This window comes from Buteo buteo, chromosome 13 (assembly GCF_964188355.1).
Source record: "Buteo buteo chromosome 13, bButBut1.hap1.1, whole genome shotgun sequence".
NCBI lineage: Eukaryota > Metazoa > Chordata > Aves > Accipitriformes > Accipitridae > Buteo > Buteo buteo.
This window is the reverse complement of record NC_134183.1, coordinates 3139452-3421439: the sequence shown is the minus strand read 5'-3', so window position 1 is coordinate 3421439 and position 281988 is coordinate 3139452. Positions and strand designations below refer to the sequence as shown.

General features: G+C 47.2%; 8 protein-coding genes across 20 annotated transcripts in view; 3 read left to right on the top strand and 5 right to left on the bottom strand.

Annotated features, from left to right (window-relative positions):
* Nucleotides 1-985, top strand: part of ARSG (arylsulfatase G) — a 40246-nt gene extending 39261 nt beyond the window's left edge. For all 3 annotated transcript variants that reach the window (XM_075044232.1, XM_075044230.1, XM_075044231.1), the window contains exons 11-12: nt 60-150; nt 462-985. In XM_075044232.1, coding sequence (XP_074900333.1) covers nt 60-150; nt 462-796 — 426 coding nt within the window. In that variant the 3' untranslated portion in view covers nt 797-985. The remainder of the gene's footprint in view (nt 1-59; nt 151-461) is intronic.
* Nucleotides 986-2088: 1103 nt separating this feature from the next.
* WIPI1 (WD repeat domain, phosphoinositide interacting 1) lies at nt 2089-23713 on the bottom strand. Of its 4 annotated transcripts, none has more exons than XR_012652623.1 (14): nt 23555-23713; nt 22045-22127; nt 20277-20446; nt 16655-16751; nt 12790-12887; nt 11643-11735; nt 11244-11314; nt 10209-10316; nt 9645-9809; nt 9360-9467; nt 8008-8129; nt 4143-7253; nt 3229-3649; nt 2089-2632 (listed from the first exon to the last, which is right to left on the bottom strand). XR_012652623.1 is itself a non-coding variant. In XM_075044233.1 (13 exons), the coding sequence occupies exons 1-13, from the start codon at nt 23623-23625 to the stop codon at nt 2585-2587; spliced, it is 1335 nt and encodes a 444-aa protein (XP_074900334.1). In that variant the 5' UTR covers nt 23626-23712; the 3' UTR covers nt 2089-2584. The 4 variants fall into 4 exon arrangements, 1 of the variants encoding a protein (XP_074900334.1); XR_012652624.1 differs by having other exon boundaries at nt 4785-7253; XR_012652622.1 differs by having other exon boundaries at nt 3229-7253.
* Nucleotides 23714-34540: 10827 nt separating this feature from the next.
* Nucleotides 34541-51640, top strand: PRKAR1A (protein kinase cAMP-dependent type I regulatory subunit alpha). The gene is made up of 12 exons (XM_075044229.1): nt 34541-34635; nt 35784-35847; nt 36782-36960; nt 42385-42558; nt 43182-43273; nt 43487-43548; nt 44084-44130; nt 44765-44923; nt 45594-45654; nt 45937-46058; nt 46675-46756; nt 49129-51640. The coding sequence occupies exons 3-12, from the start codon at nt 36784-36786 to the stop codon at nt 49299-49301; spliced, it is 1149 nt and encodes a 382-aa protein (XP_074900330.1). The 5' UTR covers nt 34541-34635; nt 35784-35847; nt 36782-36783; the 3' UTR covers nt 49302-51640.
* Nucleotides 51641-52419: 779 nt separating this feature from the next.
* On the bottom strand, nt 52420-70759 carry FAM20A (FAM20A golgi associated secretory pathway pseudokinase). Of its 2 annotated transcripts, XM_075044226.1 has the most exons (12): nt 70395-70759; nt 63679-63863; nt 63200-63250; nt 62661-62739; nt 62082-62148; nt 61345-61433; nt 59683-59798; nt 59069-59249; nt 58633-58742; nt 58202-58283; nt 58043-58102; nt 52420-54919 (listed from the first exon to the last, which is right to left on the bottom strand). In XM_075044226.1, exons 1-12 carry the CDS (start codon nt 70709-70711, stop codon nt 54655-54657), a joined length of 1602 nt encoding a protein of 533 aa, XP_074900327.1. In that variant the 5' UTR covers nt 70712-70759; the 3' UTR covers nt 52420-54654. The 2 variants fall into 2 exon arrangements, with proteins under 2 accessions (XP_074900327.1, XP_074900328.1); XM_075044227.1 differs by lacking the exon at nt 62082-62148 and having other exon boundaries at nt 52421-54919; nt 61345-61437; nt 70395-70756.
* Nucleotides 70760-115365: 44606 nt separating this feature from the next.
* On the bottom strand, nt 115366-139546 carry LOC142038656 (ATP-binding cassette sub-family A member 10-like). 3 transcript variants are annotated; one of them, XM_075044224.1, is made up of 39 exons: nt 138767-139541; nt 136909-137018; nt 136314-136524; nt 135733-135891; nt 135386-135486; nt 134340-134566; nt 133872-134010; nt 133313-133498; nt 132089-132236; nt 131404-131575; nt 130782-130840; nt 130252-130362; nt 129984-130159; nt 129478-129597; nt 128977-129115; nt 128751-128841; nt 128294-128433; nt 127547-127666; nt 127180-127375; nt 126270-126436; nt 125403-125530; nt 124910-125047; nt 124250-124363; nt 123787-123957; nt 123367-123477; nt 122595-122723; nt 121696-121764; nt 121145-121236; nt 120603-120723; nt 120136-120253; nt 119538-119629; nt 118984-119162; nt 118311-118386; nt 117937-118031; nt 117407-117526; nt 117042-117182; nt 116688-116767; nt 116552-116607; nt 115366-115976 (listed from the first exon to the last, which is right to left on the bottom strand). In XM_075044224.1, the coding sequence occupies exons 2-39, from the start codon at nt 137008-137010 to the stop codon at nt 115878-115880; spliced, it is 4893 nt and encodes a 1630-aa protein (XP_074900325.1). In that variant the 5' UTR covers nt 137011-137018; nt 138767-139541; the 3' UTR covers nt 115366-115877. The 3 variants fall into 3 exon arrangements, 2 of the variants coding, with proteins under 2 accessions (XP_074900325.1, XP_074900326.1); XR_012652621.1 differs by lacking the exons at nt 115366-115976; nt 116552-116607; nt 116688-116767; nt 117042-117182 and adding an exon at nt 117701-117770 and having other exon boundaries at nt 117462-117526; nt 138767-139546; XM_075044225.1 differs by lacking the exons at nt 115366-115976; nt 116552-116607; nt 116688-116767; nt 117042-117182 and having other exon boundaries at nt 117189-117770; nt 138767-139546.
* Nucleotides 139547-141072: 1526 nt separating this feature from the next.
* LOC142038655 (ATP-binding cassette sub-family A member 9-like) lies at nt 141073-167173 on the bottom strand. Of its 2 annotated transcripts, XM_075044222.1 has the most exons (39): nt 166793-167173; nt 163749-163861; nt 163017-163227; nt 162647-162805; nt 161662-161762; nt 161071-161297; nt 160136-160274; nt 159480-159665; nt 158756-158888; nt 157915-158086; nt 157113-157171; nt 156017-156127; nt 155357-155532; nt 154885-155004; nt 154397-154535; nt 153770-153860; nt 153023-153162; nt 152414-152563; nt 151724-151883; nt 151258-151424; nt 150719-150846; nt 150151-150288; nt 149467-149580; nt 148861-149031; nt 148585-148698; nt 148302-148412; nt 147638-147706; nt 146994-147085; nt 145864-145984; nt 145406-145523; nt 145052-145143; nt 144134-144312; nt 143588-143663; nt 142978-143072; nt 142254-142376; nt 141856-141996; nt 141615-141694; nt 141467-141522; nt 141073-141341 (listed from the first exon to the last, which is right to left on the bottom strand). In XM_075044222.1, exons 1-39 carry the CDS (start codon nt 166905-166907, stop codon nt 141252-141254), a joined length of 4977 nt encoding a protein of 1658 aa, XP_074900323.1. In that variant the 5' UTR covers nt 166908-167173; the 3' UTR covers nt 141073-141251. The 2 variants fall into 2 exon arrangements, with proteins under 2 accessions (XP_074900323.1, XP_074900324.1); XM_075044223.1 differs by lacking the exon at nt 166793-167173 and having other exon boundaries at nt 163017-163671; nt 163749-163815.
* A 1875-nt stretch (nt 167174-169048) lies between these two features.
* Nucleotides 169049-202793, bottom strand: ABCA5 (ATP binding cassette subfamily A member 5). 4 transcript variants are annotated; one of them, XM_075044220.1, is made up of 40 exons: nt 202741-202793; nt 199979-200085; nt 199180-199293; nt 198240-198444; nt 197005-197163; nt 196690-196787; nt 195846-196075; nt 194237-194378; nt 193221-193409; nt 192721-192868; nt 191752-191920; nt 190084-190142; nt 189422-189532; nt 189039-189214; nt 188491-188610; nt 187546-187684; nt 187282-187372; nt 186927-187066; nt 185255-185374; nt 184033-184234; nt 183614-183783; nt 182655-182788; nt 181571-181708; nt 180872-180985; nt 180325-180495; nt 179272-179385; nt 178878-179015; nt 178300-178374; nt 177678-177769; nt 177021-177147; nt 176807-176924; nt 176620-176711; nt 176294-176469; nt 175689-175764; nt 175506-175600; nt 174983-175102; nt 174610-174759; nt 173548-173627; nt 173236-173291; nt 169049-172510 (listed from the first exon to the last, which is right to left on the bottom strand). In XM_075044220.1, the coding sequence occupies exons 3-40, from the start codon at nt 199282-199284 to the stop codon at nt 172403-172405; spliced, it is 4947 nt and encodes a 1648-aa protein (XP_074900321.1). In that variant the 5' UTR covers nt 199285-199293; nt 199979-200085; nt 202741-202793; the 3' UTR covers nt 169049-172402. The 4 variants fall into 4 exon arrangements, with proteins under 4 accessions (XP_074900321.1, XP_074900318.1, XP_074900320.1 ...); XM_075044217.1 differs by lacking the exon at nt 202741-202793 and adding an exon at nt 200201-202434; XM_075044219.1 differs by lacking the exon at nt 202741-202793 and adding an exon at nt 200765-202434.
* Nucleotides 202794-218289: 15496 nt separating this feature from the next.
* Nucleotides 218290-272365, top strand: MAP2K6 (mitogen-activated protein kinase kinase 6). Its single transcript, XM_075044216.1, has 12 exons — nt 218290-218471; nt 243625-243691; nt 244642-244690; nt 247199-247312; nt 248837-248956; nt 249735-249851; nt 250319-250370; nt 252465-252592; nt 253302-253379; nt 254165-254304; nt 257241-257286; nt 260748-272365. Exons 1-12 carry the CDS (start codon nt 218456-218458, stop codon nt 260823-260825), a joined length of 1005 nt encoding a protein of 334 aa, XP_074900317.1. The 5' UTR covers nt 218290-218455; the 3' UTR covers nt 260826-272365.
* The last annotated feature ends 9623 nt before the right edge of the window (nt 272366-281988 follow it).

Here is a 281988-nt window from a genome sequence, read left to right as displayed (position 1 = left end):
CTCACAGAGCCGGTTTTCTCTGCAGCAGGCTGACGGGCACTTTTCTGTTCTTCCTTCAGGTTCTGCTGCACCCCAACAGTGGGGCAGCTGGGAAGGACGGTGAGATAGAGACGCTACGGCTGGCTCAGTACAAGGCGTTTTACACCACAGGTACTGTGTCCCTTTTAGAGATGGTAAAGTCTGGGAAAAAACTTCTGGACTTTTTGGTTCCCTGCAAATAGAGGTAAAAACCAGCTCAGATTAATTCAAGCAAGAGCAAACCCAGTGAGGAGTAAGTATGTGCCCCTCTGTGTCTGTGTGATGGGCTTTCCAGCTCGGGGTTGTCGGCCTGAGAAGCACTCTCAGACTAGCAGCAGGACCCATGCTTCCAAAGCTGGGACATGGTGGGACTGGGTGAGGAATACAGAGGTGATCCCTGCGCAGTCTAGGACTCCAGTGTTTTTCTCTTGTTTCCTCCTTAGGAGGAGCGATGGCTTGCGATGGGAGCATCGGGCCAGCTGAGCATCACCAGCCACCCCTCATTTTCAATCTGGCTCGTGATATCCAGGAGCAGGAGCCTTTGGACGTGGCATCCCGAGAGTATCAGGCAGTGCTACCTGCAATCAGCAGGGCTTACGCCCAAGCTCTGGAGGACATTGCAACAGACAACGTCTCGGTTGCAGATTATTCCAAAGACCCGGCCGCGACCCCCTGCTGCAACGCGCAGCACGTGGCCTGCCGATGCCAAGCGCCCGGGTCTCACGCAGCCGTGCCGGGCCGTCGCACGGAAAGAAGAGCAACACGGCTTTGTCTTTAAGCAAATAATTGCTCAGGCTGCTCCTTTCCCGAGTCTGGTTTCTGTGAACGTGACTGTTGTGGGTTGCTGGCTCCAGGCTGGAGGTTGGCCACGGAGGAGAGGGATGGAGGCGGCGGTCCCGTTTGCTCCGTGCTATGAAGCCGGGAGGTGAGTTAGTTGTGGGTCTGCGTCAGCACATGGAGGGTCCCCTTTGCTGCAGAGCTGGACTGTCACCCTGGCAAAGCAGGGCACTGCCGTACCTGGTGGCTCTGGGCACATGGCAGGAGACAGGCTTTTTGTAGGGCTCTTTAGCTGAGAAAGAGCCAGGGCTTGGATTAAAACTACCTTCTGTGAGAGCTGGCTTTGGGAGAGAACTCCCCTGGGGAATTCACTTGGCTTTCCTCTAAAATAAACCTTGCAGGAGCGGCTGGTGGGAGCACGAGGCAGGGGAGGACGGGGCCCACAGCCTCCGAGCAAATGTCCCTTCTGGTGCTGAGAAGTCCATGGCTCCAGAGAGAAAATTCCCAGCCGGCACAAAGTAAGCGCTCTGGGAAACAGATCACCTGCCCCACCAGCCGCCGAGTGAGGTTTATTAACAGAGTTATATTAAAGACCCAACTGTCTGTTGAGGAAAGAGGGTCCTGGGCTCTCCCCGACTGTTGCCCTCCTCGCGGACGGGATGCTCGGCTCGTCCTGCGGCTGCTTTGCACCGCCACGGCGGAGGCTGGGGATTGCACTGAGACAAGGACTCAAGTCCCGGTGTTTGGAAAAGGCTTTTTTTGGGGAAGCTGTGGGGGAGAGGTTTGCAGCGCAGAACTGGGGTAGCTCGCCATCAACTTTGGCTGGAAAGATCAGTGGTGTAACTGAATTTTTTTTAGGGAGGTCAGGGAGAGGTTCCCTGCCCAGAGTTCTCCCAGCAGATGAGGGTTCCAGGCAGAGAAGCTGCTCCTGCTGGTCCCAGCATGATTCCAGGGGTGCAGATGGGGTGAAACAGCTCTCAGGGCCATTTCTAGACAGATGCAAATGCCTGGGGAGCTGCAAAGGCAAAATCGAAGGTGCAACTGAAACTTAAGAAACCACCGGGATTTCTCAGCAGCTGAGCGAGGGTTTTCTGAAACAATTTTGGACTCCGATTTACGCACACAGATCTTTCTTCGGACAAGCTGTAAGTGGACTTGGCCAGGTGGGTCGGGTCGTGTGGGAGCAGCCATCCTCACACCAGCCCCCCAAACCCACTCTCCCACTCATAAAACTTAATCAAGACTGACATCTTTAGGGCCCCACAAAGAACAGCAGGAGCACGGGCAGCGAGCTGCCAGGGACAGACCGTGACTTTATTCTGTCTTTAAACATAGCAAATGGCATCTTCTCTAATATCACTGCAAAAATACTTTGCCTGGGTAAAATAGTATGTATATACTGTACAAAGACATAAGTTTAATATATCTTCCTATAAGTACATTTATACACATAAACCAGCATAAATTAGAAAAGGGTAAAACAGGTATATAAAATTCTGGTTACATACAAATCTGATTAAATTAGCATTTACATTGTGGTTCTAACATATAGTTTGTTAAATATAGCGATGTGCATACAGTACATTGACACCCCACCCAGACACGGATTAAAACAAGGGGCTAGTGGGGCCAGGTATTCACTTAAACATACTGTAGGAAAAAGCAGTGGCCCACCTTTGATTTTTTTTTTTTTTCTCGTCTTGGGGACTCACAAATCTGTTCTTCGAAATTCCTGGCTTTTCCAAAGCACTTCCCAGCAGCTGTCCTAAGCGCGGATGTTTGCTTCTCATCATGACCTCTTCGCTTTGCCCGGCTGACCTCCACGGCACAAGATTATCTACCAAAATCAAAACAGAACGGCCTTACTTTTCCCAGCAACAGGGTGTGTTTCAAGTTGGTTTTACGCACATGGGAGGAGAAGGGGGAGGGATGTCCTGCAGTGTTTTACTTTCCATTCAAAGGCAGATTTGTGAGCAGTTTATTTATTTACTCTCCCCCTCCCCAAATTTACAGTCTTGGGAACAGGAACCATCTGGCTTGGTGATAAGTGTGTCTTGCCTCTAGCTGGCATTGGGCTGAGCACAACCACTCTTGCAGGAGTTCAGTTACTGGGGGTGAAGTCCGTTTGCCTGGCTAAGTCCTCCTAAAAAGTTCAGCTCCTGGCATGGCGGGAGGGGAAGGGTGCGTGCCGTGCATCACCGTGTCTCTCCGGGCTCTCCAGATGGAGCCCGGAGTTAAACACCTGCATGTTAGACTGGTTTAGGTGAGGAGAAGCCTAGCCTAAGTATCAGAAAAACTTTTGAGTGAAAGAGTAAAGCAGGCGCATAGAAGAATAGGCAGCAGCGAGGACCCTGAACCACTTCACATCAGCTGCTCGTGCCACGGGACGAGGCTGGAGACCCTGGGGTAAGATGTGCCTCTGCGGACACTAACCGTGAGCCAAGGCACAGCTCTCCCCTTTATCAGCTCCAGCCTTGCTAGACGTGACCTGCGGCTCCCAGCATTTCGGATGCGATTCCCACAGCCCCAGCTGCAGGAGCGTCTGTGCCAGCTCCTCCTCCTGGGAGACGTCTCTCCATGGGCTTCAGAACCATCACTTGCCCAGTTTTGAAGCACAAAACGTTGGCCCCGGATTGCATGTTTCCCAAGGGACCTCAGATAATGTACTGATAAGCTGGGCTTAATCCTGCAAGCCCCAGCTGCCCAAAATGCCTGTCTGAGCTACCAGGGCAGGAGCTGCTGTGTGGAAGAAGAGGCCAGTCAGGTTCTGCCAAACTTGCTCATCTCCCGTGAAACATGATTATTAGTAGAGCTTCACTGCAAAATCTATGGCCTTTCCTCTGCTAACAGCCAGCTGTTAAAAAAAAAAAAAAAAAAAAAATCACTTAAAAATCATTAGTGTCGCATATCCGCGCAACAGAACAAGTGAAACACCATCCAGCAGACAGTGAGGAGGAACTTGGGCAAATACCAGTCCCATGGAGCCAAAGATTCATCTGCAACCCGGTTGCTTGTATTAAGATCCGTGGTTTGGAGCAGCGGGGATGTGTGCGGACCCCATGCCCTCATTTCTCCCCCCTGCAGACAGCAGCGCTGCCAGGGTGGGGATGTTGAGCTGTTGAGGGAGGCCGTGGTGCACGGGCTGCTGGAGCTCCTGCTCCTGCTCGTCCTTCCAGGGAGCAGGCAGGAGTGGGAGCTGCATTTGTCGTTCTGCTCTATGCACCCTATAACCAACGCTGCAGGCAGGAGCCACAGGCAGCAGCATCCTTTGGCAGCACAGGCAGGCTGCCCCAAGAGTTTTGGAGGTAGCCAAAAATCGATGTGGAAGGATGTTTTTTAAAGACTACCTGTGTATCGGTGAGGGGAAGCTGTCTTCGAAGAGCTGACCGCTGTATGCAGTCTAGCCTGACTTAATGAAATGGCTCTCCCGATAAAGTCTTCACATCAACTCTGGTCCTGAAGATGACAAGCTTCAGCGTGCAGCCAAATGCAGGACGGATCACGTATGCCTGCAAAAGCATCGAGCAATCTCCTGGAAGAAATCACCTTTCCTACCAAATCCCAGAAGTTTTAAGAAGATCCCCTGGTTGCATTCCTCAGGTCCACACAGGCCATCTTGCTTGCTGAATCCTGTAGGATTTCTTTTGTCAAACCTCACAGCACTACCCCAAAACTGTTCTGACCGTGCCTTGGGTGGGGAGAGCCATTACGGTGGCTCCCAAAAGTGGAGCTGGCCAAGCAGTGCCCTGCCTGACCCGAAGCGCACACCAACAGCTCCCAACACTGCTGGATACCTCGCCGACACCGATAAACCCACAGAAAAGCGGCAGCTGCTCAGGCAGGTAACCAGAAAACAGCCGTAATCGCCGCAATCGTTTACAGCCAGAGCTGGGTTTGCTCTTCCCATCCCACAAAGCCTTCTGACCACGCAGAGCGAGGGCGACGCAGCCTCCTCCCAGCACCTCTCCAGCACGGCACCACCTCCTCACCTGAGGCTTTAGCCCGCTGTCCATCTCAATAACACCCGCGTCCTTTCCGCGTAAGATCAACAGCAGACCTGAAAGCACTTAATCCACCCCATCAATGCAAGCAAGAGACGTAACTGAACTTGTTTAACCTCTTGCCGCAGGATCCTTCAGCAGTCCTGGCACAATCAGTAGCAACATCCAGATTCGCTCTTGTTGAGGCCATTTTTTATGAGCCCTCCTTGGGCTTCTCTTCTCTTCTCTGATCTGTCCCTCCTTCTGTTTAATGAACAGGCAGTTTTCGACAGTCAGCAACAGATTTTATGTTAGACTGAAGCTGCTTTTCCTCGCTCTTAACAGCTGAGCCTCTGAAGTCTTGCTTGAGGTCAGGGGAAGGCAAGATGTTTCAAAATGGAGAGGAACTGCTGGGTCTGAGCACTGCTGTTTCTCCAAAAGTATGTCTAAGTTCAAAGCCATACTCGTGGCGTGGGCTGCGGGTGAATATTCCATTTTGTCACAAGTTTTGAGGTTTTTAAAGGTCTTTTTGTTGCACGCTGGAAAACAAACAAAACCCTTCCCATGTTTCCGCAAAGCAGAATGCTGTCAAAACATTTTTGTTGGATAAGGTCAGGTTTTCTCTCCCTCCTTCTCCGCACAGAAGTGACCGATGCCTGAAACCCCCCTCGAATGCGTCACTCAGACCGAACATCTCAGTGCTGAGAAAACAGCGAAGTTCAGTGAAATTCAGAGCATCAAAACATCCCGACCAACTCTCTGTACGCACTAACGCAGCAGGAGCCAGCGCCGCACTAGCTGGTAGACCAGATGCAAAACACATTACTGTCAGCAACGGAGGGGCAAAACCGACGTCCTAGCTGCAGAGACTTTATCTGGAAGCTCCAATTGCTAAGCCACCTTATCAGGGAGTATTTTTGGAAAGCGCCTTCCCTCCCACACCACCTCCTCCCTAACGTTACACACGTAAGTTGCTCTGTCAGGTTAATTACAGCACAGGATTTTGACAGATCAAAGTTCATTTAATAAAGCGCCTGCTGTTGTACAGCAGGGGTTTGGGGCTGCTTTTATACGGCATAGTCCCAGCAGGAAGGCTTATTCAGGAGCAGCGTGATTCCTGCTTGCTGGCATTTGCTTGTCCCCAAACCACATGTTCAAGAGCAGGTTCATCAGAAGGAAGCAAAGGATTTCTCTCTGGCCCTGCTGCTCCTTCCAGGGGCCTGGGCCACCAGCTTCTCCGTGGCCACACGACTTTGACCAGAGGAGGGACATTTTAAATATCCTTCTTGGGTAACGGAGTCAGACAACTAGAAAACTCTTGTTCTCGGTTTGCAGCAGGTTATGTTACAGGTAACAAAAGAGAATTGGTCTAAGGTTTATGCAACTTGAGTTGGATTTAGGCAGTGTTGTTTCAAAGGGAGTCATGAGCTAGTCATCTTTTATCGAAATAACACTTTGCATCAGTTCATAGGAAAATGCCTCACAGAGGTCAGCCTCAGCATATGGAACAAATCCTGGGATCCCGATAAAAGTTTTTACTTCCTCCCTTTCAGGCAAAACTCCAACAGCAGGATATGTAAAAACTGAGTAAGGGATTCAAAACTCTGCCAAGTCTACAACTTGAAATCCATTACAAAATTCTGCTGTATTAATGCATTACTATTACGAAGACACCGCTGATTACAACCAGATCACAGCACAGTACCAACATCTGTCCATTTAGGGTTAGATACTTAACATAATAAATGCATGTGTAATAGGAAGAGGAGCAGGAGAGACACTGCCAGGCTTAAGTTAGATTTTAAAAAGCCAGCATCTTCTTCCAACAGTAACTGAGAAAGTGCCACATAAAAATCATAAAATGGTTTAAAACTGTTATACCTTTCATCTTTGTACATGGAAAAGGAGTTTTCTTTTCAGTTAGCTTGGAAATGAAGAGACTGGTGAGGTTCAGGTATGTGCCAGTTGCATTCCGTAAACTAATACAACTGACTATAAATGCAACAGGGAGTATTACATTTTTATTTCTATGTGATGGTATTGTTCAAGTTAAAGCTATTCCTGGTAATGCTAGAAATCTGCGCAAGGCACAAAGGTCAGATCTCGATCTGAACGTCATGCTGCATCTGCACTTCATTCAAATAGTTTGTTCAGATCCATCTCAAATTACTAGGTTTGATCCTCTTTGCCCCATCCCTAGCTGCCATTTAGTGGGGGTGTACTTTTCCTGGCACTGTCCCTGTAACTTAATTAGTTATTTTAGGCTTCACAGTGAGCTGGGACAAGGTGGGGGCAACAGTATCTCTTCTGTAAGAGGTTAATATTTTCTTCTTAGCATGAGGGCTGAACTGCAGTTTTAGGGGTCCCGAATGCTCACAGGAGGAAACTCATTCTCGTCATCAAGACACACTGGTCCAGTTGCAAACTCATGCTCTGGGATAACCTCTCCTCGCAGGGCACCACCGTCCTCTGAATAACCTGTCCAAGTAAAAATACAAAATGTTACGGATGAATGGATAGAAGGAGGCTGGAAACAAACAGCGGAGGCACTATGTTATCACCTTTTTAGCAGAGCTGCTTTCTCTGACTTTTTGGCAGAGCTCTGGGGGACTGTGGAAGAGAAAGGTATCTCTGTTGACACTACAGATTAGGGAATGGACTACATGCCTAGCTCCTGTGGCAAAAGCTTTCCTCTTCCCGCCATGAATGTAAGCACCAATTTCAGAAAAAGATCTACATCTGTATGCAGACCTTAAGACTCGGGAATATAATGTGATAGTCACCCCAGCCTTCTCCTGCAACCATTTAGTGCTAGCTTCATTAGGGTGAGGTGTAACAGGTTTAGGAGAATCTGTAGTGATCTTGCTACAAAAATAGTGAGATCTGACTTCTACACCCACAGTTTCAACTCCTGGAAACCAGCCTGGCAGCAGCTGCTGTCTGACAAACCATGAAGCTTGGATGTGGTTACTGCTCTGCCGGTGGGCCTGTTTGTAGAGTTCTGCATGAGGAGGAGAAGCACTGGTAAGGAGTCCCGGGAAGAAGAGCAGAAAATGCCTGGCCTGTTTTTGGGGCAGGGGATGAACCAGGTGAGCTCAAGAGAGTCCTGCTGCCCCAGCCTGCATTGCACAAGTGGTGTTTCTGTTTGAACCCTTGGAAGTTGGGAGACTTTCCACTTTGCCCTAGGTGACTTTCTTGTTTCTGCCTGAGGAAGGGCAGACAGGATACTTACCCGGCATGGTCGAAGTTGAAGGCACTGTACTTTGTCTGGCTACAGTTGCTGCATAAGATTGAGGTAATGGAGGCCGAAGGTCGTTTTCTGTGTTCTCCTCCATCTTTCCTGAGCCAAGCAGACTAATTGTCCAGGAGCAAGAGAGGGGAGAGGAGTTAGTTGGGATCCCAACTGTTCCTGCCCCCAGCACCGGCTAAGACAAGCATATGCATCTACGTCTCCTTGAAGCATCACTGCATCTCAGCACTGCCTGCAGCCCTAACAGCACTGCAGAGGGGGAGAGCATTGTGCTCTACAAGTAAAGCAGGGGGGGAAGCAGCAGATAGGGAAAGCACTACTTCGGCTAGAGGACAATGCTGGCACAAGAATAGAAGAGAACAGATTGACCACAAAAGCTTTAGGTTACAAAGGCAAACAGTGTTTCTAATCACAGAGGGGGCTCCGAAGGGCTTCCAACAGGAGCGGACTAGATGGGAAAAGCAGCGCTGGCTAGTTTAGGACGGAGTTTGAGCAGAGATATAGTATGATGTAACGTTAACTCATGACCCAAGGGCCCTTTTCAGTCCTCTGATGCTGAGAGGAACCCACATACAAAGCTGGCCCGCCAGCTCCGGACGGCTGCTTCGGGACGGGAGCAGGCGGGCGTCAGCGGTGTCTGAAGGCGGTGGGGCGGCCGGAGCACGCTGGACAGCGCAGCTTTGAAGTACCGTTGTTTTGTGGCTTTTCAAAAAACTGCTGGCATTTTCCTGGCTGTCAGCCACCTCCCAGCTTAGAGCGCATGTTACATCGCACCCCACCCCAAAGGCTTCACATCTGGAGCCAAGTAGCCCAGATGTGTGTGTGGGGGGTTATGTGCTTAATCAAACTTGCGTACAAACTGAACAGCGGCACGGAAGACTCTGCTGTGGCACTGCCTGCCTGCAGGCGTGCATCTGTGCAGGTTTTTGTTTATGGAAGCTCCCAGTGTCGTTCCACACCATCCCTTTCCCACAGTCAGCACTCCAGCACCCACTCATGCCTGGAGAAGGTGCTCTGCTCTCTTGCCACCGCGGTGGTCAGCGCTCTGCTGCTGGAGGCACCTTCAAAGGCACAGCCTGCCCACCTCTGCTAAGCTGAGATGTCCCACAACTGCCTAGGGATCTGAGATGTCTCTGGTTTCTCCTGCAAGAAGCCCCACATCTCTGCCTGCTGACGTGGTTCCCACCCACAACTGTTGGATCAGGCAGCTAAAATCACAAAGTCAGTTCTAACGTTCTTGCTCCTACAGCTCCATTTTGTGCTTTCAAGTGAAATTTCCCTTAATTTTTTAAAAGATAAGCCTCTGTGTCGGATGTCTATGGAGGTATAGTTACCTGTGTTTCTTAATTAAGACACACTCCCCTCCATCTTGTGGGTCCAGGTTATAGATATAGAGATGTCCATCTGATGTAGTCACCAACAGTCGAGGCAGCTTCTGAATCCTAAAAAGAAAAGCATCATGAGTCCAAACACACCTGCGCTCGCACACAGATACAGCACGCACGCATGCCACGTGCTCTGCAGGTGCGGGTCCAAGATAAGGGGCCACAGCAATGGTGTTCTGCAGAGATAGTTGCACGGGCTGGCGTGGCAGAGGGAATGCAGACGTCAGTACATACGTGGAGAGGGCACAGATGTTCCTTTGTCCAGAGATGTTCAGGCGGACAGTGGCAAAGGCTCGATCCTGGTTCATCATGCCTGATACCTGAGCAGGGAGGTAGTTGGTAGCAGCCTGGAACATCTTTCCCATGTAACCGCTCCAGGTTGGAGGCTCTTCTGGCCGGCTGAGGGGGTCACAAAGCAGCATCAGTGGCGCTACCACAATCAGCGTGACAAAACAGACCAGGAACAGACAAAATGATCCTGATCTCAGATACGCGAAGGCTTTCTTTGGAGCACCTGCACACATTGTGCACCAGCCTAGCTGGATACGTGGGAAGGAGGTACAGGACAGCGGCAGCTAATAAACCCAGAGCAGGCCTGGAGAGGGTGACAGCAGGGATGCAGCCTGTAGCTTTTCCAAGGAACTAGTCCCTTGGGACACAAAGCCGAAGAGACAGTTTGCAGCTGGTATTGCTCATGGAGAGCACATGGTAAGGAAATGGAGGCCAGCAGTGTAAAGGCAAACTTTGAAGCAGAGACACCCTTGGGGCAGGCAGGTTAACCCAGGCTAACCCCCTCACCTGTCAGTGAGATGCTCCAGTTTAAAGATGTGCACGGTCTCCGTGTTGCTGGAAGCACAGAGGAACTGGGAATCCATGCTGAACACTAGAGAGCTGATGTTCACATACCTAGGGCCAAGCAAAGACAGGACTGGTCACTTCATGGCATACCGTTCCAGGGGAACTGCTCAGTTTTGCTCACAGAGAAGAGGACGGGGAGGAAAGAGACCCATACACGGTGAGGAGCATCTGTCTGGCTGCTGACGAGCCTGTGGGCTGACTGACTAGCATTTCCCTAATCCCTCTGCTCAGCAGAGCTGGGGGTAGCCTCGAGCTAGTGACTAACAGCCAGAGAGGTGGAAATGTCCTTGCTCACAGAGCTGTCTGTGGAGTGAACATCTGCGTCGCCCTTGCTAAGGCAGCTAAAGCTTCTGGTACTGCAAAAGCCAGGGAGGCTATCCAAAGCGCTGGATAGTGGGATCCATACGGCATCTCCTCTGGCACAGGTTCAGCAGGGCCAGGGTGTCTTGGTCACGGCAGTTTTTGTACTTGCAGAAGTGGGTGTAAAATCACAGGCAGGTCAGGGATGGGGAAGAGGGAAAAGTCAGGAATGGATCTACTGAAAATATTTGAGGAAGCCTGCAGAAGGGCAGCAACACCCCATTCCTGCTATCAAGACTTGGGCTCTGCACAAATGACTTAGTAGCTTCCAAGCACCTCCTTTGAGAGGGCAAGAGTTGGGCTGATAACTTTGGGGACTTCATTATTTCAAGTAAGAAACAAGAAAGGACAGAGTAAATGGACTGAATCTACCTCTGTTCTCTGCAATCGCCCTGTTCTGTGACACACTGAATTGAATCACTAAACTTGCCGGAGGCAGCTGGGCGCAGCGTGGCTGTCTGGCACAATGACATTTCTATTTGATACGTTCACTCTTGTTTTCTTTCTGCAAAAGATGCCAAAGCCACCAGGATCTGACGTTGCCCTGTCCCTCTGTTTACATTTTTGCTCCGGGAGCCCTCTGTGTACTTGTCACCGACAGAAGAATGAACTGACCTTTTCATCCCGCGCCGGAATTCATAGAGCTTTTGCCCCCCAGGAATGGAAAATACACGAATGACTGTGCCCTGCAAAAAATGCAAATGGAAAGATCACACAGGAGCAGGGCAAAGAGCGTAAGCCCTTTCTCTGACACACCCAGGAAACTCAGGATGTGTAAAGGCCCCTCCTGTTTGCCAGCCGGAGTCAATCTGAACCCGATACACTGGCCTCTTACAAGTCAGAGTCCTTTTAGTGCCCCTCCTCTGTTAGCCGCGTTTAAGAACGGGCAGCTCAGAGGTCCTGATCTCCGTGCTCCAGGCAGCCGATGCACCAGAGCTGGCTGGGACCCCCCCTGCCAGCCCCAGGCAGAGAGCACAGGCAGCAGGGAGGGTGCTCGCAGCAGCGCTCACTCACTTTTTCGGAAGCACTTGCCAGCTTCGAGCCGGTGGAGTTGAAGGCAAGAGCAGCCAGAGGCCCGTCATGGGCAGGAATCGTGCAAGCTGTTTTCTGTAGGGCAGAAGGTAATGTGAGTGCAAAGAGACATGTTGCTCCTTGGACTGTTTAAGGGCAGGGCGTTCCCTGCCTCGCACCCTATCCAGGCCTGTCGATACGGATTCACGGGATCGTATCGCACTTAATGGTATCCCTTCAACATCCTCAGAATTTCTTATCTCTGCCCTGCCTTGAGCTCACTCCCCAGCTACTACGGCCACTGTGATTACAGAAACCTCATTTCAGGGGCAGAGGTCCTCAGCTCCCCACACCTCCAGGCTGCGGGATCGCAACTGTGCCCTCTCTGAAGCCTGGCATTTCTTTCTGCAGAGACAGAGCTGGCCTCCCTGCAATTCGCTCGGCTGTACAGCAAATCCTGCTGCAGCGACACCACCCTGATGCCTGCGGGGAGCCCAGGCCCTCGCTAGTACCTCTCACAGCAGCAGCGCGTTTTCCCCTTGTGCTCTGCTCCTCCCCTGCTGCAGATCTTCAGCTCCCGCTGCACGTACAGAGCGACAGCCTTATGTAATCCAAAGCCCTGGCATAAACAGCAGATAATCATGACCCCGCTTCCAGCCAGGGACAGATTTCCTGAGGGGGCTTTGGACACCTCGCCCTCTCCGTGACTTCGGGTCCGGCATCTCTTCCAGCCCGCGGCGTGACAAAGGAGATGCTCCAGGTCCTGCGCTGTGCCTGGAGCAGCTCCAACCCTCCCTAAGCCACCCTGGACACATCATTCCCATGGGATACGCTGCTGAAGCTCCTATAGGAACCCCCTATAGGAACCCCTGTGTCAGCCTGGCAGCAGCCCTCAGGCTGTGGGGTCATGGGTCACTTTTCCCTTAATATCCCGTACTGGGAGATAGATGTCCTGATCTCAAAGAGGCTGTCTGCTTTGCACGGCATCCAAGCGAGGGGGATGGAGAATGTGCCTCCCCAGGCAATTCCCTTGCAGCCTAGCTCGGTGGAGTGTATTTATTCATCCTTCCCAAAGGCCCTGTTGGCTCTGCTGTGGTTCTGTTTGTTTTTAGTGCCTGCCGGTATCCAAACGGGCAAGCTTCGCACTTACCAAAGTATTTCCGTCGTAAAGCGCGATCTCTCCGCTGGTTGCGCTGCCGGGATAAGCCAAGTAGGAGTTGGCGTGGTTGATCGAGAGAGCGCACAGACCTGGCAAGGCGAGAAGGACGCAGCTGAGGTTGTTTGTTGGTGGAGGACGGGAAGCAGAAACGCGGCCATGGACACCGCAGGGGGTTCAGGCTCTGTCTCATTTTGGGGCAGTGTCCTGCACCAGGGCACAGGCCGGCGGTGCACGGGTAATGCCTCGGCCGTGGGGACACCTGCTGGCATGGGACAGTACGGCTCCCTTCTCCCTGCCACCGTCCTCCCCAAATCCCGCTCAGAAGGAGCCCAGGTCCTGCTTTTGGGCACGCTCTTGGCTTCTCCCCCTTAATCGTCTCCTTTGAGAAGGCAAGAATAGGTGCGTGAAACACAGCAAGGGACATCTTGGTCTCAGGGCTAAGAGGACTCATGTCCAGGCACATCTGGGCACCTCCAGATGTCCGCAGGGTGTAGGTGCTGGGTCAGAAGCTCGGATGAGCAGTGCAGCGCAGATACAGCCCTGGCGTGAAGCCTGGCATGTGAAGACTGGCATGGCAAGGCAGCGGCTGTGGGGCCAGGCAGTGTCGTTTCCTTTTTCTCGGAATGGAAAAGGGAAGCAGAGAAAGACAAAGCAAATGCCACAGTTGCGCAGGGAGTTTCCGGCTGACAAGGAACTTGAACCTAGCTAAATTTTAACCACAGAGGGAATTGTCCCCCTAAGAGCCATCTGTTTCTACGCCAACATGAGCATAAAGGTTCCCGAACGCCCCTTTCAAAGTGAGCAGGAGTTACAGGATGAGAGAGGGATGGATGGATGTGTGTGTGGGGACGTCCATCCGCCTGTCCCCCAGGTGACCTTGGAAAAGAGCATCTCTTCCTGCCTCTCATTTCTGCCGCTGGCTGAGGACCCATCCCGGTGAATCCTGTCACATAGAGAAACGGGTCTCACTTGCTTCCTGCACCACGTCTGCGTGCTCACAGTCCTCCCAAATCCAATTCAAGGTTTCGGCATGACCTGAGCTTCCTGGCCCCCGACGGGGGGGTCCCACCTAGTCCCACGTGTGGAGGAAGCTGTGGGGTTAAAGGCTGCCAGGGATGCCGCCATACTCCCCAAACAGGACACCCGCACGCATGCACGTATACGCGCAGACGCACGCACACATGCCGTGCAACCCGTTGTGTCAGGACACGGCCCTGGCCCAGGCCCAGCAAGCAGGGAAGGATCGGCTGAAGTTCTCGTTTTAGGTCATTGTTTATAACCAAACAAAGAGACCGCAGCGGAGCCAGGAGCTGCAGGATCGGCCAGGGGCCCTAGGGATCCACTCCCTATCAATCACAGGCATTTACATCATGCCAGGGACAGCGCGCACCGGGGAGAAGAGACGCAGCGAAGCGCAGGCAATTAAAAGTCACCCAAAGAGGGAGGGATAGGAGGAAGGCAAAGATAGCCCAGAGACTTTGCTCGTGATGAACATCCTGGCTTTTCAGGATGGTCTTCCCCTGGCCCAGGCAGCACAGGGGCATCAGCGCAGCCCTTTCTCTAAGAGGAGGATCTAGGGAATGCTCGAGCTAAACAAAGCAAGCTCTGAGCGGCTGGTGTGAGTCACCCGCTCCCTCTGCTCCGCGCCTGGCTGGGAGAGACAGACGGGAAGCCAGGCCAGGGGAAAACACAGATGCAAGTGTACTGGGCTGACCTCAGGGACACACAAAGAACAAGGATCACAAGGGACACGGGGAGCCTTTGAAGATGCTCCTCTGCTCTCGGCAGCCCCACAGCCCTGACGAGGCTCGGTGCATGCAGTGGCAGGCTCAGGAGGGAGGAGGCAGGCTGGTGCTGCTCAGGGTGGCAGCTCTGGGAATGCCACATCGCAGGAGGCTTCCTCGAGCTGCATGGAAAAAAGCTACTCCGTCCAAGAAGCCTGGCCTTGCCCCCAAGCCAGCAGGTCCAGGCACATCTGGGGTTTGTGAGAAGCCATGTGAGGTGGTTTCCAAAGCTGGAGTCATCCCTGAGATGTGCCCTCGTGGCACACATGTCACCACGAGCACCGTGACCTCCTCAGTGCAAATCCTGCCCCTGACATGAGCCACATGAAAAACAACGTGCCTGAGCACACATGAAAAACAACAGGCTCACCCACCATGGGCATTTTCCTCTCCCGCGTGGAGGAGGCTGGACCGGGAGCCGCGTCCCAGGCAGGAATGGCCAGGGATCTCACTGCCACCGGCCGTTGGTGGTGCAGCAAATCCTGGTCCTCACTGTCGTGGTGTTACTGTGCCCAGGGCGCACGCTCTGGGGGGGTGGCACACTTGCTGTGTGCTCCTACACCGCCCCGGCACAGATCCCTGCTCCAAAAAGGGTTGTGTAAAGAGTGGTGAGGCTGGACTGCTTCAGCCTCCTGGACACCCTGCCCTCGGGGTCAGGCTTGGGACCAAAGCAGATGGTCCAGGGAGAAAGGCAACATGCGTGGCACAGCGCTTGTCACTCAGCTCATTTCAGTGACAGCTGCTACGGTAAAAGGGTTTTAAAAAATTAAGCCCATATGAAGTCCTGTGATCCGCAGCAGCCTAGTCCTGGCTCGGTGAGCGCTGATTGCTGTTGATCTCAAACCATGACCTGATCATTCGGCCCCATTGCAGAACAGCTTCAGGCCTGGGTACCCCTGCCCTTCCTAATGCTGCTGGGCTTTCTCGGGAAGGTTTTAAACTTTAATTATATTTGCAGTATTTAGTATGTTTAATCCACATGGAGAGGCCATCTGTTGAGACCTGAAGTAGGTCAGGGGAGCCGCCAGAAGAGCGTCCCTTGAAAGCCCAGAAGTCAGGCGTGAGCACATCAGCAACTTCCCGATCAACCACCCGTGAAACGATGCTGCAGCCTGCGACCGACCGGGATATCACAGCAACGCACGGCAGCGCTGCCGCAGGCACTCGGCCAAGTTTCCCTCTCCGCGGCTAAAAATAGCTCCTCTCCCATGAGCAGGAAAGCCGGATTCACCCTACGCTACACAGAGAGGATCTGTTCTGCAGCCACCTGCCCTGCCCCTTGGGTTTGTAGCATATATGGAATAGTATCAGATGGCAGCCTGGGCTCCTGGGAGCTCCCTGGCAGGGAATTAGTGCTGTGCCTGGCTGCGTTTTCTGCCCTGGGTGATCTTCATAGTGCTAATCACTTTGGGAGCTGACCCCAAGCCCATAAGTAATCACAGGAGCTTTCTACCTTAGCAGAGCAGTGCATTTCCATGGCCAAAAGAGAACCTGGGTTAACCGCGGGACTGCAGGGAGCGCAGAGCCCTGCAGCATGGCATGACGCTGCAGAGCTGACTCATGCCAGCAGCGTGGGGAAGCGGGGCTCCGGACCCGGAGAATGAAAACACCGCGGGACTCTCTGACACAGGGCACGGTGAAGGAAGGGCAGGGAGCCCCAGAGGGAGAACTGCAAGTTGTCCTGTATGTGGAGGGAAACTTGCGGTCCTGGCTTGCCTTACAGCTTTCCGCTTGTGAAAGAGGATAAAGGTACACTGCGGGAAGCTGTGAGCTGCAGGCATCTCGTGTGAGGACAGGAAGGGACCGAACCTGGGAGGTGAAATCAAACCACGCTGACCATTTCTGCTCTCCTTTGACACATTTGCTTAGGACAGAGCTGCGTTTTGCTCAGGACAGAGCAAGGTTTCTGCTCTCCTAAGCCTGACTGACTACCTCCATTCATTTCTGGCTCCCCAATGCTGAATTAGGATTCACAAGCCACAGGCTGGTTTAAATTCTAACACAAGTGTTGTGGCTCTACAAAGCTCCTGCAGAGCTAATGTCTCCCTTTCACACAGTTTTTCCATGCTTACCTGTTGTATTTGGAGGCGTATCCATAATAGTCTTCAAAAGCTTCATGTCCTTAATGTTATGGATGTAAATTGACTCCTCCAGGCAAACAACCAGCCTCTGCAAGGACACAAGGGACATGCACAGAACCTCACCAGCATGGTGCCTCTGCCTGCTGCTCCCACAGTTCACACACCCAAATCTTCACTGTTAGAAAAACTCAACAGGAATTCCTCACGCACTGAAATGTAACAGAAAGATCATCTCTTCTGCTTCTCCATCCCCTCTCACTGGACAACCTTTGATTTTGTATGACTCTGCTTTTGAGAGCTGCCTGCATCTGGTCTTGCTTTAGAAAGCAGCTAAAACATCATGACTTCTTCTCTGCTACTTTAAGAGCTGATACAGACCCCATGAACAGGAAGACACATCAGGATTTTATGCTACCATGGGCCTTGATTACCATCTTTTCCTATCCCAACTTTTCTTTGCAGTTCTGTTGATAGCAAATTACTTTTTGATCATGAAGACCTGGCAGCAGAAAGGCTGCCAATCCTGCTTGTCAGTATGCCAACAGACGGGACTATGTGCCCCTTGTCCTAACTTTTTCCTGATTTGGGAGCGAACATTTAGGTGATGGGCCTCCCACTGCTGCTAAACTTAATGCATCTGTTCAGCAAATTACTGTTTCTTTTCCCATTCTGCATCAGCAGGCAAGACCCTGCTTTACGTGCCCTGCAGAACAGTATAAAAACTGGGCTGCGAAACATTTGTTCAGGGACAGTCACATTTACACCATCTTGGCAGATGGGTAGGGTATTTCCAAGTTCCTGTGCTTGTACCTCTTCTACTGAACTTGTCAGGAACACCCACCCACCCAGCCAAGAGGCAGCTGCTAAGAGAGGAGCTGCCAAGCGATGGGGAGGAAAGGCAGAAAGGAAAAAAGGGAGCCTAATGCTGTAACCTTAGCACTGGGCCACCATCTCTGTGACCACTCAGCTTTGTGTCTCGGCTTGGTCCAGATCTCTGTGTGTTACCACGGAGGCATTTTGCATAGAGGCTTTTTTTGGGACCAGGCTTTGGATCTGGCTGAAGGGTTGTGCTTTCTAAGTCCAGTGAACGCACAGCTCCACCTACGTCAGTGCCAAATGTCCAGAAGCACTGAAAACCTCCCAATAAAAACGTAAGGCCAGGCTCCATCCAGGCTCCTGAAGTTGGAGGACCCAAATCCATGTACAGGAAGCCTCCACCTCTTTAGAAATGAGGCCACTTATTTAGTAACTAAATGTGGAGCTTAGTCAGTAACTTGAAACACCCACATTAGAAAATCTTTGCCTTGCTCCACCATTACTCTCGGATCAAACTCTTTCCCGCTTCTATTCCTGCTAACCACAGCATCTGGGGCTGTGTCAGAGCCATTTTGCATTTCCAGGAAGACTTTGCCTTTTCTACAGTAACAGGCATCAACTTGCTAGCAGAGACCGTCAGAGTAATATTTATACAGCTGATTTCGGCAAAGCCACCATGTGCTTTCCCAGAACTGCAAAACGCACTGCTATTGATGTACAGGTGAAGGGAGGTTTCCAGATGATGGCAAAGCAGCAGCCAGAGCTGCAGCAAAAGATGCTGGCAGCGACAGGGACAAAATCCAGGAAAGTGATGGGCGTGGGAGGTGAACAGGCGAAGGAGGCCTGCACAAGCTCACCACAAGTTGGAGAGGGCTGGTTCTCTGCCTCCTGCCCTCCACGCAGCTAACGTCACTGTAAACCCTGCTGAGACGAGGAACCGGTTTTATCCTCACTGTACACAGAGCCGGAGCCTTAGACAAGGTGCCTGGTGCTGTGATTGCTACACAGGGTTCAAGGCACTGTGTCTTGTACAAAATGTTACTGCTCACCAGTGTTTTTCTTTAGTACTTCAGTTTGACACAAGTCAGGTTAGATAACTGAGTTGTATGTTGAGGACTTAACGTGCTGGGTATGGACACAGCCAGAAAAACGTATCAAACCCCTCCAAAGAGCTCAGCAGGGTTTTGGCAGTAAATGAAAACCCAGGGAGGTTACGGGAGAGCTTCTCATCGGTCCCACAGCACAGCCTTATTTCCCACTTTGAGACAAATCACGATCTACCTTAACACGCTCAAGAGTTATGATGGAGCTTGGAACAAAGAATTCCCACGGATCAACAACAACCGAGGGACTTGCTTGTTTGCACAACGAGGACTTTTTCACAGAGATCAAATCAAAACATGCGCCATTTGTTTTGAGACCTGTTCCTGTTTTATTTGCCACTATTTTCCTGTGTTAATGCCTTGTATGGGATTTGGCCTTCTATGGACTTTAATGAAGTATAGCTTTCATACAGAAGCCCAGGCAAGGGGTTCAAATGTCACAGCGCATGCAGAACCTGAGTGCCACCAGTTTAAATCTTGAACATAGACTGAAACAGTGATTTCTCTTCTATCTACCCAGGCATCTGTAGCATCTTCAAATCTCTCCAGATGTATCTCTGTTACAGCTAGAGGATGAGCTCAGCCGAGGATTTGAACCCAAGCTCATAAAGCAGCCAAGGAACATGGATGCAAGGCTGGGCCTATGCATCATCTTCAGGCAATCTGCAGAGCAGCACACGGGGAAAAGCCTGAACTTATTTTATTCTCACACTAATCTCCTAGAGCTGCTAAGCAGAACCTCCCAGTTTATTTTTATACATATACATCTATCTGCAATTCAAAGGAAGTCCTTATTTTGCCAGCTCCATTGTAAGTTTAAGTGAAAAAAATCAATTTAGGAAAGATTTAATTGTAGTACAGGAACTTCTGGTCAAACACAGCTTTACTGGAAACTCAACCCAGAGTTTCCTTATGGGAGAGCCTTACTGCAGGACTCACTGTTGCTAACTGAGGAGAGCCTGATTATATACAATTACACAGACTGCTTATTTCTTCATTGTAAAATGTCCTCTGCTTCTTATGGCATATACTTTGAAAATAATTATGGACAAAAAGAAAAGAGGACTTAAAATCCTCAAAAAGGGCTCAGGGCTGCATGAGGCTATGTTAGTTCAGAGAGTAACACTCTCAAAGCCTTCTTCTAGAGTGGCCTGAATATTTTCTATGCCTTTAAAAATAAAAAAGGCTGCTAGCAGTACTTGAGAAGCAGCCTTTCGCCTCATCCACGGAGTTCAAGTTACTCCTGGGTTTTGTTACCAACTTTGAAGGTCTCATTTGGAACCAAGATGGCAGAGGTGGGCCTGAAGTCAGGATGTAGAATCCAAGGGAGGGAGGAAGATGAAAAGGTGGGTTTTTGGCAGAGCTGCGTGCTGCATAGGCAAGAAGGCAGACCACAAAAAGCCTTTGTGTAACTGCTACGAAAACAAGGACTTAGCTTCATTTTACTGAAGCAAACAGTTGCGGCAGATGATATCCACAGCCATCCTGCTCCTCTGTCGGAAGTCACCAAGGCTGAAGTGGAGCTGGTAGGAGAGGACAGGTACGTATCCCTCCAGTCCCACTTCACAGCCTCCATGCAAACCTACCCAGGCTGCCGCTGCTCTGCTAGGCAGCGGGGTCCCAGCTGGAAAGTCAACACCAGCAAAGAGCTAGAGTGGGACAACTCTGGCTAACCCCTTTCCCCAGCCTCTTACCTGACGATTCAGCCGGATGGATAGTATCTTACTGGAATAGCTATAGTTGCAGATCTCTGTCCCTTTCTTGAAGTGGTAGACATTCATTTGCTGTGGCTTGGCATGACTGACCACAACCACAAGGCTGCTGGAGAACAGACGCTCCACAATGTAAACATCTGGGATTTCATCTGGGCACAGAAGGAAAGCAAGACAAGAGTCTTTAGCTTGGCTTATGGTTGGTTTGATTGCAGCAACAAGTAAGACTCAACTCAAGAGGGAATGGGGTTGGAACGCTCAATGCTAAGGTGTTCAACATCTGCTTTTGTTAAAAATTTCTCATACCTGGCACAAAGCATTTAGGTCAGAGCAGGAAGGGGTAAACGAACCTTCCCATGAAGGCAGAATTTAAGCCAGCCCCCTTTGACAGTGCTGTTGTGTCTCTCCTGGGCAGGGCCCTCCAGCTGAAGCTAATCCTTGGGAAGGGGATATAAAAAGTAGGAGCTCACCAAACTTGGTCAGGGATTTTCCTGGAGGGAGTGAACAGGCTAGGGCTTGCTGACGTAAGGAACAAGCTGTGTGTAACTCACTGTTTATTCTGCATGGTGTCTGATTTCTCCCAGCCTCTTTAGGGAAGGCTGGCATGTTTAAGCTCTCTCTGTCACTGGGGTTGTGGTCTCTAGAGAGCTCTAGCGTGGCTGTGGTGACCAGTGGTGTGGTATGTCTTGCAGAGACCAGGTTTGGGATGACTCCTGTTGTGTTGAGGAGGCACCATTACAATGGTCCTGGTGGACCTGTACCTAAACCACCAGGGGCCATGAATTCTAGTGTAGGTAGCCCTGAATGGTGCTCAGTGCTGAGGCTGTGCTGTGTTGCAGGTAAAAGGACTGATCCACAGCCATGATGTGGGTCTGCTCATGTCTCAACCCATCACCTTGAGTGTGTCACCAGCAGGGATCTGCTTCCCTTTGGCCTGACTCTGCGGGGCAATCCAAACCCCTAAATACTTTTTAATATAAGTCTATGGCTTGCTGCTATATAGCAGCTCCGTTACCCTGTGAGACAAAGAGGAAAGGAGCCTGGACTTTGCTCCAGATGATGCAGCTATGGCTGGTTGCTGAGGCTCCTTCTATAGCCACTGGATAGAGAGTAGCATATTGCAGCTGTGAGGTGTCTCTTTAGTGCATCTCAGCTGAAACACTTCTGGCCATGGCCTGAACCAGACTAGAGTACATGCTCCATGAGGCCTGACTTGTTTCAGGCTGCTAAGTGCATTGCATGCTGATCTGAGTGCAGCTAATAGCTGAAAGCCTGCTGTGAATGACCTTCTCACATGGGAAACCTGTTAAAAACATCTTGCTTGTAAATACCACTTTGGACTAAAAGCCTGCATGTTATCCAGCATCTGTGCTGGGAGTCTGCAATCTCCTGTCTGTGTATCTGAAACATGCTAGTGGTAACTACCTCTGAATGTTGGTTTGCAGGACAAACTGCTGCTGTCAGACTGACAGCAGTGAAAAAGAAGCCAGACTCTAAGCTTGTGGGAGTCCTTCAACTTTGTTAAAGTACTGCTGACTGTTCAGAAGCTTCTCCAGGGCTGTAGCTCTAAAGGCTGCTGTGCACAGGGCAATAACCACACCCGCTCCTTTCCTGATACAGGTACAGCAGAAACAGATGCCATCTCTGCAACAGCAGCGAGCAGAATCACTCCCTTGAGGCAGACTGAAGTGCAGTGATACAGGTAAAGCCTGTTGGCCAATATTCCACTGCTGTGAAATAGGAGACTTACTGCTTTCATGGACCTGGTCCAGTTGCTCCACAGAACTTAAGGAGAAAAGCCTGTATCCAGTTGTAGTTCCAATTGCCAGGGAGCTGCAAAGACAAGACAAAAACCTGCTAGTTCAGATCTGAAGGCCTCCAGGTGATAACAAGAGTCCCTGCAGGTAGGAGAAACGGGTAGATCCTGGTACAGTGATCTGTGAAGGCACAACTTCAGTTTCCACTCTCAACCTAAAGCATATAAAGTAACTAACCCAAGAATCTGGCTTTCCATCTGAGGCTATCACAGCCTATAGAAGGCAAGTATCCTTGTGAGATGGCAAACTATCACCCATTCCTATGGTCCTGTGGCTGCCAGAGGAACAAACAGGCATATGTCTACCTGGGAGTCTGCAGAGGGGACCTTTGGGACATAAAAGGGGCCTGTTTCTGAAGGCAGGAGCTGACACCGAGGGCTGTGGAAGCTTTGCTCTCACTGCTAATGGCAGTGGGCACAGGCATGCAGCGCAAGGCGCAGTCATGCCAAGCGCTGGCTCTGCTCAGTTCCAGATATAGTAAGCAGCAACATCTAGGTCTTAAATCACCAGCCAGCCCAGAATACCAATGCACAGTGTTTGTGCTGGCGGCGGTGGCCAGCAGGTTCACGTCAGCAGCACGTTGCCACCCATCAAAGCACTCTTTGTTTAAAGCAGTGCTGTAAAGGTAACGATGTCTCCAGGTGTGGGACTGGTATCTGTGATTCTTATCTTGTACCCCATAATCTGGGCTGATCTTGGCTACGACTGCCAGACACTGTGTGTGCGGCTCGCTGCTTCGGGATGTTTGTCGTCCCTCTTGGAAATGGTTCTTAAATGATGGGCCTTGAAGCAGGTAAACCACAGGTTAGAAACGGTGTAAGGGCGAGAAGCTCCAAGGAAACCATCCGTTGTCTTGAGGCGGCGGTGGGGCCGTATTTTGGCACAGGCTGCTCACCAAAAGCCTGGCCGGAGCCCTGGGCAACTTTGCTGCCTCCGAGGTGGCTGCAGCGCAGGTCAGCAGACAAAGCCCTCGGAGAAAACCGCTTCTCTGACCATCCAAAAAAAATATTTCCCAAACTGGGAGGGGGGGGGGGGGTGTTAAATAAACCAGTGATTCCTCTGGATTTGCTGCCTCCCTTAGACTCTCAGAGCCCGAACCTGGGGGCACTGGAGGATGTCTAGCGAGAGCCAGGTGCCCTCAAAAAGGGGGGGGTAAGGCCTTGTAGGCCCGGGTGGGGGGGTCTCCCGTGGGGGGGCCAGCCCCGTTTGGGCCGTGGGGAGAAGAGCCTCGCTCAGGGCTCCACGGACACGGACCCGGGTGGAGGGGGGTGTGTGTGAGGGTGATCCCACGGGGGTCATCCCTGTGAGGGCAGCCCAGCTCCGACCTGTCGTGCCCCGTGTGTGAGTGTGGGGGGGTGTCTGTGGAACCAGCCCCTCCCTAGGCCGTGGAGCCGGGACCGGCCCCGCCCGGCCGCCTCCGCCGCGCCCCCCCGCCCCGCTTACGTGCAGTCCTGGTTGTAGGAGAAGCAGCTGAGCGCCGCGGACCCCCCCGGGGCCTCGGCCGCGGCCTCCATGGAGCGGGCGCGGCGGCTCGGCCCGCTCCGGCCGCCTCCCCCGCGGCGGCCCCGGCCCGCTCCGCGGCGCTTGGCGGCGGTCAGGGGCGGTGCCGCCTCTCATTGGTGGGAGCTTGACCGGAGGGGCCGTTCCCACCGCGGATGGACACGAGGATGGACCTATCGGAGAGGGGAAGGCGGGGCGGGGCCGCCTCTGGGTTTAGCGGAGCCGGCTGCTATTGGCTGGCGGTGGGGAACAGCTGCGCGTGGCCACGTGGTGATGTTGTGGTTGCATCAGACGAGCCCGGGCGGCTGCGGTGCGGGCGGGAGGGGGCTGCACATCTGGGGGGGGGGCTACACATCTGGGGGGGCTGCACATCTGGGGGGGGCTCACCGCTGCCTACAGCGGCTGGGAGGAGACCTGCCGTGGCGGCGCCGGTAGAAGTGGGGGACACACAGAGCAACCGGTGGCTGTTGGGGCGGGGAGGGGTTCAGTGACGTGGAGAAAAGGGGTGATGACGTCGTTGCGTCACCCAGCGGAAAAGCCTCCTCGGCGAAAGAGTGCTTTGGAGGGTCTGGTTTCCTCCTTCTTCCCCAAATTTACGCTCTGAGCTCGACTGCGTTTGTGCACCGAGCAGCTCCGTGCCTGCGGGCAGCGCCGGCGCTGCCGCGTGGGGTCGGATCTACCGGGGAAAATCCAGAGAAAAACAAACCCCGGGGCCAGTCGCTAAATGACAAACGTTCCAGAAGTCGGTACAATGACATTAGCAGTGCACAGAAACGCAGGGGCAGAGCCTGCAAACCCCCTAATTAGATGAGTAATCCTCATGTGAGCGCTGAAGTCATTGGCCCTAGATCACTTGATGCGCACCGCAGGACTTCTGGAAAAAAGAGCCACATGCAATACCATCTAAATGAGGCAGACGCTATGTGGACGCATACATCTGCCTGGATTAATCCCCCTTTGCAGCATGTGGGCCTTCGAGTGCCCATACTATTCCCCTGTTACAGACTTTAAAACCTGCAACCGTGAAGAGGATTGATTTGGGGGAGAAAGTGTGGAAACACGCAGCTTCAAAACAGCGTTAGCTTGGAGTGAGGCTGATGGCAGATCGTCCCTAGGACACGGAGCACGTGAGAGATGCTGCAAAGGCAGCAGGGGAATAATTTTAAATTCATCATGTTTGGGGGGAAAACATCCTCTATTCATAGGGGCCTAGTGGGAAGCTCTAATAAAACCCAAAAATGAAACAGAAAAGCTCTTTCTGAATGTCCTGAGACCGTCCCTGTGGATCAGCATAGTTTGATTTTGAAACAGGATGTCTGACAGAAAATGGGGTTGTGGAGCAGGAAGAAGTTTAAAAACAAAACACTCAACAAACAAAAACAGAGAGTCAGTGCCTTCTATTTCAAAAACCAGTTTCTGAGCAACTGCTACAGTTGGATGTTTGCCACGTGGGTAATCACCACGAGCTGGTTTTAAAATGAAGCCTTGATAAAACAGAGCCACAGGAACATCTGAGACTTAGGCAACACAATTATTTTTGTAGCTTGACTGATGCAACCACATTGGTCAATCTTCCTTTCAGCGAGCTGCCTACAATGGCTGTTTAATTAGCAGAGGTGGGAGAAACAAACAGTTCTTGTTCTCTGCTACAGTGTGAAAACCTTTGGTGGCCTTTGGAGCAGGTGTTGCTGTGGAGTACAGCCATGCCGCAGCGATGGCCGTAGCTGTAAGATCGGGGCAAGCTGCTCCTCTGGCTGGAATAGCTTCTGTGTGTTGGTGAAGCCCAGCCTCACGAAAGCCCTCAGAGATCTCGGGATCTGTGCTCTGGCAGATTGGGGCACTTGGGCTTTGGGCATGAAATGGAAGCTGAGGTGCTGTGTGTGGAAATTGTGGGTCTTTCTGGTAAAGAAATGAGGTCTCTCTGATGTCTCAAATGTAAAGAAATAGCTAAACTGATTTTTCAGGAACATAGCTTTGGAAGGAGGTAGTAGTTAGGGTAGTGGTTAGATCCCAAGATCTTTCTTGGGATCTGGGTATATGTCACACCTGGGGAAAATGGTCTGGCAGAGACAGCTGAGAGTCACGCCAGACACCAGAAGGATAGCTCTTGCTCTGATGCGTGCATTTGCTAGGAAGAATATATCAGGAGTTGGCTCCCCTTTCCTGACAATCCTGTGATTGCAGTAACTCCACGTGCAGTAACCATTGACGATAACAACCTCAACTCAGTCATTAACTCTAATACCAGTCCAGAGTGTGGCCATCTGATCGTGAATGTTTTTCAATGCAGAAAACTTTGTATGACAGATGTTGGTTTGCGTTCTCCACCCTGGGTGTAAGTATTCAAGCCTTAAAGAGGAAATGGAGGTGAAGAAATTGGGAAACCAGCTGCTGTGCCTAGAAGGGCCTCTTCCAGCCATGACATCCTGCATGTTGCCGTTTGACATGAGAAGGGTTAGGTACCTTGTGATAGGTTTTAGTCTTTCTCCCTGGCTCAGTGTTTAAATTCCAGCCAAGCTCTTCCCTCTCAGATAAAAGCCTGCTCCTACTGATATGACTGGTATTTGAATGAAATCTGCTACAGAAAAAGCAGCTCTTGGCAGGGGCTAAATCTGCTAAATATCCTTTGCTGGTATTCGTGATAACCAGGAGCATGTTGAGGGACCAGAGCCTTCCAGGGGAAAAATAGGCAGGAAGGAACAGGCAAAAGGTGAATGTCTAATAAGAAGAGCAAGCATTTCTCATAGCAAGGAAACCATCCTTTGCATGTGAAAGGAGTGGGGAGACGTGGCACGTACAGGTTCGCTTTGCTCTTATCTATTACCCTTACCAAGTGGTATCGTGATCATCGAGGCAGAGGAGGAAGAAGAGGCTGTAGCCCAACCTTTAGGGGCTTTAATAGCACGGACTGTCAAGCACTGAACCGCCAGTCCCAGCTGCTCTAGGATCTCCAGATAATAAATGCTGCCATCTGGTGCCCCGAGTCCAGCTGCACATATCGTTCATGCTGGTCCGGTGTTGGTACACAGCGATGCTTCCGTGTGGTACGCGTTAAATGGAGAGCGCAGTTTTTGCTTACTCTTTGGATTATCCAACGGATTACCTGCACCTCTGCTAGCTTTCAGTACTGATGTGGGAAAAAACACTGACTTCAGAGAGAGTCAAGTAGTCCTGCTCATAAAATGCTGTAGAATTGAATGTGGAATTTATACCCTGCATTCTCCTCTTGCTTTGATGAGTTACTTCTTATGTCAGGACAGATAAGGTTTTTTGGTTGGGTTTTGTTTGTTTGTTTGTTTGTTTCTCTCTTATACAGTGGAAAAGTGAGAAGAAAGTGGAGAGCTGGACTGTGTATGTCAGAGGCCAATGTGAGTTTGGAAGAACCCTGATCACAAGATCTAGACACCAGAGAAGTCATCAGTTCAAAGCCTTTTTCTTTTTATATATCATGATTCCTGTATTGAATATAAAAATGTGGGAAAGAAAAAACACTGGACAGACCATATTTGTGAGTCACCAGCAGACTGGCTTGTCTTGCTAAATTGACTGGACAGATACTAACCTAGTGTGGGGAGGGGAAGGGGTACACAGTGGAAGTGTGCGTGTCACGTGCATACAAGAAGTTTCACTGCACTCTGTTTAAGGTACAGAAATCAGGAAAGATGCATCGAGACCTTGAGAGCCATCTGCTGGCACTTACATCGGTCAGGGTGATGGAAGGACAACAGCAGTCATGCCTGACTCCACAGCCAGCCTGAATGTCACCAAAGCTTTGAGAGCTTTACTTCTAGTAGTTTTTCCTTTTCAGTTTTTGATGCTGACCCTGAGCCAGATCCTGCCATTTAATGAGCTGTTGTTTGTGAGCAGCCCTTTCAGAAGTGCTTGCCAAGGTCAGGGAAGAGCTTGCAACCTAATGCTGCGTTTCCTTGTAAGTTGGATGAATGCTCCTTACTTTGTCCTTGCTCTGGCAAATATCCTATTTCCCTAACTAGGATTAGGGCATCACACTTACCCTGGTAATGGATTATCTCACTGGAGGCTTTCACTAATTGGTTTGACACACTGCTCACAGGAGTGGTACAGGCTGAGGGTGGCTGAGCTCCATGTCTCTTTGGGGTGCACACTGGACTCTTTAAAAGTCTTGGAGTCTCTTCAGCTGAGAACCATAGACCTGTACCACAGAGAGCAAAGGGGTTAAAACTGGAAGGGGGGGGAGAGAGAAACTTTTGCCTTCCCCTTAACTCTTGGGTATAGCACTAACTGTAATTCCCCTGTAATTATCTAAAGATCAAAGAATGTCCTGACATGAGAGATCAGAACAAGTAATGTTGCGAGAGAAGACTGGGAGCACACAGAGGCCCGGACAGACAGGGGAACATCGGGTTCTTACACTGCCTGCTGTGACCAGACCAGAGGAGCAGTTCGTGTGGATGCAGCTTCATGACTCCTTTTGCAAACCATACCGCATCAGTTCTCGTGTGGCTGGCTTAAAGCTTGTTCAAGTAATTCAACTACTCATCCCCATTACTGGAGCATGCAAACATGTTGTGAGCTTGGATTTATCCTCAGCCCAGAAAGCGCTTTTGTCCTCATCCTGCTGGGGGAAGCGGAGATAGAGCGAGGCTAAGTGACTTCCACAGGAGAGGCTAGAAATCAGTAGCAGAGCAGGAAACTAGACCTACATCTCTTAATCATCTTGCTGCTTCAGTTTTAGAGGGTTACAGTTGGAGAATGAAAAAGGCTATATCATATTCCTGCGGCACACAGCACATGCCAAGCAAGCCTTAGCTGACATTTCAAAGACCTATTGTTTTTAAAGTGGGTTCCTTCCATCTGGGAAAATGTTCTATTATCTTGGGGGGAGGGAGGCAGAAACTTGCATCAGAAATCGCTTGATTCTGTAGCCAGTTTGTTAGATGTCGGTCCAGACATTGTTTGGATGTCAGTCCAGACCAAGAACAGTGGATCTGACCGACTACATGATGTGTTTACTTTGCCACCTGCTTTCAGAGACAAACATATAAGCAAATGGCTGTTTTGACTGCTTTTATGTGTGCATTTATCTTGCAAGAGAACTGTGTCATAGATGATGCTTGGAGAGGGAGCTCTCCCCAGACTACTTCTGTTAAAAGCACGGGAACCGAGTATTCTTTTCAATGGGGGTATTTACATTCTATTACAAAACAAACACTGGTAGTATTTCACATGCATTCCCGGAAAAGAAGTCAACAGTAGCTGCACACTATCTCATTGCTCTTTAATTCGGTTTGCGTCAGAGATCTTAAAGTCAAGAATCACATTTGCAGATGCTTGGGCAGTTCACAAACTGCTGAAGCTGCCCAGAGGTTGTATAAAGTTAAAGATGCAAAACAAAGACGGTTCACATCCAAATTGTGGGAGGCAAAGACCTGCTGCTCTCCCATCTCCTTCCCTCTCTCTGGAGGCCTGAGCCTCACAGGGTCTTTTTTTGCCGTGCTTCGGATGCTGTTTTCTATGTCCCGGTTCTGGTGAGGCAGCCCAGCGCTCTGACCTGCATCTGTTTCCCACTGTGCTAATTCCTGTCCTCACTCAGAGTTGAGGAGAGGGACAGTCCTTGAAGTCCATCACACTTGTAGGAATTTCCGACAAATATTGTCAGGAGGGTGCTTAGAAACTTCTTGCCCTGCTGCTGAGGTGCAGGTTAATTGCTGATCTAGACACAACTCCTTAGGTCAGAAGAAAGAGAGAACATTGCGTTCAAGTTAAACACGGTTGGATGGCAGGCAGAACACCATTATCTGTGTTAGAATTTAATCAGGGTATCATGGCTTGTTCAAAGTGTCATTGAGCCTGTCCTTAAGCAAACACAGGAGAGCTATGTGACATACCTCAGATAATGACAGCACCCCATCTGGCTGCACTGCCTCCCTCACGCTGCGGAGCTGTTTGTTTAGCATTTGCTCAGCAGGTAAAATGTTCCCAATGTTGCCCCTTGGGTGTTGGAAACCTTCCAGCTGGGAACCACACTGAGTGTGTGACGGGCTGTGTTGCAGCAGGCACGTCTTGCAGATGTAAATGAATTCCCCAGACTGGCCTATCTTTAAGATCTGGGCACTTCAGGGCATTTTTTTCTTGGCTCTTGGTTACTCTGTTTTCAGTCTTACCAGTCATTTTCTTCTTCAAAGTAACATATGGAAATGATTTGAGATCTGCTGCTCAAAGCAAACTTGTTCTGCACTGGGGACCATTTCACACAGCCATCTGCCCAGCTGACACGCAGCAAGACCAAAGCCAGCTTCCACGCACCATCTTTCAGGGTCCAGAGTGGTTTTTGGCCCATGGCACAGGTCACGATGGGGTTAGAGCAGGAAGCTCAAGTGCTGTCTTTCAGACTGTATGGTTTTTGATCACATCAATTCCTTGCTTTGTTCCTTTATTGCCTTTCATGTGGCAAAATTATAGATGTTGATACCAGATTTATTTATGCTGCCACTCATCCAGAGGCTCAGACTACTTGGCAAACGTTGTGCATTGCTGGGCACTGTGTGGCAAGTATGCTTTTTCTCTCCTTGCATGCAGGTATACTGAAGTGTCATGCTGAAAGCTGTCAGGTTTGTACAGTCAACTCCGGAGTTTGGCCTGGAACCCAGAAGCCCTCAAATAGTCTATTGTTAAATAGGAATACATTTTTTTCTGTGTTTTGTCTCCTAATCTATGGATCTTCTTATGAATCATACTGTATAGTCTCAGTGAGACACGGTGTGCAGCAGCAATAGGCAGTTATTTTCTATGCTTGTTAAAGCTTAAACAAAATACAAGAAGACATGCCCAAAGGACACAGCATGAACATTGTCCTCTGACATTGTCACAGTCCGTAGTGAGCTTGCAGGTTTTAGTTCCGCTGACTTTCTGATTGCTGGTCGATGTGGAATTTAGGGCTGTTGGGGATAATGGCAACTTCTGTTGGTAGAAGAAACCTTTCTGTACCACTAAAGCTTCTTCATCCCCCATTCCCCCCACCCCAAGACAGTGCATACACAGCAGTCCCCCCGATCAAGAGCGTTGCATGTTGGGCTGTGGCTCTTTGGACCCTGCTTGTACCGCAAGGGTGATAGATTTGCATGATTTAACATGTAAAACGGGGGAGGGGGGATAAATATTGGCTGCTTCAATCTGACACTTGTTCGATTCATTTGCTTTCAATCCCAGTGGCTTGCCTGAGATGGTGTTGGGATGGTATCTTCAGTACAAACGCCTGCTATTATAACTCCGGTGTGGTATTCCAGCTACCCACAGGTGCTGTTAATTTTGCTGCCACTAAAGTACCTATCAAGAAGCTTTTTTTGTTCTGTGCACACAGCAGGGGTAGATGACTTCTATGCTCTTGTTTCTCATCTTGGCTTATATAACTTTTTTTCCCCCTGAGCTCCCCAATCACTGCCCCACTGTTATACCTGGCAGAGTGCGATTGCTCATAAAGGTACTTTTTTCCGGCCTAATGATCTATGATTTTTTATTTTTTCATTTTCCTTTCAGATGGATCCAGTGACTCCTCAGCCACCTCAGCTTCAAGCTGCTCTTCTCACCCCTTTAACACTGCTCCTTGTGCCCTCTCCCCATGTCGTCCTCCCTGTTCCATGCACAGCTGCCTTACTTGGCTGCCTTGCCCTGGATCTCCTTCTCCTCAGCTAACCCGCTGTGCCAGCATGCCCTCACTTACTTCCTCGGTGAATGCTGCAATACTTTATGCTTGCAGGATAATACTGAGTCAGTATCTGTGAGGTTTATATGATTGCATGGTGGTAAGCAGAATAGAAAGCCTTGACTTCTTTCCTTCCCAGTGACCATTCTTAGCTTCTATTACTGTTGATCACCATGTTGATAAATAGCACCATAAAAATTAGAGTAATAAATTTAGTCTTTGTAAGAACTTCTGGGAAGCTTTGTTAAAAAGCAAACAAATTATCTTCCCACTTGGGATATTTCAGATGCTTTTTACAGACAAATTTATTGGTCTTTTATGAGACCAGGAATATGTATCCTACATGACTTAATGCAGAATGGCGATGAGCCAAATGCCTAAGAATGATGAGGTGGCATTATCACTCAGTTGAAGGAATTGTGATGATCTTGAAGAGGGCTGCTGCTTTTAATCATGAAAATAGTGCTTCTGACTCCTTCTTAATGAGGCTGAAGCAGAAGTGGCTAAATACATAAACCTAACAGTAGAGTACTTTACAAAAATGAGTCGACATACTGGTCTGGGTTCTCCAAGTATTTAGGTAGCCAACTTGCAGGGACCTAAATATCTCTGGACACTTTCATCCAGAATCTGCCTAGAAATATTACACTTCAGGCAGTGTTTTTTTGGTTTAAAAATGAGAGCAAAAGGCTGCTAAAACCCAGGAAGTCCTATCTGCAGCTTTCTGCAAGTCCATGCTGTGACACATGATGATTCACAGCCCCTGCCTGGGGAGTCATCTCGCCTCGTCCATGCTCAGACTCTGCCAGTATTTACCAGTCGTGAAAACTGAATGTCCCACCACTAAGGACATGTGATGGTTACCATCACTGAAATCACTACCGTGCTAACCCATAGTGCTTGCCATTGGGGTTGGAACCAGGACTGGCTACTAGATTTGTCTAAAACCCAAATATAATGGTGCTTTAGGACAGCCTCTCCTACAGGATAGGAGATGAAACTGAATTAGTAAAATAGTTCTGTGGGGTTCTTATTAAATGTAACCAGAAACGGCCAGTACCGTTCTCCACCTTACCCCTTTTCATGGTGACCCGCTGGCCGTGTCACGCTAGGTCTCTTACGCTTGCGTTGGTATATTCTGCTGGCAGACTGGGCAGCTCTCCTCTGCTCTTCAGCAGCCACACCCTCGGGCAACAGATTGCTTCATGAGAAACTCTTAATGCATAAAATTGTTTGAAATGAAAGTTGTGGGAATAGTGCTGACGGTAATGCAAGCTATTTACTCAGGAATGTTTATTATTTAATTAGACAGTTAAGACCAGGGTCTGACTGTAATTCAGACCAGACCAAGTGGAACAGGGCTTTGTTTGTTTTTAATTTCTCTTACGTCTTTAACTGTGTTAAGAATTAACACATGAATATGTACGAACATATGCTTATGAGAAGCATGACTTAACTTTCAAAGATAAATCAGTGCTGAGTCACAGTGAAGGAGTTGTACACAGTTAACAAGAGGGACCTCAGGCTGGCATCACAGGGCTCCTTTTGAAAGCCTGTTCTGTTCCCTTTATTACACTCCTGCCTTGCCATCCGAAATCTCTGGCACCAGAGCTCAGGAAAGGATTGCATCAAGAGCATGCTGTACAACAGTATACTTGTTTTCTTAATAAAGAGAATGTTGCAGAACAGGTTTTACGTATGGGTCTGATCTTTGTTCTAGATGGGATCTATCCCAAAACAGCACCAGGACTTGTCCAAACAAGGAGTGAGATGTGACAATAGCAGACAGCTGGCAAAAAGTGAAGATAAAAAGCACACCAAAAAAGTACGTAGGGGGGAATGCACACAATTTTTTTCTAGTGTGCTGAAACTTCTAGTAGTTTTCAGTTACATAAAGAAATAGTTACCAGGTAAGCAAGTAGATTTGATTATTACTAATACTGTATTCTGGCAGTATTTCACAAATATTATGATTCCTTACAATCTCTATTTTCTGTAAAAGTTTCAGCTTTTGGCTTAGTGTCAGAAAATCCTGTACCCTGGCTTCTAATTAACCCGTAACAGACAGAAGCTATCAAACATTTAAGGAATGTGAACATGGGGGCTAGCTTTCGTCTGTTGTAAATGGGGATCCAAGATCTACACCTAAGCTGTTATCCTGTACTTCTTTAATATGAGAACTAGTAAACAAGATACACCATGGCGGATCGTTCCTGATGGCTTGTCATGTCATTGCAAAAGCACCAGTATCTTCTGATCTCAGAATACACGTTAACCTCTGGTTATTGGAATCATTTTGGTCATGTGTTATACCATTCTTACAAATGAGCAAGCACTGGTGAATTTTGGTTGAAATGCTCTCACAGCAGTCCTAACAGTGAGTTGTAAAACCGAGCAATGTTCTCAGTTATAAGGAGATCAGCAGACGCACGATTCGGGGTTCATTTCTCACTTTCCCAAGTCCTTGAATGGGGTCTGTCTCTCCCTGCCCACACAGCCGAGATCTTTGCTTGCTTCTTACAGGCTGTAAGTCCACAAAGCGAAGGGATCCAAAGGGCTCATCTCAGCCGTAAAGACCTATGAAATAATTCTGCGCTCGGATTTCAAATCGACTGTAGTGGAATCTTTGCCAAACTCGAATACAGTTTATTTCCCGCCCCAGAACAGCCTCTGATCTCCTCACCCGGCAGTTTCAAGCCCACGGCTGGCCAGCACCCGCCATCCCCAGCTCTATCATTACTTAATCAACGCCTAGCCCAGCAGGCCGGACCACCTTTCACCCTAAATGCCATTTAGCAAGATTTCGGTTAAGCCTAGCGCTGTCAATCCCCCTGAGGCACAAGGCCTACGCAGGGCAGAAGCGGCTCCGCTTTTCTCCGAGCCTCCGCTACCGCAGCCGGGGGAAGGTTCCCTCCACCCGGGGAAGGAGCTCGCCTCATCCCGAACCCCGTCCCGGGGCCCGTCCCTCAGCGGGTGCCCGCTCCCCTCAGCGGGTGCCCGCTCCCCTCAGCGGGTGCCCGCTCCCCTCAGCGGGTGCCCGCTCCCCTCAGCGTCCCGGCCGCCTTCTGCCCGCCAGCCTCGCGCGCCTTAAAGGTTGCGGTCCCCACCCCTCCAACCTATTACGATCGCCCCGTTGGGAACAGCGGCGCCCTACGTTGCCCCTTTAAGGTTACCGCGGCGACGGCTCTGGGTGAGAGCGAGGCGCATTGACGTCACGGCGGGCGGTGATTGGCCGCTCCAGTTGGTTTCCGGTGGGAGCCACTGCCGCCGCTGGTGCTGTCGCCGAGGCCGCGGCCGGGGCCGGGACGGGCGGTGAGGGCCCGGCGGAGCCGCCCGCGGCAAGGTGAGCGGCGGTGACCGGTCCGGGAAGGCTGAGGTGGGGAGGGAGCAGCCCCTGAGGAGGCGGGGGAGACCGAGCTAGGCTGGGGAAGGGCGCGGAGAGGGAGGCCTGCGGCCTATGGGGGCGGGGGCCGGCCCTGCTGAGGGGAGAGGCCCGGCCTTGCTGAGGGGAGAGGCCCGGAGCCGGCAGCACGCGGGCCTGCTGGGACCGGGGCCGGGGTGGACGGTGTTCCCTTTTCTGCCACCCGTGTCCTGGGGGGGGGGGGAGAGAGAGAGAGAGAGAGAGAGAGGCCGCGCTGCGTGGGACCCCCGTGGGCTTATCGGGCGTCGCCTCCAGGTGCTGGGACGCCGAAGCAGTCCCCCGGCCACACATGGGGTTTGGGTCCCTCGTCGTCCCTTCTCCTGCCCCGGGAACGTCGTGTCGTTTCTTCGGCCGTGGGGCTGCCCGCCCCTCACCGCTGGAGGAGCCCTGGTCCTGCGGTGAGGGACGGGCTTGGCTTGACAGGGTAGCCCCGGGGTGGGCAGGTCTGAGTGCGGCCGTGCTTTAGCCGGCTCTGGAAAACTTGGCGTTTGCAATATGCAGAAGAAATACCTTGTGAAAATGCTGGTGTTTTCAGTATTTCTTTGGTGTTTTCTGCGCTGGTCTTGCTCTTCTGGTGAGCAGCCGTGGCCTGTGTCTGCTGGCTATCGGCAGCGCGGTGCTTTTTCCATAGATTGTAATTTGTAGGCTGTCATGGAGCCACCGAGTTTCTCTGGGGCTGTTAATTAGTACTGACCTTCACCGTGTGAGTTGTCAAAACAAAAGAAGTAACTGGAGAACTTTAAGGCACTTTTTCAGTCCGTGTGAAGTCCATACTTGGTGTTTATGCCACTCGTAGTACATCTGTCTGTGCATACTTATGCAGGGATTAACTGTCACAAGAATGAAACCTGTTTGAAGTGTTAGCAATTTCATATTAACTCTAGGCCTCCCATAATCTCCAGTAGCGTAATTCAAAGGGGCACCGTGTTATATTGCCTATGTGGCCTATGTTTCTCAGTCTGCTGCCTCAGTAGGATAAAATGCATAATATGACTGCGCCGCTTGGCTTTTCAGTGACTTATTTTTTCTCAAAGTTATTTTGTCTGAATCCATTTTTTCCCTTTCAAAAGCTGATCCTGGGATCAACATATCTTACTGCATAGTCATAAGCTGTTGCCACTGTCCCTGTACCAGGTAACTTTCTTTATATTTCATTAAAATGTGCTGAGAAATTCTTTCCTGTTTCTTTAGCTGTCTCAGTGTTAATTGCCTTATGAAAAAGATGCCATGAAATGTTTTTATATATATGTGTATAAAAACACACTTTAAAATGGTTCTATAACCTGAAATGAGGGAAAAAACCAGCTTTAGAACATTTTTGAAAGTGTTATAGCTATAATTTTAAAGCTATAATTTTAAAGTCTTTTGAAAACCTGGCATCGTAACAGATGTGTTTAAAGATGTATTCTTGATTATTTACAGGTGAAGAAATATTTTGGGGATCACAGTGTATCTGTGGAGATAGTTTTGAAGTATGGACCAGTTTAAACCAGAGAGTAGCTTTTTGGAGTAATGCCCCAATTCCCTAATTTGTTAGTGGACTCTTGCCTTGGCATTTGGCATACTGGCTTTGGCTTCAACCTTAACATGTGTCACTTCCCAATACTTTCCATACTGGCCTGTCAGATTCCCAGCTTCCACCCACTTATCTCCTGGTCATCATTCCCATGACCCTGTACGGCTCTGTGAAGTGAGCCTCCAGTCCTATGAAATGCTAGGTTTAATCAGCAGAAAGTTTAGGTGGAAACTTCCCTGAGTTTGAGTGCTCACAGGGCTTGAGTTGTTGAAGCTTTCCCAGTTCAATCAAATGCTTTTCCTTTTGTGTCTGTGGCTATAAAGTACCCAGATTTTTTATTTCTTTCCAGGTGCTAAATAATTTCATAGCTTTTTCTTTCACTGTTTAGCTTAGTTACTAGTCTTACAGATAAAGGTAGTTTTATGCTGTGATATCAGTAAGATGATAATACAGCATAACTTTCTTTTAGGCAACATAACATGCCTGACTATATCAGGCAGCAACGTCTTTGTTTCCACTGGTTATTTAACCTTCACTTTCTCTTATCTTCAGCAATGGCAGCTTCTAGCAGCAGCAGCAGTGAGGAGGAGCGTAGTCTTCGGGAATGTGAACTTTACGTCCAAAAACACAACATCCAGCAACTTCTGAAGGATTGCATTGTACAATTATGCACAGTGAGACCTGAAAGACCTATGGGATTCCTCAGAGAATACTTTGAAAGATTGGAGAAGGTAAAAATACATAGCAGGAGGGAAGGAGAGTGGAACAACCTAAATTTATATCACCTTTTTGTGATTCAGAGGCTGAGCTTCAGATTTGACCAGTGTTCGTATTGGCTGTTTGAAGTTGGAGCTGATGCTTTTGGAAAACAAATCCTATTTTCTGTTAGTTTTTGCCAGTTGATCACAGTGTAAAAGCACCTCTGTCATAACAAAGCATGTAGGGCAGAACGTAAGCTGACAAGGAGACTTACCCAGCTCGGATGCAGATGTAATCCCAATCTAATGCTTACTTATAGGTAGCATACACCATCATGTCCGTAGTTAGGTGATAACTGTGGCGTTTGACCTTGGTTGGACACTGGCAATAGGCATGTGGTTTCTTATATTGAGACAAATGGTTTGCAATAATTTGGGTACAGCACAGAAGCAGTAGGCCAGGGGTATTTACCCAGGCCTAGCTGAAGTCAAATGGAAGTATTTGTATTCCAAATCTCTAGGAGAGCAAGCCTGTTTCTGCTTCTCTTGGGAGTTTGGCGTTGGTGTTTTGCTTTGTTGTTCCTCTTGCGTTTGTCCTCAAGGTCTCTTTGTTGTTTTTGTTGTTGTTGTTGTTGTTGAAAGCATTCTGGGATCTTGGGAATGGAAAGTATTTTGTCATCTCGGTGCTCATATTTGAAATGGCGATTTCACATTCTTTTGAACTGTGCATTTTATATATTGATATCTAAGCAGATAGGAGAAGAAGCCGCTAGGAGAATGGGAGGTTTTAAAGGCTAATGCAGAGGAAAGGTTGGATACGACGACTCTATTCAGAATACACAATTAGTAAATAATGTAGCTGCAACCTGGTACAGCAGTCACTTGCAGGTGCTGCTTTCAGTACTTGGTGTATATGGGAGTTATAGCTTTTTCTTATTTTTTTTTTATTCTAGCTAGTTACTAATTGCTGATGTAAAGAAGAAAGAAATTAACACTGGAGATCATAAATACGTATAGTGGAAATTGTCTTTTAATGGAAATGCTCAAGGTAGATACTAGAAAATTAGAAAATGACCAAATGCTGCAAACTAACCTGCTATAACTCACAATGTATTTGAGGAACATTTTGCTTATTAAATGAACAAGAACTCTATGATATGTCTGACTTTTTTTTTTTAATGTAGTTGCATCTTGAGTATGTTCTCTTTCAGAGAGAATACCAGCAGCAAACCAGGTAGCAATCAGGTTCTTAAAAATTCATTGTCTCTCCCTGTTACCATGCCTCCTTCCCCACGTTGGATTCTCGAGTTTCTAAGTACTGATAGATTGATAATTTTTAAAACATCACCACAAGTGTTGATATACAAAACTTTACAAAGTAAACTGCATTACTGCATTTAGGTTAAATTGTAAACCAATCCATACATAGGGATATAAAACAGGAATATTTGAATGCTTATGTGTAGTGGATTTATGGTCAAGGTGCAGTATTTAAGATTAAAGGAAACTTAATTTGTTTTTAGCAAGACAAGAAGTCTAAGCTCTGAGCTTAACCACATGTAACTGTTGATGATTTTATTCTTGTGCAAATAGGCTGTCTATGTACTCTGTCAGCTTATAAGCAAGCTGAAAATAAAACTGCTTAGGTAATGTTTTTTCCCTTTAAATTACTCTTACCATTTTGGTCAGGGTCTTTTATGAGTTGTGTTGGCAGGGGTTATACATGCCCACTGGTGTAGCTCTAGCTACAAGTGAAACTGTAGCATTTTTCTTCTTGCCTCCTTGAATTTGAAAATCACTACAGCTTTCTCCAAGTAATTTCACCATTCAGTCAAGTGGATTGGTTTTGGTTTAACCAGATAACACAGTACCTTAATAGCTATCAAGTAACAGAACAGTGAACATCCTGTGCTACGTTAGCAAACTCCTGTGACATCCGTGTCTGGAAAGCACAAATGCTAAGTACTATTATTAACCAGATCTAACCCGGTACTTAGCTCTGATAGAGCAAAAATGTTTGAAATGGAATCTGCTTCACCTTCCAGAACTAACGTCTGGTACATTTTTAATAAAGCAGAGCAACTTTTCAGTATACTTTCTAAATCTGTTCATCTGTAAGACTGGATGAAGTTGAGGTTGAGGTCCCTTTTTTTTTTTTAAGATAGAATTTTGAAGAGACACCATAGGGTTGCTATTTTCTCTCTAGTTATCCTGACAAGTCATCTCTTCCACAGCGCGCAAACACAGAGCTGATTCACTGTCATGTTATTAAAATACGTTGAAGATATTTAAACATGCTTTTGAATTTATGTTCAGAAACATTAAAATTACTGCCTCTCAGATTGTGGTAGCTACTATAGGAATTCGGATGTCCTCTTCTGACTTAGGAAAGCTGTTATATGAATCTAATTACTACACATTGGTTGTATAAATGTTTTTATTTTATCTGTTTGTGGTGTACTAAGGCCTCTGTTCTTTTTGCTGTGCAAACATGTCTGGTAACACCAGTGCATACTAAAAGCTAATAGCTATCCAGTGCTGTGCTTGGCTGTGTAATGTAGTTTGAGCTATGGAAATTTAATGTAGAGATCATTATTACAGCCTGCCAGATGAATCTTGGATATTGGACATTGCTGTCCACTGGAATAAGTGCATGTTTGAAATATTGTGTGTAATGCAGTTATGTGCATATTAGGCTTTATAGAAAGCTGGAATTATGAAGTGTGATTGACATCTAGTTGCTGTACCTGTTCCCCACCACCTTCCCTGCCTCCACAGATACATACCTGAATATTTTTTTATTTTCCTAAGCATTTCTTTTGCAAAACGTGCAAAAGCATGTGGTAGCTAAGAAGGATATACTGTGCCATTGTGAATTTATGGCAGAGCTTTTAACACTGCTTTTTTAGCTTCTGAGTGTTTGGGTTTTTTTGAGGTTTTTCTGTTTTGTTTAAATATGTGGAGAGCTGATATAAATTGAATACTAATTAGCCAGGAGAAGTTGAGACCATTTCTAGTGTAACGACAATTACCAGGTGCCAGACTATATGGTATAAAACATAATTCTGAAATTGTGAAGGTCTTCTCCAGTAGCTGATAGACTTAAATATGTGAAGTCTTATCACTTTAATATTTCTTACTTGTAATAACTTAAATGGACTTAACTATATCTTACTTGTCAGGAAAAATAAAATTTACAGTTAGCGGTCACTGACACTGAAAACTTTGAACTGCTTCATCAGCTGAAAGACCAGGGTCAACACTTGGATGTAGTAAATAGGCTAACTTTGTTAATAAACTTTTTTATAATCCTGGTAATGGTTATACTGATAAGTACAGAGCAAAATGAATGCCTTTGTCCATTATGTGTTTAATTTGATGGAGCTTCTAAACCTAAACAAGTACATTTTCTTATTCATAAACACTGGCTAAATTCTAAGGTAACTGAGAGTAACAACTGCCACTTTTTCTTCAAGTCCTAGTGTAATTCTTCTCTGATCTGGTGGTGTAATATATGTGGTTTATTATCAGAAATTATAAAAGGTGTATTTTAAAAAGATGAATACATGAAAAGCTACTGGTATGAAAACAATGAGATTTTAGCATGTCATTTACTCCGTGGCACAGTGTTGTCTTGCGAAGTCTAATGTGAATTCATGGATATTTGTCTCATTCGGGGATGATCTTCCTCTCGATGAGTGTGTATATATCGGCTGTTTAGAATAGCTGGTATATTTTGAGTTCATGTATTATCTTACTCACCTGTAACTTGTTTCTGTGTCCATGCCCTACCTTAACATACTTCTTTTTAATACAGTAATGCAAAATCTCAGATCAGGCAGAGGTTACCAGTTTTATTTTTTCTGTTAGTGCAGTTTCCTTGTTCTTTGAGTGGGCCATTACCCTGGCGAGTCTCTTCTTGAACAGTGTTTTGATACACAGCTCTCTTGCTAGATGCTGCTGAAGTGCTTCTGTCTCTGAAAGTTACAGGATCTCAATATTCTATATTTTTTGTGGTACTGGAAAAAATACAGCAGCTGGTGTTCACTTATTTTAAAAGTGTCACATTTTTTTTAATGGGTTAAGCATTCTGTATATGAGCCAACAGTATGTTTCTGTGGTTGGTGGTGTTGCACCCTTCATAGAGAGGCAGTTTAAACTGAGCACTTGCTACTGCTCAAACTATTTGTAACCTCATCTCAGTTGAGACTCGTTTCTCCAAAATCGGAAGATAGAAACAAGGTTTTAAATGTGTTTTGCTCTGATCGTTTTGAAATGTAGCACTATTTTATCAATGGGCAAAAAGCAGGAAGTGTATTGTAATTCAATGGATCAGTGCTTGCTCTTTGGCTATCCGAGAGGTGCAAGATGTAAACTCACTGTAATGGTTATCTGATGTCCCTTTTCTCAAAGCGCTGTTGTTATACATAGCCTCTGTGCACCTCCGGAGTGGAGCGTGGCAGCCAAGCAGCAAGCTGCCCAGCTGGGCAGGGGACAGTTTGGTCAAGGACACTGGGACAAACCCAGCTTTTAAAAATGCCAGGAGCTCTCAGAGAACAGATGACTCCTTGTTCGTTTAAGGCATGTCCCCAAACCCTCTTTCCTTAATGCTGGGAAAGTCATTTGAGCTGTTATGATGCAAATGCTCTGGCTCCAAGGTTGGCTTTTTTGTTTTGTTTTTAATCTGATTTTAGTTGATTAAGGTGAATTTTCTGGTACATAGAAGAATCAAATTTCTGTGTGTCAGGTTAGACTTCATTTTATTGTAAGTACGCTAGTCTTCTACGATATCACTATAACACAGCACAACAGGTAACTGAGGGAAATAAGGAAAATGCGTAATGTTGTGCAAAGTTGACAGATCTGTGGTTTGTGGAAAAAGCCCTGCTGTCTGGCCTCTAGCATCCTTCCTCCAGCTCTTTTGTAAGCGGTGTTCATATTTCTTTCTCCTAAAATAACTGTTGGTTATTGAGTATCAGGTTGGTCCATGACTTGACCTTGTTTCAAAAGCTTCTCATGTAACATGGATTTCTGAGGAATTGCTCTTCTGTCTTTCAGATCAAAAAAGGCTTAACGCCTCACAGCTGAGGGAAAGAACTGCTGGGTTTACAGTTGGGAAAATGTCTTCAGCATTTGCAGAATGTCTTTCATCACCTGTTGAATATGCTAGTGGAAAGTAGAATCAACTTGTTTATACTTCTTAATAAGTTAAACTATTAGTGTAACTTATTAAAATAAACACCATTGTGATATGAATGTTACAAATGAAAGGTGTATCTACCATCTATTTTGAAAGGCCTTTGATGTTGGTTGCTCTAGTCTCCTGCTTGCCTTCATGTGGGAGTAATAGTACACAGGAAGCTCCCTTGCATTGGCAGACTAAATTGGAATATGATCTATGACAACTTTTTTCTTTGCTGGATTATGTGACACAAACATGTCTTCCTTCCTGTTTAGGAGGAAACAAAACAGTTGTTGAATCAACAGAAGTCTGGTTCTCGCTCAGACTCACGGGAGGATGAAATCTCTCCTCCTCCTCCTATGAACCCTGTGGTTAAGGGTCGAAGAAGGCGTGGGGCCATCAGTGCAGAAGTCTATACAGAAGAGGATGCTGCATCTTATGTTAGAAAGGTGCTCTAACTTTTAAACATTGCTAAAAATTGCAGTTTAAGACTGCCTTCTATCCAGTGTATTAAATAACACTAAGCTCCTGTAGCCTGTTAAATCTTGTGATAACTGTAAAAAGCAGACCTGTGTGTGTAGCTGTTTAATTAGAGGTTAGAATAAACTGTCATGCAATTAAACCATTTATGCATAAATTAAACCTGTTCCCTTTGAAGTAATGTATATTTAGATGTACCTATATTTATATATTATATATATAAACAAAGTGCTTCCAGTTATTTGACAGCTGCAACAACATTACATTTAGTCTAATGTCAGAGCAGGCTTGCTGCTATTCATAGAAAAAAGCAAGTTGAACAGATACTTGTACTCTTGCAAAAAACCCTTATAAACTTAGCACGGAATGATGCTTTTACAATTGCATAAAGTAATACAAGATTTTATTTACCTTCTCCACAAACTGGTTGTAAGCATTGACTATATTTGTTTTTAGATCTATAGTGCTTGAAAGAAACTAAAAAAAAAAATCAGCCAGTGTTTTGTAGCACTTTAAATAAGTTATATACCCTGGGAATGCAGAAATTTTTCTTGAAAAAATTAGTCAGATACTTTTTCTGATTATATCCTAGGTTATTCCAAAAGATTACAAGACAATGGCTGCTCTGGCAAAAGCTATTGAGAAGAATGTGCTGTTTGCCCATCTTGATGATAATGAAAGAAGGTAGGAATAAATCTTTGTAGTCTTAAAAGTTCAGACTTCAGAAGAGCTAAATGTGTCTTACTGTACAAAGCTGCGCAGCCTCTTTACAACAGTCAGTGTAACCATACAGAGGTTATACGAAAAGTATTGATGGGTTGGAGGTACAGATGTATGAATGAATGCATGCATGACAGTTGTCCAAGCAATGTCTAATTTTGATATCCTTTTCTTCAGTGACATCTTTGATGCAATGTTCCCTGTCACTTACATTGCAGGAGAGACTGTCATACAGCAAGGCAAGTGACAATGTTTACATTGATGAATAAGTTGGAGATGGTGAGCAGGCTCTGGCCTAGTGCTCTTGTTAGGTTTTGGGGTTTTTTTGAAAATAAAAATGTTGTCTGGATACAGTGACACTTTCTTGCTATGCTATCTGAAGCACAGCTCATGCTAAAGTGAGGAGTGGAGCAACTGTAGGAGGACGTGGTTTTGTTGCATATGTTACCTATTGGAAAGATTGTCATTTGATGGCATTGTAGAACATGTTATGTCAGTTTATGGATCCAGTATGCCTTTCCAGTATTCCTGGAAATGCTGCTGATCTCCTGCATACCAGTAGATGTCCTCTTTCACAGGACTGAGAGGAGTGCAAAATCAGCAAAATGTGAAACTTTACCCTGCAAGCTGTGCAAAAATTAGTCTCTGCCAACCTTACCAGATTCTAAACACCAAAGTAGGCAGAGATGCCAGTTCTGTGAAATGTGAATGTTTGCATAGCTTTACTCTCCTTTTTAGTGTGTATTCAATGATTTTTTCTTCTTTTTATTCTAGGTGATGAAGGTGATAACTTCTATGTTGTTGATCAAGGTGAAATGGATGTAAGCATTACTGGTAGTTTATTAATTATATATTCATTCCTAGCAGAAGAATAGCCCGATATTTGTAGGCCTTTTCTACAGGTCCTTCCTTTAGCAGCTTTTCTCATAAGTTCTTACCTGTAGAAGCTTATTTTGCTTTGGAGCCTCTTTGCTCCTCAATGGCTCAGTCTGGCTGCACAGACCATGAGTTGTGTTGAGTTTCAGAATGAACGATTCAGACACCAACACAATACTAATGCTTTACAAGTGCAGGGTGGAGTCTAGCTGAGGTGTGGGACAGGCTTTAAGAATGACCAGGCTTCTTATTTTGCAGTCCAACTAATCCATAGCTTTCTCTGACAGAGACTTTGTTGAGATTTTATTTCCTATCAAAGGGTCTCAGGAGTCTACGTGTGTAGTCTGTGCATGTGATGTAGATGTAGAAGAGAGTCCCTTTATCCATGAAAGTAAAAATTCTGGCTGGGACTGGGGTTGGCTGTGAAGTGTTGATGAAGCGTGGGAAGGGTCAACTCTGTACACACAGGAAAATTTCCTGTTACGATAAGGGAAATACAGGGTAGCAGGAGCTTTGTTGTCTCTGACCAGCTCACAAGATGCCATGAGCTTTGGCTTACCACCATGCGCTGCCTTTCAGGTTTATGTGAACAACGAGTGGGCAACCAGTGTTGGTGAGGGTGGAAGCTTTGGAGAACTTGCCCTTATATATGGAACTCCCCGTGCTGCAACTGTCAAAGCGAAGACGAATGTGAAGTTGTGGGGCATTGATAGAGATAGCTATAGAAGGATCCTAATGGCAAGTATTTTTCTAGTTGATGTGTGGCTTATGTCATTGGCTCAAGTAGCTGTGTGCATAACCTGGAATGATGCTTTTGGTTTTACTATTCACTCAGCTTATACTGGTCATTTGACCTTCTATCTGTGCCTGTCATTTGCTGGAGTTATTTATTCAAAATCCTGCTACTTCTTTTGTAATCAGAAAGCTGATCACTCAGCATACGTTTGTCAGGCGTGGGGCCATGGGGAGTCTTGCATTAGTGAACAAAACAGTACCAATGCTGTATTAAACTGGACTGAAAATGTAATACCTACTGGTTAATTTGTCAGATACTTTGATTCTGCTCTGCATTTAGCTTGCTATTTGTAAGTAGTGTGTGTGAACAACAGCTGTAACTAACTTGAGCAGGTGTTGTGAATTTTGGTAAGGTTATACAGTTAGAATGCATTTAAGAAACATTAAGGCTGCAATAAATGCTAAATACTTTATGAAGGTTGCTGAACTCTGAAATATTACCGAAATAATTAAATTTGACAACACTTAATCTTGTGGGTTTGGGATCTGTGAGTCAGGATGTCTGGTTAAATTTATTTTTGCCTTGAGTTTTATTTGAAGCTTCATGTAAAATGTGATGTGGAAGGAAAACTTACTTTGTGTGCTTGGGTTTTTTTTTTGTTTTTTTTTGTAGGGGAGTACTTTAAGAAAGAGAAAGATGTATGAGGAATTCCTTAGTAAAGTATCTATATTGGGTAAGTGAGAAGACTTCTGTTCTGAAGTGGAATAAATTACCATATTATAATAAAGCTGTTACCCAGCATTATTATGATTACAGGCTATTGTGGTAATCCATTAAAACTGACTCCAAAGCCTGTACTGTTTTTCTGCATAATTCAGAAATAATTCTAATTAAAGTCTTGGTATCTGATGCATAAACGTAGCCAGAAGTAGGTTGACCTTTGTATAAAGACAGAGCAAAAAGTAGAATTTGTGCCTTGAAAAGATACTCTGTTAATGAACTATTAACTCTACAGAATCTCTGGACAAGTGGGAGCGTCTCACGGTAGCTGATGCATTGGAACCGGTACAGTTTGAGGATGGGCAAAAGATTGTGGTCCAGGGAGAGCCAGGAGATGAATTCTTCATTATCTTGGAGGTAAGGAAGGTCAAAATTAAAAGCTGAGAACTTTACTACTTTTTTATAACATGGCTTATTCTGTCCCTAAATAGGCTCTTGGAGAAAAATGAAATATAAGAATTTACTTGTAGAGAATTCCTGAAGAAATACAATCTTGCTGGACATGCAGAAGCTTATATTTAGTTTTGCTATTTTTACAAATGGTGCTACCAGGAAAAAAGTAAACTGGTTTCAGCCAGAAACTTGTTATATTTTTCAGAGGAGTAGAGACCCATTCTAGACAGCTAGTAATGTCTTGCTGGTGGTATCATTGTCTTCTGAGTTGTGGTGTGGTTTTTTTGCTTTTTTTTTTTTTTGCTAGTCATACCGTAATATTCTTAGTGTTTTGAGGAAAAACAGGAAGAAATCAGTGCTGTGGATATGTAAATACCCTAGATGTTTGATGCTTAGAGAGGAGGGAGGACCAGCTGTTTTTATAGAGCAGTCTGGTGAGGTATGCAAGGATTGTGAAGTGGTTTTTAAAGACTGAGACATAGTAACAGTCCTTCCTGCAAAGCAGCTGATTCCTTCTGGAATTCAATGTTTCAAGTGATGCTGGAAATTCCCATTGTTTAATTGTTGTGATTTATTAAAGGGCACAGCTGCAGTGTTACAGCGTCGATCAGAAAATGAAGAATTTGTTGAAGTGGGCAGACTGGCGCCTTCTGATTATTTTGGTGAGTTACGTAGTGACAACTGTGATTACATACACCACTGTCACCATTTTACCTGTGCTGTGTTCATGACTGCTGTGGATGATGGTGATGGGATGGATTTGATTAATTACTGTTTTGGCTAACTGCTGTGGCTTCGCTCAGTGTCAGGTGAGTATCAGAGTCACTTGGCATTCAGGTGTGCAAGCCTGTCACAGAAATGTGCTTGTTTTAGAGTACTTTAATTTAGAAGGGGCCTGATGGTGATTTGGTCTGACCTCCCTACCCTAAGCAGAGCTAACTTTGAAATTGCATCATATTGGTCAGGGCTGTGTCCAGCTGAGTCTCTTGTGTCTCCAGGGATGGAGATTCCACAACTTCTCTGGGCAACTTCTTTCACTGTTTAACCAGCCTTATTGTGAATAACTTTTTTCTTTATGCTTAACAAGAATTTCCTGTTCTGCAACTTGTTGCTTTCCCTCTGCCTTACACTGTGCAGGGAGCGGTCTAGTTTTGTCTCTATAATCACTCATTACATGGCTGAAGACAGCAGTAAGATTCCCTCCTTGGCCTTCTTTTCTCCAGGTCAGACTAACCCAGCTGTTTCAGCATCTCTTTGTACATCCTGTGCTGCAGTCCCCTAACCATCTGGGTGGCACTGCTGGACTTGCTCTGCTTTGTCAGCATCTTGTACTGGGGACCCCAAAACTGTGTGGTACTTTGGATGTAGCCTCCTAAGTGCAGATCAGGGTCTCTTTTAATTCTGTTGAAGATGTTCTTACTCAGCTAAAAGTTACGTGGTGTGTAAGTTGCTTGAAAAAGTTACATATGCTGGCAAAGAAAAAGGCTAAGATCCTATTATAAATACTCGCTTGTGAAGACTTCTTGAAATAATCTTCACATCGAACTAATCACTTGTCTAGTGGATGTTGATTTATTTTGGGTCACAGATAAGGGCTGGATATGTATGCTCACAGAGCATTCTTGCAGTATAATGTAATAGTATATAACAAGATATTACTGGCAGCTTTATTTTGGGTTCAGAAGAAAAGTGGCTTGCAGTTCTGAAATAAAGCAAGCAACTTGTTCAGAACCTACTATTTAATGTTTAAATACTTCCCTCTCTCTCTCTCTCTCAAAAAAAGCATAACTTATTTTTCATGTTTAAAGTAGGTCCTTTTTCCTTATGACTCTTTCTAAGCACTCCTCTTGCTAAAGCCTTCTGGTTGTCTGTTCAGTTTTTCAGCTTTGTAGATGATGTAATCAACAAATAACTCTGTTGCAAGGCCTGAAGTGGGATGTACTCAAGAGTGCACTAATAGTACTGGGTCTGACCAAAAGTCTGCTTAGCTCAGTATCTAGTACTAGATTTTTATTCTATGTGTATCGTTTCAGTCTCTTCTAATATTTCCCTTGATGTGTACTCTTGAGTTTCCCACTCCTAAACTAAATGTTACCTCTACCATTGTGTTCAGGTGCTGCAGACCTGTCCTCTGGGGGTTTAACTCTCCCTTAGAACCTACTTTTTTGCAAGCCTGTGTTTTGGAGGCTAGTGAGTTCAAGAGTTTTAATTGGGCACAGAGGAAAAGTTTTTTCTCATTTCTTTTGAACATGCCTTCTGATAATGCAGGCAAATTTATTCTCTGAGGAGCACTGAGTTCTTTCCTCAGTCCTGAACTTGGAGATAACAAGCCCAGCTGCTTAAAAACAAACCCAGAAACTGATAGTGTGGCTTCTTTCACTGTTGTTGCTAGGATTGTTAGGGGTAGCTGTTGTCACCAATGGAAACAAGGACCTGTTGAAAACTTCATTTCCAAGTATGGTGTTTAGCAGTTGTAACAGTTACTTGAAATGAAGCTTTTGGCATGTTTGTGTGTGTCTTGTGAAATGGGAATCCCAGACTTCAAGATACTCATCTTCCACAGCCCCGTGGCCAAGTCAGATTCTTGATACTGGCTAGCTGTGGGTTAAAGGCTTCTGTCGTGTGCTGGTCTTGTTGTCCTGAGTTTCCTTGAAATACCAGTATTGAAGAGTAGCATACCTTACGTGTTAGAAAAATAACTACTTGTTGACTAAGAAAATCATGTGGTTAATTGAGACATGACCTTTTCCTAAATAGAACCAGTGTTGAAAATCTTTAGGCCTTCTTCAGAGAGACTTGAATGCAGACAGACTTTTTAGTAAAGAAAATTTTCCTTAGTCAGTTCATCAAGTAGTCTTTTTACACTGCCTTCACAATTGCTTCTAATGTAACTGTATAAATACTTGCTCTGATCAGTGTTAAAACATGAATTACCTTCTGTTCAATTCCTGCAGCAGTTTGAAAGACAACAGCATAATTTCTTTGGCTCTTTGCACGTTCGTTTTTAACATTTTGCACTTTCCTGTTGCCCTAGGTGAAATAGCTCTGTTGATGAACCGTCCCCGTGCTGCCACAGTTGTCGCTCGTGGCCTGTTGAAATGTGTAAAGCTTGATCGACCCCGATTCGAACGTGTCCTGGGTCCGTGCTCGGATATTCTCAAGCGAAACATCCAGCAGTACAACAGTTTTGTATCACTGTCTGTCTGAAACCTTCCTCCCTATCCAAAACATGCTTCACGAATGCAGACTGCTTTATTACCCTTGTGCAGAGCCACATTGCCGGTGGCATTTGCAGCTTCCTGTCTGTTTAAAAAAAGACAAAAAAAAAAAAGGCTTATCATGGCACTATTTTTAATTTAGAGCATATTAGTTCTGTGCTCTCTGTCCCATTAAATTAATAGAAAAAGTTCTATGGAGATGTTTGCTCTTATGGCTTCTCTCTGTGCAACAGTGTCCAACTCAGGCAAATGCAGCCTTGCATCAGCGAGGGAGAGATCTCCTGGCACCATGACAATTGCCATAGAGTAAGGAGGTGACAGCAGAGGGGAGGGGGGAAATCCTTCTAAAGGTGTTGGACAGATTTTAATGCTGTGGTCATAATCTGCTGTATTTCTTTTCAAATGAGAACTGCCCTTGTAATTGAGCTTCTTGGGGCTTGGGTTTTTGTTTTTTTGTTTTTTTGTTTTTTTTTTTTTTAATTTTCTGGGTACTGTAATCCTGGGTTCAGTCGTGAGGCATCAGCTGCTAAGAAAGCCACAGTTGGAATTTAACAGTATAATTGTTCCTGTGTCTGCTGGTTTAAGATTGCTTAGTTATGTTTTTGTCAAGTGTAAAATCAAAGCTTTCAAGGTTAATAGTTCTGGTGAACTACTGCAGTTGTTACTTAATTTGCTGACTTGCCGCAACTGATTTTTTTTTCTTCTTTCTTCAGCGATAGATATGCCATTTAAAACTTCCTGTTCAAAGTGGCAAGAACCAAATGTTACATGAAATGCCTGACTTTGGTCTCTAGTACATAGATTGATGTAAGAATGGTGCAGCTGTCCGGCTGTTAGTAATGTTCAAGTACTTAGATTGGTGTAGAAATTGGAAGCAAACATTTTATTTTCCCTGTGACTCTTGCTTGCTTTGTATTCCTCAGTTGACTTCTTAAAAAATGTTCATCAGTTCAGGTGATGCTTTGTTACCAGGGAAAATAAATGTTGAGTATTTATGGCCAGCATCAGTTGCAGGTGGCAAGATTGCTGGTCTATATAGATGCCATTATTCTTGGTAGAGAATGTGAGGCAGAAAAAGTGAATGTTTTAACTTTCCTGCAACACTCAGTTATTTTAAGTTTTTAAATCAGTCAATTCATAATTTTTAAAATGGTTAATTATAAATGTAGTTTAAATACAAAAGGTGCATACTCTTTCCTTGCTTATGGAATTTTCATGACGCATATTTCATACTCACTCTTTTTTCCAAGTTCAATATGTTGCGGAGTCTTAAATGTATTTCAGTATTTACCAGCTTTGTGTTCCATTATTCTGTGCGCACCAATACTTCCCAAAAGTTTTTACTGAATTCCATGGTTCAATAATGGTAGGCAATTTTTAAGGTTTCCTTTAAACTGTAATTTATATAAAGTAGTGTAGGTTTGTATTTGGGAGTGACAGCAAGCAATTTTGCATTTGTTGTGCAACTACTTCTAACGATGGAGCCCTCATTTTATTTCCTTTCTGAGGTTGTATGGATTCAAGTTCAACAGACTTTCTCCCAGGCATGCAGATAATCAGAAAGAGTTTGCCAATTGATGCAAAATAATACTGAGGGTATCAAGCCTTTATGAAAGGTTTCAGGGTATTTCTGAACCTGAAATCCCAATAATGGGATTTAAATGCTTGTGGTTTGAGTTCTCTATTCAAAGATGTTGAGTAGAGGATTTCTGCCATAGTCCTTAAGAAGTAAGCAAATGCTACCTTTTTGGTTCTTTTTTGGGGGGTTGTTGGGGTTTTTTTTGGTAAAACTGTTTTCTTAAGTTTTGACTCTATCCAGGTTTTTTCTTCATATGTGTTCTTTGTGTTACTTTAAAGCACCAAAAACTGTGTAAACTAGTTAGAGCTCCACAAAAAAGTGCACATTTTTTTTATATAAGGCTTTCTAATCAAGTTTCACTACTGCATCTTTTTAGCTTGCTGTTTACTCCCTTTTGTAGTTTTACCTACAAGATTTTAAGATAAATCAGCTAAGTCTGAGTTAAATATTAATCACAGTTATAGCTTTACCTTTGTGTGCAATTTAAATATGTTTGAAACCACAATTGGCATAGTTTTGCCTTAGCTAACATTCAGGGCTTTAGAAGTAATTTTTTGCTAGTCCACCTTTAGCAAATTTATGAAGTCTATTGCCCTAGAAAGCTATAGTCAACCAGAGGACCATTTTTGTATTGTTACCTGACTATATAAGTCTGATTTACTGTATGTGCTAATATATTATATTATATTCCTTTTGTTATAGATTGTCCTAATGGCAGGTAAAGCAATAAAATGATTTAAATTCTTAAATGCAATCAGTGTCTTTTTTTTTTTTTTTCCCCATCCCTATATTGTGTTTTCCTTTGGCCTTAGAGGATATGTTATTAAAGAGGTGATAGAAACTAAGAAGCTTAATGGATTAGGTTTGTGTTAACTCTGAAGGCTTGAGCTGAGGTCCTAGCGTATAGCACAACTGAACCTTCCCCTCTGGAGCCTGCCAGAGAGCTTGGTCTCCACAAGACAACCTGTGCCCGTGACCCTGGAACTTCTCTGGAGTTCTGGCATTGGGTGCACATCATTGCTTTTGAAATGAGAAGGTACCTGTGTCTTGCCTGAGTGTCTCTTAGCAACTCATGCTGCTTTGACCTCTTGTTAAGGTTGCTAATTCCTGGCCCAGCCACTGTTTTTGGAGCTCATAAGCTTTTTTAAGTTGTCTGCTCCCATCTCTGAATACCCTTAATGAGAGTTTTGAACATGGGATGATTAATCATGAATGACTCCTTGTGGACCGATGGTGAGAAATAAAAAAGTGGGATTTTCACACTATGATGAAGCAGGCAAAGTTTGAGAAGTGGTGATGTGAAGCAGCTCAGACTGGGCATGTTTTGCACCCGCTTCTGAGAAAAGTATCGCCCAACTTTGAAGATACACTGAAAAGCTACCATGTAAGGGAGAATAAAAATAAGAAGAAAGCAACCTTGCAACCCCTGTTAGCATACCAGCCATTTAGATACCCGTGGGTTTGTTTCCTGCATCTGGTCCTCCCTTTCCCCCATCCTTTTGACCAAAAAAAAGGCTGAAAACTTTTTTATTACCTAAAATGAAACTTTAAAACTTCCACTTCCAAATTTATAACTGTACTTTTAAACTTATCTTCTGTTGCCATGTTCTTCCTGTTCAAGCAGCCAACAGTAACCCTTCCGTGACACCAATCGAATTAATTTTGGGCTTGTCACGTGTGGCAAGCGGACAAAGTCACCGGTAGAGGGAGATACAACTTTGGGAATAGAGCGTCCTGTACTGAAATAACTGCTGCACTGTGCATGCTGAGAGTGAGTTAAATCCCTTTATTTTCATCCATTCTCTGTCCACAAGAGTAAAAAGGTCTGTAAGCCCACCAGCGTTGAAAATTCTGTTTGTTTGATTGAGACTGTCTAAAACCTTGCTTTTGTGAAAGCTGGAAATGGAAGGAGATGGCTGAATCACAGGTTGAGAGAAACTGAAAGAGCATGGTGTGGGGTTGTAATTTTGGTTGGTTGGGTGGTTGTGGGGGTTTTTTGCTAACCTTTGTGGCTTCAGAATATTGGAGGAGTCTTTGCTGAGTAGAAACACTCCAAACTTCCTCAAACGTACAAAAGAACAGGATAGGCACCTGTAGGGACATACTCAAACAAATTACAGCTACCATCTCTCCTGTAGTTTTACAGTGTGGAGACAGGTAGTCAATTGTAGAATTGCTGTGGAGTTGAATTAAATGTCAGCACAGTCCCCTGTGAAAAACGATAGCTGTGGCCAAACAAGCTTTGTTCCTTCCTTGCATGATCAGGCGCTTGCTGCCAGCGTCACCGAGTTCCCTTTAGGTTGGGCAAAATTCCAGCCCACGAAAAAGTGAGCCAGTGGTAGGTGCAGCAGCTCGCTGAGAACCTAACAACTGCTGCCTGACTACGTTTGGGCTATGGTTTTAGCATTCTCCTCCAGAAAGTCTGCAGTGCTGTAGATGTTTTTGGTTTAACTTAAAGGTTAGTTTAGAATGAGCTTCTAATAGATTGGTTGTGGTGTTTTTTGGGGTTTTTTGGTTTGTTTTCTTTAAGGATGATAAATTATCAACAAAGTTCTCAACTACTTTCCCTAGGCTGCCAAAAGGTTCAGTGCAATTGTTCTTGAACAGTTAAAGGAAAAAGTTATTAAAGGGAGCTTCAGCAATCAAGTTATTCTTAAGCCTTGTCGTTGGGAGGCAAGGGGAAAACTGCAAATTGAAAGATCTACGATAAGTCTCTGCCTGCACTTTTTTGGTCTCCAGTTTCTATTGCATCTCCTCATCTCCTCAAAATGCACAGAGATGGGGGGGCAGGATACCATTTCTATTTCCCAGGGAATTCTGACAACTTAAGTGATTGTAAAGCTATGAGATGACCTGAGATAAATCCCCTCCACTTTGGCAAAATGTTTTCACCAGAAGTGGGTGGCTTCTTGAATTGTAAATAGTTGTATGCCTCTGAGCAGTTTGGGTTTTTGCTTTTTGGGTTTTTTTTTGTTCTTTTGTTTTGGTTCCACCCACCCCCTGCCTTGGGTTCAAAGGCAACACATATCTGCCTTTCTCCCGTAACCCAAACTGGCTCTTCCACCCATGAGGCAGGTAAAAAAAAAGCAGATCTGGTTTTACTGCCCTGTGAAGCAGTGGGCTTTTGAATGACACGCACAGATCAGAGTGGTGTGGGTTGATCACCACTGAAGAGACCAGGAGGCAACGGGCAGGCTTGCTGGTGAGTACTGGACAGACGCTCTTCAGTCTGACCACGCTGAATCAACGTGTTACCTTGTCTCAGTGGCAGGTACTGCCCTTGTGAAGTAAGACTGCTCTTTTTCTCAAATACACAGTCTTGATTACAGAACAGAGCCTTAATAAGAGGAAAATGCTCTTGGCATCTCTTTATTCGAGCCTCATCCTTGGATCTAGTTTGTGTCTTTCACTAGCAAGACCGAGATCATGTGCAGGTTGAGCAAACCAACGGCCATGTGTTCCCCCGCTCTCCCAAAGGCATGACCAACTACAGAACAGGAGATCGCTGCTTTTCCACCAGAGAGCTGGTGTTTGGGGTGTAAGGGTCTGCTGCGGTCAGACCACAACTTACCGACACACTGGCCAAGCCCAGAAGCTTTGGTTGGGTCCCCAGCATAGAAGCCCAGTGTGATTCTTGAAGATCTTCTGAAGAGTTTCCCCTCTGTCTCCACAAGTGTTTGTAGATGGAAATTACCAGCTATTAAACCTTGCCGCTTGCCTTGCAGGGGTTTTCCCTACCTCTGAGCATAAGTTAAGGACTGTTTTAAGTGGTCAGCTTCACTCTGTCAGATGCAGGAGCCTCGGGCTGCGTGGTGTCGTTGGCCACCACCTTGGCTTCTCCGTAAGTGTCTATGCATTTTCTCACAGCTTTCAGGATAAGCTGTAACCGTCTGTCTAAAGCCAAGAGATGGGGTTCGGTGAGGACCGGTGCCAGGCGGTCCTGCAGGAGGGATTCCCTCATCATGTCGCTGAGCCGATATTCGGGCTCAGCCAAGAGCTGGAGTCGTAATAACGTTGTCCTCTTTATTCTGGAAAAAAAGAAATCGGACATCTTAATGCAAACTTCTTGCGGTATCCTAGCAAGAACCAGCTGTCTGAGCCCCTTGGTAGTAGGGGAAGGAGGGAGGGCAGAGATGGGTGAAGATGCTTGACAAAGAACTTTGGAACAAAAGCTTTCCCTTTCTGAAGGAAATGAAAATGTTTGCAGAAACCTCTGCTTCTTCCTTTGTTTTTCCAGACTGCAGAGTATTTGTACTGCAGATTTCTGACATCAGAGAGAAAAACATGATAGAAGTTCTCAGTAATGAGTGGTTTTTCTCTGAGTCAGAGATGACCCAGCTCCCCAGATTACTGCAGGGTGGTGCCATGTTCCCAGGATGATATTTATAGGGTGGGGGCAGAGGGCGAGGTAAAATGAAGAGGCATGAATGAGAAAAAAGATCTGTCAAAACTCTGAGCAAAAAGAGGGAGTATTCCCTGGAACAGCTTTAACTGTGACTTTTCACCTTAAGAGGTACTGAGATTTAAATATTATTTCCCTTTGACAGAAAGTGGGATGAAGTCTTGGAACACTTCTAGGAACAAAACTAAGTATTCTGAAATCATTTGTTTAGTCCTCGGCAAAAGTGTTTTGACTTTAGCATCTCTAATACTGAAATTAATCGGTGGTTTTAATTATTGCTCCTTAAATGTTGGAAACAAAGTAGTCCATGTTCCTGGAGCCATTCCTATTTAGCTGAGCCAGAATTTTCAGATGGAAAAAGGTGTAGTCAGAAACATTTCAACCAGCTCCAGAATTTGCCTTTGTATGCCTGTTATTTACCCAGGGCATCGACTGGCAACAGCGATCTGGCTCTCTGCAGCTCTTAAGAGGACACATGCTGTTCAGATGCCAGCAGAAAGGCTTGTTGCTGCTGCTGTGCCTGGCTGAGATGTTGCTGAATTGCACCAGGTTCTGGTAGCGTTCTGGAGCAGCCGAGTGAGGTGCACGGCTTTGGGTAGGCGACTTAAACTGTGGCTGTTGTCCTGGCTGCCTGCTGCCAGGCTTGCATTAATATTCCTACCAAAAAAAAAAAAAAAAAAAAAAAAGAAAAAAAATTGAAAAAAAAAAAAAAATTGATCAAGTGCTAAGCCTGGCAATGAGGCTTTAAATCACTGCCGGAGCATGGCTGTGAGGTTCTGCTGCTGCTGCCAGAGAAAGCCTTGCACAGAGCAGATGCGAACTGCGGCAAACGAGAGCATGTGCGCTCTCCTCCTGGGCAAGGGGTGACTCTGAGGAGCTGCTGCGGGTAAACACCAGCTGTGTTTGCTCTGGTCCGAACAGCGACAGGGCTTGGAGGTGGAGAACGGGATGGTCTGACCCTGCGAGGAACGGCTTATTTAATGCTTTAACGGTTACACAAGAAATAATGGGGAACGTGGAAAGGAGCGCGAGGTGGGAATCCTGCCGCTGGCCCTGCTCCTCTCCCGCAGGGCGGTTGTAACCCTGCTGTTGTACTGAATTGTCGAAGATTTGACCCAGAGCCTTCTCGGGACTTCACCAGCCAAGAAGATACATGTGCCGGGTTAACTGGGGGCTGTTTTCGGGCCTATCTGTGCCTTATTGAGGGTTTTGGCCCTTTCAGAAAAAAGCCCATCTTTTGCTGCCTGGCTGTATCTGTGCCATTTACTGTACTCGGAGCAAGGCTGGGAGAGGAGAGCAGCAGACTTCAGCGTGTGGGACAAGGACTGGTGGGGGAGCTGTGAAAGGTAGCTAAAAATACCAGACTTAAATCTGCTGGAAGCCAAACTTGGAGAAGGACTCGGCTGGGAACGAGATGAACGTGTTGAACAGGCAAGCGAGCAGCCTGTTGTTCAGCATCGCCGCGGTTTGAGTGGTCCTTCTCGTCTGGAGTGGCTGGAGGACTTTGTTCCTGCTAAGGTGTACGTGGCTTAATTTCATGTAGGAACAAGGAGGTGACTCGGTGAGCTGAGTCCAGCTAGTTGGTCAGGGCAGGCTGAAATCTGTGGCCTCTGTGCTTACTCAAATAAACCTTTTTTTTTCTTCCTTTCCAAGCGTTTTTGGCTGCTCCCGCACTCCGAATGGATTGGCTGTTGTGGGAAATGAGGTTTTGTGTGTCTCCCTTGGGCAACACGAGTTGTTTTTATGCTTGTTCTCGGCCCTAGTTGGCTAATTACAAGGTGTGACTTACAGGTATTCTTACCACTGCCTTTTACAAGGAGAAATAAATTAGGAAGAGCTTGTGGGAGGTGGATCTGGAAGAACAGGAAGGATCTGACCTGTGGATATTACTGTATGCAGGCCAAATTAAGAGGCAGACTTAATTTAAACTGCACAAAATAGGAGTTCAAAAGAAGGATTCACTGCGAGCCTGCAATTATAAATGAAAAGACTCACTGGGTGCAAATAACAGTTCTTAAAATTAGATCCAGTAATACAAATGTAGGGGGAGAGAGTTCAGTTAACAGCCCAAGGCTGAGATGGAGCAGCTACAGCGAGGAAATAGGTTAGGCATCTCCTAAAGAGAAGCCACAGGGAAGAGCAGCTTTTTCTATCTCTTAAATTTAACTTTCAGCTGATGATTTATGTGAATTAATAAAGGGGGAAGATAGGATTCAAATAGTAAAATTTATGAGCTTCTCCTTAATGCCACGGGAAGAAGAAACCTGATTAACTGTATCAAAGTTCTACCAGGCTTTTGGATAGAGATGTCTGAGCTTCATGTCAGACACACGGGGCTGATAGCACCTCATGTTGGTGGGCTGGGAAATGCTAGTAGGCACTTCTGGAAGGGTTCGATCCAATGGACAATGTCTCCTGGTCTGTCAGGGAAAGCTTTTATGCTTGCAAGTCCTTTTAGCTTCAACGGGAAGGTGTCCAGGAAGGATAGATGTGTGACACCGTAGCGGGCTGCAGCGCAACGCGGCTTAATGCTCTTAACTGACGTAGAAGCTTAATCCCTGTTTCAGGGACAACTTGTGATTCCCATGCTCCAGTGTCCAGCCTGCCCCCTTGGCTGGGATTAGTGGGGGGTTTTTCCCTGCTCTGCTGGATGGAGCCAAGCCCGGGTGACTTCCAGCAGTAAGTGCTGCCAGTCTCTCATGGTGGGAACACCAACGTGTCTGGGAAAGAAGATGAAGCTGGCACTTACATGCAACACTGGGAGAGCGGGGCCAGGATGGAGGTTTCGTCATGGGAATGACGCCCGAACCTGGAGGGGGGGTAAGCAGAGAGCGCAGAGCTTTAGTGCTTTTAGAGCTTTAGCCCACCACCTTCCCCCCCCGTCGCCGATGTCTTCCCACAGCCTCACCCTCTGGCGTTGTCCAGATGTAAGAGGAAGCCGTCGTCCCCAAACTTGGTGAACATTTCATAGTGGTGACGGTCCATGTTCCCTGTTAAAGGGCAGACAGAGGAAAAGAGTTTCCCTTGCACGCGACCAAGTAATTTTCTAAACTATCCTACATTTTCTTTCAGATCTGCGTGATATACTTGTTATCTTGCTGGAAGTGCCTGAGATGGTCAGAGCTGCTGCTTTCGTCTTGCTGGGGTGGGCTGGGGGCTCCCCCTCGCCTGCACATCAGGAGGGGTTGTGCTGGCTGGCTGTGGGGTGACAGCAGTTTCCCAAAACTGTCTCTGGAGCAGAAGGGATGGTTCTGAGAAACACCGTGGCATGGGAGGGAAGACAGACTGATGCTGAAGGCCCCACGGAAGGAAGGAATTTTATTTCCCCTTTCATCGTACCTATTAGGAAGTCAAATATGGCCATGTCAACGATGTTAAGCAGCCGGTTGCCGTTGCTGTAGGGGTAGATCTCCCTCACTGTGTTGCAGTAGAGCGGATTCACTTCCCACCTGCAGGAGACGGAGGAGAAGCGGGAGATGCACTCAGTGGTTGCTGCTGCTGTGTCCCACCAGCACCCCAAAGCCGGTCCCCTGTGCAGAGATGGAGAGCAGGGGGACTGAAATCTCCCTCCTTGTGCACGCAGGAGACTGGCAGTCAAACCCAGTCAATGCTCAGGCATCAAGAGTTATTAGACTAATTACGGGCAATCTCTGAACCTTGGCCTTCCTCTGCCTGGCCATAGAATTTCGGTACGTGTGTCTGTACCCCGCTCATTCTCCTTCCCGCATGCTCCCTGCAACGCAGATATGGGAAGCAGCATCATTTACCCACTTACTCCTCTTTTCCATCAAACGAGTAGGAGCGGATCCATGGGTTTGGGATGGAGAGTCGCGGTGCCAGGTTGAGGGAGGGCAGGAAGGCGGAGAGGGACCCTTCCAGGAGGTGAGGGTTCCCACACACCGCGTACTCGGTCTTGCACATGTACGGGCACTTGGCAAAGAAGCACACGTTGCTGGCTGGGAGGAGAAGAGAGAGGAGAAAGGGTAAAGGAGCTGTGATCTGCGGGAGACTGCAAGGGAGCCTGGACCGACCTCTTCTCCATCGCACGATGGTGCCTGCATATGGTGCGGCATACGTCACCGCATCATGGACGTGAAACTGCCAAATCGCGGATGATACCTGGGTTTTGGCTGATGGACGGATTTGGGCCTACGCTAGGGGAAAGGTTGGGCAAAATTGGGCAGGCGAGTAGATCTGGCAGATGATTCCAGCTGGAGGCTGAGGGCCGCCTCTGCCGTAACCATGTCTTTGTGCATGTTTCAGCCAAGAATTTTATTTCTGCTCGATAGCATGAGTCCTGCCGGCCCCTTTTGCATCCAGACCCTGCTCTTCCACCCACACGGACCGACACGTCTAATCCGAGCTTGTGGCAGCCAAGCGCTTGCCTACCTGGCGAGACAAAAAAGACGCTCTGCAGGATCTCGTTCTTGGTGACCTCCAGGATCTCTTTGGTGACATTGATCAACCTCCCGACGGTGGGTGGCACCCTCCGGAAATCCAGGATCCTGCACGAAAGGGACAGCTGCTCAGCGCCCGCGGTGCAAAGGGACGTTACTGCACAGGCTGGCAAGGTGGGACAGCAGATCCTGCTCTCGTCCCTTCCCTTGGTAAACCAGGGGCCTTCTGATGACTGCACCCACGTGGAATTTTTTTCTCCCAGCTTCTCTCTAGCAAATAGCCAGGATCATTTCACCCTCTGGACCAAAACGTGGCTGAGTTCGGATTTTGGTATTTTAATAGCTGCTGCCTGGAACACTCTGGATGTTCTCCAGGATTCCTGTCTCTTTCCCTAACCGGTTTCTCCCATCCCCTCGCGCACAAGCTGGCTCTTTCAGGAGCCAGAACAGCCCTTCGAGCCCTTCTATGATGTTGGGTTTGACGTGGAGAAAAGATGTGTTGAACCTGGTACAACACGGCTGAGACAGTGGGAGGTGAAGAGGCATCACCCCACTCAGAGGCTCTCATGCCCAGCTGGTTCATCTCAAATATTCTTAAAAAAATCAGGGCCTGGGGCAGAAAGGCATTCATGTCAATGAGTGCAAAGCTGCTGTTGATTGCTGAGTCAGTAACACGGGGTGAACCGGCTAATGCTATGCTTTTCTCCTTGCTAATGCCTTCTGCTTCTGAGAATTGGGCACAAAACAGGATTTAGCTTGTTACTTATTGAGCAATATTTAAAGAAAAAAAAAAAATCATTTGCTTTCATCTAGCATCTTTCAGCTCTAAAAACCACAAAGCACTTCAGAAAAGCAGTCCGGCCTCATTTTTCTGGCGGTGGAGCTGAGGTGCAGGCGGATAGTGGCTGAGTCAAGCAGAGTCACCGCAGTGATGTAGGGCCAGAGCTGGAAAGGGAATTCAGCTCTCTTCATTCCCTTGCGGAGAGTTTGAGCTCCAGGACTTACACTCTAGTCCTGCTTATCTTATAAGTTGGGCGTGAGACCTGGAGACCCCCATCAGGGATCACTTCTCCTTGATGTTCAATACTCATCCCATCAAGGGGAAGGCGGCTGCTGCCCTCCTCTTCTAATAAGGGTATCTTTGATTTTATTAAATACAAAGCTTGCTGGGAAGAGGTGCCAGGTTAATTGCTCATTAGCTGAGGGCTTGAAACCGCATCGCTGCGGTTTATCTCAATCTAATAAAACACGCCTTGGTTGCTGATTGAGCTTGTGACTCCCTCGCTGGGAGGGGATCCAGGCTGCGGCCAGAGCTCAATCTTTGCACTTCGATGCACGGCGGGGACCCCCTGCGTGTGGCCGTGTGACGGCCAGGCGAATACCTGACCCGTTCGTAACCTGGACTTCACCTGCCAGCCTGTTCTCGTGCGGCGACCAAGGCAAAGCTGACCCCTCGGCTTCAGACGAGAGCCAGAGCCACCCCATCCCCAGAAAACACATCGGCTCTCCCGAAAGGGTGCTGCAAAGCGATCGCTTCTCTAAGGCTGAGCAGGTCTGTAGGGCTCAGCACGGTTTTTCTCGTGCCAAAGCTCCCCGGGGGCAGAGGACGGGGTGCTGGCAGCCGGAGCGGGCAGACGCCGCGGCAAGCTCCTACCTGTCCAGGTGGAAGGCGGCGATCTCCGCGTTGTGCCGCTGGAAGTCGACAAAGTAGAAAAAGTCCTCGGGAGTCTCTTCCTCGCGTTTCTGCCTGGGAGAGAGCGAAGGGGTTAACTTAACCAAGCACAGCAGTGCGGGCAGGCACCGGTGTGGGCAGCTGGCAGGCAGCCTGGACGCAAAGTGGTGGAACAAGCAGGGTGTGCTTGGGGACGGCCGTGGATGGCCAGGGCCACCGGGCACAACTGCAGCGCTTGATGCCCAGCCCAGGACCCAAAGTTCCCGGTGCTGAGCCGGGACCATCGCCGGCTGTGCCAGGGAGCAGCGCTCGTGCCCCGTCTCGGTGCCGGGTGGGCGAGGGAGGCAGGAGGGCTGACTGTGGGCTTTAAAACCATTTGTGTCGGAGTTTAGACCCGCTTATTTAGGGCAGCATTTTAGGTGGGTACAACGTCGGGGGATGCTAGAGGCCATGCTGCACTTCTCATGTCCCCGTGGGAGGCAGAGAAGAGCTCAGGTTTGATGCTGTCATATCCCTGAGATGGGAACAGCAGCTCATTTAATTTCATTTTCGGGCTGTCACACAGTGCTCCAATACGTGTAGCTTGTGAATTTGCATGCTCAGCCTCCCAAGCAGCTGTATATCGCAGGAAAGCCCACAGGCAATGCTGAGCCCTCCTGGCTCAGCTGAATGCACGGATGCTTTCCCCGGACACCGGGCAGAGGTAGATGGAAACCAACAGGAGAGGAGCTGGCTGCTTTCCGGATGAGCAAACCATCGGAGTCGGCGTGCTGCCAGCTGCCGTGCCTGTGTAGGGAAAATAAAGTGAGGGGGAATAAATGTGAAGAGTCCCAAGGGGCTACAAATAAGTGCAGAAGCAATTTAAAACTCCTGTTTGAGGTGACCGGGACTGATGGCTATTTCTTGGAAATACTCTGGGGAATCCGAGGAGAAACAAGGTAAAGCACAAAGTCAGCTGGGGAAGAAGAAGAAATGGGCAGTCCCTAACAGCAAAGCTCTCAGGAGAACAAGTGTCCCAAGGTCCTTCGCCGTCTGGTATCTATGAACCGAGAAATTTCCAATGTCAATAAGCAGTGTGGGAACATGGTGTTTATCCGTGCGTGTCTGGGATGGTGCGAACAGCCAATAATAATTAAACCTTTTCAGCTGTCGAGGTAGCTGAGCGCAGGAGAGGAAAGACGCGGCTGTGGTGTGCCTGTTCTTGCCAAGGATGCTCGCACCCCTCGCTCGGGGCTCCTCGGTTCATGGATACGCCGGCGGGGGGGGCTTGGGGAGGAGGGTCTGCCGCTGTGCCTTACCTCATGGGCTTGAACATGGCTTTCCCAAAATCCTGGAACCTGAGGACCAGCTTCAGGTGCACGCCGCTGGGCTTCACGACTTGGGGAGGAAACGGGACGTTAGCCGCCTGGAAAGCCTCGCCGGCGCGCGGTGAAGCACCGGTTACGCGCTCCGGCGTGATTCAGCTTTCCACCCCGGTGAGCGCATCCCACAGCTCCTTCCAGTTGCGACCCTCTGCTTCTGCTGTTATTTTTTCCTCTCTCCTTCTCCCCAGTGCCATAGAGGAGATTTTCCTCCGGCACTTCTCCCAACAGCCGTTTGTTATGTCCTCTGCGGGACTTTTTCCTCCCCCCCAGGAGAAACCAGTGGCGTACTGGTGTCCCGGCACCTGCATCCCAGCCTCTGCTGGGGTGGCAGGGTTTAATTGGAGGGAGAAGGGCCTGGCATTGCCTGGCTTTACATTTCCCTTGCTGAATTTAGGGTGGAGCAGTTGGGCATTGGGCTCAACTGAAGTGACAACGGGCAAGGGGAGAGCAGGGACCCGAAGCGTCGCACTCACTCTGGCTGCAGTCGCAGGCTCCCAGCAGCGCTTTCTCGTCCTGGCTGTAGTCTGCAAGGGCAGGAGGAGCGGTGAGACCCCACCGGGCTCAAGCTTTTGCTTCTGACCCCCCCCCCCCCTCCCAGCACTGGGCATGCAGGGGAGCGCTGCCAGCGGTGCACAGCGAAGGGTGCAGTCCCCTTGGAGCGGGGAGCCGAGGCAGTCTGTTGGGATTAAACTGCCACGCAATGGGTCCCCGGCATGGCTGGCACCAAAAAACGCTGGATCGAGGGCTACAGCCAAATCCTTCCTCCCGTCTCAAGGTAAGGGCATGGCAACTACACAGCACAAAACCTGCCGGGAAGCCGGCAAAGGGCTCGGGGCTTCCTCCGGCGAGCGACGGCCCCTGCCTTCTTTGCAAATGTGACCTGGGGGGACTGGAGCCCCCCAACCCCATGAAGCTCCCAATGGCCCCATCGCCGTGGCAGGAGGGTGCTTACCGGCACTGATAGTGGTGAAGTCTTGCATGTCCCGGAGGAGTCTGTTGATGGTGGGACTGGAGCGCGGGTAGAGCCCATCCCGGCTGATGCCCAGGTGGAACTGGAGCCAACTGGCCTCCGGCCGGAGCGGCAGCGGTGCTGCCGGGGAGGTTAGGTTGAGCTCTTCCCTGTAAAGCTTGTGTCTCCTGGAAAAGAGTGGTTACGGGGTGATGAGGATGAGCCACGGGATGGAAACCCTTAATGCTCCAAGCCCAGAGGCTGTTGGGGAGTGGGGAGGGTGCTGGGGAGCAGAGCTGGGGGGCAGGGGGTGGATAGGCAGTCTGGGTGCTACCCGAGGGGAAACTGAGGCAGGGAGCGATGGCTGAGACGGTCAAAGATCTCACAAATTGTGTCGCTTTCTTGCCTCTACAAAGCCCTGGGAAAGCAGCCTCGGGTGGGAACACAAGGGACTCTCTTGTCTTCTCCTCGCCCCACCAGGACCAGGAGGGGTGTGAGGGCACAGCTGGAGCTAAACCGCGTCTCTAGCAACACAAGAGCTGGCCTATGGGATGGGTGAAGTGCTTCCTGGAGGGACTGCAAGCTTCAGGCCAGATTTGAGGAGGGGATGTGGTGTGACAGCAGATAACTTGGGTCTTGATGCTCAGTGAGGTGTCTGGAGAGCCCAGGAGAACAACGGGGTCTTGTCCAAGGGAGCCTCTGCAGAGGACTGTCTTTATGGTCGTTACACCTCTGACAGAGTTTTTTCCTCTGGAGGAAAGCTGGAAGCTGGAGGTCCCAGGCAGGGAAAAAAAAAAAAAAAAAAAATCACACAAATCATCTCCATGACCAGATTCACAGCCCTCAGTCTGGTGAGCAGAGATGTGATGAGGCCATCCGGCAGTGTCCTGTCCATCATCTCTTAAGATCAAGGTTGAACCCAGCCCTTTCTTGGCAGGTGGAGCCAAACGAACCTCCCAAGTTCAATAATAACCCAAACCCATCTCCCCACTTGATCAGCATTTTCCTCGACCTTGAGACCTCCATGGCTGGGACCCACGCTTTGCTAAACTGCAATCGAAAGGTCACTTATTCCACCCGGTGGAGGACAGAGCGTTAGTTTCTCATTAACGCCAGCCGAGCCATGTACGGAGTAGCCGGTCCTGATAAAGGGAAAACGAAGTTCAGTTTGCACTGAAAGTGCCAAGACACATCCGTGAAAGAAAACAGGAGCTGGGGGCTGATAATGAGTGGGGCATTAACGAAGGCTGGGATGGAGCGGCTGGAGAGAGGGAGGTGCCACGTGCCTCACTAGACCCAGACCAGACCCTTAGCAAAACATGCTCTGGGAAACAGAAAAGATGAAAGGAGACTTTTCCCTGCCTGCCTTTAGTTTTTCCTGATTTTTTCCGAATTTTTAAATTTTTTTCCCAATGCAAACAAAACCGAAAGCAGGGAGGAGAGCGTGGTGGGAGAGCGGAGCGTGTGCGGGCATCCGTGGGCACGGCAGGGGATGGCAGAGTGGCTCTGCCGGGGTTTGCCACGCTGCGTGGCTTGCAGCGGTGGCTGCAGCAAGCGGGTGCTGACCACGCACCGAGGCGTTTCTGGGCCAAGGAGTTGGTGCTGGTGGCTGGAAAGGGCTCACGGGCATTGCTGGTTTTTTTTCTTCCCTGCTCAGACCAGCAGGAAAGAGTTGGGTTTCGGTTGGTTTTTTTTTCCATCATCCTTTTCCATCCAAGCAGGTTAAACAGTGTGGTTAGTCCAGTCTAACCATGAGCAAGGGATGAACCCTCCTGGCAGCGAGGGACACATTTCAGTAACGTCCTGGGGAAAAAAAACTCTAGGAAACGGAGAGATGTGACATATCTGCGGATCAGAGCAGCCTGTCCCCTCTCCCAGTTTGTTTGCCTTTTAGTTGGATCGGGTCAGCTACAGTGCAAAGTCCACGAGTGCGTGGTCAGAAAGAAGGGTGTCGGAGCATTTCTCTCTTGGTCCGGCTCTTTGCTCAGGCTACCAGCAAAGGAGGCAGAAGCTCCCCCCCGAGTCGGGAGAAGGCGGACAGGGGAGCATGCTAAGACTTGTCCGTAGATTTGGCTGGCAGGCCGTGCTCGAGGATGTGGCCCCGGGATGCTTTTGGCTCCGGCGGACCTGCCTCGACCTTCCAGCGTGCTGCCACGCACCAGGTCTTGTGTGGGCAAGTCACAACCTTAACCCCCTTGCCGGGGACAAGAAAGACCCCAGTATAATTTAGAAGAATGACTCAGGATTTTTCCCTGGGGAAGCTGCCCAAATATTTTACCATATTTGCTCTCCTGCCTCCCATACACACAGGCTGTTCCCCCCTCGGGGTGGCAGTGAGCAATAGATTACCGATGGGGAAAAAAATGCAGCGGTTATGCAAGGGGAGGCAGTTCCTGGCTGGTGGCTGCTTCCCAGCCCAGCGCCCACATGGTCCCTGCCCCGGGGTGAGCTGCTGCAGAGCCAGCGAGCCCCTTTCCAGCCTTTAAATAACCCAAAATACAGCTCCCTCTGCCTCCCCGTTTCCTTCAGAATTCCTGAAATATTTCCCTGGAAGAGCAGATCTCTGCAAAAGACATAAAGATAGAAAAACCGGGTTCATTTCTACCTTGCTATAAATAGCCCCGGGGTTGCCCTAGCTCTCTGCTCAGCCAGCTCGCTACTGGGCTGCACGGGGCACGGCGTGGGGTGATGCTGGGCGCAGGCCACCGGTGTTCACTCGCCCCGTGTCTCCCCCGGCACTGAGCCAGTTACAGAGTTCGGTGTCTTAAAGCTGCTCCTTCAATGATAAAAATAAGCTTCAGAGTTTTTAAGGGTTGGTTTTTTTTTTTTTTTTTTGCTTTTGAAGAGGTGTGGATGGTTTTTTTGCTGTTTCCTTCCTGCATCCCCATCAGTCTCTCCAGCTCTTTCCTGCATCCCCATCAGTCTCTCCAGCTGGTTCTGCATCCTGCAATCAGACTCCTGGGTCTAATTGAAGCGCTGGGGAGAAGCCCGGTGATGGGCAGCGGGCAGCACGCAGCGAGCGGCGTGGAGGTAGCACAGAGGCTGCTGTGCTCCCCTGGTCGCGGGTATCCGAAAGGGGCCGTATCCTGGCGTTGTTCCATGAGCTGGCAGAGAGCCCCGGTCCAGCTGATGTCCATCTGGCTGCAGAAATGAAGACAGGCACGCTGCGCTGTAGCTCCGGGGTTAAGCGATAGCTCGTTCCACTCCAGAGGAGCATCCTGCCGCTCTGGAAGCTGCTTTGCCACCGGTCAGACCTACGCGTGATGCAGAAACGTGCCGTCACCCAGGCGAGGAGACGATGGCCATGGACACTCAGCTCTGACCCTCTTCTGCCCGGTGGCGGACGTGGTCACAGCTCGGTGAGAGCTGGCGTGGACCTTGCACCCACAGCACCATCTTCAGTCCTCACCAACGGCAGCGGCTTCGCTAAACCTATGGATTGGGAGAGAAAGCCATGGGTTCCTGGGTCCCACAGAGGACGCTGCCCTTCGCTCTCGGCAATTATAGGGACGGCTCTTTCACCGACCACATCGGAGTGGACGTGGGCTCTGCAGTGCTTCTGGTGAGGCAGAAACTCCTCCATGCGTGCAGCAAATCAACGGTCTTACAAAATGCATCAGCCCCGGCAAGTGCTGTCTTATTATATATTCAATTTGCAGCGCCAACGGCAGGGGAGGTTGTGTGTCACCTCGGCCTGTGCACGCTCTCTGAAAGCTTTACCCGCTTTTGAGCATCATATATTTTATTTCAAAGTGACTGAGGAATAATCAACTCTGCCTCCCTTCTCCTTCCTGGAGGTGCAAAGCAAAGTCAATCAAGGGCAAATGGCATCACAGCGTTCCTGCTGGCCACATCATAACCAAACCTCAGAACAAAAGGCAACGTGCAACCACGGCTTCGTTGCAAACAGCACCTTTAAACAAAGCAGTAAATAAAGTCGGGGAATGCAGACTTCTTGCCAAATAGCCGGGGCTGTCCTGCAGGTGAGGCTGGCACGGTCGTAACGCTAGCGCTGCTGCAAGGGCTCGGCACTGGGTGCTCAGGGCTTCTGGTGATGCTTAAGGAGCCATCGAGTAGGTGCCGTGAGCTGCTTGGGTTCAAATTCCCCATCCGCAGCGGGCTTTCGCTTGGGAAACATCCATCTTGCTACCCAAATCCTGATGTCTTCAGGAGGCGTTGCTCAGCGCCGAGAAGATGCAGCTGGTGGTCCGTGGCACAGCCTGGCCGTGGCCCATGTCCTGAGGAAACCCAAACCCACCGCCCGTGGACTTCAAGCGATGCGAAGAAGGATTCGACCTGCTCCAGACTGACTCGGGCAAGGGGCGAGCTTCGGAGGGGTGACTGCGGCCGAGCACACGGGGCAGCTCCGGGATAATTTTTCGGTTCCTTCCATTATCGCTTCCCATCATTTTCTTCTGTGAATCATGCCTGAAACCGGGACTGGGTGAGTCCCGCAGAAATAAGAGGAATACGCATCCAACTGGAGAAAGCGGGAGCTTGGAAATCCTGCCCGTGCAGCTGAGCAAACAGCACACGGGTGACGGGAGGAGCAGGGACCAGCTTTGATGCTGGAAACCAAACCTGGGCAGCGAGGAGGTGCCAGGGCAGGGACCTCCGCGCAGAAGCATCGCGGTGACCTGCTCTGGCACCGCATCACCGTGGCCGTCCCTGTTGGGTCCCAGTTTGCGCGCGAGGGAAGAAACCGGGGTGCAGGGAGGAGCGGGGATGCCGGGGAACGCCGGCTGTTTCCAGCTTGGATGCAATCCTCCTGGAAGAGGGGTTAGATCGGGGATTCGGGGGCCCTCGGCAGTTGGGTCATGCGCAGGAGGTGGATGCTCAGAGCTGGTGCTGAGGGTCACCGTCCCCTCCGGGGCAGGGACCACGGGGGGTTAGTGACAGTCCCACCCCAGGAGCAGGAGACAGGGGAGTTTTCCTGCAACCGTTGCTGGGAGAGGCAGCAAGAAGAGGGCTCTGAGCTGGGAATCCCTTGCTCTCCAAAAGTAAAAGCCTCTGCGCCTTTTCTGGCGGAGAAGTCAGCAGCAGGAACAGGAGGGGGGCTGATCGGGGAGCCAGCACCCCGACACCGCTATCGCGGATCAGAGGAGACCCATGCGTGGAGGCAGACACCGAGACGTGGAGGGGGTCTGGCCTGGGGGACGACTCCGGTTGTCCCCCAGCCTAAGGGCTGGTGGATGCAGAGAACCAGCTTTGGGGTTCAGCGCCGGTGAGGGGGGGGGGGGGCTGACTCCCCTTCTGCCCCAAGCTGAAAAAGCGACATGGAACAAAGGAGGTGTTCATCCCGGGAGGACGCGGCTCGTGGGGTCTCACCCCGTGCCCTTCTCTGGGTGGGAGCGGGAGGCACCCCAGGGACCCCCCTCCCAGCAAAACCCCCTCTGCTCAGCCCTGCCTGGTCATGGGGTGCTGGTTTTTGGGGAGGGGGGTGATGGGGAGGATGGGGGGGGGGCAGAGAGCCAGGAAGCGGGGCACAAGCAGGGCTGGGGATGCTGGGGGGGGTACCCAGGGGGTGCGTGTCCAGGCAGGGGGTGCTTAAGCAGGGGGTACCCGGGAGGGGTGCCCAGAGAGGGGGTGCTGGGGGGGTGCCCATGCAGGGAGTGCCCAGGAGATGCCTGTGCAGGGGGTGCCTGGAGAGGGGGTGCCCGGTGGGTACCTGCGCTTGGGGTGCTCATGCGGGGGGGGCCTGTGCAGGGGGGTGCCCAGGAGATGCCCATGCAGGGGGTGTCTGGGAAGGGGGTGCACAGGAGATGCCGGTGCAGGGGGTGCCCGGAGTGGGGGTGCCCAGAGGGTACCTATGCTTGGGGTGCTCATGCAGGGGGTGCCCGAGAAAGGGGTGCCCAGGAGATGCCCGTGCAGGGGGTGTCTGGGAACTGGGTGCCCAGAGATGCTCGGGAAGGGGGTGCCTGTGCAGGGGGTGCCCAGGAGTTGCCTAGGAGGGGGGTCTTTGGGAAGGGAGTGCCCAGGAGGTGCCCATGCAGGGGGGGTATCTGGGGAGGGGGTGTCTGGGAAGGGGGTGCCCAGGAGATGCCCATGCAGGGGGTGCCTGGGGGTCTTTGTGAAGGGGGTGCCCAGGAGATGCCCATGCAGGGGGTGCCTGGGGAGGGGGTGTCTGGGAAGGGAGTGCCCAGGAGATGTTCAGGAAGGGGGTGCCAAGGTGTTGCCTGGGAAGGGGATCTTCAGGAAGGGGGTGCCCAGGAGATGCCCATGCAGGGGGTGCCCAGGAGATGCCCATGCAGGGGGTGTCTGGGAACTGGGTGCCCAGGAAATGCCCAAGCAGGGGGTGTCTAGGAACTGGGTGCCCAGGAGATGCTCAGGAAGGGGGTCTTTGGGAAGGGGGTGCCCAGGAGATGCCCATGCAGGGGGTGTCTAGGAACTGGGTGCCAAAGAGATGCTTGGGAAGGGGGTGCCCAGGGGTTGCCTGGGAAGAGGGTCTTTGGGAAGGGGGTGCCCAGGAGATGCCCATGCAGGGGGGGTATCTGGGGAGGGGGTGCCCGTGCAGGGGGTGCCCAGGAGATGTTCGGGAAGGGGGTGCCAAGGAGTTGCCTGGGAAGGGGATCTTTGGGAAGGGGGTGCCCAGGAGATGCCCGTGCGGTGGGTGCCCGTGTCGGGGGCTCCCGGCGGATTCGCCCGGGTGGTTTTTTTTTTTTTTTTGGGGGGGGGGGGGATATTGGAGAAGGTTTGTTTGCCGTCTGGTCGGGACGCACCTGTTCCAGCGAGCCGCCTTCCGCCGGTAGTAACGCAGGGCTTCGCGGGCGCCCAGCAGCGGTTCGGCGGGGGCGGCCGGGTCCGAGGGGGGGGCGAAAAGGCGCCGCAGGGCGGAGGCGGTGCGGGAGCGGGGCGGCGGCGGCGGCGGCGGCGGGGAGGCGGCGGCGGGGCGGCGGCAGGGACACGGCGGCTGCCGGCCGCCCCCCCCGGCCAGCTCCCGCCGAGCCCGAGGCCAGAGGTGGAAGTAGAGATCGGCGACCAGCAAAGCTCCCAGCAACAGCAAAACCACCGGCCGGGCGCGGCGTGGGCCCGGCATGACCCGCCGTGGGGGGGGTGGGGTGGGGGGGGGAACCGAGAAGCCGTGGGGAGGGACAGCTCCGGGCCGTGGGGAGTCGGTATCGGAGTCGGTTGTCGTCGTTGTTGTCGCCGGTTCCCGGGGCAGGGCGCACGGGGGAGCTCGAGTGGTGGAGCCGGGGGTGGGGGGGGGGGGGGGATGCGGGCACCTCGGGGCGGGGAACGGGCAGGGCGATCGGGGCCCGGGGAGGGGAGCGGTCGGGGGTTGGGGATGGAGGAACGGGGCGAAAAAGGGACCGGGGAGTCACCGGAGAAGGGTCCGGGTCTGGGTCCGGCTTGGGGGTGAAGGCTGCCCCCCGGCGGGGTGCGGGGAATCCAAGCCGGATCGCTGGATCCGTATGGGGATGAGGTGCCCGAACACCTCCGGGTGGGTTCCAGCCCCGGAGGTGCGGGGAATCCGAGCCGAATTGCCGGATCCGTATGGGGATGAGGTGCCCGAACACCTCTGGGTGGGTTCCAGCCCAGGGGGTGCGGGGAATCCAAGCCGAGTCGCTGGATCCGTATGGGGATGAGGTGCCCGAACACCTCCAGGTGGGTTCCAGCCTCGGGGGGGTTCGGGGAATCCAAGCCAAGTCGCTGGATCCGTATGGGGATGAGGTGCCCGAACACCTCCGGGTGGGTTCCAGCCTCGGGGGGGTTCGGGGAATCCAAGCCAAGTCGCTGGATCCGTATGGGGATGAGGTGCCCGAACACCTCCGGGTGGGTTCCAGCCCAGGGGGTGCGGGGAATCCAAGCCGGATCGCTGGATCCGTATGGGGATGAGGTGCCCGAACACCTCCGGGTGGGTTCCAGCCCAGGGGGTGCGGGGAATCCAAGCCGGATCGCTGGATCCGTATGGGGATGAGGTGCCCGAACACCTCCGGGTGGGTTCCAGCCCCGGAGGTGCGGGGAATCCGAGCCGAATTGCCGGATCCGTATGGGGATGAGGTGCCCGAACACCTCTGGGTGGGTTCCAGCCCCGGGGGGGTTCGGGGAATCCAAGCCGAGTCGCTGGATCCGTATGGGGATGAGGTGCCCGAACACCTCTGGGTGTCTGCGGGCAGAGCTCCGGTGGGTTCCAGCCCCAGACCTGGGCTTACAGCCCTTCTGCGATGCTCTCCGGCGCATGGGTGGGACCCCGCTTTTATTTTCTGAATTACCAAAAAAAAACCAACCCCAAAACCCCAACCCCGAAGTGGAGGAAACTCCTCCCTGCAGTTCGCTCGGAGAGGTTTGGCGGTGGGGATGCGTTTGGGCTGGGACCCGCGGAGCTCGGGGTGGAAGGAGAGCCCCGCTGCGAGCGGCGTGGAGAGCCCAGTAAGGAACAGGTTGAGGAGCACCAGGCCAAGGGAGGGAAATGGAGGAGAAACTGGCTGTAAACAAAGGGAGCGTGACTAGACTAGCCTGGCTCCGGCACTCTGCTGAAGGGAGAACAAAAAATAAACTGCAGAAGGAGGGAAAAGTCAATTATGTTTTCAGCTGGCTGGAGCGGAGTTCGGTTTTGCAGGCAGCACTGCAAAGGGAGGCTCTAGGAAGCGGGCTGGGATCGGGGATTTGGGGGTCTGCAAACAGGCGTCAGCGGAGCTGTTGGCTGAGCATCTGTCCCGCAGCAAGCGATGCTCCTTTTGGCGAGAGAAGAGGATCCCCTGGGCTGGCCTGGCTTGTGGCTGGAGGGACCTGGAGGACATCTCTCCCCTCGGTCTCTCGATCTGTGGAAGGCAGGGGCTCATTCATGCTCTCATTTAGAAACGCGGTTTCCAAATTGCTCCATCTTTTGATATTTGAAGAGCTTGGGTTTAAGGTTTGGGGCGGCTTGCTCTATGGGTTTTTTTTCTGTAATACCAAGTTTTAAGTATTTTCCTCGGTACGTCGGAAAAATCATAAGCACAAACAGCAGCTCGTGCTTCTACGGGCCTGCGAGGACCAGTGGGAGCAAACGATGCGCTCCCCACTCTGTTCTGCTTCTGCCTGGGGACACCGGCTGTGCCCCCACTTCTGTGCCCTTTGGGGATGAAACTGGTATAATGATTACACTCGGATTCCTTTATGCTCTAAACCAGACATGAGGTATCAAGAGGGAAAATGTTAGGGTCCTGCCTGTACTGGAAAGGCTTGGGGGGCACTGGGCGGGCAGGGGCTCTGCTCAGAGGTGCCGGGTTGGGGTCTGCAGGACGGGAATGGCTCCCACCAGCCTTAGAGCTGATCCTCCTACTACCGAAGGAGAGAAGAAGCTTTCAGGACGTAAAATTGGCTGTAAAGAGGGGAAAAATGATCACCAGCTCTCTGGCCGTGTTGCTTAGGAGAGAGCGAAGGGGTGTTGTGGTGCAGCGTAACATAAGCCCGATATTAAGCAACGGCCTGGGACTGACAACAGGATTCTTGTTTTGGTTTATTTTTTTTGTGTTTTAAAAAAGATGAGATTAACCAGCTGAAGTTAACAAACTCTGGAATCCAACAAACCCCAATGAATCACCGGGAGCAAACACTGCTCCGTGGCTGTCAGCCCTCCGAAGGGAACTCATTGACTCACTGTAAGTTTAAAGAGCAACTTTTGACAAACACTCCGTCAAAAAACTGGCTAATACTTGCTTCGCTCTTAATCCTCCCTGAGCTGTTTCCCTGTTGCTAATCTCTCCCAGAAACCATTATTAAATCTTTCCTGGTTTGCAACACTAATTCTGAACAAATGCATCAGGAACAAAACATCAGCTGGGCCTGTGTCTTTGTGTTATTTGCATGCTCCACGGGAAGATCGTTTCGCTTTTAATGAGACTAATTAAAAAGAAACAAAAAATAATAAATCCATCCCATTAATCTGTAATAAATTGAAGCACTAGGGTCCTTCCCAAAGCATTAGTGACTGCCAGCTCCAAACACGCTGGAATGCAAAATCACTCTTCTCATTATTATTTAGAAAATCTCAGCGATGCTCCCGTGATGCCGGCACTACCTGGGCTCTGCCGGCACGGCAAAAGCTTCCCCGCTCAGCCGTGGCTTGGAGTCCTGTGGGAGCCGGGAGGTGATCCCGCTGGAGCTCGTCTCCATCCCACACACATCCCTCAGCATCTCACCGTATTCTGGTTTCTTGGTTCGTCGCTTTTGCTGCCGGGCTGTACCTGGACTGTGTGTAGCCTTGGGCTGGAAGGTGAGCACCGCTTCCCACCCGGAGCCTCAGCAGGGCTCATCCGAGCAGATTGAAACGGGTGGACGTGCTCCTAAAATTAACCTGCAAAAACTGCTTTGATAGGACACTGACAGCCAAAGCGGAATCAAATTATCGTTTGGAATTACCATGAGATAATTGGCCTCATTTACTATTTTAAGGTGTAAAAAAAAAGGCTCCCTCTCCCAGACAACTGCAATGGAGAAATATTCAGGCGTAGATGATGTCCCAAAACATATCATTAAAGCTTTAAATAAATGTATGATGACATCTCATCTTAAGAAAGGCTTCCTTTGTGTTTCAGATAGGAACCAGCCAGGTCATTTTCAAAGTCATTTTTTAAAGAACAAAAGATATTCCTCTTGTTTTTCCAGACATGCAACTTCAAATATTTGGAGATGTAAATATGTAATTTGAATTCTTTCACACATTATGGATTTAAAAATCGTCTTCCTTTGAGATGCCTTTTGCTTGCCAAAAGGTAAATGCCTCTGTCTGCTGCTTTTTGTCTTTTTTACTCTACTTGAAATGCTACAGAACTGACCCAGTCCCACCCTGCAGATTATAATGTTTGTAAAAGGGAGAAGGAGATGAGAACTAGCCCTTTCTCGCTCACTCGTTAATTACAAGGATTAAACGCCAAGGCAGCTACACAGCATTAGAAAGAAAATAAAAATATGAATTGGAGGAGCCAAGTTCTGCATTTGCTGCTTCACTATCACGATGTGTCTGAGCACGTGGCGGCATGGACGCGCCAGAAGCACGTCCCACAGCTCTGGTCCCATTCCCAGTCCAGCTGGTCCGGTTGGGGCTCAGAGCACCAGGTCCAGCTTCTCCCTCTTTAGGTACCGGCGCTGCTCCGTGCCGGCAGCAGCCACAATTTTGGGGGTATGGGGATGTGATGGGGGACGGGGACACCATGGTGCAGTGGGGAAGGAGGTTTTCTCCGCACATGGAGCTGCCAAAAAAAGGTGATTCCAGTTTGTATCCCTGGTGAGGAGGGAAAAAAACCCACAAGGAGCAAGGAAGCCCGGGGACACATTAGCACAGGACTGGAAATAATGGCAAAACTGCAGCTTGGACCCTCCCAGGGAAAAAAACCAGGCTGATGCGCAGCTCTTCTGGAACGTGAGTTCATGTCTGAGGTCTTTGCTGTTTCCCTGACCCCGTGATGCAGAGGGTTTTGGCTGCCTCCGTGGCTCTGCAGCTGGGACTAGCTGGGCTGTCCCTGCGTGTCCGGCTGCTCCCTCCCATCCTCCGTGGGGCTTCGGCTGCGAGACCACCTCCGCCGCCCTCCTCTCGCACGCCTTTTCCACCCGTAACGTGATTCGGGAGACGCAGCTGCTGGCTCGGGCTCCTGCCCTGTATCAGCTGCTCAGCGGTTGCATCCGACCGGGATTTTTGGCAAGGAAGGGCCCCAGATAGAGCACAGACGTGCCCAAGACCCTCGGGGGGTTTCATCCTCCCCTTTCCCCTTTGCTCTCAGGGCTGAGCGCCCGCTCCCAGCCCGGCTGCAAAGCATCCGGCAGCGTGGGCAGGGATTGCGGGCAGGGATTGCAGGCAGGGATTGCGGGCGGGGGTCACTGCCAGCCCCTGGCCTGGGGGAGGAGCCCTGGGCTGGGAGCCCCACCCAAGAGGCGTGGTCAGGAAGGGCCAATCAGGGAGCGGTGCTGCCTATAAAAGTGCTGCCTGTGAGCAGCTGGGGAGGGCAAAGGGAGTTGGTCATCCCTATCCTCATCCTGTTTCCTTGCTGGGGTTTATTTCCCAGGGAAGGTGATACCTCTCGCAGGGTGTTTGGTGGGGTCCCCTCTGCCTGATCCCCCCCCTCCTGCCCAGGGCTGGGGGTTTTTTGGCACCAGGGTTGTGTGAAATCCCTCCCCGGTCTCTGCCGTGCTGGTTTGGTGGGGGAAGTGCTGGCCGTTGCTCTGGGCTGTCTCCTGCTCTGCTTCAGCTTGTAATTAAAAATAAAATATTTGGGGTAAGTACTTAAATTAAGAACACATTTTTGTTAGCTAACAATACAGAGGAAGGCCCTGGAGACCCTGATAGGGCAATTAGTACCTCTCCACTTGCATTAGAGATTAATCTTTTGAGAGAGGAAGCGTGCTCACTCCAGAGGGGTTTTTTTTGGTACAAAAATGCAATTATAGGGTATACAAGGAAGCGTTTAGAAATATGCAAAGTGAGAATGAGGTCTGAAGCCTCCTTTGCTGCAGGACAGGGAAGGCAGAAGGTGAGAGGTGCCCCAGGCATGACACCCCCTAACGCTTCCCCGTCCAACATTCCGGGTCCTGGCAACAGCTCCCATCAGCTTGTGGTTTCATTTTCCTCCTCCCATCTACCTCTCCTGGCTGCTCTTCAAGGCTCATCCCCTTGGCCTCGGCAAGCTCTCAGCAGCTCTGGGCTCGGGAGGCCGGGCGGTTCCTTTCCTACTTGGCAATTAGTTTTTGCGCTGCTGAGTACAAACAAGATGAAACCGCCGTCGTGGTCCAAGAGCGCGGCTGTTGTGTGCTGGGGCCGTTTCTGGGCTTTCTCCTCCAGCGCAGTTTTGCTTTTCCCACGGCAACTCTGTCCTCCTAAGCATCTCCGAAGCTTGGTGTGTGTGTTTAGAGGAAAGGCTTGGGTCGCTGTGGCAGGTTCCCACGCTCGGTCCTGACACCAGACCATCCTGTCCCAGGAGGGACAATGTGGATGGTGACCAAGACGTGAAACCCTTGCCCAGCGCGTGGGGTCCAAGACGTCTCCCGCTCTGCTCCCCGTGCTGCACAGGTACCTGCTCTTGCCCAAAAGTCCGGCTGATGGAAACCAACCCTTGGAGCCTAAAAAAGTTCTGTAACAAGCAGAGCTTGTGGAGAAAGGTGGTGGTGACCTGCAGGCAGCGCAGCACGTGGGCAGGGCTGCCTGTTCTCACCGCTGCCTGGACGTCCCCTGCGGAGCGGGTGACACGGGGCTGTTTGTTTTGGACGTGCTGGGGTGGACTGGAAAACAGCATTGACCTCTTAAGCAACACTGGGGGTTTTTGGCCGACCAGCCGGTGGCTCAGCTTGCGTTGAGTTTATGAGATCTGATTTCCAAGATAGTAAAACCAAAACAATCTTCTCCAACAGCCGGACACGCTGGCTGGTGTTGCCTTTGCCAAGGAGGAAGGGAACAGCGCGTCTGTGTTGTTAAAGGTTAAATAACAGCAAATCACATTTCTTGTCTGCAAATGATGCTGGGCTGCGCTCGCGCATTCTTTAATCAGTATTTAGTTTGTTGAATTACTTTTATTGGTAGTTAACTGTGTAATGGTCTCAGTGGAACATCTGGTCCATGATTTGAAAAGAATATTCTTCAACCCTTGCTGAGCACAATTATTTTTGGATACAAGTGGAGGCTTTAGAGCCATTAAGAAGATAAAATGCAGATTGTTTGCAGAGGGTTTTTTTTTTTTATTTTAATGGCTTTCAAAGAGAGGAACTTTTATTATTTTTTTTTTCTATTGTTAGCAGACAGTGCAGTGGAAACCAAGCAGAAGGGTTGGGAAGAGGCACAGATGTTCCCTTTGCCGTTGGCTGGGCCAGGCACCCAAACCCAGGGCAGAGGGTTTGAACCTCCCTCCGAAGCTGCTGTAACATTTTCCAAATTTTGCAACAGCTCATCTGCCCACCAGTTTCTTAGTAAAACCACTGAGGGCTGGTGTGGAACTCCCTATATAATAACTTAAAAGCGTGTCAGTGGATGGGACAAGAGTTGTTTACAAAACAGAGAAAATGAAGGGCTTTGTGCTTTCTTCCATTGATGGGAAAATCACAGATGGATCCCAAACCTCTGACTCCCGGCCCAGTACCAGTTCATCCAGACCATGAAAGAAAACAGCCAATCTCCTTTTTTTGGCCATGGTAGGCTGTGATAGCAACTGGGACACCTTTATCCTCAAGAGTATATATTCTCAGAAAAAAAAAAAAGCCATTCATTTATCAGTAGATAATAAGTTATCTCATGAGTTAAATGTAGTTTGTACATGATGTCCCTCCATGGAGGAGGTTGGCTGACTCCTCTTTGTCTGCAAGAGCGCTGCTTTAAATTATTTAGAGGAAACTATACAATCTGGGCTGCTGTTTGCTATTACGATTGTGCATCTTGTCCCAGTGAAAACCGCAGGCAGACAGGCTGTAAAATTATGGCTGTTTTTTTAGTAGGAAGATAAAGTCAAACTGTTAAACCAGGTAAGGATGGATGCTTTTAGTTTATCCTGGGGACATATTGTTATAGGCGAGATCATGGATTTGAGAAGGACCCTGGACGGCATTGGAAGTGCCAAGGGATCAGTTATGGGATGAAGGAGAGACTTTGGCTCTTTGTGTTTTCAGGAGGCAAAGGGCACTGCAGATGGAGATGGAGGAACACGGTGGAGGCTCCCTGACCCTTCCCGTCAACGCTTTCAAAAGGAAAGCCTATGCCTAGTAATAGTAATAATAGTACTACTACTAATAACAAATCAGTGTTTCATTCCAGCACCTCTGTATACCTTGATTTTTTGGAAATGCCCTCGTGTTTCAAAACTGCAAGGGAAAGAAAAGGAATGGGAACAAACTTCTCAATTGCAAACTGGTTTTCAGTATTGTTTATTATACTAAAGGGGAGGGGGGAAAGCCCTTTCAACTTCAATCCACAATAAAAATTGTTAATTAAAAAGCACCAGTAAATTGGGATTGTCAAAAGCGAATTGCAGAGCAGCAATCTGTTGCTTCCCACTAGGTAAGGATGCTGTAGGTGTGTGTATAAACACAATTTCAGCTGGTGGGGAAGATCCTTCCTCTTCCCAGGCAGCCTTTGTGGCACCACATCCCTGCTCAGCTTTTCCTGAGCTTTTTTTTTTTTTCCCTTTTTTTTTTTTTTTTGTGTGTGTTTGTATTTGGTTTTCCCCTCCTGAGCACGTTAGTCTCTGCTGCTCACTGGGGTCATCTTAACCTTGGCTCTGCAGCTGGCCGCTGGGAAAGGGCTGTTTGCAATAACTCTTCTGGGGGAGCTCTCTTTGTGGATGTAGTTTTCGGTAATAAAAGTAACGATTTCAGAACACAGGGCTCGTGTAGGAAGCTACGCCACAAGAATTTATTAAATAGCTTATTCTGCAATAAACTCAGCATATATTAAGAAAAAAATCAGAACAAATGGAGGAGCTGGGAGGGACCTCAAGAAGACAACTGCTCCGTTCCTAATGATGCCAGAATGGATGTGTTTGCTGGATCCGGGCGATCGACATCCAGATTGATTGCCTGCTGGCTCCTCTGGCTTTCTTGCCGTCAAAACAGCTTGAACTATTTGGGCCTTAACTGCTTGTCAGCTTTGCTTCCTGTTTTCTCACTTTGTTGGACGTCAACAGTAATGTAGTAATGTTGAAGTTTTTTTTTTTTCCTACCAGTAGGATGTAAAATATGAGAATGGGTGAATCTCTTGCACTAACAGAAAATTAGCACCCTGCCAAAGAGCCTCTGAGCCTGCGTGTGTTCGCCCGGGAGGAGCCTCTGGCTGTCTTCAGCACAATCGTGTGTTTAGATCAAATTAAGACGCAATTATGGCACTGGGACTTCTTGTAGGTTCAAATGTCTCTGTATAAAATGCCTTTAGCGTTTTCGACGTGGGTTCTTGAGCCAGAACGAGGATCTTTGAATTAATCTTCCCTCTAGTGCAGCTTTAGGGGTCAGTTACCGTGGAGGGGACGGTTCATCCCAACGCAGATGCAGAAAGCTCACTGTCTTGCTGGACAACCAGCAGTAAGATATTTTTTTTAAAGCAAGAAAATAATCAGGATAGTTTTAATGAGGCTCAGAAGGAAGAGTCTCTTATCAGTAGAAAATTCAGCTGTTATTCAACCCAGTCCTTCCTTGACTTCCTTATTAACCCTTAGTCACCACCGATGGGTGAGCACCAGGGCAGGGAATACGATGTAGAGCAGAAAGTGAGTTGCCATCTGAAGGAGAAGGGTTGATCTGGAGAATAGGGTGAACACAGAAGTACCTGGACTGCTTACAACTCCACTGATTTTTCAGGCGCATCGTCAAATTAGCAGGTTTTCCTGATGGCCAGGACGGGTGTCAGGGGCAGGTGATGAAAAGGGGACATGGGGACAAGCGGGTAACCTCAGCCAGGTGAGCAGGGGAGAGCTGCCATCTCTGCATTTGGTCTGGAGGTTCTGGTGGTTAATCCTGGATTGCTACATAGCACATTTTGCTGGGATTTAGGGCAATATTAATCACTTTCAGCTATGCCTATTTCTGCTTCTCTTTTTGCACCATGTCCCAGCAGTGTGAAGTTTTGGGTGCTGCAGCAGGGCCTGAGAAGGACACTTTTCTCTTCTCCTAGGACTCCCAAGAGTGGAAAACATCTTTGACCTTGTTTCTCTCCATATTTTCAAGCCTCTGCAGTCCATGGGAAAGGGCACAGGTAGACTTCTCCAGCCAAGCACAGTGTGCTCGATGGAGAAAGCCTTGGAGAGAGGTGATGCCAATTTTAGTACAAGTTCCTGCAACAGAAATAGATCTTCCTGAGTGCACGCTTAAATCTTAGTAAATTATATCTCAGGTTAAACTATTTATTAAAGTGCCACAGGGGAATTTCAGGCTAGCTATGTACATCATCACAGGAGATAGGCTGAAAATTACAGTAATTTGGAAAGAACATGATTTGAATCTTAGGGCCCGTGGTGAGAGTCAATGCACAATGAATTATTCCACTTAACAATTCATGTTCACACATAGATTCAGCTGGAGCCACAGTATTTCTATAGCATCACATTTGTCCAATGAGCTACCGGGCGTAACACAAGAGTTCTTGCGGGGGGGGTTTGTGCTTGTTCTTGGGTTATTCATTTCTGCCTTCGTTGCTCATCCAGAGGCAAATGCCAATGAAGTGGACTTGTTCATCTGCTGGGTGCAATGACCACGAAGAGGGAGTATTTCTTCCTGCCCTTGGTAGTTAGTCTTCTGTGACGGTGGGAAGCAAAAGGCCGTGGAGTCCTTGTCATTTGTGTCCTGGCTGGTGGAACTGCTGAGCCACGTTGGTGTGTAGGGATGTCTGAGCTTTACATAAAAAATGGTCAGGGAAATGGTTTAACTGGCAGTGGGAGCAGCCCCAGCTGTTCCTGCAAACTGCTGAAATTGTCTCTTTGCTTGCTGCTGCTCCAGATGTTCCTCTGGGTCTGTCTGCCACCCTGGAGCAATCTCTGATGGGGAGAGCAGCACTGCTGGAAGAGGGACAGTTTGGGCTCAGAGGGGTGAGGGACCTCCCCTCTACATGGGTGCTGGTCTCACAACAAGGTTACCTCCCCATGTTCTCTCCTGTGCTCTGAATTTGCTCAAGAAAGTGGGATCCTTTGGCTCCTCTTTCCCTTACACCATCTCTCTGCTCCCATGAGAGGTGTTTTAGGTCACATATGAAAATTGCCTTCAAATTTTGATGCTTGCTTGGTCGAGCCAGCTGGAGTTTAGCACGGTTTCCGTAGCATGTGGCGACGTAGAAGTCAGTGAAACCTCAGCAGCTCAATGCATGATCCTCCTGGCCTGAGTGTGAAAGTATTTCTTAATGCATTTCTTACTGCACTCATCTGGTGTACAGGGCTGAGGTCCTCAGCTCAGTTGATGTTTCTGTCTTTCAGTACCAACAGCTACAGCTCTGGAGGGAGATTTAGCAAGATGTAAAGAAGTCTGCCACACTCAGGAAGATTTTTCTCCTCTCCCCAGTCTTGCATTTAATTTAAAATAAGTAATTATTAATGCCAGGGTCTTTTCAGTCTATGAACAAATGAGATACTGGGGAAGAAGGAGCTATGAGATTACTGAATGACCATTTTGTCATGACTCTGCTGCTAGTATGCACATGGAGGCATTTGTAAGCACTAAGAGTTTTAGAGAAAGATTTGAACTGTATTTAATTTGATAAACATCCATTATAACCAACAAAATCACGTGGATTGAAAATCTTGAATTTGGCCTTGTCCTTTCTGTTTTGCAGTGGAGTGTTTAGTCATTGTGTTTAAGTCACGTGCTGGGGATACCATCCCACGTGGGAGGTATTAGCGGTTTCTGCTGATGTGATTTTTTTTTTTTTTTTTTTTTTTTTTTTGGTGGGAATTGCAATTGTGCAACAGCTTTTGCTTTGCTGAACTTGATCTCTGACGACACGGAAAGGTTTCTTTTTGGGTCGGTTCAGAGGCTGATCTGTACCTGCCCCATGGGAATTGCAGCTCAGGGCCTCCTGCCCTACAGGTGTGAGTCGATGTTGTTGACATGGGTGAGTGGTGGCTCCTGGGCTGGTGTCATCCTTGGCATCACCCGCGCCCAGGTTTGCTGTTCATCTGGTTTCTCCGTGGACCTGCTGCTGTGAGCGTTCCCGTCTCGGTTCAGTGAAGGTACCAGCTGGCTGAAAGCATTTTAAAGAGCTGAGCTTGGCTGCAGAGCTAACCTGGCTTGTTTCATCAAAAATAAGTGACAGAGGAAACCAGCTGATGTGCAAAGATGTGATGAATAGCTGGAAGCAATAACCTTTCCTAGCAGAGCTGGGAGGTACAAGAGGTGCTCATTCTCCTCCTCCACCCTGGCACTGCGTTGCGTTGGTTGGGTGGGGCCTCTCACGCTTTCCAAATCAAAATTTTCAGTACTTTTTCACTGCACAAAACATGAGCATTTAGTCCATGCATCCGAAGCGAGATCAAAATAGCAAATTTTCCCCTTGGCCATGGTGTGGGTGCCCTGTTGGCTCTGATTCTCATGCTCTGAAAGCTGTTAAAAACATCTGTGAACCAAATGGCTCAAAGAACAGCAAGAGAAAAGCCTCGATTTTAGTTGCGGTTAAAGTCTTTTTTTTTCTGTTTCCAAATTACCCACCTTTCTTCCCAGCCCTCAGCTTGCACTGGGGCTGATGGATGGTTTTGGGGGTGTGCAGAAGATAGCTCGGAGAGGAAGCCTGTGCGTTCCTTTCCTCCATTTGTTGCGTGGGGTCTCTACAGGAAAAATGTTAAGGATCTGCTGGTAGAAAAAGGTTGAAAATTACTGAATATTTACACAGCACTCAATTGCTGTCCATCTTCCCCACCATTTCATTTCAATGCAAAGAGCAAATAACTGTGTGCAGTGATTGCAGCTATTGCTGAATTATGTAGTTATTCATGACACGCAGATTACAGGGCAATAATTATAGCTGATTTTACTAGATCCCTAAGTACGAAGATCTCCTAAGCGTTGGGGTTTTTTGCTCATATGGTAATGTTTAGCCTTAGCTGGAGACACAATTAAGTAGGGAGCTTTCAAAATGCATCTTAAACTGCCAGGGAATCACAAGTGCAAAATCTCCTTGAAAATAAGGTGACAACTGAGTCTTTCTTTGTCTGGACTGAGCGTCTCCCATTATATTCTGGATGTTATTCTGAGAGCTGGCACAGGCTCCGGGGGGCATTAGCAATGCAAAAATAGCACTGGGTTTGGCCATGTCCAAGTTGTTGGTTAGAAGCCCGTTGGTATTTGGGGGATGGTGGAGGGGAAGGGCTGAAGATAGCTGGAGTGGGAGGCTGGGGAATTAATTCCTTTTTGCTCACTGGAGGATCTCACACCAGCAGGTTATCTTTTCTTATTAAAGACAGAAAAGCTACAGTGCGGAAAGGCACATGAAAAAATAACTCTATATGCTTATCCGAGGGGAATTTGGGCCTGAGACTTGGCACGGCTGGTCAGGGAACAGCTACCTGGGCAGTAGAGAAGGGAGCTGGCTGGTTGGGAGGGTTTTTTGGAAAGACCTGAGGTCTGACTCCATGGTACAAACCGTTTCCTTGCTCAGCATCTTGCTCAGCCCCGGTGTAAGGTTGGCTCCTGCACTTCATGGGGACAGGGACCCGCAGTGAGCACGTGGGCCACCCCAGGAGAGGTGGTCATCACCGTTTCTGCACCAGCATCCTTTTAGCACACGCGCGCCCGTGGGTGTGTATGGATTCTGCCTGGGGGAACACTGCCGGCCTGGAGTTCTAATTATAGCTAATTGCAGGGTTGATACTCTCTGGATTTGGTCTGATACAAGTCAAACGATTTCCTGTTGTTCAGTACTTTACAGACACGTAGCCAGAGGCACGAGGTGGACGTGTTTTCTGAAGGCACCCAGCTGGGCAAACACACACTCTTCCCTTTCCTTCCTGCGCACGGACCTCGGTGGAGCAAAACACCCCACCGCAGCCTCGCTCTGTGGTCTTGGGCGATGTTAACACCGCTTTTTGTTAAACAGTGTAGAGGTCCCCAAACCAGGTGGAATGGTCGGGTTTAGTTAAGCCGAGGGCTCCTGGGAGGAGCAGGGTAGCTTGACCACGCTGAGCTCTGGGCTTCTGCGGTCGGACCTTTTAGGTCCCCGAAAGCACAGCGCTTTTCTCTGCACAGCCTTGCAGCTGGTGCTGCTGGCAGCACTTTGCGTCAAACCCTTAGGAAAGCTCTATCACGGATGTACTTTCTGAAAAATGGGAGCCAAAATCTCTTAACTGTGTTTCCTGCAATGGGACTTGGTGCATTAATTGGTTAAGTGTTTACACAATGCTTTTAATGTCAAATATTGCGTATGTTCTAAATTTTATCCTAAGTAAGTTATTAAATTCATACTTTAAAGCCCATTTTTTAATGTCTCCTAATGGGGAAATTAAAAGTGCATTTCATGTAGTTAATATAGTTGTAACACTGTGCTGTCAAAGATCCCAGGAGATTGAAGGGGAACTTGTTAGCCTGGGTAGTGTGTACACAAAGAGATGGACAGATCTCAAACACAGAAAGGATCAAAGTTCAACAAAGGTTCAAGAAGAAAAGCAGCAGCTTCTTGACAGGAAGAAGGAGAGTTTGACTCCAAATGTAATTTTTTTTTCTTCTTTTTTTTAACTTTGGCTTTCACACTAGCCAGGATCCAGAATGATGGTTTCATAGTCTTTAAGATGTTTCAAACAAGCAGTATTATTCTCTAGGAAAAAACGCCCCCCTCTCTCCCAGGCATCCTCCGCAAATTGAATCCTGGAATTGAAAACTTGGAACTGATGCCAAGCATTTTAATCTTACCAAAAGTAAACAATGAGCATCAATTTACATAAAAACTGACTTTTAAAATTATTTCAATGTTAACATTATAAGTGACACTGTAAGTATATTATGTGACTTTGGGCCCACTTGATGCTTTTTAAATGGATGCTGCTATTACAACAGATACTGGTCATATTTCTTTTCAGATGTTTGTAGGAAATTACGTGGAGAAAAAGCTCTGCTTTGGGAAAAACCCAGAGGAAAACGGAATGAAAAGAAGGAGCAGATTCTCCAAGGACCGCTGAGTCTGGAGGTCTTCTGGAAGTTTTCCTGGCAGGATGGGTTTCAGCGGGGGGGGAGGGTTGGCAGCCTGGGAGGATGCTCACCGTGATTGCTGGGGCTTCCAGAGGTGAGCACGTGGTCCCAGATGGGTGGCATTTGCTGGCACGGGTGGTCCCCAGTGTTTGCTCACCGACTTTTCTTCATGCTAGTGTCTTCCTCAGCTCATTTTCTGCACGTTGTCTGAGAAAGCTCTGGGAAAGAAAACGGGAGTAAAATTTGTTTGTGAGGGCAGGGGGTGAATTAAAGAGCAGCCTTTGTGGGAGAAGGGCCCTGGCAGTGGGAAGGGCTGGAGCTAGGCTGGCCCTTGCCTGTGGCCAAGGCTGGTGTGCCACTCATTGCAAATAGCTCTAAATTATCAAACCCCTGGCCCTGTTCAGTTACTGGATGAAACACTTTGGCTGGTGGTGGAGAGCAGCTCATATGAGATGTTTTAATGGCTGCTTCTGATCTTAAAACCAATGAGTCCCTGAATTGCTATCCAAACCGAGAAAAACATCCTTGTAGCTACACTGGCATTTACTGCATAAAGATGTACTGAAGTATATCTAAGCACAGAGTCTGCATTATCAGACCTTTGGAGATTACTTTTATCTTCTTTCCTCTATTAAATATAGCTCAGCTTTACTGCCTTTCACACGAATAAAATTTGCTGGCTTTTAATTCTAGGAATCATCCATTAAGTATTTTAAAAATGCTGTTCAGCCACGTGTTTGCCCCTGTGTTTGTGCTAGATGGGATCGCTGTTGCGTAATCCACAGAGTGTTCCTTGTGCGCGATGATTATTTTTTTGGCTGACTTATGTAGGAAGTAACCTTCACTGCTTCACCACTTTGTATGTCTTTTAACAAACCCGAACACGTGGCAGATTCTCTTATCTCAAGCTGTGGAGTTTTGCCCTTGGAAGCATGGAGTGGACAAGGTCGGAGAGAGGGAGATGGTCTCACCTGGTGGTGGTTTCTCTGGCTGGAGGTGCCGTTTGATGGCTGTGCAGGGTCGCTTTGCGCAGTTCCTTCTGAAGAACTGGGGCTGGGTGATGCTGGTGGGGTTGGGGAAGCAGCAAGCGGTAGCTGGATTGCAGCAGAGAAAGGGCAGGGTAGGGCGAGCAGCTCAGCATCCCGCTGCAGGAAGGATGCTCTGCTCATCTCCTCCTGAGGAGAACCCCTGAAGAGAGGAGGAATCGCACGTACCCAGTGCTAAACGGCATATGACTCAAACAAACAAACGAAAAAAATCACACCTCTTTATTACACAGATTTATCTCGCTGCGTCGGGGCCTGACAACCACCACCAGATGCTCATCTTCTCAGTTGCTTTATTGGATTCTGGGACATCCTCATAATTGCCATAAGTGGGAGATGATTCCCCAGCATCTGGCATGTGTTAATACTGATTCAGAGAGCTTATCAATCCACTTAAGGAAAGAGCGTATGTGCTCGGTGTGCAGCCTGGCAAATTCTAAGGCATCATCATTTAATCCTATTTTTTTTTCCTTTGAATTGCTGCTGAATGACTGAGTCCTTGCCACTGGACCCTGCTGCAGTTTGAACTGGGGTAGGCATTGCCCAGATGTCATCCCTGTTTCTGGCAATGGGTAGGAAAGTGCTGCCCCATTTCCCCCAGCCTTGCCCCCAGGTTGTATTTCAGGAGCTGCTGAAGTGCTATCTAAGCACAAGTTGCCCCTCGGCTCATGAAAAGTGCATTTAGCGATTAAGGCCCAACAGAAATCTTCCGATAAATTAAAACGACTTCTGTTTTATTTTTTTTGGTTTAGGTTCAAACTATCGCCTGCTCCCTTTGAGGCTGGCTGCAGGTATGGAGGAGCACAGCTGCTTGGACACTTTTCAGCTGGACGTCTTCTAAGGGAGGAGGGAGAACTGCTTGGAGGTCTACGGAGGCGGTGAAGTCTCGGGCAGGTGGGTTTCCTTGCTCAGCTCAGAGTGAAGAAAAGCAACAAATAAAACTGGCGAAAAGCAGATATTTCAAGAATTGCTCCAAAGGTGCTGTTTCCATTCCAGGTAGGAATAAAAACCACGGAGTTTAGGCAGTTTTTAAAACTTTTGTTCCCCACTTCCTTCCTCTGAGGAGCCTGGCAGGGCTTGGTCAAATGAGAGTTCGTGCTGGCGTGCATGCAGCAACGCTGGCGACCTCCCATCTTCCAGGCAGAGCTTTGGAGGTGGAGGTTTTCGAGGGAAACAATGGTGCAATAGGGTCTGTTTGAACAAGGGAATTAAATATTTCCCCACATCGCTCCTGGTTGAAGAATGCTGCTGGGTTTTGAACAGTATGCGAGGGCAGGGAAAAGGCATTTTTCAGGCTTGCAGGGATCCAGCGCTGTCTAGACTTCATAATGCAACGGTGTGCGCCGCCCTGCCTTGAACTCCTGCCACGGCGTCTCTCAGCGCATCCTATAAATGGAAGCTGCCAAAGCTTCAGTCACACTAACGAGACCCTAGATCCTGTCGAATTTGGCAATTTGTCCCACTAAACCGGTGAACTCGTAGCAGGTGGTAGCAAAGCTCATCTCCTAAAATCGCATCCCTCGGGAAACAAAAGGCCACACCTGAGTTCCCACGGTGGGGCGACCGCGTCTCCCTCCAGGCTAACGGAGACGCCCGGGCGTGGGGATGGATGCTCCTGTACAGGGAACCTGCCGACCACCGCTCTCCAGAGGTGGTCTTTGGATCGGCACGTCGCTCTCGAGTCAAATCACCGTCAAGTCATCTTAGGAAAGTGAGACTTGCTGCTCAAAGCCCGTCCCGTTGAACACGGCTCTGTCTACGTGAGGTTGCAGCCACCAGAAGCGATCTGTTCTTTAGATGTTTCTGTCCTATCTGGCTCCATGAATCTGTTGGCAGAGCTCGGCTGTGCAGAGTTAGTTTGGGTCACCCCCGGCGTTCGGATGCATTTCCTTCTCCACCCTCCTTTCTCCTCTTTCTGGGATCAAGTTTCTTGCAGCTAAGCGTACTCTCGTCTCTCTGTATTTCCCACTGAAGGCTGAAGCAGGGCTTGGTCACCGCTTGTTTTTCTAAACCCAACCCAAGTAATGAACATCTGCCAGGAGCCAGAGGTTTTCCCTAAGCCTGTGGTTTGAATAACTCTTTCTCTACAGCCTTGCTTCTCTCCCAGGTGGTTGCTGCCTCCTGCAAAGCCCGCGGCAGCGTGTGGCCATCAGCACACAGCATCCTCACTGGCCTGAGCAGCCCAAGCTGCCGGGATCGCAGCGCCGGCCGGGCTCGCTGCCTTTGCTCCAGTGCTGAGTCAAAGCCGCCTCATTTCGCTCTCGCTGGAGTTTTGGTACGACCTTTCCCATGGCATGTGGAGCGGAGAAATGTCCTCCTGGCTTTTACCACCAGAGGAGGTAATGAAGTGACCGTGCTGAGCAAAGCTGGGGACGTGGGCTTGAGGCAGAAAATGAACCGGCATCTTCCGAGTACCAATGCCTTCCAGCCCTGACTCACAGACGCCGGTACCTGGCACAGCACTTCACTAAACTCACCTGGCAGGCTGTCTTACTGCAAGCCCAGAGAACCATCTCTGCTCCTATTAGCAGGAAATTAGGATCTTAGTTGTCGCATTTTAAAAGAGGCTGAAGTTTCCTGGCGTACTTTGTCGTTCGTATGCCGGCAGTTTTGGGTGCCTGGGAAGACACTCCTCGGAGACCATTGGTTTCCAAAGGTTAAGTCCCAAGCAATGCAGATCACATCTCTGCTTCTTTGTACAAAAATGGAGGCAGCTCAGATCTTTTGTTATTTTGGTGCATGCTCCTGCACTCCGTCAAAAGACGGTACGCTCCTGTGCAAAACTGTTGGCTGTAGCTGAACAGGCAGAAGTGAAATCGGTGAAATGCTGCCTAGATCCCAGTAGGAGGTTTGTCCCCAATGTGGATTTGAACTTTGGATTAAGAAGCTTTTCAGACCTGCTGAAGCTTCTGGTTTGTGCTATTTTTGCCTCTTGGACTGACACATCATATGTGGGTTATGCATCAGGGATGAATTGAATATGTCAGGACCCATAAAGAAATCTTGTGGCCACAGGAAAAGGCTAGTCCAGCTTGTTCTGGCGTTAGGTCTGTCTACCCCAGGAAGGATGGAGGAGGGGCCTAGACTGAACAGAAAGATGGTCAGTTAGGGCCTTGCATCTCGGATGAGCAGTCGCTTCTTAATTTACATGCAGGGAAATGGGCACAGAAAGCTTCTGCGCTAAACTCTGTAACAAATGCTGAGAAAACCTGCAAAGTCCTGCTCCCATTTCCTGCTCTAAATTCCGCACAACAGACCCCGATATCCAGGGCCGGGAGCCAAACACTCTCAAGTCAATGGAAAGATTCCCCTTGACTTTAATGGTCTTTGCATGAGTGCCTAATTTCTTCCTGTTCACAGGCTCTCTTGGACTTGGTTATGGAAACAACTGCAGATATAAAGTGCTGCAGTGAACTGTAAACCCTTCAAAGCAGCGCGACGGCAGATTTTGCTGTCCTCCCAGACAGTTGGAATGGGTTTTGTTTGACAAAAAGCCTGATATATGTTCTTCCAGCCAGCGCCGTGGCTACAGCGTGAATGAGTGTTTTAACGAATATATTCATGCAGACAGGGTTTGTGGTCAGCCCGCTGGGTTTGGAGCCAAGCTCTTCCCAGCAGGACGGGAAAGGCAGGGAGCCCATGTCCACGCTAGGCGAAGCTGAACCTCCGCAGATTTGACATGCCAGCATCTCTCAGACCTGCGGTCTTGGGTCTTGCAGCTTCTAGGGACTGGTTAAATTTCCTGCCTGCAAAGACCATGCCACTGGTAGAGACTGGATGTTGCCCGATTTTGTCAACTCTGGCAAAATACTTAAAGAGGTGCTTAACTTTGAGGACCTAGATACGTTTCACTGATTTCCACAGGGATTAAACACGTGTCAGCGTTTGGCTGGGGAGGGAAGTTGGCGCATCTGGTTGTGCGGTGCCTTCAAGGGATACGCGGGATTTCCTCCCTGATGCCTGGGACTATCGACCAGTGCCTCGAAGCACAAGATGTGCCTGCTCTGGTCTACTCGTACAAGGAGCAATAATAGCAAACAGATTATTTAGTCTTTATAAAGTCCACAGACACCGAATCTGAGTCTGTTAGAGGAATAGCGACTTTCACAGGGGATCTGTCTGAGTGTTCGAGAAGAGCAGAAAGTGTTTTCCGATGTGGAAGGTTGCTCCGCTGACTCTCGGGGGAGAGGAGGCTGCTGCTGCTTGCTCTTTCTTTCTCTACGCCCTAGAAACTTTCTAGATCTAGTTAAGGGTTTAGATCGTTTCACTCTGCTGTTCAAACTCCGGATGGGTTTTGCCCTTTCTTTTCTCCACGCACCCAAAGGCAACCGGGTGTCTGCACCCCTCGCTCGTCATATGCAGCATGAGTACAAACGTGACCCTGTTCACAGCGTGGTCTTAATGGCTTGGGCAGAAATCCCCACTCCTGGAGCCACGTTCTGCAAGAGGAACCGAGACCTCACTTTCGCAGCTGTGCATTCCTGAGATGAAAAGGGCAGCTCAGGCCCAGGCTGTTTCGTAGCAGAAAATCAGACCTGGGCAATCTATGGAAAAGTCTGGCAGCTGCAGGAGCCGTCTGGCTGCTGGAAAAATCTGCAGCGAGCTCTGTCGGGGTCCCCTCCTGACGCCCTGATTTGGGGAGCGCTTTCCCTCAGATTTCTAAGATTTTGAATTCTTGCCCGTCGGTCTCACTAGAAATGCGCCTGTATGAAGACTCCCAGTTCAGAGACATAGGAATTATAAACTGCTGGCCTGGCTCTTTCGGAAGGATTATTTGCTTTTTAAAGTCACTGTCTGCAGCCTAGGCTGATCATTCTGTTGCAGAGGAAAATAGGCAGCAGACTGAGACGTGGATGAAGTAATGAGTTCATCTCTCTGCAGTCTAGCCAGGTACACATATTTTTTTTCTCCCAGAACTTAATTAAAATGCATACATCTTTCCTCACATTTTTATGAAGCTCAATGGCAAATAACGGTCACTCTCTAATTACACCAACATTAACTTGTTTTCATGGCTGAAAAGGACAGATCCAAGGGCAGTATCGTTCCCCTGCATTTGGTTACTCTGTGAAGTGCTATCTCCAGCAAGCAGCTAGAAACCCAGGTTTTGTAATGTGGGCCAGCACTCCCATGGGGTGGACTGTGCTGGTGAGAAGAGGATAGACTTGTCCGGTGGAAAATAGATGCATTAGTCTGGGCTGGCTGATAAATCCTTACCCAGCTGATGCTCTTCCTGTTCTGTTTTGCTGGCATTGGCACTGACCCTTGGACCTCGTCCCCTCTGGGGTTTGGAGATTCCCAGCCTGGAGGAGCAGCCCATCGGCCACGGCTTACTGCCTGTTCAGAGCCCTCTCCTGCCTGGAGACCTCCTGGTGTCCCCAGGGCTCACCGAGGAAAAAGGAAAATAAAAATCCAAGCAAGCTTGATTGAATAATGAGTTCAGTTTCTTTACCCAGCCACAAAACTGGTCATATTTAGCCAGAGCAAAATTAAACAGGGGCCCTCCTGGTGCAACAGAATAAATAGTCTGTCCTACAAAGGAAACCACCAGCTCTGTTGTGGGAGGGATGTAAAGTTGTCGATGGAAAAAAGCACGCCGTGATCCTATGGCCTTCCACTCCACTCTGGTTTTGGTTACTCCAGACTATGATCAGCACAGCCAGACCAGTCCTCATCCCAGTCCAGTGGGCCACTGGTATCGGTAGCTGCTGGTGGGCAGGGCTGGCTGATGTGCCTCATAGCAGGCTTCACGGAGGGTTGATGCAGTCCCAGAAATGTCTTTGTGATATCCGTCCAGCTTGGTTGCATCCTGCAGCTTGGTTATGAAATGGCTGGTTTTGCAGTGACGTTCTTAAAATTCAGCTTTTCTTAATATGGAATTGGTTTTTACTAGTATGAATTTTGCAGCGTTGTGTTCTGCTTGAAATTACTAGTGCTCTAACATGCCAAAGCTCAGGACATTTTGTTCCATTTTCTCGTCTAAACCTGACCAGTCCCATGAAATCCAAATCTAACCTGAAATACTCAAGTTGCACTGCATGCATGGGAAATGAAAGATGTGTTGCCAGGACGGTTGCACTAGGAGGGAAGGTTATGCACTATGAGAGAGCATGAAAGTCCAACATGACTCCACTGGTGGGTGGTTTGGGATTCGGCCAAGACAAGGAGGTTGGAAGGAAGCATGCGGCTTCGCTTGGGTGCTTTGTGGCTTGACCATCTGCAAGGAGAATGAATAGGCACTATCTCTCGCATCCACCCCCTCCAATTTAGCGCGTGCCTGGAAAAAGGCAGTGGTAGGTGCTGTCTGTATAATAAATGGCATCTGTATGACAAACGATGCGTCTCTAGGGCTTTCCTTTGCAGACTCAGAAAGTTGTGGCTGGAGTGATGGGAGCAACAGAAGAGGTGACGGCAAGACCAGCAGGTTCAAAGAGCTTAGCTCGGCTGCCTATTCTGGGGATGAGTTAATCAGCTGTAATATGTGAGGTCTGCAAGGCATGGCGATGAACGGGAGCATACGGAGGGGAAAGGCTATATAGTTAAAAGAACATTGGTGACAGCCCAAAAGTCCTCCTGGCAATGTGATTTATTAGGCTGTGATGGTGTCTTTCACATTCAGTGACAGATGCCTCATCATACACGACATTTAATGCAGGATGAGAGCGGTTTCGCTGTAGGAAACCATTCTCTGTCTGCAAGGGAGGCATTGGGCAGGCTGGACCGAGCTGGCTTTTGCGACTGCCGTGGCTCGCATCACGCTCGCAGTCAGAAAGGGAATTTTTAAAATCAGATTTTTATTAGGTGCCTAATTGACTCATCATCCCTGCCCCCTCCATGCACACACATTTGCTCTGCCCTGAAATGTGAGCTAAACAAGGCTGGCGAGAAATGTTTTCTGAATATAGCTGGGGAGAGAGAGAGGGCCGAGGAAGGTGAAGAAGGAGCAAATTCATACCGTTTTTTAAAACAGAGGATTGTAAAAGACCAAAAAAGAACCCCATACAAAAAATAACAACAACAAAAAGATGTGGTTTCTTAAGCCAGTTTGCATTCCTGGAAGTTGATGACGCCCTGGATTACTGTTGTTTTTTTAGACCTCTTTCAATTTTTTTTAGACCTCTTTCAATTTTTTTTAGGATAGTTTGTCTGTAATGTGGGTATGTGTGGGTAGAGAACTGGGGAATATGCAGAGGGAAAAAAAAAAGCTAAAAATGGGCAGGAACAAGCTGACTGCATATGGTTTTTTTTTTTCTTGAACAACAAGAAAAAAAGAGTTTGAAGTTGTTAAAGATTTGGATATGTGGGGGTGGAGCAAAGGCATGGCAAAGGAAGTTGATCCTGAAGACCACATCTAATACAGAGTCTTTTGTGCTTCATAAAACCTTGTGCCTCCTCAGCTACGGGAGAGCTGTGTCTCAGTTTGCAAAATAATCAGTCCAAACTTCTGATTTATGTCACTTGGAAGCTGCCTTGCTCTGCAGAGAGGAGATGGGATGGAGCCAAGCCATCCCCCGCCAATGTGCCGGGAGCATGGTGGTACAGGGGTCTTGCAGGTTTTGTATCGGTGCCACCAGAAATTTGTTTCTTGTTGCTGTCCAGTTTTGGTGTCGCGTTTCCGTTTGGCATTTTTGCTTAGAAAACAGTCCTCTTCTTCAGGAAGTTTTTCTCTTTTCTCCGTCTTACTCATGCTTACGCCAAGCTAAGCCCCACCGGTCTCCACGGGATGCTGCTGCTTTGCGGGTAGTCCAAAAAATGGAGAGTTAGCTCAGCCGGTCCCTGAGCGGGATGGAGGGAAGGTGGGGAGTCGGAGGGCCAAGGTCTCCTCCCGTTTACGTGAGTGTGTAATAGCCAGAGCATGTTCCGGCTATTCTGCTAATTTCCTGATGGCTGCTCTGGATTTTTATTGCTTGCATTAAAAGAAGGGTCCGGTCTGTAGTTTGAACATGTAGAGGCAACTTAGAGGAAAAAAAAAACCCTGTTGTTGCATCGGTGTCTGGAGGAGAAATAACTTTGCCCACTCTGCCAGGGCGTGCGATGGTTTCCTGGGGAGAACGGGGCTCCGCGCTGCCAAGGGCTTTTGGCTCAGGCTGTGCCCTGCCCGGAGGTAGCAGCTCTAAGATGTGTGGGTGCTGTCGCTGCCAGGTGAAAAACACCCACTAAATTTTCACTCCAAGCTCTTCTCCACCCTGAAGCTCTATAGACATGCCAAGATCATAGTTTGGTTTTTTTTTTTTCCTGTTACCAAAGCAGAGACTGACATTCCCAGTAAGTGTATCCAGTGGGTCTGTTCTTTGCTCATTGCTCCTTTCCAATACAGTAAGACCTCATTGGAAAATTTCAGATTAGGTCTCTTCCTTTTTTTCTCAGCCGGAAGCTTCCTTTTAAAACATTAATATCCAAATTATTTTTTCCCCCGAGCGGGTTAATTAATACTTGATTCATCACCTTGAAAGCTAATGGATATTTATCCAGATCATGAACGAAATGAATGCCTTCTATAAATAACTGCAGCAACCCTCGCTAGCACTCACTGACAACCCATCTTTATTTATGCTCCTTCTTCTTCAGGAAACGAACTCTGCTCGGCTCTAGAGGAGTTAATCCTAACCTTTTCCCAGGGCTGGTTTTGCACTGGCCTGGCTCGATGTTTTCCTACTTGAGCTTTACTTTGTAAACATGGTGCCTTTTTCTGAGGGAAAAAGGCAGCATTTGTGGAGAGAGACCCAGACAGCATGGCGTAATCGCTCCAGCCTGGGCCAGCAAAGGCCATTTGAGACCTTGGGTGTTTTCGTGGGCTGGGAGGTCTCTGGCACTCTCCAAAATGTTGTTTAGTTTTGGCTATTGGAAAAAATATTGGAAAGCCCTTTCCGAGTTCCCATCTGCTTCAAATAAATGGTGTTTATTGTCTTTGTCTCCAGCTCTCTAGCTATTGTCATCAGTGACCTTAATTAGGAGCATATTAAAAATCATGTCTAGTTTGTTGCTCACGCGTAAAGAATTAAGAAATAATTATTTACTTTTACTGTTAACTTGCACGTTCCTCCTGGGTGCTGCTCTGCATCCACGAGAGCGTCTTGCTGTCGCTGGAGAGGAAAGTCCTTGTTGTCCCTGTAGACTTCAAGGGCAGAAATAACTGCATGGGTGCTGGGAGGCTGGACAAGGGGTCCGAGGGACACAGAGGTAGATGGTGTGAGAGTTGCAGTGGATGCTGGAGGCCAACCAAAGCATGACCTGTTGTAATGTGGTGCCTTGGCTTTTCCCACAGCCTTGCCCATTGCTCGCTGCTGCCCGTGGCTGGGTCTGCACCAGGTCTCACGACTTGCATCTCTATCACAGGTCTAATGCTGCTCTCCTGCCTCCAGAGGGGCTGCCGAGAGCTCTATGTGCTTATCCAGACCAAGGCTGGAAAAATATTGCTGATGTCATTTCTAGGCTCCTGACCTCCCTGCAGTAAAACCCCGTGGACAGCTTGCCCTGGGGTCTGCAGGGTGGATTTTTTTGTCACTTCAGCAATGTCACTTGTTTTGAGGCAGGGTAAGGGGAACCAAATGAGCTCGCTCCTCCTATGTTGCTCAGTCTCTTGGTTTTCATCCTAAGTGATGCAATTTGTGAGGCTGCCTCCAGGAAGGACCAGCCTCTGGAGTTGCACGACTGTGTAAAAATCTCAGCTTTTGTTCATTTTCCTGTTCCTCATGAAAGCTTTAAGCACAAAGGAGCAGCTAGACATTTTCTATGGTCGTTTTAATCTATGCTACTTAAGATGAACTTACTTTTTTTTTTTTTTCCAGGGACATTGGCTCATGAATTTTTAATTCTTGAGCTTGGCAGCACTGGATGATTTAGAAACAGAACAACTGATTTTAATGAGTGTAAGATTAATGCAGATGAGCTTGGCTGAAACTGTGATCCAGCTGAGGAGAGAGGATTTTTCTCACTTCACCTACCAGCTCCCTCCTTGGTGGGCTGTTACGTTGCAGGCATTAGTGCAGCAGAGCATATTCTCATCAGTAGTCGTTACCTGGGGGAGAGATGCTCATTAAACAGCCCACTTCATACAGGAAATTTTGCACGTTAACCCTTGGTGGCTGTCCTGGACCCTCGACAGCCCTGCAAGGTGAACTGCGGCTCTTGAGTGTGCAAGTGGGGAAGAAGGCGAGTGTGGATGGATAAGAACTGATGGAGGAGAAACCTCCCCTGACTGTGGGCCAGTGTCTGCTGGATGGGAAGGAGAAGACTTCTGGCTGTTGCATGGAGCCACCACAGCTCCAAGCAAGGTCATGGTCTATAGCTGGTGCCTATCCCTTGGTGCAGAGCTGTTGTTTTTTTTGTTTGATAAAGTGCTTAGCACTCTGGGTCATATAAATAGCAGTTACCGATACAAAAGAGCCGTTCCGGGTGCCACAGAACAGCCCTGCACTGGGCAGAGCTCTCCCGAGTAACCTGTTAGCTCAATGACTTGCTTTCCTATACACCTGAAATTAGATATTTGTATAGTGAATGGTTTTATTACCTGAGCAATAAGGAAAGATGGGGGAGGCTGAGCTGAACTAATTTTATTTGATTCTGTGGGCAACTGGCGGTTTTATATCTCTGTTTTATTTTTTTATATCGTTTAATCAGGTAGCGCTTTCACAGATCGCATCGCTGCAGGTTTTGCCTGCTTGGGCTGGCAAGCGAATGTAGCAGGAGCATTCAGGAGCAGAGTGTGATGAACCATAAATAAAGAGGAGACTCCCAGGAAAGCATCAGGAGACCACGGAGGAGAAGGCTGACCCGGCAGCTGGTGAGATCGCCCGGTGACTTGTGTCCAGCTTTCCAGGGACCTCCTGCCTGACCATGGGTAAGCCACGGCATCGTGTTCTGCTGCAATATCCCACCCTCAGAGTGGAAGGAAGAGCCATGGCAGATGTATTAGCAGTCCCCAACCCAAGGGCTTCTTGGTGTCTGCACGACCCTTTGCATCCTATGGGGATTAAAAGATCGGACGGGCTGCTCGACAAAATAGCAGGACCACAGAGGCAGATGGAGAGGACATTAGTATGAACCTGTTTTGCAGGCACAGAGTTTCAGATCTCAGGGGTCTAGTAGAGAAATCTGTGAGGGCAAAGGGGTGCCTGGGACAAAGGTGCTGTGCCCCAAAATTAGAAGACCCTGAAAGACGGCATCCAAGATAACAGCACGCTTGCTGTGCTCTTCCCAGGTGCTGGAGGGCCAAGGATGTCTCAGTGCTGGGGCTTGGGAATGCACAGGCATAGGGCTGCCCTGTGGTGGGAGGCGTTTTTCTGAAAGCTTATCCTGAACTTTTAAAGGATTTTTTTCCAGCTTCAAACCCTGTATATTATAAAGCAAAATTCCTTGTGTTGTTAGCATCGCTTTCAACCAGCATCAATCATTAGATTCTGAGTCTGTTGCCAGCGGCAGCGCCGGTGATTTACCTTGTTTGCTGCAAGGCTAAAGGAACAGCCAGTTTCCCCCTTTGCTGAGCTTCCCACGTTGCCTCTTTGCTCACAAGGAAGCAAAATCTCCACAAAAACTGGGCTGCCACCACATCAGGAGACTGCCAACAACCGCCTCCAGGTGCGGCCGTCTTGGAATGTATTTAAAAACCCACCCCGAATGCATTTCTCCTCCTCTGCATTTTTCCCAATAGAATTTCCCCCCCCCCCAGCCTGAGCTCCCAGCGCCGGTGTGCTGGGATGACCACCCTCTGCCACTGGCCGGGTGGCCGGTGGCAAATCCCGCGTCAGAGCAACCTGTCCTCGTCCCATCGACAGGCTTTGTTCGCCGTGCTCGGTTTTGCTCCCCTGCTAACCCCATCGCGCTGCTCCTATTTTTAACACCGAGGGATAAACCCGCCTCTTCGCCGCGTCTCGCACGCGTTGTGAGCGGCGCAAGGTATTAAGTTGAGCACGTCTGCGTTTAGCACCTGCCAGGCGGGTCCTGGCAAGGAATGCATCGGCTTTTCTGCGTCGCCAGCCCCGAATTATAGTATTTCTTCTTCCTCCGTGGGAGATGCCTTCCTCGGCTGAAATGACAGCGCCAAATTCTCCCTGCGTGACAGAAGGTTGGTTTTCTTTTTTTTTTTTTTTCTGCTTGTGCTGAAAAGCAGCTGCTAAAGTGGAGTTAATTCATCCCAGTGCCACAAGAGAGGAGAAGGAGATGAGAATGCTGCTGCATCCTGGCGTCTGCCCTCGTTTGGTGCAGGCACAGGCAGCAGCAAGCCATGACTTGGGGGGTTACCTGCTACCCACGGGTGCTCCTTGAAAAAGTGGGTGCCACTGAAATATGCTGCGGATTTTTCCCCCTTTTAGCACAGCAATTCCCTTTATTTTTTCCTGGGCTCAACTTAAAGTTTGTGCCTTTTTTTTTTTTTTTTTTTTAATTTTTGCAGGGCTTTTATTGCCATGACAGGGATACCAGAGTGGAACATCTGATCACTGGGATAAACATGTCCCAAAATAAAGGGTTTGCACATCCTGTTTTTAAAGCTGGTCTTGCAAAATGCTCAAAAGCTTTTCTATTTAGCTAGCATTTCAGTGTCCATAAATGGCGCAAACTTTTTCCAGCTATTGTTAGTGGCAGTATCCATAACTCAGTGACTGTGATATTGCACATTCAAAATGAGGATGAATAAATAAATACATGAAGTAAAACACAATGGCTCAGCTAGGTTCCCTGGAGTTATGGTGGGAAAAGCTGCTGACTACAAGGCCCAGGAGCTCCTGTAATTATTTCAGGGAGAACAGGTTGCAAACAAGGCAGGAAAACTTGTACTCTAGGACTTTATCTTCCTGGGACATATCCTGAAATGGATGGGATGCTGGCCTGGAGTGTGAAATGGGGTGACTTTTGTGTCTTCACAGCTTCAGTGATGTGCTCTGAATGCCTGGGTCAGGAGCCTGGTCCCCAGTGGTCCCCACCGAAATCGTTGGAAAAAGCCCCAGTGCTGCGATGGAGCCAGCATCCCTGTGGGTTGCCAGGTCAGGATGTTCATGGTATCTTGCTGATGGCAGGATCAGAGCAGCTTTTACAGCCTTACCAGACTCAGGGGGCTCCCCGAGGTCGCTATTCCCTCTCAGCATCCCTGCTCAGCGCTCACAAGAATTGCTCTGCCTTTTGAGGTGCTCCACCTGGAGCCATGCTGGAGAAGAGCAATTCATCCATGCTTTCTCCTTAAACAAATAACACACACGCATTTTAAATGGTTTTATTAGACTCTTTGAGTCTATTTGTAGAGACCCAAACTCAGAATCAATCCATGTACTCTCAAAAGCCCCGTTAACATCCACAGTGTGGGGCCAAGACTCAGTTTTCCCCGGAGGGAGGCATCCTCGCGGCACCCAGCCCGGAGCTGGCGTGGGGTAAGCTCATAATTCCACGCCAGCGCACAAACATTGATGGTCTCTCTCCTGCAGCAATCGGCCTGTGCTGGGAGCTGTCAAGGACCACGCGCGTTATCCCTCCCGAGTGCAGAGTCGACGGAGAGGAGGTTGGAACGCAACTCAACGTCCCACACGGTGATGGTGGAACTGTCAGATCCTGTCCCCGCCTGCCAGGAAAGGAGAACTTGCTGAGAAATATTCTGCCTTGTGCTGCTTTGCCTTTGACTAACGAAGAACGGCCGGAGAAGGGAACTGACGCCGTGCCGTCACGTAGTGGAGAATTACGTCTTCTTTGGCCGGACGATGGGTTCCTTCTGCTTTTGAGAGGGAGAAGCCCTGTGCCCCCGTGGGCCACGTCAGCCACTGCCGGTGGGTTTCTGCGTGGGGAGAATGCCACTCGCTGTCGGGTTGGGGGAGGCAAGACGTGCTCTGGCTGGACGCTGAGCCGTGGTTAGCGTGGTACCCACCCTGCTGCAACCGGGAGGTTAAATGCTAATTTAGGAGGCATACGGTCCCGGTTAGAGCCTGCGCTGAGCAGTCAGTAACACAGAGGTCACGTGTGGGTTGTGCCGGGTTTTACTGAGTGTGAAAGTGGGGAATAGTCCAAATATACCCATAAAAGATCGGGGTTGGGTGCTTCATTGCTGCGGTGAGTTAGGAGCGTTTCCAACGGGGAGGCGTGTGTTGGGCTGGTAACGAGCTCTCCTTTGGCAGAAGCAGAGCGTTGAACGGGTGTGAAAACTGGAGTCTGAAGGCAGCAGATGTGAGAGGTGAAGAGAAGGGTTTTTGCAGCTGGGGGTACCGGGATGCCCGAGGCAGTGCACGCTGCAAGGGACCTGTGGCAGAAGGATGCTGCCAGGCTCCACGCTGGGTGGTGGGACCCAGCCGGCCCAGGATGGACAGCAAACTGGAGGCTATGGATGGCTACAGGGACAGGAGAGGGTGGCAAACCCCTCCTCAAAGGAGGCAAACCTCATCGAAGAGGTTAAAGTGAACGTTGAAGGATCCTAGGAGCAGTTGCCAGGTAATGCCATGCACAAGACTGACTTAATGCCAGCCAGGGGGTGGTGGTGGGGTGGTTTTCATGGACTGTTTTTCGGTCTCACCCAAGCGCTTCTCCATCCCAGATCCCAAATGATGAGGCCAAACACAACACGGCAGGAGCCAAACCATGACATGAACGCAGGGACCTGCAAAGGTGGAAAGTTGAAAGGCGCTTAGGACTTGTTCTCCAGGTGGGTTTACGGGACGTTGCTTTAGCCTCACCCTCTGTTTGCTGCAGGGCACAAAGTGGCCTCAAAATTGGTCCATTTGTTTCTTGTGGCTTCTGACTTCGGTCTGGCAGCAGAAAGGCTGGAGCATTGCACCTATGACTGTGTTTTTTCCAATGGATTTGGGAAATGAGTGACTAATGTCATGGCAAACAAGCGGGGCTGGGTGTGCCACACTGCTCAGCATCCCGCTGCTGGTGGCATCCATGGTGGGACGGGCTGGTGGCCTGTTCTTGGTTTGGGAACGGATTAAAATAATGATGTGAGGAACAAGGGAGGTACCGTTGGTGGGTCTCGCTGCATTGCCATCTCCTTGTGCTGCAAAAATAATGGAATAGGGATGTGGCCCTAGCTCTTTCCTTAGCACCTCCTGGGCCAGCCATGGCACTGTCCCCTTCTCAGATGCCAGAGGATGCTGCAACCCCCTCGCTGCAAGGACTTGTTCCTTGCAAGGTGTAGCACAGGGAAGTTAAAATGTCTCGTTACGGAGGAAAAGACATGGTTCTGCTTTAGTCTGGCTGCATGTGGAAGAGCCCTCCCTGGCTTTTGCAGAAGGGCTCCTCTCTCCTGGAGTTAGTCATGCAAAATGATTTCAGGGGGGTCTGCTGGAGCTTCTCCCACTGTGTGCATTTGTACTGCAGTAATAGTCATTCCTGGCCGCAATTGCAGATTTTTCCATTATTAGGGATTATATATGCACACATTCAGGCCCTCTCCTGTGTGCAGACGCCAGCTGGCCCTGCCTTTCGGTGTGTGTACGGAGCAGTGTGTGTGCTGGGGGCAGCGCAGGAGCAAAGAGAGTCCATAAAAATCTGTCCCAGATCAATTGCCAGCTTTCTCTTGGGAGAAGACATATCTCTGGTGCCTGAAAAAAGCCCCTTCGTGACTTATGACTTCAGCAGATTTCATCTGAGGAAAGTCTTTATGAAGGAAGAAAAAAAGAAAGGCATTGCAGTTCTTTTGCATCCAATATTTTAGACCTGATTTCTAAAAAAATTGCAATTTTTTAGACCTGGTTTCTAAAAAAGCAGCAGGGTCTGAGGCAAACACTGGGCAACATTCAAGAGTACAACCTGGAGATGGATTTTGTTCATTCTCCACTAACACGGGACAAAACCGTGTGTGGACTGTTGACAATTAGCAGGGCTCAAATTCTGCATTTCTGTTGAAATTGGATGGTTGTTTGGGGACAAATCCCTCCGGCACGGCTGGTGAAAGTGACGGGGGGGCTGACTTGGTGGGTGGAGGGGCTGTAGAGAGCACAGCACTGCGGGGCTACATGGATCACTACTACTTCATACCTGCTGATACGGACAAGACTTCCCATCCCGATGTATGCCGCAGACCAGAATAAGAGGAGGCAGGGAGGCTGTCGCTTGAGCGGGAGGGGAAAATCCCCCTTCTCCAACGTTTGTCCTGGATGCAGACGTGGGAACTTCAGCAGGAGCACCTACAGGTAGGTCTCCAAGAAAGCATCCCGGACTTGCAGCACCTGAGAAGGTGAGGAAGAGAGAGAGAAGCTGTGATTTGTTCCTGCTGCTCGTAGCTGGAGGTGGCTGCAGGGATCAACCCCGTAGCTGTGGGAAAGTTCAAGGCTGAGCTTTGTGGCTTCATCAGATCCAGACTGTGAACATTCACTCCAATATCTGTGTAATGAGAAGAGAACAGCAAGCAGCTATCATGATAGCTTCATGAAGCTAGCCAGACACCTAGCACTGGCAGTCTAAATCCAGCCCTGCCTTCCTCCTGCCGTAGACAACCCAAGCTGCTCATTACTGTTGTCCTACCCAAGTGCATGAGCTGAGGGAAGCAGAAAGCCCCAACCAGTCAAGCTTCTGCCTGGAACTGTTTGCTTTGGATCATTACTTATTTATTTCTTCTTACACCCATCTTCCAGCAGAATTAAGGGCAGTAAAGGGAAGAGCCCTGTAACACTGCTTGCACAGTCTTAAAATGCTTTATGCTCATTGCAGTTCTCATCTTTACAGCACCTTTGGGAAGAGAGACAACATTCAAATGCTCATTTTACAGCACCATGCACTCAGCACTGCTGAAAAACAAATCCTTAGTAGTGTTGGCTCTGGAGACAAAATATGAATATATGTGGGTTGCACATATCCAATCTCATTGCAGTGAGCTCAAGAAGGTGCAATTACTCTTATTTTTATGCTCAGATGTGATTTAGACTGATTAATTGCTAAGAATTCCTCCCTCCTCCTAATTGTCTGCAAAAGGAGTGATTTCAAAGCACAATAATTGTGGCCACTGCCAAAAGGAATAGGAGATAAAAGCAACTCTTATTACCTCCAAATGGCCCCACATGTGGTCCTTGTCCATAGCAGACACAGTTTGCGCTGGAATAATGCATCAACTATATATTTAATCTTTCACCCAAGGATCTAGAATTGCTTTCCAATGAACTGTTAGCTGAAGGATCCCCACGCAGCCCTGATTAGATAGGTAAGAAGACTTGGAAGTTGTGAAACAGCCCGGCTTTGTAGCACTGGGAGGGGAGAGAGCGGTACTGTGATTGTACTCTGTGGGGAAACTACAGGTGAAGGACCTGAGAAGGGACAAGGAGGTCAAGCCCACTGTTTTGAAGATGTTTTGGACGTGTTATAGTGATGCTACAGCCTCATGTTCTGAGCTTGGTGCTGTCAGTAGCCAGACGAGGCAGTTTAAAGGCTACTGGGCGGCTTTCTATGTAGCTCTGCAGAGAAATGAAATACCCTCAGAGAAACGGTCTCCAAAAGGAGGGTTGCAGCACCATGTAGGGACCCAGCAGCTGTGCTGGGACTCCCAGCCCAATAGAAAATTACCAACAAGACCTTTCTGCTGAGATCTGGGGTGGCCAAGGCAATGGGGCTGCAAGTGGAAATATTTTGGGGACCACCACTTTCCAGTCTGCAGGGACCACAAACACCTTATGCCCCGTCTGAACGCGAACAACCTCCAGCTCTGCAGGAGCAGCGGCGTCATGACGGGGAGCATCCATCGCAGAGTCCAGCGGTACCATCTGGGGCTTTTAGAGACCTGATTCCCAAATACCAGCTTTCCTTCTGGGTTCACAGCCCCTGCCACCGAGCCAAGAGACCCAGAGACAACCAGTGCTGTGGGGCAGTACTCGGCGTGAGCCCTGGCAGGAGCTAGATATGATGTCTTGGGTTTCACCCATGTCTGTCCCCAAAATGCATGGACAGGGGGAGCAGTGCTTGGCCAGGCTGTCACGTAGCAGCTCCAGGGGTGCACGGCACCATCCCACTCCAGCGACTGGGAGATTCAGGGGTCTGCAATCATCAAAGCACTTCACAGCCCAAAAAATACAGGCAAAGCCTCCTCAGCCGTGTTGTCCACCGGTGTCCTCAGCATCTCCCCAGCCTGGCCGGAGCCCTTGCTGTGCTGCTGACCTGGCCAGGTGGAGAATTCAAGGGAAGTAATTTTTTTTTTGGCTTTTTCACATTCTCAGCTTGCGAGTCAGTTATCAACCGTTGTTACCTTCAGATCTCTGGGATCAAGAGAGGACCACTGTGTCACCAAGGAGAGCTTAAATATTGTGATTAAAAAATTCCAGTCTCGCATAGTCTACTCAGACATGCAGGAAGAAACCTTTGCAATTAGACTCCCTGTGTGCCAGCAGGAGGGCAGAAGTTCCTCCTTTTTTTTCTTTTCCATGTCTATATTCTTCTGTGATTTTAGAGCAGCAGGGGGAAAAAAAAGCCTGTTTGATTTTCTTCATTATGCTAAGCCTGGTTTTACTTTCTGATTGCCAAAGCATGATAAATGGAACAGAGATTATTTGGAGATTTTCAAAGATCTGCTTTCAAATTTTATTCTTCCTGAGCCTCATTAAGCTTGCAGGTTTTATCTATACTTTGTTCTTATGGTAGAGTAGCATTACCGTATATTAATAGCCATATTTTTTCATTTGAAATTAAAACCAGATAGAGGCTTCTCATGCTTTGCTTTCAAATCCTATTTTAAAAAATATTGATCATGTGTGTGTTGTTTTTCTTTTCCTCTGACCCTGCTGGCTCTGTAAAGGGCACTCACTAACAAAATGCTTTCAGTCCTGGATCTCTGCTTACTACTGGGTGCAGTTTTGTATATTTAAGGTCATATTTTAGAAGGTAAAAATGTATAGATAAATGAAAAATGTAGTTTTCAATAGAGAGACAGGCAAGAAAAGTAAGATTTAAAAGCAGGACCTCTACAATTAGGAGGTACAGAGCAGCTTAGGCATGATAAGATAGCCCGTGATGTGCCTAGGCGCATCTTTCAGAAACTAAACGCTATTGAAAGATCTCGTCCTCCATTACTTTAGGAGAAATGGCCAAAAATCATCTCATGGCTGAGAGCCCCCAGGCACAGCCTCTGTGCCCCTCTCTAGGAGAGGTTTGGAGGAGGGTGGCAGGGGCCGGGCACGAGGACAACATGGGACTCGCACACAAAAGCCACGCTAACGTACCTGGTGGTGTTTCTTCTGCCGGAGCCAGAACGGACCCACCTTCTGGGTTTTCCAGGTGTACATCTTCCTCCTTCTGCGCCCACCCGTGAGCCCACAGAGGTCTTGGGGCAGCTTGAAGATGCAATGAGAAGGTCTCCTTGTGCCACCTACCCGGTGTGGAAAACAGCTTCCTCATGTGCATTGGGGTGGTGTTGGCACTGCAGGAGCTGGCTGTGTCCTCCGAGTTCCTGGGGAAGGTGCTGGAGATAAAAGACCCAGGCAAGTTTCTCTGTTGATGGCCTGCCTTGTTATCCTAGGAATGGGAAAGACGGGTGCACAGAGTGGGGTGAGGACAGACCATCCGTAAGGTGCTGCTACACCAACCCCAGCCATGCTGGGAGCACCGTTGACCTGGTGTGAAGGTGAAGCCCTTCATCCTGAGACCAGCCCAGACCCATCTCCAAGCCTCGAGGTGCTCCTCGTGACGTTCTCCTCCAGACGTGACCCTGGGAGCTTTGCTTGAACTGGAAAGCAGCTCATTTGGAAAGGTTTTCTGTAGTTCCTCCAGACCCACTCGACAAGCTCTAATAATAACTAACTGCCTTTCTATTTATAAATGAGAACAGCAGCGAGGAACTCGGCTCATGCGGCTGAGGCCACCGCAGCCTTGGTGCTCCCACCCTCTGCCATCGAGCTTTTTGTCTCCTGTCCTGCCAGAGCCCCCCAGCCCTGCCGTCGTGCATGGGAAAGGGCATTTCCCAGGGCTCTTTCCTTCGGGTGCACACACACATTTAATTTTTCTTTTTGCTCGTTGACAAGGGAATATTTTCTTTTTAAAGATGGGGATTGGTTTTTGTAGCAGCTCCTACCCCACTTTGTAAAACAAACATTTCCCAAGCGCTTGACGTTTCAGATGATGTTGTTACTCGAACGTCAGCACCAATATCAGAAAATGTATTTCTTCGTGGAGCCTGGGGATTTTGTGCTGCCCGTCTCCCAGCGGCCAGATGCGCCGCAGAGGACCGACGGATCCTTTCGGCCGAGCCAGCTGGATGTGGCCCGCGTTAGGGCTGAGTCGGAAAAGCGTTTGGGTTTAGATTAACGTGCTGTAGCCCAAGGCTCTCTCTTGCCCGGCCTGCACACAGGAGGGGAGCATCACCTTCACTTCGGCTGGGTCAGCTTGAGCCGAGGCTCAACTCAGGCTGAAGCTGCCTTTGCTGGCTCCAGTCTCCCAGGGACCAGACATCTCCAGCCAGTTCTGGTTGTACCCACAGTGTTCCCTCGGCTCCCCATCTCGACAGTGCCAGGCCCTGTACCTGCACTTCTGGGAGAGACTGGAGAGAGTTTTTCCTGTAATACATCCTCTTGCTATCTCCACTACATGCAGGATGCCAGATTGGATGAAAATACTCTGATCTGTTCTGACAAATCCTCTGTTCCTAAGTAGATAATAACCAGAAAATCTTCCTAAATAAATCCTGGTTTCGGATCTGTGCCCACACTTGTTATTCTTTTCGTACCAATTAACTGCTCCTTCTTGCCCTGAATTAGGGGCATCCTCAGCCCCTTGAAGTAAACAGGGGGCACAGATTTATGGCTGCTGAAGTCAGCATGGGACCAGGTGAAGTTTTATGACTGTAAAAAAAGAGAGTCTGATTTAGCAGCATTAATGCACAAGTGACCAGAAACAGTCTTCTCAGCTGAGCAGGGATTAAATGTAGCAGATAGCTATAACCCCAAACCGCAGTGGAAAGTGCTGGGATACCTTTTTGTCGTATCAGTAGTGCAACGAAGCTGGCACATGGACCTGACCTGGAGGAGAGAAGAAGAATATATTAGAATAATACCCGTTTAATTCTCCTCTCTCTTTCTTCAGTATCAAGTTGATATACTTGATACTGAGACGTACCCCTGGCAAAGGGGAGTTTTGGGCTTCGTCTGCCCCTGAACTCAGACCAGGCCTGGTGCTGCTGGCGAGGTCTGTGCAAATGAAACATACTGAACAAACGAAACGTCCTCGGGGAGGTTCACCGTGGAGGTGTTGAAGAAGTGAGCATCCCTACTGGTGGTGGCTGCTGCACTCCCGTGGCCGCCGGCCATGTCCACAGGATCTGTGGTCCAGCTTTTTGACTTCCTTCTTCCATCTGCAAATCCTCGGCGTGCATCCAAAGCTGTCGGACGGCAGCGCGGAGCTGCAGACCCAGGCTCTTGTTCATAAGAGAGGCAGTGGTGCCACCTTCAGCACAGAGCAGCCAGGCTTGGGGGGGGCTGAGCCCCTCTCCCAAAATCCAGGGGCTCTCCCAGCTGAGCAGCTTTCCCTTGGATGGATGCCTCGTACGGAAAATTAGAAATACTCTGATGAAAGATTCTGCTGCTGTTCTAAGTTTTCCCTAAGAAAGGAGAAACTCTGAGCAGCTTTTTTTTTTTTTTCCCGAGTGACACAGCATTACCTGATGAGTTTTCCTCAGAATCAGCCCAGTCCTTTACAATCCTCTTCACCTGCCACGTTTCGGCCTCAGGAACTTGTGGTCCCACGCGGTGAGCGTTCCTCCCTTGCTGATGCTCATAAACCATGGCCCTGGGATGAGGGTATCGCTGGCATCCTGGTAGTTGCTCCTGGATGGGAAATTAAGGTACAAACTGGTCTTGTACTGGATTCCGGGGTGCTCCCTCTGCCCGACTGCCTGGGGCAACCAGGAGCATCCCCTGGCACAATGTCAAAAGGTTTTTTTTTTGTTTTTTTTTTTGTTTTTTTTTTACATAGCCCTTTCTCAGGCCCAGGTCCCCATGACCCCAGCAGGTATTTTGCTCACACTCTTGCTCCAGGACTTCAGCTCACCCCCACCCATCCCTGGGTGGGGGGGCTCAGTCCCATCTGACTTATCTCAGCCTGCAAAATGTCAACGAAGGGTGACAACCTCCATGCCAGAGCTAGACTCACCCTGCAGGATCACAAAGGATGCCATGGGGCAGCATGCACCTTGATGGAGAGGGACCTGGGGGGCACAGCCAGCCTTAACCCCCCCTTGGCACCTTAAGAGATGGAAGCAGGATCACTAGGGGAGGAGGGGGGGACAAAAAAAAAATCAAAAAAAAAAATCCTGCAAATGCAAACCTGCCACTGCCTGGTTGCTGAGGAAGGCAGGGATGTCCCAGTGGTGTTTGGGGGGGGGAAATGATTGAGGAGCCTGAGTCCCAGCCGTGCAGCGCTGCGGTGTCACCAGGAGGTGGCACAGCACGAATGGAGATGCTCCGGGGGTGGGGAGGGGGGGGAAGCGCACCCAGAGCCGGGTGGGCTGGGTGTCGTCCCCCCCCGACCCCCCCATCCAAAGGGAGCGAAGTGATTCATTAGGGCAGTTCCAGGAAAGAGAAGAAAAGTCTCGCATCTTCTTTCTCGGAAACCCATTGTGCAAAATCTTTTCACATAAGGGAAGGGAAAAAAAAAAAAAAAAAAAAAGGCACAAAACCACATTTTCTTTGGAAAGAAGGGGAAAAAATGAGCACATTTTCCCCCCCTTTGTAAACAAGCAGCTGTCAGGACATCCACTGTCTTGCATCCCCGTGGCTTTTCTGCATGAGCAGAGCCTCCGCCGACTCCTGTTCCTCTGTCTGGTGCCCTCATTCACTGCTCTAATATCCCATCTGTCAGTACGTTCCTTAAAGAAACTCCATTTTATGCCTCATATCATATTAACAGTCAGCAGCTTGCAGAGGTTTTCCCTGCAAAAGCAGACCCAGCAGCAGTGCAAGGGCTGGAGGTGTCCGTGGCTGAGCAAGGACAGGTCCTGGCCCCTGCAGGTCTCAATCTGCTGATTCCCAGTTGGGATCAAATGCATTTTCCCCGTAGGACACGTTTAGCCCATCTTCCCTTGTGGGAGCATGCTTTAGGCACCTGCGTCTGGCCTGATACAGCTGGAAATGGCAAACTGATATTTTCTTCCTAAACATTGGCAATTTTCCCTTTCTAGCAAAGGCAGAGCAGAGGATGTAGAAGGAAGACATCAACCATTACAGACCAGAAGAAAGATTTGCTTTCAGTGAAACACTGACCTACAGCACTTCTGCTAGAAACATTGCATTTCAAGGAAATTATTGTCTGTACTTCGCTTGAACGGATGATTTTGAAATGCATTGCTATTGTTGGTAAACTGTATACTGTACCACTTAACCCGTGCCCAGTTTGTAACCCCCCAAAAAGGTGATTTCTTCCCAGAAAAAGAGTTCTTTCTCTCCCAATTTTCCCTTCTTGGGTTTACATGTCAAAAGTTAACTGAAACAGTCAACAGTGACTTAATGGGGTCCCAAGAGAAGAGGTACCAAGCACCTCCTTTGGCCGCTCGTTGGGGTCCTTTGGGTGCAGGACCAGTGGCTGCTGCCCCTTCCCCAGCTACTCCCCAGCTCGGGGGTCCCTAAAATTAGAGGGGCTTTAGCAGCTCCCCATGGGCGGCTTTTTCTTGCAGGAATTTTTCTAGGCACTTTTTAAAGCCAGCTCAACTTTTAGCTTGCACAGCACCCTCGTGGATGCAGCTGACTTCGTGTCATGCCCTCTGATCTCAGGCTGGAAAAATCAGCGCAAGAGACCCCCGTGGAGGGGATACTGGGGGGGACACACAGAGCTGCTGGCCTCTGTCCCTCCCACTCAGAGAGTCCCCATCTGTTTCCCTCCTGTAACTGCTACAGCCAGTCTTCCAGGAAAGCCCCAGGACAGTAGATAGATCAGATGGAGAAGATGTTGTGCAATCATTTGCTCACCGGAGCCCATTTCTCGCTTTTCAGTCCCTTGTGAGAGGCAGTTACAAATCCTCACATGAAATGCGGTATAGCCCAGCTCCATAATGTTGGCAGGAGTCTTCTGTCCTATCCTGAGAGGGAAAAAACATAGTGGTTTCAAGGCCAGTTATTTTTCAAAATAAAGCAAAAAAAAAAAAAAAAAATTCTTCCTTTTTGTTGTTCTGAATTCCTACTCAGCATCCTGAAAACCCTTTAGAGGATTTGCATTTAAAACATGAAATGAATTTCTCACAGTGAGGCCAAAGAAAACCAAGGTGTGTGGGTGGAGGAAGCTGTGGCCCATGCCAGCAGCCAGTGCCAGCAAGTAGATGTCCTCAGCTGTCTAAGGCGAGGCCAAGTACTATCTCAAATCCTCCTCGCATCCCACAACACTTGCTTTAAAGTCAGATAACAAATGTTTGCTGGGACTGGGAACATAGGGAATATTTCTAATAGCCCAGTGCTGACCTTGTCTCTTAGTCCACCTGTGGACGCAGTACTTAAATAGCTGAAGAAATCTAAAAAAAGCCATTTACAGCTCAATCCCGACGGTACTAACCTTCCCAGCAGTAGTCCAGCTGCTGAATTGTATCGGTTACCTCCACTGGAGACCTGCTGAGCCTGATGTGTGGCTGTTGGAGGCTGGGATCCCACTGGTGTCTTGGGCAGGTAAGGGTGAGCAAAAATAGCTTCGTTCACATGCCTGGATGAGAAGGAAGATGTCTTAGGTCGTCTTGGTGGGTTTTGCGGTCAGAGGAGCTGATGGCTGAGCTGGCTTCTGGCTCTCAAGGCTTTGGGGCATGGAATGAGAAGACTGCTGCAAAGAAGGAAACTGCTCAAAGCCATGGTCAAGCTGGTGTGGCCACCTGCAGGAGAGCTAATTATTTATAGGCATTATAGGTTCCTACAGCTGCATCCATTTACCTGGGAGAAACAAGGTTATTGATGGCAGTGACCATTCTTTCAGCAAACCCATGATATTTTACTGCCACAGTGACACAGAAGAACCTGTTCCAGCGTGCCCCAAATCCACAGGAATGATTTGCCTTTGGCATCTGGGCTCCCACTGACATCCATCAACCATCTCTGACCCAACCCAAGACCTCTCCAGGGACATTAATTACTGGACCAGATGGCTTCTGATATTTTCAAGTAGCCAAAATTCATTCTGAAAAGCATAAGACCCTGCAGGAGGGATGTATTCAGCCCTCGTGATGGTGGCATCTACCGTGGCCACAGACACACAGGTGTGTTTCTAGTTCTGCTGCTGCACAGCCCATGTCCTTCCTTACCTGTCCATAAAACACCATCCGATGTCTGTGCCAGGACGAAGATGCACAGGGACAAACCGGACACCTCCATTTTACCTAGAACATAAGTTCATGAACTTCTGTTATCATTCAGGCATGATCTAATTGAAACATCATGACTTTCACAATCATCTTCTCTGTCCCCCACTTCCACTCTTCTAAAAAACGTTTCCTGCTTTTTCCAGCTGGACAAGCTATCCTTCTGCCTGCTTTGAAGTAAATATTTTGTTGGGTTTGGCTTCTGTCACAGCCACACATAGTCTTCTGCCTGATATTTTATCCATCTGCTGCTAAAGAGAATATTTGGAGCAGAGAGTCTCAAAAGGGTTTTGAGATGCTGAGTAGAATTAGGGAGTACCAATGCAAGAGAAAAATCTTCTTCTCGGCTTTCATGTGCATATGCCTTAAAAATTAAATACTCCGAGAGATGCTTCTTACAACATCCTGGTACTCACGTGCTGCAAACCAGAGAGCGTACGCTGGTTCGCATTAGCTGAGGACCTGATACACTCTGCTCACCCCCTCCACGGTTCACATGCGGAGATGTAATCCAACACTGATTTCCTCTTTTGTCTCAAGCGAATGGAAAAAGAGAATTGGACTCCCGCGCCGTCGAGGTTGCCAACATCTGCCTTGCCTCATTTCTTCTGCTTGAAGAACATCTGGCTCTGCTCTGGGACAGCCACGTACGGCCAGTTGTGTTGCACGGGAATGAGCTGTGCTCGCTGTGATAAAGCTTCTTGCAGGTCTGCCCGCTGGAGCGTGGCATCTGCCCGGCTAGAGATGCTCGCTGCCCTTATGGCCTGGGAAAATGCAGGTTCGTGGTGCCTTTCCTTCCAGAGCAAACACAAATAACTCTCTGTTTGATGCTCGTCCTGTCTCCTGGCTTTTTTTTGCTCTGAAGAAAGGAGTTTTTTGGTCCAGTTGAGCTGTGAGATCTGGAGGTGCCTGCCCAGGGGAAAGCACGCATGGACGTGGCATTGCTGCGGTGAAGGGGGGTTACAAAAGGGACCGCGAGGAGCTGCACAGGACGGGGGTACATCATTGCCTTTTTACCCCACGGGGTATCTGCAGGCATGACACCATCTTGTAGGCCACTGCAGGCAGCCCTGCTATGGGCTTTCTGCAGGACACCAGTCCTTTGCTTAACATCGTCCATCTTACCCTCCTCCTCCTCTGCAGAAATTTGTCGCATAGCTATTTCGAAGCTTGCATCACTGCTTTTTGTGAAGTTCCTTGAAATATGCAGAAATACCACTTTTTGTTGTTGCTTACTTGCGCTTAAGGGGAGCTGCTTAACTAGCAGTTGAACTAGATAATATTTATCTCTATCACAGCTGTGAGAGGACAAGGAGACCTGGAAAACCCCGTCATTCCTGTCCATAGACATTTTTCAAATACCCCTTTGCTCCCCAAAATCTTGCAGGGTGAAACGCCATCCCCAAGTTCCCAAGCCTTGAGGACGCACGTGCTTTGCTCCCCTGGTCCCCAGCACTCAAAAACTATCTGCCGGCACCATTTTTTCTCACCTAACCTGAAAGCCATGGGCTGCTTTTTGCTGTCGCTCCGGGATGCCTGTTTGGGGCCACGGTGCTCGGGGACCGGCGCTGGAGGCGACTGGTGGTGAATGGCCCTTTGTGCGCTTTGTCGCTTTGCTGCATAAAGAGAGCATTATTAAATCTAATAAATAAGAAGCTCCCTGTTAATCGGACTAAGTTATTGCATGAGTTACTGCGGGGAACGTGCAGCATCCTCAGCAGGGAGCTGCCTCACCCGCTTTGTGCCGGGACGATGGACGCAGGCTGCAGCACGACCAACGCTCTGCTTCAGGTTTATCAGCAAAGACACCATGTGCTGTGCTGGAAAACAAGGAGAATAACCAAAATGTCAGGGCGATTTTGGAGCTGGAGTGGGGTACTGCCCACCAGGTTGCTGTCAAAGAGCAGGTAGAGCAATTGCAGCTGCTGGGGGATGGTTTTCCACCACAGCCCTTCAAGCTCAGGGCAGGGGAAAGGGGAAAGGCGGAGGTGACCTCTGAAAGGAATATTTAAGAAGCCAGTTCATTTCCAGGAAATCTCTCTCTTGTTCTTTTTTTTTTTCCCAGCGGAAAAGCTAAGTCCTCGTGAACTTTTTGAGAACTTTTGTTCGTTCCCTCTTGCCAGCTAAGCTCCGCTTTGTGCTGGTGACAGAACCCCTTTCTCCAAGCTCTGGTCACGGGCCAGGACGTGGAAATCTCAACTGTGTGTTGGCAATGCCACCGAGCCCTGTCCCCCTTCCCTCCAGGCTGATGCAAAGTCCCAGCTCCAACCAGCTTGCCCTTGGGGGACTCTCTGTGGGTTTTTTTCCTTCTCCTACTTGTGCAGGAGAGGAAAGACTTCCTCTGCAATGGAAAGCCCCAAATATCATGGAGAATAATCTGTCAAACCTGTGGTAGCAGAGGCTGAAGTGGGTTGGTGGTAGTTACTTAGAAGAAACAACTGTGGAAGCGGTGCTGGAAGGAATAGCCAAGGCAGGAGATACTCTTCACCCCAGAGAAGGAAACACAGTTGCCACAAGAATATTTCACTCCTCAGTCTGCTCTCTGCTTTCTCTGCTTTCACCTGTATCCCCATGTATTCCTCTTCCCCTCTCCAGCTCCCAGAGATGCTCTCTCTGGGGCAGGACTTCTTTGCTGGGGCTTTTATTCCTGTTTGCATCTTTACATCATTCAAAGACGTCCAAAGGGACCCGCTCCCCTCCTGCTGTGTGGTAGAAAAGAGATTGCCTGGTTAAAGAAAGGAGGGTTTGTGTGTAAGAGCAGAGAGGGTCCCCTCTCACCAGCAGCATCTCCAGAGGTGCAAACCACAAAATGCTGATAAAAAAACCCCGGCAGGAATGGATTGTATAAGCTGTCATTATATCAGGAGGCTCACGGCTTGAGTTCTTTACTTCTGCTGATATCCCCAGGGGACTAAATAAAACTCTTCCCTTTCACTGAATTCCCATTTCCCAGATCTGAGTGTATGAACAGGTGACCGAAATGTTTGGTGATTTCACTTACCCATTTCCCAGGGGTGAGGAGTAGAAACGGAGCTGTTGTGCAACCAGGAGGGAAATAATCATGATCCCTCTAAATATGTGTCCTCCAACTGCCAAAATATGTTTTGAAGCTGAGTGGGGAACGTACACAAGCAGCGATTGCAACACAGCCACTGCTGCGGATTATATAAAGAGATTTGGACTTCATATTTTCTGTGAGAGTTTTAACCTTTGCAAATGAGCTGGGCACAGGGATAATGCGTGCCCCAGTTGTCAGGAGGAAAATCATAGGATCGCAGAATGGTTTGGGTTGAAAGGGGCCTTTAAAGGTCATCCAGTCCAACCCCCTGCCATGAGCAGGGGCATCTCCAACTCGATCGGGTTGCTCAGAGCCCCGTCCAACCTGACCTGGAATGTTTCCAGGGATGGCACATCTACCACCTCTCTGGGCAACGTGGGCCAGCGTTTCACCACCCTCAGCGTAAAAAATTTCTTCCTTATACCTTGTCTAAATCTACCCTCTTTTAGTTTAAAACCATTACCCCTTGTCCTATTGCAATAAGCCCTGCTAAAATGTTGGTCCCCATCTTTCTTCTAGGCCCCCTTTAAGTACCGAAAGGCTGCAATAAGGTCTCCCCGGAGCCTTCTCTTCTCCAGGCTGAACAACCCAGGCTGTTTTCCAGAGGCAGAAGTGACAACCCCTCACCCCAGCGTGGTGGGAGGGCAGGGATGACCATGCTTGCCGAGACAGGCTGCTGGAGATAGTAACCATGAGGGACCACAACTGCCTGGCCAGCAGCCCCGGGCCCTCTGCAGCCACCTCCATCCCCAGGGGAAGAAGTTTGAGCTTCTCAGCTTTTCCTGACGGTCCGCAGCAATGATGACATATGAGGGTGTAACCACGGTTTCCATAGAGACATTTATTGGAAGGGTATAAAAATAGAGTGCAAATTTCAATACGATGTATTTAAACACATTGTAGGCAAATAGTCCCACACACTGGTGGGAGAAGAGCCCAGAGGGTTGGTGGCGTGTCCAAATTCCCTGATGCACCCAGATCCACCGAGCAAAGCAGAGCCTCCATCCCCAGAGATGAGTTATGACCCTTTTTTCTACAAACCTTTCTGTCCCTCTGCTGCACGCTGCTCTGCTTGACAAGAGCTCTCGCCAGTGCAGGTACTATTTCATCAGCCAGCCATTGGAAATGCAACTTGGGGTAGGGCTCAGTGTAGGCACCTGCAGAGTCCAGGTGAAATGTCTTCTGCATTGGAGAGGAGCCCTCAGCCGATGCTCTCTGGAAAGGCAGAGCCTGTTCCTCCTCTTCGTGGTACGCTGATAATGGTAGTAAATGTGTGCAGTATCACATCAGTTAGGTTAATACTGAGTAATGTGTAAATGAGCATCTTGGATCTTTAACAGTCCTCCTGCTGAAGTTGTTTCCATTCGAAGGTCCCATCCAAAGTCAGATCAAAATTATCTTTTTCCTGCTCTCGGGAGAGTTCCAAAAACACCTGAAATGGGCAAGATAAAACTCTGATTATTTCTCTGACTTTCACTAGATACTGTGATGCTCCTTTACAGGAGGTATAGCTCTGCATCCCCTATAAGAGGTATGTCAAGTATCTTTATGAGGGGAACACATACGCGGTAGCTGAGAGTCCTACTACTGTGCTCTCTGGTATAACCTGCTGCCCATAGGTATATCCATAGGTTTTACCCACCAATGGATTGACATAAACATTCCTCATCTTTGCCACCAGCCTTGTACAAGCAGCAATAACCTGCTGCTTCAGGACCAACCACAGAGGCTGGACATGGGCATCTACCAAGGGCATCCATCCCTTAGATGGGGTAAATGGAGTCAGGCAACAACACTTTGCCTAGGCTTGTTCCCACCGTGCTAAACCCCAGCAGTGAAAAAAACCGAACCATTTTTCACCACTTTCCCAGCAGAGGACCCCTTGTCCACCACCCCCAGGCAGTTTTTTGGTGGAGCAGCCTTCTGCCACTGCACTGGCCCAGATCTTGCTGCAGCTTTTGCTCCTGCTTATGCCTTTAGAGCACATCTAGCCTTGAAATCACTTGCCTGAGCCAAAGTATTCAAAGAGAAGCTGTACTCCTCGAGGCTGAAGTTTCGTTTGGCTGTGGAGAAATGGAAAGAGAACCCAAAATTAGCAGTCTGTGTTCCACCTTTTGAAAAAGTTAACTTGTTTTGCTCTTACCTTCCTCTAGCTTGGAGAAAGACTGAGACAGGGGCAGTGCATCCTCCATTGGGACCTTGTAGACTAGCAAAGAGGGGAACCTTGAAGAAAAAGGAGAAAAGGTGATTCTTGCCCTGTATTGAGGTTTTGGGATCAAAACTTTATGTCATGCTATGAGCTGGATATATGGATGTTTTGTTGCAGGGATCACAGCAGGGTTGGATGTGGTGACATTATCAGATCAGATCCCCATACAGGGATTCTGAGCTGTTCATCCTTCTCCAGCTGAGATCCTGTGTCTGGCCATCACACCGGGCACATTTTTAGGGATGAGAGAGTGCTGAAACCACTGTTCATCCCATATTTTATAGTTACCGCTCCTGACGGGCTGCACTTGGGAAAATCCTCAAAATCTCAGCATGGAGAAGATCAGCGCGCTCTGGATCCTTGACCTTAATTTCCAGTAGATAGCCTTTGCCAAACTTGTTCTTCAGGTACTGAATGGAGCCAATGCAGCTGCAGGGGAGGGAAGAAAAAAAAAAAAAAAAAAAAAAAAAGAGATGTCAGTGTGAAACCATTGGTGCCCCACCGTCTGCTCCTTCCCAAACTGGTGAAATCACAGGGAGCACTTCATCAAGCCCATGGTGACGGGCTCAGGTAGGTGCGGCTGGAGGAGAAGCCCCTGTCTCTGCATGGACCACTTCCCAGCTCAGCCGCTTGCCGGCCGTGCTGTTGCCCACCGTAGCTGCCCGGACACCACGATGGCCACGCGGTCGCACACCGCCTCCGCCTCCTCCATGTAGTGCGTCGTCAGGATGGCTCCCGTCTCCTTGGTTTTCAAGGCGGCACGAATCATTTTCCTGAGGACCAGAGGGAGGAGGAAAAAAAAAAAGCTAACAATCCCTAGGAATATCAGACACTTGTCCCTCCAAATGCCTCTCCCCTAAAACAAGTGTAGAAACTTTACATACAGTAACTTTAGACCGATGTGCACACGATAATACTTTGAAATAATGACAAAAATAGCAACATACATGACTGTCCTAAAGTTTGCAATAAGGATGAAGGTTAAATGGTTTTTCTCCCTCCTTGCTCATGCTTTAGCTAGAGAGAACCAGAAAAATGGAATTTCCAATAAAAACATTGGCACGTGACGAGCAGCACTAACTGCAGATGGAGTGAAAAACCTCTTTACCTAACCGTAGTCATCTACTCTTTGCTTCCAACCCCTTTACCACCATGGTGGCACAGTGCCCGAGGTCCTACTCACCAGACACAGCGCTGCCCATTGGGGTCCATGCCAGTTGACGGCTCATCCAAGAGCAGGACCGTGGGATCGCCCAGCATGCACATTGCAAAACACAGCTACGACAGGGAAAGGGGTTTGAGTCAAATCTTTTGCAGTCCCTGGCAGTCTGCCTACAAAGAGCTGTGGACAGCATTGCTTCATTTATGGGAATCAAGGTTCTGATTCATAGGAAATGTGGTTTTGGAAAAGGTTAATTTCTATCATCCCACCATAGGAGACAACGTGATGCTCTCCTGGGTGGCTCAGAGCACAAGTAAGTCCCTCAGCTCATGGAAGGGCTTATTGATCTGTGCTACGAGCATTGCAGTGCTCATTATAGGTAAAACAAAACACACCTTTCTGGTTATCCCAGCAGATAATTTTCTGGGTTTTTTTTTTAAATAATCTTGAAGCTGCAGAGCATTCACTATCCTGTGGGGAGAGGGAACAAGCAAAAAAAGAACATTTTTGTTACTCCCAACTCAATACTCTCACCAAGGATTCCCCAAATGATAAGGAACTTTCTTCCCCTTGATCTTGACTCCTGCTTGTTTTCATTAAACTTTCATTGTGTTATTAAAATGTAAGTGAATATTTGAAGCAGAGTGTACTGAATAAGCCACAAGCTCTTTTCTAAACCCATCATTAGTGTCAACAGTATTATAAATCCATTCCACCTTGCCAGTGTCAGCTGAGCAGGCAGTACTTAAGCACCCTTTCTTGTAGAGCCAAACTATAACATTGGAGATTTTAGAAATGCTTCCTAAAGATAACATACTTAAAAGGACACTAGTGGTAAATTTATCCCCACTAAATGCACTTAGGCAAATTGGAGATTTTCTTAACCCACTCATTTAACGACAGCATTTAGCAAAAAAATCACTTTTGTAACTCCATTTCCTGAATTTCCTTCAAGGTTGCCTCTGGCTCACAGTGAGTTTTGACTTTCTGGTCCTCCCCCCCCAACCCATGCCCTAGGACTAGGAGATAAAAAATTGACCAATCGCTGGAAACACCCTCCATCCATACCGGTTGACAGCAGCAGCCGTATCCTCCTTGCGCACCCCTTTTACGGCTGCGTAGACCCTCAGGTGCTCGTGGACGGTGAGGTCCGGCCAGAGCGGGTCGTCCTGCGGGCAGTACCCCAGGAAGGCGGGCGCGTGGTCCTGGAGGTGGGACGTTGCTCCATCTCCCCTCTTCAGCAGCACCTGCGCAACCAGGGTGATCGTTTTGCTCTCACGCTGCCTTGTCCAGGTACAAGGGTATGGTTCGGAGGAAGACTATGGGCTTCATCGGGATTTGGGTGAGGAAACCCAAAGAGCGAGGGAGTGATTTTGCAACCCTCATTTACATGGTTTCTAAATATAAACGTGGCCAAGTAGGGTAGATGCAACTGTTTGTCAAAGTTAGAAGTAGTTCACGATATTTTTTGTTAACACATTATTTAATTTAGTAGCACAATGAATTCAGTTCAAACCTTGATCACTAATAATGCTTTGAAAAAATTACAGCTTAGCCTAGGTGCAAGGTTTGCACTTACACTTTTATCATGGATCTATCCCTTTTCTCCAGATGCCTCCTACCTGCCCAGCAGTCAGTGTTGTCTCTCCAGTAATCATTCTGATAGCTGTGCTTTTACCAGCTCCGTTGGGCCCCAGAAGTCCTAGTACTTCTCCTGGAATCAGTGCATACAATTTCTTAGTAATACTCCCCATTCAACAAATATATCAGGCACAGTCCCACAAAAAAAAAAAAAAAAAAAAAAAAAAAAAAAAAGAGAGCTGGCTAGTATCAAAGACCATATAAAAGTAAACAGTGTATATATGTAGATATGTGTGTGTATATATATATACATGCTCTGAGAGCCCATAATGTTTCAATTCTAACTGATGCTGCAAGTCTGAGCATTGTTCCCAGGTCTCTCAGGCCACTGCTGAAGTGGATCCTGGAAAGCGGAGGCTACGTTATTTTAGATAATGGAGAGTCAAAGGTAACTAATAGGATGCATCCACTTCATGTTGTTCATTAACACATCAACCACAGACCGAACATGCCTTAACCACAGAGCAAATAGATTTGACCTTTATGTCCTTGCTCAGATAACTGAATCTGCAGAGAATTTACTCTCTGGGTATGACTCGGGGTCCAAAACAGGTCTAGGAGAACAGTTCCAGCTCTTACCTTTTTTAACACAGAAGGAAACATTTTTGGTGGCCATTTTCTTCTTCTTCTTAAAAACGGAACCAGCCTGCTTTATTTTGTATTCTTTGCACAGGTTGCTGACAATAATGACTGATTTCTGAAAGCAAGGAGGAAGAGGAAAGGTTAGTCTGTTATACTGGATAGCATTAATCCTTCAGTAATATTTTTCCATTAAAAAAGGCAGAAAGCCTTCTAAAGATCTTTGAATTTGTTTTATAGTTCACTGAGAATGAGGTACAACAGGACACTTTATTGTCCCCATTCCTCTTAACAGCTTTCTTCTCTATCCTGATGGCACCCACACTCTACATTTGGGAGTTTGATTTTCCCAGTGAGAATAATACAGCCAGAGCACTGACCTGCACTTACTGATACTTGGTGGTTTGTTCTTTACCAGTGGGCTTCATAGTGGTATAAAATAAAGTGGTATAAAAATGTAGTCATACCTCTTCCTGACATGGAGCTGCTATGGCATTTCTCACTGCTGCTCTTTCAGCTTTAACATCTTCATCTTCCTCTTCAAGCTCTTCAGGGTGCTGGTGGCTGCTTTCTTTTCTTGGGGAAATCCTACAAACCCACCAGGTTGATCTTAGCATTTTGTTCTTTACCCTTGTTCTCCACCAATGTATTTTTTGAAAGACCAAGAGCGAATGTCCCTCTGTGGTTTTTTTTTAATTTTTTAAAAAAATTATTTTATATTTATAACCTTTTTGTGTAGTACAAAGAACCAAGCTGGTACATCCACACAGCACAGGCAACACTGTGTGGAGGTACTAACAAGCTTGAGAGCTGTTTTGTATTATCATAGCCCTGTAGTATTTAAGGGGCTATTTTAGTTGTAAAAAATCACTAGTATTAAAAAAAAAATATTTTAAAATAGGGACACAAAGGCAATGATATCTGATCAAAATGTTGTCTTCAAGGAAAAGCAATGTGGTAGGAGTTTAGATCTCACATGTGCCTGTGGTACGTGTGTGTTTATACAAACCTAAATATTGGGTCCTTTCTCAGAACTGCTCTTCCATATTTTATCTCCAAATATCGAAGAAGAAAAATGAAACCCACAGAATGGATATAAGGCTGAAAAAAAAAGAGGTTGCCACATTAACAGCTTTGCCTTCCATCCTACTACGGCTGAAACTGAGAAGATGGTGACAGTGTTATAAAATACGTGGGGGAAAAACACAGTATGTGAAAATAAAGGCCATTAACATCTAAACTCAGGGTAATCCTGAAGGCTGTGAACTCTACTATCACTTACCAATACTGCAGAAAATACCAATGGTATAAGAAAAATACAATTCATAAAATAACAGGGCAGCATTAAGTGATTTGGTCTTATTTTATTTTTCCTTCCCCATTTCAAAGGAGCAAGGTTAAGGTTATTTTTGCGCAGGGGGGTAGTCTGTCATCCAGACACACCGAGATTCTCCTTCTGCATGAAATGAACTCAGGGTTCGTGCCTGCTTCTTCATAAGTGAGGATGGGATTTAGGAGACACACATTCCTAAATAAAAGCAATCTTAAATATTTTCTTACTGCAAAGACAGCTATTAGTACATCATTCTTTGGAGCCACACCAAATAGCTCAGCGTCTTCTATAAAAATCTGTAAGAATAAAGAAAAAAAATAGACAATGAAGACCTGTAATTCTTTAATATAATGCTGGCTAATTTTGGAAGGGTTAAAAGCAAACAACAAATACTTAGAAAAAGTCCAAAAGCTTCTGATTTACCCCAAATATTCACCATACAGGTGAACAAATACAAATGTTTGACTTTGGGCATCACGGTCCTATACCAGAAAATGTCACGACACCCAGTACACGTATCAGACTCTCCTCCTGGGGGTAATGGGCTATCACAGGAAAACAACTGGTCTCTCCTTTGGGGTCCCAGTGGAGAAGAGGTGGAGGTGAGTGGGACAGGACAGAGGAGGAGTCTCTTCTATTTGGACTTCACGCCTAAGTAATTTATGGCTCATAAATGGTCTTGCACATAGCTGGAGGGTTTTGTTAAATTCTTAGCTGACTTTCCATGACCACCCTCAGCTGACATGGAGTAAAGCACCTTGTGAGTATTCTTAATTCTCACTCGGTTTCCATGCAAAGTCAGATGCATAACTTCAAATTTTCTCTTAAGATTGTTGAAGCCAAGCTGCTCAACTCTGCATGGAAAGAATTAAGAGTGCTTACCTAATCTGCAGTCACAGATCAACTGCATGAGAAGTAGCCCCTAGCCATAATGAACAGCTGGAAAAATTAGATTTGATCTGAAACGGTCATCTAACAATGCAGTCTGGCCATTTGGAAAATCCATTTGGAAACTAAGGAGCCTTCCCAGAATGCAGCGTGTGGTTGCCACCAGGACTTTGCTCACAAGGACACATAGCTGTGTTTTATGGTGGGCTGCCTCTCCTCGCCCAGCACCACCACTTACCTGCTGGCAGTTGATTATTACACCCAGCAGTGGGTACATGGGAATCAAGAGAGATACAACGTAGAGGGAGACTCTAGTATCGATTGAGAAATCCATGACTCTGCTGATGATATAAGAAACAAAGCATACCTAAAAATAAAACAAGAAGGTAACTTAGCTGACGGGAAGGGTTACGCTCCTCTCTGGTCCTAAACATTGTGTGGGTCTACCTGTTCAATTCCCTGTTGAATTTCCAAAAATGGACAAGAAATATAAAGATGAGGAACAGTGAGGGTTCAGGAGGTCCTCAGCTGTCTCTGCCTGAGGGTAGGCTGCTGGTTTGGGTCAGCAGGGGAAACTTCTTCCCAGGCACAGGGCTGCCTCTGGCAGAAGAACAAAACATGGGATCCCGTCCTGTTCTTTCCCATCCTGGTTCTTGCCAAATAACCCATCCCCTTCCAGGCCAGGCTTGGGCTATCTGCATCTAACTTGATGGCTCATGTCTCAACACCTTACATCCCTTGGACGTGAGGTGTCAAACAGAGGGATAAATAACTTCTTTGCCTCCATTCCTGCACCAGCTCAGGGTAGATCCAAGCATTTCCTTGTGCCACAGCAAGATTGTGGGAACAGAACATGGTGACACGAATTTAATATAGAATTGGCTGCTACAAAACACATGCCAGTATTTATGTTCTACATCTATGCTTGGTGTTTTGACCTCTAGTTCATCCTTTAGATCTCAAAACACATTTCTGTAAACCCTACAGCACGTATCTAGCCGTGTGCTTACCACTATCAGGATAAAAGACCAAAAATCACAGCTCCATCCTTTACGAAAGACGAAGGAGATCAAGTAGATGAAGAGAACAATAGAAATTCCATAGCCAAAAGTACCCATGATCTACAGCAAAAAAAAAGAGCTTTCAGTGGAGAAAATGGAGTGATCTAAGCAATAAGAAACTTATATACGATCTTACATCAAGATCAGAGCATTCAGATATTACCACAATTTTACTACTAAGTGTAAAGGAGTATATTAAGGCAAGATTTATTGCCTTTTATTTCCAGCTGGGGAAACCCAAATGAGAGGTGAAACAAGAAGTTCAGTAAGCATCTGGGGACCCATGCTGTCTCAGCTACCCCTCCACATGCTCAAAATATTACCCCAACCCCTCCCTAGTGAACCAGCGATCACCAGAATGGGATGTACCAGCAAGAAGACACTGTCAATGTTCCTGGAAAACTTGTTGCTCATTGCAAACTGAAGCCCGAACATCGAGAAGAGAAGGAACCAGCACAGCGGGATGTCCACCAGTGCCTGGCCGCACCAGTACGCCGAGGGAAAGAGCCCCGAGATCCGTAGCTGGGCGCGAGCTCCCACCTGGGAATGCACAACACAAAGGGCAGTTTATTGTTGGGTGCCTGGTTGGCCAACTGCACCCTTGGGAATGGCTCCAGGAAATAAAAAGCTAACAAAAAGCTGTTACCATTGCAGTACTGGGGTAAAATTCCACCTCTTTTTGTCTTTTAGCATTTTCTGCTGGCTGCAAAGCTGCTTGTGGCAATACAGAGAAAAATGCCTCAAGCTGCCCATCATATTCAAATGTCTTTGTGGCAATACAGTTGTAATCCCTTCTGCCCACCCCAAATCTGCTCCCTTTCAAGGAATTTACCTTGTAATCCTGCATGTAGCCCATTGCAAAGTGAGGAGGAAAACCAGGGAATAACAGCAGCATATAAACAAGGTAAAAAGAAACAAAATAATCCCAGAATCGTGGCTCATCTATCTGAAAACAGAAGAACAAAGCATTTGTAGAACATCTGCGATGTAATGGCTAGATGCCACAACTCATCTTACTACATTTCTCATAAAGTACAGGGCAGTATGACCAGAAAGTGGAATTTGAAACCAAATATTGGCAGGAGAAAGGTTTGCCCCAAACCATAGCCCTGCAAAGCACTTGCCACTGGTGAGGAGAGATGGGTGGTGCAGGTCCCACTCCTCCATCCCAGACTTGTGGTGAGCTATCTCTTTTGTCAATTGATGGGCCACAGCTTGAATTACTTGACATAGAGAATAAGGAACCTCCTGAAGAAAGCCTCCCAGCCACCCTCTCCATTCAGCAGCCCTCATGACCCACAAGGGAAAATTTAGCTTCAGTTTTCCTGAAGTCAAACATGATGGTTCCAGAGCCACCACCAAGGAAGGTGGGTTTACAGGTACAGAAAGACCCCACCTGGCTTCCCATTAAAATCAGATGACTTACTGAGACCTTAAGCAAATTTAAGAACTATTTTCTGACACCTTCTGGCTGCCAGGCTCTGACACTTACAGAGAAAAAGGGATGACTCCAGATCCGAATGTGCACGGTGGAATTGAGGGCTCTCAGCAGAGCGTTGCTGATGACATTCACAAGCACTGGGAAGCAGTTGACAGCCTCCACGTGGCATAACACAGTAAACCTGTAGCTCTTCAAAGAGCAAAAAAACAGGATGAAAACTCTTGGCTTTTCTCATCTGCAGGGAAGCAGTAGAAAAGGAGAATCCAGGCCTGAAAGAATTTCGCTTATGCCTTGTTTGCTAAAAAACAAACTAGAAGGTGTTGAAGCCTGTATAGCTGCGCTACAAAAATATAAAGTTTGAGGAGGAGCATGAGGGAGATAAGGTCTTCTCTAGCTTGTAGTTTATTGGTTAAAACACTTTCAAATCTTTGTACCTGTGGGCCTTATTGAATAGGAACATCCCACAGGTAGAGTTGATGGAGGCATCTTGCTTAGTTATTCAATTGTTGGGAAGAAAGGGGAGGAGGAGACCAAAAATCCTCACCTGACCTTTGCAAGACACTTTTATAGCCCCATTGTGTTTTAGCTCCTCTGTGGTATTTTCCTCGCTCATTATCTCCACTGTGAGATCTTGACTCTCGAGCATGTGGATGAAGTCTTCAATGCCTGTGCCTGGTGTGAAAGCCAAAAACAGAGGAACCATAATACTAAATAACATGAAAGTCTTTGATTTTTTTTTTTTTTTAATCCATGGCCACCAAACAAAAACAGAGGAAGTCTAATAACTGTGGACATCAGACAGCACATATGTGGTGGACCATGGCACATATTTTTTGTGAAGTTAATGGATTTCAGTCTTACTGACTGAATTTTTGCATTGTCATTTTTTTTTTTCTGCCTTTGCTGAGTTGCTACAGAATGTATTCTCCTTCGTGGTGGTCTGATGAAGCCAACAGTATCATACTCTGGCCAAATAACATAAAATAGCATCTACTCATAGGAATGTTGAACGTAACACTCTGGAAGTAGACCATTAAGTTGACTCAGCATTAGTGAGCCCTTAGCTGAGTATGGTGCCTGGTTTGAGAATCCCACCCTCTGAAAAAGCAGAAATTGTTTGGACAGAGGTCTGGATTTGGGGCAGGGAAAGAACTGGGTCCCTTCTAATCTCATCTGCTATGACATCCCTTTTCATGTCATTGCATCAGGATCTCACCAGCTGCTGAAGCCAAAGTGGGCTTCATTCACAACCCTTTAAAAATGACCATGCCTATGCTCTTCTGCCACAAAAACCTTCATCACCCCTTAGATCCCCTACATCCTACGACCATCTGATCTTCCACTTATTTTCCTTTGCAACAGGAAGAAACCCCAGAATAGGAAAAGATGAGGAAAGGCTCCTTCTCCTCACCCGTGTTGTTGTGGACTAGGAGGCTGGTTGTCTCCGAGTGAGGTCTTTTCCCCAGGGGCAAGAAGTACCGTGCAGACGAGAGCTCCCAAGCACTCACACTCTGCCAGGCAGCAACCAGGGACAGTTGCAAAACCAGAGGAAGCAGAAAAACCACATAGAGCAGCAAACTACATTAAGAAAGACATGAATAAACACTATGAAAACAGATATTCAGCAGAAAGTATTGGGAATGGTATACTATATTCAGGTTACCCAATGCTCTTCCTGGTAAAAATTGTTGGCAATTTTATTTTCAGAAGTCTCAAACCTTGATCATTCGCAAAGGCCCTCAAAATTTAGCAGGGAGAGGACCTCAGGTCTGGAGTGCTCGACTTTTAGGGCCATGAAATGCCTTTCAGACTTCCTTAAGACATAAGTTTTTCATAAATCAGCACCTCCCTTCTGTTTCTTGTGCCCCACCAGGAAATGCCAGCTTGAAGACCAATAGGGCCAAATGAGTTCAGACACCAGAAGCATGAGAGAAGTTTAAAAAAATTAAAAAGGAAGTCTGAAAGTAGTACTTTTCTCTCCTCTCTCTGTACACACTAGTTTATTTTAAAAATTCCCCCTCCATCTGAAATAAAAGTGTTTCTAAATGATTCTTTTCTTCAGAAAGAAAATGGGTTTCCCTTGCATAAATCACTCAGTATAAAATGAAAATGCACAAAATGGAGATTTTGTATTACTGGCGCTGGAAAGGAAGAAGCTTTCCTCTCCTCTGAGTTCAGATTACCAAGGTCATTCGTAGCCAAGACCTGATATCAATTAATCCAGACGCTCTTTGAAACAGAGCTGTGAAAATTGTCCCCCCCCGCTGCTGTGACTGTGTCCAGCTCCAGTTCCGCAAGAGAGAAATCACTTTGGTACTTACATTGACCGCAGGTTTTTCACCGAACTCTTGAGCTTTAAGAAGTGCACCCATGCCATGGCAGAGACCTGCTGCCTCCAGAGAGCCAAGCCACCGACTGCCGCCTTCCTGGTGTCCGAGAGCAGCAGGGAGCCTGGCTCCATCTCATCGGGGCATCGCGGTCCTGCTTCTGCCCACTCCTCCCCAAGGACGTGCTCATCTGCAGAGAGTTTTCCACGCGCACATTTATGTCTAAGACCAGCTTCTATGTTGTAATGTGTGAAAAATTAAGAGCCACCTAGTAATCAACTGTCGGAGGCATGCCCGGGGGTTATTGCAAAGTAGCCGTTCTCTTCGGCTGCGGATTGTATATTTGCAGCCATGATTGTACCTTCTTGATCCACTGTGGTTTCTTCCTCCAGCCTCAGGAAGACATCCTCCAGGGTTGTCATGCTAACTCCGTAATTGATAATTCCCTGGTCAGAGCAGCTGTCGAGGCCACTGAACAGATCTGCAGGACAGAGACCATACAAGTGCGTTCAAGGTTTCGAAGATGAGCACGTATCTCCAGACCAGACTTTGGGTCAGCTGAGCCAACCTGACTGGAGCATCTCCAGTGGCAGGGAAAAAAATCAAGCAGCAAGCTGCCAGGATACAAAGGGTCTGGGGGAACACAGAACTGCCAGATCCATAGCTCAATTGAAGATGTTTTTCTCCTTAGCACCAGCATTTCAGACTACGTGTCCTCTGGGGCAGCGGGGCTGTGGGACTGTCAGACTGAATGTGATGGACGTGGTGAGTGAGGGTCTGCCTGGTGCCATTGCAGGTATGGAGCGGTACTGGAGTTTTCTCTTGTCACTATCTTCTTTTTTAACAGAAAGACAAATAAACTCTCAGCAACACACGTAGCCCAGTTTAGCCTGCTAGGTTTTTCATTACAAACAGCAGAAAAGCATTTGTTGTATGTTTTGATCTTAAATGTATGGATGCTAAAATTACGGAGGGAAAACCAAAACGCAGCAATTCTGAAGTCCTTCTGTGACTCCTGTAGAAAATCTCCCTCTTCATTTCTCTTTCCCCACATTTGTGATTATTTTTGTCTCTATGGACAATTCTCAATTATTTTAATATACTTTACCTGGGAATTTATTCACGTTTTCTAATGGCAGTTTATATCTCAGCTCATATTGACTGTGTCCTGAGAATATGACATTGGGGATGTACTGTTTAACCAGAGATGTCACGTTCTCTAAGTCGCAAGACTCACTGACATGAATCCTGTTCAGTTGAAAAAAATCAGATGCTTAGTTTTGAAAAAAAAACCACAAAAACCCCACAACCAAACAACCCCAAACCCAAATAAACAACAACCACTATTGTATTTGCTAGGATGCACAAAAAGAAAACTCCAGCATACTTTATTCTTTCCTTACTCTGGAGTAAAGTGCTGCTTCAGTTAATTTAACTGAATATTAATCCAGTTAATTTTCTTGGTTTGATGACATCTGCTCTACGGTTTCCCCCTTACAGTCATTCTGGTGGTTCCTTGTACATGCATGTTCCCAGATACCAGTTGTTGGAGCTGAAGTGGATACCTTAAATGATAGCCAATCCCCCATTTTTTCTTCAAGAACAGAGAAGAACCAACACATTTCAGCCTCCCATGCGAGATAAAAGCCTTGCGGTCTAAAGAAAGAAAAAGCCAAAGGAACTTGTACTGTAGAGCGGTCGTTCACAGGGTTTTTTTACAGCTGAACCTCACGTGGGCTTTCTGCTCTAGGGTTATTCTCCAGAGATGCTACAGACCGAGCCTGTGCTCACCTGCGAGGATGTCAGCCTCGTCCATGAACTGGGTACTGAACAGGATCACCCGTCCAGCCCTGTGCTCCTTGAGGAGGCTCCACACGTGGTGCCTGGAAAGAGGATCCAACCCAGCTGTTGGCTCATCCAGGAACAAAACCTGCAGAAAGGATGAAACCAGACATTCCTCGTTGCCGGAGCAATTGCACGGCTTGTGGGTTTGGTGCTCCCCTGAAAGCCTTGGGTCCTGAAGGCAAGAGACCCAGGGCAGCTTTTATGCAAGGGCAGGTATTCCGGGAGCTGTGCAGAGGTCAGGGAACCATCTATCTGCTTTAAAACTAGACTAGCAAGATGGGTTATCAATTTAACAAAATGAAACTATTAAATTTATTAATTTTAATAACTAGGAGTGCTTTAAAGAGGTCTGACATGCACAAACTTTTAGTGAACTAAAGCCTTATGTGTCTACTTATGTTGGACCTGAATATTCCCAATATTACAGAGCCATGCCTGCTGCTTTACCTGGGGGTTTCCAAGCATGGCTATTCCAATGGATAACTTCCGTTTTTGCCCACCGCTCAGTTTCTCAGCTTGAGTGTCTTGAATGTTACTGATATCCAGCAGTTCCAAAATGTTTTGCACCTAGAACAGCAGAAGGATGTCCATTCTCAGCACCGGTTGTCCTTCCGTCCTTTATTAGCCACGGAGGAGATCTGGCTGGGGCTGAAGGCAGAATTTCTAAGAGCTTTACCGAGGTCTACCACCAGCAGCAGGAGCAGCCGCTACAGGGACTGCTACGTCCCCTCATCTCCTTGGGTTGAGCAAAGGAATCGCTGTGGCTGCATCAAGCCCACAAAGCTTGCCTACTAACCTGGTAGAAGCTCGACACCAACTTCAATTTTCAGAAGACACAGCCAGGTGGGACCCTTTGAGCTTCCCAGTGCAAAAGGAGCCTTTACTGAAATGCGGGGCTGCCTACAGCCTCACGTTGCTGCACAGGGACGCGTTACAGGGGAACACGCACTTACCTCTCGCTCCACCTCTTTGGACTTGATGCCTTTGATTTCTGCAAAAGTTTTCAAGTTTTCTTTCACCGTTAAGACTTCGAACTGTATGTTGGTTTGTGGGCAAATGCCAATCATCTCTCTAATCTCTTCCCTATCTCCTATCTCAGAGAGTTTGTAGTTGTATATGGTTGCAGAGCCTGTTTACAGGAGTAAACACGATGAGGTGGAACAAACTGGTCTTTAAAGCTTCTGAATCAAGCCCACCCCGTCCCACTGTTTGCGGTCCTACCTTCGGAAGGCAAAGTGAGTCCACTGAGCACGTTTAACAGTGTTGTCTTTCCAGCCCCACTGTGGCCGAGTAAGGCAGTGATCTGACCCTCATAAATATTTAAAGACAAACCTAGAATGAAAACAACATCAAGTTTGGGAAGAAATGAGGTTTGACTTGCCTCTACTCATTGTTGAAGGCAAGGCAAGACAAGTCAAGAAGTGTAAGAACTAAGTAGCAATAATTAGCCAAAAGTGCATTAAGGAATGTGGGGCGAAGTTCTACAAACCTCTAACTAAAGACATAAGAAGCTGCTCTGTATTTATCAGAAAAGACAGAAATAGAACAATAGAAAAAAATCTTCTCTTTAGTCTTACTAAAGATGGAAAAATCAGTAAAAACTGAACAAAATAGTAATCAGTTGCATCAATTAATATTTTACATGAATTTTCAAGCAATGCAAGTGTTGTTTTATTCCTTTGACTGACAGAAATGTTTGCACAACTGTTTTTCCTTATCTTTAACAGGAATCAATATCGCAGGTTTCATACCTCTTAAAGCTTCTGTCTTCTTGTCCTTCTTTTTATATGCTTTTTTAATATTGTTGAGTCTAAAAGGAAGGTAAGGACAATATTATTTCAGGATTCATGTAAATACATTTCCCTGGTGCCTTTTTTCATTCTTATGGGCCTTAATTTAAAATGATAGAAATGGCATGAAAAGCAAGAGGTACTGGGAAGCAACCCTGAGATTCAGCAGGGTTTGGCATGCTCTGTACACAGGCATGAACATCGCTACCTGGCACGCAATACAGGAGCACCAAGCCTTGCAAAGACAAGGTCAAGCCCATTGCAACAGATGGATTCCCTTTGTTGTCCCTAATGGACAGTTAGTAAAGTCCACAGAAAAAAAAAAAAAAAAAGGTTTTATTTTTTAATCTGAATTTATCCAAATTTTACCATTAGTGACCAGCCTGAATTATCTATTTATCCCACCTGCATTTTATCTCTAATTTTCCTCTGTGAAACAAAGAGTTTTGCAAGAACTTCATGAACACGAAAACTGCCTGGCTAGGTCAAAACAAAGCTGATGGCAGAAGCAGTGGTCTGTGGGAGCATTAAACCCAAGCTACCCAACTCAAAAAGCATGAATAGCAATTCCTTCTCTCTTAACCTGACGGCATCCTTCCCCATAAATTCAGGGGGCACCGGCTCTACGTCATCACCGAGGAGCTCCTCGGGACTTGCTGCAGTTCTGGGCATCTCCCTGGTGGAGCCTCTCCTGCTCCGCACCCAGTACGAGGGCTTCAGGCAGAAAAAAGGGGGATGTGGGATGCCATATTTGCCTGACAAGAAAGCAAAGAAGATGACCCGTCATTAACCAAAGCCACAACCAAGACACCATCCTAGACTAAACATTTAGGAGGGTCTAATAAGTACTTGGCTGCCTCAAAATTGGTACTTTGTCCAGTTAAAAAAAAAAGGTTTGGAGCTGGGGGAGATACGACAAGAAGGTTGGCTTCAGGGTTATTTCTAATGAATTCAGTATTTTACTTAATGAATTAAAATATTGTCCCACACATTATTACACTATTTTCTCATAAACAGTTCAACAGCAGTATAATTAGAAAGAAAAAACACTAAATACTTTGTTGTCTTTGATCTGGGAATTAGCAGTGTGTGCCAGGGACAGAAAAGCCACTCAGCGATATAATACCTTTTTTTTAGTTCAAAACCTATTTTGGTTGACTCAGAGAATGGAGCAGCCCATCATTTCCTTGAGGAGCTATTACATGCAATGCATATAAATCAAAAATATAAAAGAAGAAAGTATGATCATAAGCATAAATCGTACCTACCTGGCAGAACTTTGTCAAAATACATAGCTAACAGCATGTACAAGACTGAGTCAAAGACCAGTATAATGTAAGTCGAAAATAAAAAGTATGATTCCTCCATAAGGTTAGAAAAACAGAAACCGATTCCATATTTTTCTAAATGGAAAACCTGAAATAAAGGACAAAGAAGAATAATTTTCAGGCTGGAAATCTATGCCTATGCTATCAAACCATGGATGCAATTGACTTTGTTAACCCAGAAATCATCTGCAGTACTGACCAATTTTTCTTCCTTTCTTTCTAGTGAGGAAGGGAGATAAGTTTACTCCAGGCAGAGATCTTATGTTTTCATTCAGTATTTTCCAGAACAATCCAGAAGCGGAAGAAAAGATCAGAGTTTTATGGAAAATCATTCAAGAAACATGACATTGGCACCCTTGATGTGACAGAGTCATGACAAAGACGGTATAGTTTTACATAGTGATTGATTTAACCATATGGTAAATTAGCAGTAAACTCAGTTTCTTTTTCTGCTGGTGCAGAAATCTCCTCTCCCAGGCAGATATTTTTATACATCAGGAAATCAAATATTAAATAACTGGAGCTAGAAAGCATCACTCAGAGCTATGGAGATACGACTGATTGAAAAGTGGGAAACTGCACAGAATTATCCAAAGCGGGGATGGAGGAAGGATGGCCGCAGCAGAAGACTCAAATTTTATTTTCACAATTTCTGTTGCCAGGAAGAGTCGCTGCAGCGAGAGGGGAATGACTGGGTGGCACAGAGCTGATGTCCTCGAGTCAACTCCTGCCTGCCTGGGGTCCAGCCCCGGCGGATAATGGTGCTTTTGTGTGCAGCAATGGGCTCGCTGGGGCTTCCTTAGGTTCATGTGGATGCTACAGAAGTGAATTAACGGCAGATTATTTGTGACGAGGGCCGTGGTTTTCTTTGCATTCATCTGCTTTTTAAGTAGGGGAGTGGGATGGGGGCGTTGGAGCCCCTCTTTGCTGCCCAACAGCAGCTCAGCTCCTATGGAGGTTTCAAAATAGGACGTGGATTTGAATAAGTACCTGAAGGTTTTACAGATATGGAAAAGCTGGTCTTCAGAAATAAGGACTATGACTTCCTATGCCTTTCTCTATCAGTAAAGTACAGCAGGGTCTTTTATTGCCACGGTCTGTGACAAAATGTGCTCTGTTCCCAAGCTGCTGGGAAGGTTCAGCTGCAGAGATGATGCCCCATACCTTTGCAATGCCAGCGTTAAATGCAAAAGGACAGAAGAGCCCAAGAAACCACTTCAATGGTTCTGGAAGATTTTCTATCAACAATGCAAGGCTCAGGCATCCGAAGAAAAAGGTGATGAGGAACCCCATGGAGCCAGCAAGTTTGGAGGTCCTTAAGAGGGAGCAGAGCATGAAAACCAGGTGGATCTGTAAGAAGAGAAATTTCCTTCAATCACTGAAGGAAATAAATATCTTTAACAGCAGCACTTCCATTTGCCAGGCAAACAGTTCTCTGGTGAGTTGAGTCCCTGTAATAAAATACACTAAAGTACTTCTTAGTAGGTTGCTCTGAGTTTCAAATCAGGTCTTTTGTAGCCAACTTACTGCCTGTCAGACCTTCGGGCTGCAATTCAAATCACTGCTGCTGAGTCAGAGAATCCACTCAGCTATTTCAATTAGTATGACCATGCAAAGGATACAGTCCTGAGCACTGTGCAAAAGGCTCTGGAGTAATGCTTAGGCTCATTGACATAGTAATAAATCATGTGGTGAGAAAATTTGGCTTTAAAACCTGACTTACACATGCTAGGCCATACAGGAAAAACAGCAGGAAGACTGCAGGGAAGCTGCTGAGGTAGAAAGCATCCCAGACCACGAGAGCTGTCAGCAGGCAGGAGAGGACCATCACGTAAACAACATACAGCAGACTCCAGGAGAGCCTGAGGATGGAAAGGTGGCATTACACTTTCATTTAATTAAGAACTGTTGTTACAACTTCATCTGCACGTCAGAACTGTTTTAAATTAAAATATGAGTTATTTCCCAGGGTCAACTCATTCACATCCTAGGCAGAAGAGATAGCATGATCCATCCTAGGAGGAAATACCCAAGGAAGAAGAATACACCACTGCCATGCTCAACCCTTCTGGTTTGTCTGTAGAGTACTGGAGAAAACTTATGAACTCATACTAACTTATTAACTGACTGCACAAATGCCCAGGAGTATACTGATTATTGGCAAACATACTGTAATTAAAAAACAACTCACCAAAATGCAATATCCTGCAGCCCCATTGTCTTCATCAATACTTTGAGCTTCTTCTTTTCTCTTACAACGTTCATTGATAAGAAGTACATGAACGGAGAGAAACACATCACAATAGTAATCATGAAATAACTGTACTCTAGTGTAATCGAGGAGATGACGCTCCGGGACTTCATACGGACACCAGCAATTGATTTCATTTCTTCCCAAACAGAATGATTTGCCACCACCTAAAGGAATTCAAGGTCAACATCTCAGTATTTAGTTTATTTTCTGCAGTGAGATGTATTTACATAAGGAACCTTCTGATCCATCACCCCTAGATTTACTTTTTGATGCAGCTTTATAGAAAACATCAACAAGTAAGGCAATAAAACCCTATGGGAAGGGCTCATCTGACTCACTTGTGTGTCTGCACCTCAGCTAGACTCCTTCCCTTGTCTATCGAGAGAGAGAAATCCTTCAGCTCTCCCAGAGGTAAAGATCTAGACACACAAATGACTTACGCTCCCCAAGGTCTTGTTCCTCTCCCCAGGTACGAAAGCAGCCTGGAGAGCTGGAGATGCACAGCCAGGTGGAATGACCCCTACCCTGGTCATACTTTTGAGGAACAATTTGGAAAGGAAGGACAAGAAATGACAGACATGCCTACTTTGAATCCAAGTCATCCAGCAGATACGCATACCACCCCAGCCTCCTGCAAGAATTGCTTTCTGCTTGGTATCTGAGAAATACTCTAAATCAAATAGTTATATTATGCTTAGTTCCTAGCCTTTAACAGAAATTGCCATTTTATAGAGAAACAAAAGTTAGTACAAATCTTCAAAATTAAATTGAAAGCGGTCATTTTTTCCAGGAACTGTCGATTGCATTCAAGTTCTCACTGTCACTGCCAATAATACTCAGGCGACTCAGTATTTTAAAATATTTGGGTTTCTGCAGAATTTTCTGACAAGCCCATCCCTTGCTATTGCCACGGAACAATTTGCCTTTCTTCTACCAAGTTTAAAATAAAAGGACACCCGCATCATTTCATAAATTTGATTTACCTCTATAATAGCAGCATCAATGCTGGACTGCAGGGACAGGAAGCCTCTGTACCAATACCTTGGGCTGTCACAGTACCGCGATGAGAAATTGTAGCAGTTATCTGCAAGGGTGAAAGGTTAAGGGCATCACAGGTAAGAGCAGTAGAACGTAATTCATTTTCACTACAGAAGCTGATGGTAAGCATGCATATGCACTAAGGGAAACTCTTCAAATAGACAGTGGCCCACTGATGACAAAAAAAAATATAAATTATTAAATCACTTAACACATATGGATTATTCCAACAAAGTGATGGCTATCCATGCCAGGCAATCACCCACCCATAAAATTCTCATTTTTTTATTACCTATATATCCAAAGTTGTCATTTGGAATAGCCACCTTCCCAGTAGGAAACCTGAGGTGATAGGAGAAGTTGTCCTTAAATACAACCCCTATAATTTCATTATTTGAAATCCAGGCTTCTTCCAGGGCTCTTTCATTATCCAGCGCCTCTAGTTTTATACCTGTAGTGTGTAAGAAAAATATTGCGATGAGTCTGGAAATGTGTGCACAGGCACTGGGTGTATATTCTGCTTTTTTAGCATTGCATCTCCTCCATTCCAGTTCCCCTCCCTGGACACGGTGGCACCTTTAAATGCTTTATTCTTTACCAATTAAGAAGAAGCGTACCTCAAAAGGATGAACCAAGGTGTCTCAATAGTATTGGTCTACACAGTGAATATCAGGTAAGGCAGAGCTGTACAGCTCAGAAGCACACACTGGCCTCGCTATTAATTTAAATACTAGAGAAGAAATAATTGTGAGAATGGAGGATTTGGGAAGAATTTTCTCTACTGACCAAAAATACTGGAGAACCACTGAAACACAATACACGTCTAACAGGTTAAAGAATGACAAAGCTAAATATTTGAAAAGCAAAACGTACCTGTCAGGACAGAGTTCAAGGCCACTTTATTCATTATCTGCCTTGTGGTCACAGTGATGGGTGTAAAAGCGATGGTGACCCCAGTGGCATCGTAGGCAGGATCATCTAACTGCCCGAGGTAGCTGTAAGGCACTTCGGGGTAGCGGATGTTCATCATGAACGTGCACACTATGAACATCAGCGGCAGAAAGAACAGAGACAGCATCCACTCCTGGGTAAGGGGGAGAGCAGAGGAGAGAATTTAATAATAGAACAGTATAACAGCATATTCTCTGTGGGATTAAAATATAAACAAGAGGCACTCAGTCACACTGGTTTCTTAGATGTTGACTAACTAACATGGTCTTGGCATTGTGCATGTCATTTCTGTAAATTACTCTGCTCAGAGAGCCCATCTGCGCTCTCATATGTCACATAAAAGACAGGAATAATATCCGTTAAAAAAAGTGAAGTCTCATAAAGTGTTCATTACCAGTCAGGCTTTCCAAAAGGACTTTTAGTTTTACAAAAAGAAATTGGGGTATAGGGGCAGGCAGGGATTGGCCACTCTCTACAGTTAGCTACTCACTTTTTTTCTTTTTTTTTTAAATCTTACCTGAAAGCTCTGCATCTTCATCCTCCACTTTATAAGTACATTTTTCCACAAGAGAATTTTAGTTTGCTGGAATACACTCATATTTCTCTGAAGTGTCTTCATCTTTGAACCTACAAACATTATTATGTATATTATAATATGCTATAGGCCTCACACCAAGAAGTGTTGAGCAACTCCTGGCTGTAGTGTCAGCTGAGCTCATACGGAAAGCAGCGTCGGTTAAAGGCAACTTGGAGCTACGAGAGAACAAATTCTTGGAAGTGCATTTGGAGAGCTGTCGTTTTTGGGGATATTAATGGAAAACGAGAGAGAAACGGATAGCCACAAGCATGCAGTGGTGTGTTACTTCAAAAGATGTGGCATCATCCTTAAAAAGATGCAGTCAAAGTAAAACAAGGATTTGTTGCCTGGATTAATGCAAGTGGTGGAAACTGGAAGAAGCTGGCTGTCAGAGTAAGTTTTGCAGATGTGATGAATCCATATTAACCATCAGTAAAATAATAACAAGTAACTTTAAAAGGACTAAGTACCCAAATGGGAAAGAGCTACACTCATGTAGCCAAACTGCTCTGCTGTCACATATGTAGTTAAAATATGCTTTCATACAAAATCTTGATCTTCTATAAGTGAAGTCTCAGGTAGAAATAGGAGAGCATTTATAGACCTAATCCTTTCAAACCTTCCTGTCATATGGCAGGAGGATTTACATTGTCCTGCTCCCTTTGGGAGATGATGCCTTCTGATGCTGATGGGCAAGGCGGAGTTTGTCTTCTTCCAAATATTTGTATTCAGCAGGACAGGCCTGTCTTGGCTGTAAGGAGGCAGCAGGCACCAAAATGCTGGAAAATCAGCTGCAGCAAAGGGTCTTCCCTGGCTGCACGCTGCAAACACATGCACTGGCAGGGCACGGCAGGAGGATGGGGCAGGGACAGAAATCTGCTATTTTGCCATCAGTCTCAGAATAGATTTGTCCCTTACAGATGATCTCACTAAATCCAGGCGTATAAAAATTTGAATTTAGCCTGTGCTAATGATCTCCAGACTTCCTTGAGGAAACTGTGAAGTTAAACTTGCAATTGCTTGGTCACTTTTTCACCTACCAGAAGCAAGGCGTAAGACGGCGTGTATCACCCGTACGCATTTCCACAACTGAAACGGGATTTGGGTCACAGCTAAAGCAGGTTTCCAGTTTGTCCTTTGTTTTATAGTCACATAGAGTAACCTCAACGAGGTGACACGCCACTGGAGTTTCGGCTTCGCACCCAGGAGATCCTGGGTGGGATGGAGAGCCGGTGCACCAGGTACCCGTCAGGGATGTCCCATGTGCCCCCCCGTCACCCCTCAGTGCTGCCTGACCCCCAGCCACGCTGCTGCAGAGTTTGGGCAGTTGGGGGACATGTGGCAGAACTGATTTCATTGTTCCTTCAGTATTTCAGGGGGAATGTTTAAGAGCATAAGAGAGACAGAAGACTTTTTAAATTCAATTTTTAGCTTAGACTGCATGTAGGGAAAGAAATCTGTTCCTCATATGTGCTGGATTACTTAAAATACTGAGCTGAGCTGAACCTACCGCATCCTCTTAGCGCCAAGGAACACTGGAAATACACCTCTGCTGTAAACTGAGCTCCATTGTCTGTTATTTCATATCAAAGTAAGGTTAGAAAGACTCTATCGCCTTCAAATAGTCACTAAGCTTAATCACAAGCTTAACTCAAGCCTGTTAGAAAGATGCCCAGTGTCCCACCTACGCATTTGTATTCTCACCCAGTATTATTAACGGTGTTATTAATTACTGGATGTTTTCATACCTTTTAAATAACAATTTTTATTTGCTTTAAGGAAAAAGTTTAAGCCTTACCTTAACAGGAAGGTTTGAAAGGAATCCAGAGCTTGTCCTTTGCAGCGTGCCTGTAAAAGCGGAGATGCTGAGCCTCTCTGGGATGGACTTGCCGGTTTTGTCCCAGCAGCATTCAGTGCTCTTTTGTCCATGCACTCGTTTTTTATTTTTACTCAGGCACTTCTGCCAAAAGGCATTCCTCACACCATCACTTCGCTTTTCCCTGGCTTCCTCCCCGCTTCCTCCTTGGCAGCTCTTCAGATTTATTTATGTTATAAAAAGCAAACAGAGCATATTGCTGTTGAGTTGCTGGAGCAGATTCTCTGAAAAGTTACTTAGGAAATTCTTGAGTCTTGGCCAAGAGAAGAAAAATGAGCCCAACGACGAACCACACAAAAATCCTTTCTCTGGCAAACTCCGTTATGTTTCTCGGTGCAGCGAGAGAGGCTGAAGTCAACAGCAATATCACGGCACGCTGCCGCAGGCGGAGGAGTAAACGGTGACTCTCGCTTATCTCCGAATGGCAAAGGTTGTGTTTGCAAACTGTTTCAATGCCACCAGCCCCGGTGTAGGAAGAGCAGTGAAGCGCTGCCTCCCGGATTAAAAACCATATTGTAAACATTAAAATAAACTTCTCTTGACTAACTCTGTGCTTCTAAAGGGAATGGGGTTGGTTTCATCCCCAGGCTGAGAGCGTGGCTGCGGAGCACGCCTGCCCCTCGGTCGCCCATCGCAGCATCCCCTGCCACAGCGCGGCCGAGGGACCAGCGGTGGGAGGGAGCAGCCACCAGCCGGGACAGAGGCTGGGCTTGCAAACGTGGAAGAGCTGGATCTGCTTCCTTTTGCTCTGCCTAGCGGGGAAAAAAAAAAAACCAAACCAATGTTTAGATGTTTCAAAGCTAGGCAGACTCCAGAGGCGTAGCAAGCCAGGACTCAGAATGAAGTTAAGACCTGTGCCCAGCCTATCTCCTAGGTGTACAAACCTTCTCCTCCCCTTTTGCTTCCTCCTTGCAAAGGGGGAAAAAAAAACCCCAAACCCAAACAACTTAGGTGGAGAAGTGGATATGCCAGGTCCCAGTCAGTGAATCTCAAGTAGAAACCTCCCTGCCCACCTCCTTGACAGAGGCGCTGCTGTTTGGAGAGCCATACGGAAAGCAGCTCTCTGGGGGTGTGGGGTGGCTGCTTTGGGGGCTTGTCCTGGCAGAAGCAGCCCATCGCTGAGCCACGGCAGCCACCTGCTGGTACCTGCTTGCCCACATCCCTTGCCTAGACACGCATCTGTGCCTGTGTAAAACCACCAGCGTCCTCCTTGCCCGCATTGCCCAGACCTGCATCACCCGTACCTGCATCACCAGCGTCATCCACATGAACCAGGGGAGCTCGTGGCGTGGGTGAGGGTCTTGTTGCTGTGTCTGTCCCATGGGATGGCTCTGCTTCTGTCCTCCAGTGGGACCCCAGCCCAGCCTTTCCCAGAGGCTGGGGATGCTGGGGGACAGGGCAACAGGTTACCAGGGGAAAAACCTGGGTGCCTGGATTTAGGGAGCTTCTATTTTATTTAGTTTTTTTTTAAATTTATTATTTAAAGCTAGCCCTGGCAGGCAGATGTCTACGAGGAGATGCTGATCTGCTCAGACAGAGTCAGGGTGCTGGTGCTTGTCCCCATTTCCCCACCAGTGCCCCCATTCCTCCCAAGCACCCAAAGAGGGTGGGTGCTAATGAGGAGCCCACCCTGTCTTCCCGATCACCAAAGCAAGTCAGACACACATGCTGTGGCCAGAAGAAGACCTGTTCAGCCTACTGTCCTGCTCCAGCGTTACTTTGGGTCAAAGCACATCTTATTTTGACTCCCGATAATAATTGGTTTTTTAAAGATGGTTATCTAAGAGCTGCCGGTTTTCATTACACTTTTCCAGGGACTGCTGAGTCCTTTCCTCTCTCCGTGTCCCCAGTGGTGGGGACCAGAGATGGGCCAAGGTGGCCTGAGCTGGAACACACAGCAAGAGCAGCTTTTTGGGTCAAAACAAAGCCCCGTGCCCCTCCACCAGAAAACACCACCTTCGTTGGCCGCATTATACCAGCCAGAAGGATGCTTCTCAGAACTGAGCAAGCCAAAGCCCTGGTGTCCTCCTGCTGTGGATGAGTGAGGGTTTCAGACCCTCCTCTGAGCTTGCACATGGTTCTCTCCAGCGACCGAGCCCCCCCGCACAGCCGCGGTGCCCGCCTCGCTGCCTTGGGACCAGAAATTCATCCCGGCAGGGTTATTCCTCAGTGCAGCGAATCTTCACGAGTCAGTCTGAGCAGGGGTACAGATGAACGGCAGGCTTCAATTTGTCAAAGGATAAAGGCTTTATTAAAAGAACCATTCTTTTTTTCTTTGTGAGGCAGAAAACCTGCAGAGCGGTATGTGTTGTGACATGAGTAACCAAGTCCTAGGGCTGCATCTGATCACACATATCAGTAACATTGATGAAATACACTGAATATTTTCCTTTGTGGCTCCAAGGGGTCAGGCGTGAAGCGGTCTCTGCTCCACAGCCCCGCTGGATGCTGCATCCAGGTCATGCTCCTCTGGGTCTCTGGTGAGGTCTAAAAACACCTGCAACGTGCCGCAGCAGAAATGACCCTGTTATTGCCAAGGACTGACAGTATTTACATTGGTCAAAGGCTATTTCTTCTTTTTGTACAAGCAGTTTTTAACCTGTAACTTCTACATCAACATACCTGTTGCAAAGTGTGCAATGACAAGCTGTACTCCTCAAGCCTGAAATTCTGTTTAGCTGCGGAGGGATGGAGAAGGCATCCTTAAAAAACAAATCCGTATGAACAATTCGAAAGCAATCTTCTTACTTAACTGATTGTTTCCTTTTACCTGCTTCTAGCTTGGAGAAAGCCTGGGACAGAGGTAATGCATGTTCCATTGGTATCTTGTAGGTAAGCAAAGAAGAAGTCCTGAAAAAGTCATTAAAAAAAAAAAAAAAAGAATTCATCAGTTTGTGACTCAACACCAATGTTTAGGGTTGCTTGTAGTGTTACTGTACTCCCACGTAAATTATTGAGCAAGGTCAATAAGAACAAGGCTGGGCTGGGTGTGCAGCCCACAGGGTAGTGACCTTTCTTGCCGAGCCGCGTAGGGGAAGAGTTGCAGAATTTCAGCGTGGAGAGCATCGCTTTGCCCCATGTCCATCATTTTGACTTCTAGGTGGTAACTTGTGCCAAACTTGCTTTTCAGCTCCTCAAGGGAACCGATGTACCTGCAGAGGAGGGAAAACATTGCTCGAACCATCAGAATCAGCAAATAAAGCAATCACTGGGTACGAGTAGCAAATATACACCCTCTTGTTCATCAGCTGCTTATACTGTGCTGCTAAAACAACCTACCTCCTTCAGAAAACCGGGACAATCCAAACCAACAGTTTCTATTAGATTATAAGAAGGAAAAAAACCCCAGCAAAACCCCAGGCTAAAAATAGCGTGGCATCCCGGTGAGCAACGCAACCCCGGTGCCCACCGTAGCTGCCCCGACACCAGGATGGCCACCCGGTCGCACATCGCCGCCGCCTCCTCCTCCAGGTACTGTGTGCTGAGGATGGCTGCCCGCTCCTTGCTTTTCATGGCAGTCTGAATCACTTTCCTGGGAACAGAGGGATCACAGTTACTTCCCAGGAACAGGCAGAGAAAATCTCCTGGTTTATGTCTCTTTCCCCCAAACCAACCGAAATGATAAAATTATAAAGAAGTGGATGACTATTTAAAAGATTTCAGTTATCTTGCTTAAAGATCACATGTGGATGCAAATCCTATGTTGCAATTTGCCATGCCAGCATCCCTCCAAATTCTGAACTGTTGACGAAAAGCCAGAGCAAGCACTAGGTCTGAATGACGAAAAGGAAGAACTACCTATATTTTTTTCTCTTGCTCTGAAGAAAACAGGAATTTTTTGTCTTTTGTACCAAATGCATGGGTTCAGCTGGCATCTACTTCGATTTTTTTGGGGTGCGCTACCATTAAGATTACATCTGGTGGTTAGCAAGGGCTTACTGCCTGCTGAATAAGGAGTTTAGCAAGTGGTACCCCATCCCCTGTGCATTAGGAAAAAGGGAAAATACAGATGTACTCCGCCACTGAGGCAGAACCTCTTTGCCTGCTCAACAATTATTATGATAGGGATGGTAAAACCCATCTTGTTAAACCTGTTACACACTTCTCAGCTTTGCTAAAACAGGGCTGCTCACCACATATGGCGCTGCCCTTTTGGGTCCATGCCCGCTGACGGCTCATCCCAAAGCATTACTGTCGGATCTCCAAGGATGCTCAGCGCAAAACACAGCTGAAATGGGAAAGACGCTCAGGTCAGGTCTGCTTTTACTTTACCTGTAAAACTGGTGTGTTGTCCTGCTACATCTTAATCCCTCTGAATCTTTTAGAAGCTGGAGCTCTTGATTCCAAAATGCAGGAGGAACAGGGATTAAAAAAAACCCAAACCCAAACCCTTAGGTGTTCTTAGTTAACATTTTAGTCTCCTAAAATCAGCTTTCCCCAAAACTCCCGAGCCTGCCAAAGATCTGAAAGTGGTTTTCCATCCCATTTACTGGCAGATGCATGTGGTGGGGCATGAAGAGGTTATTACCTTGTAAATCCAATTTGTGGTTAGCATTTATTAAACACACAATATGGGAGAGTGTGGAAAGAGGAGGGGGGGAGGTTCCTGGAGGCTGGATTCAAAAGCTACTCAAGAAAATAAATCATGCCAGGAACCCACTCTGCTGAAGGTTTTCTGTGCACCACGTTCAAGGAAGAAAGAGCGGGACTTGCTCAAGTAGCAAGCACAAATCTAACACGTACCTTTCTGGCTTCTCCGGCAGATAACCTCCTAGCTGGGGTTTTTAAATGCTTCTGGAGATCCAAGGCCTTTGCTATGCTGTGGGGAATGGAAAGGAATAATGCTGAAGCGACCATCTCTCTCTGCTAATGCTGTGTCAAGGGTACTGAGGAACCAGAGACTAACATACTTGTTTCGGCTGATATGCATCACCTTGTACTTCTCGCTCGGATAGTAAATTAAGGAATTTTTGCAGAAACTCAAGACAGTAAGTGCAGCTAATGAGAGAACTGAATTACTCATATAACTGGTAATGAACTAGAGCAAGTTTAGTTTTTTTCTGATGTTTTCTAGATAAACTAGGGGTAAAATCTTCATTGACAAGGGATTGAGAATATTCTAAAGTAGCAGATCTCATCAGAAGGAGATCCTATTTCTCCAAGGTAAAGAGGCACTGAAGGTGCTGTCTCTTAATCACACTAGCCAGGTTTGTTAGCAGAAAAACCCTTCCCCGTCCTATACCTTTGGAGAGAGGACGAACCAAAAGCTAAAACCGTCTGGCATCGTACCGGCTGATGGTAACAACCGCATCTTCTTTCCTCATCCCTCTCACGGCGGCGTACACCTCCAGATGCTGATGGACCGTCAGGTCTGGCCAGAGCGGGTCCTGCTGCGGGCAGCAGCCCAGGCACCCCGGGCTCTCCTGCCCTGGGGACGAGGCAGCCGCATCGCAGCCCTTGAGCAGCACCTGCACAAAACACACACACACCGCCGTAGTCGTAATGTTTTAGCTTGGGGTGAATCAATGAACCCCCTCGGTCGTGTTTGCTCCTGTGTTGTGAGGAACCTCATTAGCACGTGGGAGAGGAAGACCGTCATCATTGGGGTGGTCATCTCCATCTACCACGGCTTCTGCTCACCTGAATCCAGGACAGCGTTTTCACAAAACCAAACAGTATTTACCACTTTGGGTAACAGTACCAACACGAGACTAGCTTTTCCTAGTAGTACTTTTCTGTTTCAAACATTCAGTCCCAAATCTGTAACAGCAGTGGTATTTCCCCTCGCCCAGCACATGTCATTAATCACCCTGCACATAATTAAGTGATGGATTGTTACTGGCCCAACCCTGTTCACATTAGTTTTCAATTTCCTGGTTTTGCAAGGCTGTTTTTGAAGACGGGTTGTTTTTTTTTTTTTTAGATGTCAACATTTCTTACAGGTCTTGTGAAATTTCACGATGGGTTTCAAATGCACATCGAAGATTTTATGTAGCTCAAACCCTTAAAACTGTAACATTGATTTTGATGAAAACTAGAATGCGCTTTGTGTAAATCAACACTTTCTTCTTACTTCTGTAAATATCCAGGTTTGCATGTAAATAAATTCCCTGACATAAGGGCTGCGTTACCAGATCACCTTATCACACCCTTAATTTATAAAGGCATCAAGGTCGTCCCCCCAGCTGCTCCAAAGGAATCACCTACCTCCCCAGCAGTCACCGTTACATCTCCAGAAATCATGTCTATAGTTGTGCTTTTTCCAGATCCGTTGGGTCCTAACAGACCTAATACTTCTCCTGAAACAAATATGCAAGAACTGTTAATAATAGTTTTTTTTAATAAGACCTTCTTCCCTGTATGCTAGGCAATATCTAAAAGTACAGTAGGAGAAAGGGTTGTTCATTAACTTATCCCCATAAATTAAAACTGTGAATGGAGGAGCCTGGGTGCATTGGGTCTGGTGGCAGACAAAAAAATTCTAACAAAATCATGGTCTCCAAATGTGACCTTCACATTAGATTTTAGTCATTTATAGGAAGTGCAGCAAGATACTTGAACCTTTTTTAACCCTAAAAGAGAGGTTTTTGACAGCAACTTTCTTCTTTTTCTTAAAGATGGAACTGGCTTTCTTGTCTTCATATTCCTTGCGCAAACTGTTGACAATGATAACCGACTCCTGTGAAGAGATGAAGTGGGAAATAAAAACTCTCCTTCTATCCCATGAGACAGCTCATCTGTTCTTACCATTAAGTATGACTCTTTAAAGAGAAAATGTCTAAATTAAAAATCCAGGAAACTGAGCAACAGAATAAAAAAAAAAAAAAGAAAAAAGCAGAACAGGAATAAAAATATAGTGCCAGCTCAACTCCTTCTGGTGCCAGGGTGACCGTGGGCTGGATGGTGAGATGTGCACTTGGACATCAGATCAGTAAATAATAAATGCATGAGGTAAGAAAGCAGAGACAGACCTGGAGATGGAGAATGAAAAAGAAAACAAGCCCGAAGGCCGGTTTCACCTCCTCCTGCTGCAGGGAAGTCATCACGCTCCTCACCCTCTCCCTCTCTGCCTGGACTTCTGGGGATTCCTCCCCAGGATGGTCCCTGTTCTGGTGGGTGACCGCTCTCCTCCGCTGGATCCTATGAGTAGAGGAAGAGAGATGGTGTCACCAGGAATCGCTTCCAAAAAGGCTTGGGTTTACAAGTTTGTTCCCAGGGCAGTGCCAATGCAGCACCCTGCAAAATTTATTTGAATTCAGGGAGCTGTTCCACAAACAGTGTTTGCTCATATACTGATTCATGGGGAAAAAGAAAAAAAAAAAAAATTCCCACTGTCATGCATGAGAAAATAAAGGCCAGCTTTAGCTTTTCCTTCATCAGTAAGTATTGACTGGTCCCCTGCTCGACACATGCCAGTGATCTGTTCAAGGAGAATTAAAATATATGGGGCAGGTTTTCAAAGCTATTTGGACATCTAACTCCTAGCTGAGTTACATTTGTTGATGTTTGACAATTTAATATTTTTTACAGATCTTCTCCCACGCGACTTAGGTGGTCAGCAGCATGCTGTTGGTGACAGAGAAGCAGAGAGCAGGTAGCAGATGAGCCCAGCCTGATGAAGCTTTAGGGGAAATCTCCACCCTGCAGAGAGCAATACTGACGTATTTGAAAAGGAGTTAAAATGTTGGATTTCAATTTGTAACTATTAATTTAGCCAGCTGTGGTGAAATGTCCTGAAACCTCAGCTATGAAGATTAATTAAAAAAAAAAATAATCTCAAATCACATTTACTATTCTCTCTAGGACATTGTAGTTCAACTGACCTTCTATTGCAACACACTGGGTGGGAATTTGTCTCCAGACACAATCAGGGGAACTCCAGTAAGTAAAGTTGGAAACCGTAATGACCCAAAGGAATTAAAAAAATCCCTCCCTTCATTCTCAATTCCCCCCTCCTCCAGATAAACTGATTAAAACTAAAAATATGGGGTTTGTCCACAGTTTGCAAAATGTTTTTAAGTTCACTCTTCCCCTCCTCCTGCTGTCGGGGGTGAGCCAGGAGGGTCCTGCCTGGCTGTGCAGCACCGAGCCCACCCCACAGACCGGGATAACCATGGCTTGCAAGGTACCCCGGCTGCCCGGGACACACCTGAAGACAGGATCAAGTCTGGTAACTGCTTCTCCATATCTCGTCTCCAAACAGCGCAGGAGAAAAGCAAAAATCACACAATGGATGTAAGGCTAAAAAGCAAAAATTAATTAGGTTTGTATGGAGACAAGGTAACAACACACTCGATTAATTTTAATTATAAGGGGATGGAGGGACCTATCTCATTTACTTTGGCTATTGAAAAGGTCCAAAAGTGGCAGAAGTGAAATTGATGCTTTGCATACATTTCCATCTCATATGCATTTGCAAAAGCCTTGACTTCATATGGCAATTTTAGCTCAGATAATCTGCACCCCAGCAGACATCCTCCAGGAGCAGAGATCACATCTTTCATTTGTAGAAGCAGCATTAGACTGATTAGTTGATTAATAATGTCTCTGCCTTATACATGATCTGTATTTAATCCCCCCACCATTTTTTGCACGAGTGGTACAGCATCCAGGGGTCAGATGAGACACAAGCCTGTGATTACTTGATGTACCTGCCCTGCCAACATTTAATGTGAAACTTTGACCACATAACCCATGCTTTATTTATGGGGAGAGTTATACAAGCCCAGCGCAAGTCCATTGCATCAGAACAGTCATCCTTTCCAAAACAACCGTCATCAAATTGCTCCTTACTGCAAAGACAGCTACGAAGATGTGATTCCATGACTCAAGAAGACCAATACTGTGAAACGATGAGAAACGCTACAAGAAAAAAATATCAGTAAATTAGAAAAATTCCTTAGCACTGTGTGCCTCAGTGCAGGGTTGGAGCAAGTGTGGGATGTAGGGATGCTTAGCTTTTCTTCAGGATGGGATAAAGAAGCTTTGATCTGTACTTATTTTGGGGGTTCATACTGCCTCAAAGAACTGCAGCTTCCTTGGCTATAGCTAATTCAGAGGTGCCTCAAATCAGCCAGGTTAGATTGACCTTTTCTATCACTGCTTCTCTCTCCCCAGTCCTCTCACCTCCTTCTGCCAGCTCACTTCATCCCTCCAGGTCTTCCCACTCCACCACCTTCCCCTCCCATGCTACCCTGACTGCCAAAACACAGTCATTGTAACAGCTTTTTGCAACTAAACAAAACAAAAATATCCCAATCAAAGAAAGGATTAACAAGTCAAATCTTCATCCCTTCTCTCACTCCTCAGCCTGGACTTTTTCTTCTCCTGTTGTCTTTTCTCACTCTGTCTTTTTGACAGTTGGCACTTTGAGACAGGGAATTCGGAAAGTGCCTCTTGCTTTTCCAGTTCGCACCATTAGGACCATTACTGAATTTAGTAGGATGTATTTACTTACTGGTGTGGAAAACATAAACCAGCCCAGCAGTGGAAACACAGGAATCAAAGTAGAGACAGTGAAGTAAAACTCTTCGTGTAGGTCACTGAGCATATAGAGAGTGAAGTTCACCTGGAATAAAGCAGAAAAAATATTTTCAATATTAATGTATTGTTGCTTAAAAATAGGCTATTTGTCACTGATTTGGGTTACTCTTGCGAATATCAATATATTTGAAAAAGGAAACCTCAAGTGGCAAGATGTGTAAATCAAACACTTCAGAGTGAAGATTCCCTTCACTTACCAGAATGAAGATGAAAGACAAAATGTAACGATTGCTTCGTCCAGTGTGAAACTTAAAAGCGATTAAATAGATGAGAAGGACGAGAGATACTCCGTAACCAATGACGCAAATGATCTAGAGAGAGAGACTGATATCAGCAACAAGGAAATGGATGTGGACATATGAAAACCCACCTAGAGCAGTCCATTTTAATGAAAATATTTAAACCAAAAACTCACTGAGAAACAAGGGAAGGGGATTTATGTCTGCCCGTTTTCCCGCACGCAAAAAGCTCACCAGGGGCAGCACGGTGCTGGCGGGCAAGGGGCAGAAACGGTTGAAGAGCAGCAGAACCCCGAACATGAGGCACAGCAGGGTCCAGAAGAGAGGAACGTCCACCAGTGCCTGCCCGCACCAGTATGCCGAGGGGAAGAGCCCCGCGAGCCGCAGCTGGGTGCGAGCACGGAGCTGCGAAATCAGATGGGAAAAGGGGACTGATTTAGAAGAGCCTAAAGCATCATTCCTGCTCCTCCTCCTTCTCCATTACCCTCACTCCTCCCTTCCCTGGCTGAGCCTTCCTCTCCTTCCCAAGCACTTTCGATTCTTTCTCAGTTCTACTATTGTTTAAAACCACATCATTCTTAAAAAGGGAAAAAAACCCCCAACCCAAAATCCTCCTGACCCCAAAAGCTTTATTAACACCCAAATTGTTCTGAGCCCCAGCTGATTCCCTGAGATGCAGGGTAACATGCTTTGGTACAATGTTGTGCTTGTGTGGTTGTATTTCTTCTAGCATCCTACCTAGAAATGCCAGCCGGGCCACTGATACATGAACTGCTCTCCAGAGACATTGTATTTGCATTCGCTTCTTGTGTAAGACCACTTTCAGCACCCGCTTTTTACCTTGTAATCCTCCCTGCTGCTCATTGCAAAGTGAGGAGGCAAACCAGCAGCCAAAATGAGCATGTAGCCGAGACAGATGAAAAAAATATCACTCTTTAGTTCTGGGCTTTGTGTCTGCGGAAAAGAAATTCAGAGTCATTAATAATCAACAGCTGCCCAGGGAAAATCTAGATAGCTTGGCGCTCATGTGATGGTTAAACATGCAAGTGAGCAATAACACTAATGGTAAGTCGTTTGTGTTTAAGAACACAAAACAAGGCAATAAAAAAAAAACCAAACCCAAACACTTAGCATCTTAAAATTTGCAAAAATTATTGGAATTACTGTAAATTTTTCAGGATAGAGACCATTTTTTTGATGCTGATTCTTGCCAAACAGATGCTGAAGAAAGGTGAGGTTTGCAAGTATTACTGCTGTATTCCTACCACACTGCCACATAGTAGAAGCTCAAATATCTTATGGCACTGAAACCCTACAGAGCTCTTAAACACTGCAGAAGAAATTGTCATTAAATAGCATGGGTATTGACTGCCGAGCAATGCCCCAAGGAACCGGCAAGCAGTTGGACCACTGACCCCAACTCTTGGAGGTTGCTCATCCAACCAGGCTTCCAACCCATCCAGCCCTTATCACTTCAGCATGGCTATTTAAATTAATTTTCACCGAGAAAGGCAGGACGCTCACATTGTAAAAGGGCTCACTCCAGACGCGGATGCGCGCGGTGGAATTGAAGAGCCTTAGGAAGGTGTTGCTGAGGATGTTCACGAGCACGGGGAAACAGTTGATGGGTTCTGCGCTGCACATGACCGTGAATCGGTAGCTCTGAAGATGTAAGAGCAAAAGACGTTACCGTCATGCCCATGAGGTCCTGGGTGAAGATGAGGTGACCAGATGTGAAGGGTTTAAAGAAAAGCAACGACAAAGGGAGACAGTTTTATTGGTGAGATGATGGAGACCTGGAAGTGTGCTAACAGGTACCACGAGTGAAATGATTGATAAAGACACAATTTCTGGAGAAAAGCACAAAAGACTTGCATTAATGCTTTTCTCTCCACTGTATGCTTCTTTACAGCAATCTGTAAAGAGCCAAATATAATCCTGGTTTCCCACAAACAGGACTACCCATATTATTTAATATGTCAAATAAATAGTCTCCCTCTTGCTGGTGTGTGTATTTCACTGTGCCTCATTTAAACACATTTCAGAAAATCCTGTTGACATACAGGATGAAAGAAGAAAAAATATCCTTCACCTTGCCTTCCAGGGATATTTTTATAGCTCCATTATACAGTGGAATGCTTGTGATGTTTTTCTCAAGAGTTATTTCTGGGTTTATGTTTTGAGTTTTCAAAGCAGCAATGAAATCCTCAATTTCTGAACCTGAAATCAAATCAAGAACAGAAAACAGAGGTTTTTTTCTTTAAAAAGAAACAGTTTCATATAGACAAGTTCCCACTTGCAGGGGTATGTTAAAAAAATCCAAACATTCAGAATCTATGCAAACATATTTTCTCTATTTTTTTCTATTTTAAGTAAACTGGTTAAACAGAATGTATGTTTCCATACTTACTTTGTTTATTGCCTTTTTTTTTTTAATTTGCCTAGTTCATTAAATATCCGCTACTCGGTTATCATCACTAAAACTGGATTTGCTTTTGCTCAGAAGAAAACACCTCCCAAAGCCATAAATATATAAAAGAACATACAGAAAGAGTAAGGCAAGGCTGGTCTATCAATTCTAAGAGGACTTAGAGTGGTGCAGAAAGTGAATCAACATCATATGTTCTTCACCTGTATCATTGAAGATGAGAAGATTTGTTGATTTATCTCGAATTTTTTCTTTAGTGGGAAGAAAATACGAGCTAGCTGTTATTTCCCAGCTAGTGGAGCTGTCCCACAGTTGAAATTCAATGAAAATCATCAGCATTGGAAGGATAAATATTCCAAAGAACAGCAATCTAGATGGAAAAACAGACCATAAGTGGGTCTAGGGGAACTCCACCTTTAACTAATTATGTGATTTATGTTGAGAAAGACAAGGGGAAATTTAAAACTTAAGCAATTCAGAGCTCTACCAGTAAGTTCCCACTGTCCTTATTATTGCAGCTTTTAAACATTTTCCACCTAATTCTCTGCTTCTAAACACCTCCACCAGTATTTAAGCCTTCCCCCAGTCACTCAAGGGAATGATCAAATCCTTTGAAAAGCACCAAGCCAGCATGAGGGCTGCAGAGTAGGCGAGAGCTCCCATACTTACATGGACCTGAGAAACTTTCCTTCGTGCTTTAGTTTTAAGAAGCGAACTCTCATGACGGCACACACTTGCTGCCTCCAGAGTGCCATCCCGCTCACTGCCGCGCTCCCTTGCTCGGAAAACACCGGGAGGCTTTGGTCCCTCTCCTCCAGGTCTCCGTCTTCTGCATGTTCATCACGAGAAACACCATTATCCACAAAGAGCGTTCGAAGAACACGCTTTAACCTCAAACAATCAACAAGGATCTTCTGTTCTGAATAGAGGAACGCTTTTATTTTTTAGCCAGAAAAGAAACAAGGGCAGAGAAAATGGGCCATAATTTATCCAGAACATAATTTATATCAGTGAATTCAGACTGGCTGAACCTGGGCTCGTATGGCAACACATCCAATAACTTCACTGGCCTTGTGAAATGCCTTCTGGCTAGTTTATCTCTTTTCACCTCCTGGTCTGGGCAGTATACCCTTCAAAGGCAAACACCCTTCCAACATCAGTCTCGAATTCCTGTGCTCAAAAGCCTGTGGGAAGTCAAGACTGAATCATCTAGACTTCTCCAAGAAGATATTCTTCACTAAAGGGAAGTTGAATACAACTGCAACTCTTGACCTACCAAAAACTACCAAAAATCACATTGAACAGAAACTCATTAGACATTCAATTAAAACATATGTATATATGGAACCTTAATCATACCACACTTGCCAGTTGGAGTCAACGTTTTAACTTCTTGATCGATGGCTTCGTCATGCTCCAGCTTCAGGAAAACATCTTCCAGGGTTGTCCTGCTAACCTCATAATTAACAACCCCCTGCAAAAGACTGCTCTCGAGATGGCTGAACAGATCTGCACAATAGAAACAACCAGACTCAGCCCAGCAACCAAGGCAGAGTTTCTGCTCAACACTAGACGGGCACGATTCATATTGTACATTCTAGCATTCGCATCATTAATCTCCATAACTTAAAAGCCATGGAAAAATTATTGTGCTCTTTAGAGGTAAATAGTAGAAAATTCAGAGTTCTTGATTACCATGGGCCTTCCTGGTAGGAGAAATCTCATCCTGAAACCAGAGGAGACTCAGTGGACTTTGGTTTGTAGATTAGTTGGTGGATTTTCTTTTGTTCATCTGCATTATTAATATTTGCATGTCCATTAGAGGCTTTCTTTCAGGCTGACGTTTATGCAGCTCCCATGCAGTATGGACCACGGGATATAGTTATTCCCTTCACAGCAACTTTGCTTTCTGCTTTTCCCACCACTTGGTTTCTCTTTACAACAGGTACAACGACAGGTTTGTCTTACCTGGGAAGCTATCAGTGTTTTCCAGAGGTAGCATATAACACAGCTCGTCCCCTTTCTGTCCTTTGAGCACGGCATCGGGGATGTACTGTCTGACCAGGGATGATGTAAGCTCCGGGTCACACAGCTCGTTTATGCGTATCCTGTTTGTATTAAAAAGCAACTGCTATGATATTAAATGAGGAAAAAAAAAAAAAAAAGGTATGCATCATCCATTTAAAATACAAATGCAGTGGTCGTTCTTCAGGCCATAGGGAAACCTCCAGAACTGGGCAGCATTTCAGTGGGAATTTTTATAGACATCTGCAGTGCCCCTGGTTTTGCCATGCATGCAAGAAATAGTTGAGGTTAAGAATAACGATCCTGGCCAGTACTGCTAAACCAAGAACACAGAAATTAAAATTCAAAGAAGAACAACTTCACATTAAAGCTGTCGTATGTCACTCTGGCACCACAGAGTATGTGGAAATTGCAATTCATCTTACTCTCGTCCCCTTTTGGCTTTAAAGCAGGTTGCAAAGTCTTTTTAGGTACATGCTCAGAGCTTTCAGGATCGGGTTCCAAAGAAAAGCAGCTTGCTATCCAAAGCAACATATCTTTGGCAGCCTCAAAAGTCTTCTAAAATGAATTGTCAAGATTTCTATTACTCTATATACAAACTCTATAGAGATACAGACTCTACAAGAACATAGGCACATCGACTAGAAGCTTTTCATAAAAAGCGTGATGACCAAAAAGAAAAGGCTTTACCTTAGGTGATAGCCAGTTCCCCATTTTCTCTTCAAGTACAGAGATGAGCCAACACACTGTAATCTCCCATTTGACAGGAAAGCTTTCCGATCTAAGGAGGTATGAGTACAAAGGGGTTAGGGGGAATTTAGAGCAGTGCAGCAGACTGATCTCACTCTGCTCCTTCTGAACCCAACAGACATTTTTATAATGAAGTCGAGAGGAGTAAAACCAGACCAGTGATGAAAGTTTCGTTTTAAACTGCTGCCTTTCTCCTAAGCATCAAGGTTAATCTTTTAATTATGCAATCTTACAGGCTTGTGGACAATTGCCCATGCAGCCCAGGAGCAATAAGGAAATAGCAAAAATATCAATTCAAGCAATATCACTAATTTGTGTGGGTGCTGCTAGCGGTATATCCAGGTAATATGCAACTGCTCCATCCTGAAGCAGAGCATAAGCAAGGTCTTGGAGGGGCACGTTAGTCCAGTTTTAGCCTTTGCTCAGCCTGGGTTGGGTGGTTGCTCTCAGACAAAACATGTCCAGAGGGCACAGACAGCATCATGGTGGGACCCATACATGGGCTCTGCAATGGGAAACCCTCATTTGCAAACTGTAGTCAACTATGGTGTGAAAATCTGGGCTCACCAGCATGAACATCAGCCTCCTCCATGGACTGGGTGGTGAAGAACGTCACACGTCCAGCCTGGCGCTCCTTCAGAAGGCTCCACACGTGGTGCCTGGAGCAGGGATCTAACCCAGCTGTTGGCTCGTCTAAAAGCAACACCTGCAAAGGTGAATAAGATCAGACCTCCACGTGTCCAAGCCAGCATTTCTGTGTTTATATAATTTCATTTCATGCTTTTGATGATCTCACTCTAAGAATAAAATGCATCCTCAAATATTAGCCATTTTTAATGCTCTTTCTTCTATTACAATATTATTATCCTTTTAATTTAAAACATGGTTCTCATTGACCTAGGTTCCTCGATCTTTCCAGCAGCTGAGTGAATTAGTAAGCCAACAGACTTGGAGTGCCAGGGGAAAAGCACAAATGTCTGCTTGCCAAGTCAAAATACAAAGCTACATGCTAAAACCGTACGTGTTGTGTATGTGTAAATATGACCGGTCCCTACCTGGGGATTCCCTAAAATTGCAATTCCAAGAGACAATTTTCTTTTTTGTCCCCCACTCAGAGCATCGGAGCGAACGTCCTGAAGGTCGGTGAGGTTCAACATCGTGAGAACTTTCTGCACCTTGGCAATATAAAAAGACAAGAGCCAGGTTTCCAAAGCACTGGTTGCCTTTTAATTGATAAATGGCTACACACAGTACACGAGAGTATAACTTCAAGATTTAAAACTTATCTGCTTTAAATGGCTTTGCTTAGAGATAAATACTGCAAATCTGAATTCTAACTCTTAGGACATGAGGATAAGAAAGAATTGAAAAATCACTTCTCCCCTAAATTAGGATTGCACTCATTTCCACGGAAATGGTGGAATCTTTTATAGATTTTATCTGCTGGTGATAATCTTTTATAAAGCAAGCTCAAACTGTCCAAGATGCCATAAAACAGAGGTCAGTGACTGACAAGCACATACCAACCTCTTGCTCTACTTCTTTCCACTGAATCCCCTTGATGTGAGCAAAAGTTCTCAGGTTTTCCTTCACTGTTAAGGCTTCAAAATGCAAATTAAATTGGGGGCAAATCCCAACCATTGCCTGTATTCCCTCCATATCCTGTACTTCAGAAACTTTGTAGTTGTAGATCGTTGCAGAACCTGCACACGGGAATGAATGAAACAAATTTCATACTGTACAGTATTTCCCAGTTATAAGGGGAAAGCAGACTGCTTTGTGTTCATACCTTTGACATTAATTCCAGCATTCTGGATGTTTCTCAAGTGTTTAAAAAAAAAAAAAAAAGGCGGCAAAATATCTTTGAGTTGTCCAGAGCTTTAATACCACTCAAAAGTATTTCAGAGCACCAAATTTCTCCCTTAAGAACTAAAACATATTTCCTATAGGTATGCAGCTCGTGGAAAACACCAGGCCATCCAGATGGAGAAATAACCATCTGTGTATGCTTGCACAGATGAGCGTATCCACAAGGGATTAGCTGTGAAGCTCGTGTCGAAGCAACAGTCTGCACTGACAACAAGCCAGACTGAATGACTGCAGGAAAACTTGGGTTTTTGCATCTTTACCCCCTTACACTTGAAAAAACAAACCGCATCTCTTCAGTATCCAGGTCCATCATCTTACCAGCTGAAGGCTTGGAAAATCCACTGAGCACATGTAAGAGAGCAGTTTTTCCAGATCCACTGTGACCAAGTAATGCAGTGATCTGGCCTTCATATATATTTAAGGACAAACCTAGAATAGAAATAGGATAACATTAGGATGAAAGTTTGTGAGAAATAGACTCGTACCTGTAGCTTGCTGCCAGGTATGACAGAGGAGTGACATTTCTTTTGAAGCCAAGAGGCAAAAACACAGATCCAAAAACATGGGTTGCATCTTCAGAAGCTGGGACTAAACTTAATAAGGAATGTGCAGTCATGTCTTGATTGAATTCAGGGAACAAGTGTATTAACTTTAATATTTAAAGAATTTTGTCTTCCATTTTCTACGAGGTTCATAACCTTTTATTTCAGCGTGGCTCAAGAGAGAGTCCACAGAAAGTGAAGAGCCCATAGCCTTTCCAACGCCTGAGATTTCAGGAGTTATTTCAAAGCAGCCAGACTTTGCTACCTCATTTCCTTTAAAAAAAAAAACCAAACCAACTTATTTTGTATTCTTGTGGGTTGTTTGTGTTGGTTTTTTTTTTATTCAGTGTAAACCTTTGAGACCATATTGATATTTTCACCGTCACTTGGAGTTCTTGTTAAACAAAGGTATTTAATAAATACCTCACAACTATGCTACGACTATGCCAACTACTTGCATACCTGCAGCTGGCAGAGATGTGAGTGCTTGGAGAACACTGCTCAGCCAGTGACAGCAGATTTGTTTTTTTAGTCCCTGGCTATAACCAAGTTTCGTTTGCCCAAAATAGCTTACATTTTGAAAGGGAGGTTTGAGAGGGCATTTTTACAGTGGTTCATTGCTGCAAACCCCACAGCTTTTAAGGAGACTTCTGCTGTAGCAAAATACAATAAATGGTAATTTTCCTGGAGTGAACAGGAAGATAACAACCTGGTAGAAATTTGCCAGTAATTTACCCCAGCAGAAATAACCATCGCATAATGTATTTTAACAGTGCTGGAGGCAGAATTAAGTACATCCAGTACATTTCAAAACAGTTTGCGTTCATATGTAGTGAGAAATGAAATTAAAAGAATTACAAAACCTTTCTTACCCCTTAAAGCTTCGGTTCTCTTGTCCTTCTTCTTGTATATTTTTTTAATATTGTTTAGTCTAAAGGAAAGGTAAGCAAGCCATTACTATTGAATCTCACAATTTTGGCATGTTTCCTCTGCCTCAAAGTAACCTTTGGAAACTACTGGAAGAATATTCTCAACCTCCTCCTCAAACTGGTCCTGCTCATTACCATCTGAAGGAATTGCTTTATGCAATTTGTTTTTTGTGCACTTTAAAGCAGATTTAGCTAATGTACTTTTCTAAAAGATGTTTAAAAGGTTTCAAAGTCAAACTCAATGAACACTTAGTGAATGAAGCAGGAGGCCCTAGGGAATGAGAAAACACGTGGTTATACAATTAAAAGCGATGACCTAGTTATTATTTTAGCAGATTTATATTTGCTTTCTAGTAATAAGCAATGGGCGGCAACAGCAATGGGCCAAACTAGCCCCGTAAAGATGTAAATAACAGTATTTTATGCAGCACACTCCGTCAGCAGTGTTCTTAAAGACGATGGCGAAGGGGAATAGACTCGCTGCTGCTGCTCTGAAAAGAAGAAAGTGTTGGGCAGCAGGTCGGTCCCTGGCACAGAGGATGCACGATGTCTAATAAATGTTCGAATCCAGGTCTAGAGCAGAATGAAACACTGAACAAACCCTCCCTTTCACATCCTTACCATTAACCTGATCTGTATATGTTAGATGGCTCAATCTGACATTTACCAGTGCGATATGGCTATGCTCTCTAGAGTCAAATATAACACATAGTGTTGTATTTTTCATGCCTACAGGAGTCTTTACCTAATTGCTTCCTTCCCATCAAAGCCTGGAGGCATCGGCTCGGTGTTATTGCTGGGGATAGGACCGTGGTTGCTCTCGGTGTCAGCTCGCACCCCTGTGTACCCGCTCCTGGGCTTGAACCAGTACGATGGCCTCAGGAAGAACGAAGGTGGATAGGGTGCTCCATATTTGCCTAATTCAGAAACAGAGAAGGTGAAATATCAGCCCCAAACTGGTACCTGTCATCTCAACTTTGATAAGTGCCATGTCCAGCCATCTCTATAGCTGCAGAATATAGACTTTCAGCAGCATAAAAGGATTGGTAAGTTCTGTAATTAAAGTTGTCCACTTGTCCATATTGTAAATGCAGGTGGGGAACGATCACAGCAAAGACCTCATGGACAAGCTCTTTGGCCCAGAAGGTGTAGGAAAATCAGGTCAAGTCCTACAACATCCTTTTAAACCCAGTGGTTAGGGACGTTGGAGTAGGATCTCGGTGCCTCGCTGCAGGGTTTTAATGTTCCTTTTGGAGCCTGTTTCTGAGACAGGGCCAAATGAGGTAGCTACATATACCCAGCTTCTGGGAAAACTGGATTCTTCCCAAATGTTTTTTTTCCTGAGCAAACCAGCAAATCCAGTTTTCATCCCCTGACGTAACGTGGCAAGGCTCATTGCTGTTAAAATGCCTTTCCACAACCTAACGAGCTCGCTACCGGGACACCTTTTGTGTTGCTCCATGTAGACTGTAGTTTTCTCAGCTCTATCCCGCTGCCCCTTTGGTGACTTTCCCCCTATAACGGGAGAGGATAATAGAAGAAAAATGCAAGGAAATTTGTGTTCTTTCCCTCACACTTCTACTTACCAGGCAAAACCTTATCAAAGTAGATGGCCAACAGCAAATACAAGACACTGTCAAAGCTCAGTATGAGGTATAGGTTAAAGAAAGGGTACAATTCTGGTGTAAAAGCTCGTCCATATTTTTCTAATTTTATCATCTAAAAAAAAAAAAAAAGAAAAAAGCACAAGTCAGATGCAACACTTCCTTTAGTCAGAAATACTATGTGCAAGCCACTGCTGTGTCATCATGACCGTTTTTCCCAGAAACCCATGCCCGCTCATGATCACGATGCTGTTTCTAAGCAGGGCAACATTTATTATGATCACAAGGATCAGAAGTGCTTCGGTAAGCTGAATTCAAAATCGTGCAGAAGTCGTTACTACACCAGAAGAGTGATGCACATGGTATTTGCTAAGTCAGCACTTCAAGACCTCACAGTTCTTGCAGATCTTGGTACCCACCAGACACATCCCACTGCTGTGATAATTTTCCAGAGATTGAAATTTGTTGTATATACAGCCAGTAAAATTCCTGATGCAGTTGACAGTCCAACTGTATTTGTTCTGAATTGGCATGTACTTTTTGGAGTCAAGTTTTCTTTTCACAAAGCATTTAGGGCAGAGGGGTGTGATTGGGTCGTTATGGCAATGCAAATTACGTATGGCAGCTACTGTTATCTGGCAGAAGTCTGCAGCATGTTTGCTGCGGGCTGAACTTTTATGATGTGCTGGCTTTATTTTGAACATACCTTTGAGATGCCAGCTGTAAAGGCAAAAGGACTGAAGAGATTAAAAATCCATTCCGAAGATGGTGGTAGTTTTTCAAACAGTGTCAAAAAGCCCAGGAATCCAAAGATGACGTAAAGGACAAATCCCACAAAAGTGGCAATATTTGGCTGCTTTAACAAGGAGCTGAGCATGAAACAGAAGTGAATCTGCAAAAGAGAAAACCAGTAGTTAGCAGGATGTACTTCTGCTGGCAATTAAAAAAAACAACGCGAAAATCCAATGAGTAAAATTAGAGACCCAGTTGAGTTTCAGTTGTCCCCTACAGATGCACATGGCACATCACAAGGCTTGCCTCATTTAGCAGACAGCTCTGATATTTAGGACAGGTCTATAGGGGCAGACAGATCAGACCCCTCTTGGCCTTCCCAGCCTTCCCATTAATGCTGATGTTAGCACCTCTCTTTACCCTGATTTCAAGCCAGAATCTCCCAAAATGTAATAGCAGTCATATATTAGCCTACAAATTATAACAATAAAACCCAGTAGTGGAGAAATTTTTGTTCCTTTCTCATATAACTCCCAGCCCTAGAGTACTCCGTAGTCTTTGAGTTTCAGGTGTTTTAATTAGGAAACGGAAAAAATTGCGCGTCGTTTAAGAACACAAAAGCAGACTTACAGATGCTATGCCATAAAAGAAATTAAAAAAATATATTTCAGAGAAGCTGTGATCATGGATGACTCCGTTAATTGTGATCAGTGTGAGCAGACTTGCCGTTATTGAAACGTAAACGGTGTACAGCAAACTCCAGGATAACCTACAAATGAAGGCATAGTTATTTTTGCCTCTGTGCATGACAGCACTTGCCATGACATAGCCAATACAAGACACACTCTTTTTAATTCAAATACTTCGTAATTGCAAACATACTTCCATTTACAGTTTCCAGACTGGAAAGATGCAAATATCCATGTCTTGCACCTACCCAAATGATGCCAGCAAAGAGCCACAGGGCATCCTCTGCGGTCAGGATCACTTATTCTTAACGCTTTTCCTAATGATGTGAAATACTCATGCTCAGGTGGCTTTGGAAGCCTGTTTTGATACACCCTATGTCCCTCCCGTGCTTCATCATTTGCAGTTTTCCCCAAAATTTGTTATTTCTTCACTTCTTGTGTTCTCTGTGCGTAGTCATCCATTTCCTGGAGGCAAGCAACACCTCAACACCAAGAACCTTGCTACATGCATCTCTGCTACTTGGAAGAGTGCTTTCTCATTTTTGGGGGGAGGACAGCAGAGCCAAATATAGGAAATAACAACAAAAAAAACCACCTCTGTATCAGACCAATGTGCTTGGAAAGTGAGGTCCTCCAGCAAATGGTCCGTTACAGATAAAAGCAGCAAAGGTTTTGCTTCAACAACATGCAAAACTTGGCTTCAGCATGCCCAGGCGTACGGTGAGGCAATTGTGAATGCTGCTGGAGTCTGGGGAATTACTGCTTCTCAGCTGAGCGGTGGTACCAGACCCACAGCCATCCTGCAAGCTACTATACATCTTATATATGAAAGATAATATAATTCCTGTAATTACACAATTTATTTCTGAGACTTACCAGAATGCGATATCTTGCAAACCCATTGCTCTCATTAATACCTTGAGCTTCTTTTTCTCTCTTATAACTTTCACTGATAAAAAGTACATATATGGGGAGAAGCATAGTGTAATGTAAATAATAAACCAAATATAATCCAGCTTATATAGAGGTTTGATTAAGGGTGATTGCAGACGAACACCGCTAATTGACTTCATCTCTTCCCAGACGGAATGGTTTGTTTTCACCTAATGAAAAGAAATTAGCCATTAATTTGATTTGCTGTAATGAAACAGTCGACATCAAAACAAACAGGTTTTCATAAGCATTAAAAGTATTAGTCTGTCAATAACAACATTACAGTTATAAGTGGCAAATAACCTTGATATTTAGTATCTTTTGTATTGCCTTGTAATAGACACAAATTCTGCCTTGAGCCACAAGAATGATCTATCATTCTTTTAACTTTTGAATCACGCTATATATTTTAAAAGTTAATGATCACAGAAAATGAACTGGTTTGGTGTTGGGGTTTTTTTTGGTTGTTTTTTTAAATTTACAGATAACTTTGGGAAGAACAGCAAATGTATTTTCTATCATGATCATACTTACTTCTATGACTGCTGCATCAATGCTGGACTGCACTGTTAGGAAACCTGCATACCAGTACGAAGGAACTTTGCAGTTACTTGACGAAAAATTGGAGCAGGTATCTGTAGGAAAGAAAAAAAATTAAGAATTTTATCTATATATTTCCATATATATGTGTATATAAATGCTTACATATAATGTGTGGGGTTTAAAATGTATCTGACCTAAGAGTCAGGAAATCAAGATTTAGTTTTACTCAGCCTTTTTCCTGGAGCAGCCATTTTTCTCCAGGAATAATGTGGTATTGGGAGTTAGTGGCTTTGGCTCCATGGGCCACCTGATGTGGCATCAACCCTGTCTGTCTTCACGGCGCAGAAGAGCCGCCCAGGCTCAGCTCTCCTATTTTGGCAGGAGCCCAGGCTCCGAGTACGGCAACCGTAAACGTGCCCAACTGACTTGTGTAGACAGAATCAATAGCCTCTCCATCATTTCCATTTCCCAAGACCAGTTCTTAGCAAAACCCTTTTTTTTTTCCCATCAAATGATGAACTCACTTGATTATTATCTGATAATAAGCTTACTTTTTGTTTCGGATAGTTTACTACTTTTATTCAGTCAATAGGGGTGAATTTGGTCAAAGTAATAGTAACGTAGACAAATGTGTGTGCAGGTTTATGTTTTAATGTATTAAATATATGCCAATGCACTAAATGTTAGAAGTATATCAGTGTACACACAATGCTCATTTCCCAGGCATGATTTGACATGATAAGACATAGAAGGGAGAGGGACGAAAAGGACTGTGGATAATGTGTACACGTTCTTAAAAACTTTTTTCTCTGACATTTGTTTCCTTCTAAGTGAACAAAACCTCAAATTCTAATTAATACATTTCTTGAAGCACTTAGCACATACAGTCTCGAGCCCTTCTGAGTGGCATGGCATTACAGAGATCCATCTAAACATGTTTTAATGTAAAACCAAATTCTCTGGTTTCATTTGTTACCGATGTGTTCAAAGACATCATTTGGAGACACCACACTGTAGCTTTGAAATCTGAGACAGTAGGAGAAATCATCCTTAAAAACAACACCAATAATGTCTTCCTCCAAAATTCCTCTTGTTTCCATTTTTTTCTCATTTTCCTCCTCCTCTATTATTATACCTGTCATTAAAAAAAAGAAAAAAAAATAAATAAAACCACCACAGCTGAAACTTTGGTTAGTCATGCAACAACACGAAAATGGGCATCAGCGATAATTTGTACCCTCAAAAATTGTGTTGTCCAAATAATTTTCTCCCCCCACCCCAACAAGGACTGTGGGAGGGTCAGTTCAGACAGGGCAGCTCTAACAAGGATTTAAAAGCAGCGTTACCCGTCATTGCAGAATTCGAAGCCACTTTGCTCATTATTCGCCTGGTGGTGTTCGTGACGGGTGTGTATGCGAGTGTAACTCCCGTAGCGTTAAAGGCTGGGTCGTCTAATCGTCCAAGAAAGTCATAAGGGATTTCTTGCCGCAGGTAGTGGACTATCAAACTGGATGATATTTGTATTATTAAGAGAAAAAACAATGACGTCATCCACTCCTAGATGAAAGGAAGGAAATGCAAAGGTGAGTGGCAGCCCAGTGACCTGGTGGTATGGAAAGTGTCTTCAAGGACCCTTCTCATCCCGTGTTGATCTGGCTGCACGGTCCAGCTCCTCCGGCCATGAAAGCCTTCTTTCTGTACAGGGGGAAGAGCTGTTTCACAGGTGTAATAATTTCAAAATATGAGGAATGTTCCAAGTGAAAAACATGTTTTCTTAGTACCGGAGCCAACGAGGTCTGCTGATAATTTTACACCCGTGATCATGAATTGGACATTGTGTTCCTCTGGACAGTGCAGAAATGGCATCAACAACCAAAAGCAATATGTCAGCTTTGTAACAAGCCCTTATTCTGCCGTAATGTTGTAGTGTCACGGGAAGAAGCGTAACTGTTGACATTTTCCAGAGAACCACACTACCAGCTGAGGCTTCTCATATATCACCTAGCATAAAAACAATGCAACGTAAAAATACTTTGTAGTGGAAATAGTAACTTTCTTTTGGAAGAGCCAGTACTTGCCTGAAAACTTTCTGTCTTCATCCTCCACACCAGAAGAATATTTTTCCACAGGAGAGCTTGGGTTTGCTGAAAGATTTTTGAGGCTTTCTTGAATATCTCCTGCATTTTTCCAGCTAGGACGAGAAAGAAAATAATACCATTTAGAATAAAACAGATCACTGGAAGTTAATACATTTACCTGGGTAAACACCACTTTGGAGGAAGCCAATAATATGCCAAAGGTTCAGAACTTCTCTCTATTTTACAGTTTGGACAACCAAGGAGAAGTTTAAAAGAAATAGCCCAAGATCATCCAAGGGAACAGAGAGTTAGGCTGGACTCAGCTGCCTCTTCCACGTGCACAGATTCCTCCTCCTTCATTCCAAAGAGGTTTTGTAGAAAGAGGCATTCAACCGGCTATAGTTTGATTCTCTATTTACATAAAATCAACAACAGAAAAGTCAGTCTGTCCTGTACTAAAAATGTGAGAAGATTGGATGGCGTACAGAAGAACGATATAAATTTTAATTTCCTTTTTTATGCAGTTATTCAAAATACTTAAACCAGACGTGATCTGCAGCAGCAGCAGTGTCAAGTCCAGCTCCTGAGTGCAGCAGCTCTGGTTTGCGCTGCACGTCTGAGCTGAGTCTCTGGTTCTGCATTTCTTGCAGCGAATTCGTGCCTTGCCTTAGACACGCGGTTTGTTGGCAAGCCGCTGCTCATCTGCTCTAGATATTGTAACTAGACCCTAAAACATCCCCATTACATACAGACCTTCTCCCCACTTAGGAGGCTAAGTGAGAAACACTGGTTAGATGCTAAAAGTAGCCTAAAATAGCTGCTGCCACTGTCTGCCTTAAGCAGGCTGGTAAGAGACCAATTTGTTCTCTTTTCACCCAAATGCTAATAAAATGAATTATAACTCTAGTATAGCTAGAGCAGGGCAGCATTAAAACATCAATGTGTTTCTTTATATCCTCCTAAATACTGAGCAGGGAGTATTTATTGGGGGATATTTTTATGGGGAATATTTATTTCAGCTCCAACTTTGATCATGTGGCCAAGCAGCAAATATCCTAAGCAAGAACAAGAGCAAATTCAGAGCGACTGGTTTCACGACCTTCCCAGAAGGAGAGCAGGGGAGGGAACCTCAGAACATGTTTTTGTATTTTAATCCTTTAAAATGGCTGAAACCAAAAATCAAAGCAACCTCAAACGCATAGTGCTCTTTTCCCCTTGGACATCGTTTCCTGATTTCGCAGATTGGGCAGCTGGAGTTAATAAACGGTTCTACTACTCTGTTCCCTTCATTGTTTGTTTTTGGAAGAATTAAATATTTGCGTACTCCAGGGGCGATGGATCCAGAATCCCTGTTTACCCTCTGACTGTTAACACAAGGCTTATCTCCCCGGTGCTCTCCCTTCCCTGCCTAGAGCTTTCGCCCGTGCTCCCCACCGCAGCCGACAATGAAGGTTAAAGACAATTAGGAAGGGATTTCTAGGAAGGGCTACTTTTTTTTTTTTTGCCCAGGTCTGGATTTCAGCTGTTGTGAACTGAAAGCAGCAGCCCAGCCCAGGATGTTGGGGTGGTAAACAAAGGTTCATGCCGGCGTATTTGAATAACACGGAGAACATGATGGTCTGGTAAAAACTGCACTGAATTTCTATGTAACAAACGCTTCATTAAAAAAAAGATGGAGCTAATCTAAAACTTTTTAGAAAATTCCAACTAAATTTATATCAGTTCTAATCTTATTTTTGTCAATAGAGCAAGAAGCAAATAATGCTGGAAGCTGAAACATGCAGCCAGAAATTCAAACAAGTGATGCTGCCTACAAGTGCTGCACGAACTTCGTCAGGAAGAAGTTAACTTTCAATGGGATACCAAAAGACACAAAACGTAAGCAGGAGAGACGCCTCTACAAGACCTGAGATTCAAAACTTCAGATTCAGAAGACGAAAACCCAAACATCAGAAATTTATTGGGAGGCAACGATGTTTGAGAAGCTTGAAACCAGTTAAGAGCTTGTAAAAGTGGATGTCTCTGGAAGCGTTTCCCTCCCGAGGGCTCCGTAAACGCTCTCCAGGAACACAAGCCCTAGGCACTGCGGTAACTTCTGCTGGGATCCCCTGCCTAGCTCTGCTATACCAAAGGTTGTCCCAGGAAGGAATGTCCCATATAACCACGTCATTTATTTACCATCTCAGGGATTTCCTATTTGGCACCTCCTCAGACTTTTTTTTTTTTTTTCTCTAATAAAAAATTAACAGAGCATATTGTGACTAGCTCCTAAAAGCAAGCTGCTCTTCAGGAGCACTGGTAGGAACCTCTCAATACTAGCTACGAAGAAAGCAATGTGTGATGCATCTCGTGCTTCCCAGAGGAGCCGCCAGCTTTCTTTCCGAGAGCCAATAATTAATTCCTGCGTGGGGAGCGCAGAGGTGAACGTGCCCTCTCCGTACCCTCCTGTTTGCCGGTTATTGCAGTCACAAAAAAACTGCATCTGGCCCCTACGCAGCCCTGTCTTTAACTCCTGATAAATACGAGATAGATTTGTACTGACTCTACTCTTTAACAGGCAGTTTTTTAAACAGTTTTTTTTTCCTACTCTCCACTCGAGAAAAACAGCCCTAAGCCTGCCCTGTATGAAAGTTCAACACCTTAATTCATACAGAGAAATTAAATTTGGGGGTCCGTGGTTTTAGAAGCCTTTACTGGAGATAGCAAGGCTGGAGGTGGGGGAGCGAAGAGAGGGATCGTCAGCTGGGAAGACCCAGCGCTCAACCTGTGGCTCTTTGCTTAGAGCCAAAGTACATCAGTGGCCAGAATCAAAATCCCTGCACACCCAGAAAAGCAGAATATTTTTGCTCCTTTGCCCTCAAACATTTTGATGCAAAGCTTAATGTTTGTCAGAGAACAGAGCTGGGAAGCACAGCTCTTATGCATTCAGCATAACACTGTATTAAAATAATAAGGCAAAAATTAATCACCGAACACAACCCCTGCATGAAAATGCCCTAGGTATAATTTTCCCCTTCACAAAAGAGAAGCATGCAACTCCTTACCTGATACTGTGTTTTCCATTAGAAATATGTCTCCTTCAGCTCGGAGATGTCTGGGCTCTTCGTCTTTTTGCAGTCCTGGAGAGGGTTCAACGCTGTAGCACAGCCCGAGAGCCATGCCCCTCTCCAGCCTGACGTCAGAGTCCGGTCCCAGCGGTGCGAGCGCTCTCAATGCTTCTGGAGCAACCCCTACAACCAGCTGGCCTAGAGCTCGCAGATATTAACGGGATATTTTTCAGTATTTAACACAACACGTGCACGGCGTGCAATTTAACAGCGTGTTTCTACCAGGCTTGCAAGTTCTGGGGGGAGCCGCGGCAGGAGAGCTGCGTGCTTCGAGATGGGGTGAACGTGAACCGCAGCAAAGCCTGAGCTTTTCTGGAGGGAGAACGTCGCTGCCTTCTCCCCATCTTGCTCAGAGCCTGAGTCAGCAAGCACTCCTTCCTCTGCAGAGGTGAATCCTACATCCGAGGTCCAATGGGATTTTTATTTCTTGTTTCTCTTTTCCCCTTCATTTTTAATTTTTTTTTTTTAATTCCCACTCCTTTTAATTGCTTTTCCAGCAGCTGCCACAGAGCTGGAATCAGGATGGGGTTTGTTGTGTTGTTTTTTTTTTTTTAAAAAATAGCTTTCTAATGGATGTGCATTCAAAACAGGGAGGTGAAGAAATCAGATAAGCCAGGAAAGCCAAATGAGTTGGAGGCGCTTACAGCCACATGATAATTCAATTAGTTAAAAAGGAATTTGACTGTCCTGGAACTTCAACAGCTTGAGGACTCTGCATTTGATTTGCAGAGCTGACTAAAAACACAAGAGCCGGCTGGTTGTTGCTTAACAAAAGGCTGTAGCTCTTCTGCAGCTGCCGATGTACTCATTTTCAAGGAATGAGCTCATCTAGGAGAGGAGCAGAGTGTTTTCCTGCATCACTTCCCCTTGGGCAACAACGGAGAAATGGGGAAGGCTCCTTGTAACTGCAAAAAGCACATCTCGGATGCACTTCACTAAAAAAACTAAAAACCCACGACGTTTCTGACACATACCCTATGCCATAGTGTGCTGGCAGTACCTGGCGCAGTGCGGAGTCCTGACACACCTGCACGTTATCTACAGAAAATGCATTTTAACACAAAAAAAAGTTACCTGCTCTGAGCGCACCTTGGGGTTTCCCATCCTGCGTACTGGGTGCTGCCGAAGTGGGACCCCAGTCCAAGGCAACGCGTTGGGGCTTCACTGAAGAGCAGCTAGAGAGCACGTAGCATCTCAAAAATATCATTAATTAAATCCCCAAGCGGTTGCTCCACAAGATTTCTGAGAAGGGGACTTAGGACCAGCCCTGGATCAGCCCTTATATCTACCAGGAGGAGGAAAGGGGCTGGGGATGGAGCCAGCACCCTCCAAGCAACACATTTTGGGCAAAAGGAGAACTGAAAGCTCCAGGAAACTCTTATCTAGGAGAAATTTAGCATGCTAAATTAGGGACTTTCTGAAGATCTCTTAAAGGAAGCATTGCAAGAGAACAAATTAATTGTACAGCTTTAAAAAAAATATAAACGGCATGCTGCCCTTAACACACCATGGAAAAAAAACTTGGGAACTTTCACCAAGTTCAGATTAAATTTCTTTGGGGTGATTTTCCTCCCCGCTGAGGGGTCCAGGGAGCACAAACCCCTTTCATTTGGCGAGGTCCTTTCCTTAACTGAGCCCCAGGGCTCGAGGTGGACATCCTCCTCCTCCTCCTCCTCCTCCTCACCAGTGGGTCACACTGGGAGCTGGCAGCGTCTTCCATCCCCATAGACCACAGCTTCGCATCCCAACTTCAGCCAAACCTCTGACCGGCAGAATTTCGCCACCCCTCGCGCCCATCCAGCCACCCAGCGAGTTTGTCTCAGGCACGGATCCAACCAGAAAAATGAATTTTTTTTTTTTTTTTTTTCTCTCCATGGGGTTAATTTTCGAGCGGCTGAACGCGATTCACCCCGGCAGATGCACGACGTGCCGCGCCAGGAGCACGCAGCTGCCGCGGGGTCACTCCTAGCCTGAAGTTGGGCTGAATGAATCCGGCTGCGGGCGGTCGAATCCCAAGTGTTGCAATACTGCAATTCCCTGAATTCAATTAAAAATACGCAATTACTGCAGCCTGACACCCCCAGCCATGTCAAGAGCCGGGCCCCCTCCCCTGCAAACCCTGGTGCACCCCAGGGAAGAGCAAAGGCTCCATTTCTAGCACGGCAAAACACACGCGTGGTAGAAACACAAGCATTTAACAATACAATCCATCTTTATTTTGGTAGTACTTTCTGCTGGAAAAGGAAAAACCTTGACTTTACAAATACAGCAAAGTGGTAAGAGAAAGGCAGGTGTATAAAATAAACTGCAAATGATTCCAAGTCCCTGATGGCAACATCAGGAGGAGTGTCACCTTTAGACTCAATACCTTCTGTTTCTGCTACCAGAGTACTGGATGTTGGCTATGCAATAGACTTCACTCGCTATACAGAGATATTTTTAAATAAGAGCTTTTCTTGGTAATGTAAAAAAAAAATAATCAGAACATTAAATTCCTCCATAGAAAAATACAACCTTATAATAATACCACAAAGTAAATGCATCTTCCAAGTTTTGGATATACCAGCTAACTATTTCTCACAACAACCCTGCGAGGTAACTAAACCCATTGTACCTGGGAACAGTGGCACAAACTGATTTGATTTGCCCCAAGTCCCACAGTCAGCCCAAATCCAGCTGCCTTGTCTCTGGTTTATCTCCCAGAGCACAAACTGGGCATGTGTATTGTATGGCTGGGATTTGGCATGTCAGTGACCACGGCTGAACAAAGGGACTTAAAATTGCAGGAATAAAGCTCTCACGTTTCCAGGGGATTCTCTGGTTTAATTTTCCATGTGTTTTTCCCTATTCTGGCAATTACAGACATCGTGTGACACTTTGAAAGACTTCTGATACAATACACTACGACTACAGTGATGTTTTGGGGTGGCATCTTAGACCACATTGACACATGATGTCACCGCACCAAGAATATCCCACCCAACTACACAGTGAACTTATGAGCCAAATTCTTTGTACGTGTAGCTGCATAAATGCAGTGCCACCATCAACTGGGTTACTCCAGGGTAATCAAGAACAGTACCAAACTGAGCAAATCTAGCTGCTAATGAAAGTTTTCATATGATCCATTTGAAGCTTTAGAAAATAAGAAACTATCTGAAATTGGGTGACATCATCCAGACAGTACAGAACCACTTTACAGACTATTAACTCTGACTATAAGTTAAAGAATAAAATTAGAAGATGACAGCAAGGCTAACAGGTCACAACTGTGCTTTCCTAAGTTCAGGTGAAGAGAGCGTGCTGTACATTGCTGGACAGACGTGCAGATGACACTCGGCTGAAACACCATTTACAAAGAGAGATGAAAGTAAGAAACGTGGGACTTGGAGAAGACATGCTTAACTTGTATGTACATACATGGGAAAGTATCGCGAGATAAAATTCTGCGTCCCACCTTCGCTCCATGTAAAGGAAAACGCTCAGAGATACCAGCCAGCAGCAGGGATGCAGCTGGGAGCAACGGGCTGGGGATTCCCAGGGGCTAAATAAAAGGCAGCATAAACAAAAGAGCTGAATTTGGGTCATTTTTGTTTTCTTACAGGGAAGCTTCAGCCCTGGAAAGATTGCTGCTGGAGCTGCAGTTTCGAGGCTGCTGCTTTAATCCCGTTCTTTACCTCTGTTTCGTTTCCAGCACAGGAGATCGGGGCATACGCAAGTACCGTGGCTCAGGGCTCATCAGAACGGGCAGATTCGCCGTCTGCGCTCCTGAGGGCAAGGGACCTTCGTCTGGGGAAGCAAACGGGACGTCCAGGCGTTTCTGCAGTTCTTGGGCTCAGATTTTAACTACAAAACAAAATCTCTACATTTATATGCAATCTACAGGTAGAAAAGAGGAAGCAAAAGTTGTACGTAAAGAGTTCACATCTCCCCACAGTAGAGTAAGAAGCTAATGACAACAGATTTTGGCTCCACGCGATGACAAACCATTATCAGACGTACTACATACATTATTGCCCGATAATTACAAACAGTTGGGACACACAACTCCGCCTTAACCCACAGTTTTTTGAGTTTTCGCAAGAAAAACAAAGGTCTTTTCTAACTTTAGTGTGAAGAGACGTAATTGATATGACTTATGAAGCCAACGTCTCGATATAAATGCATCTCTATATTTGTTCATTGCAGAACGCAACGAACTGTTAGCAATCTTTAATTTCACCTTATAAAACTAAAAAAAGTGATGATAGCTTTGTGTAGAAAAAACAAAAAAATAATATATTTTCAACATACATCTCTCATATCATAGGATAAAGGATCACATATTCTGCTCTTCTTAGTGCTTCTATGCAAACCAAAGGCACCATTGCTACTGATGAGGTTGTGAATTGGGATCTTTTTCTTTTGGGTTTAACAAAGGTGAATGAAAAATTGCCAGGCCAGGACAATGAAAACGTTCCTGTGCTGAGCACACTACTGCATTACTTACTGCTATCACAACAAAGACGGATTAGGAAATACTGTTGTGCGCACTTATGAATTCGCTGTCAAGAAAAATGAAAACATCTAAAAAGGACTGTCTCTAAAAGCAGCTGGCAGGATACATGTCGTTACACCCAACGAAAGATTTAGACTGTTTTTAAGGAAGACAAGAAATACTCACATCTCTGCAAATCCCGTAACTACGCAGTTATGTCTTTGTACTTTTACCAAGCGGGGGAAAGAAAGCATCCGCTGCTGTACACCCCCTCTAAGCCCACAGTGCATGCATTACAAACATCAACGCCACCCAGAAAGGCAGCAGGAGTTAGCCACATCTGCCAACTTGCGGTAGAAAGGAATATAAGTGTCGACAAGTGCCATATTATATCTGTAAATGAATATTTTCACGTTGGTTGGATACCAAGCTAAGCTCGCAGTGGAATTCAGGACCCTCTTTGCAGTGAATACGATTATTTTGGAGTGTTTTTTCCCCTTTTTTCTAAGCAGGTGCATCTTCTAAGCAGAAGCAGGGATGGATCAGCGGGCGGGGGAGCGGGACCTCGCAGGGACGCATGTCGGCACAGCACCTCGCCGGGCAGGCAGCAATGCCCGACCGAGGGCACGGCGAGACCCCGCGAACCAGCGAGCGGGTCCCGCGGGGCGAGATGCTCCAGCGGCAACCGGGTTTGCTCAAACGCACGGTTACCAGTAAGGAGAACCCAACCTCGGGCAGGCAGCCCCGACACCGGTGCAGTCCAACCCAGCAGGCGGGTGGTCCCGCAGAAGCGGCCGATCCCAGGAGATGACCGACTGTCGTGGCAGCGTCTTCTCACTCCACGCCAACTGGGAAACCAGCGAGGGGAGAAGGAATTTCAGATCAGCCAGAATAACGGGTGGGGATGCTCACCGCCAGCGCGGTGTTATTCCTAAGGCCGGGATGGTGGAATGCTCTTGGTGCTTCCAAATATTTCCTCGTCCATTCCAGCTCTGACGTTTTCCACGCACGTGGAGGATCATCGCGGGCACAGAACAGGAGCTGCCGAGCAGACGTGGACCATAAGGAGCTCAGAAAATGACTCTGTCTTCTTGTGTCCTCTCCCACCACAGCGTGCTGTTCAGGGTGCCGAAGCTGCTGTCCTCCTCCTCCTGCTCTTTAGCAAGCTCGACGAAAACCTGGAGCAGACAGAAAGGATGTGAATAGGCCACGCTCCTTGTAGGAACTTTCTTGGTCACAAATAGAATTCATGCTAAAAACCTCAAGAGTATTCAATGTATTCTTCATCTCTGAGAAGGAAGTTTTTAGTATTTCAAGTTGTTTTTTTTCTCCTTGCTCCTACCCTCCCACCTCATTTCTTCAAGAGCTGAATGAAAAGGAAGTTGGACCAAATACATGCTGAAGGACATTTACTGTCAGCAATAACTAATCCAGAATAAGCAATAATAAGCCTCAGCTTTACGCTCCTTTCAGAAATGAACAGCAATGCCCGTCTTTGGAATAAATCAGAACGACATTTCCACTAACACCACAAATTTATTTTGCTCCAGTCACTGCAGTTGGCATCTTATTTTTAAAGGAGAAAATGGGAATAAAGAGGAGCAGGGGAACTGGCAGTCCCAATTCACTTTGGAAAAGGGGACTTCAGTTCTCCAAAAATGCCCAAAGAGGCGTCAGCAGAGCAGCTCCAGCTGCCTGAAACCCAGGCACGGAGGACAAGCTGCCTGCGCAGGACTCATCAGCCCCTCCATCCCCTACGACTTGCCCAGATTTGGATGCATGACTCTTACAGGGCAGGGGCAAAGTGAATCCACTCGACATCTGCGAAAACCCCGTCAAAAAACCTGCAACACCTTCGCCTGGCAGGGCTTACTTCCACGAAATATAATCTGCTTTAACATACCTGTTCCAGTGTTGCCTGAGAAAAGCTGTACTCCTCGATGTTAAAGGCGTGTTTTACTGTTAAAAGAATTAAGGAGAGCACATATTTAGCAATACTTCATTGTCTGACACAACTGGATTTAAAGCATTTTAAGCTGGTACAGGCACTTACTCTTCATTTCACAATAAAAAGAGTCGGGAACATCAATAATAATAGAAAAAATAAATTAATTGAATTTGGAACAGAAACGCAAAGTGCCACTGCATGGCAAATGCGTCAGTTATGGCAGATAAAATGATTTCTCTACGTGATGCGTGGCAAGTGCTTAATTACCTTCTTCCAGCTTGGAAAAAGAATGTGAAAGCGACTGCACATCTTCTTTAGGAATTTTATACGCCAAAATAGAAGCAAAACTGGAACGAAGAAACAAAGCAAATTTAGCTTCAGGTAATATTACTCAAAGCAAAACCATTAATATCCAAGTGAATGGATTTAAACTCATTTTCTGAAGGTTACTCCAGGCATTTTGACTAGTTGTCATCATCAGACAAGACAACAGGAACGATGCGGCTCCAGGAGAGCAGCCGATAACCTGGCTCAGAGGTCCAGGTCCAGGTGCATCAGCTGAGATCCCCTGAGATCGCTCTATGATTTATACGCTCTTCAGCTAAGATTCAACCATTTATGTTCTGCCTATAAAGTCATGAAAGAAAAATTGCTGCCTGGAACTCCCAAAGTTATGAGGTTGTGCCTTTCAGATGAACTCAGACAGAGGTCACAGGATCTTTTGGGACTTTGCATCATGCAGCGGTTCCCGCAATCCAGACCCCAGAGCAGGGAGCTGCTCCACCCCACACGTTTGCTTCTGAAAAATGAACTCTCCTCCAGATCTCCCACGTCTGAGGAATGCTCCTTACAGGATGGCTGCAGTGCCCTTTTGGGAGGGTCTCCTCAGCCATCACCAAGCCGGACCCTCGAGTTCATACGGCAGAAATTCAAAGCGGCTGGGGGAAAACCAACCCACCCAACCTCAAACTTTGAGGTACTCCCAGAAAATGTTCAAGCATTTCTAGGTAAGGGCCAGTGACTCAGATTTTACCCATTTCCCAGAGGCCCCAAACCAAAGAGGAAGCTGTCAGGCAACAGCTATGCAGAAATCCAGTTTTGCTTCCTCCGGGCCGAACATCTGCACGCAGGGCTCACAACCGCCGCCCTGGCAGCTTTCGCTGGCCTGCAAAACCCTTCCTCTTTTTTTTTTTTTTTTTTAAGCTACGTGTAAATATTTTTTTTTTCAATTTTACTATCGTGGCATTCCCTACTCGGTGCTAAGGAGCTGCTGAGAAATCAGGGGCTTGTATAAATATCAATATTTTCTGTGTATTTGTTAAACGTCACCTTTCCTGACGATTCGCGTTTGGGAAGATGTGCAAAATCTGTCTCTGCAGATACTCCACCTGCTGTACATCTGCTGTTTCTTTTAATTTCATTTCCAAGAAGTATCCTCTGCCAAACTTACTCTTCAGGTGTTGGACAGTACCTATACATCTACCAATTGCAGAGAGAAAATAAGAGTTGGACCTGTTACACCACACTCAAAAAGCAGCCCAACTTCCAACAGACCCTTTCCGCAGTTTAAATTGAATTTTGCTCCAAGTTTAAGGTGCAAAAAAATGGTCCGCCTATATTTTTCGAAGAAATCTATTCTAAATGACACTGTCCTATCCTCCCTGCCACATCACCCACCCGCAGGGGAGGGCTCCGGCGGTACCTGAGCTGCCCGGACACCAGGATGGCCACACGGTCACAGACGGCATCTGCCTCTTCCATGTAGTGAGTGGTCAGGATAGCTGCTCTCTCCTTATTTTTGAACGCTGCTCGAATTGCCCTCCTACAAAACATAACCACAAAAAACCATCCCCGAATAAAACACCTGGCACGTAACGGTAAATCCTGGGTTAGCAGGAAAAGAGGAGTGTGATGGTCAAACACAAACCCGTTATTTTATGGGCCGATACTGCTCCCACAGCAACAATTAACACCTGAAATTTTCACAAAGGTGACTCGAATCTCGTGGTCCTTACATTATTTTAAAGATTCCTTTTGACTTTCAAGCTTTTAATCTCCGAGCTGTTCTAGGAGAGGACAGAGATGAAGCGCACCCGGCCCTACGGTTGGGCTGACTCCCCGTCTATGGCTCTCCCTAGCGTTAACAGGGATAACGCACACGTAAAATCGGACAAACTCCCAAAAAGAATCGAGCCCGGGGCCAGCGTGGCCCTGGTGACACTCACCACATGTGCTGCTTGGCTTTTGGATCCATCCCAGTTGACGGTTCATCCAAGAGCGTGACCCGGGGGTTGCCCAGCATACTGAGGGCAAAGCAGAGCTGGGAGGAAGGCAGGAAAAAAAAAAGGGTAAGGACACAACGGCTGCTGGAGACACCCAACACGGCAGCTCGGGAAGCTCCCTCCTACCTTGCGTTTCAGCCCTACGCCCAGCTTCTTCGTTGTCTTCTGCAGGTGGTCTTTTAAATCCAGGGCACTCGCGATGCTGCGGAAGGGGGGAGGACCACACGTGAAAAGCCGCGAAGGGGATGGTTCGCCTTCCCCCTCATCGCACAGTACGCAAACGGTCTCGTTTGAAGAGCTCAGTTACAAATATTTGTATATAAAGTATAAAAAAAGCAAAGCAATACGCAGAATTGGAGCTGGGCGCTTCCATGCAAAACCACCTGCCTCTTGTCCTAGGGGAACCTGCAGTGACAACCCAGAAACAGCTCCAAGCCCTGGACTCCCCACCCTCTGCAAAGGTCATCCTTAGCACTTCATAACTTAAAAAAACAACAAACCAACCCCCCCCCCCAAAAAACAAAAACCCCCAAACCCCCCAAATACTAGTTGAATTTTGTGTGGCTGAATCTGTATCTCCTAACCTACAAATTGACACTTGCTGAACTTGCTGAAAAGATCCAACCAAACTTAAATGAAAAAAAAGATTGTATTAGAAAAAGTGAAAAAGACCCCAAACCTGCTAAGAAAAAGATAGCTAAACCTTAAACATTTCTACATAAACTGCTTACCGTTTTATGACTTCCTTAACATCAGTCTGACTCATTCCTTTGATAGCGCCATAAATTTCAAAGTGTTCCTGCAATGTAATATCTGGCCAAAGCGGATTCGTTTGAGGACAGTACCCCACAAATTTCACTGAGTCATCTTCGCTGTTCAGGCCAAAAGAACAATCTCCCATCAGAACCTGCAAGGAAAATGGATAGACCTTACTCAATAATATTGTAAGTTTCAGAACTCCTTTTGTAGAGTTTTAGCAAAAACCTCTTGGGAATGCTTGCAATAATAATAAAGAAATTTAAATATAGATTCATTTTCTATTTAGCATGTAACGTACTTGCCCACTGGTTGGTTCAATCTCTCCAACGAGCATATTAATTAACGTGCTTTTCCCAGCTCCATTGGGTCCTAACAAACCCAGTATTTCTCCTAAAGAAAGGACGACACAAAACATTGCCCATGAGGTCTGATAAATGGATTCAAGAGTTGTGTTTGTGAATAAAACAGCTGAATTGAACTCCTACCTTTTTTTACGCAGAGAGAAACATGTTTCGTTGCCACTTTCTTTATTTTTCTCCCTAGCAGAAATTCCCTTCTTTCATCAAACTCTTTGTGCAAGCTGCTGACCAGGATTGCTGGCATCTAGTAGAGAAGAGAGAAGCGGCTGCAGATCCCAGCAGCTCTGGGAAAACCTCCAAATTTGGGTTTTGGGTAGTGCCCGCGGGTGCATGGCATTACCTCCTCACTTTTGGGGCTGCTCAGGATTTCTTGGACTCGCAGCCTCTCTGCCTTCACGTCTTCATCTTCATTCTCGTCGTGCGGGACATCTGGGAACTTCCAGGTTTTAGCTTTTGTAAAACATTTTCTAAGGGGAAGAAAACAAGATAATGCCGTTCTTGGCATTCAGTTGAGATCTGCTCACTGCTTTGATGCAGAAAGTGATCCGTGTTTGCCAAACCCAGGAGTAACACATTTCTGCAGCACATCTGAGAAGCCCCAGAAGAGCAGAAAGAGCTGTCGACGATTCCAACTATGTCATTTTTACACTGAGCTCTTTGTTGTGGTATGGGATCTCTAGCCACACAATGGGAAAGGAAGTTCCCCTATTTTTATATAGGGGACATCCTTACAAAATTCCTGATTTTGCAGTGATATAACTTAAAAGGAAGTAAAAAAAAACTATTTCTGCACTTTACTGACTGAATTTCAGACAACTAAAGTTAGGAAAACAAATTCTTTAGACACTTGGGATGGGATACAACCAAAAGGTATTTTATTTTTTGCAATATCCCCCCTAGCTATACACTGCATACTCCAGTTTCATCACCAGCATCACTTTTAAAAACGGCTTATTTGGACCATTACTTTTTAAAAGTCTATTCAACAGAGACACACCTGAAAAATGGATCCTCTCTAACGGTCCTCCCTCCATTCTTCAGCTCAAAACATCGCAGTAGGAAGAGCCACACGACACACTGCAAATAGGGCTAAAACAGAGAAATTCAGTTCTGGTTACTCGGAGGGTGATCACCCTTAGGGGTGATCCCACCAGTGCGATGAGCGACAAGAAGCTCCAGCTCTTCACCACCAGAGAAGTGCTGACATTTCCGAGAAGATAAAATATATCATTAGATGCTGCTCAGTGGCTTGATGCTGAAGATGCACAACCAGAGCCTGGTTAGATTTAATGGCAATTATCTGGGGTTTTTGGACAGAGAAGGGACCGTCCCTTGCTCTGGAGTTCTTGCATCATCAGCACGGACTCCCATAATAATCAGGACTAATATCGGCACCGTTAATAAGATATTGAAACGGCAGATGTTGAGCTGGTAGGCACAGCAGCTTTTGCTTATACTGTTCATTCTGCAACAGGTTGCAAAGCTGCAGGCTCCAGTGATGCTGAGCATTAGATTAAATCTTTATTAATAAAGACGCCTGAGCAGAAGGGGCCTCCCAGCAAGAGTTAGCAATTCTCTACAGCAAATATGGCAGGTGATAACCAAATAACCATGCTTACAGCTATAACTGCCACCAGGAGCCGGTCCCACGGGTCGTAGTACCCTCCATTCTTTCGTTTGCCTTTCCACGAGACCTGACAACGCAAAGAAACCACATTCGAGCAAACAATCACCTACCAGAGGCTGCGTATTCTACACCGCACTTCAATCTCAAATCAGTCACTCAAGTCCTGTTGCTCAAGCGCTTTCCGAGCTCCGCAGAGACCCTGCTTGCCAAAGTCTGACACCAGTCAGCTTCCACCAAAGTCCCCTGGGCTGCTCCCAGTTTAAAGCCACCAGCTCCCAATTAACCCATCTCCCGTCACTGGGTTCGCTCAGTCCACAGGCTGAGAAACGCAGGGTTTTCCTTTAGATATTCAATGGAAGACTTGCTGCTTTCCTCATTTTAAAACTGCAACACTTTGCTTAGAGGAAAGAGGTGACTTTTCACCAGCGGTTGCTATTTTTCACGTGTTAAATGGCTCCGGATGACAGGACACCAGTAGGCAGCTAACTCCTGTCTTGTTATCATTACAGACCCCCACCCAACCCCAGCCACCTACAAGTGCTCTGGAGAGCATTTCTTGTGTCCCCTTACCTTTATAAAACAAATCAGACAGCCAATAAGAGGATAAATAGGAATGAAGATGGAGAAGACATAATGCAGGATGGTGGTTACCAGGTAATAGTCCAGAAAAAAGGCCACCTCAGTGACAACCGTACAGAGCAAGGCTGTCTGTACAAAAGAAAAGGAAAAAAAAAGTCACTTTTCATTCAGTTCAGACCCCCTAAGCATAAGTTACCTAAATTGAGGCACGTTTTTTAAAGTTTTTATCATTTAGGATATGGCAGTAATACAAAGACATTGGTAAATGTTTTAGATTTCTTGTGCATTAAGGACACACAGTTAAATAAAATAACTGGGAAGCCTGTTGTGGCTTTGGAGAGAACCAATCTTCCCAGCTAACCAAAACCAAGGTAAAGTTACTCACCACTGAAAATATAAATGACCAAAATTCTTTCGTATTCTGGACTTTTTTAAACGTGAAGGAGACCACATAAGTGAACAGCACGACTGACGGGACATAACCGATCAGGCAAAAAATCTGCAGAGATAGGAAAGGTTTCTCAGGAAATGCACAGCAAGAACTGAGGGGTGAATTTTTTGTATAAGTATCAACTGGAATTACTTTAGTGTGCTACGTAACTCTGGATTCATCTTTGTCATTTAATTTGCTGTATTTTGCCACCTTGGTACATAGAGCATATACTACTAAAGACACAAATAAAAGGCAGGAACCTCACTCGCTCCGTTTCCTAAAACTATTTCCCATTTTTTTACAACACAGGCTCCCATAAACGTTGACCTGAACATTTTTGGCAAACATTAGGAATTCCACCTTCAGCCTTAGGATTTTCGCAGCAACTAAAACAAGGGTAGATGTACTGGTAGAAAAATAGCCCTGCAGCACAACAGTCACATCCCAAACCTGATTAACTCAGAGCTTCTGGGAAAGCAGCTAGGAAAATCTGATTCTTCTCAATTACAGCTGGTATCTCAGGGAAGCCCGCTCTGAATATAAAAGACATGAAGACTTGTAGTCTCTTCAATTTAATCACATGCTGCAATTCATTGCGGAGCTGGTCTGTGTTCAAAGTCACTGTAACCTTGTCATTAGCAGCACGCCGATGCAAATGAAGCAATTATCAATCGGCAGCAAAGAGCGCAAAGCAGACTGAGCAAGCAGGGCAAAAAAGGACGGAGCACTTCCTTGGAAGATCCTGGTATTTTAAGCTCCATTTTATTCCACTTCTGAACGAAACTCCAAAATTTGAATATTTTTCTGCATGAAAAGCAGTACTATTTTGCCTTTGGTGCAGCCTGACTGGTGCCTCTGCACCACCAGCCTTAATTAGACATTTTCTATGTGTATCAGTTGGAAAAATTCCACTGGACCGTCGAAGAAAAAAACAAAACGCTTGCAGAAAACAGCATAACCATGCTTTCACATCCCCATGCGTGCTCAGCTCCCCACCACACTCACCACAGCGAGGAACTTGCCCACGTAGAAATAAACGCCGTAGTGGAAGGCGAAGAGGCTGCCTATCATCAGGACAAGGATGGAGAAGAACAGCGGGAGGTCGACGACGGCTTGCCCAGTCCAGTAAGCGGAGGGATAAAGCCCCGCTATCTTCAGCTGCGTGTATGCTTTGATCTGCAACAGGAAAAGAAAACGCAACGTTAATTAAATGGTAATTAAAACGAACACTGTGTTAAGCTGCCTTGGTACGTGAGCGGGATCTCGTTTTTTCCCTCTAATATGCTGCTTGTACACCGAGGTGGCATCAGCGTGGTACCCAGTTATTGCTGATTTTAGCTGCCAAAGAAGAAAAAAGCATTTCCATGGAAAGCAAAAGGGCTTTTCCCAAATCTGCTCTACCCCAGGCAGCAAACAGCAGTCACATCCATACTGCTGTGCCTTGCGCCTCTCACAGCAAAAGGAACTACTTAAAACACCTCTTAGGTTTTTCCCAAAACTCCAAGGTTCTGAAGTTCTTGTGCAGTCTCTGAATCAACACCTGGAAGCTTACCTTATGGTTTTCTGCATTGTCCATGGCAAAATAGGGTGGCATTCCGGTAATAATGATTCCCAGTAACACAGCTTCAAAATAGATCTCTAGTCTGAAAATTGTGTCTGGAAGATTCTGAAATATAAATCAGATTTCTTCAGTACCTGAATGTGTGTGACCAAAAAATGCATTTAGAACTGGAGCATGACCATAACTGCTAAAACATATATTCCGTTTATCTCAAGATCGTCTGAGCTGCAGCATGGAGAAAAATACCCATGGAAGTTTTGGGAGTATTTATGAGAGTGTCTAATAAACTCCTAGAGCGTTTCTGCCCTGCAGCAGGTCCTCTCCTCTCCTAAAGGCCACCCCAGTTCTGCCCAGGAGGCAGCAGACCTCCAGCATCCCCACATTCAGCCTCCGAGAATGGCAGGTAACCCGTAACAAACCCCTTCCAAATTCCCAATGGGACATTCTCTTTCCAAGCCCCTTTTTCCTCCACTTCCCACAAGCTGCAGAACAAAATCCCGGCACCTTTCAAGTCCTCTTCAATTCTGCAAAGGTCCGTACCACCAAGGACTTATTCCACGGGCTTTGGGTACCAGCTTCTCCCTTCGTTTACGGCGTGTTTTCGTGCTCCCCCTCGCACCCCAGGGATGCTTTGCCACCCGCCCGGTGTTTAAGGGTGATTTTTGCCGCGCAGCCCCCGCTGCAGCTCACCTGAATGAAGGGGTTGCTCCAGATTTGAATGCTCTCCGTCACGTTTAAATTGCGCAGAAGTAGATTGCTTACAATATTCATCAAAACTGGCAGGGAATGCACCATGGTGCTGTTGAATATGATCATGAAAACGTAGTTCTGGAAAGGAAAGCATGTGCTATATTAATTCTTCTGCACGAAGGGTAATACCCTGGGAGGGCTCTCCTACCGGCTTAATCAAACCTGAACATCGGGAAAAATCTTTGCATAATAGAGTATGCTTTGCAGGAAGCTCTGGGCCGCTCAGGGTGGTTATAACACGTAACCTAATTCAAGAAAACAGTCATGCTCGTGGAGAACAAATTATTTGGAATAAATTCCCAGAATGTTTTATGTAACTGTGATGCTATGACAAACGATGCTCCAGACAATTACAGTCTGAAAAACAAAACACATGATGACCCGCACTCGCAGGCTCTTGCTAATGCATTTAAAAACCAGACAGGCAAAAATTTACATTATCTAAGGGCTGCGCTGTCACACTAATATTAAGAGTTTGCAATGAATAAAAATGGGACCGAGAGAGACAGGGCTGGCATATTGCAGAGCAGTTCCTTTGCTGGAGATTAAATACGACCCCAATGTTCAAATCTTTCTGACACTCCTTCAGTGACCATACCGAAATAAATACTTACAATCCAAGAAACTCATTTTTCTTTACACATGAGAGCACCATGGAATTATACTTCTGTCAAATTGTATAATTCAGCCAGTATCAGTAAAAAAAAAATAAATTCCTATGCCAGGTCTCTTGTGAAGTAAAATATTTCTCTTGGCTTTTTGTATCCTTGTGGGGAAGAAAGGGGAATGGAAGTTTTATTAGCCTACCATAATTATCATTATGGAAGAACATTTATTTTGATAATATTTCCATTCTGTTAGTACAAGTCCTCTTTCCAGGCCTCTTGCATAAGCAATATTGTATGACATTATTTGATTATATGACTCAATACGTGCCTTTCAGGCAGGAGTACAACAAACCCAGCCCCTAACCAGCTGCTTGTCTGCTCTTTGGGATACGACTGGGCCGGTCTGTCCGTCTTACCTGTCTGGATTCGAGGTCAAACACGCTTAAAGCCGCGCTGTGAGGTGCAGCTGAGACGTAATCGCTGTCATTGAACATCTCCCAGAGTATGTTCATGCTCCCAAGAGAGTGGACAATGTCATCGATATCCGATTCTGGTGTAAGACAGAGAAAACACGATTAAGCATTTACCAGCTTCGAGTATTTTACACAAAATTATTGATGCATTTTCTCATCGATACGACCCTATGAAGAAGGATGACTGTTTCCTTACACATGCCCACCAAAGAGAGTCCTCTGCTATTTTGAACAACATCAATGATTTTATTTTGGCTTCCTACTCAACAGCCTCCAAAGAATTCAAGAAATTTTTTTTGTTACAGTCTCCAATTAATTTGTGCAAGTTAATTGGAGCAGTGAGGAAGCGGAGCTGCCAATGAGCATTATCAGGATACTCAAAGTTTCAGTAGAACACAGAATTAGCTAAGAGAGCAGGAAACCAGTAGCACTTTGATATGGTGTCCAGAGAAATTAAGTTGTATTAAGCACAAATTCCCGATAGCTCAAACAGACGCTCGTTTCTACTGCCTGGATTGCTGCTATGCACTTTTAAAACATCCTAAGTTGAAACAAAAAGGAATTTTCCAGAATGCTTTGTAGCAGGATTTTAATGTTGATGTATCTAAAGGTCCCTCTGGCCAGTTCCTTCACACGGGTCATCTTATGACATAGTGAGCACAAGGTTACCAGACACAGGAGGAGGAGGAAGATCTCCCAACCAAACCCTTCAGCACAAAGGATACTCACTCTCTACCATCTCTGGGTACTTGGAAACTCTTCAGTTGGGTTAATTTAAAGGAAAAAGGTTGTTTCAACCCCCCAAAGTAGCACACGCCGTCTTTCCCCACGATGTGAAAAGCTACGTTAAAGAGAGAGGTGGAGACAGGAGCTCTCTCCGTGGAGCATCTCTGCTCTCCTACCTGTGGAATTCTGCAGCAGGAGACGACTCCTGTACTTGTGATAGTCCTCTCCAGGCTTCAGCAAGTACAAATCTGGGGAAAGTTTGATAGCAGCTACAGAATTTTTGATGATGTGGTGTATGAAAAACAATAAAATCTGAACCACAAGAAAAATCAGAAAAAGCAACAACCTGAAAGAAATGAAAGTTTCAGTTTTATTAAAATTCAGCAAAAGCCAACCCAGTTTATGTGCATGCTATGAAAACAACATCTCCCTCACCCCCCAAAAAGCATGTATTCAACAGTAATGGATACCTTCATGCTTATTATTTTTTAAATGTAACTATGGGAAAAAAATTAATCGCATCCTGCCCTTTCTCTGGTGTCACTGAAACCGGTTTTGAGAATTTGTATACAAATGAGAAAGCCCCAATACTTACATAACTCTCACACATTTATTTTCCCGCTTGAGACTAAGGAAATGAACTTTCGCTATGGTGGAAACCTGTTTCTTCCAGAGGGCTGTATTGCTCATTGCTGCCGCCTTCGTCTCCGAGAGCATCAGGAGACTCTGCTCCATGTCGTCGAAGGATTTTGTATCCATTTCATCCTGCACTTGCTGGGAATTGAACACGCTATAATCTGAAGAAGAAGAGAGTAAAACTACAGATTTGATGCTCCGACAGAGCTAACGCCGTTTGAAATGGTAGGGCTGGAGAAAGCTGGCTGGCCATCAGCTCCTTCCCCTGGCTATTGCAGAAGCCACCTCGTCTCATCCCAGTCTCTCAACCCCAAGGTCAACGACACCGATCTACTCCAACGCTCTGAATCACACGCACAGCAGACACTTAAGGCAGACGATACAAATTTCTGCCGCTCAAAAGGTGCGGACTTGCCCCAATTTCATACCATTAGCCTATGCCTGCACCTCTGTTATTCAGTACCAGCATATTCAGCTGTTAAACCCTCTTATACCCAGGCAAAAGCTTTGCAAGAGCAGGATAGTTTACTAGTCTGCATCACACAGAAAGCTCTAGAAAGATTAAGATAGCTTAAACCATTCAAAGTTGACATCAAAAGAAGAATTGATTAATTCTGGAGTAATATTAAGCAGTGCCCACTTTTCATTTGCATTGAAAGTTAATTTAAAGGAGGGGGAGAAAGACAAGTTCACCTATTTCAGCCTTAAGCGCAGGCTACTAACATTACTGTTCACGCAGAAGGTTGGAAATAAATTTTATACTGTGCATTTACAATTTCCTGAAAGTAAGCTCCATTAGGAAAATAAAGCACATTTTAAAAAGCTAGTCATCAAAAGTGGAACTGTAAAGCAAAGAAATTAGATGCAAGTACACTGGATAAAAAATTAATCACTGCAGAGACAGCCAGTAAAAAGCTTTTCGCCTGGATCCTCCCAGAATCACTCCCCATCCAACTCGCTGCTTTTGCGTGTTTTTTGTGTTAAATATTTCAAAAGCCTGGAAAGCCGTGAGACCGAAGGAGCCCCATGCTGCTGGATGTAGCACTCCGCGAGAGGATTTTTTTATTCTTCCCTCCATAGCAAAACTCCCTCTGGCAGCGATGTGGTATGGGCAATTCTATGCTAATTAATACTAAATCAAATATGATGGAAAACAGGAAAACAGCCCCGGTCCACCCCACCTGCTTGATCAATCTCTGCCTCAACTTCCAGCTTCAGATAGACATCCTCCAGCGTCGTCATGGAAACGCCGTAGGTGATAACACCCAAATGGGAATGAGTGTCGAGGTCAGAAAACAAGCCTAGAGACAGAAGCGAAACATATTGGTTGCCCTGAAACAGGATCACGCCATCTCCCGAGAAATCTTCGAGCACGTCAGAGGCATCCCTAAAGCTTTCTGCGTGGTAGAAAAAAAAAGCAGGTAATGCGTAAAACACGGTTGCTTAATTACAAAGACGCAGGTCACGGCTTGAGAACCAAGGTTGGGGTTTTGCTCCTTTTTAGCACAAAACTTCAACCTCTGTGGTCAGGTATGGGAAATGTGGCGTATTTTCCCAAAGCTGTAGTGTTTATGAAAACCAGCTCAGCATCCTAAAGCTCCTGGGCTCAGAGCTGCCTCCTGCCTGGCTGCGAGAGCCCCTCTCCTGGAAACATCACACACGGGGACCGCAGGGCAGCTCGTCCTACCTAGAGCCCTGCCCAGGCACAAAGAGATTTTACAAATAAAACCACTAAGTAATTTTACATATTTTTTTAATATATATATAAAATAAATACCCAGATCTCTAAAGGCAGCTTAACTGGGCAGGAGATCCTGGACAGCATGCATAGCTTGAGGACCAAAATGATGCTCAGAGTAAGAACACTTATTAGCACCTTGGGATAAAACACGCTCTTGGGCTCCTGCCAGTCCTAAGAAGTGAAGGACCTGACAAAATGAGGAGCTTCAGAGCCAAGGTCACACTGAAGGGAAATGCAAATGCGTAAAATGGGAAGAGCAGCTGGATACTTGACGATGCTCATCAGATCTCCGCAATTTCTTCTGCCCCAGTAGCTGAGGCATATTCCTAACCTCAGCTTCTCCTTAAAATAGTTCAGGGAATTGACTCAATCTTGCATAAAGATGCCCGTTTCTCCAAAAGTACACGCAATGGCTGCTAAAGGTAAATCTAATAAATTATTAACTGGTTAAATGCAACGGGGAAAAAAGCATTTATGAAATATGAGCCGCATCCGAATCAGTATTGATTCTCTCTTAGCTTTCCACAGAGCGCAAAGGACACACTGTTTCTTCCATTTTCTCCTGGGAGGTGAACGAGGAGCCTCGTGGAGGACTCATCAGATAATTGCTGCCATCTAGTGAAACCAACACATCTCTTCCATGCTCCCTCTCACCAGTGAATTTTAAAGCAGCGACGTGATGCTCTTTGCAGCTCGCAACAAGGGTGATTAATTTTTGTAGGACTTGGGGCTTGCTGGCTTCCCACCGGAGGCCAGCCTTGCTCATTAAAACGCTCTGCAATAAGATGACGCTTTTGCAGGACAAGGGGACTCTTGGACAAAAGGGGCTTTTCACCCTTCTGCTAAAGGCATCTCCCCAGCACTTGCTGTCGGGTCCCCAAATCCCTCGTAACATACCACGGCCCCGTCGGAGGGAGCAACGAGGTCCTCACTTGCCTGGGAAAGACCTTGCTGAACGACCATCAGCCAAGTCGCAGTCAAAGAGTGAATATGTATAAACCCACATAAACGCAGAAGCGGCAATTTAACAAGAATCGCAGGCTACAGCCCCGCTCGATGCCTTTCTCTTTTACAGCCGTTCGACCCCGCAGGCACAACAAAAACGTTGATACCTGCGAACTTGTCCATGTCCTTGAGCGGCAGGGTGTACACGAGCTGCTCGTCGTTCTCTTGGATCAGGCTGGCTGCAGGTATGTGCTGCCTGATCAGCGAGGTTGTAGCCTCCGTGTTGCAATAGGCATCGATGTGCATACTAAGAAAACGCACAAGAAATTGAGTTTTTAAAGCTTGCTTTTCTCCTTACACCCGCATCAGAAAGATCAGCCAGCAAAGCAGCAAACATTCACTAGGAAGATGATAAAAGGATCTTTTTGGGGGGGGCAAGGGGTGCTGTCTTATAGATTTCAACAGAAAGCAATAAAAAAAGATACGCTATGTCACGTAACAGATATCACACAGAAAGAATACCTCAAGCGGTAGCCAATTCCCCATTTGCTTTTGAGAAAAAGAGAAGATCCGAGGCATTTTAACATCCCTTGAGAAATCACGGCTTTACGATCTGGAAACAAAAATCAAGAAGGCCCTTTGAATCAGAAGATTGTCAATTTGCTCCAAAAACCACCTAGATATTTCAAATAAGGGTGTTATTCCGCCGTTAGAGAAGCATCACTTTTGCTCTACAGTGACTATCCCTCACGGACCGGGTACCCAGGGGTTGGCGGCAGGACTCACCGGCGAGGATATCTGCCTCATCCATGAAGTGGGTACTGAAAACGGTCACACGATTGGCTTTTCTGTTTTTCAGGAGATTCCAGACGATGTGCCGCGAACACGGATCCATACCTGCCGTCGGCTCATCCAGCAGTAAAACCTTTGTGCAAAACCAAGAAGCGTTTGCAAAGCCATATCCACGTGGAAGTTACTGACCTCAAGAAATCCTACTTAAGTAACAGATATAGGAATTTTTGTTTGAAGCCTGCTAGTTAGTCCTCTAAAACGTACAGGAAACATCCTAGAGTAAGCAAGGCAGCTATCGTCACTACGATTTGAATAAATTCATCTCCTGTTGTGACAAATGGAAAAAAACATATAGTATGTTAATGCCATAATCTGTTTTATGCTGTTTCTAATACAATTATGTTTAGCTATGGATTCGCTCCTTCTATGAAGGGATAGTTAAATATACACACGTGCTTTTAAAATCCCAGTGAACTGTCACCTGCATCATTTTTAAATACAGATCTAAAAGCAGTCCCCATTCTTACAGGCCAGAAAAAACAGATCCGTAACACAAAAGAGCTCTCCGGCTCCGTTCTTGCTCCAAGTGCCTGGATAGCTTTGCAAGGAAAATCTCCGACAGGTTCACTGTTGGGGGCTAAATGTTACCTGCGGAAACGGCATAAAACTTGTCACACTGTTTCTTTCATAAAGAGATCAAATCCAGAGCTACAGCAATTACCGAAGCCATTAACATCCTCAAGCATGACGGTTGAGCTGTTGAAGTGATTTTAATCGTTTAAACCATAAACGAAGAAAAAAATGAGCGACAGATGCTCCAAGTAACAATTTCTGCATCTTATGTATTATTATATGCGTTAGTCGGGTTTGTCAAGAGACATCGACCCTTGGGTGTATGTATTAGTGACACCAAGTCGGGGACCCCTCCATCACACTCACCTTCGGGTTCCCGAGAACAGCAACTCCCACCGACAGCCGCCTCTTCTGGCCCCCGCTTAATTTTTTAGCTTGATTATCTCTGATAGGCTGCATATCCAAATCCAGCAACACTTTCTGCACCTTTAAAATGCAAGAAACGTATTTATTATTAAAAAACAGCTACAATTTTTTTAACCATGTTATTAACAATTAACATTCAAATTAACTGTTCCTAATTCACAGCGTATTCTGTATCTGAACCGTGCACCCTGTGTACATCCAGACCAGGGTCTTAAGCTCCAGCAAACCTGAGGAAGTTAAAAGGTGTCCACGCCTGAGCACAAATGCTAGGATTTAAAATGTTTCATGAGCATTTTAGTTTTCTAGGAAAATTTAACAGTTTGTCTGTGTAAAAACATCTGTCGGACTCTGCCTCCTTGTCTGTTATGCTTTAAAGTAATATTCCCCTGCACACTCGTCTTAAGGAAACATCTGTACAATATAAGGCTATGTTGCCCTGCAGGTTAAAAATGAACACAGAAGACAGTATCTGTGCCCAGCTGACTTACCTCTTGTATCAAATCATTCTGAGGGATTCCTTTAATTGCAGCAAATATGGAGAGATTCTCCTCCACCGTTAATATATCAAAGTGTATGTCGGACTGAGGGCACACCCCTGTTATTTGTCGCACTTCAAGCATTTCATCGATTTCGGAGACTTTGTGCCCATAGACAGAGACGAACCCTAAAAAACCAAGAAAAAAAAAGCCAGGAGCAATCAACTGAGAGGTTTTTTTACAGCCAGAGAGCAGCATGGACATGAATCTAAAGTGGCCTCTTTCAGACATTATCCAGAGCAAAATTTCGTGCACCCAGAAATAGCCATAAAGGCGAAAAGCTTTGGTTTTCAAAAGCAGGGTACTCAAAATCTCCTAACACTGGAGAGGCTCACCGTCCGTCGGCGGACACAGCCCGCAAAGGATGTTCATCAGTGTCGTCTTCCCGGTCCCGCTGTGCCCGAGCAGAGCCGTGATCTGACCTTCATAGATGTCGAAGGATAAATCTGGTCCCCGAGGCAGGCACGAGAGAAAGAGGAGACGTTAGCGATGCGCCCGCGGCACTTGGAGCCGGCTCCTACCCCAGAGGTAAATTCAAATACTGACATATGGGGTATGCATTTAACTTTTTGCTCAAAGGGACGCCTTACCTCCACGTCCCGGCACGGGACCGCGGGGCTGGGACAGTCCCCGCGCCGGCTGTGGGGTGGCCGCATTTAAAAGCCGCCCGGGGAAAAGGAGATGAAAAGATCAAGGAGATGGGGCAGGGAAGATCATATCGCTGTCGACACGGGCGGAGGAGGAATAACGGGGGTGATGCCAGCGGGCTTTCTTTAGTGATGGAAGGGCTCATCTTTTTGGGGTACCGTTTTTAAACAAGATTACTGCCAAAGCGGTGAGAGAAGACACGCACAAGCACATCTGGCATTCATGCTCCAATGTCCCACCCCGCTAAAAGAAACCAAAAAGCTCAAACTGAAACACAAAAGATCACTCAACAATTCAGCTATTGCTCCTCTGCATCTGATAAGCAGCTAAAAAGCTAAAATGTTCTTACTTCTGAGAGCCTCCACAGTTTCCCCCTTTTTCCTGAATGTTTTCTGAACACAGCTGATTCTGAAAGAAGACATGTCATTTTATAAACTATTTTAGGACCTTTATATGTCATTTTGAATGATCAACACTCGGCAACAGTCACAGGACGACCATATGGAACTGGCACTAGACACGTTAACAACCCACAGAGGCAAGTCAAGAGACGGGGCATCTTGTCACAGAACTTGGTCCGTCTCCACCCTGGTACCAAAAAGCTTTTTCTGGTCACCTTCTAAGGTATTTTCTATGACGACAGACTGAATTATTTCAAATCCGTGCTTCTTTCACACAGTAGCACAATGCACTAGAGGTTTCCCAAGCTAGAAAAGGGAATGGCTACTCCCCAATAATTTCACAATACTCGGAGAACACCGTTGAGAAGACTCAACAGACATGATATGGAAAAGAGGTATTAGTAGAATAGACCCCAAAGATGTGATTACTAGCAGCTCTTGATCAAAATTAGGCAAAAGAAAGCAGGTATCTTTCTCTCCAAGAAAGGTAAAAACCTGCCTTCCAGCCCCACCTTTTTTTCAAAATGAAAAGAACCAGCCACTTTATCTGAAGGCACCATGTGAAGGATGGGTTTTACAAGCCTGGCCACCCTGAAAATGAAGATGGAGAGTGGGTTACAGGTGTGAATAGAGGGGAGGAGAACCAGGTATGAAAGAAAACAAAACCTGTACATGTAAAGACGACAAGACAGTGCGAAAATGATGGAGAGCTGGTGGAGGGGTGCTATGGAAAGAGTCCAGGGTGGATGAATAAAGCAAAAACAGCCACAATGTTCTCATGTGAACACCAGGATTAAAACTGGACCCTTCAACTTATGGCAGATGCCCAAAGAGACATGGAGAGCGTGGACAACGCAAGACTTATTCTGGTCACTAAGCTCAAATATTTATTTGAGACCAGTGGAGCCAACCAGGAGTGAAGACGCAGTGTTCCCCAACTCACGTCAGGCTACGCCATTGGGAAATGATGGAAACAAGGGCTAGAAGGAAGATACTGAAAATAATATCTGAGACGCACTAAAAATACATGAGAGTCCAGATGCAAGACAACAGGTGACACAAAACGCAATGTGAAACTTGAGAGCACGGCCATCTATTTTTCAGTTTTGTTTTACCCTCCTAGATACGGCAGCTGGGTAAAACCACCACAAAGTTGTTCTCTGGTCTACGGAGAACACAATGGCCTTCACACAAACCTAGAATTCAGCTTTTTCTCCTCAAATGTGCGTTACCAGAAACTAAACCCTCCCAGAAGAGTAGGCGTTTCAACATCTGCAACCGCTTACGCCTCTTGCGGCCTCAGCGAAACTGAGGGAATGGAAAACCGGCCGGTTTTGACAGGACTCCAACTGAAGGAATACAATCCACAAACAAACCCTTTCTTTAAGCCCAGTGTTTTATCCTTGGAGAGCATCCATGTCGTTGATGATGGGGCTTCACTGCAAATGGAAACTAGTCGTGCCGCGTGTGTGCGGAGAACTCCCTGCAATGCATACCATATGCTATTTGAATCCCAACGACTGGAGAAACAAGAGCGATTTTCAAATTACACCCCAAAATGTCAGGGACCCGGGTTGATCTGCTCATCTGCACGTGAGGCAGAGCAGGAATCGTACCTGATGGCTTCTTTCCCCTGAAATTCCGAAGGCACGGGCTCGACGATCTCGCTGAAACTTAAGCTGCCATTGATGCTGCTCTCGTACAACTCCTTGTAATTTTTTCTGCGCTTTGACCAAAACGAGGGCTTCATAAAGAAAAATGGCGTGCGGCGTAGTCCAAACTCCCCTGGACAGTAAAGGGGAAAAGACAACTTCTTAACAGTAACTACAGATATTCCTCAGCTCTGGGGTTTTAGCTGTAAAAGCCCTGAGCTATCCTGCTAAAGGTTTAGGGGCCAGCCCACACCCCCATCCTGGAGGAATTTCATCGGCCAAATTTACTTTATCCGCATCCAAGCCACGGTTCCCATCGACACCGCTAGCACCTTCCAGTTTTGCTCAGTATTTAACTATATGGGCAAATCTCTTTCGATGCAAGAGAAATCCCCAGTGCTGAAAGAACAGTTGACTTAAACACAGGCACCGTAAATCCAGAGAGATCAGAGGAAAGGGAGTCGAAGGGCTTAACCAGGCATTAGTCGCAAGATTAACAACTTAGATTCTGCGCTTCACGTTAAACTACTGCCGTCACAGGGAAAGGTCTGGAACAGGCAGAGCAGTCTTTAATTTTCAACCCTGGAAGAAGAGCAAATTGCAAAGGCTGAACCACTAGTTAACCCGGTAAAGAAGCTTTTCCTCTAGAAAGAGGGGAAAAAAGTTTAGCTGGCGTACCTAAGGGCCATCAATTCTAAACATACAAATACCCCCTCTCATATCTCGGTTTTAATAGAATAAATTATTTCAGCCAAAATTATTCTGAGTCACAGCGTGAAATATATTTGTAAACAGCACTATCTCCTTTCTCCACCGTTGAAATTAAGTCAGAAATGCCACCCAGCTCCACCAGCCACGTCAACCTGGGGGGCTCAGGACTTCAGGAATGGGTGATGCTAGTGCAGTTCAGTTGCATTTTTCTCATGAACGTACCTGGCATAACCTGATCAAGGTAGACGGCTACAAGCAGATAAAATATGCTATCCAACACCAACAAAATAAGAGAGATAAAGAGCGGGTAAGGACCGTGATTTAGATTTGAAAATGTTGCACCATCTTCATAATCTTCTAGATGCATGACCTGCCAACACACACAGATAAATGGAGCTGTTACACACCAGCACTGTACCAGCCTGGAAAGACACGACAGCACGGTGCAAAATTTAGCAACAACAACAAAAAAAAATTAATGAAAAAGTGACTGAGATCACAGCAACAAACACGAAGAATAACAGTTGCTTGATGGTGCGCTGTGTTTTACTTGATATTAAATTGCCACAGGAAGCTATTAAAATAGGCATTTTTCCCCACCATCATCAGTTTATTAAAAAAAAATTAAAATATATATTTATTTACATCAAGACCTATTTGAAAACGATGCAAGACAAACGAGCGCGATGAGGTTGCAGTCGGAGGAGTAGCAGGTTATTTACCTGCGCGACACCGATCAAGAAGCTGCACTGACACAAGGGGCTGAGAATCCAAACGAAAGATTTGGGGAAATCTTCCAGTAGGACAATATTAAGGCCCACAAAACCAAAAGCCAGCGTTGCCAAGAACTCCACTATACCCACGTGCTTTGACTTTTTAAATAGAGGTGTCAGCATAAGTGCAAAGAAAACCTAAGAACAGATTAAAAAAACACAAGAAGGTACTATGTTAAAAAAAATTAACAATACAGGGTATAGAAAAACTAAAGTAGAAAGACCACAGTTTCAATCATATCCTTTTCCTGGTATAGTCACTACAGTATTCCCCACATCCCACACTTCCCTTACAAAGAGACCACTGGGAGGGACAGAATTCCCAAAGATGCCAGGTGACAGAGCACAGAAAAAAATTATAAAAGAGAAATAAGGAGCCGTATGGCTGAGCGTGCATATACACCCTGGTTAGTACACCTTCTGTAAATGACAGACAGTAAACAAATAACTATTTCTGCATTGGTGGCTTATGAACTCAGAGAAGTGATTTGCTGTATAAATTAATTCTCTGACCTTTAAAGAGGGTTTTAACATTATGCTATATAGTAACGACAAATGTTTAGAAGGGGGCATGGGTTTGGACTTCAAAACAGCAGTTTTCAGTTCAAAGACAGATGATTAACATAGAATCATAGAATGGTTTGGCTTGGAAGGGACCTTAAAGATTATCTAGTTCCAAGCCCCATCCAACCTGGCCGTGAACACTTCCAGGGATGGGGCATCCACAACCTCTCTGGGCAATCTGTTCCAGTGCCTCACCACCCTCACGACAAAGAATTTCTTCCTTATATCTAACCTAAATCTACCCTCTTTCAGTTTAAAATCGTTACCCCTTGTCCTATTATAAACTCAGATATTTCAGTAAGGAAAGATATTTCTCACAGTGACGGTTGAGACCTGTACACCATCCCAAACCAGAGCAGATGGATGGGATGGCTGAATTCAAGGAGACCAGGAATACTTACTGAAGAGATCCCGTACAGGAAAAAAAGGAGAAATATCACAAAGGCACTGCTCTGGGGAAAGAGGGAAGAGGCCGTTGCGATCACCGCCATAAGAATGGACATGACAAAAATCAGGCTCATGTAGAGCAGCACCCAAGAAAGCCTAGGAGCAAAAGGGGGGGGGGGGAAGAGAACAGAAATCAGTCAACAAATTCATAGCCTGAACTATTCACGCACAAAAATAGCTAAAACTTCCATTCTTTAATATTCCAGACAGCTGCACCAAAGGACAAGCTTGCAACAAAACAAGAGCCCCCAAATAAAAAGAGCTCTTGTAAACATCCCTGTAAATGTTCTAGCCATTAGAGCACACACATCAATACCCATGGCATCAAAAAGAAACACAATTAGACAATTCATGGTGGTTGTTTTTTTTTTTTCAACTTGCATAATTAATTCCATGGCATAACCAAAAGAGGGTAACTGAGTAGTATGTTTCAATAATTAAAGAAATTCTATTTAAAATTTAATACATTAGTCATTCCAGTAGCTGGGCAGGGTAATAAAATCCTTTTCTTTTTAAAAACAGAGCTGCAAGTCTGTGAGCAATTCTGACCTCAGGAAACAAGGGCGGTTTGTGTACAGGTAGTAAAAAGTGACACAGCTTCCTCAGAAACAAATTTCCGAGTTATATTCAGTGGCAGATCAAAGCTGCGTTACCAGCGTGCCTTTGCAGATCGCTCCTGTTTCACCCTGGGAAAAGTAAAATCATTTTCCCCAGACCGGAGTTACTCAAATGCTGATGTGTGAGGGGCGAGTGGGGACAGCGGGTGAAGGACTCAGCTGAATAAGATTTATCCCCAAGGACATACAGCAAACAAACAGAACCGACTGCCAGAAAAGAGCCTGGGTATAGAAATAAGACAAAAGCAACCAGAAAAAAAAATAACGCAGAGAAACCCCGGCTGGCTGTTATGGTGTAGCAGGGAAAGATGCTAAAAAGCTGTCGGGCGCTGCGGCAAAGGGCAAAGCTAAACCTGCTTTTATCTCTGCGACTATCAATGACTTCAGATTAGTACATCCTCTCATTTGGAAAAAAACCCAAAACATCATATTGCATAAGACAATTTCCATCATGGTAAGGAAACAAATTAAAACCTGTTGCTTAGAATACTCTGTCATGTTAAAATTATAGAGTTAGATTCATTTAATTATACGGCGGGGAAACTGCTGCTAAGCTCTGAAGCGAGACTGCAGGTCACCTGTTGAACCTCCAGAGAAGGAGGTGCTGAGCCAGAAATATTTAAAAACAAACTACATAAAAATCTCACGCATCATCACATTTAATCCCTCTAAGTCTGGTGTAACTTTACGTGCACAAAAATGCAAGTGTTACTCTGGTATTCACTTATTAAAACATACCTATTTTCATGGTACTGCAAGTATCTCTATGTTCCATTTTACAGAGTATCTCACTTTTCAACTGTTTTCACTTAATGACACTGAAAACAATTAAAAAACTGGAGGATGGGATGGAGTTGTTTTCCTAGAAAGTGTTATTTTTTTTATATTTCTTTATATATTTCGTATTTCTTTTATAAAGAATGCGTTATACCAAACACTCACATACCAAAAGGCAGTGTCATGAAGTCCCAATATTTTTAAGAATTCCTTCAACTTCCTCTCCTTTTCTGCCACAATATGAATTGCCAAATAATACCCAAACGGTGAAAAAGCGATCACTAGGTAAATTAAAATGATCGCACGAGGAAAATTATCTATTTCCACCACGGCAGCCTCTCCCATGACCATTGCTCTTGTCGATTCAAGTTGTTCCCAAACCGACTGGTTAGTCTTCAGCTAAAAGGAAAAGAAGGAAAAGTTATTTTTGCATCCCTCAGCCCAGTCTCCATCCCCGCTGACAAGGAGAGATCTGGAGACCCTGAAACCTTACTGTGCCCAAATCCCAGCCCAAACGCACAGAAATTGGAGAATATCTAAACACCTGGAGATAAAATGAACAATTTTGCAATTCCTACCACCTAAAAAGATGAGACTCGCTCTCACCGCGAGCGACATGACGGGAGAGCAATAGGGAAAAGGGCATTACTGACAAATACCGACAATAAAATAGTCAGGCAAATTCTGCAGCCCCTTTCGGTACAGCATCTTAAACAGCATTTTGGGGCGAGCGCTGTCAAGCCTTCATGTTTTGACGACTGCTGTGATGTACGGTTCAGGCTCGTTTGGACACAAATGAAGACAAACATCCGCATTATTCAACGGACAAGAATGCTTCTGCGCGAAATACGGCAAAACACACATGAAATATTCTGCCTTTTCACTGGATTCAAGCTAATTTTTGATATAGCATTTTACACAATTAACAGACAGTAGAACAAAACCAGTCAGAGCCAAGGCAGTCCATGGATTTGAACCTCCTTGGTTTTATTCTGTTATTTTTTCAGATTTACCTGTATAATTGCAGCATCGATGCAGGCTTGCAGAGCCGTAAACCCCGAGCTCCAGTATGTTACCGATTCGCATCCCTTCCGCAGGTTGGAACAACTGGCTGCAGAATAAAGCAAAGCATTTTAAAATGCAAAAAGCCAGAGTTACAGCTGTCCTATCCCCAATGTAAAGACGGTGCAGCTTAAGGTGATCCCTTATAAATGGTGGAAAAAACTTCCACAAACCAATATATGCACCATCAGGCCGAAAAGGAAAAAGAGGGCGTGATTTTTCAGCTAATCCCCTTACAGAGTACATATAAAAGCGTGCGCATTTACCTCTCGATTCCATATAAATGGAAGACATAGCGACCGAATCGGGAAACCTCAGCTGGTAGGACATGGCATCGTTGAACACTACACCCACAAAGTTTGAGCGTTTAAAAGCACTAGCCTCTTGCAGCTCCTCTTCGCTTAAATACTCCTCTGTGATGATGCCTGGGAGAGAGAAGAAATTATCATGTCGATTTAGGTATCAGCACAGCAGGAAGAAAAACTGTGCGACAGTTTTAAAAAAGCACCGTGTTAATCATTAATGATTTGTTTGGTTTTGGAGATATATATATATGGCTATATTTTTGTCCCAGTGAAGGAAGTATTCTGAACAGAAACCTGGAGTGTCGCTCAGTAGCAGGGTGGGGAATTCAAATTTAGCCCCAAGTCTTCCCCTTTTTCCCCCATATTTTGCTGCTCCAACAGCTTCTGTGCCCCAATCCTCTGCCGGCTACCCGTGAGTTTATTCTCCAGCACCAGCACTTTTCTTGTACAGGGCAGATTAACCAGTGCAGAGGGCTAAATATATGAAAAAAATGGTATTTTGCCACCAGCTTCAGCAGAGGATGGGGGGCACCCGTAAGGAAAAGGCGGACGTCGGGCTGGGCTGTTTCTCCGCAGTACCTTTGAAACATACATACCACAAGGAAGAGAATCAAAGATACCAAACTAAAAATACATCAGAGTGGTTTTGGAGAGATAAGTGCCCGCTAGATGTGTGAGCTGTGTAGGCAAAGCACTTTTAAAAAAAGAAAAAAAAAGAAAACTCGCTTTCAAAAGAAGAGGTGACAGTGTTAATGGGAATCAGCACATAAAAAAAAAATAATTTAAAAATGTTGTTTTGATAGTAACAACAGGATAGAAAACACAACCTAAAATATCTGCAGGACAGCATCATTTCCTGAATTTGCCCCAGAATGTCACAGGACAAGTATTAATTAGCCCCAGAGCTGTTCAGGGGCAATTTGTACTTTGCATTTGTGTCCTGCCAAAACCTTTCCTGCAGCCACATAACACTTGTTGGCTGCAACAGGAGAATGGGAACCACTTTGAGATGGCAGTGCCAGAACATTTGTCAACCAAGCAAAAAAAACGCCTTCACAGTCTGTTCTCTATCTGCGATGGAAAACAAATGCTTTTTTTTTTTTTCTATCAGCAGCAGCGACAGCGAGCTCCCTCTTCAAACACAAGCCACGGCATGAGATATACTGAGAGAAACAAAATGCTCAGGTTCTGAATACCATCTTCGAAGTTATCAAAAGCCACTTTCTTCATGATTTCTCGTGCCATTCGGGTTGGCGGTGTGTACCCGATGACAAAATTCACCAGCATGGAGGTATCCAGAGTGCCGAGGTTGGTGTTGGCGACCTCGCCGTATTTTCTGTGCGGGTGCATCATGCTCATCAGAATCAGCCAAAACAAGAAAAAGAGTGGGAAAAGGACCTCCTGCGCAAAGAAAGAAAGAAATACGAAAACTTCAAAGAGCAGTCGTAGGAACGAGAATTTCCAAAAATTTATCTTAGTTACACGAAGCTTAAAGGAGGGACTGTGAGTCTGACTACTTGACTGTAAAGCTCCCTGCATGTTTTCAACGCAACAGTAATTTTAATGCCAAATCCTTCTCTGGCGCTGAAGCAGGATTTTAATCGCATGCGTTGGTAACCTAAGAAGCCATTTTAAGGTATAAAGGGATAATTTTTACATGCTTTAAAGATCAGCACACTTGCGCTATTTGGAAAGTAGCAGAACATGAAGCATGAACCATTAAACAAGTCTAGCCAAGCTTTGTACTGTCTCTTCTTCACCCCAAAATTCATCTTAAAGTATCATACACATCACCTATGCACAGGGCTAAACTGTGAGAGAAGATAAAAATCTTCTGGAGAGGTCTAATCCCGCTATACTGCTCAGTTACAGGTGCAGAAGTTTTTGAAGTGCACTAAGATTGCAATATTAATTCAAGGATATTTTCTGGGTAATGCCTTCCACATTAGGATGTATTTTCAACCAAAGAATCACAAAATACCTTCTGAAAAAGCCTCTTTCAACCTAAAATTCAGAGCAGACCTTGAAGCTTCAGAAACATTATAACAAAACTGAGCAGTGCCTCTGACTCAGGAGCTACTTAAATGCAGAATAACTGCAGACATGAAGGCAGCAGTAAACAAGCCTTCCGCTTACCTGAACGCTGCTTTTTTTAGTCCTACATTTAATAAGACAGTTCTTGAATAAGAGAGCTCTGGTTTGTCTCCATACTCCTGCTTCTCTTGGAGCTGCTGGTGCCATTTTTCAAGCCTAGTTTGTTTAAGGAAAAAAAACCACAACAAAACCAAATCCATATGAAATGACAAAACAATTTAAAAAGCAAAAGCCAGGCAGTTGCAGCATCCAGTATCTCATATTTTTCTATTTTTATATAAAGTTTTCATTTTCAGTTTTTCATATTTTTAATGCCTTCCTATATATATATATATATATGCTAGATGCCAGTTACATGAAGAAATTGCTAGTACTCATTTAGAATGAGCGAGCTGGGGAAACCGGCTGGGGGAAGCCTGGGGATGCCACCCGAGCAATCTTCCACCCAAAGGCAGGACCAGCTCTACGCCAGCTCCCAAGACTCGAGCTAACCTGGGCTTATTTTCATTTTGCTACGTATAAACTACGAACCAAAATATTTATCTCGGAGCGCAATTCCCGTGTCCATCACATGGGCTCAGGGCAGCCAGCCAGCCCCGCGCATCCGAAACCACGAGCCATCTCACCCCAGGCAAACTGTTCAATTTACCGCGAGTAACCCCTTTTCATTCTGGAGCAGATCCAACAGCACTTATTTTCATTATTTTTTACCTTTTCATTAGGCCAGCCGCACAGCACAGTAGTGCTTAAGATAATCTTTTTGGCGGTGGGGAAAAAAAAAAGTAAATTAAAATTGAAAACGCCCTTCCAGGAGACAGCATCCCATTCCACCAGGACGTACCTGGCGAGGGACGGCAGGTTGGGGAACCACCAGGTTTCTATCCCTGGTTTTGCTGCCCGAGGTTCGAAGTCCCCGGTCAATCTACATATCTCTCTCCATTTCTTCACCTGTGAAATTAAATATAATCGTGAGCCGCTGGGCAGAGACAGCGTGAGAACTCGCGTGGGTCTTCACCCCACCAAACCCTTCCAGCCCCTCGACCGCTCCAGCCGAAAGTCCCACCTGCAGCAACACCTGCATGCCACTGAGCCCTTTCTCAACATTTCACCCAAAAGACAGCGCAGATTTTAAGAATTTATCCGTAGTCCAGGTTTTACGGCTACCGACACTTATTCAAAAAGCGAACCGATGGCTTTGGGGACTGCGTATTCAGAGCAGGACCTGGTTTCAATGTTATCTGTCAGACAACACATGGCTCAAGCTTCCTTCCCCAGCTGTATTTTAATATGGAAATCTATTTTTGGAGCACAGACATCAACTAAAGAAACACATCAGGTTGCTCAGATGTCAGGACCGCCGCTACGAGCTCAGCTTGAAGAACTTCAAATACACAAACTGCTCCTAGAGAGACAGCTCTGTGGGAGCCTGCGTTTTCTCCGAGCGTAGGAAGGAAGAGAGGAGGGGAAAGGTGCCCGCGAGGAACCAAACCCACAGCTCACGGCTTCCTCCGGTGGGTGTCGGGGTCCCCCGCGGGACAGTGACCCCCCGCAGGGACACGCAGCGCGAGGACCCGCGTGGGACACGGCTGCATGTCACTGAAAAGCAAACCTTGGGAAGAGTTCCCACCTAGAGCCTGGAGTGCTTCCGATCAAGTCCCATCGAATCTACTTCAAAAACGAAAAAAAAAAAAAAAAAATTAAAAAAAATTTCTTTGATTAAAAAAACCAAACCAACCACAAAACGCTTAAACATCAACCTATGCTAACAACTAATTCTTGCAGGAAAAACGCATACAACTCCTCTGGATATTTTCGAGCAAGAAATGCCTCGAAATGACAGCAGAGTGTTTTAAAAATAATCAAGAGCAGCAGCTATTGCTTACAGGTCGTAAAAAATAACACGCTTCTCCCCTCTGCTCACAGCGTGCCCCGTTAAGAGCTTGTGCTTCCGCTGTGTGCATTCAGGAGCAGATTTCAAGAGCACTTACAAGAGGAGAAGCTCCGTCGAGATCCTTGCTGAACGCTACATGACTGCATTAAACCCCTTCCCTCAGTCACACTCCTCCGTTTTACTGAAATCCAGAAAATGGGCAATGATTTAATCGGATTCAATCACTAATGCCAGTTACTGTTTCTTTAATTATTTTCTATCCAGTTATAAAAACCTGAAACGGTAATACTTCCACATCTTCACTGGAACGCTTCCATGCTTTAATTTACATCACCTAGGTTGGAGGAAGGGTCACTTTAAGAACATTAATTAATTGCTTGATACCTGCCATCTCCCCATAAGCTAATGAAGCTACGTAACACACAATTAAGAACACCGAAGAAGCATCACCTGAACAGTGAAAAATTGTATCTGGGGGAAAAAAAACCCCAACAAACCCTCCTAGAAACTCCAGATGAAAAAAATGAACCTGTAGGCTGAACAGAAAAAGAAGCAGCCAAGACATTTATTTGAATAATACCAGACAAAATGAAAATACTCTTAACCTGTGAAAGTCCCCCACAATTTAGCCTCTTCCTTCTGATCTTGTGCTGACAGAAGTGGCTGAAACACAACTATTTGTGGGCTTCTCGATCAAAGCAAGCTCAAGGAAATTAATTTCTTTTTGTGCTTTAATTCCACATCAGAGATGCTAGTGCTTTTTACGGGGGGAGAAGAATAACAATCAGATGATACTTAGGAAAACCTCCCTCGCTCCCCCAGCCATCAACCTGACAATGGTCAGTTTATGCGATTTTTATGCTGCACGTTAGGTTTCCCTTGGGTTTTAAGCTAAAAAACCCTGCTGTATGTGTGTGAGCCTCAGCTAAATGAGCTGTGGCTTGAGGGAAAAAACCCCAACTTATCAGTGAACAACACCTGCAGAAAGATAAGAAAAATAAGATTATTGATCTTGCTGCAAGAAGACGGCAGCCTAAACGCTCCTTAAGAAAAAAACTCTCAAGCGCTTCTCACTGCGCTTGAATTATTGAAGCGAAATGATTTATTGAAGCATTTTTTAAAACCGGGCTGGCTTTTCTCCCTTCCCTGAATCCCAAGGGAAACCAGCCGCGCCTGGGGCTGACAGCACCCCGGCGCCCAGCATCTGCAGAACGAACCCGCCGAACTCCTCGGCGTTTCGCTGCGGGAGAACGCGAGAACACCCACCGGCACCCAACACCCGGCCCCAGCCCACCTCCCCGGACCCCCCCCGGCCAAACCCATCGCTCCCCGGGGACTCCCGCAGTTGCAGCCGCGGAGCCAGGGTGGGGGGGGGGGCCCACCATTCCTTTTTTTTTTTTTCTTTATAAATACCGATTCCTCACCATTTTCCCCCCCAGCCCCGCAACCTTACTAAACACAAAAATAAATACCCCCCCACCCCCAAAGCATTTACTCTCGAGTAATGACGCCCACCGACGGCAAAACTCCTCCTCTTCCTCTCCTTTTTTTCTTCCCCTTCCCGCTTTACACACCTCGGGGAGGGGGGGGCTCTTTTCCCCGGTACAGCAGCCGCCGTGTGTGTCCCCCCCCCCCGGTCCCCGCCTCCATCCGCAGCGGAGAACGGCCGGCAGAGCCCCCCCCCCCCCCGGTTCTCCCCCCCCGGTTCTCACCGGCTCGGCTCGGCTCCGTTCCCCGCCCGGCGCTGGGCGCAGGGGCCGGGCTGCTCCACCGCCGCCCCGGGGCGGAGCGGGGCGGAGCGGGGCGGGGGCTGCTGCCCACCCACCGCCCCCCCCGGGGCCCTGCCGGGCACGGGAGGGGCTGCAGCACCGGCAGCTTCCCCCCCCCCCGCTACCCCCTTCCCGGGAAAGCCCCCTCCCAGCAAACCCCCTTCCCCAGACACCCCCCTCCTGGGACTCCCCCCCCTCCCGGGACCCCCGTCTTCCCAAGACACCCCCCCCCCCTCCCGGGACATCCCCTTCCCGAGACCCCTCTGTCCCAGGGCACCCCCCTCCTGAGACCCCCCATCTTCCTGAGACCCCCCTCTGGAGACACCTTCTTCCCCAGCAACCCCCCCCCCCCCCAAGACCCTCCTTGCCAGGACCCCTCTGTCCCAGGACACCCCCTTCTGAGACCCACATCTTCCCGAGATCCCCCCCCCCCCCCGGACTCCCCCTCTCCCAGGACCCCCATCTTCCCAAGACCCCCATCTTCCTGAGACCACCCCCCCCCATGGGACTCCCCCCCTCCTGGGACCCCCACTCATGGGATCCCCCCCCGGGTACACCCCTTTCCCAAGACACCCCCTCCAAAGACCCCTCCATCCCAGGACACCCCCCTCCCAACATTCCCCCTCTCGGGACCCCCATCCTCCTGAGACCCCCCCCTCCCTCCTGGGACTCCCTCCCTCTGGAGACACCTTCTTCCCCAGCACCCCCCCCCCCCCAAGACCCTCCTTGCCAGGACCCCTCTGTCCCAGGACACCCCCTCCTGAGACCCCCCCCCTCTTGGGACCCCCGTCTTCCCAAGACCTCCCCCCCTCTTGGGACACCCCCTTCCTGACACCTCCCCTGCCCGAGACCCCCATCTTCCTCAGACCCCCCACCTTCCTGAGACCACCTTCCCCCCAGGGGACTCCCCCCCCCCTCCTGGGACCCCCACTCATGGGATCCCCCCCCCAGGGACACCCCTTTCCCAAGACACCCCCTCCCAAGAACCTCCTTCCCAGGACCCCTCTGTCCCAGGACACCCCCTCCCAAGACACCCCCCCCCCCCCCTTGGGACCCCCATCTTCCTGAGACCCCCTCCCCTCCTCCTGGGACTCCCCCCCTCCCGGGACCCCCACTCATGGGATCCCCCCCTGGGGACACCCCTTTCCCGAGACACCCTCTCCCACGACCCTCCTTCCCAAGACCCCTCCATCCCAGGACACCCCCTTCACAACATTCCCCCTCTCGGGACCCCCATCTTCCTGAGACACCCCCCCCCGCCCCAGGACACCCTTCTGGGGACACCCCCTTCCCGAGACCCCCCTTGCCAAGACCCTCCATCCCAGGACCCCTCCATCCCAGGACCCCCCACTCCCAGGACCCTCTCTTCCCAGGACCCCCCCCCCCCCCCAAGACACCCCCTCTCCCGGGGACCCCCCCTTCCCAGGACCCCCCCCCCTTTGCCAGGGAGCAAAGGAAAAGGGTTGGAAGTACAGCCCTGGGGACCCGGAGATTTAGGGACGGGTGGGAGCGACTCCATACATCCAGCGGTGCTGGTTCCTCCTTGCATCCCGAAGGTCAGCAATATTTTATTGCATTACCCGAAATAGAATGAAAGCGTTGAAAACGCTGCCTTGAATACAAATGCTGAATTCCCGTCATTTACGTCTGGTGGTTCCCTACCTCGGCACCTCAACGGTGCGTGATGTTTCCCACCGGAGTTATTCCCTTTCCAGCAAATATTCCCACCACCCTCCAGCCAGGCCCTTCGCCTTAGTCCGTGACAGCCTTTTGCTGACAACCAGAATGGGATCAAACCCACCGAGATCTTAATTATCCCGTTCCCATGACCGCGATCCGACATCCTCCTTTTTTCCGAACGCCTCCTGCAAGGTGCTGGGAAAGGCTGAGCCGAAAACGAAACCCAGGAACGTCGCTGAGCATCTGGAGTCCTGCAGCAGAGGTGCTGCGTGCCTGCTCAGGAAAAAAAAATCTGCGAACTCCTCGTGCTCCAGCAAACAGACTGCTCGGCTTCTCGCAGAGGAGCACAGCAGCTTGACGGAGAAATATTTGAAATTTCTTGCCCCAGTTGGGTTTTTTTTTGCACCTGAGGAGCCGCCCCAGCGTCACGCACGCCTGCGCTGAAGCGCAGCTCTGTAAGAGCAGTATGGACACAATATTTTTACTTGGAAAATGGAGCGGAGGAGGCTGCGTCCTCACCTGGAAAGCAGAAAAGGGTCTCAAAGCACAGTATTAAGCAGAAAGCACCGATTACACGAGCAGGTATCACGGCCACGCAGAAACCTTTGCGTTCACACCTTTGCCTACAGAGATGATTGGAAATATCCCGGATTCAATCCCAGCCCTGGTCCCAGGGCCCTCGTTAGGCACAGGCACCTTTTGCTGCAGCCCCTGAGCAGCAGAAATCCCGTGGGCCGGCACGGCGAGGATTTGGGGAGGAGGTTTTTGGGGAGGACGTTTTTGGGGACGAGGTTTTGGGGAGGAAGCTGCTTCCACCAGGTGTCCCCCGAGTGCGGTGCGGCCCAGCAGCGGTGGGGCCAGGCTCCTTCAGATACCTCACATACAGAAAATGATCAAATCCCTGCCAATCTTTATGCTAGCGCTTCCTTTAGGGGAACAAAAATAAAAAATAAAAAAAAAATCAGAAAGGCTTGCTTTAACTGGAAACTTTCTTCTTTTCATTACCTTAACAAAGAGAATTAGATAAAAGTACTCTAATTAAATAATGCCCTTTAGTTTTGCTTAATGAATACTGGGTAAATACAATGGCATAATTTGAGCTTCAATAAAACAAACCCTAAACTCCTTATCTTCATCCATCTAGCATTAAATAGAATAAAAGCCCGTCTGGGGCTGAATTCTGGTCACTTTGATGTTTGGTTGTGGTCTCTGTTTATACTTCCAAAGTTTTAACGACTCATATTCACGTTCTACCTGCAAAGTTTCGAACTCCGCGGAGTTTAGGGTATTTTAGCACCACCACCGCTCCGCTCAAGCCTTGTCCTCCCAGGGAAGAGCTCAGAGCTCGGGGTCTGCACCAAGAACCCCCCCTGGCCCACAGCTCAGAGCAAGAAAAAGCAAAACGGTCCGCACAAAGCACGGCAGCAGCTTCACGTGGGGCTGTTCCAAAACATCGGGCTGTGTCCTGCGGGAAGATAACATCCCCTAAAATCCATTTTACCGGCGGACGGGTGAGACACCCGTGGTACTGGGTGCTGCTGTGGTCGGACACGCGCGGCGGCATCGCTACAAGAGTCAAAACCAACCTGCGCGACGGGGAGAGCGCCTCCGGAGAGGAATTATCATCTAAAGCACTGCAATGCTTTTCATCTTCAAAGTACATTAAAACCACTACCTAATTAATTTTTACAACAGCCCTCTATGCTCAGATGCTTTAAACGTAATCTCCACTTATAGATACAAAAAGCCGAGGGTGATGTAATTTGTTCAGGGCCGAAAGGAGTCTGCGTCTGAGGCGGGGATGGGCACTGCTTATTGCAAGCAGCGGGCACCAGAAACCCGTCCAACTCCTACTTCTGAGCGAAAAACTTTAAAGACAAAGCAAGCAATTTCACCTCTTTAACAGGAATAAAGATCTAAGCAGCTACACCCAGGTAGCGGCACCAAATGCAACGAAGCTGAGCGAACGGTTGCACAAAGGTTTGGTAGGTACCGGCAATCTGACTTTTTTTTCACGGAAACATTTTTCTGCTTAGAATAGCGATGCTTCCACTTCTGCAGCTCCATCAGCATCAAAGCCAGTAATAAACCAAGCCAGCACCTGGCAAAACAACCGAGCACAGGGAGCTATAAACGTTTACACATTTATTTGAAAGTTTGGGATGTTTCTTCCCGCTGCTCAGGAGTCCAGTGTAAACCTGCTGTAGTTGTTGCTTAAATTAAATTACGTGAGCTTGACGACAAAAGGTAAAATAACAAAGCATTCAGGAGAAGTAAGTCTGAGTTGAAACTCTCTTAAGAGCAGGGGGAATTAATGAGGGGGTGCTTGGAGATTGGTGGGGTGATGTGACAGCCCCAGTCCAACAAACCCAGCGGTTAGTTTGTCTTCGGTTTGAGGTACCCAACGCCTACAGAGATGCCGCTGGTGCCAGGGTGGTCCTGGCTCCTCAGCTCCTCCTTAGCACGCTGTTTCTGCTCCGCGTATGTAAGTAATACGGATGGAATATAGAATTCAAAACTTTAAAGAAAACTTGAACATCCAAACTCCGTATTTTGCTGGTGCTTCTGCTAGTGAGTCTCTAGTTTGTTTTCTGTACCCAAATGGCAGACAGCTCATGCCAAAGCAGCGGGGATTTTTTTCTAGTTCTCATCGCTTTGGGCCGATGGACTCTCTGCATCGTATCGGGAGCTCTGAAGCCACAGCAGCACACGCAGAATGGCACCTCTTCCCTGCCAGCCTGCGGCCGGCCGTTTCTTCCACTGTCTTTTTAAAGGATCTCCTTACAGAAGTATTTCTTTGAAAAAGAAAGTTGGGCGCAGGCACTCACCTAAGGGATTCAGTGAACAGGATATTATGGAAATCCAGTTCAATGCGCTGCAGTTGTAATGCACTAATCCATCGTGTTTTGGAAAGGAAACATGACTAACTGAATTTCCTTTCTTTAAGTAGGTAGTGACTCAGCCTTTCAAAAGTAAAAAGAAAAAAAAAAAAGTACGCATTAAAATCACAAAGGACCATTTCCAAATCCTTCGGTAGCAGCCCCGCTCATCTTGCTGGTGTAAAGGACTGTGCAAAACCTGCTACAGCTGGACGTGGAACAGAGCGAGAGGGAGATGGGCACAGCAGAGCAGGCTCTATTTCTTGCGATCAAAGATGGGAGGTTCCACCCATCCTTTCTTGTGCTGGGCTGAGAGTGGAGAACAAGTTCAGCATCACGACAACAAATAAATGGCCAGAGCTGGAACATTATTCTCGAATTTCAGTTTGGTGGATGTGGCCCTTCTGTCCCCTACGGCTTTTATGTTGCAGCTGGCAAGAATGCACCTGCTCTGATTGCTCTTCCCATTCAGCAGAGAGTTTGCAAAAAGCCCAGGAAGGCTGAAATGATTTTGTCCAGTGATGCAGAAGCTCCAGGTAAGCAGCTGCTCTTTCACTGCTTCTCTTTTTACAAAAGCTTTGCTGAGCCCTTTGAGAACCAGAGGCCCAGCACATACATCGCTGAGATTCAAGCGCAGATAAAACCAGATCATTTTACATTTTCCTTTGGACTTACCACCTGCTTATTAACTGACCCGAGTCCCGCTCCCAGCCCATTTCTTGTCACCGTTTCGATCCATTTTTCTCACGGCTCGGGCGCTGGCTGTCCTTCTGCTCCATTGCAGACGCTTTCCTGACCTCGGGAGACCGAGTGACCACAACCCAAGGGCTACTTATGCCGGGAGCCCTTGGCACGCTCTTCCTTCTGCATTCTAAGAGTACCTTCGCCTTCCAGAAAGCAGAAATAAAAAAAGAAACGGCATTTATACTGTAAACCATAGCTGTTCTCGGCACGCTGTCAGAGGACACAGATATTCTCACCTGACGATGGGCTCCTCCCGCATCCAAAAAGGTCGCGATTCTATCGAAGCCGAGCACCGGCACCAGGTTTTCTGCCTCGTGCCAGCAGCCTGCCTTCTTGCTGCCGAGGGTCTGCATTGAAGAACGGCTCTTTTCTTTCTTCGAGGGATCGTTATTAGAGACCACGCCGGGCAGAACCAAATTACAGGTGAAAAAACCGAGCTCCCCGTTGTGTTCCCGCTTCTATTCGGAGACAGCGTTTCCCGAGTGCCCAGCACTTCAGCCGGGCACAGGCGGGGAGAACAAAACCACAGTAATCTCCTTGTGCCTTTTTTCATTACGGTGAGTTTTGTTCGGCTGCGAGGCAGAACGCGGCACGGTCCCTCATTAGGAGCATCAGGGGTGCCCAGCGGAGCGGGGACCGCGCGGGAACCGCTGCTGCTTCCCTGCTCTGGTTTCATCCAGATTGAAACAAAATAAAGCTGTTAAAAAAGCAGGTTGTCCAGAATTTTTTTTAGGTTTAATGAATCAGACGAGTTGCCATCAACGGTTAAACTTATTCTCAGAAATCAGGTAGCTTTCTCCGTAAGCAATTATTCCACCCGCCAGAACAGAGGCGATGGCTTATAAGAAGACAGAACAGGCTTTAAAGAGGAGATATACTCCGTATTTACTGGAAACGATGTGTTTGCATCAATAAACCTGTTTATAAGCACCAAGGATGATGCATTTGCATCACCTAACGCTAGAGCCCAGACCTTCTGCCAGGGAAGCCCTTCGACAGCAATTCAGAGCACCTGATTTAGAGACCTGCCTCCTTCTGTGAGCTAGAAGGAGACTAAAATAAACTGTGCAAAATCCAACTTCCTTCAGCATTTACTGCTCAGAGGCTGCAGCTGCACCCAGCCGAGAAGGGTGCTCTGCCACTGCCAAAGCCACGAGCTCTTTGCCACCAAAAACTTCCCCCATATTCAGAAGCAGGGCACGATTATCAAGTACAGGCCAATACCAATAGCAATTTGTAGCTGCGTATCAAGAAAAAGGGTTAAAACCCTGTTGAGAACAGCAGTATTTTGCACCTCTGTAAACAGTTACGCAAAATGCAAGTTCTTAGGAGTCAGATTTGCTCGTAGCATGCAAGACACAAATTTTACTCTCTGCCCTTATCCACCTTCTATAACAACATTCAAACTGGCTCAAAATGAAATTTCATAAAAGAAATTGCAATCTTGGCCTAAGACTTGGCACAGAGAGTTTCAGCCGAGTATTGACTTTTATGGGAAGTTAGAAACCTCTGGAAAAAACAAGTTTTCTAACTGAAGCATCAACAGACTCTGAACAACAGCAGTGCCAGGGGTACAAGAATTATATATATATATATATATATATATATATATATAGTAGTCAATGCATATAGAATACGGTAATCACAGCCACGTCAGTATAAACTTATATTCATTCTGTTCATGAATGACACCCCACGTTTGTAGAAAAAAGAACCAAAACGTCTATTTTAAATCAGCACAGTTCAAAGGGGGCAAACATGCCCCATCGCTGATGGGGTTGTGGCAGAAATCAGGTATTTTTCATCAGCACTGCCGTCATGCATGGCACCAGCCCCCGATCCAGCGGCTGTCAAACACTTGCCCACCACCAGCTGTGTTCCCTTCCCAGGGAATTTTGCTGTATGGATTATGAAATATAATTTCCCGCTTTAAAAAAACACTGCACTGGCTGACTCTGTATTACAGCATACTCTAGATATACCTGTCATTTAAAGAAAAATTATGCTTCCTGTTGCCGGCCCAATAAAAATATCCCGTCAGACAGAGGCTGCTACCTGCCCTTATTTAGCACTGTTTTTCTCAGAATCTCACTTTTGGAGCTGCTCAACCTCATTTAACCGTGTTCGAGAACATTTTTGCAGTGGATTCCTCCTCCTCCTTCCTCTCCCTGGCTGCCAGTAAGGCGTCGGCTTCTAGCCCTGAATATTTGGGCTTCTTCTTGCATTGCATGCTCCATACTGGGAATTTCCAGGTGGTCTCCAGCCTGGGACACCGAGTAGCATTGCATCCATACCCAAAAAATCATCGGGCACCTACATCGAGGCAGGGCTTTTGCCAACAGAGCCGCCGTGCAGAGGCGAACCCCCCTGCAAAAAGGGCTCGCGGTCGCCTTCACCTTCAGTGTCCAAGCCCCCCGCTGCTGACGTTTGCAGCGAGCCATCCACGTTTCTATCACGTTAAACAGGAGCGCAAAAGCCTACCGCTAACAAACCCGTCAGATGTATTCACAAAAAAACCCTGGCTCCAGTAATTAACTCCAGATCACGTTACCCTGGGAGCTACATAAATAGAATAAAGGTTTAATAAACCACCTCGACAAAAACACTCAAGTGGTGGTGGTTGTACGCACCGAGTGATAAAGACCATCCCTACCCCGCAGAGCTTACAGGCAGCTCTAGTCTGGCAGCGAAGGAAGCCCTCGGACCCCCCCCACGATGCTCGGACCCCCCCACGATGCTCGGACCCCCCGTGGGACCCTATTCCCTGGGCAGGAGCATCGGGAGGCATGGGTCTGCAGCCAGGGGGAATCCAGAGCAATGACCCGTTTACAGTTGAACCCTTAATTGTGTTGTCGAATGAACCTGCGACTCGTTTTGCTGGGGGAAAAAAAAAAAAAAAAAAAAAAAAAAAAAAATCGGTGGAACAAAGGAATTGGGGAAAAACAGCAAGAAACAAAGTCCGAAGTACAGAGCAGTGCCACAAGGTGAAAAAAAAAAAAAAAAAGAACTAAATGCCTATGTAAGCCAGGGAGCGAGAGAGACGAGGCAGATGACTCAGAGGGACTGCCATCCGCCGGGCCAAAGGTTGTGCCTACACCTACAGCCAGCCAAGAACAGCCCCAGCAGCGTCACCGAGCGATGCCGCGGGGCTGGGGACGTACGCCGTGCGGGAACGACCCGGAGCCAGCGCTGCAAACCCAGCAAAGCACAAAAGGTCTGGGGCTGAAGGCTGGACTAAGTGCTCACAAGATGCCTGAAGGATGCATTTGGGTCCATTACTTCACCAAAGTAAACAGAGAACCTATTATATACATATATATATATATGCACGGAGTACAGATAGGAGGAAATGCAAACAGTAAAATAAAACCAGCAATATTTGCAGCGTTAAAACCCCCACCAGCAGCCAAGGAAAAAGCGGCCACGACATTTAGCTCTGCCTCTACCATGCCAACCCTAAAACGTGTGGCAGAGGAACAGGACCGCCGATGGGGGCTTTCTGCACGCAGGGCATGTCTCGAGCGTGGATGCCTCTGTACAGCAACACAGCAAAAAGGTGACCACGTAAAACGTACCTGGTAAAATTTCAGGCTTTTTTTACAAGAGACAAAAACATCACCAAGAGCATGACTGCAAGGCTCAGAAAGAGGGACATGCAATGTAAGATACGCTGTATAAAAACGCTTTTTCCCTCAGCCCCCAAGTAAATGATTTCCAGAGGTATGAGGCTGCTTTAGTTCACCTGTGTGTTAACCTCACATTTTTTTTAAATATTAAAAAAATCCTATCTGGCTCTTAGATGTCATGGCTCTCCACGTCCATGCCTGCCCCTCTTCTTTAGGTTAACAGACTCTAGCATCACCCTCGCCCCTCCTGGAAGAGAGTGCTCAACCCATTATTATTATTATCTAGCCAGATTTACGGCTCTAAGACCTTACTATTACTTAGGTTACTAAGTTGAAAGTAGTTTTTATTTATTGGCCTCTGCTGCTTTTATGAGCTGCATGTACTTCTTGGGTCATTTTATCCTCTCTGAATTCCCCAGCTATCTGGCTAAAGCCACAAAGAGAGACTTTCCCGACTCTGCGTGCACCAGGGCAGCACGGTTTGTTTAACTTCTGCCAACTGCAGTGTCCTCCCGGGCTTTTCATCCACCTACTCGAGCTCCAAGGTGGGAAAACGTGCAACGAGCCAACGGCTGCAGGAGAAGAGTCTTGGGGAGAAGGAGATGGAGGAAATTCAGAGGAAAGTTAAGACGTAGCTGAACTCTCAGGAACCGCGTTTGGCTTTCAAAATGCTCGCAGCCTGCAATTCCCTTTAAACCGGGGAACAAAGGAATGCAGGATATCGCTCGGCACCATTCAGGCCGGTGAAGAGCAGATGGTCTCTGCTCCCATAAGCGGCTCACGCTGCGGCCGGCTCATTGTTTCTCACCTTCCCTCTCGTCAAGCCGTATTCTCCTCCCCAGCATCTGCACCCGCTGTTTGCTTTGGCTTTTCTTCAAGCTCCTTCCCCAGACATCCTCTCGGGGGTATCCCTTTTTTCCAGCTGGTCCCTCTTGTCTTGGAGAACTTCCTACCGTTTCTTCATCTTCTGTAGCAGAGAGTCCTGCCTTGCCTGCCTGCCCCATAGCAGAGCCTTTAGTGTGCTTATTCCTACTCTTTTTTTTATTTTCCACCAGCACGGTGGTGTGAGCGTGCTGTATCCCAGGAGCATCAGGGAAATGGCTGGCATTCACCTGTCCGCATGCAATCAGCTCCGCTTCTCTAGGGGGGCTGACCACTACCTCAGCTAAAAAAATTACGGGAAATTTCACAGGATACTGCCCAGGGGATAGGATCACGCTTGAAAATATCGTTATCTTGCCTGTTGTCTCTAAAAGCCATCATTACCCTCTCTCACAGCACAGACCATGCCAAACCCTGGCTACCCTTGCCCCCCAATATCCTTCCTTCTCCCCAGCTCCCATTCCCATGAAGGGAGGCGATGGCTGGAAGCAGCAGAATCCAACAAAAACATGAACCGGAACCGAAGGAAACCAAAATAGCCACTGGGTCCTTCTGCAGAGGTCCTGCTGGAGCCCGTCCCACCTCCGGCTCCATGGAAGTTGGCTCACCAAGCTCCTCTGCTCCGCTCCGCTCCATTTCTTCATTTGCAAAGCGTATATTGTTTTTGGAAGATCCCACTTCCCAGGCACCGTGACTTCTGTCCGTCCCTGCACAGGGTTGTCATCCAAAATACACAACAGCTTCAGAGCAATAGCTACGGCACCTTCACGCCGTGTGACACGCTGGGAAAACCGTGATTTGAGCCCAAAACCCTGGTCTTAGCGTTTGAGGATGTACACGGAGGTACCAGAGGTGTTTTGGACACCAGTTGTGCTTCTGTTTCACACCATCTATGCTTATAACAGTTATAAACCACACATGACCAGCATCTGAATTTTCCAAACAATTCTTAGCGAAGGGATATCAACCAGGGGAAAACATAGCCCTCCCCGCCGAGATGTAAGAAATGGAAATATATAACAGAACTCTGACATGGTCCTGCAGGAGTGAAGCAGGACGACTTTGAGAAGCTGCACCCCTCGAGCTCGCTGTTGTTTGTGGACAGAGCCGTGGGATTAATTTTTGGCCTGTCGGTGATCCACAAGTGATCGTTCGCGCAAACACTGAAACCGAAGCCTCTAATTGTATTTTTACTGGACAAACCCACCACATGACATGGCTCGCCTTCCAAGCGACCCGATCAAAGCGAATGCTGGAAACGAAGTCGTGCCTAAAACAAATACATATTTCAGCACAAATCTCGTGTTTACAAACGCGGGGAGATTTTTCAGTAGTGCCCTGAAACTGCAGCATGTTTGTCCAATTTCTCTGCAGCAAATTCGTTTCTTAGCAATGAAGGAGCAAGCTGGAAGGAGGAATAAACAAACCATATCATGTATAAAATTCAAACGACTACATACGGAGGGTAAGTTCTAGAGAAAAAGTTATGGCCAGACCCAGACGTAGAAATCAGATCTCTTTGTTCAGCCCTATGGATTCGCCCTAGGAGAAATTCCCTTCCCGCTGAGCTGCTCTCTCCCCAGGCACTTTGCAATACCGCTGTATTTCACGGCCACTCGTAACTAGAGAATTCAGCTACTAAAAAGTCATTGCGCAGGGATGCACAGGGCACGGCACTACTTATTGACACAAGATGATTAAAGTAACGTTCCTAGAGAATTCACTTGCATGCATTGGGAGAGACAGGCTCCTGTAAGGCACCTTGCTGGATCCAAAGTGATTTTTCTGTTCTGCTTCAGTGTCTGCTCTCACAAACTAATTGCTGCCCAGCAAATCAAAGCGTTTCACTGTAAACCAAACCAGCAACTCAAGTCGCGTTTAAAAAACTACTTAATAAGCCCTCCGAAGACAAACTGCCTTTTCCGCAGCTTGGAAGCGCTGCTGACCGCGGGAGGAGACAATTCGAACAGCAGAGACGGGGACCTGGAGGAGGGCGAATCCTACCTAGGGCGAAGGAGATCAGGTCACATTGTCTGCAGAACTGAGACTTTAAAAATAAAAAAATCTGCCGAAGGGAAACTAAACGCCGAGCGTGAAGGCCGGGCACTGTGCTGGAGCAATCGTGAGCAATAAAGATTATAAAGCGTTTGGGTACCACTTGACTGAAAACTGATGGTAACTTCTTCCCGGCACCGTGACGCACCATCCGTGGAAGTCCCGTCGTCCTTCCGTGGGGTCACCCACCGCCACCCCCGCTCGGCTCCGGCGCAGGGCAGGACACCCCGCAGGGGCTGGGGAAGGCTCCAGCCCCTCACCCCAAACCCAGGGCAGCTCCCACCCCCTCAACCGCCTGCCGAAACTCGTCCGCCGGGCGGCACGTGACGGACGGACAAACCTCCCCAGGTCCCAAGCTCAAGCCTAAACCCATTAAAGCCGGGAGAAAATTTCCCTCGGCATTAGCAGGGTGCTGTAGAAGGGTGCCCTAATTCTAGGGAAGGCAGTGCTGTAGTGGGATCCCAGACCCCCGCGTGCTTTTGCAGAGGGGGAAATAGGGAAAACATAAAAAAAAACCAATTAAAACTGATATTGCGCTGTTTGCTGGGTGCCAGCAGGTTTTGCTGGGCTGTCCCAGCTCCTGCATGTGATGGGGATGTCCCGGAGCACCTGATGGCACCTGGGACACAGCAAGGGACATGGCCAGCGCTCTGGGAAACTGCAGAGAACAAGGACTCCATCCTTTCTAGGAAAAAAACACCCTAAACCAACCGGGCTCTTGTTCTCACTCGACAGATTTTTTTCCAACAGCCATCGAAAAACTTGATGGAAAAACCAAAGGAGCAGCCGTCGTTTTGCACCTGCGTGCAAGTTAGAGCAACAAAAGGATGTCAGAAACATTAAAAGCAAATTAAAAGCCATGGTCTTACTGCGCATCCTTATCGAGACGAGGCCTCCGGACCGCGGCCGGCTCGCTACGGCGATCCTCGAAGGCTGCCCGCGCCACTGCTAATTTAGCTTATAGCTACTGAATTTTAACGCTGCCATTTGTAATGTGTTAGTTAAGGGTTTGTCAGCGTTTCCATCGTAAACCTTTCATTTTGGGGATTTATTGCTTGGCTATAAGGATTCGCTCTTAGCTGCAAGTTTGGCAGGAAGGCACGTACAGCAGCGTATTTCCCTCACCCCAATCACTCCAAATATAAGGACAGTTACACCAACGGATCCCTAATTGGGGGTTACAGCCTCCCTCAGACTTCGGCCCTCACAGCTAAAAATGGGAAAATCCCGAGGAACGCCAGCCTAGCGCAGCTCAGCTGCACGGGGCCGGCTGGGAAATGGAGCGGTGCAAGGGCACGGTATAAAAAAAATCAGCTCCAATACAGAATACAAAATCCAGCCCAAGGGAAAAGGGCACGGGAAGCGGCAGCGCTTCTTACGATCCCAGACATGTTCTCCATGCAACCTTTTCCCTGGCTTTTATACCTTGGTCATCAATATTTCGCTGGGGTGTAAACCAACATCCTTGGCACTAATTTAGCTGTAAATGTTTTTAAAGCGCACAGTTCTTAGCGCTTAGGGTTTGTTTTTTTTTTTATTATTATTCTAGTGTTCCTATAATGAAACATATGAAGCACTGCTTTAGGAAGGCCTATCTTTTCTTTTTCTTAGGAGCTTTTCCCAAAGCGGGGTTCCTCCGTACAAAAGGGGGTCCCCATCTTCTACCGCACCCCGGCATACAGCTGCGTTTCTGATCCAGGCAGCATCCTCATCCTCAGGCGGATGCCATCGCATCGGCTCTTCCCGTGGGAAACCTCCGTGAGCCTGCAGGGGCCGAGCTGACCACCTTGGCAAACATTCTGGTTTCAGACTTGGGATGAACTCACTTCAACCGATCTGCCTGCGAGGGTAAAAGAAAAAAAAAAAAAAAGAAAATATTAAGAAATTGCTAATGTTATATAAGGCGACTAAGAGCCGTGGTTAAGCCAGGGCACCGCCGCGCTGCGCAGAACGTAGACCGCCCTTGGCATCCCACGAGCACAAAAGCCAGAGGTTCCTCTCCAACGGATCCTTCATATCGAAACCCAACGGAGACACAACGGAGCGTGTCTTTTTTTTTTTTTTTTCCCTCTTTCCGCCGTATTCTTCCCCCCCGCTCGCTCTCGCTTTCACCGTGGTGCATCGGAACCCCGTGGCGGGCTCTCCCGCTGTTGGGTGGCGGGTGGCGGAGGCTCTGTGTGCACCCACGGGTCACCCGTGGGCGCGGGTGGGACGACGGGACCGACCGCGCCGAGACCCCCGTGGGCTCCCGCTCTGCCCCGGCGTGCGACCATCCCACCACGTCCGCTTCCAGCTGCAGCCTGAGAGCTGGAGCCGTTCCCTGGTCCCCAGGGAGCCTCAGGACCCTCCCGGGGAAGCGTCTGCCCCCCCCCCAGGACACGGTCACGGAGGGAGGACAGCCGGCAGCCACCGCGTCCGCCTCCTGCATCGCGCCGGGACCACCCAGGAGCTGCGCAGCAGCAGGCAGGGGCACAGGCAGGGGTGCAGGAAGGCAGGGGTGCAGGCAAGGGTGCAGGCAGGCAGAGGCAAGGGTGCAGGCAGGCAGGGGCGGGTGCAGGCAGGGAGGGGTGCAGGCTTGCAGGGGTACAGGCAGGGGTGTGGGCATGCAGGGGCGCAGGCAGGGGCGCGGGCATGCAGGGGCGCAGGCAGGGGCGCAGGCAGGCAGGGGCGCAGGCAAGGGTGCAGGCAAGGGTGCAGGCAGGAAGGGGTGCAGGCAAGGGTGCAGGCAAGGGTGCAGGCAAGGGTGCAGGCCGGTGGGGCGCAGGCAGGCAAGGGCGCAGGCAGGCAAGGGCGCAGGCAGGGACACAGGCAGGCAGAGGCACAGACAAGGGTGCAGGCAAGGGTGCAGGCAAGCAGGGGTGCAGGCAGGGGTGCAGGCCGGCGGGGCACAGGCAGGGAGGGGTGCAGGCAGGCAAGGGTGCAAGCAAGGGTGCAGGCAAACAGGGGTGCAGGCAGGGGCACAGGCAAGGACCTTGCCCCTCACATCCCCAGCACTTTGGGGTAAAAAAACCCCAAACCAACAAACCAACCCCAAACCCCCAGGCAAGCCACCCCCCCCCCCTCACCCCCGGACCCCGCGCACCTCCGGGCATCCGCAGGCGCGCACCCCGCCGGCAAAACCAAACAAAAAAAAAACACCCCCCAAAAAAACCCCCCCAAAACCCCCAACCACCCCCGCCCCGGCGGCCCAGGCGCGCCCTCCGCGCGCGGCGCCCCGCCCTCCGCGGGGGCCCCTCCCTTCCTTTTTCCCGCGCAGCCTCCGCGGGCGCGCAAGCCTCCCGCCCCGCCCCTCCCCGCCCTCGCAAGGAAAAAAAAAAAAAAAAAAAAAGGCCAAAAAAAAAAAAAAAAAAAAGCAAAGCGGCGGGACTCCGGACTACAGCACCCAGGCGGCCGCGCGGGCGGGCGTCGGGGACGCGCCTGCGTAACGCAACCCCCCCCCCCCCCCCCCCAGCAGCTCCCAAGTTTGGAGCTTTTAGCTGCCAGCCCTGGCCCATCATGTAGGTGCAGCAGAGCCTTCCCTCGCATTGCAAGGAGGGGGGGAGCAAGCAACCCCCCCCCCTCTGCAAGCTGCCCTGCAAAGTGTGCAATTGCACGGCAACCCCCCCCCCTCCTCCTCTCCTTTCCCCCCCCCCCCCTCGCTGCAAGGAGAGCTGCTGCAGCAAGTCAGGAAAACTCCAGTTGCATGAAGATTGAGCGCTTGCAGTTTGCATCTTTGTTGCAAAACTCGCTCCAGACGAGAGGCAAGGCAAAGTCTTTTGTGCTTCCCCTCCCCCCAGCAAAGCAAAGGGGAAAATGTCTCAGGCGAGAGGTAAGGCTCCTACTTCGGTTCGTTGCAAATATGCAAAAAAAAAAAAAAAAAGCCGTGCCTGCAAAATTATTTTTTTTTTTCTTCAGTGCATGCATGCATTTGATTTTATTTATTTTTTTTTGGTCGGGATGCAATTGCATTTTGAAGTTTGAGGGCTTTCAATGGCTCTCAGTTGCATTTCCTGTTTAGTATGTGCCTTTTTGCAGCCACACACACACTCACACACACAGTTCCTGTAAGGCAGGGCTTGCAGTTCAGCTGTGCATTGACGTTATTTGAATTCTTCTGCGGGGATTACTGAGCCCTTTTTTTTTTTTTTTTTTTTTTTTTTTTGCCTTTTGCACAGTCAGGACAGATAAAAGGGTGTCGAAGAGCAGATGCGTTCGCTGCCGTAGATCTGCATGCAAAATGGGCACAATGCATGCGAATTGCAGCTGATTGCAAGCGCGGAATGAAATGAAACTTTTAAAGAAGTGCGGGGAGGAGATGAAAGGTGAAACTTGAGTGGAGTTACCAGGAATTAAATATATACCTATGTTTCCATGGGAAAGTATTGTTCTTGTGCCAGGACTGAGATCATTTTCCACCGATTTCTCCCCCCCCCCCCCCCCCCCGCCTTAATATTTGGTAACTTTTGGTCAGAGGCAGCAATGTGGTTTGTAACACCAGATCGCTGAGAGCATGCAGAAGGGCTGCTTTATTTAGAATTTAGGAGCAGGGGCTCGGCACTTGGGATGGAGCGGGAGGGGCGTGTTTGGGTAGGGGACAACAGTGATTTGATTTTTTTTTGGATTTTTTTTTTTTTTGCCAGCGTGGTGGGGAAAGCTTGATCTTTGCTTTTTAACTTGATGATTATTCCGGCGTGGCTCTGCCTTGTGTCCTGCAAGGGGGTGGTGGGAGGAGGTGGAGAATTTAATATTGCAAAAATGCTGTGGGAATGCAATAGTCCCTGCAAGACCAGGCTGAGATGTTTAAGGAGGAGTTGCTCCGGCCATTCATTGTGAAAATAGATGCACATATATGTCAGCGATTGGCCACACAGATGCAGCTTTTGGAGCTTCTTTTAAATGTTTGGATTTGATGTTGCAGCTTGCTTCTTGCATTTTGCAGCCCTCGCACATATGGGGTTTTGGGGGGGGGAGAGACAGTGCATGGCCCGCTGGGAGAGCAGCTCCCAAACTGGGACTGAGGCTTTTTTGTTGTTGTTGTTGTTGTTGTTTTTAAAAAAACAAACCCAAGACATCTGTGAAGTCCGTGGCCTTCCACTATAAGCCTTGCTGGGAGGACATAGGAAGGAGGTGCCTTCACAGCTCTTGCCACACAGTTTTTCCTTTGTAAGAAAAATGTAAAGTTGTTGTATAATTTATTCCTAATTTGGGTTTGCTGCAGTCATCTTTTCCAGCCAAGCAGAGAATTGTAAAAGTTTCCAATAGAAAGAGCCAAGGGAGTTTGATAATGCAAAATTGAACCAAATGGTACCCAGGGCACGCCGCCGTCCCCGTGAGACCCCCGGAGGGGCAGGGGAGCAGCCGCTTCCCAGGGATCCCCAGAAAACCTTGGGGTGGGAAAGCCTGATGGCATGGAGCCGGTGATGGGCAGGGACCTGTGCTGGTGACCCCGCAGCCCACCGGCCTTGGCCGTCCTCCTCGGTACCGGGAAAATGGGAAAAATACGAGTAGCCAACCCACAAAACATGATCTCGATGAATGGCATCATTCTTGAATCCGTTTGCCGGCCATCTCACGCTCTGCAATACGGGTGTCTGAAGGCTGAATTCCTTACACGGATAACTTTTCCAAGTTCAGCTGTTCAGGCTGAGGTTTTGCTTGGGAAGGGGTTTCAGCGCCGGGGTTTGCACCAGAGGTATCGTTCTTTGGGATGAATTAAGGGAGGCATAATCTGCACGTCAGGATCAGCTTTCATGTGTTGCACAGGAGGTTCCTCGTCAGCTTTCTAAAATACTGCACAGAGCTTCAGCCAGCTGCTGAGCCCTCTCCCTGCTTTGAATCATTTCCAAAGTTGTTCTGAGAATTTGCCAGAGATTAATTTTTTTTAATGCTGCTTGTCAGGGGAACATGTAAGCGGGAGGGTTATTCTCTGATAAGACTTACTCCCTGCAAGGAAACTCACCTAGTTAAGAGAGCAGAACCGCTCCTCGGACCCTACCTGTGCCGTATGAAGAAGCAGAGGTGGTCTGCTCTCTGTGCAACCATAGCGTGGGCTGGAGAAGATAAAAATCTCCCTGGAGTTTGGAAGCAAGAGTTTCATTCCGGCCCTTTCCATAGCAGAAACCGGCGGACGCCTGCAGCATCGCACTTGCACCGTACCTGCGCCCTGATGGACTCCCTAAGACTTTGCAGTCAACAAAATACAGATCAAGTCAAAAAGACAGCCCCGGGTGCAAACTCCTGCGTTTTGCACTGTGGTGGTTTCTACCTTCGTTCCCGCTTTTAAGTTGCAAAACGGTATTTTGAGTTGGATGGAGCAATCCGCAGCGAGGAAGAATTCCTGGAGCGCAGCAGGTCCCTGCGGTCCGATTCTCACCTTCGGAGAGGAGCCCGCTCCGCACAAGTGGGACTTGATGTTGATGGTAGCTCAGAAGAAGTTGAATTGTTGCCCAAATACGGCACATTTGGCTGTCATGACTAATAGGATATTATTCTGGAAGGGAAAAAAAATGCGGAAGTCCGTATTAATTACAAGCTAAACACAGTTTGAGGCTATAAATCTGAACTCTCGTGACAGCAGATATATTCAAGAGTCTTCCAAATTCATTGTAATGGGGGAATTATTCACTCACAAAGCCCACATCAGAGAAGCAACCTGGAAATATGCAAATGTCTCCATTGAAATAGGAAAAGGGAAGGGGGAGCGGTTCCCATTAGAGCACTAATTCATAAATAGTACATTGAAATGAGCTACGTTTAACTAAATATTGCTCTCCATTGATCTCATTCCTAATTCTTAGACTTTGTTGTTTCAAATACAATTTTCCATGCTCTAGCTGAAAGGGAACACTGGGATTATAAGAACCACATCCCACGTGGTGCTGGCTGAATGCGTACCCTACGGACTTTGACCAAAGGCCCTGCGCCTATTAAAAATACTATATTTTATGTAAAATGCTCGCTCTCCAGCTCGAAGTCTCAGTGGAACAGATGTAAAGCCTAAATGGTAGCTTTTTTTTTTTTTTAAAAAAAAAGTCCTACGTAGGTGGCAGGTTTTTGCTAGTATAAAATTAACCTGTAAGCAGCGTGAGGCTCCTGTTGGTTGTGCAATGTGCAGTTTGCCTCGTCAGCACCACCTCAGCTTCTCCCCATTAACGCACTCCCATGACATAGGCACTTGGCAAGGACGGGCTTCGCAAAAGCACGGTGAGCAAAGCTGTGGCACGGTCAGGGAGGTGCAAGCCTAGCAAAGCCTAGTCTAGCAGCAAACACAGCCGATTTCAGTTCGAGTTGTTGATCTGTCTATTTATTTATTATTTAAGGATACCATGTTGATTTACTCTTTCGCCCCGTTGCATGTGCTGCCTGCTTTTGAGACGGAGGTGCCCGTGTACCCGCTGCGGGTTAAGAGGGGGCAAACGTTTATAAAGAGGTTTAAAAGTCTCACGCGACGCCACGCTGGAGGAATTAACCAGCACGGGAAAAAAAGTAAACCAGCTAGTTGGGGTGGAAAGTATTAGGCTAGAAATGATGTTTGACATAAGCCAAATCACTGCACTAGCCAACTGGGCAACCTGGAACCAAGACACCCAGTCGAGCCCCTCCAGTGGCTGTATTTTGCTGCCTGCTCCTTCTGCATTGCACTAAAGAGGCATTTGCTTGCGGGGAAGGAACCCTCGTCCCCCCCCCACCCCAGGCACCAACACCGGGGGTGCAAAAACCAGAGTGTGTTTGCAGGGTGCCCTGTCCCCATGTCGCGACACGGCACGACAGCCAGCAACGTGCTGGTCAGGGCAGCAGCTTGCCAGCGCTAAGTGGGCTGTTTGGCAGGGCCAGGAAGACGTAAGGATTTAAGAGCTCAAGCTATAGAAGTAATTCTAGCAATAAAAGCGATGAGTTGCAGGGAAAAAGGAGCAAAGAGCTGTTCTCTCCTCCCAGCTGAAAAAAGTTTAGGTTTCTCACTGCCACAGTAAGCGTTGCTCACTTGTTACTGTAGTCACCAAAAAAAACGGAGCTTCCTTTGGGGTGAATTCCCTCCCATGACACATACACAAGCTGCTGCTAAGGTGAAGCAAATGATACTCAATTAAAACCACAGGAGTAATTTAGAGAGATGAGACACTAAATTCCTCCAAGAGTATTGGCATTAATGGAACACAATTACCTTCAAAGTTACATGGCAGATTTGCAAATCCTGTGTACTGTGGTTGCAAATATACAAGATGACTAAAAAGTTGCTTTTTTTTTTTTCCCATAAACGAATCATCCATTTGATGTCACTTGTCCATTTTCTCTTGCGGAAAAGAGCCGTAACAACACCTATAGAAGCCTCTCGGAAAAGGATTTAAAAACAACACATCTGAAACAAGCTCCGATCCCTTTTTTATGTTGGAAAAATAGCATGGGAGCTTTGGAAGCAGAGGAGCGGGAACACACTTGCAGCCCTCCTCTGTGAATGCACGTGGAGGACCGTAGCGTCTGTTACCCTGATCGTTGGGCACAATCACGATTCCCAGCCCTTTCCCGTGGGATTTCCTGCCTTCACCCCATGAACTTGCATTTCTAATGCTTGGGCTGCCCACAGGTCTTCTCCCGCTCCAAAGGCAAAGCTCTACATCTCACAGGGAGCTAAAGCAGCCGCAGCAGCGCTCGCTGGGCAGGTCCCAGCTTCCCGGCAGCAGCGGGTGGCACAAGTAATTCTGAATAAGGGAAAGGGGTAAAAACCAGAGCACGCAGGCATCCCTTACTGCAGTCACTCACGTTTTGGGGGACGATCAGTGCGTTGTACGAGTCGGCAGCATGGCCACCGGCAGCATCATTATATAAAGCGTTGAGTCAGTCTCCAGTGGCCGGATAAATTGCAGGACTGTTCTTTTAATTTTAGACATGGACAGAGCTATAATTAAAAAAAAAATGATGTTTCATTACCTGTAGAGTTACTTAGCTCCCTTCCTTAGGGCCTGTCTGGGAATAGTTTAAGAGATTAGCATTATCAGCTAGAGCGATGTTAGCAGGAAAGCAGATCTAGGACCCTGGAGCTGTGCCACATTAGATATTATCATCTGTGGTGGCAAGGTGGTGAAGGCCATTCAGTGCAATTTCCATATCTACTCATTGTGCAAAAAGGTTTTTTGGTTTTTTTTTCTTTTATCTTCCAAATCCACAGCATTCTGCATGTTGACAAGTGTGAATGGAAAAGTGTCTTCTGCTCAGTAAAAAGCAATTTGGAGAGGGGAAGCCTGAGACTCTCGCTTGTAGGGCTTTCTTTTGCCTCAAAGCCAAAATTAAAGCTATCCTTCCTTTTAAGCTAGACTTTCCAAACACTCAGTTGATATTTCAGAGGGTTCATCCCACCATGAAAGTCTCTGGGGTGCTAAAGCACTTCTGAGTCATCTTTACTTTGGAGATGTTGCAAACAGATGCTGAACATCCTTTATGGAAGCTCCAAGAAGCCACTTGTGCATCTTGGTCTGCTGGTGCTAGCCAAGCTGCAGCTGAACATCGTTCTGGATTTGCATCCCATAGTCAAGTAGGGGCCTGAATTTGCATGGCCATGGTAAAAGCAGCATCAGGACAGTATTTCGGGGTACTCAGGAGCTACTCGGGCTGCTTTCCCCCCACAATTGCTGTAGGAGCAATGGCCGTGGCTTGTTAGGCTGCTGCAAAAAGCTGCGTGCAGTGAAGCCCAAGGAGCATCGTGCAAACAGCTGGAGAGAGCAGCCTCTGCAGCTGAGATAGTTTCATATCTGTAAGAAAGATTGCAGAGAGGGCAAGCATTTTTTTCCCCTCTGTTTGAGCAGGAAAACTTCACCCAGCACAGCTGATTCAGTTTCTTGCTGTTGCTGTTTTGTTAGCCTACTTAGTTTGCAATTTTATAATCGAAGCTAGGTTTTCCTAGCCTGCACCCAAGCAGATCAAAAATCATTAGAAGAACTGAAGCCCAAGCAGCATCCACTTGTACTGCACTCGCATGAAACCAGTGGAAAAAAAACCCCAGCAGAAGTTGCAGATGAGATGCCACAGATAAGGCAGCAACAGAAAGTACGTACAGGAGTCAACACTTCACTGTGTCTGCAGTAAGAGGCCTTTAATGAAGGCTGAATCAGCATAGACTTGGTAGCTGCTTTTGAAGGAGAATCTCTTTCTAAACAAAAATATGTAATTGCACTCAGTGAAACAATGCTTATCAGCGCCAAATGGCCTCAGAGCATCATCTGGCAGTTCTTCTGTGGAAATCCCAGGCAACATGCTTTTGTGCTTATTTTCCTCCCACAATGGGGTCTGAGCCTGAAGTTCCCTATTCGTGTGCTTTCAGCAGGGCTTATTTGACACTCCAGCAACAAGTTAAAATATAAAAATTACAACTTCACTCCATGTTATCATTCCTCTTAAGAATGTTTATTGCTTCTCCAGTAGTTCAAGGTCAGATATAGAAAAGGACTCAAAGAAGTCTTTTGTTGTTCTGACAGCTCTAAAGTAATGGAAGTCCCCATCTGACAAAGACAAACCTTCCCAGAGTACCAGCATCAAAAAGGAAGGGAGAGAGAACATTTTGAAGGCAAACCCAGCATCGATTACTGATTTTCTTTCCCTGGAGTCGCTCCATGGTATCTGCTCTCAGTAGCTCTCAGCATCTCCCGTTTGCAGGAGCCCCAGTAAGAGCCCGCTAGACTTGCAGGCTCCCGCAAGTACATGCACGTAGGAGGTGAAGCGTTCACTTAAAGAGGACACAGGAGATGAGAAGGTCCTTTTGGTGCAGCGCCTAGCACTGCCCTGGGCACCGGCTCCTTGTTCCAGGGCACTTCTCCAGTGCTGGCAACTGGCACCCATTTAGAGGCACACTTTCCAGCTTGGATTTCAACACAGCCCTTTTTTTCCTAGGGCTGCTTTAATTGCCTACAATTAGGGTCTCCAGTGCTGCAGAAGTTTGGCTTTGCGAGGACTGGAATTGATTTCTTCTTTCAAACAGCTGATGCTGTAGCCTTTTAAAAAGGAAGCGTCAGCCTGTGATCGTAGCATTTATGCACCCGACTGCCCAGGGATTAAAGCCCAGGTATGTGCCATTTGTTGTTGCTGCCTTCAAGGAGTGAACCACCTGTAGGAGCTGAGAACAGCTGGCCTCCTTCTTCCAGTTAGATGAAGGAAAAGACAGGGACTTTACATGCCATCCAAATGCCAAAACCCCTTTGGGCAAAACTACGTCTTAAGTAGATTTGTTTAAGCACTGAGCCTCAGCACTTAGCAAAAATGACTCGGCAGAAGTGCAAGTCACAGCACCGGGCTTTTGGCAGCCCTGATGGGTCCCTGAAGGTGCAATGGGTCACCCTGCACAAGAAGGTCAGGATCTGGCCAGCTGGGACTCTGTGCTGTTAATGAGGTGCAGACAGAGATCTGACCTTGATTTCCAAATGCCATGAAGGTTTCGGAGCTAGCAACAGGGCAGGGGAGCTGCAACAGTTTTCATCCTAAGCTTGACCACCACTGAAGTTTTGGACGTGGAGGTGTAGACTTAACCTGCAGCCCCCTCTTGCAGATTTGCGTCTCTGAATAGAAAGATGCTGGTGGTTAATGCAGAAGTTCACTCCCAAGCAGACCTCAGTACTTAACGGTACTAATTAAATGCTTTCAAAAACCACAAGACTGACCTTCACTACATGCCCACAGATTTTTCTCTCATTTAACAAGCAGAGGGTTGACGGAGTAGCCTATTAAAGGAGAAGAAAGGCAATGCTCTAGATACTGTTGTTTTTAACCTGTTCCAAAGTGGTTTTGGCTTTTTAACTGTAAGAGATGGAAACCATAACCCCCTAATAACCTACCAGCAGAAACCAGGCTCCAGACGAGGAGCGGTTGGCTCAAAGCACAAAGTCTGATAAAAAGGTAAATGCACTTTGGTCTGAAGTTTCCTCAGATATCTATGCAATAAGCCATGACAGCCATTATATACACAGGTACTTATGTAACCAGAGAGCCATTCTATGTGGCATAGAGTTGTCCTTTGGGAGATAGCCTCTAGAAAAAAATAAAGGCAATTAACACAGACTCTGACTTCCTTACCTTTCCCAAGGACACCAGTAATTTGCTCATTGCTAATAAAACTTGGAACATCTCTACGGAGAACTTGAATTCCTGCCAAGGAATCAGTTTTACAAATTAACTAAAAGACCAGATCGGTGCGGAGCACTGCGTGAAAGGACATCGCAAAACAGCCCCCTGACGGAGCAGCATCTGAACTGGAGGGAGAGCCCAAAATAGTTCCTGGCAGCCAGGGAGGGTAACACAGACGCTGCATTCAAAGATGATTAGTGTAGTAAGTTGCTTTCTGGAGACAAGACAGACTGAATTCACAGCAGGCACCTTTTTGGCAGGGAGCAGGACCTCTAGGCTTGCACCTCTCTGGGTCTGTGTAGGGTGACAGGAGGGGAACGTGCCCTTGCTCATAACCACCTGAGCCGGGCAGCACAGCAAGCTTCCACGTAGCATGACTTCAGATTCATTCATGTCATTAGGCAGCTTCCTTTATAGCTAAGCATGTGATATTTTTTTTCCCCTTTTTCTTTTTTTTAATTCCCCTCAAAAACATTTGGTACTTCCCCCGCAAGAAATCAGAAGCTTTATGTCTGATAAAAGGCTGGAACAGCTTCCTGCAATAGGAGAGCATTCCTCCTCTCGCTCTTCCTGCACGGACCTCAGAACAATGCCAGCGCTTCCAGCAACAACCAGCATTTACTTTACCTTGCAGCACACTCATTTAGGGCCCATCCTGTGCAAGCATCTCCCCAGCCAGCCAGCACCTCCTGCAAAGGAGGGGGAGGCTTTTTTTTCCAGGAGCTTGCTTTAAAAAGGCATTGCCGCAGCTGAAACGCAAGGAGCAATCTGGGAGATTGAATCCGAGCCGATTCAGAGCAGCTGTAGCCAAGCAGGGCCCTCATTTGGAGGAGTGGGGTCTGAAGAATTTTTTTCTTTCCCCTTAAAAGAGAAGTTAAATAGGATTTTTTTCATGCTCTGATCTTGAAACTACTCGGGCATGTGCTAAACTTAGAGCGTATGAGTCTTTTGCAGGAGTCAGTGGGACTGAATGTGCTTGGGGTTGAGCACACACGTAAGAATTTACAAGGTTGGGGATGTATTTTGTCCTGGTTGCTAAGTAGGAATGGACATCATGGTTCTGTGTAGATGATTTATACTACCCCGCTTTCTCTTGGTTTCTTTTTTCCCCTTTCTGCTTATCTGTTCTTGCAACTTAGAAAGCAATATCGTGTTTGCGAGCGTGTATGTATGTAACTGAAACTACAGTCGTGAACCTTGCACAGGGAGTTCTATGGAGGCTTTGATAGAAAGGCTTATAAAGGGAGTTTTGTATTTACAGCTCCTGATTTAGAAGGCTGGGTGGAGAGGTGTAACCTGACAGGGTTTGATCCACGTGGACATATGTGGATAGAAAAAAATCTGCCCAGTTGTGTCAGGGACACTTTATTGGGAGAGAAAGGACAAGACTTGCTGTACTGTGCCGTAATGCATTTCTTCAACGTTTTCCAAACTGAAGTAAAATTGCATGATAAAAGCTGGGGAAAGGCTTTTGTTCCTTACATACTGCTTGCTTTACTTTATTATATGATGTACAAGCAAGTGTATGCTCTTCGCAGGTGCCTGGAAGGAGAGCTGGAAGTTCACGCTCTCTGACCTCTGGCTAAAATCTGTTTGAACTTGGAAGGGCTTCCCTGGAAGCCCCGAGAGCCGTGCTGCATCCTGCAGACCTTCACGTGCGCGGCTGTGAGCCTCCTGAGCCTTCTTATATGTGCAAAGTTGCGTTGCTGACGTGGTTGCAGGACCGAGACATCGTGTTGGTGGTCGGACGGACTTGGTTGTCGCCCATCTCTGCCGTCGGCGGTTTCTTGGAGCAGCCGCTGTTGTTGCCGACAGTGGAAACGGGGTGTCGTTACTCTCCTGGTGCCTCCTGTCCTGCTCCGGTGTTGGGGTGTTGCCCAAAATCACACTGCTGGAGACCCTGGTGGACGCTGGGGCTCTAAGGGGACATGGGTTTGGTTTTGCTGCGGTTGTCCTTGGCTTCTCACTGTGAATAGGATTCCTGTGTGTTTTTAAAGTAGGACCTACACCTTTGCTGGGAGGCATTGCCAGCAGAGGGAGCATGAGTTAGTTCCACCCATCTATGCTGTCCACAATTGTCAAATACCATCTTTAATAATTTAGGTACAAAAATAAGCAAATAAGCTCTTAAATCAAAAAAAGAATAGCAAAAGAGAGCTGTCTGACAGGGTAGCGCAGAGGCAGATTGGTCGAGGTCTTGACCGTGTTGAAAACTGAATCACAATATTTGGCTGAACCTTTACAAAAATGCCCCATGGCAAAACGTTAAGGAAGGAAGCAGATCCTCTCCTTCCATGTCAGTGCTGCGGGTGCCGTGGCATTCTTTTGATGTGGGAAAACCTCTGGGCGAGATTGCCACCAGATTTCTAATCAGCTCATCTGCTTGGCCCCAGCCACGAGTGAAGGACGGGGCATAAGCAGCATATCATTAAAATGAGATGTTGATTTGAAATTCTTCTGAGTGTTATTTGCACCACAGAAGAGGGAAGTGGTCCTAAAATTATCTTTGGTTCAACACTTTTAGATGAAACAAACAGTTGCCAGCTGCCAAGCAGAACAGCACAACTTGGGAACTGAAGAGAAGTAGTTCAGTCTAGAGGTGTCTTGTACAACTTTGGCACTATTTAATAAATCTTTTCAACCCAGAGGTGCTGGTTTCCTCTGAGGAGCACAGTGGATGCTAGACCACATGGACTAACGTAGTCCTCCTGTTCATCAGGGACCTTCTGCAGAGGGTGAGGATATTCGCTAAAGAAATGGCTTGGGGTACATTCCTCTATTCTGTGGATATTCCCATTTGGCTGTAAAAGTTATTGGTACTCTACAACTCGCAGAATGACCAAATAATTGAGCAGTTTTCTCTCTGTGGAACATAAACTGCCCATTTTGTCTGAAGGTGGCTTTACTCATGAGCAGAAAATTATAAACCTGGGTTTTATACGCAGCGCATCAGCAGTAGAAGATGGCTGATAACGGTGTAGTGTAAATGTCCAACATTTACAATATGCTGAACGAATTAAATCTGTGCTTGGTAAAATGAGACTCCTGTGGCTGCCTGGAGCACCGGGTAACAGAAATGAAACCAGAGCTCAGATTGCCCTGTGGTATTGATTAGATTTTATTCTGTCCTGCTGCGAGGGTGATGACACCAAGACAGGTATCCCACAGACAAGGTGCGATCCTGCTCAGCGAGCAAAAGCGTCTCTGCAAAGAAATGGGGCTGCGTTAACACGTGGGGAGAAGCCGTTCAGAGCTGAAGGACAAATAACTGTGTGCACTTTCCTGGGGCCAGTGACACCCCAAAGGGCCAGTTTGCTGAGCTCCCCAGGAGAGTCCTTCCTGGCCCATGGCACCCTCCTGATTTAGCAAAGACCTGCTTTTCCCGTGTTTAACCCTCCTGACTCGTTTTTGGCTGAACAGCACTTGCCCGCGTAGCTTTGCCAGCGGATGCTGCGGGACGGCATCTCGGGCACGGGGAAGAAATGACGGGGAACCAGCAACCCGGCTGGCACCACCGCTTGCGGAGGGACTTCTGCCAGTGTCTGTGTGTGGGTTGTGTCTTTTGGTGGGTCTGGCTGAGCAATGGGCTGAAGCCTGCAGCCGGGTATCCAGGGGACAGACGCTATCCAGGGGACAGACGCTTGCTGCAGCTATTGCAAAGGCTAAGACAGCAAAGGCTAAGACAGCAGTCTGGCAGAGCCTTTAGGTACGTGGTCCTGCTCAGTTTGCCGCTTAATACAGCCCTAATAGGAACGCGTGCTCCCGGTAAGCACATGCTTAAATCATCAAGACATACAAACCTTCATAGCTGGAGCCGCAGGCCTGAATTGGGCTTTTGAGTCTTCAGCACAGCAGAAATCAGCACGCGGGTGGAAATGTCACCTTCGTTTTCCAAAGCAATTTGCATTTCCCCAGGCTGGCAGCACATCTGACAGCTCCAAGAGGCCCTGGCTCAGAAAGCACGGTGCTGGCGCTGGCAGGGTGGCTGCCCCTCGCCTGCTCGGCCGGGTGCGTGGACTCGTCACCCCTCGGTGTCCGGGCAGCTGGGGCAGATTTGGGAGCTGATCGTTTTTTTTTCAAGGGAAATGAAACTCTGCTGCGGGGTCCTCCACCCGTGATGCTTCTTTAAAAACACCTTGCAGGACCCGCTGGGAGAAAAATCCCAGCTGCACCAAGCACGTTAAAAAAACCTGAAAACCGAAATTGAAACTGGAGGTAGACCTCGAGCAAAAAGTCTGTCTGATGGGGAGAGCATCCTTATCGCCTCCCTGCAGCCAGACCTAAGAAGGTTGGGTTTTGAGGCTCCGCAGAGCAGTGGGGAAAGGAGGTGGATGCTCCTTTACTGCGTCGAGTTTTCCACAGAGTGGCGGGTTTGGGAAGCGTAGAAGTGTTTGTAGCTGGGTTGAGGCTGGTAGATTTAAGGCAAATCCTGTTCCCACCATGGATGAGGCAGATAAGACTGCGTTTAAGGAGACTTGCTGCTGCCTGCTAAATATTTGTATGGGAAGTTGGTCAGAGCCCCGTAGCTGCATGTGGTCATTCACTCTGGCATTTTGAGGTGAAATCTCGGTGGATAAGGGGAAGTAAAAAAAAAAAAGCAAATGGAGTAGCAGGAGTGATGCCCTGCTCACGGGTGAACCCGCAGCATCCCCGCTCACGCTGGCCGTGGGAGCTTCAGCCCCTCATCCACGGGGTTGCGTTGCATGGGAGCACCCACCGCACGGCACCCACCCGTCCCTTGGGAGACTTTTTAGGGTCCAGCCACCGCACGGAGGAGCAGAGCCCACCCTGCCTTCCGTGTGAGGGCCAGAGCCAGGGCAGGGAGCGTGAAGCTCGGCCGAAAGGCTCAGGTAAATCTTGCACGCCACGACGCGTGAACGTTTTGGAAAGCGCTCTGCTTCCGCTGCCCGTGGGAGTGGAAGGCATCCGTCCTCTTGCCCGCACATTCCCCCCCGTGCACGGGCAGCAGCCCACCTCCTCCGGTGCCGCTGGCAGGTGCTCTTTGGCAGGGAGAAAATAGAAATTAAGGTAGCGGCAATGAAAGCAGCCGCGTCCTCCAAATCCTCCTGCACAAAAGCCCTTTTGTTCCCCGGGTGAATTCCAAGAGCTTTTCTCCAGTTTTGATTCCAGCAAACTCCCACTGCAAGCAGACAGCCGAGGGTTTGAAAACAAAGCAGCAACTAAATGAAAAGTCCCTCATAAAAAATCCCCACGAGGGCCGGAGGCTCTTGACAAACAGCTTCCCTGGCCTGCAGTTCCTGTGGATTTCCTAATTTGAGATAAGCAGCAAAGAAAACAGGCTCTGGGATGGGGAGGCAGCGAAGCCAGCGGACCTTGGCAGAGGGAAAATACGGGCTTGATTTATGGTGTACTGGTGACGGGAGGGAGTGACTGCCCCTGCTACTCGCCTCCCTGGAGCTCCACTGCTGCAATTTCTCGTGATAACAGGGGCGAGGGGAGAGACCACCAGGCTCCCGACAGCCTCCGTTGCTCTGTGGGATCTCCGCCACCATCGCAACTTTCCCAGAGCAACAGGAGGATGCAGTTGCCCAAATGCTGGAGGCTCAGGAGCCCCGCGAGGGATGCGACCCGCTCCAGCGACCGCAAGGAGCAAAAAACAAAGTCCTTGTTGGCGTCGCTTGGACCCCAATAAGATTTCCCTGAGCCGTTAGCTGCCTTTGGCTCTCGCAGCTTCACGTCGGGCAGCTGTGAGGGATTTGGAGGATTTGAGGGTGTTTGAGGTGGTGTGACGGGAGGAGAGGAGTGGAAGTGGTTTTTCTCTGTGTGTGATGAGGAAGGCTTGGAAGGATGAGGAAGGAAATTAAGTTGATGGGTGGAAAAGTAGTTAGGCAACGCAAGGTGAGAAGAAGGAAGAGGCTTTGGTCCTTATAGGATTTCCATCAGACTATTGGAGATGGGGGTATGCAGAGGCAAACCGTTGAAGTTTGCATTTTGGGTTTTTTATGCATGTGCCTCCACAGTGGTCTCCGGAGGATCCAGCATGTCTGGAGCATCAAGGGACAGCCCCAGCCTCGGCACGGGCAGCTGTGTCCTTGCAGCTAAAGGGTGACACAGATGTCTCACAAGCCTGGTGGGGATCGGTGCTGCTCTCCCATCCCTAGCTTGAGCCACCTCCATGGGTTCGGGCCAATACTCTCAGGTGCCAAGGGGAACGGGATGGTGGTGTGAGCCCGTGCTGCCTTGTAGCCCCCCGTGCAATGTGGGCAGCATTCTTTGGCGGCTGCCAACCTCATCCGTGGAAGTCCTTCGCTTTGGTGGATGTGAGTCAGAGCCCAAAGCAACAGAGGTGTTTTTGTCTTAATTCATTATTGCAGCACACCTGCACAGTAGGCAGAGAGGGGACATGCACACAAACAAGGCTTGTGCAACTTTGGGAGTTGGACTCGATGAGATCCTCATGGGTCCCTTCCAACTCGAGATCTTCTATGATTAACTTGCCTGCAGCCATGGATGGGATTGTTAGAGCTGAAACTGGAGCGTGCACACCCCAGTGCACAGTCCCTTCCACCCACCACCTCCTCCTCCCCTCTTTATCCGATGGGTCACGAGGCAGCACCCGGTCCCTGACAGAACATCTTGCAACTGGGCTGAATCAGCAGAGAACTGCCCGTTTCCACTTTGCACCCGATTGGGAGATCCCAGAGAAGGAAGCCGGTGATCCCTGGAGAGCTGTGCAGGAGCAGGGCTGGTGCTGGGGATCAGGTCGGAATTGCCCGACAGCAGCAGATGCTCCCAGCTGTGGTGCATCGAGTGCCTTTCCTTCTAGGCGATGTTGTCGCCGGTTGCACAGAGGTGCTGCTGTTCGGGAGGAGCCGTGCCCTTTCCCCCAGGCCATCGAGGTTCGAGCAGCTGGATGCACGCGCCAGATGAGTTCAGCCAAAGTGTTGTAACAGGGTTTTTAATATTAAAGTCTCTTGTGCCCTATGCTGAAAGCCGTAGGCAGGCAAAACTTCTCGTATCTACCATCTCCCACTTACATTAGCACCTAAAGTACGACGGATTTAGGGCTGTTTTGCATTGCATCTGTTTTCTAAAGAAAAACCGTCTAATCTAAAGGCTGCCTCGGCAGTGCAGGATGTCAGGGGAGGACTCTGTCTTGCCTTGTCACGTCTGCAGATACCAGTGTGGTCCTGGCACCAGCTCAACAGGAGCATGATGGGTGGCCCCATGCTGTGCCTGCAGTTCCCTTGCTGAGGTTGGGAGCGATGCTGCGTCTGGGCTGGGAAGGGACATTATCTGGAAAAGCTGTTTGTTGTCACCTCCCCGTTTCCTCGGAACTGTTCGCGTCAGAAGGGAGCACGTGGTTGCTCTTTGTTGGTGTGTGAGCGTGAAAATGGGCTCGGAAGGCCCCGTCTCCTCTCTCATGTTGGTGTTCCTGCAAACAAACACTGGAGCGGGGTGCAGGGAACACATCGGGGCAGAGCCAAGTTGGGAAGTGAAGTCCAAGGTCTTGGCAATGGAAGGTCCAGACCAGTGTGGGAGCCCATAAAACAGCCCAGCAAGGTGGCAGCAACTTCCACCGGACACGAAAGATCATCCGAAACCCTCATACCCTCTCCCGTGCAGCTGCGTTGTATCACCCCCTCCCTCAGCCAGCCAGTCTTCATCTCCAAACTGGCGTTGGGTGTTGGTGTCCCACAAAACCTGCTGGAAGGTTGCTCCAGCACGTGATTACCCCAGTGCTCCCTGCAAGCTCCTACGGGCTGGAGCTGCAGGGGGGCTCAGTTTTGTTTGGTGGGGGATTACAGGAGGGTACAGAATTGCCCAAAAGCTGTGTCAGCTCCCTGCCCCTCCTTGCCAGAGTCTGTGCAGGCCTGTGTTCAGTGCATGTCTTAGCACAGGATCTCATGTCTAATCTCTATCAAAGTGTCTCTTCCGCTTCACACTCAGAAGGTCTTAACTCTTCTAAAATTTTGAGATGTACTCTTATCAGAGTGACAAACAGACTCTCGTAACCAAAATGTGCAGATAGATAAGAAGAAATTGCATCCCTCTGGTTTCTGTATTGACATGAATAAACACAGCAGCCTGCAGCCCTTTTGCAGGATGTGTTAAGAGCAAAATGGGCAGAGTAAGAGAGATTAGCCTGAATCAGGAAATTATCTTCAAAATTGAATTACTGAAGTACAGAGCTTATTGAAAGGCAGGCAAATAGGTTCTGATATTTGCACAGTTTGGTGACATTTCTGTATGTTTCTGCACTGCGGGATCCAGAGATTAGTCTGCTGGAGTCCTTACTGCAAAGCTTTGTGCTTCACCTTCTTCCAGCGCTTTGTTCTTGTGCTGTTGAGAGCTTTGCCACCAAACCCGTCTCCTGCTGGAGGCCAATCTTGAGGCAGGCATGAAGGACTGACCTTGTGCTTTTACCTTGCAGTAAAGCTGAAGATCTTTGTCTCCGTCGTGTTTGTGCCTCAGCAGAGCTGACCTACGTCAGCCACGGCTCGCTCTTGCAGCGGAGACAGGCCCTGAGACGCAAATAACCCTGGTGTGATCTGCGCAGATGTTGCACAACCTCTGCCGTGCCGTTCGTTCGGTGCACCTCCATCGCTCCTTGTAAAAGCCCTGCTATTTTGGTTTGGGGCCTCTCCTGCGCTGGGTTTATTACAGGTTGCAGGATTGAGTCAGAGGAGCGAGCTGAGCCCTGCGACAGAGAAACCCTGGGGCAGCCGCTGGCACGGACAGTGAATTACATTTCCAGCATTATATTGTGGGTGCTAACGGTGTCGGCAAGTAGTTTGGGATCGGCCGGTACGTGGTCGCTGGGTGAATTGTGCCCAGGTTGTGGCATGCCATGCTCTTCTTATCTTCAGGAGCCTTGGGAATTAAAATGGAAGGTGAATGCAGCATCCTCTGCTCGCGTGTTGTGCCAACAGTTCAAGGTTTCCTACTGTATAGGTTTCCAGATGTCGGTTTTCCAGATGGAAGTGCAGGGTTTTTCTGTCTCTGTATTTTCATTGCTCAGACTGAACCTGAGAAAAGAAAGTATCTGCCTCTGGGCTGTGGCTCTGAGGTCATCTCCTCTTTGCCAAAGCAAATTCGGTTCCGCTTGGGGCGATGTGTTGGCTGGTTGAGTCTCCGGGAGGTGTCTTTAGGAGCAGGTTCCCCCCTGCTCAGTGCGGTGTGTCTCAGCCATCAGTCAGAGCTAGAAAGGAGAGGCAGAGCGAGATGTGACTCAAGCACTCCATTTAGCCTGCTGGCATTTCCAGGTTTGGTATGAAATGAGATTTGCTTATTTATTTATTTTTTGAGAAAAGCACCAAGAGGAGGAGTGGAGGACTAGGCGTTCAGAGGCAATTAGGGCTGACCCGTGGCATCTCTGCGCCTGGCGCATTGTTTTAGGCGTATCCTGGTTCTGGTATGCGTTGCCAAAATCCGTCATGGTTATAAAAGTGCTTTTGCCTTTGCCGCTTCCTGTCCCAAAATGTGGTTCCTGGGGGAAAAAAAAAGAAAAATAAATAATGCTTCAATTCTTGAGACATAAAGGTCTGAGTTGCAGCGTGGACACGGGGCACAGTGATGGGGCCGGCAGCAGCGATGGTGTGCCCAGACCTGGATGTGCCAATGGCCACCAAATGAGCCGGCAACTCCGTGGCACCAAAATAAGAAAGGAAAGCCCGGAGCTGGGAGATGCCTCAGCCTCACGACCGCGGCAGGCTCAGCTCCCTTCTCCCAAGCAGCCCTGAAATGAGTTGTTAAGGAAACAGATTTCAAGTTTGCCGTTTCCAAGGAGTTACTGCAAACAACCGCGAGGGAAGACACAGATAAAGGACGTGCAGGAAATGTCCCTATCCTGCGCAAAGGACGTTCCATGTTCCTCCTTGGAGCGTCTCCATTTGCCTCCAACTGATCCAGTTGCTCATGGCAGTGATGGAAGAGCAGCCACTGGTGCTTGGCCACGCTTACTTATTGACAGGGCTAAGGAGCGAGCAGCTGTATTATATTTTAAGGAGGCAAATAAAGCACAATATCCACTTCATGTCTTCCCTTGGTCTTTGGTTGAAATTTCAACAGGTTTTAAGAATCTCTTGCACATAAAATTATTTTTCTGTGGCTTAATGAGGGGTTGGAAAACAGATTTTCAGGCCCACTTCCACATCACTGGTGCCTACACGAACACCTAGCTTTTGGTTTTCTCCAGAAACCAGGGCTTGGCTAAAGCTCTGCATTTACAAACTGGACGGTGGGCACAGCTCAGCCACTCACCCACTCTGTCCCTGGCACCCTGCTTCAAGCATCGCACAATGTGGTTTTATGCAGCTTTACCAAAGTGTTACTGAGACACGCAACCCAACCGCGGAGGGAGAAGTGGTGAGAGAACTTCTCTCGTGCCTCCCCACCCCAGCCACCAAACCGCTGTCACCAACACCAGCCTCCCTATCACCTGCAGATCTGTCCCAAAGACATTTAAATTGAAAAGACACAGTCTGATTCCATGCTTTGGCTACCTGGGTGGCAAAATTCAAAGGCTTTCGCACAGGCAAAGCCCGTGGGAGGAAGGCACTGTGGTCATGGCTGCGGAGATCCCACAACGACCCATGGAGGGGCAAGCGGGGCTGCCGGGAAGATACATTTGTACTACTAAAACCACCAGAAGTGGCTAGTTTGTGAATTTACACCCATTTACGTTTGTTCTCTTTGGCTGAGGACTTGGTTTCCATTTCAGCTGGACTGGAGCCAGGTGGTAGGAATGAGCTCTGGCAGCATGGCGTCTTCCTCAGACCCACTCGTTTAAAATATACTTTGTTATCTATGTATATTTTAATTTTTAAGCGCAATGATTTGGCAGGGTATCTCGGGCATCTTTGCTCGGTGCCTGTTGTTTAGTCTAGAGGTGGTGAGTGTTTGACTGCGAGGATACCAGGAATGCACTTGGCCTTCCCGCTCCTCTTACGCTTGGCTGGGGCGTCCCCACTTGTGGGATTCCTTGGTGGAAAGACCTGGACAGAATTAAAGGCTTTTCACCTTGAGAACTGGTGAGCGGTGACAAGCTGTTGCTGGGGCAGGTGACTGAGGACCAAAGGAGATGGGCAAGTCCATCACCAGTCTCTGAACTCTCATGTGTGCTAAGATGGGTTTATATCAGCTCTAACCATTACGTGTGCCTTAACCCTTAATAATTTGCAAGCCTAAATAATAAACCAGTGAGATGATCTTTAATACTAGTTTAAAACAAAATTTTTTCGCCGTCTTTGCTCACCTTATGTGAAACTGATGTTAAATATGAGGTTGCCTCATCTTCTACAGCAGCAGTTGCTCCAGGTGACCCTGCTCTGCCCTGGGTGCCTTGAGCAGCTTTAAGATATCTCCGTGTTTATGTGCCTGGGTCCAGGTGTGTTAATGGGTGAAGTTCTCAGAAGTTTGGATATTCCCACCTGGCCTGCAAGGCTTGAACTTCTCGTTGACAGCATCAAATCTACCACTGCTTGCTGAAATACAGGCTGGAACTGAGCAATGGCTCAGAGATGCCCTTTGCAGCTGAAGACCCAGTCTTTACATGAAGAACTATCTCCTGCTGGGCATTTCCAGGGCAGCTGGGACAAAAAAAGGTTAATCTTAATTTCTTGGGTTTGCAAGAACCATCTCAGTTTGGGGTTTTGCAGCTAAGCCATGGCCATGGGTCCTTTTCCACTCAAAGTGGGCACAGTGGCACTTCAGTATTGGGCGAGACGTTGGTTGTGCAGCTGTGTGGTACAGGGCTGTCTTGCAGAGCCCACGAGATGCCCCGTCACTCTTCTTCCACGAAAACACACCAAGCATTTCCATTTTGCCCTCATGTTAGGGGTGGGGGTTTTGCTTACACAGTTGAGTACAGCTCTTAGGGGAAATGCAGATCATTTGGCTTTCAAAACCTTTCAAGAAATCAGACAAAAAATCCTTAGGAAAGACAGGAATAGTAAATGAGCCACTTTTATCTCTTAAAAAAGTGGGAGAATGAGGCATTTCCCGCCTGTGAAATTTTACCAGCAAATTATATGCTAAAGAGTGTTATTTGAAAGAAAGTGTTGCTACATTGCTATTGAACACAGCTTTAATAATAAATTGTGGTGAAGACAGAACTGGTTAATATCCTTTGAAGGAAATAGGAGCTTTTTGCGGCAAGGAACCATTTACTTTGGATTATATCGTAAAAAGTTTTTGACTGCAATGAAAAGTCTGGAGACTGGGGAATGGGATTTTCCTTCAGAAGTAAAAGTTTATTTTCTGTTACAGAGTATGTGGGTAGTGAATTCCTCTGTCTTCCCTTTCTTTATTATTCTCCGTTATGCTTCCTACCCTTTTGTTGTGAAACTTTGAAGTTTCCTTTTTCAATATTGATATTTAACGCTGCCCTAATTGAAAGGAGCTAGCAACATTAATCTCTCTGTCCGCTCTGTCAGCGCTGGTGGGAAGAGGTTAACAAGCCCATTGGAAGGTGTATTTTTTCTCCCCTCCCTCAGGAATTGGGTTTAAGACCTTCACAGGGAAGTATTTAATGTGTTTTCATTAAGTCAGGTTTTCTTTTTCCTATTACGATTTTGCTTTCAGACCTCACTTCGTTCTCAGCATTGACTTTCTTGGGCTGGTCTGGCCAGTGCCCGCAGAAGGGACGCGCGGTGGGTAGGTGGGCACGGAAGGTCGCAGTGATGTTGCCCCTAACTGCTTGTGCATTACTGCTGTCCAGATCGGTGCGCTTGCCAAGAAAGCACGGAGGTTTTTTAAAGGTGGCAACTTCTCTAGCATCAGTCAGTTCACTATTTACTGTGGGTAATTGCTTTGCTAAAAGAAAGTAGATTTAAACGTTACAGATATCCCGGATGTTTTGCTGAATCAAAACTCGGTTCTGGAGATGTCTCTCAGCGTTGCTCCAAACCAGTCTGGTTTTTTCCCTCAATTATTCTTCAAACCTGGCTTTTGAGTCAAGTGCTTGTGGAAGTGTCTGTGTGGAAAATTGCAGGGAGAGCTCTCAAATGAGCTCTAGCTTGAAGGCTTGGAGACCAGAAAGCCACCAGTGGTTGTTTACATGGAAAAATCATGACTTTTTGGATGCTGGGGAGTAGATGTACGATCCCATCATCAACCAGGACTGTGAACCTTCTGCAGAAGGAGCGACATTTATAGACTACATGCTTTGTATGGCAGCTTATTGGGGCTTTCCTTCTTGCAAATCCCAAGGAATTGCAGTGAACCCCCCCCTAATGCTCAGGTCCTGGCTGGTTTGTGCCTCAGGATCGAGCCTCGTGCTGTTATTTTGGTGTCTGAGACACCCGGGGCTTCTGCACAGCTCGAATGTGGATGCCTGGTGTCTGCCATGGGGTGCTTTTGTGCTTCAGCCTGCCTCTAGGTTGGGAACTTCTTTATTTAGTCACCTGGTTTTATCAGATTTGCAATCTCCAAAAGCTCAGTTTCTCTGTCAGAGAGGGCTGAAATTGGCCAGTGGATTTAAACTTGCCACAAGGGACACAGACTGTCAAATACACACATGCGGTGATTTTCTTCAGGAAACAAAGCTAAAAATAATAATGATTCATAAAAACACTATGGAAAATACTGGTTTTCTAGTGGATGGAACAGGTAACATCCAATTTTGTATGTTATTAAGCTGCCTCCACATTTTGAGCTCTGGTACAGATGACTTTCTCTGCAAACTGCAATTTAATACAAGTCTTTCAAAGCCGATGTCTGCTATGGTAAACCGGGGGATTTTATTTTGACAGCGAGATACTTGCTTGGCAGTTGTTATTGAAGAGAACTGATCTTGGGACTTGCAATTATTCCTTTTCTGAAAAAAAAAAAAAAAAAAAAAAAGCTCTCTAAGCGTCAGTGTTTGCCTTTGGGGAGAAACTCCTTCAAGCATGTGTGACCTAGACCCTTGTTTTTCGGAGCAGCTGCCTCGGCTGAGCCCCTGCCATGCAGCTGGGAGCCAGGGAGCTGGGGCACGGGACGATGGGGGGGACCCCGGTTCCTGCACCCCGTTGCAACCTACCGGGGTGCCCAGCCACAGCTCTGCAGAGCAACGCTGACCGCTGCTCCGTGCTTCTGGTTTTAAGGCAGAGTCATGTTCAGGATTGCTAATCCTTCCTGCAAGACACTTTGCAGACGCTGGCCCCAGAAGGCTTGGAGAGACAAGCATTTTGCATGTTGTAACAAAAGGAGCTCAGAAACTTTGCCTGATCCCGTTGAGAGGCATGAAATTGCCTGATCACAGCCTGAGACTTTTATGAAATAACCGTGCGGTGAGCTGCGGGGCGGTGGTAACCACTCTCCCCCTCCGCACCGTGAGCTAATCCCACCGGAGCTGTTGGTGCTGCAGGTGCGAGTGCCGGCCATGGCAATTCCCATTTGCAATCCCTTCTCCTGGTGCCATCGTGAAATCCGTGTTTTAATCTTGCTACTGTTGTTGCTTTCTTCTTTCTTGAAAAGAAAACCCCAAAGAACGTTAAACTGTGTCTGTGTCTTGGCAACTCGAATACGCGAACAGATTGTGCTTCAAAAAAATGGCGAAGTTTCAAAATATTGTATTCTGTGAAGAAGAGACAAGGAAAATAAACTCCCCAAAGTGCAGATTTTATTTCACCAGAAGGCGGAAGGCCTTTAATATTTATTTGGGTTTGGCATTTTTCTACCTAGTTCTTCTACTGACACCACTTGTGAACCATGATAAGATTAAATGCTGTACAACCTGTTCTGGGTCAAATTAGGTTAATATCCAGTAGGTTTGTTTTCACCCTCCCAGAGCAGGTTTCTGAGGCTTAGGTACAGCACATGGGATCGTGCAAGCAAATCAACAAAGGAAAAAAAGAAAAAATGGAAAGAACAGAGCAAATTTGTGCTTGTTTCTCTTTTGATTTTGGTTGCTGTGTGAATGTCATTGCAGCAGTGTGGATGGATGGTCGATGTGTCAAAGTATGCCAAGAGATGGCTGGTGAGTGTTAATGGGAAGAGTTCAGCTCTAGAGCTGAAGAGGCAGTTCCTGCCTTTGTGGGCAAGCGGGCAAACTTCTGTGTTTTGATGACCACATGCAAAATAAGGAAGAAGTTACTGCTTTGCTTGTGCCCGTGGTTGTCTTGTTTGCTTGAACTGCAAGAGAATGCAGGCAAGTTTTTGGAGGCAGAGAGGTCACTGGGATGGCAGACTTAGAAATTGCCAGAGAAACAGGGTTTTTGTTTGCCTGCACTGCAAGACTGCAGTGATTTTGAGATTCCTTTTTTAGCTAAAACATGACAACATCAAGAACACCGTTACCCATTTAGCATCCTGTTGGATCCGATGTGCACTTGGCGCAGTTTGGGCAAGAAATGCTATCTAGAGCATCTCGCACAGCAGGGCTTGCTTCTCAGTTGTGCCTTCTAGAGACCTTTGTAGTACAACTAAGAAAACTAGAAGGAAAAAGGTCAAAGAACAGCTAACTGTAGGAGTTCCTCCACTTGTTTTTACAATGATTTTTACTTCCTAACGCACCAGCTTTCACCCTTTGGGAAAACTGAGAGCTATTCTTCATGCTTCTGAGTGACCTTGCTTCTTTTATTTTGCCTTTTCTGTGCTAGACTGGAAGATCCTTGGAGCAGAGAATTGGCTTTTTTTTTTTTTTTTTCCTTTTGTAAATTTGCAGCTCTGTAGATTTCTAATAACAATAGCGAGTATGCACAGTGGTTTCCAATAAATGCTTTTCCCACGAGGCGTCAGCTGGGTTGTCACAGCCTGTCCCATCCTGGAATGACTCTTTGCCAAAAGGAGCAAGAGCAATCCTGTCTCTTGGAGAAGACAAGGAAAAAAAAAATATTAAGAAAAGATTGGCAATCTGAATTGACTAATTGCTTCAAAAAGGTCATTTTCAGTTCTGGGTGCCTGCACTTTGATCTAGCACTCCTCTGGCACTGGAATGCACAGACATCTACTGACATGAGTTTGTGTCAAGAGGAAAACCAAACTCAAACATACATAGGTAAAGTTTGAAAGAAAGTGTTGGGAATAGAGAGTGAAACTCATGCTTAGAAGAAAGAAAGTAATTGATATAAATTGTTAGGTTGAAAATGTTTAACGCCTAAATTAGATGCTTGTGCCTTTTTGGGGGACCAGGGATTTTATTACACAGCCAAACAGCCAGCTGTTTACCTTGGGGTTTTGGTGACATGACTTATGTTTTCAGGTTATTCTATCCATGAATTCAAAACCCCGTGCTGAAATGTGGCTGTATATGTTTAGTCATAAAAAGGTTCTTGTATTTCTCTAGTCTGCCTGGCTCTTGTGTCTGCCGGCTTGGACCCCCTTTACAGGAGAGCCTGCATTTGAACTGCTTCAGAGCTTGAGCTTCATCCAGCTCAGAAAAGCTTGGCTGGTCAGTGTGAACAGAAACAAATGGCTTTGAAGCCTGCAAACTTAATTCTGCTTTATTTTTGCTGGGTTTGCACAACTTTAATGACCAAGAGGTGAAACATCCATTTAAACAGAATCAGAATCTGGTTCTGGACTTTCAGATTCAATTTTAAAAAGATTTTTAATCCTGCCAGCGTTCACAGTTATGTATCTGGAATGGTTTAAAATTTAAGAAACATTTTAAGGGATCCTATGTGGGTAGGGCTGACGAAGGAGAAATACCTTTCTCTTTGCATTTTCACATGGCCTGCCTTTGCCAGAACTCTTGCCTGTTTTCTGTACCAAGTTGGCAGCCAGACCTTGCAGGTCTAAATGAAGCGTTACTGAACAAAGGCACTTTATGTTTTGAACTCTGTGCCCTGAGTCTACACCACCAGCCTGGCCAGGCATTTATGTTAAATAAGGTCAACAAATATAGACAAGCTGTGTTTTGCAAATTAAAACAAAACAAAACAAAACAAAAAAGCGCCTTTCTTTAATTCTGCCTCTTTCTTGTTTCACAGGCAAGAAGAGAAACCCTGGGCTGAAAATTCCTAAAGAAGCATTTGAGCAACCACAGACAAGCTCCACGTAAGTCTGCAAACACTAAGGCAGAATAAAAAGAAAACCACGAACTCCAGCTGCCTTCCAGCCTTTGCTAGCGCCTGCGCTACCACGGCCAAGGGCCGGCGGCCGGTCACGGCCAGCACCTGGGGCTCGTGCTTGCAGGTCTGGGGTAACTGGGACCCTTCACGAGGAACAGGGGCGAAACACCTAGGTTAATTTTGGGACTGTTAGGGAGGATAATAACAGCCCTTGTATTTCTCTCGTAGCCCTGGGTACAACCAGGGAGTCTCAGCCCATCACCCTCTACCCATCACTACCCATGGTACATGTCTCATGTGCTGCTTAATGATGTGCCGAGGAAAAGGAAAGAGCAGAATGGGCACCCAATTTTAAGTGATGTGACCCTTCTGCCACCCAGTTTGAGTAACAGATGCATTTGGTCAAGGCATAAAAATGCACGCCCTTCCCTACATAATCAGCCTTGCAAAGGAAAACCCTGTGTTTTTAAGTTGCAACTCCAGCCCGCCTGACTTTCTTTGCTTCCTTGAGGATTGACTTTTATTAGCCTGTTAACCCGTGCTGTATGACTTAAGCAATCATTTACAGTGGTTTTAGACCTTTATGCCCATTTAATCCATTTTTCATACAGGCTGGCAGAGATTTGGTGCTTGCCACCTGGCTTGCCTTTCGCAATGAATCTCTCTGGGTTCCTGCATGGGGAAGTTGGACTTGAGAAATGCCAATTCCAGCAGCTTCCTTCCTGATCTCTTTTTGGGGTGACTTTGTGGATCTTGGCTGTATCTGTTGCTCCTGCAAAGCAAGGAGGCTGGTTAGGCTGCTCAGGGCTGCGAGGGCTGCTGTCCTGCTGGTGTGAGGGGATAGCCTGGGGGACCGTGTGGGTTGTATTTATTCATTGAGGGAAAATTGATCTTTATAAGGAACATTTCACATCTTTACCCTTTTCTCTCCTGCAGGCCACCCAGAGATCTAGACTCCAAAGCCTGTATCTCTATTGGTGAGGAGGTAAGACTAGGAGTTATGGTGAGGAGAAGACCTCTGGGGACTGGTGACCATCCTGGGCTGGCTGCTGTGGTGCTGGCTGCTTGTCCAGGCAGGCTGCTCGTGGGATTGCTTAACTTCACCCCCCAAAAAAAGGGCAGATTAATCAACAGCAGCTATTAAAAAAAAATGTAGCCCATTTTGCTTGAAATGGAAGGCAGTTGCTGGATGAATAAAAGCTAAGCAGAGCCAGCCTGGGAGCTTGTGTGAGCCCTGACAGCCACCTCCAGCCACAGAGAACTGACTAGTGTCTGGTGTTTGTGCTTCTCTGACAAGGGCTGTCTGCGTGGGACCCACGGCCCCATGGCCAGCTGCAGTGTGACCTACTGGTTGTCACTGCTTTGATGAACATGCCTCCAAACGCTCACCCATTGCATCCCATTGCACCTGGGTCCCCTTCATGTTTTCCACATTGGAAATTCCTTCCTTGCTTCAATAAGGTGCACCTAGTCCCCTGGAAATAACAATTATAAAGCAAGGGGATTGCTGACAGCAGATTTTACTCTCCTTTGCAGTTCCTTTGCTGATTTAAAGCCTTCATCCAAAGTATTTCCTTTCACTAATATAGAAGGTCTTCTCATCAGGAGTCTAACTCAAGGCAGATCTTCCTGTCCTGGAAGCAAATCCTTCTGACAGCATGGAAACCAGTCCACCTGATGTTATAAAAAAATAGCAGGGAAAAAACAAAACTGAGGACAGCTATTTTGATAGGAGAAAATGGCACAGCAGCATTCATACAAGCAATTTAAAGCCGGGCAATAAATTTATTAGGTACAAAAGATAGGCCTCAGTGTCGGCAAGTTAATTTATGAAGTGAAATGCTAATCCAATAGTGTTGTATAATGTCTATCTTTGGATGCTTTTTTTTTTTTTTTTCATTTTGGATTTTGTATTTTCCCTGGCATGGAGCAGGGGCTGGAAGGTGGAAAGAGTGTGAGATGCCTCTGGAGCAAAATGGTGCAGCACTGAGGCATAGAAAATGCCTGCTGCTAGAGCAAGCGCCCGCTCCAAGAAAATCATTTCTCCCCTGTAGTCCCAGGGACGAGGAAAAGCTCAAGCACTCCAAATAGGCTCCATGCATGGAGGCAGAGAGCCCATGTTGGACGGTGCAAAGAGAAACGCACTTGTAAAACCCGGAGCTCAGTCTGTTTTATGGATGCAGATATGTGGCTATCTCAGAGGGACCAACATGCCATGGCTTGCATTTCCCATAGATCTGTTACCTATTTGTCCAGCCAAGTTCCTTTAGGATGTGCTCCCTTTTCCACCAGCCTTTCTACACTCACCCCTGATCCCTAGAGAAAGCCACTTTCCCTCTTCTCCCTTTAAACTTGGCTGCTAAATTTAAGAGTGGCCTTGAGAGAGCCAAAGTCCTTTTTTGGAGAGGGTCCCGTTGAACAGTAGGAGCAGTGTCAGGCAGTCAGAGATGCTTAAATCTCTGCCGTAACACAAAAATGTTAGTCAGGGCTCCTTTTGCATGCGACGGAGCTGCGAGTGAATGACCGGGAGCCCGAGCGCACAGTAACGCAGTGTATGGGCCCTGCACGCCGTGGCATCCCCAGCCAGCACATTTCAGGCTGCAGGTTTTTTTCTGCTGCGCCGGCAAAAAGCGGTGTGGGATTATGCACTGTGAATCAGTTCATTATAACCACTTCTTTCTGTAGGATGATTGACTGATGTGGTTGTGCGTTCAGCAAACAGAATGGCTGGTTTTAGTAGCAAAGGCATATTTTAAACATCCAAAAATAATAATAAGCAAAAAATAGAGCTGCTGCACAATATCGCGGCAGAAAGAAGAAGGGCAGGTTAGAATGCAGGGCTCCAAACAAAGTCATCCTTTGTGTAAGGCCAGGAGAAAGAGATCTCGAATGCTAGACAAAATAAATCCTCTGTGGTTTAAAAATGGGGCACACTCAGCTGGTATTTGGCCCATCTACAGCTCTGGAGAAATAAGCTTTTACAGGCCCTAAAAAACCGTGGAGATATTTCCATAATTGTTTGTGGGAGGAGGATGGAAGGGGAAAAAAAAAAAAAAGCCTGAAGGTGATTCCTAGGGGAGAAGCTGCCGTGATGTTTTTCATCCCAGCCCTTAAATGATGGACAAGCTGAAAGTGCTGGCAGCTGAAGGTGGTGGGGAGGGACACTCGGGTGCGGGTGGCTGGGGGGAGAGCATCCCACCGAAAGAATGGTCCTTCCTGCGCCTGCCCTGCTCAGGATGCTCATTGACACAGGCTTCCTGCTGATGCCGTTACGAGGCACATCCTCTTCAGACCTCTGCTAATTACTGCACGGTAGTTAAGCCTCCTGACAGCCCCTGAGGACCATGATTTTGTTTCTAGCCTCGTGAACACAGATAGGGAGGGGGGATGCACAGAGGTGAGTTTATGTGCCAAGCAGGGCTGGATTTTAGGGGTGTTTCACTTCTTGCATAGCATGCGACCACCTTAGCGCTGGTGCTTTTTTCCCCTGCAGAACTTTGAGGTGAAAGCCGATGACCTGGAGCCCATCTCCGAGCTGGGACGAGGTGCGTACGGGGTGGTGGAGAAGATGCGGCACATGCCTAGCGGGCAGATCATGGCAGTGAAGGTAGAGTGAGCCTCCCGAGGTGCTTTCTGTCTGTATCGTTGTGTGTGGACACCCTCTGTGCTCTCACCTGTGCACATTTCTAATCTCACTTGTTCTGACGCATGCCTTTACTGGGATTGACTTCTTTCTGTATGGAATCTTCTTTCTACACAGGCGCAAAGAGTGCTGAGGTAGATTTGGGCCATTTCACCAAGAGAAGGGGTGTGTTTTAAAAATATGATGCTCAATGTGTTTCCAGCATTGTAGTACCTACGAACATATTGTTCACCTTTGCCTACAATATTCCTGTTTTCACTAGGATTTTACAAGCTATTTGCCATCATTTTTTAAATATGCGTATTTTTTTCTAATGTAGATATACCCTCCGATTCAGGGCTCTGCACACTAATTGTAATTGTAACAAAGAGTGTACTGTAAATTTAATTGCATAAGATAATTTTCTTCAGCTGGGACTTTTTTAGCCTCTTTGGAACAGGAAATTTTTATTGGAATTTTCACATTTTGTCTGCTACAGTGGCATCTTGATTCATGACAGGCTTGTAGATACTATTATGAAATTTTTCATAATAACAGTTTAGACTCATAAGCTTGCAACTTAGGGAAATAGTCATGGGAAAATTTGTAATTTGGGAAGGACCAATTTTTGCTTGGCTGAATTTTAGCTCAAGTTTCCTTTCAGAATAAGAAAAAAGAGAAAAAAAGATGCAGAGCTGGAAGCTATGAGCAAACTGAAGGAAAATTCTTAGCTCCTCCGTTGTGGATAGACTTTGCTGTGGATGCTGGGATGTGTCTCAGGGCCTCTGTGCTCTGCATTTGGTCTTCGTGTTTGCTTTGGTGTTCACCAAAGAGCAAAAGACCTCTCTGAGTATGATGGAAGGCCTGAAGAGGGTATGGCAGGAACATTCAGGCTATTACTTGCATCTCTGATGCTGAACAGTTTAATTCTATCACATTACTGACCTCAGTTGGACTGTGTCATGCCCCTTTGTAGTGCTTCCCAGCTGAGAGTCTCCAAGTGTTTCACATAAATGACATCTCTTCCCTGGGAGACTGGGAAATGTCCATTTTCCAAAGCCGTGGGGAGGAGTTGGGCTCTGGCTGCAGGGCTGGAGCCCTCTCTCGTGACCAAAGTCTGCTGATGTAAATAGATGTCCACTGCAGCTCCAAAAGTCATGGGTTTCCACCAGCCTAGAAGTTGATTTCCTGCTCCGTTCTCCTCTCCCAAGCCCCAGTGACTTTTGGCTGTTGCAAAAAGAGTGGTGTTTGCAGGGAAGAGCAAAATCACCTGCCCTTTGGGCTGAGGTGAGAAGACCCCTTCAGCCACCATTGCCTTGTTGCACCAGGGTGCTCCTCCCGCGGGTGCTGTGCTTCTGATGTGCCTATGACAAATAGGTATGATAAAACGGTAACGCAAAGAGGTGTGATAAAAGGGTAAAGGTGTGATGTCAAGGCACCGAGGCCAGCACGAGTATGGCTGTGGTATGGAGGTGCTGACAGCCAACGCTAAAATGCTTTGTCTTCCAGCGGATCCGAGCCACCGTGAACAGCCAGGAGCAGAAGAGGTTATTAATGGATCTGGATATCTCCATGAGGACGGTCGATTGCCCCTTCACTGTCACCTTTTACGGGGCACTTTTCCGAGAGGTATGGCATCCTGGAGATCCGCCGTGCTGCCCCTGGGAGACTGGATCCTCTCCCAGGCTCTGAATTCCCATGCCTAGACTCCCTCCAAGTGCCAGGGCTTTAATCTCCATCTAGACATGGAGACTTGGTACAATATGGATTTGCTCAATCCTGGCCTAAGGATCTGTCACGTACAGTTACTTCTTGGCGAGCGAGGAGAGACGCGGTCCCACGTGAGGAGGAGCCAAGGGCAGCCAAGCCCCAGTGCCAGGAATGTGCGAGGCCCTTGCGCTGAGACGTTGGGGCTTGGTAGCGAGTTTGAGTGATGGGGACACCAACTCACAGCCCGGTCCGTTAGTGTTAATATTGTCCTGACTTGCAATGAGAAAGCCACATGGAGGGAAAATGTGGAAGGCTCTGCAAAGCAAGATTTATTGAAGAGTTTTAAGCATAGCTCTGCAGAGCTGAACTTTTCCTGGCTGAGCATTTGCAGTGGTCTGAACGTGTAGGAGCCTCAGTCCCGATAACTTGCTGGGCTCCTAAATCACCAGGACTCTGCTTTGGGAAAAGACAGCAGAAAATACACCCTAAATGGTAGTGAAGGTGGACAGCACTTAATTCCAGCTGGAGAGGAGGGAAAAAGAAAGCCCAGTACAGTTTTGTTGAATGAGTTTTAAAAGACAGGGAAGAGGCAAACAGGCCAGCAAAGGGCAAGTACCAAAGAAGACCTTTGTGTGTGAAAGGAAAGGAATGGATGCTTCATTCCAGTAGGCAGATATTTGCTTTCTTTATCCTCCAGGGAGATGTGTGGATTTGCATGGAGCTGATGGATACCTCACTGGACAAATTCTACAAACACGTCATTGACAAAGGCCTGACGATTCCTGAGGACATCTTAGGGAAAATAGCCGTCTCTGTGAGTATTAGCAGGGCAAGAAGGCAAGGGAAAGGGTGTTTCTCTTCTAAGCCGAGTCCTACATGACCCAAGCTCCCTGCTGTATTTGTACCAGGAAGAGCATGGTCCGTGGGCCAGCCCACGTGGACATTCCTAAGCTGGCTGCCAGTATCTGCTCTGAGGTGATGTTATTTATAAGCCATAAGCAACCCAAAATGTGCCTGTACATGTAATTGAGAGACGGCACAGTGTTAGATGTGGGGAGGGCCCTGCAGTGACTTTGCCTTCTCATGAGGGTCCTGGAGCTCCTGGGAGATCCCTGGGTACCCACTGTCACCTTGGGTTGCTGTGAGGGTGCAGGACTTGTGGGAAACATAGTTCCTTCCCTGCAAGTAGGTCCAGTGAGGATGGGGTGGGTGAAGCCAGATAGCATTTCCTCCTCGTCATGGTGCTGCCAGCTGTGATTCACTCTGGATTTGTTGTTTCAGATTGTAAAAGCACTAGAACATCTACACAGTAAGCTCTCCGTGATCCACAGAGGTAAGTGCCAGGCACACAGCCATGACCATGCTGGTATCTGTCTGCCCTGTGCCGCGTGCTCTCAGCCTTGCAAGGGCTGGCCTTGCGGCCAGGCACAGGGCTCTCAAAATATCCGAGATAAAATGGGCCTTTGACAGCAAAAATATGCCCCAGCATCTCATGACTAGCACAACATAGTCAGAGGAAATGTCTGCTGGTTTGCTCTTTAAAAACTGCATGCTGGTCCCAGCGTTGCCCCGAGGTGGAGAAGTGAACTCCAGCCTTATTGTGCTGGCAGAAAAAGGGCTGTTTCCCCCTGGGTTTTGTTTCCCTAATGCACAGTCTAAATCCATGGTCTGCTTCAACACCTCTGCAAAATTAAAACAGACTTTTCCTTCTGACCTTGGTGGGCTTTGGATCAGGCTTTGCAAAGGCTTCTCCCCGGGCTTGACGGCTCCATGTTGACGTGCAGTGAGAGGCGTCTCCATGCCAGCGTGATGCCTCATGCAGTGATCTAACCATCCTCATCCCCTTCTGTGAGCTTCCCTGAGCACTGGTGGGGCAGAACAGTTTGCTATCTAAAATAGCCTCAAGTGAAGTCATAAATACCCTCCTTAAACTCTTCTGACATTTTCCCCTCTAGAGCATCTCAACGATGCCATGAACACACTTAGAAAGAAACAAATTTGCAGTGTTGCTGCTTGACACCTTTATTTTTAAAGGGTCATTTTCAATTTGTCATGAGGAGGAAAAAGCCCTCTCTGGAGTGTGTGACTGCTGGGGAAAGGAGCATCTGAAGCGAACAGAGTTCAGCTCTAGCAGTCATGTTTTGTACACTCTGCGTGTGGCTGGGGGTTGAGTTTCTGCCTTCTGTATCATTTACAGTAGGTGGAAAATGCTGCTCGGCTTCTGGATTTCTGTTTACTTGTTTGATTTCCACTGAAAATTGTCTTATTTCAGCATAGTAACAGATGGGTGAGGATCTCAGCTACCTGAAGCTTTCGATTGCAAAATGCTGATTAGAGAGCAGATGTTAACAAACTGTAAACCACCCAATTCTAGTAAGCAGGATTCAAAAGCAGCTTCTGGCCTCCTTCGGATGGTGTTTCAGTTCTTCTATTTAATAGTTTATCACATGTAGACAGGGGACCTTCTTGCAGAAGAGACCTCTTATTTCTGGGTGGCAGCAGGGAAAGGATTGCTCCCTTTCTGAGGATCAGTGCTGGGACAAGAGAAAGCAGGGTAGCCTGCGCTATCTGTGCTGTGTTGAGATTTCATCTGGGGTTAGCCTCACAGGGAGCGATTGCCTGCTGTGCAGGAAAGCACCTCCATGCTCTCCTGGATATCACTTACTAGCTTCTTTCTGTGCCTTAATTTCTCTTTCTGATGGTGATTGTAACTGCCTTCGTGGGCATGATGCAAGTGTGAATGCACCAAGGATTATAAGGCCGTGATGGGAAGCAGATAAATCTGGCAGTAATAAATAGATGAGACACTGGCCTGATTTCCATAAGGTGTGGAGCACCCACACGCCTGCTGCTGTTCACATTGCCTTCAAGCTTGGTATCCTTAAAATTAGAGGCCATTTCTGAAATCTTGATCCTTGTCTTAGTTTACTGCTCCCTCCTTCTGCAACCCCTGCTCCTCTTCGCCCTTTCCTGCCCACCCCTCATCCTTTCCCCATGGGTTTTTCCTTTTGCTGGCATGAGACCAGATCCAGCTGGGGAATTGCCAGCGGTCCAGCCGTTTGCAGACATCCTCTGGAGATGCCCCCAGCCCCGCTCGGCTCTTCCCTTGTGAGCGCTCTGATGTCCGTGGCCATCCCCAGCGCAGTGGGATACGATGGTTACGTGCAGGGTTACCTCCCACTCCCCCAAATCGGAGAGAGGAGTCTGGAAGCGAAGGGACACTTGCAGGACATAGGACAGGCCCATGAGGCAGTCACCTGAACTTGCAGTACCCGCAGCCCGCCGGGTTTCTGGCATGCACAAAGCACAGGGGTTTGCACGGGCACCGTTGGTGCCCTCTGCTGATAGGAAGCTCTTTGGCTTTTTTTTTTGCTTGGCACAGCCACCCATGCATGACAGTGACTGTGGTATGTGTTCCTTCTTGCAGATGTAAAGCCCTCTAACGTGTTGATCAATACGCAGGGGCAGGTGAAAATGTGCGATTTTGGAATTAGCGGTTACCTCGTTGACTCGGTTGCTAAAACTATGGATGCAGGATGCAAACCCTACATGGCTGTAAGTTGAGCCACGGAGAAGCTGCTTGTGAAAGCTGCTGTGGGACAGCCAGAGGAACATGAGCCTGGGCATCGGGTCATCCTAAAGGGGGAAGGATCAGCCTCCGGCATGTGTCCTGGGGACTCGTTTTGGAAGACGTATCCCTGAAGTTACTTGTAAAGGGGCAGAGAGGGGAGACGGATCTCAGGGGTCAGATCAGATCTCCTGGGCACAGCTTCTTGCTGCCTTATCACCTCCCTGTGACCTTGGGGAAGGCTCTGTAATTACTCCGTGTTGCATTTTTTGCCATTTGCCCTGTGGGGACAATAGTACTTTCCATCTGGGAGGAAAAACAGTCCCCAGGGATTGGGTCCCTCAGACTCCTCCGGGGAGCTGCTGTTTGTGATTTGCTCTGTGTGGAGCACTTGCACAGGGTGAAAACGGTCCCGGAGAATTGAGACGTGTCACCCCTACGTGCAGATGTGCTGGGTCAGCTCCACCACCCCAGTCCCTGGTGGGGGTACCATCTGCTTCTGGTGACCCATTTCATTGCCTGCCCTTACCGGCAAGGATGTAGGACCAGGTCTGGCCCCATGACAACCCAGGGAGCAAGCTGGTGGCATGGACTAAGTGGCCCTGGCCTGCCACCATGAAAGACCCCTCTTAGGTCGGTGTGGGCATCACGTTGGGGCCATCCCTGTCCCTCAACTGCCTTTGTCTCTGTTCACAGCCTGAAAGAATTAACCCGGAGCTGAACCAGAAGGGATACAGCGTCAAATCCGATATCTGGAGCCTGGGGATCACAATGGTAGGGTGATCTCGGGGCTCATAGCGATGCCAGGAGGGTTGAGTGTTGCTCATGGGGTCATTTTCCCCCGCTATAACCCCCCTGACACTGGTGGCACTGGTTCCCTGGGAAGGTGGTGGGGGTGGGAATGGGAATACACCTCTGGGGATACCAGGGAGCACGCCGCAGGGTTGAGGGGAAGGAGGATGGAGCTGCTTTGACAACTCCTCGCTGTCTTTTTATGTGTCCGTGGGTTGCCACCCTGGTGGGGACGACCCCGCTGCCGTGGCCGTGGGCTGCCGGGAGATGGCAGCATGGGCTAAGGCGAAAAAGAGTCCGGCACCACACATCTGTGGCCTTGGAGCAGGTTGGATTTCAAGCACCAAAAAAATACTCCCCAGCACTTAGCAATTAAGCAAAGTCCCCCTCAGAAGAAGAGGGATGGGTGGCGTCTCCCACACAGCATTTAGGGGGAATCCGTCTGCTTGCAGAGTCGTTTTATAGCGCAGTTACCCTTTGCAATGGTGTTTGTTTTGTTTTTTTCTTTTAACCTCTAAACTTTCCCAAGCGACGTCTAACACGAGGGTAACGGAGGATTGAATATGGAGACTGCTGGGTCTCCTCAGGCCTTTCCCTTCTGCCGGGGGAGGTTAAGCAAGACGTTGTGGCCAGCTGGGGTGAGGAAATGCCACGTGTTTGTGCGGCACCTAAAAAAACACCCCACAGTCCTGGGTGGGCACACAGGAATCTGGAATCCGTGGGGCGTCCTCCCCCTGATGCCTGAGGCTTGGGCTCTGTCTCCCCAGATCGAGCTGGCCATCCTGCGCTTTCCCTACGACTCCTGGGGGACGCCCTTCCAGCAGCTCAAGCAGGTGGTGGAGGAACCGTCACCGCAGCTCCCGGCAGAGAAGTTCTCAGCGGAGTTTGTCGATTTTACCTCGCAATGGTAAAATATCCCCTCAGCCCTGCTCGCCCCGGCCCTGCTCACCCCGGCCCTGCTCGCCTCCGCCATGCTGAGGAGGGCAGGTGCCGGCAGCCTCCTCCATCCCCGTCCCCGCAGGCGTCTCTCTGGGGTACACCCCAAATTTTTGAACAAAATATCCCCCCTCCCCAGGAAAGGGACAAGCCTTCATGCCCTCACTGAGCTCTGAGGGCCGGGCTGAGGCCTGGTGCCGCGCAGGCGACGCGTGCCCTTTGCCAGAGCACTGGTGATGGCGGTTGTGGGGGTCTTCTTCCCCACCTGAGGTGGTGAGGAACAGGCTTGGTCACCTTGGCGGGACAGCGCAAGAGGAAGGGATTTAGGAGATTTTCTCATCCGGTCATCCCATATCAACAACACAGGGTGTCTGTGGCCAGGCCGGCAGCACGGGCAGGTGCAGGCAGGCAGGTCCGTGGAGTCCCTCATGTCCCCGGGGCTGGTGTGGGGTGAGGAAGGGGAGCAGGGCACAAAATGGCTGCCTCCTCCTGCCTCCCACTCCCTGGGGACACACACACACAGAGCTCTGAGGGCAGGGACGGTGCGGATTTTGCCCCGCGGTGGCCCCTGTCGGCGGTTGTCCCGCTACCGGGGCCCTCCGGCTGCTGCGCTGCTTTCCGTGGGACTCGGAGCTGGAAGCAGCGGGAGAGTTTGGCTGCGGTGTAGGAAAAGGGTTGGAGCAGATGTGCGCTGTCTGGAGGTTGCGAGAGCTGCATAAAAGCACAGGCTCTCCCAGCACCCGAGGAGACTCACAGCTGCCCTCATCGTATGGTTCAAAGAGAGCTGGCGGCGGCCCCGCGGCTCCTGACTGCTTCTCCCTCCAGCTTCCCTGGAAACCGCCTGGGAGGCGTTTTTATTTTCCAGGCGCTGCAGTGCCATCCACGGCTTGCCAAGTTGGCAGGTGGATGGTGGGTTTGCGTGGTAGCCAAGAAAGGACGGCAGATCGACAAATACAGAAATGTGAGACTGTTCCCGAGCTGCCAGCGTCAGGGCCTGGAGCCCGGCCGGCTCTGCTGTGACCCAGGAAGGGGATTATCAGCCACTCCTGCCCAGGGACTTTAAGTACCGACACTCAGATTCTTCGGAGTCTTGTTCAAACATGTTTTCGAGGTGCCTGTGATTCAGCTGCACGCCTCTGCCGACCCACGCTGGGGAATACCTGCCCGTGCCCACACTGCTCTGTGTCTATCAGAGGTGGGAGCTGACTTGGAAAAAACCTCTCACAAAATGCCCACCGTTTTTGCAAGGCCCACACTGAGATTTTGGACCAGCTGCCTTTCTCCCGTGCTGCTGGCTCGCTACTTGTTATTGCAAAGTTGCCTGTTTGTGCCAGGCAGGCTGTTGTTCCCCACTGAATATTTTGCTTTTGCAAGCACGGTGTCTTGCAGCTATAGCTGTGGGCTGATTTAGGAGTAAGATAGCCGCAGCCATTCACGATGGTTGCAGCGAGAAGAATAACCCCGCTGAGCAGCACTCATGTCTTGAAAGCTCATCCTTTGGGGAGCACGTGGCGGTTGTTCTCTTTGCAAATCCTGTCCTCCAGGATCACTGAAGATCCCTCAGCGCCAGTGAAGTGGCGTGGACTCAGAAAAGTGCGCTTTGGCTGCAGATTGCACTAGTTTTGTGTTGTTGGAGTCTGAGAGTTTTTTCTGACCCGGAACCAGGTTACATCAACTCAGTGTATCGAGATTGGCCTGGCTTGGGCCTATCTCAAATTCAAGAGATCGCAGAGTGAATTGCACCATCTGCTGCCTGGGGCAGCGAAAGTCTGATTACCTGTAGCCACTGCAGGGAAGTTCCTGGGATGTCTGAGTCAGGATCAGATCCAAATATGGCTCTTCATTTCTGAAGATTAACATTGATTTCAGTAACTTGTCACCAGATTTCCTGGTATTAGTAACCTGGGAACAAGGTTTTTGTTTGTAGAGGGTCTAAATTAAGAGGATTGTACCCAAATCCTGCTTCTGGACACACCTAACCTTCAAATTCACCTTAGCATCTCGGCTTGGGCTGCTTTTGAGCTCAGAGGATGTGACACATCCCGTACCTTCAGTTCGGCAATATTGGCACGTATCGTTACTAGGTTCCTCTGTTCATTCACAACATGACACTAAACATGAGCCCGCTACACACAGCAAGCAGGAAATATCTATTCAGTGTGTGTACTCCGCTTCCTCTGGGCTCCGGCAAATCCCAGCAGAGGAGCGACTTATCATCGCTGAGGTTCTCACTTTTGTTTTGCTCAGTGTGACACCTTTTCCCCGCCACCGACGTGTACGTGTGTGAAGATCTTTTTAAGTTGCTCCAAGTGTCTTTCCCCTAAATACACTGTCAGGAAGTGAGTAGAGATTACGTCCTGTCTTTTAAAAGCTATTTTCTGCTGGAGGGAAACCAAAATAACTTCCAGCTACAACCCTCCAGAGCCATCTGTTGTAGGAGAGGAGAAAAAAAGGATGTCCCATGTAACCGTCCCTGCTGATAACAGCGTGGTGATAAACAAATAGTTGTACACGTGCTTCGGAGCCACTCGGTCACTGCTCCCAATCAGAGGTCGGAGGCTGTATCCATGCCCTTAGTCACTGGCCTACTGGATAGTACCCAAAAACCCAATTGTACCTGGCCCCCAGCAACAGGCAGTGCCTTGACTGGTGTATATGGTGTCTCTGGATCTCTTGTTTGACCTTGAGCTCACTGCACTTGTGTGTACCCAGCACCGTGTGCAGGCTGTGTTGGCTGTAGGTGTCCTCAAGGCCTAAAGCTGTTTGCTTAACATACGGATGAGTAGTTGAACTTAATTCTACAGAGACCTGAAACCTGGCTTTTGTCATGGTATAATTTTATGGCCTTGCTTAAATTGCACACAGAATGTAACTTCTAAATTTTTTCTTCTTTGTTTTTCATTAAAGCTTGAAGAAGAATTCCAAAGAACGGCCAACATACCCAGAGCTTATGGTGAGTGTGCCTGCATTAAGCAGTGTATTGCTTCAGAGCTGAGATGGATTGCAGTGAGATGCTGAAGACAGGGTTTCCAGTAGTGACCGGTGATTTGGGATACTTAGCATCTCTTTTTTCATAACAGATGTGAGAATCATGGCACTTCAGGGTCTCAGGAGGGTGACTGCAAATCAGAGATGCTCTTTGAAATCTCGCTCAGGTGCTATTGCAGTCAGATCAAGGGAGAAAAATCTCTTAACAAATTTGCTAAGGGACAAGAATGAGGCTGTGAAGAATCAGTTAGCAAGGATAAAATCCTCCTCTTGGGTTTGTGTGATGGCTTCAAACACCTAAGTGAAATGGATGCATCATGGATGCTCCAGTGGGTTGCAGGAGCTGAGTGGCCTGCTAGGCTTTACTGTCAAGGTGCCTTGGAGAGGAGACTTTTTGGACAGACTAATTCCTGGATGTTAGGGACAGGGACGAGTCTGTGACTAATAATTCCGGTTATTGAATTTCATCTGCTGCTTAGAGACTGTTTGCTGTGAGCATGTCTAGGACAGAGGAATAACTAAGGAAGAAAATGCTGATAAAGGCTTACAACAGGGGAAATGCAAGGCAGTGCAGGGCTTTGAGGCCAGATGCACTTAACTGCTGATGAACTCCCAGCAGTGCAGACACTGGTGTATACTCAGCCAGAGCTCTGGGCTAGAGCTGGCAAGAACAGGGTCTGTGGTGAGATTTTTCTGCTAGGGCTCCACAGCTTCATGGCCTCTCTCTCTCCTGACTTTCTGGTATTGATCCTGGTGCTCCTAATAGTCGGCAAAAAGCAGGAGAGCTTAGGAAGTCAGTGTTTCACTCCCATAAGCATCTAGTCCCTTTTTTACTCTCACCTGATTCACAGCTTCCTAAAGGCAGGAAGGTGCCTAACTTTGTTATTTCTGAAGATCCTGACCCAAATGCTTGCCTGTCCTTACATGCCCACCCCTGTCCGGTGTCAAGATCTGGCTAGATCTTCTGGGTTAAGGGTGGAAACTGCTGCAGAATTCCCTCAGGCATTGGTGTCTCCTACCCCATAACTTGTAGGACATGCGTTATACCATCCAGGGGGTCAGCCTCCCTGCTACCTCACTCTGTCTGCTTGGAGGTGTTGGGACCTCTGTGGTGTGAATGTACCAGGGTTTAAGGTGCTCTCTAGCTGCAAGATATGCTGGAAATCCATGTACCTTTTGAATGTGAGTTGTAAGCAATGAATAATTCTTGTGGCATTTCTCGCTAGGCCCTGTAATGCAATTAGACTATATATAGATCTGATTTACACACAGTTTGCCCAAACACTGGTTTCAAACAAAGGGAGGCCTGAGGTTTAGGGCTTTTTTTTTTCCTTTTTTTTTTTTTTTTTTTTTATTATTGAATAAATACATATATATTTTAAGAAAATTTCTGAAGTTTGCCAAATGGCCTTTTATCAAAAAGGTTCACCGGAGCAGCTCCGTCTGTTGCAGCATTAATACGCATTGGCAAGCAAGTGCATTTCTATTGAATTAGGTTCTTGGATCACCTCTCCAGAGTATCTCAATGCTGTGGTATTTTATGGCTGACATGAATGTTGTGAGGTCCTGTGGTTGAGGGTTGCTGTTTTGTTGGGTTTTTTTCTCTCTCTTCTCTCTCTTATGGCATTAAGTTGCGGTACTGGATTGGACTTGTCATTTAGACCAAGACTGCTCCCTTGCTTTCCTGTGGAATTGAGGTTTCTCATGGAAAGTATGACTCTGTGCTATCTTGAGCATCAGGAAAACTGATACGGATGCTTAATTTCATTTGAAAACCCACTTCCCCAGGTGAAGTGGAGCATGAAACTACTGCAGGACTCCTCCCCGGTGGTCTGCACATTGCATGGAGCACATCCCACCGGGCATGGGATGTTTTGTGCTATAACCAGACTCAGTTGTTGCAAAGGGCTTGGATTCACTGAGAGACAGGGCTGGAGGCCACTGCTGCCGCCCGTGTCACGCTTGCGGGTTCTTCCAGGCTGCAGAAGCTCTGCTTTGGGTGCGACTTAGCTGGGATATGAAAGCAGTGGCATCACGCTGGGATAATAGCACAGCAGGCCATTTGGGCCATCTCTCTGAGAGCTATTCAGGACACTTCGATTCCCGTGACTGTCTGACCCAGGGAGACCTTAAATTATGTCTGGATCCTTGCCTCAGCCCATTTCAGCTCTGTTTCCCACATAATTGTGCTTCCTCTTCCTTGCTGGTGTGTCTTTGGGTCACTTCCCAGCTGCTCAGAGCTGCCTCTTTTTATTCACTGGATAACTTTCCGCTCAAGCCCACCTTGGAAAGTCTCTTTTCTTTGCTCATCTTCTCCCTCCACTCAGCCACTGCCATAAAACAGCCAGTGCTCAGGGCCTGAGGTGAGGGACAGCTTTGAAAAACCCTGGAAACCCCAAATTGTCTTTAAAAATCCGGCTTGAAATGAGAGGGTCAGGAATGAAACTGAGCACCCCCAGCCTGTGTATAGGAAGCACAACAGCATTTTGCACAGACTGGAGGTCACCTGTGAGCCCTGCAGGGCTCCAGCTGCCTTTTGGTTCTTTCTGAGACCCTCTGTACAAATAAATACAATTAACTGCTAGGACAGTGTGTTGAACAGTGTGTGGTGATTTCAGGTGGATGTTGGCTGACTCCCTGGTAGCAAACTGAGTCACTGGTGCTAGCAGAGAGGGGCTTTGCTGTTGCCGTCAGGGGCATTTCGTTGTGTTTTTTTCTCCTTACACATATTTTTCCGTTTGTGCTGAAATGTAGGCAAGATTTTCTGGCAGGATGTCTTCCCATGTTGGTCACGATTAAGTAGTTAAACATACAACTGTGGATGGCTTTCCAGCCGGGATGGCTTTCCTCTTTGCGGTGGTTGGGGGTAAAGTAGCCATCTCCTGCTGCGAGTATGAGCAATTGCAGGGAAGAAATGAGACTCAGAAGTCACCGGAGGGTAAATACACAGATAAAGCAGGAAGCTGAGGGAAAACCCACTGCAGTCAGCTTTCCTGCAAGGTTTTCCTTGCTCCTGTTGGAGCTGGCGCACGGTGGGGTGGGTAACCACCGTCTCAAGAGGAGCACATCTCCTCCCTGGGCACCGCAGAGCTGTGAGCCAGCATGTGCCGAAGGGCATGACGTGCTAGAGATGGAGGCAGTGTTTTTAGTACTTTCCCTCGCTTTGAGAGCAGCCCAGTTCAGCCGTCCCAGCCAGGGCAGGGTTTAGAGGGAATCCGAGAGGCCAGCACGAATCTGCAGCCTTCATGAAATGGCCCCTCGGGCTCCCCGACTTGCCTCAGCTGCAAAGAATGGAAAGCCCAATATTATGATGCTAGCAACAAAATCTTTTTCACTGCCTAGAAGACTGTCTGAAAAGGTTTTAGGTTTGGTCCTCAGCGTTGTGAATAATGAACTTTTCTATTTTTTCTCTCTTTTCTTTCCCAGCAACATCCTTTCTTCACCCTGCACGAATCCAAAGAGACAGACGTCGCCTCTTTTGTCAAACTCATCCTGGGAGACTGAGAACTGGACTTGTAAATGAATTGCCCTTCTGTGGACTGGTGGGTGCAGGGGAGGGGCGCGTGGCAGGACTTGTCATGAAAGCACCAACAGAAAGTCGCTGTGTTTTGTTTTGTTTTGTTTTTATTCTGAGAAACCCCCGCCTCGCCGAAGTTTTTAAAAGGGTTCTTTGGTATCCATAGTGACATAGAACGAGCTGGTTAGTGAAATGAATTTTAATAAGGTTGGTAACCTTAAAACAAAAACAAAACAAAAAAAAATGTAAAAGAGTGATTTACATATTTAATGACAGTCGAAGTCCCTCTTCCTAACTTTCTCCTCATTCCCCTTCCCTTCCCCCTGAACCAGAATTTGCTTTGTCATGGTAATAGGTGCTATGGTAGTCATGAAGTTGTATGTAGATTTATATTTTGTCCCTTCCATTATTTTAATATTTATGTTAAGTGCTTGATGGAATAGATTTCTGTTTTATATGAGGATGAATGTGTGGTGACGATGGTGATGCTAAATGAGGCCACAGCAAGCAATAGTCATAGGGCTTTGCTGGGGAAAAGGTGTCAAAGGAAAAGAGAAAGAAGAGAAGAAGTGTCTGTGTTGTGGAAAATATTTAATGCTCATCGTAAAAAGAATTTATAAACAAGGATCTCAGCTCAGCTACTCGAGCTGCTTTCGCAGCGTGTGAGGCAGCATCACTGTAAGGGAGGGAGGCCCCAGCGTCCCGTGAGGTCGCCTCTTCTCCGGACACCGCGCTCCGAGTCCGGCCGGCCCGTCCCGGCCAGCCTGCCACCTGCGGTGCACTGCCAGCCTCCTGCCTGCAGAAAGCCCCTGCCCTATGTCCCACCGACTTACTCTGCTATATCAGGCGGGTGATGAGGTCTGGAGTGGGAAGACATTGCTGGGGTAGTGTCTGGGACAAAAGCTCCAGAGGGAAATAGATTGCCAGATAAGTTGCACAAAGATCAGGAGGAGGCTGCAATGGTCAGTCCCTCACCTGCCCGCAAGCCCAGCAGCATTGCAGCGCCCAGGGCTCCCTTGGGCTGGGGATGAGCTGCTTTGGGCCTAAAAGGGTGTTCCGCTCTCCTTCTCCAGATGAGAAAGGATAACAGTATGCATAGCATGACATCTGTGAAAAATGGGATATCTCAGCGCAAGTTTCCAGGGCTCTCGGCACTGCATCGGCAGCAATCCCTCTGTACTTGCCCACAGACTTTCGGAGTGCTAGCGAGCTCCCCTGGAGCCTGTGCCGGCGTGCGGTTTGGGCTGTGTCCAGCTCTGGTCGGGATGCTGAAGGCAGCCAGGAGTACTGGGCTCCAGCGTGGGCCGCAGGTGTCCCCCACGAGAGCTGCAGCCTGGGAAACCACGCAGGGAAACCACAGCCCACCCCTATCAGGAGCTCGTTGCTGTTGGCTGGGTCCTCAGAGAAAAGCTGCTAGCCAAGGGCAGGAGCATGGGGGCTGTTGGGGTGGGAGGGGAAGACGGCGGCTCACGCTGCTTTTAGGTAACGCGGTTACTGTCTAGAGAAAGGGGGGACTGTGCACTGCAAGGTGTTGCTGAGTCTGGAGCAAGGCCACTGGCTCCAGATTGATGCTGGTTTGACTGAGCCAAACCTGCATAGCTGCCTCGCTCGGCTATGAGGTCCTTTGCCTTTGCCCGTGGCTCCTTCCCCCAGCCCTGCGAAGGAGAGTGCCTGTGCTTGCAGCTGCGCCGGGGCATGCACACGTGCCTCATGCCCCTCCACGTGCTCCCTTTCCCCATCTATTGCTTCGGTGCAGACTTTCAGAGTCAAATCCCAACTTGCTCTGCAATATTTAAGTTGTGCAGGATGTAATTCAGCCTGGGATCCAGCCCTTTCTCTCCCGGGTTAGTGGCTCCAGTCTCTGTTGGGGCAGGTTGGGCTTCTGGACTAGTCTAGGCATCTGTTTGGGAAGCGATCCCTTGGAAGGGCTGATGGGGAGGGCAATATTTAGAGCAGGGGTTCCTGAATGGTGGTACCTCTTGTGCTAGGGACACGCCGACCACTTTGAAGAGGTGCACATAGACACTGCCAGTGTCTGGGCTGCCACTGTCACTGCCACGGCCGTGGCTGGCAGTGCCTGCAGAGGTGGCTGTGAACCCTAAAATACTGCAGCTCTGCCCTGGAGCCAGCATTGAAGGAGATAGGGGAGCATTGCTCTTGGAGATTTATTGATCCTTGTACCCCTCAGCTGCAGAGCAGGGTGGCTTGAGGAGGGCTCACAGGAATCGGGCTGCGGGGGTTTCCTTGCTGCAAATTGCTCATGGGTCGTGCAGACTTTGGGGAAGAAGTTCCTCTTCCTCAGCTGTGTTTCACGAGCCTGCCCAGCCCTCGGTAACGATAAGCCCCATATTCCGCTTTGTGTCGAGGGGAGCCTTTCAGGTTACATTTTGTTGCGGATGAAACACAAGGATGTTTTACTTCGCAGTGTAATTTTAAGAGGCCTCGCATGGCTCATAATCTGCCCTCTCATATTCCATGGTGTGTGTGTGTGTTTTCTCTCTCTCACTTTCTCAGAGTCACAGAGCTGTTTTGATTGATTGTCCTCAGCTGCAGCTAAAAGTCCAGCCAGCCAGTTTATAGAGTTGGTTCCAGCATCAATTCTCGCTTTGAAAAACATGACATTTAAAACCACCCTTTGGTTTTCCTACATATGGATCTGATGCTTTTGTTAAAGATTGTTTTTGCCGCTTTTCTCCTGGAATATAAGTCTCATTTGGACACCACATCTCCTTGACCTCAGAGCACCTTTATTTCAGTGCCATTGTAATTGACAGGTTGAATTTATGAGATACTGTCAAAGTTCAGTATTAATAGCAGATATTAATGTCACCAGCGTTTTCCAATAGAAAATTAATGTCAGCGTTGTCTGCAGCTAGTAACCCTCTAAAATGATTCCTACATGCCTCGACACTACATGCTGAGTGCTTTCTTTTATGCTTTTTGCTCTTGCAGTGCTTGGGCCATCTAATCCCTTTGTTTTAATGACATTACAATAGAGCATGCAACAAATCACTTCACTTCCCTCCTGATTCTCCATGACTTTGTTCCTTTAAAAGTCATTTGCGTCAGCCCAGAGTAAGTGTGAATCCGTATGACCAGTGTGAATGAAAACAGTGATCCAAGCGATTGCCAGTGTGGAAGGTAGTTACGGCAGGAGAGAAATGCAGAGGCTGTCTGTCTGTCTGTCTCTGCAGCCCTTGTGGCACATATGGACATAAAGGTCGGCCTGACGCAGGATTTTCTTAGAGAGAAGCCTGAGCTGGTGGCCTCGGCGCAGGGAGGAGAGCCAGGGACTCCTGTGTGCTTAAAAGCTCTGAAAACATCCTGGGCTACAAGGTGGAAGTCAGAGTCTTTTCTCTTTCGTTTGATTGTAACCTCTGTGAAGATGTAAAGCCTTTGGTCAGTGCTCAGAACCTTGCTTGGCTAGAACATGAGCACAGGGTTGCCTGGGACAGCCATGGTCTCTGGGACAGTAAGGTTTTCCCAAAAACCAAGCCCCCTGAACAGCCAAGGTATTGAGGCTTAAAGCTGTTCTTCAAAAAGCTCTTCTCTTTTCAGACAGGACAGGACTGTGGGCAGCGTATTGTCCCGAACTGGGATTTTTAAACTGCAAAAGATGCAGATCTCATGCCATAAACCTGCAACAAACCAAAACCACACCAGGGAGCAGAGAGGAGAGAAAAGCTGCTCGGAGCTCAGCACTGAGCTGTGACCTGGACCAGCTGCATGAAATAATTCCAGCACAGTTAGCCTTTTGCAAGGCAGGGAGGGCTTCTCCGCTTTGCCACAAGCAGTGGTTATCAGGCTGCATGAAAGATGCACAGCCCAACCCTGTGGCAGGTGGTGGGGGACCACCGGGGCAGGATGTTCATCCTCTTTTTTCCTCTACCATACAGCTCTTGATGTTCCTGCAACCTCCTGGATGCTTGAGATCTTGCTATTGCTAGAGCTCTTGAAGTGTCACTGCCAGGAAAGCTATTTTCTGTGTCTTGAAGGTCTCTTAAACCTGAAAGAGTAGTTGGAGGGCATTTGCTGGCTACTGTTTTTGAATGCCAGGTTCTTGCTGCTGCAGTGGGGGAAATGCCCATCTTTTCTGGAGTTTTTCCCAGTGTACAAAACTTTACACAGATATCTATGTACTGTATTTCTGCATTTTCCCTGACTTTTGTCAGGTTTACTGGTGGGGAAGAAGGCATTTCTGACTTGTTAAAGAGGTGGGAACACCATTTCTGGAGGCAGCTGGCTTCCCCTGTGGGATGGAGGAGGCAGTTGGTAGGTCATTACTCAGAAAAAGCTCTAAAAAAAGATACGCAGTTGAGCTCGCAGTTCTTCAGCAGGTGCAGAGGGAGGTGGCTGTGTGCCTGCTGGGCCAGCGCTACCTGCACCTTGTCTTGGTGGGAAGGGACTGCCAGGCCCTTCGCCCACACAGCAGAGCAGAGCCTGGTGCTGAGGGCAGAGACACCGGCATGCACAGTCTTAGCTGGGATTTCTCCATGCTTGCTGCAAGCTAAGTATGTACCTGCACATTTCCCTTCTTTCCTAGACATTTTGGAAGAGGAAATCCTGCTCGGTCAATGCAGCATTGCTTTAGTGGCTGGTCTGATGTAGTTCAGACAAGGTTCCCACCAGCTCCCTTGTTTAATAGACCTCTTTTTTATTAAAAACAAAACCCAAACTCCTCTCTCCGAAAAGCCAGCCAAGATTCTCTTTTTTTCTCTCTTCCATCTTGTTCCTCTTAGAGGAACTCTGGGAGCCCGTCTTGGTGCTTTCACTCTTTCACATGCCAAAGATTGCTACATCCCTCTTAGTTACGCTCCTGCCAAACCAGATCTTATAGTCTTGCCTCAAAAATCATCCACTTCCCTGCTCCTTGGGGTTCCTTTTGTTGCTGTTGCTTTTTCATTGAATTTCCTCATGTTTATTGACATGTCTATTGTTGAGCTTCCTGGACACATGCAGCTCTCTTTTTCGGATGCAGAGAAAGACAAATAGTTGCCTTCACTAGTGTGCTCCTGCTGTTGGGGAAATACTGTTAGTGATATGATTCCTACAGATGGGGATGGGTCTCATTTAGAGCTAGGGTCATGGAGGGTGTAAACTGGCATTGCTCCATTGGCTTGGCTGGAATAAGGCCAGTTTTGTCCAGCTGAGAATCTGTTCTTAATGTCTAAACAGTTATTACACACTAATAAAGATTAATGATTGTAAATCCCCACGGATTATACATAAAATGGCAAGTTTTACTCATTAATCTTTATTGCTATATTATAGCTGTTTATGTTAGAGGAGTCGTCTCTCTGTGTTCTGAACATGCACTTAGGAGGTGGGGGTTGAGCATGGGGGAGATGAAGGGTGGACAAAACAGACCAGATGTCCACGTGTTTTACAGTCTGTGTCCTCCCCCCAAGTTGGTTGTTTCCTTAAAAGCCGTTAACCAGCAGCAAAGGATGTATCACAGAGCTTTGTCTGCTTCGCTGGCCTCTGGCTGAGCTATAAAATCCAGATTGTTTCTGGTGAGAAGGGATCAGATCTCCTAATTAATATTTCAGCTCAGCCTTTACTGGAGCAGATGGATAATATGAAATTTGACGTGCATTCTAGCAGGCCAGAGCTCTGCAGTGCAGTGAGATTCGGTCTCTCGGGCCGTGGCTTGAATAGATGCTTTCTGTGCAGTAGGCAGCTGTGTTGCAGGTTGAAAGGATGCTGCTCCTTCACATAACCCCACACCATAAAAGCAGTTGATTTTGTTAATAAAGAGGGCCAGAAAAAGCTCAGTTGAATCTCGGCTTTTATGTGTTTGCAGATGTGTATAGACACAGATAGGAGGTGGCGGTCCCAGTGGTCTGGACGCAAAGCTTCACGTGCTGTATAAATGAAGAGGACTCTAAAGAGAGTGTAGTAAACTGCAAGGGTGGTTTTAATGGCATAAGGACAAAAAAGAGTCCTCTGATAGGCAGCTGGTGTCAATCCACTCTGCCAAGGAAGGTCTGGAGTTGATGGGGAAGGCTGGAGCAGAAAGAGAGGGCGAAAGAGGCAGCCAGAGACTCAATGGAGTACATAGCCTGGTGAGAGCAGCCTGTCTCCCCTTTCTTTTGCCATGTACTCCTTCAGGCCCAGAGTTTTAGGTAATGGGTTTGCTCACAAGTCCCAGATTGCCACTGCATCCCCACATCCAGCAAGAGAAACAAAATCTAAACCCCAAAAGAAACCCACAGGGAAAAATTGCGAGCTGATGCTTGTTGCCTGCTGCGTGGCCTTGTGCATTGCTGCTTCCCCTGCCGAGCTCGTCAGTGAGATTCAGAGGTCTGACTTAAACGATGGAGAAAGCATGGGAAAGGCCTCTGTAGCTGAGAAAGAAGAGAGTAAACATTTTAAGGTGGTCTCTAACTAGCCTAATGGTGGAAATATCTAATTTACAGGCCACAGTGATAAATGAATTCTTCAGGGGCCTATGCAGCCGGCAGTGCCATTCCACTGGGAACAATTTTGGCTGCATGACATTTATTACATGGCCTCCTTTAGTGCACTCCTGGGTTGCTAGAAAGCTCTTTGCCTCCATCGACACCTTACGTCTCAGTCACCTTTACATTTTGTATTTTACTGTCTGGGATTTTACTAGCAGCCTTTTTTCTAGGCGGTTGGTCAGAGTGTAGGCAAGGGAAAGGGGCCTCCAGCCAGCTCTCCGCAGAGTGCTTTGGGAGAGGAAGGAGCTGCCTGTCTGTTATCCAGTGCCTGCTTAATGGGAAGCTGCAGCCAGAGGCTAGCTACCCTGCAGGTATCCAGCCGAAGCGAGAGCTTCTCCTTTCGTGCTTCGCTGCCATTGCATTAAAAATCCCTTTCTGGAAGTGGAGCAGCACTGGTGTTGCAGCAGCCTCGGTCCAAGGCGGCTCGCCCTTGCCGGCAGCCAGGCTGCAGGACAGGCCGCGTTTCCTTCCTCGAAAGGCTCTTGGTTTTCTCTAAATGATGGGGCAAAAGTCCAGCGGCTGTGAGGTACCGCAAGGATACGCTGGGAAAAGCTTGGAAGCATCTTAAACGCTCTGGAAATAGAGATGGAAATCTCAAAAGATCAGATGTCTTTCGGCAATTTCCAAAGCTGTGTGGTTTTAGCCAGACCTGAAAACCCTTCCTAGAAGTTTATTGCAGCGTATTTTGATATGTTACTTTCGCTTTTAGGCCTAGCTGAATCCAGGAAACTCACAATAGTGTAATTTTTAAATAAAGGGTAAACACACCCCAAGTATTACCGAACTGATCAGGAAAGTTTCTGTTTGGTTTCTCTTACAGGAATAATTCAGGCCACCTCAGGATTTATACTAATTCTTTTTGAGAAAATAAGAGATCAGACCATGGTCTTTCCAAAACTCTGTGACCCGTCACACAAGCGTGCGCACCAAATTGTGCCAGAAGGCAGATGGAGATCAGTGCTACAGTAAGGGGTGGCCAGCGTCTGATGGCTGGAAAGAGCAGTCTGGCAGCAAGCGCGCCCATGGCCTCCAAAAACATAGGTAGATACAGTTTCCCCAGGAGTTGTGTGATGGAGGTATCAGGGTCTGCCACGTCTCATTTTTTTCCCTCTAGTAAAGAACATTCAGCCATCTCAGAGTGTCCTGGAACAATAACTGAAAGCCTTCGGTATTTCTCAGCCCAGTTGTATGGTTTTTTTCAGGACGGATACTGAGAAAAGTTAGGAAGGGCCAGGTGTCCTTGATTTACGCAGCCAGAGTGAAGAGATGTAGATCAAGTGCCTCATAAGAGCCAAAAAGGTGTGTTTAAAGATAAATTACAGTCTCTGTCATAGCTGTTAAGTCAGGATCAAATTTTCACACATACAGGTGCAGCTGCAGAGCTCTCCGTCCATGTTTAGCCCAGATTTAGTCATGAGTCTTGCATAAATATCTTATAAATATCTAATAGCACGGACTGTACCATTTGGTGGGCTTCTGGCAGACTGGGGCTCTACAGGCAGAAAAAAGCTTGGTTCAAAATACAGTATCGCCAAAACCAGGATCTGGCTTCAAACATTTCCTATATAAACTATGTATGAAGTGAATTTCCAGAGCTCTGCCACCGTTTTGTTTCCTCCATAATTGTGAATCAAGCGGCTTGTGCTTGGTGACAACTGTCACTGTGCCAGTGGGTCTGCTGGAAATAGTCACAACATACAAAATAGTAGGAATTTTGCATTTATTTTTTAATAGCAATACATTGGGGGGAAGCTGCTAAATGTAGTTTCTTGCAAACTGGAAATGTGTTGGAGTAAAACTTGTCATTTCTCGTAGAAAAAAATAACTGTCTAAAAATGTCCAAAATCTCCAATTGAAGCAATTACAGATTTATTGGCAAAGATCCATGTTTAGCATGAAAATATATGAAATTTCTAGAGTTTCTGTCTTAAGGCGTGAAATCTGCTTTTTCTTGAGATGGTGGTAAATTTGTAACAAGGATATGTCTACATACTTTCAGCTAGAATAAAATAAAAAAGATATGAGCACAATGGAAAAGCAACCACTTCCCAGTGGTCTGCTGGTATCGAAGAGGCACAGGCAAAGCACCTGTGTTTTGAACATCTTAGAAAAGAGAAGGCTTTCCAACCTACTGTAATGCAAGTCCTTATTTTACTTTATTTTTAGGATTTTTTTTTCACAGTAACATCGTTTGTTTTACAACTGTGAAAGTCTCTGCTTTTCCTTACATGTGGAAGGCTGATTATTCTTTCTCATGTTCTTATTATTTATTATTTATCCATTTCTGGTACTATCTAAGATGTGCTGAAGGTATCTCCCAGCCTGCCCTTGAGCCATATGGAATCACTGTAGTATCTCCTAACAGCTGGGATGGCGAATGGCAGTAGATGGCTAATTATGATTTTAAATTATATTTATAGCAATTTAGATTTTCTTTTAGTGACCTGGTTTGTTCTAGAATTAGGGATGGGGATTAGGAATCTTTTTTAAAAAAATCACATTTTTCAATTTTTCTTTAAACATCTTGGAGGCTTCTGAATAAACCTACTGTTTTGTTTTTGATAGGAAAAGCATCAGTTGGGTTGTAATTGTTCCTTCAAGAGGGGATTAACTAGCATCAGGGTTCAGTTTAACTGGTAAAAATGCTCTATGTCACAACATCATTAACCAAAAGTGCACTGGCATTCTGAGAAAACGATAGTTTTCCACCTGAAAAATAAAATCTGGTTTGCGATGAACTTGGTTTGTCCAAGTCTCGTGCCAGGCTTTTCTGTATCAAATTTGCCTGGAGTTTTCCTTTAGCCCTCGAGCCAGGGAGACTCAGGGTTGCCAGGATTGCTTTGAAGCAGGACTGAGGGCCACCCAGGCACCCTCTGGCCAAATGTCTGCTCTGGGTGCGGAGGACACGAGTCCTACAGAAATGATGGAGCAACTAAGGAACAGCTGCTTCTTGCTCTGTAAGAGACGTTGAGGTGAAATCCTGTAAGCATGACCTGTGTGAGACAAGCAGGTTTGAGGGTGCAAAACCATCAGCTTTTTGTTCTTTTTATTCCCTTTCTCCTCTTTGCAAAGGTGCCTTGCTGCTCCACTGCTTCAGAAGCCTCCCCAGCCTTTCTGATAAAGAATGCTGTGGTGCATCTGTTTTCAAACAGCTTGCATTGGTTTTCTGGTTTGTTTTTTCTTCCCCCTATGTATAAGAAACGTTGGGTAGCAGAATGTGGAATTCATTAGAAGTTCATAAAGCAGGGACCTCAGAAGGATGTGGGTATAAATGCTTTTCAGGCATCTGAGGTGAACTTTAAATGGAGCTTTGGCCCTCATTTGCTTTCTGCTTTTCAAAAACCATTTATGAGAAAGTGGAGCTGTCAAAGCCATGCATGAACTTTGCCTTCTTGCAAATAACTTGTCTCAAAGTAAATTGTCAAAATGCACAAGAAACTTGTCTCAAAGTAAATCCAGTAGCTCTACAAAGCTGGAAAGGTATGTGCATTAGAGAGAGAGAGTGTGTGTGTGTGAGAGTGTGTGTGTGTGCACGTGTTGTGCATGGGTGGGTGGAGTGAGTAAGTCTACCATTTTGGAGATTTAAAAAACACAATGCAAGTGTTTTTAAAAAAGGCAATGTAAAATATTTATTTCTTGGCAAAAGTACATCAGACCACATCTCCCATCCTTCTTTTAATTGCTTCATGTTTGTTTTTGTTGTCTAAGTCTTTGCTGGCCTGTTTCCTCTGCGGTGCTCGTTGCTACTTAGCAGCCCGTAACCTCACACAACCCCTCTCGCAGCGAGGGAGCGCATGGCACAGGGGAGCTCGCAGGAGCACAGGCTCTGCGGCTCATCAGGAGAAACATTGGTGTTCTCATTGATGGGAGGAATGGGAAAGGTAGTGTTAGATGGAAAGGCAGGACAATGCATGAGAGTTACTCAGTTTTTAGCCTTGTGGAGGTAACTCTCTCATGAGAATCAAAACTGCCCACATCCTAACGCAAGACCCCCACATCATAGCTTTGGGGGAGGGTGGATTTGTCCAGAGATAGCATCCCTGCCTTGGCCAGTTCTTGGGAACACGTACTGGTGGTATATTTAAAAGAAATGAGGTGCTGTCATCTTTGTGAGATGGCACCCAGGTTCTTGTCAGGGCTGGTTAAGGTCCCCTCAGGCTTTGCCCAGGGTTTGTAGCCGAGCGGAACCAGCTGCCAGGAGGCAGTGCCGCCCCGTGCCGTGAAGAGCCATCGCTCTGAGCTCCTATTCCTGTCTGCAACCAGGCGAAATTTCATCAGTCAGATATTGCAAAGCTCACAGGGTTCTCCCTGCACTCCAGAGAGTTGCCTGGCTGCCCACCCGTACGGCTTCACGTCTGCTCCATCTGAAACACTTCTCTTAACCTGTGTTGTCTTCATTCATCTCAAAGCTGTTCCTCATGCCATGAAGATGATAAATAGTAGGAGACTGACAGTAGGACCATGTGTGTAACATTAGGTAGGTTTTTATTTAATGTTGTTGTTGTTTTCATGAGATGCTTTTAGGATCTTTGTTGTACTGGATTAAGGATATTGGTGGAACAATTGAACTGGTATTCTTTAACCCCGACTGCCCCAGATCCTTTCCCTCCACGGTCTTCATTTTAAAAAAAATCAGATTGGGAGAACATATTTAACTTGAAAAAAAACCCCAAACCTTGCTGATGGAATAAGTTAATCTTCTTTACTACGCTTCGATTTTATTTCTCAGGATATCCAAAGGTTTTTCACTGCTGCTGAGAGAAGGGGACAGTACACCTTTTTGAAACTTCAACCACTGTAACCGTTTTCCAGATGTGTGTGTGTGCGCGCGCGCGTGTGTGTGTTAAACTCAGCACTGTGTGTGCGTGTGTTCTGCTGAATATTGTGTGCATCTATGAAATGCTTCAAACAACTGCCTGGAAGTCAAAACCAACCACCTCTTTCCAGTCATATGTTTGCCGTGACTTTTCATAACCACACTTGAACTAGTGGTCTTGGATTAAATATTCAAAGAGCAGGGCATCTTTATAGCAATGGTATGTCAGTCAAATTAAGAAAAATGTACACAAAAATAAATAAATGAAATTTAAAAGTAACGTGCTGTCGGTCTACCTGTATTTACCCCGTGGAAGTACTACCAGTTGTTGGGGACACACTTTGTACTGCTTTTGCTGTTCATATGGAAGGTTTTTAGGGATCATCTTACTCGCAACGGCTTATCGTACATTACTGAAAACTCAGGAATGCTCAAGCTGCTCTACAGAAATAATTATCAGTCTTTCTGCCGTTGGTTTTTCTTTCTGCGCTTCGGCTAGCGTGGCTGGCGAGAGCAGACACATCCACATCCCGTCCAGCCCACATCAAAGGCGCAAGCCCCGGCTCCCGCCGTGGCTCTGGCAGGGTGCTGGTGCGACGAGAGGGGCCGGCTTCCTGCCCTCCCCCCCAAAAAATAAGCTTTCCAGCGTGGATGGGGGGGTTCGAGGGGCTGCGAGCGGACACGGCCTCCGTGCCCAGCATTGCCTGGGGGTGCGGGTCTTGGGGCTGGGACACCACCACACGTTCTGTGGGGGTTTGGAAGCCCGGCGGCTCGCTCAGCACCTTGCACCGATGTGGCCGAAGCGAGCGTCGGTTTTGTGCAGCTGTCGGCCCCGGCGCTCGCAGGCTGGAAAACAGACGTGGTGCTTTGCTCTGTCTCACCAAATCCTGGATCCGACCCTGGATTCCACTGCCAGCCCCATCACTATTATGTGCAATTAAGCCTTGCGTTTCTTTAAAGGTTAACTATTAGGCTGTGCATTTGTCATGATGCAAAGCCAATTTTCACCCTTAATTTATTAGGCTAAGTCAAATAGCATTTTGCTTGAGTAAAGCGTGCTGGTCTGGGTCATACTGAAACATGAATCGCTATTTCCCTCTTTCTCATGTAAATAAAATTATGCTTCCATTTGTATTAGAATTGCCGAAAACAATATATCAGCTCCCTCTGCTGATCCTGCAGTCCCAGTTAAGGCAAAAGCACTAGTTGCAGAGCTGATGCGCTAAGGAACAAACTAAACAAAAATAGCCCAGTTAATATAATAACCTTTAAGGGCACAGGAGAGGAATCAATGTTTATCGCATAGAAGAAAGCGCAGTGGCCTGGGCTGAACGCTTTCAGATTGCAGGGAGAATGTTACCCGGCGTCGGTGATGGGAATGCCAGTGATACGGACATTGCCATAAAAATGTCTGAAGAGAAGAGTTGCAAGAGGCACATAACCATTTCTGGGAATCCTAAGCAAAACAGCTGCCGAAGTTTTATCTGCGCTGTGGTATGTGTATGTGTGTTCTGTTTAAAAAGGAAGAAATTAAGACCCATACTTTTATTTTATCAAATCAAATTACCCTTGTATGTTCAGAATATTTATGCATCAGTACATTTTTTTTATTAGAGCTTTATCTCACTGTAATCAATTCCAAATACAAAACTATTTTTATCGCTGAAATGCAGCAGTAATTTATAAGATGTAGACGGAACGCACACGAGATGCCAAAAGCAATTTTATGGAGCCTCTTTTGTTGTCATCTACAATGCATCAGTTCTTGCCTTCAGCCTCCCATCAATTTTAAAAGCCCCAAGATGAAAAAAAAATAAAAAATAAAAAGGAGTGAGTGTTCTGAAGCAGCTGCCAACCCCTGAAATAGTCTGGAGATACGTATGCACCTTTGGGATAGAGTTTGATTGAACACGGCACAGTAATGTAAACTGTGCTAGGCTTTGTAATATAATTGTTTTAGCTGGCGAAATGGCAGATCTTGTTCCCTCTGTCTCCCTTGCCTACTATATAGTATTTCATGTATGTGCAGAAAATGAAATTGCGAAATAATGTCCTGCATTATCACAACTAACATCACACTGAAATGAGCAAAAGAAGAGGAGCGAAGGTTGAGGTTCTCACAGCCAAACAGGAACTCCAGGCCTGTACAAGACAATATTTAAAAGCATCCAGCCTAAAGCATATCTTTTATATGGTCCTTCTTTGGAGTATTTTCCCAAAACGGAGTCGCTCACACTGGACGTGACTTGTAGGGCCAACGTTGGGTTGGCAATGGGTTCTCAGAAGTTGCAGGCACCCATCTTAATCCACTCTTACCATCAACAAAGGCAAAACTTTCTCTAAGACAAATGCAGATTAAGCTGGAATGAAGTCCCAAATACCTTTTAACAGCAGCAGTCTCATGGAATTGAGTGAAAAAGAGTAAGAGCCATTTTACAGTAACTGAAGCATTTGTGAGGCTGGGAATCCTGCCTTTTGGTCTTGCACCCGTGCAAGACAAGGTGATTTGGCCTTGGGGTTTCTGTACTAATAATGGTGATAAATTTGCTACTAGAGGCTTTCTGAAATCCTCAAAGCTAGAAAGAGGTGGCTGCTGAAATGCCTTTGCCTGGTGGTTGTGGACTTGTGAATATACACACAATTTTCTCTTCACATGGCACAAGAGCGATCCTCTGCCACCGCAAGTAGCACTCAGAGAGAAATATCCCTGCCCTTGTGGAAAGTACCTCGTCCCCTGAACGTGTCCTTGTTTTCTGTATATGTGGTGCTTGCTGAAACTGGAAAGAGATGATAAGGAAAAATCAAATGCTGAGGCATAAACAATTTGCAGTCGTTAGAGATTATAAAATTGAAGAGAGACGTGTTTCACAACTCTTCTTGCTAAAGATTGCCTTGAATATCTAGAATCCAACTTTGATTTGTGACTTGTACTGGGATGCACTTTGGCTTGACAGATGGCATTTTCCTAATACTTCTCCATGGTGACAGATGTCCAGGACTATGGATGAAGGATTTGAAGAAACTGCAGGAGTTTTTTTAAGCACACGGTACCTGTTCAAATACAGTTCTTTCTTTGCAGGTTGGCTCCGCTGCTGTTTGATTTCCACTCCAAAATCCCCATCCCAATTTTCATGCCAGTCAGCTACTGGTGAGCACTTACTCCTTCCAGCAAGCTCTCTATGCCGCTCAGGAGCACCTGCAATAGCAGCATCTATGTATATGTTCATGGTTATGTTTTTTCGAACTGTATCTTTGATCTTACCAATGCAGACTTCATTTCTGCTCTCTCAAATTGCCCTGATATTTCCTGCTACAAAGACATGTATTACCACTCTAACACACGTTTGGTTACAGTTCTGGCTCTCTGTCTGCCTCTGTGGTTCTGCAAGTGCATGGTGGGATGCTGAAAGCAATATATTGCGAAGCTTCTTAAAAATACATTGCATCTAGAGGTGAGGTAGTTTACTGATGTTAAAGATACAGACATTTAATTCTGTTTCATTTTCTTGCCAAATCCTACTAATGTTATGAGAGGAATAGCCAAATTGGACATATATTCAGTCTTAAAAAAGCATCTCATTTTAATACCCAGTGATTGGTTTTAACATATTCATGTTAATAGGTCTCTCTCAATATGCTTCTGTTAACTATAAGTATTGAAAACAAATGGAATAACATCACAGAATGTTAACAAATTATTAATGGCAAACATCACTAAGACACCTTTCTTGTTTGCCTACCAATTTCACATAATAATAATAATAATAATAATAATAATAATAATAACTAATAATAATAATAATAATCCCTCTTGAGGGAATCATTATTAAAGCCTTTTGCATGCAGATTACTTCAGGCTTCAGCATTGCAACTCTCGTCTAGGTTAGGAGATGAAGGCCAAGATTTGTTGATTGAGATCAGATGGCTGGTGGCGAGAAGGAATCTAGATGACTTAACTGGAGGGATTAAACTCAAGTCTTTTGGCTTCCATTTGGCTGTTGTATAAAGTCCACCGCTGGGCCAGCTAGCTGGGCTGTGTTCCCCTCATCGCGTATGTGTGATGTTAGCAGGGCGTTTTGTAGTATCAGCCAGTCCATCAGTGTTAGCAGTCCAGACGTTCTGGGTGAGAAAGGAAAAGACAGTGTAACTGAAAGCTAAAATTAGTCCCCGAAGCACCCGTCTGTGCACCTCCAGCTCGGCGGCTGACCTACTGCCCAGCCGCTGCCAGCTGAGGAAAGCAGGGGCGAGCGCTCTCTAGCCCAGCCAGCACCTGGGTTTTTTGGTAAATGACGGCGTGCGGACGCCGTTGGGCAGAGCCGGCATTCCCAAGAGCTCCAGCCCCGTTTCCCTGCCCTGCCCAGGGAGAGGCAGGTCTCTGCGGCACCCAAAACACAACCCAGTGCCCCCGGCAGCACCGCGGCCGGCACTTTGCTGCGGGGCGACGTGCCATCGGACACGCGAGGAGGAGGGGTTTGTTATCGGCAATTCACATTTGAAGCCTCACCCATTAGCTGTACCCCCACGGGAGCAGATGGAGGTCACTTTCTTCTTTCTTTCAGAGCCCTAACCTTTAATTTTACAACATTGATTGAAACCAAGAGTGGAAATAAAAAGTCAGAGCTACGCTCTGTTTTCCTTCCCCTCCCTTCCATTATCTTCTTTCTTTTCCATCCATCCTCATTTCACATGCCTCTCACATTGCGTCCCCCTGGTTTTCCAGTTATTTATTGACCCAGACCTAATTCCTTATTTCCAGAAATGTGTCATGAATCCTGCCTTTGAGTCATTTGCTTTTTGCTTTCCAGGCTCACCTCTTTGACCACGTCTTCCTGTAAGAGATAAGGATATAGGGTTTGTGGAGTAATCGCAGCAGGATGCCTGGGTTTCATTCATAGATCTGTTGCCACTGGCTCATTATGGAAAATTAGGAGAGCTATTTCACCTTTCAGTGCCTCACCTCAGTGTCACCGTCTGTAAAACAAGGCTAATAATTGTTATCTCTTCCTTGCAGGAGAACTGGGGAGCTTCACTAATGACCATCTGCTAAATGTTCTCAGAGCCTCACATGAACATTTCTACTGAAGTGCAAATTATTATTAGAAACCAGGGATTGTTACTGGATTGATATCAAATCATTGTCGACAGCTTCTCTGCAGGGAAAACTTAGGCGCAGCCAACAAGAACAAGCTGCATGTTTTGAAGTTGTGCAGTTGATTATATTGGCTTTCATCTTCTGGTAAGAGGATCCTCTGCCATCTGAACTCTCTGATCTCTGGGAACACAATTCATCCAATCAATCTGGAGGAAAATAAACCTCCTCAGACAAAAAAATAAAGTATCCACCTGAGATCATATGAAGATGGAAGATGTCAATTAATTCCCAGCCCCCAGTCCTTAACTCTTGTCAACCCAGTGTTTTTCTGGCCCACCAGGCAATGCTTAAGAGGATATAATGCATCCATCACACAGTCTCGGTATTGCAAAGAGTCTCGTGGGCCTGCCTGGGCTAAGTTATAATTGAAAACATGCAAATATTTTACAATCAAATTGGTGCCACTGAAGGCTTCTATGGACTGTCTGAAGGATACGTGTTGATCTCGTGGTAGCATCTGGAGATCTGAGGTGCCAGGACAAGATTTCAGCTGTGGCTTCTTCCCGGCATGAGCCAGCCTGGGGCGAAGGACGTCTCCATACCGCTCCTGAACCTGACCCGGTGCCTTTTCTCCCTAGGTCAGCCTCAAGGTGCCCACCCAGTGCTGACAGCTGATGGATTTAATTGCAAACTGTATCTGGAGCCCATGTTTAGCACCGTACAGATAGAGAGAAACCACCGCTGGGTCATCATTGGTGCGTGCCCCATGTGCCCAGGACCCGAATGAGCTCCGCGGATGACTTTACAGGGAACCACTGCCTTAAGCGAGCATGGTCTCCCAGCCTTTTAGTGTATGGGCTCATCTGTTGTGTTTTCCCTGAGCTAGAAATTGAGAGGGAGGATCGCTGGAGGCTACAACCCATTACTGGGTATTCAATAGCAACGCTGTCAATAGGGACAAACAAGCAGAGATGGGGATAATTGCAAGGACCAAGTTGTGAGGAGCAGAGAGCTCAGGTCTCCTGCGACACTAAAACTGATAATATAGAACTGGCAACGGCCCCAAGTCTTCCCCCTCCGATACCATTATGTACCATTAAGGTCACTGTCTCAGTTTGCTGGGTTTAAGTAAAACAAATGTGGTTTAATGATGCTCTTACTATCCAACATCACCGGTGCTGTACTCACAAAACCCTTTTTGAGGGCTTATGGGGAGGAAAACGGGTGAGTCTGGGCTTTTGGGAGCTGCAAGGGGAATGTAAATACCCCTGGTGCAACCATCTGCAGTGCCCTGGGGACTCTGGAGGCAGAACTTGGTTCTCTTGAGCAGTGCAGAGCATATTAAAAATGCAAAAAATAGCCCAGTAATTTTTTAATTAAAAAAGGATAATAACATCTTGTGTTAAAATTTTAAAAAGCAATCCTCTACATTTAAAAATATACCTGTGAAATAATATGTGCCTTTTGGCTATTTCCTATAATATGTAACTTTGGTCACATGGCTCTCATTAAGACACCAGAAAATATCGTAAACTAGCATTTATAAGCTCAACATAGGAAATTTCTGTATTTTTATTTTGAATTTATAATCCCCGTCCAAGATCTGCTGAAAGATATGAAACTTTATTTGAGGTTTTGGAAATGGAATGATTTCTGAGCAAAACAGTCTTCTTTTGGTAAAAACTCCCATCTGTTCAAATTTTGATACTTTCTTCAGGCAAATATGATTTTTTTTTGCCTACAAATATTAAAAAAAATTCTGGCTGAGAGCACAGTCACTAATACTTAAAAAAATGCAATGTTATGAAATATTAACAGTTAAAGATAACGCATGGCAGCATAAACACACGCGCTCTGCCTGTCTCTGCAGAGCTGAGGAGTGCTGCTGTGGATCCCTGCGTGTATTTCGCACTGAAGGCAAGGAAGTTTTGCTCTGAAAATGGACAAGAACCTGAAAAGCAAGGAAGATATTAACCACATCTTTTTAACACCAAGGCTTGAATAACACTACCCCAGGTAGTTAATAATTCATATTGCCCAAGCATGTAATCAGATGGAAACTTTCCTGTTTCCTCTGAGCTCGCATCTCCGGACAAAGGTCAAGCTCTAAAATCTGAAATAAAGTGGACTAATTACCTTACACGACGATGAGACAAGGGCTGATGCCCGTCATTCCTGAATAATCTAGGGATTTGGAAGCGTACAAGCAGATTCAATACCAGCCTGCAAGCCTGGTTTCAGCAGCTCGATCCCGAGCGCGGCTCTTTTACAAGCAGGCTGCAGGTGGCAATACATTTATGTTCGTGTCTCGGAGCAGGAGAGCGAGCGCTCCCCGAAACGCCGCGCCGGGATCAGAAGCAGAAGATGTTGCTCTCGAAGAAGAAATACATCAGGAGGGAAATACGATAAGCGTAATTGCAGGGAAGGGGTTAGGAAGAGATCAGATAGGTTCCCTTTCAGTGGGAACGGCTCATTTCTAAAGGCAGCCGCTGTGGTTTTTCTGCTTCGCCCTCTCAGCCCGTGCCCGGCCGCTGGCCTTTGCGCCGTGCCGCCTGGGTTGTGCCGGGAGCCAGGCGGAGAAGTCGTCTGGAAGTGGAGCAGCGTCCCCCGAGATGGGCAAAGCTCTGGGGCACATCAGGGAATATCTTAAGTAGAAAGGATGAAATGAGGCATCTTTAATTCTCCTTCCCTGGGCTCGTTGTCGTGTTGTTCACCCGGGAGCAAGAATACAGACCTGCAGCTCTCCCTCTTTCCTTAAGGAAGATTAACCAAAGTCAAACTCAGATTAATGAAGTTATGATTTATAGTGTCCCTAAGTGCATTATAGTGCCCTTACAGTGTCCATCTAGCAATCCTGCGTCTCTAGGTGCTATAGCAGGGTTTTACTCATAACTAAAGGTGTCTGTAAGTTTTTTTGCACTGGGGTTTTGCTAATCAGCCCTGGTGCAGCGTATTTAATCCCGGGAGATGGACGGTCACCGGGGGAGGCAGCCTGGCAGAACAGCCTGGGAACATGGGAGGGGAGATCCGTCTCCACAGGGAGAAATGCTTCTGAAAATGGAGCAGCTTTGCCAGGAGGGCAGGGAAAGCTGTGGCGAGGGCTCCGATATTGCACAGAAGCTCGGGTCGTAGTAGGGAGTTCTCTTGTCTAAGCCGTACGGGTCTATCTCAAGACACAAAACAACAGGTTGTGTAAGGCTCGGGCTCTGCCAGTTCTTCAGCATCAGTCCCGCTGCCGGAGAAGTGAGTGGTGCTTTCTGCCTTTTTGCAACGGCTCTGAATCTTTTATCTCTATTAAGTGCCTCCTCTGGAAAATGGCCCTTATTTGCTATGCTGTGGGAACAGGACTATTATTAAAAGGTCACAGAGAGTAATTGCCTTAAAATAATATTGCAGAGTACTCACTGTGCTCTTGCTCAGTTACACTAATAACAGGTTGATCAGCCCTAAATGATGCCACTATTAATTCACTGGATGGAGCGCACACGAGAGCCAACCCGAAAAGGCACTTTCCGACAAGAAAGAATACCCTGTTTTACTGAAAAAGCAAGAGTATTTTGATCCAACTACCCTTGATGAAACAGCCTGATGACACAACTTCATCTGAATTAAGTTGCTTATGCCAGAGCTGTGCCTGTGGGGCGTCATTGCACATAAAAATATTCACGAGTGCATCCACTGCATGTGGCCGACACAGCGAGCAGCATCCCCGTGGTACCCGATGCTTGGCCAAGGAGATGCTATGGCCTCTCCCTGCTTTCCCCACCTCATCTTGCTCTTTTGTTTTAGCTTCCAAGGCCCCTGAGCGATGCTATTCCTCTGGTCCCCACCTCTGCCTGGCTCCCTCCTCCATCATTGCCCCCTGCGAAGCCACCAAACCAGGTCCCGTATTTGTGGGTGCCTTGATGGCAGGCGATGGGGACAAATCCAGCTTAACCCTCTGCCCTCCTCCAGCTAAAGGCAGAGCTGCCCTGAGCCCTTCTGAGCACAGAAACCTGCTCGTTAGTGCAGAGGTTTTAATTAGGGGCTGGGAGCCTGGGTAGCGCACAGACAGGACACACCAACAGCCTCCGACCTTCATTTGGGAGTTTCCAAACTGCAGAACAGGTCAACGGGGTGATGGCTGGGGAAACCAGCAATAGTCGGTCCGTAATTTTCTTGCAAGGTATTTCTGTTGTTCACGCTGATAGCAGGAGGATGGAGGGGTGAAGCCGGACCCGCTCCCCGCGTGGATGCTGCCTCTGCGCTCCCGTCCCTGTCCCAGTGAGCGGCTCTGCCTGCGCTAAACCCACGAGCAGGGCAAAAGGGCAAATTCAGCAATACCTTTGGCTTATCAGTGACAGAACAAATTGATACCAGACTTTTAAGAGGGTGGGGAAACGTCTCTCCATAAAAAGAATCTAAATTTACCATCGTGTTAACAATTTTGTAAGACTTTTTGGCAACTCCTAATGGAAATTTCAAGAGCAGATGGAAATATTTGGAAACGTATAGAACACATGAGCCTGCAACATCCATTTTTATTTTCTCATTGGGAGTGCGGAGTGGTTTCATGTTGCCTTTAAATTTTTTTTTTCTTTCTCTCTTCTGGATACTAAGAAAAGCAAGAGGGGAAGCAGGCGATGGATATAGGCAGGAGGGTTTTTTTGGTATTGCTCACTTGATTCCCCTGTGTGGTCTGTGATGGGATTCAAGAGAAAACAGCACCAGTGTGAGGTTACTGGGTCCCAGGTTATTTGGGAGCTCAGCAGGAATGGGAGGGCACCTGCTAGCCTGGC

Excerpts from the sequence above, each read along its gene's own strand:
- LOC142038656 (XM_075044224.1), bottom strand. The coding sequence starts at position 137,010 with ATGAAGACACTTCAGAGAAATATGAGTGTATTCCAGCAAACTAAAATT. Across the intron at positions 132,237-133,312 it reads TTAACGCTGGCATTGCAAAG|GTTTTCCATTTAGAAAAATA; the intron begins GTATGGGGCATC and ends CCTTTATTTCAG. Across the intron at positions 116,768-117,041 it reads AGTGCAGCCCGTCAGGAGCG|GTTCCCCTCTTTGCTAGTCT; the intron begins GTAACTATAAAA and ends TTTTTCTTCAAG.
- PRKAR1A (XM_075044229.1), top strand. The coding sequence starts at position 36,784 with ATGGCAGCTTCTAGCAGCAGCAGCAGTGAGGAGGAGCGTAGTCTTCGG. Across the intron at positions 43,274-43,486 it reads CTTGATGATAATGAAAGAAG|TGACATCTTTGATGCAATGT; the intron begins GTAGGAATAAAT and ends CCTTTTCTTCAG. Across the intron at positions 46,757-49,128 it reads GGCGCCTTCTGATTATTTTG|GTGAAATAGCTCTGTTGATG; the intron begins GTGAGTTACGTA and ends CTGTTGCCCTAG.
- WIPI1 (XM_075044233.1), bottom strand. The coding sequence starts at position 23,625 with ATGGAGGCCGCGGCCGAGGCCCCGGGGGGGTCCGCGGCGCTCAGCTGC. Across the intron at positions 8,130-9,359 it reads GTCTTAATTAAGAAACACAG|TCTGCTTGGCTCAGGAAAGA; the intron begins GTAACTATACCT and ends CTGGACAATTAG. Across the intron at positions 7,254-8,007 it reads TTCAACTTCGACCATGCCGG|GTTATTCAGAGGACGGTGGT; the intron begins GTAAGTATCCTG and ends TTACTTGGACAG.
- LOC142038655 (XM_075044222.1), bottom strand. The coding sequence starts at position 166,907 with ATGGCTCTCGGGCTGTGCTACAGCGTTGAACCCTCTCCAGGACTGCAA. Across the intron at positions 157,172-157,914 it reads GATGGGAAGGAAGCAATTAG|ACTAAACAATATTAAAAAAA; the intron begins GTAAAGACTCCT and ends CCTTTCCTTTAG. Across the intron at positions 151,425-151,723 it reads GGAAAGTTTCTCAGGTCCAT|ATTGCTGTTCTTTGGAATAT; the intron begins GTAAGTATGGGA and ends TTTTCCATCTAG.
- ABCA5 (XM_075044220.1), bottom strand. The coding sequence starts at position 199,284 with ATGGCACCAGCAGCTCCAAGAGAAGCAGGAGTATGGAGACAAACCAGA. Across the intron at positions 196,788-197,004 it reads CATTTATATGGAATCGAGAG|CCAGTTGTTCCAACCTGCGG; the intron begins GTAAATGCGCAC and ends TTTATTCTGCAG. Across the intron at positions 177,148-177,677 it reads AGAGAGGATCCATTTTTCAG|AAAATGTTTTACAAAAGCTA; the intron begins GTGTGTCTCTGT and ends TCTTCCCCTTAG.
- MAP2K6 (XM_075044216.1), top strand. Across the intron at positions 247,313-248,836 it reads GGCAGATCATGGCAGTGAAG|CGGATCCGAGCCACCGTGAA; the intron begins GTAGAGTGAGCC and ends TTTGTCTTCCAG. Across the intron at positions 253,380-254,164 it reads GGAGCCTGGGGATCACAATG|ATCGAGCTGGCCATCCTGCG; the intron begins GTAGGGTGATCT and ends CTGTCTCCCCAG.
- FAM20A (XM_075044226.1), bottom strand. The coding sequence starts at position 70,711 with ATGCCGGGCCCACGCCGCGCCCGGCCGGTGGTTTTGCTGTTGCTGGGA. Across the intron at positions 61,434-62,081 it reads AAGCAGCCAGCTCCTCTCCT|AAACGCGAGGAAGAGACTCC; the intron begins GTTGGTTTCCAT and ends TCTCCCAGGCAG. Across the intron at positions 58,284-58,632 it reads CATATTTGACTTCCTAATAG|GGAACATGGACCGTCACCAC; the intron begins GTACGATGAAAG and ends GCCCTTTAACAG.